The sequence below is a fragment of the Mustela lutreola genome, chromosome 8, assembly GCF_030435805.1.
Source record: "Mustela lutreola isolate mMusLut2 chromosome 8, mMusLut2.pri, whole genome shotgun sequence".
In the NCBI taxonomy this organism is placed as follows: domain Eukaryota; kingdom Metazoa; phylum Chordata; class Mammalia; order Carnivora; family Mustelidae; genus Mustela; species Mustela lutreola.
The window spans coordinates 60,877,144-61,158,600 of NC_081297.1; the positions used below are offsets into that span (position 1 = coordinate 60,877,144).

At 47.8% G+C, this 281,457-nt stretch overlaps 11 protein-coding genes and 1 long non-coding RNA gene across 27 annotated transcripts; 8 read left to right on the plus strand and 4 right to left on the minus strand.

Annotated features, from left to right (window-relative positions):
- The first annotated feature begins 13,206 nt into the window (after window positions 1–13,206).
- On the plus strand, window positions 13,207–15,292 carry LOC131839759 (glycosylation-dependent cell adhesion molecule 1-like). Its single transcript, XM_059187487.1, is given in 5 exon segments — window positions 13,207–13,270; window positions 14,115–14,170; window positions 14,683–14,724; window positions 14,727–14,838; window positions 15,162–15,292. Coding segments are annotated over 5 exon segments (405 nt in total).
- Window positions 15,293–35,546: 20,254 nt separating this feature from the next.
- On the plus strand, window positions 35,547–43,857 carry PPP1R1A (protein phosphatase 1 regulatory inhibitor subunit 1A). Of its 2 annotated transcripts, XM_059185080.1 has the most exons (7): window positions 35,547–35,823; window positions 39,522–39,582; window positions 40,608–40,645; window positions 40,998–41,061; window positions 41,655–41,810; window positions 42,708–42,814; window positions 43,357–43,488. In XM_059185080.1, the coding sequence occupies exons 1-7, from the start codon at window positions 35,740–35,742 to the stop codon at window positions 43,360–43,362; spliced, it is 516 nt and encodes a 171-aa protein (XP_059041063.1). In that variant the 5' UTR covers window positions 35,547–35,739; the 3' UTR covers window positions 43,363–43,488. The 2 variants fall into 2 exon arrangements, with proteins under 2 accessions (XP_059041063.1, XP_059041064.1); XM_059185081.1 differs by lacking the exons at window positions 39,522–39,582; window positions 40,608–40,645; window positions 40,998–41,061; window positions 41,655–41,810 and having other exon boundaries at window positions 35,597–35,823; window positions 43,357–43,857.
- A 600-nt stretch (window positions 43,858–44,457) lies between these two features.
- Window positions 44,458–73,000, minus strand: PDE1B (phosphodiesterase 1B). 2 transcript variants are annotated; one of them, XM_059185078.1, is made up of 16 exons: window positions 72,811–73,000; window positions 72,599–72,721; window positions 55,045–55,158; window positions 53,974–54,156; window positions 53,704–53,770; window positions 53,252–53,368; window positions 50,632–50,772; window positions 50,141–50,241; window positions 49,908–50,033; window positions 49,671–49,772; window positions 48,507–48,627; window positions 48,110–48,191; window positions 47,670–47,778; window positions 47,068–47,198; window positions 46,374–46,493; window positions 44,458–45,860 (listed from the first exon to the last, which is right to left on the minus strand). In XM_059185078.1, exons 2-15 carry the CDS (start codon window positions 72,706–72,708, stop codon window positions 46,390–46,392), a joined length of 1,608 nt encoding a protein of 535 aa, XP_059041061.1. In that variant the 5' UTR covers window positions 72,709–72,721; window positions 72,811–73,000; the 3' UTR covers window positions 44,458–45,860; window positions 46,374–46,389. The 2 variants fall into 2 exon arrangements, with proteins under 2 accessions (XP_059041061.1, XP_059041062.1); XM_059185079.1 differs by lacking the exons at window positions 72,599–72,721; window positions 72,811–73,000 and adding an exon at window positions 60,406–60,678.
- On the plus strand, window positions 47,147–48,452 carry LOC131838655 (uncharacterized). The gene is made up of 3 exons (XR_009356662.1): window positions 47,147–47,228; window positions 47,642–47,871; window positions 47,959–48,452. It is a non-coding gene; the product is annotated as an uncharacterized LOC131838655 (long non-coding RNA).
- A 5,705-nt stretch (window positions 73,001–78,705) lies between the features above and the next one.
- On the minus strand, window positions 78,706–117,684 carry NCKAP1L (NCK associated protein 1 like). The gene is made up of 31 exons (XM_059185077.1): window positions 117,525–117,684; window positions 116,380–116,490; window positions 115,358–115,450; window positions 111,649–111,705; window positions 111,043–111,185; window positions 109,954–110,044; window positions 109,726–109,863; window positions 108,880–108,928; window positions 108,624–108,780; window positions 105,495–105,551; window positions 105,130–105,226; window positions 104,446–104,555; window positions 104,153–104,285; window positions 103,684–103,765; window positions 103,444–103,502; window positions 102,834–102,979; window positions 101,593–101,725; window positions 101,187–101,306; window positions 98,708–98,853; window positions 98,246–98,377; window positions 96,480–96,698; window positions 94,495–94,625; window positions 91,034–91,131; window positions 90,819–90,912; window positions 90,580–90,662; window positions 90,227–90,307; window positions 87,579–87,672; window positions 86,589–86,705; window positions 86,096–86,205; window positions 83,804–83,893; window positions 78,706–80,119 (listed from the first exon to the last, which is right to left on the minus strand). The coding sequence occupies exons 1-31, from the start codon at window positions 117,624–117,626 to the stop codon at window positions 79,988–79,990; spliced, it is 3,405 nt and encodes a 1,134-aa protein (XP_059041060.1). The 5' UTR covers window positions 117,627–117,684; the 3' UTR covers window positions 78,706–79,987.
- Window positions 117,685–121,565: 3,881 nt separating this feature from the next.
- Window positions 121,566–127,293, plus strand: LOC131837911 (gametocyte-specific factor 1-like). Of its 2 annotated transcripts, none has more exons than XM_059183565.1 (7): window positions 121,566–121,729; window positions 123,151–123,262; window positions 123,951–124,071; window positions 124,236–124,337; window positions 125,295–125,361; window positions 126,109–126,179; window positions 127,144–127,293. In XM_059183565.1, exons 2-7 carry the CDS (start codon window positions 123,170–123,172, stop codon window positions 127,155–127,157), a joined length of 468 nt encoding a protein of 155 aa, XP_059039548.1. In that variant the 5' UTR covers window positions 121,566–121,729; window positions 123,151–123,169; the 3' UTR covers window positions 127,158–127,293. The 2 variants fall into 2 exon arrangements, with proteins under 2 accessions (XP_059039548.1, XP_059039546.1); XM_059183563.1 differs by having other exon boundaries at window positions 121,566–121,860; window positions 127,144–127,292.
- An 8,321-nt stretch (window positions 127,294–135,614) lies between these two features.
- Window positions 135,615–154,442, plus strand: GTSF1 (gametocyte specific factor 1). 4 transcript variants are annotated; one of them, XM_059185083.1, is made up of 11 exons: window positions 135,615–135,811; window positions 136,061–136,196; window positions 136,314–136,431; window positions 137,659–137,703; window positions 143,138–143,238; window positions 145,477–145,603; window positions 146,041–146,124; window positions 146,586–146,649; window positions 148,284–148,378; window positions 149,499–149,531; window positions 154,228–154,442. In XM_059185083.1, exons 3-10 carry the CDS (start codon window positions 136,428–136,430, stop codon window positions 149,513–149,515), a joined length of 537 nt encoding a protein of 178 aa, XP_059041066.1. In that variant the 5' UTR covers window positions 135,615–135,811; window positions 136,061–136,196; window positions 136,314–136,427; the 3' UTR covers window positions 149,516–149,531; window positions 154,228–154,442. The 4 variants fall into 4 exon arrangements, with proteins under 4 accessions (XP_059041066.1, XP_059041069.1, XP_059041068.1 ...); XM_059185085.1 differs by lacking the exon at window positions 136,314–136,431 and having other exon boundaries at window positions 135,617–135,811; XM_059185086.1 differs by lacking the exons at window positions 136,061–136,196; window positions 136,314–136,431.
- LOC131838656 (chorion-specific transcription factor GCMa-like) lies at window positions 149,638–151,874 on the minus strand. The gene is given in 2 exon segments (XM_059185082.1): window positions 149,638–150,883; window positions 150,885–151,874. Coding segments are annotated over 2 exon segments (1,326 nt in total). The 5' UTR covers window positions 151,763–151,874; the 3' UTR covers window positions 149,638–150,435.
- Window positions 154,443–187,331: 32,889 nt separating the features above from the next.
- Window positions 187,332–208,621, plus strand: ITGA5 (integrin subunit alpha 5). 2 transcript variants are annotated; one of them, XM_059185087.1, is made up of 30 exons: window positions 187,332–187,823; window positions 193,929–194,059; window positions 195,610–195,722; window positions 195,846–195,966; window positions 196,167–196,228; window positions 196,317–196,362; window positions 196,619–196,744; window positions 196,969–197,013; window positions 197,144–197,187; window positions 199,116–199,172; window positions 199,358–199,410; window positions 199,706–199,914; window positions 200,191–200,382; window positions 200,612–200,657; window positions 200,828–200,929; window positions 201,118–201,173; window positions 201,308–201,462; window positions 201,994–202,131; window positions 202,264–202,331; window positions 202,936–203,086; window positions 203,170–203,262; window positions 203,408–203,487; window positions 203,591–203,671; window positions 203,778–203,883; window positions 204,097–204,249; window positions 205,010–205,096; window positions 205,176–205,289; window positions 205,857–205,958; window positions 206,755–206,877; window positions 207,523–208,621. In XM_059185087.1, the coding sequence occupies exons 1-30, from the start codon at window positions 187,447–187,449 to the stop codon at window positions 207,604–207,606; spliced, it is 3,315 nt and encodes a 1,104-aa protein (XP_059041070.1). In that variant the 5' UTR covers window positions 187,332–187,446; the 3' UTR covers window positions 207,607–208,621. The 2 variants fall into 2 exon arrangements, with proteins under 2 accessions (XP_059041070.1, XP_059041072.1); XM_059185089.1 differs by lacking the exons at window positions 187,332–187,823; window positions 193,929–194,059 and adding an exon at window positions 194,142–194,493.
- A 3,819-nt stretch (window positions 208,622–212,440) lies between these two features.
- ZNF385A (zinc finger protein 385A) lies at window positions 212,441–233,110 on the plus strand. 9 transcript variants are annotated; one of them, XM_059185093.1, is made up of 8 exons: window positions 212,441–212,571; window positions 219,170–219,306; window positions 226,642–226,752; window positions 228,288–228,450; window positions 230,554–230,796; window positions 231,145–231,314; window positions 231,521–231,616; window positions 231,761–233,110. In XM_059185093.1, exons 1-8 carry the CDS (start codon window positions 212,562–212,564, stop codon window positions 231,992–231,994), a joined length of 1,164 nt encoding a protein of 387 aa, XP_059041076.1. In that variant the 5' UTR covers window positions 212,441–212,561; the 3' UTR covers window positions 231,995–233,110. The 9 variants fall into 9 exon arrangements, with proteins under 9 accessions (XP_059041076.1, XP_059041077.1, XP_059041073.1 ...); XM_059185094.1 differs by having other exon boundaries at window positions 231,764–233,110; XM_059185090.1 differs by having other exon boundaries at window positions 212,499–212,571; window positions 219,174–219,306.
- A 1,834-nt stretch (window positions 233,111–234,944) lies between these two features.
- On the plus strand, window positions 234,945–238,482 carry GPR84 (G protein-coupled receptor 84). The gene is made up of 2 exons (XM_059185100.1): window positions 234,945–236,555; window positions 237,076–238,482. The coding sequence occupies exon 2, from the start codon at window positions 237,084–237,086 to the stop codon at window positions 238,302–238,304; it is 1,221 nt and encodes a 406-aa protein (XP_059041083.1). The 5' UTR covers window positions 234,945–236,555; window positions 237,076–237,083; the 3' UTR covers window positions 238,305–238,482.
- Window positions 238,483–247,850: 9,368 nt separating this feature from the next.
- On the minus strand, window positions 247,851–268,801 carry COPZ1 (COPI coat complex subunit zeta 1). The gene is made up of 9 exons (XM_059185101.1): window positions 268,711–268,801; window positions 257,333–257,401; window positions 255,887–255,968; window positions 255,176–255,267; window positions 253,124–253,179; window positions 251,743–251,820; window positions 251,531–251,582; window positions 250,079–250,117; window positions 247,851–249,260 (listed from the first exon to the last, which is right to left on the minus strand). Exons 1-9 carry the CDS (start codon window positions 268,726–268,728, stop codon window positions 249,213–249,215), a joined length of 534 nt encoding a protein of 177 aa, XP_059041084.1. The 5' UTR covers window positions 268,729–268,801; the 3' UTR covers window positions 247,851–249,212.
- Window positions 268,802–281,457: the final 12,656 nt, after the last annotated feature.

Below are 281,457 nucleotides of genomic sequence, written 5' to 3' on the forward strand. Positions count from 1 at the left end.
TAGCACGCACTCAGTAAATACCAGCCGAAAATTGAATGAATGATTACTTTCATCTGCTTCTCCTTTCTCATCCTGTGAAATGAATCACTCCATACTCTTATTTTTTGTGCTGGTCTCAGTCTATCAATAACCACTGTGGTAGCCCTTGTGTTTCGTATTATGATTGCAATAACCATCATGAAACTTTGAAGAAAAAAGGGGGGGGGGGTATTACTTTAAAGATCTGGAAATGACAGGGCATGCCTGGGACCATACAGCAAGGTCATGATGAGGAAAGAGCACTCAGACCTGGGGTGCTGCTTTTATTGGGGTCAAAGTTGAGGACCGAGGGTTTCACAGGTTCACTCATCGTTGGTGAATTTATAGAGCCGGAAGAGAAAAAACAAGCAGCACAAATGGTCAGTTATGGAAACCAGGCAAGAGCTTGAAAACAAAGGAGCCTCCAGTGTGGGAATGCAGCCTGTCTCTGTGTCTAGCCCTGCCACCGGCAATGCATTTATTCCAGACAAACCTCTTGGAAGCAGATGCCTCTTGGAAGTGGACGCTGTGACAATCAAAGCTTACCTCAGGCACTTGCATCAGGAGAAAGAGAAAACCCCACATCAGGAGGTTGACACTATGCCTCTCTGTTTTCTGAACATGTTTTTGGCCTGTGCTACCTCTTCATCAGAAAGGCTGCTGGAAGCAGCCGGTCTGTGTGGGATCAATCTCAGTACCTCTAACAGTGAGTAACAGATGTTTAAGAAGTGGTATGTGTACTGAAAGGGGATTGCTGTAGGCACCGGGCACTGAGGCCCATACCTGCACACAACACTTCTCCCATCTTTCCGATAAGACCCACCCAGGTTCCGGGGAGGGGGCTGGGCATCTTCTGCCTTCCAGCGCCCGGACACAGCTCAGGTCCGCCAGCCTCACGGGAGAAAAACTTCAATCACTGCACATCCGAACAGAGGTGCCTTCTGAGGCACAGTGATCATGACAAAGCCTGATGAAGGGGAACAGCGTCCCCAGATACTGTTTCAGAGGAACGCGCCTGCCGGGATGAAATCTCAACGCCAGAGACACCGGCCACAGTGGGAGGATCTAGGCAGACGGCAGCGGAGGGAATAAAAGAGGCAGACAGCTCCCCTTGTGGTAGGGGCCTGTCCACTCCAGCACCGTTACTTTAGTGGGGAGGTGGGGGTGAGCAGAGCGAGGTTTCTGTGGGGCAAACCACTCAGGGTACATACAAACACATCTGTGTCCAGATGCAGGGTTAGCCACAGTTTTCTGCCTCCCTTCCTGATGCTGAGAACTGGCCTCATGAAATGACAAAAAAATAAGAGTAGTTTTTTAATTAAAATAGGCTTATTTCTGGCTTTGCGGTTGTGTTCCTATTTCCTGAGGTTATGGATATTTTATGTTCAGGTAGGGATTAGATAAATAAATTATATACAAACTAATGGGGGGAACCCCCTATAATTCTCAATGCAAAGAGGGAGAATCAAGACATACCTACCAATTTCTTATTTCTGAAAGCTATTGAACTGACTACAACAAAAACAATAGGCACAGATATGTCAATTCCATTTTGGATAAAAATAGAAAGCACTTACAACCCCAAATAAGACTTTCTATGAAGAACGTCTGCCAAGTTCCCTGAAACTGGAACCCAATCGAGGGAGGATGCTGACACAGTGTGTCCCATAGTGACAGCTCATGGGCAGGACTGACAAGGCACTTCTCTAAGGGACACGATATACGCAGAGGAGCCAAATCAAGAACACCTTGTTTGTAGCCAGATATGCCATATGTATACTTTCTTCTCCTGAAAAAGAAAATACCAACAAAGGAAAATGTAATTGAAGACAGCACTCCTTAAAAATAGAAGAAAACCGGAATCTGGTTTGGGAAGGGGGGCAACCAGGAGCTGTTTAGTGGGTATAGAGTTTCAGTTTTGCAACATGAACACGTTCTAGACGTTGGTTGCACAACTACATGGAAATAACACCAGTGAACTGTAGCGTGGAAGTGTTTTCTATGGTAAATTCTATGTTGGTGTATTTTACCACAGTCAAAAATTAGAATTAAAATTAAAAATAGAAAACTTTAGGGGCGCCTGGGTGGCTCAGTGGGTTAAAGCCTTTACCTTTGGCTCAGGTCATGGTCTCAGGGTCCTGGGATGGAGCCCTGCATCGGGCTCTCTGCTCAGCGGGGAGCCTGCTTCCTCCTCTCTCTCTCTCTCTGCCTGCCTCTCTGCCTACATGTAATTTCTGTCTGATAAATAAATGAATAAAATCTTTTTTAAAAAATAGAAAACTTTAATCTGTAGGTTGAAAGGAAAAAGTGATTCAGAAATATCAGTGCTGGGGTGCCTGGGTGGGTCAGTCAGGTAAGCAGCTGCCTTCAGCTCAGATAGTTATCTCAGGATCCTAGGATTGAGCCCTGCATCAGGCACCCTGCTCAGCGAGGACCCTGCTTCTCCTTCTCCCTCTGCACCCACCCTCTGCTGGTGCTCATTCTCTCTCTCCCTCTCTCTCTCTCTCACACACACACTCTCTCCTCTCAGATAAATAAATTAAACTAAATTAAATTAAAAGACCAATGCTGAGAACTGGCCTAATAAAATTCCTTATCTTCAAAGATAGTAGAAGGGTCATTGGGTATTCAGGCAAAACTATCAACGCCTTTAACTGAAGGGGAGAAGATACTCATGTTGCCTCCAGACTACACACCAAAAGACAGTGAAGAAATCCCTAAAGTCCTCTGGGAGAAGAAAAGTGAGACTCCAATACTTTGTACCAAATCGAACTATTTTACCACACCAAAGGCAACAGATAAATATTTCCAGCATGCCAAATTCAGGGAAGGCTTTTCAAAAACACTAGTAGACATAAACTCTAGCCAGTCAAGAGATAAATGGAGAAAATGAGGTATAAGGATTAGCTGTGAGTGCTAAATCCGTTTCAGTGCAAGAAAAAAAGCTAAAGTTGTTGCAGGCATGGTTACAGGGCAGAAGGTAAGTGTTATGAACTATGAAAATGTAACCAAAGATCAGCATGGGGATGATGGGGACAGAAAAGCAAGTGGGCATTAATATAAACAAGCTGACATGTGCAACTTTTGTAGTTGGAGTATCAAAAACTATTTTTAACCTGCTAAAGCAAGTAACAAAGTATAAAGGAAATTACCAGAAGAAGTAATAGTAATTCTATAATCAGTGAAAATCAGTCAAGTGGAAGGGGAGAAGTAGAAGTATGCCATTTTATGCTATTTTAATTATTTCTAGCAGAGGCAGTCAACTCTATGTGATACGGAATTGAGTGCATCATTTGAAATAATGGTTATAAAGATAATCAACAGGACTATAAACAAACCATGAATCTTTTATGTTATCAGAAGTACTACACATCAAAGAGAAAAAAGAAACACAGATCACATAACAAAATATAAATGATAAAAAATTGTAGGATGTAAGGGCAACGTGAAGAAGATAAAACTAGTACCAAACGTACCTATCATATGAATAAATAAAAATAGCATAAATTCATGCATTAAAAGGAAAAGATTCTCAGATTGGACCACAAAACAAAACTAAACCATAAATAATGAATTAAAAAGATAGATCAATAACAAAGTAATTGCTTCATTTTTGTCTTCCTCTCAGCCTGTCCCCATTGCTGACTTCCTCCCTGAATAATTCAGTAGGAAAGCCAGTAGGCAAAACCCAGCAGGGCAGGTGTTTGCAGGGGCAGGGCATGGGATGGGGGATTGATGGAAAGCTGGAGCTGAGTATTGGAAGTGTAGAGAGATGAGGAGGGTGACTACACAGGGGAAGTGGGGCAAGAGGGAATGTAGCACCTGGCATGGGGTATCGGAGCCCAAGCAGGGTAGGGAGGGGATCTACACATTGCAGGGTGAGTGGGCCTGAACTCTGTGGTGCCAGACCTTGAAATGGGATGTAACTCTTGTTTTTCAGGGGCACCTGGGTGGCTCAGTTGGCTGAACCTCGGACTCAGTTTTGGCACAGGTCACGATCTACTGGGTCATGAGATGGAGCTCCGCAGCAGGCGCCAAGCTCAATGGCAAGTCTGCTTGGGATTCCTTCCTTCTGCCCCTCCTCCCACTCATGTGCATGCTCTCTCTCTCTCTCTTTCTCAAATAAATTTTTAATAAAAAAGAACTCTCGAGGGATGCCTTGGTGGCTCAGTTAAGCTGCTGCCTTTGGCTCAGGTCATGATCCTAGGGTCCTGGGATTGAGTCCCACATCATCAGACTCCTTGCTCAGGTGGGAGCCTGCTTCTCTTTTCTGACTCTGCCTGCCGTTCTGCCTGCTTGTGCTCTCTCTTTCTCTCTGACAAATAAATAAATAAAATCTTTTTTTTTTTTTTTTTTTTTTTTAAAGAACTCTCAGGGGGCACCAGGGTGGCTCAGTCATTAAGCATCTGCCTTCGACTCGGGTCGTGATCCCAGGATGCTGGGATTGAGCCCCGCATCAGGCTCTCTGCTCTGCAGGGAGCCTGCTTTTCCCTCTCCCACTCCCCCTGCTTGTGTTCCATCTCTCACTGTATCCCTCTCTGTCAAATAAATAAAATCTTTTAAAAAAATAAATAAATAAAAATAAATAACTCTCGGTTTTCAGTATATATAAATAGATGTAGAACTACGTCTAGATGTAAATGCGCATGTGTTTTTATTTGTACAAATGCACATACATGTGTACATATATACATATATACACTGCCAGCTGTGACCATGGAAGGGTCTGGAAACAGTGGCATCTCAAGAACAATGAGCACATATCTTTATTTCTAAATACCAGTTAAGAGAGCAGAGGTCGTTGGAGAAATGGCTGATACCAGGCAGGGCCAGAGCAAAGTACATGATGAGTCTGGAATGCCTTGTTGTGCCAGAAAGGGGAAAAACACTCCAAGAATGATGGACACACGACGAAAGACTACAGGGGCTAACCAGAAGCCTAGCTTACTCCCACTACTGCCAGCTTATCTCAGACTAACCACATTCCATGGAGACAAAAAAAAAAAATTATAAATGATTATAATAATAATGGCAATGATAATAACAAAATTACAATGCAATAACTAAAGAGGAAGCCATGGACCTGTACCCCTGGAGCTAATAATACATTATATGTTTATGTTTATAAAAAAATTTTAAAATAAAAAAATAAAGAGGAAGCCATGAGTCCATATTGATAGAAATAAATGAATGAAGAAATGGGGAAGTAAGAAAGATTTTCCTAACAGCAGAATGTCAAAGATAGGGGGAATGACTGAACTAGAAAATAACTATTAGGCAGCCATGGTAGGAATCAATAATTCAGCCAGGAAGCTTGAATGAGGGCTAAAACTCATTGGTAAAAGTTTGATGAAGAGCAGGATATTTACATAGCCTCAAAGTACCTTCCAACAAAATATATATTAATTATAAAGAGGGGAAAGGGTGGATGGTTCTTTGGCTAGGCATCTGCCTTCTGCTCAGGTCATGATCCCGGGGTCCCGGGAACGAGCCCTGTGTCAGGCACCCAGCTTGGAGGGCATCTGCTTCTCCCTCTCCCTCTGCCTCTCCCCACTGCTTGAGCTCGCTCTCTCTCTCTCTCTCTCTCTCTCTCAAATAAATAAATGAAATCGTTTAAAAAAAAAAAAAGAGGGAAAAGAGTAATTCACAGTGAAGAAAACTGTCAGACATCCCATTAATCAGTGATGATCAAGCAAAGTTAACATCACAAAAATGGGACGAATCAAAATTATGAACCACCTGATAGCATATAATATGGAAAATATGGTATGGATTCCCGATATTCTTGCTTAAAATGCAGAAGCTCAATCTAATTGTGAAGAAAGAGCAAATGAACCCAAAGTAGGGGACATTCTACACAAGTGGCCTCTAACGTGGAGAAGTGGAAAAGCCATGAAAGTCAAGGAAAGCCTAAAGAACTGTGACAATGACATTCTATACATAATCTTGGATTGGATCCTGGGGTCATTACTGGGACATTACTGGGACAACTGGCAACATTGAAAGGGGGCCTGTGAATCAGACGGCAATAAGGCATCAAGAGTATAGTGGATATTGTGTGGGTAGTTGGAGGGAGGTGGGTTAGGGTCTTAAGAGGGGAAGAGGAAGCATGCCCAGATCCCCATGGGTGGGGGATGCCCAGGATACATCCCAGTAACTGCCACTTTCAGGGTAGCCAATCCCCCAGCTCTCCCAGACCCCCAGCCCAGCACACCATGCCTTCTCAGGGGAGGGGGGAGCATTGAGCTGCCTGTGCATGGAGGCAACATTCTCAAGGCCCAGTCTCCCAGATGGAGAGGTTTTCCACAGACTGCCCAGGCAGTCTCAGACCTTCCCGCAGAGAAACTGGATCCTGAAGAAGGAAACAATGGACTCACTCAGGAGGAAGCTGGAGTCTAACTGAGAAGCAGAGACACTGCTCTCCCTCCGCGTGTGCTCCAGGGGCCTCTGGAAGTGGGATCTTTCTGCACTTAGCTGTCTCTTGCTGATTCTCTCTCTCCTTTTTTTGGTAAGATTTTATTTATTTATTTGACAGAGAGAGATGCAGTGAGAGATGGAACACAAGCAAGGGGCAGTGGGAGACGGAGAAGCAGGCTCCCTGTAGAGCAGGGAACCCAAGGCAGGGCTCGATCCCAAGACTCTAGGATCATGTCCAGAGCCGAAGGCAGCCACTTAATAACTGAGCCACCCAGGCACCCCCTGGTTCCCTCCTGAACCCCCTCCTTCTCCACCTCCATTGTAGACCTCACCCTCCAGCTCTGTTACCCTCTGAGCAACCCTGGCAATGGCCTTATTTTCCTCTCTGTCCCTGCTGCCCTGGGGATGAGATGCAGCCTGGGAGGTGCTTATGGGCAAGAAATATTGATTTTCCAGGATAGTCATGGATGTATGAGAAGCAGCACAGAAAACATAAAATGGAGCCCCATCGGGAAAGCTAGGGTTGGTGGTTGCTGTCCTGTGATGCTTTGTGGAGGCGGTGAGCCATGGTGGGAAGAGCATGGACATCAGAGCCAGACGGATCCAGATACCAATCCCAGTCATGCCACGTGCCGTCTGTATCACCCTGCTAATCTACTTAACCTCTCTGAGCCTCAGGATCCCAGTCTGCCATCAATACAAACCTGCACAAACAGAATTAAATTCATCATCTGTCTGGCTCAAGGTCAGATCTCGCAAAATGTGAGTCTCCTCCTCCTTCTCACCAACCCACAACATTCCACCCAGCAGCCACAGTAGTAATCTCTCTCTCTCTCTCTCTCTCTCTCTCTCTCACACACACACACACACACACACACACACACACACGCACGCGCACACACACACTCAAAACAAGACTCCGCCTCCCACAATCCCTCTCAGGAAAAAAAAAAAAAATGTGCCTTTGTCTAGAAGCCATTCTCTTTTTTTTTAATTTATTTTTTATTTATTTTCAGGATAACAGTATTCATTATTTTTGCACCACACCCAGTGTTCCATGCAATCCGTGCCCTCTATAATACCCACCACCTGGTATCCCAACCTCCCACCCCCCGCCCCTTCAAAACCCTCAGATTGTTTTTCAGAGTCCATGGTCTCTCATGGTTCACCTCCCCTTCCAATTTACCCCAACCCCCTTCTCCTCTCTAACTCCCCATGTCCTCCATGCTTTCTGTTATGCTCCATAAATAAGTGAAACCATATGATAATTGACTCTCTCTGCTTGACTTATTTCACTCAGCATCATCTCTTCCAGTCCCGTCCATGTTGCTACAAAAGTTGGGTATTCGTCCTTTCTGATGGAGGCATAATACTCCATAGTGTATATGGACCACATCTTCCTTATCCATTTGTCCGTTGAAGGGCATCTTGGTTCTTTCCACAGTTTGGCAACCGTGGCCACTGCCGCTATAAACATTGGGGTACAGATGGCCCTTCTTTTCACTACATCTGTATCTTTGGGGTAAATACCCAGTAGTGCAATGGCAGGGTCATAGGCAAGTTCTATTTTTAATTTCTTGAGGAATCTCCACACTGTTCTCCAAAGAGGCTGCACCAACTTGCATTTCCACCAACAGTGGAAGAGGGTTCCCCTTTCTCCACATCCCCTCCAACACATGGTGTTTCCTGTCTTGCAAATTTTGACCATTCTAACTGGTGTAAGGTGATATCTCAATGGGGTTTTAATTTGAATCTCCCTGATGACTAGTGATGATGAACATGTTTTCATGTGTCTGATAGCCATTTGTATGTCTTCATTGGAGAAGTGTCTGTTCATATCTTCTGCCCCTTTTTTGATATGATTGTCTGTTTTGTATGTGTTGAGTTTGAGGAGTTCTTTATAGATCCTGGATATCAACCTTTTGTCTGTACTGTCATTTGCAAATATCTTCTCCCATTCTGTGGGTTGCCTCTTTGTTTTCTTGACTGTTTCCTTTGATGTGCATAAGCTTTTGATTTTGATGAAGTCCCAAAAGTTTATTTTCGCTTTTGTTTCCTTTGCCTTTGGAGACATATCTTGAAAGAAGTTGCTGTGGCTGATATCGAAGAGATTACTGCCTATGTTCTCCTCTAGGATTCTGATGGATTTCTGTCTCACGTTGAGGTCTTTTCTCCATTTTGAGTTTATCTTTGTATACGGTGTAAGAAAATGGTCGAGTTTCATTCTTCTACATATAGCTGCCCAGTTTTCCCAGCACCATTTATTAAATGGTGCTAGAAGCCATTCTCTTAGCCAAAGGGAGGATTCCCGGCTGTATCCCAGACCTGCTAAGTGGAGAGGGAGGAAGTTTCCCCAGCAGCTTCTGGGGTACCCTGAGGTTCAAGACTAACCACCCTGATGCTGACCTCCCTCTTTTAATGATAATCTCCACAGGATCTTCTACACCTGCCCTGAGGAGTGTTAGATCCTGTTAACAGGAATCCTAGCAGTCCTCAGACATCCCTGCGGGCATTTCCTCTCTTTGTCGAGGAGGAGAATGAGGCCCAGAGAGCAGCAGAGCAGCGCTCAAGGCCCACACAGTCAGGTGATGGCAGATTGGAACTTAGGTGCAGGTGTTCTCACTAAAAAATAATGGTTTTTTTAATAAAATGGGTTTTTTCAGGTTTTTTTTTTTTTAAAGATTTTATTTATTTGACAGAGAGAGATTACAAGTAGGCAGAGAGGCAGGCAGAGAGGCAGGCAGAGGAGAGAGGAGGAAGCAGGCTCCCTGCTGAGCAGAGAGCCCGATGCGGGACTCGATCCCAGGACCCTGAGATCATGACCTGAGCTGAAGGCAGCGGCTTAACCCACTGAGCCACCCAGGCACCCCGGGTTTTTTCAGGTTTTTAAGAGTCATTCAGATTACATCCAGTGACAGGAGTGGGGGAGAAACGAAGATCAGGAAAACATCTCAGCAGGCCTCATGGGGTGCTAGGCAGGGGCCAACCTGGGCCGCGAGCCCCTCCAGCTGCTCCACCAGCAGCCATCTTGCCATAACTTCAGGCCCCCAGCATGAGCAGTGACATCTCTCTGCCTCTGGAATCTCTGTCTTCCTCTCCTCCTCTATTGTTTTTACATCTTGGTGAGTTTTCCTTCTCTTGGCCTCGCATTCAGAATTTACTGAGAGGGATCTCATCGACTTGTTTGGAACCATCCAATGGGGAGGACCGGAAATGAATAGGTCTCTCACCCAGGCCTCCACAGAAACCACTGTGCTTCCCATGCCCAGCCTGTTGGTGAATTACCTCCAGAAAAACCCTTGACTTCCTCACCAAATAGGAGAGGCCAGAGTAACAGGAGTAATCTGACCAAAGTCTGGAACTTGAGTGCAGAGAACCACTGTGACCTCTCTTTCTCAGAAGGGAGCTACACGCATAGCCTTTGCACACCTTTGTCATCCATCTTTCCCCTAAGCCAGAATTCTTAACTGAGAACAGAGGATGAGGCTGGGCTCTTGGAGGGACAGATGGTAGAGGTTGGAGGCTGGTCTGGAGCCCTGGAGTAGGATTGCCTCATCTAGCAAATAAAATACAGAACACCAGTTAAATGTGAATTTCAGATAAACAAGAAGCAATTGGTATAAGTATGTACCATGCGATATTTGAGATATACTTACACTAAAAAAAATATTGACTGCTTATCTGAAAATCACATGTAACTGAGTGGCTTACATTTTTATCTGATAATGCCACCTGCGAGAGCAGGGACGATGTCTGTTTTGCCCAGTGTTGAGCTCCAGGACCTAATTCATGCCTGGCATTTGGTAGACATTCAATATATTCTTTTGAAATATTTCATTGCTGAAGAAGGCCTCTCAGCAGTCCCTCCCTCCCCACTCAAGGTAAATATATCCCCCCGGGGCCAGCTTTGAACACGTAAATTGACTCATTCAATTTACTAGACTGGAGCAATTAGCTAGCATTAAGATCTGTGCTAAATAAATGGAATACAGAGATAAATAACCTATCAGTCTTGTCCTCAAAATGGTAATTAACCAGTAGGAGCAACAGACCTGAACAGAGAATTACACAGAGTATGATACATGCTGGACAATGACAGTGGAAGGCCTGTGCCAGGTGACTTGGCTCACCATTTTATCTTCAAAACCTGCATCCTGGCAGGCAAATGTGAGTGGAATGGGAAAATGAAAAGGTGGATATGGGAACAGTGTACTCTGGGGCCACAGAGGAGAGGTGGCCACTGAGGGAGGCGCAAGGGTGAGCAGGTTGGGTTCACTCCAGGGAGGGGGTAAGAGCAGATGTGGATCTTGAGATTTCAGGAAGACAGCAGAGAGGGCTGTCAGCCTTTCTGAGCCTTCCTGGCCTTTCTGAGCCAGGAGCAGCATGAACACACAGAATACTTCGGGGAGCAGGGAGTCACTCACGGGGCTAGAGATGAGGTCGGAAAGGTGAAAGGCCTGGAACACATGGCCAAGGGGGTTGAAATTTATCCTGGGGGTAAAGGACGGTCCATAAAGACTTTTTGAAGAAAGCCGTGGCCTGCATGTCAGGAGATCCCCCAGCATTAACATGAAGGGTGGACAGCGGTGGAGACACACTGAAGGCTGAGTCCAGTGTGAAACTACTGAAGGAGTCTCGTATGCAAATGGACAGAGGCCGGAACTTGGGGGTTATTGGGGGTATTGGGAAATAAGCCTGCAGGGCTAGACCACATCCTCAGGGACTCGCTGTGAATGTCCCCATCTATCCCCTGTCCTGTTCCTAAGTGCCCTGGGCCATGGGAGGGGAGGCTGCCACTGAGAGGGAGAATTGGAGAGGAAGGGGAGGTGGAGGCAACCCAAAACAAACTTCCTTCCCTTCGCAGGCTTGCCTTAGGAGAGAGAAGGGAGCCTCTAGGCTCTTCCCTCCGGCTGCTGCCCGAGGGAAAAGGCTTCCTTTGGCTGACAGAGTGTGGAGCTGTCTGTGGACTACAGGTGGGCTCTCACCTTCAGTGGGACCCCCCACCCCACTACCATGCCCAGCAAGATGCGCTCCCTGCTGAGGACAGGAGGTTCAGTCTCGGGGTGCAGCAGCCCCCTCCTTCCTGGAGATGACCCCAAAGCATGTCCCAGGGAGATCATCAAAAATTCCAACCCAGTATTTACCCAAAGAACACAAAAATACTAATTCAAAGGGAGACGTGCACCCTGGTGTTTACAACAGCATTATCAACAACACCCCAGTTAGGGAAACAACTCAAGTGTCCCCCCGCTGATGAATGGATGAAGAAGATGTGGTGTATATCTACCATGGAATATTACCCAGCCACCGAAAGGAATGAAACTTGCCATATGCAACAACGTGGATGGAGCTAGAGTGTATTATGCTACGTGAAATAAGTCAGTCAGAGAAAGACAAATACTATATGATTTTACTCTTATGTGGAATTTAAGAAACAAAACAAACAAAGGGGGAAGAGAGAGAGAGGCAAACCAAGAAAGACTTTTTTTCCTTAATGTATTTTATTTATTTGAGAGAGAGAGCTTGCGTGCAAGCAAGGGGAGTGGTAGTGGGAGAGGGAGAAGGAGAAAAGCAGACCCCCAGCTGAGCACGGAGCCTGAGGCTGGGCTGAGATCATGACCTGAGCCCAAGTCAGGAGTCCAGTGCTTACCCAAATAAGCCACCCGGATGCTCCCCAAGAAACCACCTCTGAACTATAGAGAACAAACTGCCGGGTTATCAGAGTGATGGAGAGTGGGGGGTGGGTGAAATAGGGGATGGGAATTAAGGAGGGCACTTGTGATGAGCACCAGGAGACATATGGAAGTATTGAATCACTATACTGTACACTTGAAACACATATTACACAGTAAGATAACTAACGGGAACTTAAAGAAAAACTAAAAAAAAAATTCCAACCTGAGGGGGATACAGGAGATCAACTACTTCAGCCAGAGGTCTGGAACCAGCCCCAAGTCCTGGGTTCATCCCCCACCACCTCCCTTATGCCTCTGTGGGCAACTCGCTGCTCCATCTCCCCCACTTCCAGAGCCACCAGACCCTGCTTCTGCCAGGCATAGAGTTTGGAGTCAGACTAACCTAGGTTCAAATCCACCCAGATATGTGATCCTGTGCAAGTCACCTCACCTTTGTGAATACACTTTCTTGGCTTGGTAAATAACACATACCTCATGACCGTGATGAGTTAAATAAAATATCCCACATGAACAAACTCAGGACAGCACCTGGCATGTGGTCAGCATGCCTGAAACTGCTAGCCCTTTCTTTGTTCATTCACCCTGCTACTATATTCTGGGCACCTACTATGTGCGGGCTCCTTTCTAGGTGCTGGGAAAACAGTGGCAAGCAAAAACCTAATCCCATCACGGAAGTTCCATTCTCCTGGGGTAGGTAGATGTTCATTAAGTGATCACACAAATAAAAATAAAATTATACCAATAATGAGTACCATGAAGGAGAGAAACTCACACCCATTTAGTTACTCCAAGAACTTCCCAAGATGGAGCCTGGGGCTGGCACACCTTTGGCATGGCCCAAGCCAGGGGAAGGTTAGGGGCCTCACTTTCCTGTTAACTGGTCTCCCAGAAGCCCCAGTTCCCAAAAACAAATGTATTCAGAATAGGGAACTTGGGAGGGGAGACCTGGAATGCCCCCAGATCCAATCCTGAACCGGGCTCCCCAAAGCCCCTCCCCACCCCCAAGATAAATAAAGAACCACTAGGCTACTCCCCTCCACAACGTCTCCCCAGGGCAGACAGACCCTGCTCCACCATGAACTGCTTCACATTCCTGCTGCTGGCCAGCTTAGTCCCCACCTCTCTTGCCATCCTTAATGGTGAGTCTGGCTCCAGTCACACTCTTCTTTGTCCCTCAGAGGTCATCGGGCTGTCAGCTGGAGCACCCTCAGCTCTAGGGCGAGCTCTCCTTAATCCTTGTAACATGTTGTGTGGAGAGGTTCGGAGATGCATAACCAAAAGTGCACTCCTGGTGGCCCAGTGGGTAGGATGTCTGCCTTTGGCCTTGGGATCCTGGGATCGAGCCCTGCATTGGGCTCCCTGTTCAGCATAGAGTCTGCTTCTCCCTCCTGCATTCTCTCTGTCTTCTCTCTCTCTCTCAAATAAAGAAATAAGATCTTTAAAAAAAAAAAAAAAAAAAAGTTTATACCTGGGATGACTGAGATAGGAAGGCAGGGAACTAGGACACATGACCCCAGAAATCCTGTACACTAGAAAGCCTGGGGCTGGGGTCCAAGGAACCACCTGGACCCAAATCAAGGTGGACTATGTCTCAACAGAGATTCAGATTAGATCCAACCTCTGAGGATGCTGGACGCCTCAGGCAGAGCCACTGTTTCTCCCTGCCTCCCTCTGTAACAATGAGGGCAAGACATATGCACACATTCATTTAGCTGCTATTTATTGAACACATACTACATGCCAGACACACAACTCTAGGCACTTGGGCTACACAAACAAAACTCAAAGACCTCAGTCATCATTGAGATTTTCTCCCAGGAGAAAGAAACAAATAATTAGCATATTAGATTGCATAGTGCGTTAGAAAATGTTAAGACCTAGACCAGGATGAGGAAGGTGGACATGCTGAGGTAGGAGGGGGTTCATAGAAGCATCTCCCATGTTAAATGTCTTAAGACCCCTGGAGTCTAACCTCTTTTTCAGAGCCAGAAGATGAAATCCACTTGGAGGCTCAGCCCATGGATGCCTGTAAGTCTCATGTTGGCAAACTGTACAGTAAGTTGTGGTAGTAAAAGGCTGCCCAGCAAATAATGAATTCTCCCCATGAGGAAGAAGTGGAGCAAAGGCCATCCCTCCTAGTGTTGGACCCTAATCCTTTCCACTGCATTAATTAGCCAGCATCTAGGGGCCAGGAACAATATGAACAGCAATTCATGCTGTGTAGTCATTGAAGATGGGTGTAGGAACCACTCATACCCAAATGTTAGCAGGTGGAGAGTGTCAGCTCACCCTGAGATGAGGAAGCTGGTGAATTTGCTAGAAGTGGAATTCCTATTCAATGCCATTCAGAATCAGTGATGTGCCTTTCAGGTGCTCATAGATTTGGATGCAGGCGTGGGACATCAATTCTGGTCTATACTGACTGGGCAATGGCTCTACCGTGACCTGCTCTGTGTGTTAAGGGATATGGCACAGTGCCAGCTGGCTGTTCCTTACATGAGCTCTTTCTCTGCCCCTCACTCCCTCTATCTCCTCGGTCCCCGCTGCCCAGCTGATCCCTAAAAGGGACCATGTCTCCCTTGAAAACCCTTCTAAGGAAACTCCCATCTCCAGCGAAGAGCTGGGTTTCAAAGGGGAAGGTGTGATCAGATCTACGAGGAGACTAACAAATCAAAAGCTCGAGCTGCTTCACCCCATCCCCCAGGAGGCCAGTTTCAGAAATGCTGCCCCTCAGTCAGAAGAAACTACGGAATTCACTCCGAGGGCTGGTAGGAGCCTGGGCGGAGGGAAGAAGCTGGGAGGGAGGCCAATTAACCGGAAAAGGCTGGGGCCCAACAGTGCCTTGGCGGGGCGGGGGAGTTGGGGTTAGGAAGAATAAGGAAGCTTCAGGGGAACAAGAATTAAAGGTAAATGAGACTCAAAGGATCCACTGACTGCCTATGATGGCACCGTGGAAGGCCGTGACTTGTACATGGAGGAGACACAGGGTCACTGGCCTCAACTCAACATTTCTTTCCCAATATTTCCCAGCAACCACCCCAGAGGGAAAACTGGCCAAGCTCAGCCATAATATTGGGAAGAACCTGGTCAAAACCATGAAAGAGACCATAACCTACCCGAAAAGACTACTCCCTCATTCCTATGAAGTCACAAGGCCCTAGTGATAAGGAGGCCCAATCCCAGGCTGGGCGAAAGCCAGTGTCTGCAGCACCCACACTACCCTGACTGCCAGCTCTCAGCCCCTCACACTCCTCATTAAAGCTTTGCATCCCAAGCTTGGCTCTGTGGTGGCTCTGTTGGGCAGGAAGCAAGGCTGGAGGCTTGCACTCTCCTAGGATTCTTCCTGAGTTACCCCGTCACTCTAATTTTAAACCTCTCCTCAGCTTACAAACCCGTTCAGGTCTTCATATCCCAAAATATCCTCCGTGAGGTCTTGACTGGCCTCAAACTGCCCCTCCTCCTCCCCGTGCTCCCGCCTCCATGCTCCCTCCCCCTTCTGCCCTCCTTGTCCCCCTGCCATCTCCCTTTTCACACCTGCCAGCCCCAAATCACCGACAGCAACAAGCCTGGTGGCTACTTCCAGTCCCTACTCTCCTGGCTACCTCTGCAGAACTGGACACAGTTACACTTTCTAGAAATTTTCTCCTCGCTGACTTCCAATGTGCTGCACTTGATTGGTTCTCTGAGCCCCCTCACCTTCCTTTCTGGCACATTTCCTGACTGTGTGCTCTATGCTCCTATCCTGTGCCCCCTTGTCTTCTCTCCGCCGTCCTTCCTCTACATCCCCATCATCCCCATCTGTCAGTGCGTGGCTCCCACTGACCCACTCACCAAACATCCACCAAGTGTCTACCACATGCTATCCTCGTCTACCCAATACTTGCCAAACTCCCCCCAACCCTGGCCAGTGTTCACTGTAAAGGCATATAGGACGCAATGGGGAGAAAAGAGAATGGGAAAAGAAGAATATCTTCCCATCTTGCAAATGGAAGAAAGACTGCCCATTCAAGAGAAGATAGGGTGGCAGAAAGGAAACGGAGAGATAACAGAATATAGATATAATGGTCTCTGCTCCCCCCTTCTTGGCACAAAGCTTCAAAACCCTGAGTGTGAATAAAGAAAGACAGGGGCATGACTGAGTTTTTCCAATTCTGGAGGCACCTCTGAGGTCTATTGTCCTACCCCCAGAGCATAGAGAAAGACGTACTCCAAAGACCCAAAGAGTGACTGATATATTGCAATGCAGACCTAGGGCTGCCCCAGCCCAGGGGAATCTGGAGGTGGAGTAGATAAAATGATCTCCTTCCTTCCTTTGCTTTCTTCTGACACAGAAAGTTTCCACCTGCCTGTTTTCCCTAGTTTACCTACCCTCCCCTCCAGTACAAAGACACATTCACAGCTCCACCAAGAACATCTCCCAACCTAGATGGGAAGTTCTATGATGGGCCTCTCACAAGCTATAGCTTGAGATAAGACATAAATTCTTGCCAAAATAACAGCGGAGGGAGATGAGAGATTATGCTGTTTAGAAAGGATTTGGGAGGAGAAGTTTCCTGAGAAGATTAGATTAGGAAAATGGAAGTGTATTGGAGATTAAAAGCCCCAGACTCATCCTTCTGACCCTCCAGCCTCAGACCAATACAAAAAATGAAATGAAGGTCATGATGTAATGGGGATCAAAGAAAGTATCCCCCTTACTAATGGCTGGACAAATGTTCTATAAACCCATAACGCAGGGCTCTCTGTTAAAACTGGATAGGAAAGAGGCACCTGGGTGGCTCAGTGGGTTGGGCCTCTGCTTGGGTCGTGGTCTCAGGGTCCTGGGATCAAGCCCCACATGGGGCTCTCTGCTTGGCAGGGAGACTGCTTCCCCCTCTCCCTCTGCCTGCCTCTCTGCCTGCTTGTGATCTCTCTCTCTCTCTCTGTCAAATAAATAACCTTTAAAAAAAAAAAAAAAAAAAACTGGATAGGAGATCCCAGGCCAAAGGGGCCTTCTACTCTGACCCCAACCTCCCACTCTCACCCCATCCCACCTCACCCCACTACCAATTCACAGACCGAACAAGAGGCAGAGCTGGAGAAGCTATTCAGGGGTTCTCACCCATAAAATCATCTACTCTATCACCAAAGGAAAGTAAGCAACAAATGAGAAAATGGGCTGTGAAATATTCCCTCCAACTTGCTCCTCTTGTGGGGAGGGGACATCTAAGAGGGAAAGCCCTCAACACGGAGTAGCCATCTCTTCTCTCAACCTTTGAGGTTTAACAGGTGGGCCTACAATCTGCAACCAAACACAGGTGTGCCTGGAGGCGTGGGAGGCAGGGGGTGGGGGATGGGTCAGACCAGCTGTGCATCAGAGCAGTCTCCCAATCACAGATATTTGGCCATTTGTGACCTACAAAGTGGCTACATCACATGATCCACTGATTCTTATAGCCCCCACTGTGGCAGGGAATACATTTCCAAACAGGAAATGAAGAAAGAAGTTTCTAAGTGCTTCCCGAAAACCTACCCACTTAATCCTTGCAAAAGACAAAACAAAAAGAAAAAATGTTATCTACATTTTCAGATGAAGAAATCAAGTAACAGTTTCTCACCACTATTCTGTGTATATCCTCCTGGAATCGGTGAGGTGACCAGAATACTCTTGCCCTCCAAGGCCTCTCAATGGGATCCAGAAAGGTCAGAGATGGACTCCAGGACCGTTCTGTGCCCTAAAACTCCATTTCCTCCCTCTGGCTGCCTGCTGAGGACTAAACAAACATGAGCTGGCACCATAAAATATCAAATAATTCAATTCCAGCAGACAAAAACTGCACTAAATTTGAACCTACTCCCCATCCTAATATCAAAAGTAACAAAGAGCAAAATTTAAATATACTTTCTTTTACATGAAAATGCAAGAAAATGAAAAGTCCAAAATTTTCCCTTTCCAATGTCTATTCTGCTCATTCTTAGCCAGGAGGTCTTACCCCAAAGGAACTTAGCTTTGTTCATTTGCCTGGCCATCTTCATCCTTAAAGACTATCCACTGGCCACCAGGTCAGTTCTCCATTTCCCCCAGATGCCTCCTGTGCTCTGGCTGGGCCTCCCCACCTGAAAAAGTTCTGTGGCCTCTTGGGATGGGATGGAAAGGGTGTCCCTTGAAGCCAGCTGTTTGGTGGAATAAGGTCAGGGTGTGAAGGGAAGGGTCGGTACACACACTCTCCCTGTGATTTCAGCTTCCCAAAGTGTGGGTAGGGGTGAGAACCTGCACCTCCCCCCCTGTCTGGCCTTAGGGGGAGCCTTTCTCCAGACCTGGAAGGGATGGACAGTAGGAGGGACTGTGGGAAGATCTCAGGCCTGGTGAGGATGAGGAAGGTGGTGAGCCTGAGCTTGATGAGTGTTTCCCCAGAGTCAAGGGCAAGGCTGTGATGTGTGGAGGCAGGGGGCTAGCCTGGCTTCCCCTGACCTATAAGCAGTTCCTCCAGTAGCTCCAAACTCAGAGTGACGGGGACACAGACTAATACTATGGCACCAGCTCCACACCAACAAAACTTAAAACAAAAGCATATGGTCAGGCCACAGGGCAATTAGGTGCCCAGAACCCAGTGCACAAAAACCCTGTGGGTTTTGTGGGGGAGGGGGAGGGACCTTTAATGAGGATTCAAAGTTCAAGAGAAGACAATATGGAAGAGGGCTCCTCAGCCCCAGCAGCCTCCCACGTCCTACATGTCCCATCCCATGGAGAGGTTAATTCATACATTGTTTTCTAGACGTGGGGAGCATGACTACTGCTTCTTTTGTCAAAGCGGGGTGGTTAATACTTTCTGTCATCTTGTGATATTTAAAAATTTAAAATAGTGCTCCCAGTCATCCTAATTTGACTCAGATGTAGCGAGATGGATTACTTTCCTGCATGAACCCGCTTTAGTGTGTGTTTTCATCTTTTCAGTAACTACGTGTGGGGGAGGAGGGTCCTGATCACGGATTGCTGGCCATGTACCTTCAGGGCATGGGCAGTACCTCCTCCAGCCCTCACCCCTGAATAACTGTGCCGCTTTGAAACTAAACTAACAAAAGTCGCAGGGCTCGACACTAACACACACACTCCCTCCCACACACACACCCCAACCCGCGCCAGCCGCGCTTCGCGCTAGTTTCCAGATTGGCGCGCCCTCTAGCGGCCGCACTCCGCTTTGCATCCTTATTAAATCCAACTCACCCCCAGTCATCCTCCCTGATCCAGAAATGAATAAATATTCTGTCTGTTCTAGTTCGGTTTTTAAAAGCACTTAGATGGGGAGACGTTTCCTTTTTATTTTAATATACCTCAGGTATGGCCCCTACGAATTCAACCTCTTTTCCAAGAAAATCCTATCTTTTTCTCCAACTCAGTCAGCAGAACATCCTTCTCTTTTCTTTCCCTTTCATGCTGATTTTTCTCACTCTCAAACTAAAACTTGTATCTCACATGCACCCCATGTCTCCTTAATTCCCTAAGTCTGATGTCTAGAGACACAGTGTTCCAGGTACAAGATTTGCTCATTTTTCTCCTATCCTTCCGGTTTGTAATAATTTCATAGATTTTTTTTTTTTTTCATCCACATTGGTGTTTCCTCCACATAAGGGGTTCTGGTCCTTTTTACCTGCATGAAGTCCACCACATTCATGTGGTTAATCCCACAGTGGGCCCTGAGGTCAGAGGTCAGGGTCGACTTAACAAATGTACAATCCAGAGCCAACTTGAGACTGTGTGGTAGGAAATAATTTCAGGATCTTGTCGGCAGGCCATAAATAAAATCGCTCCATGCTTCCCTCTATGGTCCTAACCATAGTTTAAAACAAAGTAGACAATCAAGATGTGGGACAGCCAAGTGAGCATTGCTCACCAAAGATTAGCACAAATAATCTGAAGCCAAAATTTAACTGTCTCATGTTCTGTGCCCCCATGAAATCGGGGCAATTTCATTCCCACTTCAGCTGCACCTATAAAGCTGCAGGTCAAAGTTACCTTCAAACCTTTTGCCTGTTAAAATCCACTGCACTGGAATGCCCCTAGGCCAGGCCTTGATTTCAGTGCCAAGGCCCACTAGCATGTCAACCCTTTGCCCCTCTGAATCAGGCCAATGTAGAAGGTGCCCCCAAGAACAGGAGCAAAAGGGAGAGAAGATACCAATGTTATTACTGGCCAGACAACCCATAGCACTCTCACCTCTCTGGCAAACCAAACTAAAGAATGCAATCAAGACACAAGTCCAAAAGGGGCCCCTCTACTTCCTCTCTGCCTGAGCCACTAAACAGATAGGGAAAGAATAGACATGCCCCAGGGGAGGACAGGGCAGGGAAGCCTTGCACAAATTTGTGTGTTTGCATCATGGGAGGACGGCAGAGACTGGAGTGGTGCTATTCAGGAACGTTCCCGTTAACACATGAACAGCACTCCCTGGCGAAATGCATCCAATAAGTGTTCTGTCTCCCCAGCTGCCATACCACCCCACCATGCAAGAGGGACCGGCTGCCTGGAAGAGAAGACCTTCTCAACTTGTAGTAGTTTCCAGATTATGATTTCTAAATACAAATTACTCAAATTTTCTGGCTAAAAAAAACACAGATTTATCATCTTGTAGTTCTAGGGGTCAGAAATCCAAGATGAGTCTCATGAGGCTAAAATCAAGGTGTCCAGAGGGCCGTATTCTTTTGTGGAGGCTCGGGGGAGAACCAGTTCTGTGCTCCTTCCAGCTTCTAGAGGCCATCCACATTCTACGGCTCTCGGTCCCATTCCCCTGTTTTCGGAGCCAGCCACAACCAGCCAAGCTCTTCTCACTTTGCCATCCATCTGGTACTCTCTCCTGTATCCCTCTTCCATATTTAAGATTCCTTATGATTACACTAGACCCATCCAGAGAATCTAGGATAAGCTCCCTATTCTTTTTTTTTTTTTTTTAAAGATTTTATTTATTTATTTGACAGAGAGAGATCACAGTAGGCAGAGAGGCAGGCAGAGAGAGAGGAAGGGAAGCAGGCCCCCTGCTGAGCAGAGAGCTCGATGCGGGACTTGATCCCAGGACCCTGAGATCATGACCTGAGCCGAAGGCAGCGGCTTAACCCACTGAGCCACCCAGGCGCCCCTAAGCTCCCTATTCTAAAGCCAGCTGATTAGCAACCTTAATCCCATCCCAAACCTTATTTCCCCTTTACCATGAAAGCCAACATATTCACAGGTTCTGGGGACTAGGACATGGACATCTTTGGGGCTATTATTTTGCTAATGTACATACCCTACTCCCATGGGATCAGCTGCCACCCATACCCCCTTAGGCCTTGGTATCACAGGAATCGGTTGCCAGAGGCCACAAACCATCCAGTTAGGTACTAAGGTCTATACTCTGTCCCCACTGTTCTCAGAAGAAGATGGGCAACCAAATCCCTCCTGCCACAGCTGGTCTGTCTTCCTCAATCATCGCCAAGGCCAAGCCAAAGCCTCCAGGACCCAGTTATCCAGACTCCCATCTCCCTAACCCAAACCAATTCTCTACTCAGCCTCTCTCCCAGAACCTTTTAGTGTGCCTTCTAGAATTCCTGGCATATGATCAGCAAACTCCTTGGTAGTGACAATGTCTTGTTTTGAGTGTTCTCTCTATTGGCTAGTCTTAAATTTAGAGAGTTCCTGAGAATCCCACAACCTCTACAAGGCTCTCAAGTGGGAGCTGCTTTCCCTCTTACCACCAATTACCTCCGAGCCAGAACGTGGGAAGGGGAGGTTGCTTCTGTACCACTGCTCCTCCTTTTAACTTCTAAACCTCCCCTCCTTGGAAGCTCTGAACACAGGCTACCCCTCCTCTTAGCCCCATTCACTGGTAACCTCAGCCCCTGCTTCCCCCCACCCCAACATTCCTGAGGATGTTCCACATCCACACAGATGACCTCTCCAATACCCTGGCTTCTCAGTCCTTGACCTTTGTACCTCCACTTACACTTTGCCACAGTAACCGCCAAAATCTCCAATTCAAGAATCCCATCTTGTCTACAACCTCCTGACCTCCCATCTCCTTTACTCTAGAAGTCCAGTGGTAACAACGCTAATACAATAAGGGCAAGTTATGGGTGGTGTCCTCCCCTGCTCTTCTCCCTCCTCCCTACCAACTAGAATGAGATGAAGAGGTGGGAGCTGGAGCAGCCATCATAGGCCACTAAATGGAAGCCCCATCTTGAAAAGAAAGAGTTACAAGATAGAAAGAACCTGAGTCTCGAATATTGTGAAGCCACCGTACCACTGCTGTTTAATTCCCATTTAAGTCATGGTATCAAGACCTTATTACTGGCACCTGAACTAGTATCTTAATATACTCATCCATCTCATCTTCCTATTTCATTAAGTATGACCTCATATACTCAATTAAAAGCCAATCTTGATTTCTGCCTTTCCCTCAGTCCCCACATCAACAGAGTCTTAGACTCTCTCTCCAAAATATACCATGACTTCATCCCCCTCCCTCCATCTCTATACCACCACCCAAGTTTCACCAGAACAATCTATCACTTAGACCTCTGTAATAGCCTCCGGACTAACCTCTCTGCTTCCACCCTCACGCCTCCCAACCCATCCTCCATTCAGCATTTAGACAAGTGATCTTTTAAAGTATATCAAATTGCGTCGGTCCGTTTGCTGCTGAAAAAGTCTTAGGTATTTTTCAGTTGCACATTAAATAAAATCTTAACTCTTTTTTTTTTTAAGATTTTATTTATTTATATGACAGACAGAGATCACAGGTAGGCAGAGAGGCAGCCAGAGAGAGAGGAAGGGAAGCAGCCTCGATGTGGGGCTCGATGCGGGGCTTGATCCCAGGACCCTGGGATCATGACCTGAGCCAAAGGCAGAGGCTTTAACCCACTGAGCCACCCAGGCACCCCTAAAATCTTAACTCTTTACCAAGGCCTAAAGGTCCGGCTTGGTCTGCTTCCCACCTATTCCTCCAAGCTCGTCTCATTCCACTCTCCTGCTCAATACCTCATGGCCATGCAGGCATCCCCCATGATCCTGGAACAACACACCAGCATTTCCCAGCTCAGGATTTTAATCCTTGCTGTTCCCTCTCCTTAGAACCTGGCTCCTCTTGCTCTTTACTTAGGTGACTCCCTTTTATCCTTCAGGACTCTGCAGAAATGGCACCTTCTCAGAGAGCATTCCCCTGGCCACCCACTCAACACCCTACCCTCATCAGTCACTCCTGCCACCTCACCCTGTTTATTCCCTCACTGCACTTACCACGTCCTGAAAACATCTTATTTACACATTTGTTGACCTGTTTATATACTTTCTATGTCACAAAAATGTAAACTCTATGAAGCCTGGGAATGTGTCAATTATTAGTTAGTATTCATCATTTCTCTCTAGAATCCTGAACAGCAATTACTGGGCAAGTGGAGTTCAGTGAATAAATCCGAATTGAAATTATGAGTGAATAGATGGAAGGAAGGAAGAAAGGAAGGAAGGAAGGAAATAAATTAGCTGCTCCTTTCCTAGGAGGAACAAGTTAGGAACAGAGTCTTGAAGCACTCACTGCCACATTCACCCCCTTGTGAAGAAGGGAACAAAGTCCTCTCCTCCAACGGACAGGGGCATGGGGAAGTGGTGGCAGATGGGGCTCCAGTCCTCAGAGTGGTTGGGAAGAAAAAGTCCTGGGCAGCTCTTGCTCAAAGGCCCAGGGCTCCCTTCCCCAGAATCTGTGGGATTAATGCAGAGGCAAGGAGACCACCTTCACAGAAAACATGGTACATATCAGAGGTCCGGACACTGCCATGAGGAAGCATGAGATTATGTCACAGGAAGGGCTTCTCAATGCATGCCCAGGCAGGGGATCTCCAGAATGGGGACTTTTTTACTGGAAGTCGGGGAAGGGTCTTAAAAAAAATTTCTCCCCACTCCCAAACTTCCAATACAGAAAATGGAGTTCTATCACATGGAGGCAGTATGAGGGACTGGACAATCTTCACAGAGACTCCCACATGCCCTCCCCTCACCTGAGGAGAAAGGATAGCTAAGGCCTTGGGTAATCTGGCCCCAGCCCAGGAGAGTCACTGATTCTCTCCACTGCCAGCTCCATCTCCCCTGTCCCTGGGGCCCTTCAGAGTAAATCACAGAATCTTCCATTCATAGCCTCCAATGCACAGTTTCAGAACAACCTATAATCCCAAAGAATCGAATTGGAAAGAGCCCATACATGTCAGACTTTGGCCCCCAAGGGAGGATACCCTGGACAGTCTCTTGGGTACTTCCAGCCACACGTAACTCCTTACACACAGCCCCTTCCAGGCTTGAGTGGCTCTGATGCCGAGAACACCCTTCCTCCCAGCCAGCCCAAGTCTGTCTCCCTTTCGCTTGCTTGGCTGAACTAGCACAAATAAGTTGCTTGTTTCCATGTGACAACTGAAGGTAATTACCACCCCAGTAATAAATGCTACCATTTAGCCAATGCTTACCGGGCACTGTGCTAAGCATTTTATGTATATTATCTCAATCCATACTTGCAGTACCCCTAGTATGCAGGGGTTATTATTCCCATTCCACAGATTAGGATATAAGCTTGAGATGTAAAGCAATCAGCCCCGGGTCACTCGGGTATTGGGAGAACCAGGATTCGTTCCAGCACCCATCTGACTCCTTCCCAAGCCCATGCCCTCACCTCTCCCGTTATACCAAAATCACCACACCCCTGAGTCTTCTTTAATTGCAGCTAAACCACATGAATTCCTTCAAACATTTTTTTTTTTTCTCTGAGAAGCTCAAAGCACCCATCCTCCCCTTTTTCTCCAATCCTCCATGTTCACTAAAATCCTGCCACTATCCAGCCTCAGGCCAGCTTCCTGGAGACTGGGGAGCGGGAAAGGAAGGTCTGCTTCTGCCAGTATCAGAAATGGAATTTTCCCATGGGGCACCTGGATGGCTCAGTGGGTTAAAACCTCTGCCTTCTGCTCAGGTCACGATCCCAGGGTTCTGGGATCGAGCCCCGAGTCGGGCTCTCTGCTCTGCAGGGAGCCTGCTTCCTCCCTTTTCTCTCTCTGCCTGCTTCTCTGCCTGCCTCTCTGCCTATTTGTGATCTCTCTCTGTCAAATAAATGAAATCTTTAAAAAAAAAAAAAGAAAGAAAGAAATGGAATTTTCCCAAAGGTCCCTCCCTATACTCCAGACACCTTCTGCTATCCTCCACCTCCCTTGTCACCTCTCAACTCACTTGTCCCCCAAGATTTGTCTAGCTACCTGTCCCTATTCTTACCTCTTCTTCCCCAAAGTCTTATTCATCCTTGGGGGGAAAAAAACCCAACCCAACCCAAGGGGTGCCTGGGTGGCTCAGTGGGTTAAGCCTCTGCCTTAAGCTCGGGTCATGATCTCAGGGTCCTGGGATCGAGCCCTGCATCGGGCTCTCTGCTCATCAGGGAGCCTGCTTCCCCATCTCTCTCTGCCTGCCTCTCTGCCTACTTGTGATCTCTCTCTCTGTCAATTAAATAAATAAAATCTTTAAAAAAAAAAAAAAAACCCAACCCAGCCCCAATTCCCCTCCTCCAAGAAGCCTTCTCCAGCTCCTGGTCCTTCCTCAGTGCTCCCAAAGTCCTTATTTCTTTTCCTCCCGGCTTTATTGATATATAATCAACATTTAGCATTATGTATGCTCAAGGTGTTCAGTATGATGATTTGATATAGGCATGCACTGGGAACCAGTCTCCAAAGTTAATGTAGTTAGCACACCCATTACCTCACAGTTACAACTGTGTATGTGTGTGCCTGTGTGTGTGTGTGATAAGAACTTTTAAGATTCACCCTCTTGGGGGTGCCTGGATGGCTCAGTCATTAAGCATCTGCCTTTGGCTCAGGTCATGATCCCGGGGTCCTGGTATCCACATCAGGCTCCCTGCTCCACAGGAAGCCCTCTTCTCCCTCTTTCACTCCCCCTGCTTGTGTTCCCTCTCTCTGTCTCTCTCTCCACCAAATAAATAAACAAAATCTTAAAAAAAAAAAAAAAAAACAAAACTACCCTCTTAGCTACTTCCAAATATACAATATCCCCAGAACTTACTCATCCTTCATAATGGAAAGCTTGTACCTTTGACCACCTGTCCCCGTTCCCCCCAGCCCTGTTCCCTGGCAACGCCCACATCTGTGTTCAGTACAAAGCCCTAATTTCTGCCTCCCCAACAACATTTGCTGTTCTGCAGCTCATCGTGCCTGTTCTGGGTTCTCCCTTCCTGGCTGCGCTTCTCTGGGGCAGAGAGTATGGCCCAATATTCAGGCCCATTACAATGCAGGTGTTTAATGAATGGCTGTTCCTGCTCAGTGTCGACTGACATTTTTGATACTTCAGGCAGAAGAAGAGTGGTTAGACGGTAGAAAGTCAGAAGGCAGGGCCACCTCTGGGGAGCCAGTTGAGATACCAGGAAAGCTGAGCCCCTCCACGTGGCAGACCACTGGGCACTACCTGGCCTCCAGGAACTGAAGGAGAAAGTAATTCCAGCCAGTAGGAGGAAGAAGCCGAGTTTGAAGTAGGATCTGCTGCCCTCTGGTGGCCAATCGGCCTCCAGGCCATTTGTTTGGTATCCTCACCTTCCCCCCCTTGCCCGACATAGACAAGTAGCCCCTGTGGATTTTGGAACTGATGCCCCACTCTCCTGGGACAATCTTAACTGTCCCGGGTGCTTTTGCAGCAAGATGTTAAAATTGGAATTTCAAGTAAGCACCAAGATACAATAGATGAAATATTTATTTATTTGAGAGAGAGAGAGAGAGAAAGAGCGAGCAAGCGAGCATGGTGGGGAGGGGTTGAGGTGTCAGAGGAAGAGAATCCTCAAAGCTGACTCAAGCACAGAGCCTGACCTGACCTGGGAGTTGGGGTGGATGCGGGGATCTCCAGCCCCTCACCTATGAGATCATGACCTGAGCTGGAATCAAGAGCTGGATGCTTAACCTACTGAGCCACCCAGGCACCCCCAATAGATGACATCTTTTTATTTTTTTTTTAAGGTTTTCATTTATTTGACAGAGAGATAGAGAACACAAGTAGGCAGAGAGGCAGGCAGAGAGGAAGAAGCAGGCTCTCCTCTGAGCAGGGAGCCCGACACAGGGCTCAATCCCAGGACCCTGGGATCACAACTTGAGCTAAGGCAGCTGCTTAATCTACTGAGCCACCCACGCACCCCAATAGATGACATTTTAAAGTGAAGGCCAAATCATCATATGACAAATTTCAAAGGAAAACTTTAAGAATTACTTTCTGACTGCCTCGGCCAGATCAAAGATTTGAAAAAAAAAAAGAAAAGAAAAGAAAAAAAATCATAGTATAGAGAGAAGGGAGGATCTTTTGGGGAGGCAATGTATGGATAAAGCTATACTATGAAGCCCTTCTCCCCCCTCTCAAGGAAAAGGAAAGGAGCTACGTACCTTAGAGCAAACCCAGTGGATGCTAAGTGGGTTACCCCAAGAGCTGAGTATGTGGCCCCTAGAGCTGAGAGCAGAGTGTCCTGGAGCCTGGGTGCCACCCCAGAAGTTTAGAAGGAGAGTGAAGGACCAAGGAACTTCCATGTGGGCGGGCTAACAGGGCTGGTGCTCTGGGATGCCCTGGGTTCATTTGCCTGAGAAAGAACTGATCGGCTCTGGGTCCTGGGAGAGAAGCAAGCATATCCCCATGCATCCCTTTTGGGTGCTGTCCAGTAGTGCCCCCTCAAGGGGCAGAAGGCTGCCAACAGCTGAGGAAGGAGGCTTAAGTTCCTGAAGTAAGGGAACACAGGTGAATGGGTCTGACAGCAAAGCTCTGAGGGTCCAGGAAAAGGCCCACAAGAGAACAGTCACCACAGAAGACCAGAGAGAAAGGCGCCAGGACAGTACCAGCTGATGGAGGAGGAGGCTGAGAATCACCCCTTCAGGTCTGCCCCACACCACCTCCAAATCCTCCCCAGCACACTTCACCCTACTGAGAAATGGCATACAATGAGAGTGGGGTGGGGGGGGGGTGAGAGGTGGTGGGGGGTCTGGCCTGGAAGGGGCAAGAGAAAACATGACAGAGAGACAGGCAAAAGCTAGACACTCGCCCCTTTCCCAGGGTACAACTAAAGCAGGGCCCAACAGGCTGTCCAGGAGTGACAGTAAATAGTTGTGAGTCTTGAATCTTGCACCGGCCTGGTTGTTCTAGTTTCTGATCAATGCTCAATGCCTGTCTCTTATTTGAGCACAACCAAAAAAGTTAAGAGCCATTCCTGGGTTTTTACTCAAGAGCAAGGGAAAAAATTACCCCTGCTCAGCAGCCCAATAAAATAGAAAGGATTGTGTCATGAATCAAACTCACCAGGAAATCAAACTGCAACTTTATTTTTTTAATCACATGACATGTTGTGGTTGTCAAATACCATAGAATATAGTATACTATATAATATGTATAATAGCACATAATTTGTGCGATACACAATATAATGTGGGTTACACTCTCCCCTCCAATAGTAGTAAACTCTAGGAACCCAGGATTTTCCCTTCAAAGGCCCTGCAGTCTTCTTTTCTCCAATCTAGAACACCCCTGCTCCCATCCCTTCACCTCTTTCCACTAATATCCCCCCTTTCTAGGCCTCCCAGAGTTCCTGAGCATTCGCTCTATTTGGGGAGAGGGAGAGGTAGGCGGGGGCCCCAGCACAGGGTAGTTGGGGGGTGGGGGCGGTAAGCACAGGCTCCCTGCCTACCAGGCACTCTCACTATCTGCCATGGGGCCAAGAACGTCTCCAAAAACCTCACGTCCCTGCGGAACCTCAGATGTGACCTTATTTGGAAACAGCGTCCTTGCAGATGTAATTCATTAAGGAGCTTGTGATGAAATTATCCTGGATATAGGGTGGAGCCCCAATCCAAGGACTGAAGTCTTTGTAAGAAGAAGACACCACACAGAGAGGTGCCGCGGGAAGGTGGCCACGTGAAGACAGCCACAGACATCGAGGTGACACTGCCACAAGCCAAAGGATACTGGGGGCCATCAGAAGCTGAGAGAGGCAAGAAGGGATTCTTCCCTAGAGCCCTCAGAGGGAGCCTGGCCCTGCTGACACCTTGATCTCACCCTCCTAGCCTCCAGAACTGGGACAAAGTAAGTTCCTGCCACTTAGTGGCCCTTTGTTCTGGCAGTCCTGGGACACTGATACACCATCTCCTGCCTGTCCTTGCTCTAGCTGCAATCAACCAACCCCTAGCAAGAGGAATGCCAAGGCTTGGGCTGGGGCCCAGCGTGCTCTGCCAAGGCTGGGAAGAGGAATGGGGGAGGAGGGCTGACTATAACTTTCAAATGACCCCCTCCCTCCACACTCCCCTGCTGAGCAGCCCTGAGAAAAAACCCAGGCATCTGTTCCCCAGCCACACCCATCCCCAGCCACCAACCCTCAACAACATGTCCAGATCTCAGGGGGGCCCTTAACTCCTACTCTTGGTAACCTACCTTCATCCTGTCCTATGGCTGGGGAATTTTCCATCACATCCCCAAGTCAAAGTCATTAGATTTAATCATTAACAGGACTGGTGTTAATTAGCAGGGCAGGGTAATCACCCATGCAGATGAGGACACAGGAGGACATCTGATCAGACAAGGTAGGGAGGAGAAGGATCGGGCTGAAAAGGGGCAAGGGATAGCCCACAGATACCCAACCCCTAATTCTGAAAGCTTTGAAATCCCCATTTTTCTTCCCTGTTTTTCCAGAGCCAACAGAGAAAACATTTGCTGAGATGAACTCCTACCTACTCTTGTCCATTTCTCAAATGCCTGACGGGTGCCAGGCACCGAGCTAGGCTCTTTCTAACAATAAAGCCCTCTCTATAACAATAGGGATCGCTGTGATTTACAGGTGGGAAACCTGAGCCTCAGAGAGGTCATACAGCTTGCCCAAGGTCACAGAGCTATCAGGTGGCAGAACTTGAACCGGGCGGATTGCTGCAGGAACTGGGTGTTTAACCACCATGCTGGAAGGAGCTCATATGTGGGGGTGGGGGCTCTCAGCAGTCAGAGATTATGTTGACCTTCTTCCTTTCTTGTATTTCCCCCTTTGTAATAGTTATCGTTTGTGATTCCTAGGTCAGCCCACCACCACCCTGACCTCTGCTATGCCCATGGACAGAGACTACCTGTTTTGTTCTCTGCTATATCCCCAGCACTTAGCATAATGTTTGGCCCCCAATAGATACTGATTGGAAGAATGAATCCAACCCAACTGTTAGAGTTGTGGTAGAAGAGGCTAGCTACGGGTTGGTTCTTCTGGACCGATGATGATCATAGGGTTAAAATACATCTCAAGAGGTCATCTGGTCCACACTCCTATTTCAGGCTCAGCCATCACCCTGCCAAAACCACCAAATCTGGATTCTCAGGAAAAGTGCTGGCATGGGTTCTAGTCCTGAGAAGAGCTGCTTCCTCTCTCTGGGCCTCAGTTTCTCCTCTCTAGTTCAAGGGGGATGGATTGATCTTCAAGTTTCTTCCACCCCTGCCAGTGTGTGGTTTCAGAAGACACAAAGCACTTTGGAAATGAGCAGCCCCTGTGTTTGAATCACCAGTGTTGGCCCCGTTCCCAAGAGTGCCAGCTGCAGGGGGGTGTGTCCCTATGCCTGGCAGAGTGGCAACGATGGGCTTTTTCACAGGCAAACCAGGACATACACAGTGAAGGGTGGCGGAGGCTTTCAAGTCATCCCCTGAGAGGCCAACATCTACTCCAGTGGTGCTGCTCATGCCCACAAGAAGCTCTGGAAACTTCTCTTGCGGAGAGGTCTTCTAGATAGGTGTTGGAGCTGCAAGGGACACAGGCCTCACTACAGGGTACCCACACCTCAATTCCTGGTCAAGTTCTGCTCCCCAGCTGGCTTCCCTCCTTCATCACAAGGCATGACCCCCCAGTCGTTTCCACCAGAGTAAAGCCACTCCAAAGGACAAAGAGTCACTCCACAGTGAGGATTTTCAGAGCATATGCCACAGGCTCTGAGATGCTTCCAAAAGAGTTTCCAGAAATGTTTGAGAAACTACAGCAAATTGGTGTGAACATATGGTTTCCTGGGGGGACCACTTGGATGGGGTCGTTGCTCCTTTGGGTGGGTAAATCAGTCTCAAGCCTCACCTTGTCAGAGCCAAGTGTGTGAAAAAGTATGAGTGCGTCATATATCCAACAAGCAGAAGTTCACCCCCACCACAACAGCCAGGTGGGGAGAAATGCAAAGACAGACATATGATCCCTGCCTCTGATTCCAAGCCTGGGTCTGAGACTTCCCAGGATGTGGTTGGAGCACCCCTAACTCAGGATGACAACATTTTAGAATGGGAAGAAACCCACGCCACCGCCTAGTCGCCCTCATTTTACAGATGATTAAACAGAGACCAGGGTGCATTCGGTGTAGGGAGGAGGTCACTGCCCCACCACTGTGGCCCAGCGAGTTGGTAGCAGAGGCAGGAATTGACGCTCTAACCTTCTAACCTAGCGACCCATTCCAGCATCAGCTCGCTCTGTGACCTCACCCATAAGAAGTAAAATCAAGATCTAACACAAGCCTCCCTCCAGGTCGGTTGTGAGGTTTAGTGAATTAATGCATGAGAAGATTTGTGGAGGTAAAGAGGACAGCTAAATAAAAGCAGGACGTCCTGAGAACGAAAAGAACAGACCCATCAACCCAGAGTCCAGCTCTAAGACAGGGCTGGGGGGGGGGGAGGGGGCGGGGGAGAGCAGAGATGAAGTGACTGCGTCACCAAGTCACATCCCCGTGGCCTTAAATATTTCATGGAACCAGAAGTGCCCTGCGCGGAACAGCTGCTTCTCCTCCAGCCAGGGCTGTAACTGCAGCAGCAATGGCAACATTTGCACCTGCGTGCCCACCTCCCAGCAGGCACCTGCAAGCCGGGGAAGGGATTCGGGCAAGGCAGGCTCCACCTCCAACCAGGGGGCTCCAAGAGCAAGTAGTGGGCCCTCCACGCCTCGCCAGCCCTGTGTGTGAGCAACCCATGCCTTCTTCCACCCACAAGCTCAACATACACTCACAGCCACCGCCCAGCTCTGGGCATGAATGAATGTCAAAACAGGATACCCAGACAGCCCCATTCTAGCCCATGCAGAGACCCTAGCCCCATAGGCGAGAGCCAGCCACACTCCACCTCCCCGCTACCCACAAACACTTCGCCCACCTGCACCCAGCCTCCATCTCTTGAAGCCAAGCCCATACGCAGAGCTGTCTCCTCCCTCTCCCTGCTCTCTCCTCCTCTGCCTCCGCCCCAGCACCGGCTGCTCCTGGGACCCTTCTCCCCACACAGCCCTCATCAGCCATCTCTCCAAAGCCTGAGCAACCTGGGCCCCTCTCCTTTCCTGTAGCTTTTGGGGAAAGGGGTTTGGAGAACCTGGAGCTTAAGGAAGCAACATGAAGGGTGGGTGTAGGACTTTGAGAGGCATCTCCATGGCCAGACCACAGTCTGAGGGGGAAAAAAGGAATATGAAAGAGGCCCAGGCAAACTGGCTTTGTGGGGGTCCGTGAAGGTTCTCCTGATGAGAGTCTAGAGAGACGACTCCCCTCACGGCTGCCCTGCTGGGAGATGACAAGACAGTAACAATAGCAGGCACGGATTGATCAAGGGTCTTCTATGTGCCAGGTACCTTAACTCATATGAGACTCAACCCTATCAGGCAGGGTCTCTTCTCCCATTTTACAAATGAGGCTCAGTGAGGGAATTCTGAGGCCCCAGAGATGCAGGGTGTGAGCATCCTGACTTTAAGCTCCACGGTCCTGGTGGAATGGGGTAAGGGATGGACAAGTCGCCTATTTGGAAGATATTTGGGACCCTTTCCTGTGTATGTGTGGTTAGGAGGTAGGCAAGTGGGGCAGAGCCAGAGCAAGCGCCTGCATGCTAATGGACCCTGCGTTCCCCTCCCCATCTGCCTCCCCTTGGCTTCAGTGTCTTCATACCCCCTCCCTCCTCGGTCACTTCTGGTTGGGGGGGCAGTGCTGGGGAGCAGCTTCAGGGGAGGGGCTGGGAAATACAACCAGTTGTTTTCCTGCCTGGCCTTGCTACATCAAATAAAGAGTAAAGGCAAAAAGATATCTATCTGCACCCCCATGCTCCTGGCAGCATTCTTGACAATAGCCAAGGCATGGAAACAACCTAAGTGTCCGCTGAGGGATGAACAGATGAATGGAGACAGTTGTGATAGACACAGATAAAGATATAGCTATAGAGATGTATGTGTATATACAATGGAATATTATTTGGCCTTAAAAAATGAGGAAATCCTATAATGTGGATGGACCTTGAAAGGATTATGCTAAGCAAAATAAACCAGATAAAGACAAATCCTGTATGATCTCACTTGTATGTGGAATCTAAAGCAAAAGTCAAACTGCTAGAAAAGATCAGATTTGCAGTTATCAGAGGCAGAGGGGAGGTGGAGGGAAAAATGAAGGAAGGTAGTCAAAGGGTACAAACTCCAGATCTAAGATGAATGGGTGCTGGGGTGTACTGTACAGCATGATGACGGAAACTAACACCAATGTGTGTTACACAGGAAAGTTGCTACAGAGTTAACTCCTGAGTTCTCATCCCAAAGAATTTTTCCCCCTTTTTTTCTCTTCTTTCTTTTTTTTTCTTTGTTACTGTATCTTATGAGAAGATGAGTGTTGCTGAACTTATTGTGGTCTTCATGTCACAATATATGTCAGTCAAACTGGTGCTGTGTGCCTTCAATTTATACAGTGATGTATGTTGCTTGTTTTTCAATAAAACCGGAGAGGAAAAGTTTTTTTAAAAAATCAGAGGGACCCTACAAGTGCAGACTGAGTGTAGGGGGTCATTTCTAGAGTTCAGGTGACAGACCTAGAGTCAGGTGACTGACACCCAGCAAAATGGGGTCGGTTAACAAGCAAATGGAGGTCTGGCTGGCCCACTGAGTCCCTATAACCCCAGGCCTGCCCTGAGAAAACTGAGCTGGGCCTGATGTGTGTAAAGAGATATGGCTAGGGGGGAGGACAGGGGAGGCTATTTTGGGAGGTAAAAGGGGAAGGGGCCTTGATATCCAGGTCAGGGAAGGGCTGCTCAAGGGAGGAGGCAACTAGGAAGTAAGGCTGAGCCCTCAGAGGAGAGGGTGATCATAGGGACCCCAGAGAACCAAGCATAATCTGTGTGGAGCTTGCCAGTTGCTGGTCTGAAGGCTAAAGAAACAGATCTCTGGCCCTGGCCCTGGCCCAGCCCCTCCCCCAGAACTCCCTGTCCCTTCTCCCTACCTCCAGTCCTTCTCCTCCCCCAGTGATGCACCCAGCCCTGCACCCCCCTCAGGGCCACAGCACCTCTCCTCCCTCTATCCTATTGCCCCCAGACCCTGGCATGGTACCCACCAGATCCTAGGAATAACCTATCTGCCTCACTCACAGGTATTGACTGACTTCTGGTCATATACCAACGTAGTAAGTTCTTCAGGGAGTCTAACCTCCATCCCTTCAGTTACAGCAGATCATTTTCATCACCCTGCCAGTAGCGGAATCAGAAACCAACCCCAGCTGTAAACAAGCCACCCCACCAGGAGCTCCCCCCTCCATCCCCCAGCCTTCTCCCCTTGCAGGCCTTTCACCTGCTTTCCCAGCCCCACAGTTTAGCAAGCAGAAAGAGAAATCTATTTCACAAGCATTATCGGCTCCCCACCCCCAACGCTCCGTCTGCTGATTCCCAGATGGTCCTTTCTCCCCGAGCCCTCCACCCACTCCCATCGGCACTTCAAGAGAGGGAGGCTCTGGCCTCTGGAGACCCTTTAAGGTCTTCAGTTCTCCCTCCCGGTCGGCCGAGGGAACTGCCAGCGCCCGGACCGCACCCCTCCCCTCCAAGTTTTCACCTTCGTCCTAGTGTTTTCCTCTCCAAGGAAAGTCCCTCTCCGTATCTAGTCTTCATCCCTCCTGCTGCATGCCTAAATCCCCTTTCCTTCCTCGCTCCATGAGACAACCCGTTTTAAGATCATAAATGAGAAGGGGGTGGGATTATGGACATTGGGGAGGGTATGTGATTTGGTGAGTGCTGTGAAGTGTGTAAACCTGGTGATTCACAGACCTGTACCCCTGGGGATAAAAATATATGTTTATAAAAAATAAAAAATTAAAAAAAAAAAAAGATCATAAATGAAATCTTCCTCTCGCGTTTGCCGCCTCCTCTTGGCAGCGCCCCTCTCTACCTTCCCACTCATAAAACCTGTCCCAGCCTGAAGAAGTTCTCCGTCCCGCTCCCCACCCCCACTCCCTGCCCGGATCTCTGAGGACACCTGGATGCCGGCAGGGGCCGCCGACCACGACCCGGACCCGGCCACACCCGGCTCGCCCGCCGGCGGGGTGGGGACCCCCGCAGCCGGCGGAGCAGCCACGACGGGGTTAAAGTTCCGGGCTGGGGGAGGGGGAGGGGGCCGGGAGGGGCGGGTGCGGAGCCAATCGGCGGCCGCAGAGTCCCCGGGGCCGATAGCCGGGAGCGCTGTGCCGGGAGCCGGGAGCTGAGCGCGCCGGGCTGGGGCCGGGGCCGGAGCGGAGCGGAGCAGAGAGGGAGCGCACCCGCCCCAGCCCCGAGTCCCGCCGCCTGCCCTCCCGCCGCGTCGCGGGCTCAGCGGCCGCCGCCCCAGCCATGGAGCAAGACAACAGCCCGCGGAAGATCCAGTTCACCGTCCCGCTGCTGGAGCCGCACCTTGACCCCGAGGCGGCGGAGCAGGTGCGGAGCAGGGTGGGGTGGCCGGGGACTCGCCCAGCAAAGGACGAGGGACCCCTGGGCTGAGAAACCTTCTTCGTCTGCCCTTGGCAATGCGCCCCTGTGAGGGCGACCGCGCTCAGTTTGGGGGGCTTCTCTCCCCTCCCCCACCGCTGGAGCCACATCTCCCTGTCTATGCTAGGGCGAGCGCCTCCCCTCGAAGCCTGTCCCTGCAGAGGGTCGCTCTCTGCCTCCCCAGCCCTGGGGGAGGGGGCCTGCATGAGGACACGACCCCTCCCCCCCCCTTCGCCAGTCTTGCATCCCCCACCCAGTCAGCCCCCGCCAGAGTTTCTGAGCTCGGTGGGGGCGCCGAAGGGTACCGGCAGCCTTGCGGGAGGGGTTCGGGGAAAAGGTAGGTAATGGAGGGGAGCCTGGTGCTGTCAAAGGAGTTGAAAGAAGAGAAATAGCCCTCCGGGTTCCTCCCCTAACCAAAGGCCACCTTGCCTGACTCCAGAGAGTGAGAACAAGAAGGAGCTCAGGAAAACTGAAAGGGCTGGGGCTTTGGGGAAAGGGTGGTCGGGTCCACAGGCTGAGGGTCCCCTCTTCTGTAAGTCTGGACACGTGGGTCCCTATTCCCAACTCCTGCCCTTTGGAGCACAGGGAGTGGGGATGGCATGGAGAGATGGGCCCAGGGAAGCCAGAGGCAGGGGCTTTCTGGGGGCTGGGTGCAAGGAACCCCATGGGCAGGGGAGCAGTCCTGTGCTGGCCTTGGCTCAAGGGGTGGGAGTCCAAGGCCCTGCCAGGGCCTGGTCTATTTTTAGCTCAGAGCCGCCTGGCAGAGGCGGCAGTGGATGAGAGTGTGTGAGCAAGTGTGTGTCTCAGGGAGAGTGAGCATTTGTGTGGAGACGGTGACCCCCCATGATCACTACTACCGCCCGTTTACGAAATATTTGTTCTTTTGCTCATTGCTCCATCTTTTTTTGTGTTCTCTGTCCATTTCCCTGGACATCCCCGTTCCTAAGGAATATCCATTGGCCACAAGGTCAGTTCTCCATTTCCCCCAAATGGCTCCCAGGACCCTGGCTGGGCCTCCCCACCTGAAAAAACTCTGTAGCCTCTTGGGATGGGATGGAGAGAGTGTCCTCTGGCTTGCTCCAGCTGTTTGGTGGAATAAGGTCAAGGTGTGAAGGGAAGGGTCGGGACACACACTCTCCCTGTGACTTCAGCTTCCCAAAGTGTGGGTAGGGGTGAGAACCTGCACCTGCCCCCTCGCCCTGGCCTGGGGTAAGCTGCTTCTCCAGACCTGGAAGGGGTGACAGTAGGAGGGACTGTGGGGAGACCTCAGGCCTGGTGAGGATGAGGAGGGTGGAGAGCCTGAGCGTGGGGAGTGTTTCCCCAGAGTCAAGGGCAAGGCTGTTACACCTGGAGGCAGGGGGCTGGCTAAGATAACCTCAGACTCAAAAAAGGGCCCATGACTGTGGGCTGGTGGGGTTAAGGGTGAGGTGCCAAGAAGGACTGCCTTCCACCAGCATAGACAGGTCTCACAGCCTGACACCTGCGTCTGTTTGGTGTTGGAGAAGGCAGGTGTCAGTGTGTGTTGGGAGGAGGAGGGGGTAGGCCAGCTTGTTCAGGGGTCGGGAAACAGAGGAGGAGAAGACAGTGGTAAGGCGCCAGAGGGAAAAAAGAACTGGGACTTCCACCTGCTTTTCTCTAATATTCTGAAATTGGTGTCCACTAGACCTGAAATTCTACCTGCAGTCTAACTCGGCCCCTCTAGCTGGGTCACCCAAGTGTGTTACCCAATCCAGAAGCTCCAGGCGTGGCAGGAGCTCCTAATCCAGACTGGCATGGGATAGCAAAAGAGGTTAGAAGCTGTGAGTTATGGAGCACAGAATGGCAGCGGGTGGAGGGGTGCCCACAGCTACCAGGTCTTTGGCATGACTGGTTTGGCAGCAAATCAGAGGCAAAGGCACCAGGTGTCCTTGAACACTGGGATTGAAGATAGGTGCAAGAGAAAGAAGAGAGACCATCTATTTGCTACCTAGTAGTTCAGGTGCCTAGAAGGTGCTTTGGGAAGGCTGATTTGACTCCCTTCAACTATATGATATCGAAATTCTCAAAGACTCTTGAGTGCCTAGAAATCTTATCCAAGGCAAGGAAATGGGCTAAGGAAGGGGCCTGTCCAACATCGCAGAGCCCTGCTGCCCTCTCAAAGGCCCTTTCTGTCCTCCTTGTGGTCCCTTCTCAGCCTCCCACCTTCCACTAACATCCCCATCCTCTCCCTGTGTCTCTGACTCCTCCACAGCCAGCATCCCCCCTCCACCCACAGCAAGAAAGACATAAAGAGGAGTCCTCCCCAGGAAGGGATTCCCCTCACCCCACAGATGTGAAGCCCACATGCCAACCTGCTGGCGCCCAGCCCCTCTGCCTCAGCAACGGCCAGTCAGACTCACAGCAGATGTTTGTGTAGTGCCTATGTGTATGTGCATGTGCATGTGCATGCGCGCGTGTGTGTGCACACACACGTGCGCACGCACACACACACACACAGAAGACTGGTACTGCCAGGGACCTTGAAAGGTCACCCCAAACAGATGTCGCTGGAATCTCCAGAGAAACAGTGACCTACCCCCACAATGCCCCCATTGGATGCATCCCATTTCTTTGGGGAGAGTCCCCCTCTCAGACTAACCTCTTGTGAGGGCTGAAATCCATTTCTGGGCATAGAGAAGGGCAGGCGTCTTACCCCACCCCCAATGGTAGTGAAGCTACATAATGGACACAGAAGATAGGAAGTTGATCCTTCAGTATCCTCACCCTACTGCCCTCAGCCCTGGATAATTTTAGCCCCTTTCCCAACCCCTTTAGACTTCCCTCCTCTCTCCTGCCCTGGAGGGAGCTACGGGGACTCCAGCCCCATGAGACCCCTCGCTTCTAAGCCTCTATACCCTCCAGAGAAAGGGAAAAAACCCACACGTCCCAGGAGTCCTTGGACTGACTTCAACAACAATCAACTTTATTGGCAGCATGGCAAAGGAACAGCAGCCACCCTGCCCGCAGTCTGCTTTTATATGTTAATTTCTTAGAGCGGGACCCTGGAGCCCAGGATAAGATTTTTCAGGTAACTTTAGGCCCTGATTAGACTCCTGCCTATGGCTTCTGCTAGTATTTTATTTACCATGACAAGGATTTCCCCAGACCGCATTTCCTGACAAATTAGAAAGGCAGTGTACCCAAGGATAGGGAGGACTTTGGAGAATGAGCCAAGGCATGGGCGTTGGCCGGGAGAAGGCATCTTCATCCCTACCTTCCCTGTGCCATTCCCCCAGCCTGGGCGGGGACCACAGGGTGCTCTCCATTGATGCCAGCGCACTAAAGGTTAATGTCTGTCTGGGGCTGTGGGCTGGAACACTGAGGGAAGAGCCTTGGACCTCCAGGGTTATTTCTGACCATTGATCAGGATGAACGGAAGGACAGCCAGCCAGAGATCAATGCATGAGAGCAGATAAAGCTGCTAAGATGGATTATGAGGGAGATGCAAAAACAGAAAGGGGTTGGGGGTCTTTTGGGTCCCCAAGGGAGAGGGGTGGGCCCGAGAATGTGTAGGTTCAGTGTAATGTGGCATTTTTTGAGATGTATTAAGCCAGGAGCCTGGATTATGTTGCTGAGTGGTATTGGGTGGGGCTTCGATGCTTCCACGTGCACTTGACCTCTTCCCTCAGATTCGGAGGCGCCGCCCCACCCCTGCCACCCTCGTGCTGACCAGTGACCAGTCCTCCCCAGGTAACCCCAGGGATGGGTCGTTGAAGGGCATGGGTGCTGCTGCGGACAGCCAGGTCCAGTGAGAGCAGGCGGGCACTAGCGAGAACAAGTGCAGATCCAAGGATTCAGAGAGCTAGCTCCGCAGCCCCCCGGGGATCAGAGTCGGGAAAGTGGTGGCTGTATTAGCAGGAGCATTTCCTTTGCTTTGGCAAGATGGAGCAGTTCTGGGGAAGGGGAGGGAAAGCACCTGGCTCCTAAGCCCCCCAGGAATTGGGGTGGTCAACTGAGTGCTGGTTGCTGCGGCAACAGCTTTCCAGATTTCTCCAGCAATGGAGATGCTGCAGGCCCCCCACCCCCAGAGGCAGTGACAGCTGTGAGGGGGAGGGACCGCCTCCATCAGCCATCTTCCCGGCCCCCAGAGGGGAAGGGGAAGGTTAGACACAGCTCAGGGAGCAGCTGGCATTCCGGTCACCCATGTGCCCAGCAAGGTCTGGAGAGAGAACCAGGTGTTTGAGAATATCAGGGGAGCTTGCCAGGACAGTGGCAGAAAGGCGGTCGTGCTCATAAGTGAGCCTGGAGTTCAAAAGGCTGGAATCTCCAGCCTGCACCCAACTACCAAAAAGGGTTGTTGTACCTCCCTGCCCAGGGGAAACTTGCTCTCCTTTATCCCGTCTTCCCTCCCGCGCAGGATTCAGTTCCTGAATGCCGCGCAGGGTAGGGGGACAATGGTTGGGAGGAGATGGAGGGAAAGAGCCAAAGGACCATGGATTCTACTTCAGGAACCTCCAGGTCCAAGGCAAGGATGTAGACACAGACTGACCACAGAGTCAAGAACAGGACTCCGCGCAGGGAAGAAAGCAGGGCAGGAGCGAGCCAAAGGGAGCGGGCCTGGGGCAGCCATCAGGGCCAGCTTCCTAGGGCAGATGTGAGGGACAGATCAGAAAGCTGGTGACTCATGCTGAGGCTTCTCCCCTTGGGAAGTCAGCTCCATAGGGACCCCTCGGTTTTCAGTCCTCTTCACATTATCCTTTCCCTGTTCCCCTCAGAGATAGATGAAGACCGGATCCCCAACCCGCTTCTCAAGGTGAGCCGGTCCCTCTCGCTCAGCCCAGCCCAGAGAACCCAGAGTTTCTTCAGAGGATTATTCCTAAGACCACCCCCTCCCCAATCTGTAAGGCCTTTTGACTCCCTCTCCTCTGCCTCCAAGTGAATATGAGCGGACACACACATACACATACACACACCATATCCCCCATACCCAGTCTCCTTGCTCACCACTGTGTGGGGGAGGGGAGCACCCTGGGAAGCAGGATATTTCTCCCCTCACTTTCTGAAGACCATAGCTGACCCCCAATCTCCAATCCAAAAGCATGGCAAGGCACAGAAGGCAGGGGAGAAGGGCTGGCCCCCCCACCTATGCTCTGTGTCCTTCACAGTCCACGTTGGCCATGTCTCCACGACAACGGAAGAAGGTGACAAGGACCACACCCACAATGAAAGGTTAGGAAGACCCCCCCACCTTCCCATCCCTTTCTTCCCCTCTGTGCCTAAGACTGAGCAGTAGACCTAATGACCCCTTTTTGGAGGGAATCCTTGGGAAGTCCTTAAACCCGCCTTTATTATAATCGAATTGCTGCTAGACAGTCTGGGCTGGGTTCCAGCTCTGCCTCCGACTAGCTGGGAGGCCTGGGAGAACCTGCTTCACCCACTGAGCCCTGAGCACCACCTCACTATGGCAGCTAAAGAGACAATGAGTGCTCACCACACGGAAGGTTCTCAAGTATTTCTTGAATCTAAATGGAGTCTTTACTCTTTCCCCCCACGGGAGATCAAGTATCTCAGAGAGTTAGGAAGATCTATGGTTCCTGAAGGCCCTGCCCCTCCCCTCCCTTACTTTCGAAGGAAATGTGTTTTATTGTATACCTTTAGGCCCTCCCTGGTGCCCAGCAAATATCCCCTACCCCCACCCCATTCAGGTCTCAGGGTGGAAAAGTCACACAGGATCCACTGGCCCTTCCATGGGGCTGTGGAATAGGACAGTCCACAGAGGAGACTCTGAGCTATCACATCCCTCCCTTTCTCTGTGCCCCCAGAGCTCCAGATGATGGTTGAACATCACCTGGGGCAACAGCAGCAGGGAGAGGAACCCGAGGGAGCAGCTGAGAGCACAGGGGCCCAGGAGTCCTGCCCGCCTGGGATGAAAGACACAGAAGCGGAGTTAAGGCTGGGCTCGTCTGGGAGAGCACAAAGTACGTTCAGGCTGGGGAGGGACTGGCCCAGGAGGAGGCAGACCTTACCCATCATGGGGAGGGGTCTCATCATAGCCAGAAACTGCCCTGAGAATATGGATCCATTTCTATGGACCACACGTGTTTGCCTCTGTTCACGTTGCCTCACTGAATGATCCCAGCCCCTCCCTGCTTGGATGGAGTTGGGGGGTGGTGCTCCCTGCTGGGTGGTGCGAGCCCACCAACAAGGGACCCACACTCACAGGCTGGAAGCTGGGCTCTGTCATTCCACCAGCAGTTTTGTTTTGTTTGTTTGTTTGTTTTTCACTGCCCTCGGTCTGTAAAATGATAATGACAACGCCTCTGGCCTTGGGTTGTTTGTGGAAATGGAATGAGACCCGTTCTTAGCCCAGGAGCTGACACATACAAAGCTTGCAGTAAATGGAAGTGCTGTTAACACGTGTCTGCAGTCCCTTATCCCACGTGGATTCTAGAATCCAGAGTTCTTCCAGTTACACGAAGGTGACATCATACATGTACTGTGTATTACATACTACCTAGCAGAGCACCCTGTAATCAAACACGGTAATAGTTCTGCAGTGAACTGAATGGTCTCACTAAATGACATCAATGAAGACCATCAGTAGTCCCATACAAAGTCAGGTTTAGCCAAATTGTACCCAAACTTGTTTTAACTTTCCTTTGTTTTGTTTTATTTTTTAAATTTCTGATGGCAAATAAAAAAAGAAAAATGGTCCTATAGTCATAGCTGTGATCAGAGAACACACCATGGGTCTTATCTGATTGCCCCCCCTCTCAAGGGTCACTGGAGTATCAGATGGGGTAAGAGGAGCAGCAACCTCTACCAAAATTCATGAATACTGCCTTTCCCTCCCACCGCCCATTTTCCCTCCTTAGAGCCTGCAGAACCCATCCCTAAAGCTCAGGAGAGGGGCAGTGAGAAACCCAGCAAAGAGGAACCCACAACCCATATACCACCATTGGATTCCCAGGGAGCCAACTCGGTAAGAGCCCAGGACTGGGCGCCCCCGTCTGCAGGAAAGCAGGCTGCGTAGATAACGGCAAGGATGAAGATCTGGAATCAGGAAAAGGGGGAATAAAGGACCAGCTTCAGTCACTGAAAAGCTCTTGTCTCAGGCAAGAAGATTTGGGGGTATTATGTATCCATGGACAAAGAGAAATGGGATTAAGCTACAGGACAAAGGAGTGAGGTTAGGCTCAGTACTAGGGTGTTTGGCTCCTAGAATGGGTGATGGAAGTCTGCCATCAGCTTTCTGAGAAAAAGTATTTGGAACCCAGAGGAAGAACCTCATGTCCAGGCTGTGTGAGCTGTAGTCCTGCCTGGAGTGGAGGCATTGATGAGAGAGCCTTGTGGGCTTTGATTTTTCCAGTTCCTCCCTCCCCTGCATGAAGCTGGACAAGTTGGGGGGACTGGTGTCAGACATTGGAGGTTAGATGCTTGACGATGGGCAGAGCAGCAAGGGTGGGGACAGTAGGCCCTCTGGTCTCTCACTCGCCCTCTCTTTCTGCCCCTCCCCCACAACAGGTCTGAGAGTGGAGGAGGTATCCTGCAATGGAGACTGCGGTTGGGAATGCATGGACACTGGATCAGTTTCTTACTCTTCACTTTTGGGAAAAATCTCTTGTTTTTAAAAAGTGATAAATTTGGTGTTAGGTCCTTGGCATTTTCCTTCTTTCCCGGCATGGAGAATCCTCTTTCCCTCCCTTCTTGTCCTGCCCTCTCTGCAGCCCCCTCTCCTGCCCAGCTCCTCTGGAAAAGAGGAAATAGAGAAGCTGGACCGGAGCCTTGGGGGAGGGGAGAGAATTCTCCCCTCAGCCCTGCCCCTACTTGCTGTGGCAAGAGAGATGGGGGGGGGGGGCAGTCAGACAGGTGTAAGGACTAACTTACAGGGCACCAAGAAGGAAGGAAAGGCTTGGGTTCTGGGTTCTCTTCCCTTAATTGAGGAAAAGATACCAGCCCCCTGCAGGATTGTCCCAAAGCTGAGACTTGGTTCTACAGCCCATCCAGCTGTGCCTGTGCTGTGGCCGCCGTCTGCTGGGCAAAAGGGGGAACTGTATCCTGGCCCTTGGCCCAAGGGAAAGGGGTTGTTGAGTTGTGTGGATGCCTCCTTGACTGCTCGCTCTCCAAGCCTCAGTGATTCCCGGCTTCAGGATGTGGTCCCTCCTCCAGAGATGAGGAGACCACCACCCCTATTCCAACCCGATAGCAAAGCTGGGTTGAGAACACAGTGGCTATTAATGACGAGGCCCTGGCTGGGAGCCTCTCTCTCCCTGGTCTAAGACACGGAGGGGCCAGGGCAAAAGACAAAAACCCAGAACAGGGAAAGAAACTTCCCTGGTCAGCCAGGCCTCTCATGCCCACTGCTTTTGATTTTTGCAGGTGGTGGAGTGGGGAGGGGAGAAGGAAAGGCAAGAATCGCCCTTCCTTACAGAAGAAGCACTTTGGCAGCGAGAGTCTCAGGGGTCCCTACTATGTGCCCTCAGGAAAGACCTCACCTCTCCGGGGGGCCCAGCATCCCTACCCACATACATAATAGGGAGAACACCACACCAGGATTTTTTCGAGCTTCACAGAGACAGTATACATGAAGATGCTTCCATCCAGTGAACACGAAACACAACCAGGCCTGGTCTCCCTTCTTTATTGATCTCTGGCTATAGCAGGGTTCTGGGAGACCAAGGGCAGGGGTGAGTCACATGCGTCTCTGCCCCACTTGGGGTGGGGGAGGAGGGACAAGTGTCAAGGTGGTAGGTCTAAGAGACCATGGATATGGACTTCACAGGAACAGGGCCCACTGTACAAATGCATGGTTGGTATTTACAAGATAAGAGGAGGGCAGTCACCGGGACTTAGGCCTTTCCTGGGACAAGGCTGCTCAGAGAGTCTGAGAAGAAGGGACATAGGGCCTGGCAGGCTCTCTTTAGGAAGCACAACAGCAGCAGCCGCGAGTCCCTTCCATCTGCCTTCTACCCACCACTCCGAACTTGTCCCAGGGGAGGGGCCTTTTGGTGCCATCAGCAGTGGCTGGGCAGGTGCTGGAAGGGGGAGGGCAGGGAGTGACCCTCTGAGAACACTACAGGCTTCCTGGATAACATCTCACCCTCCCCGTGCACCCTTAGCCCCAACCCAGCTGGTCTCTCCTGCCTTTGCTCATAAAATGCATCCTGAAGGTGCTTTGCTGGGGAGACCTCAGAGCACTTTACAGACATTGGTCGGATGGGAGCCTCCCAGCCCGAGGGGAGAGGAAGGAGGCAAAGGGCTCAGGACAGCCAGGGTAGGTGACAGGCCCCAGAGGCCCAGACCAATCCCAAGTTCTTGTGGACCCCAGGAAGGCCTCCTCTCTTCCCCCAGTCCACATTTCAGAATGGGAGGGAAGGAAGATTGGGATGCGGAGAGGGTCTGGGGATGGTGCTGAAGCAGTGTAGGTCTGGGGTAAAGAGAACACCCCCTGCATTCCCAGGCCCTAGAAAGATCCCATGCCCTGAAGGAGCCCCTCCCCTCTCCACACACAGGGCTCTGAAAACCCCCAGCTTTCTATCCTATTCCAGCTCCTCCCAGGGGAGGAAAAGGGGGACCCAGACCTGCCAGCTAAGATCTGGGGGGGCTGAGGAAACCCCCTAAAATGTATTGCTTAGAAACTTGGAGGCAAAAAAGGATGGGGGAGGGCCCAGGGGCTGGCATCTCTGACCCTCCCCCCTGGGCCCTGGGAGGCCTCCAAGAAGCTCCCCTCTCCCAGCCAGCCAACTGGCTATAAGAGTGGGTGGGGGGGGGAGTCCAGAGGCAGGGGAATGGGCACCACAGTGACCATTGGGAGCCTGAAGTTTCCCAGACTTGCTGCTGGGAAATTAAAGTGCGCCCCAATGGGTGTCAGGTGGGGAGGGGCCCTTCCCCCAACCCCACAATCTCTGGCATTCGGCCTTTGGGTGGGTTGTCTGTTCCTCAACCTCCATGCTCCCTTGGAGCAGATGGGGGAGCCGGTCCCGATGAATGGTGCTGATGACATCGAACACTTTGGACGCATTGAGGACCTGGGAAAGAGGGAGAGGCCTCAATGCTCCGATCTTTGCCTTATCTCCAGCCTGATTTACCTTCTCCAAGGCCCGCCAGACCCACCCCCCACCCCAGTCCCACACACAGTTGTGCCAACAATGCCTGCACAGGGTGCTCAACCAAGCATTTGAACAGGGGGCTGCTCTCAAAGCCACACCCAACCGACCTCTCAGAGTCCTGCGCCCTGGCTGGGCCCTGTTCCCGAACCCTCACAAAGGTGCTGTAGCCTTGCTCAGGCCCTCCCTGTTCTGAGGAGCTACCTCCTTCCTGCAGGGACCGGATAGAAGGGGTGGAAAGATTTCCCTGCTTCCCACTCAGGCCCTGGCTCAAGTATGTGTTCACTTCCATTTTCCTCCCTCAGAAGAGCTAGGAAGAACCTCGCATCCACAGAACCCCAGACATGACCCTTCAGAGACTCCATGTTGGACACCCAGCTCTCTCTACTCCCTACAGACTCTCCAGACCCTCCCCCCTCCAGCACACAGGCTCACGTGGGCCAGCCCCAGGCTAGTCCAGATTCCCATTCTGGTTGTGTTCATCCTCAGCGGGGGAGGGCAGGGCCTCTTCCTCACAGGGGGACAGTTCATCAATGGACATCTGGTTGGTGACACCTGCAGGGGGGCATTTAGGAAGTTGGGACCCAGACAAGAAACATTTTTCCCCAAAATGCCAGGAGCATGTGGAGAAAAGTAAAGGATTCTCATGCATCCTCCTGCCTTCAAGATGAGCTGCATTCAACACATGACAACTTAGGGAGAGCCTCCCCAGCATTCTTTCCCAGCCTTGCTAAAATTCATAACCGTCAACTCACACCTAAAGAAAAGAGATTTCCCAGCCAAGGCCACCAAGTCACCCAGATCTACTGGGTGACTTTACAGACCACAGACCACAGACCACCATTTACAGACCACAACATGCATGGGGTCCTTTGGGCTGTGGAATATGGCTGTTCCTATCTTCTCTCCTGTCCCCCGTCTCCTGTCCCTGTCCCTAATCCAGGCCAATCAGCTTGACACTCTTTTCTATCATCTTACTTTAGTCTGATCAGCTCCATTCTCAACTCTGGAAGTCAAAGGGTTGCTCCAGGGGTTTAAAGAAAGTAGACCTGCTCTGGCTCCATCAGCCACCCTCCCCACAAGGCCTCACCCTCACCCCACCTCAACCCCTGGGTCCAACAGCACCCACCACTTGCTGCCCGTTCCTTCCATTTCTGCTTGTTCTCCTGAATGTATTTGGTCCAGGTAGAGCGGAAGCTGACCACATCAGGGTTGGGGTCTCCTACTTCCACATCCAGAGAGGGTTGGCGCCACTGGAAACTAAAGCAGCCCCCCACCCCGACTCCAGAGGTGAGACCAGCCCACTCCAGAACTGCCTTCCATCCCTCAGCGGCAGGGATGGAAGACCAGGAGGAAGCTTAGGGAGACTTATCCTCCCCCTTTCCCACTGCTGGGTACCCCCAATTCCCTGCCCCTTTTCCTATAGCTTCACCCCTTCCTCTCCACACCTTCCCTACTACTAGAAGGAAAATAAAAACAACATTAGCAAAAGGGCAATAAAGACAGAGCAAACAAAAATGGCTGGAGGGGACCACAGGTGCAGGTCACAGCCTTCTGGCCCCACCCCCTCACCCCTTTGTGTGACAGGCAGCAGAGGGTCTCAAGTTTTGGGTAGCCAAGTTTCTCCACTCGCCTGCCATGGCTGTACCTCCTCCCTGCGATCAGTGCTCTCTGAGAGTCCCTCTTCCCTCCCCCCGAACCAGGAGAGACAGCTGCCCCAGCCACCCTCACCTGGGCTGGCTCTTAGACTTGGAGTCCTCATCCGCCAGGGGCTGGACGCTCTTCTCGGCCACATCAGTCAACACAGAGAAGGTTGGCTCCACGATGAAGTCGATGAAACCTGCAGTAAAGGGAGAACACAATGGAGAGTTCCCACACACACACCCAGAGGGCTGGGCAGAGGCACCTGTGTGGCTGGAACGCCTGGCTGCGGGTAAGACAGGGTGACCCAGGCTGAGAAATTCACAGAGGGGGAAGCCTTTGCAACGATGTCTTTGTGACCCCACTTTTGCACCCCCAGGCCTTCTACCCAGGACCCCAGGCCCCAGCACAAGCTTACTCCACAGGAAGACTGGTTTTAAGGGATGGCAACTCGGAGAGGCCTGGCCTCAGCCCAGAAAGCATCCTGTCCCCTTGCCAGGACTCTCCTCCCCACAGGAGAGGCCACTCACCAATCTGCGACTGTGCCACCAGAGTGGAAGTGCGATCACACAGCGGAGAAAAGGGCAGCCCCAGCTCTGCCTCTTTGTCACCCTGGGGAGAAGACAAGGTGGGAAAGCTGGAGGCTTTCCTCTGAGGCTTGCCTCAGACCACCCCCACTCTGGGGTGCAGCTGGGGGAGGTCAGGGGTTGTTGTGGGAGAAGAGGCATCTCGGTGCCTTTGACCTGGAAATGGACGATACGCAAATGCAATGCTACCACAGTTAAGCTTTTAGGAAAATGACCTCTGTTCCCAGGGCTTCGGGATCAGGTCAGAAGCTACAGGGAGCTGAATGAAGATCTGGAAGTGGAGTGGGAGCCCGGAGAACAAGGGGAAGGGGGGCAGGCATGGGTGAAGATGCCCCGCTACCTGACGGAAGAACTCCTCCATGAGGGCCTTGGTCCAGCGGCTGTGGACCGACCACTGCTTGGTTGGGTGGCTGATGTCGGCAGCATGGAGCAGCAGAGACAGGGCCTTGGACTTGTCAATCCTGGTCAGTGCAGGCAGCAAGGGAAGGGAGACTCATCTTTTTAGGAGAAGAAAAACTGGACCATTCCTAACTTCCCATCACAAGCCCTGGGATCCTTGCAGGGAATTTCAGCCACCCTCTGGGGCAACATGCACGCACACATGTGCAAACACACACACACACACACACACCTATAGAGGTGGAACCAGGCCAAGCGCTGAGAATCAAGGGGCACAGGTTCAAATCCCCACTGTACGTATCACACACTAGCTGTGTGACACAGAGCAAGTTATTTAAAATGTTCATATTGAACTTTCCTCAATCCTAACAGGAAATAGGAACAGAACCTGCCACGTAGCGTTGTTCTGAAAATTCAATGACACGCAACACAGAAGTATTTAGTAGAGTGTCTGGCCCACAGTGCTGACAGAAGATGTTATCTATAATCTCCATCATCCTCATCATCATCATAAGTATTGTCATTATTCCCCAACGGTGCCACACTGCATACTGTCCCCCCCAGAGACACTGGACATGAACACACACCCTGGGGATCCCCCCACACATAGTCTCCTCTCTCTTACACAGTTATATTCTCCCACCTATCTCTAAGCCACATTCAATGTCATCGAGGCATTTGCTCTGTGCTTTTTTCCTCTAACCTCACATGACTCTCAGGCTAGCCCTACTGGTGTTGGAAGTGGCTTCGAGCTGTGGTGGGGAGGCCTCTCATTCTCACATGGCACAATAAGGAACCGAATCCAAAAACGTTGCAAGGTTTTCCCAACATTGCAGGGTCAGGCTGTCCCGTAGTGAAACCGCGCATTTCAGACCCCTGGCCCCATGTGCCCTCCCACAGTGCCCCAGATGCAAATCTGGGCCCGTGTGCCCACACGTCTCCCGCGCACACACACACACATTGTGGAGATGGGCTCTGGCACCTGGAACCAGGAGAGTTTCTCCACCCAGGTAAAAGCGTGGCATACCAGCTACCCGCGTACGTGCGCCCGATTCTCATAGCCCCCACTCTGGCCATGACCCAGCCACATCCCCCCAGATGCCACCTCTCCAGCTGCTGCAAGGCTGTCTTCATGCACTTCACTTGCTGGAAATGGCAGGACATGTCGGTGGCCAACACCATCTCGATGACCAGGGCCCGGAGCTCTCTGGATGGACAGAACCAGACAGCAATCAGCCCCCACCACAGCGCTGATGGGCCGGAGGTCCAGCGCATGAGAAGAGAGGGTCAGGGGGAGTGGAGGGAGGTCTCTTCGGGAGGCCCACTCCGGCCTTCAGCTCACACAAACTCATCCTTGGTGAGGTTGATGAAGATGTTCATCTCGTCATCCTGCATCATTCGGAAGACAGAGCTGATGTGGTGATTCTCCAGCACTGAGCGGTCATTGTACAGGATGGCACACTCTGACCTGCAGAGCCAAGGGTCATCGCATCCAGCCCCCTGCAAGTGGGGGCTCTGGCAGCCTCCCCACCCCCGCAGGACCCCTCCTGCCCCTGCCACACTGGCACCCCTCACTTGGTCTGGATGTGGAAGCTGTTGGTAGTGCCTGTGTGCTCGTAGTCATGGATGGCTGCAGCAAAGATGATGGCTAAGACCTCGATCTCCGATAGGCAATGCTGGCAGAGAGAGGGGGTGGGAAGAGAAGGGCTTCACCCTGCCCATCACTGCCCAAAGACCTCCACCCCAGGCTATAGGACTCAGCCCATCCCTTCTGCTCTTCAAGGCTAAGATGGCCAGGTTTTTCAGCTCCCAGAATGGTGAAATACGCCCCTTTACCCCAACCTGACACATTCCCACTATATCCCAGAACACGCCCCCAGCACTGCCCATGACATTACGGTCCACCCAGGAATTCTCTAGAGTAAGTAAAATTTGGCTCTGTAAAGACTCTGGAATACCAAAGGAGAGGAACCAAAGAGAGACAAAGGGAAATGGGAGGAGAGTCTAGACTTCCCAGACCTGCAGCCAGAAGACCCTAAATCACAGAATGATCTCTGGGCACCTACCACCATCCCAGTGCGGAGCAAGAAGCAATGGACTGTCTGGGTCACATCAGCTGCGTGGATCTGGTTGTGGTAAGGGTTCTTATACTTCCCATAGCCTGTCTCCAGGGCCTCCAGGAAACTCATCAAAAACACAGTGGGAATCTGAAGTGGGAGGGAGAAAATCGAGATACACGGGGTATGTGCAGGAAAGGCAGGCAGCCGAGGACTGATAATCAGCGATGCCACCTTTCTTTAGAAGGTAGAATGACGCGGGTAGAAAGCACCAGCTGCAGTCAGGTGGACCTGGGCTCACATCCTGGCTCCACCACCTGCTGGCTGTGTGACCTTGGGTTAAATCTTATGCCTCTGATACTTAATCTCAGGATGAAGATAACACCACCTCCTTGAATTTAATGAGGTAAGTACAAGGCACTTAGTAAGTGCTCTCTAAAGAGTAGCTATAATTATTTGCCTGGAGCTTTTTAAGAAAAGCAAACTTCCCTCCTTTCTTCCAATCACCCCCTCCCATCCCCGATCCAGTACCATAAAAAGGGGTTCAGAAGCAGGGGAAAGAGCAAGATGACTTAGAGAGGATCCTTCCAGGCAGACATGGGTCATCCCCTCCTCTAAGAAGGCTTTCCCTCTACCTACACCAACACACACAGAGAGACCACACCGAGGGACACCAAGAGCCAGAGCTCTGTCCAGCTCCTATCAGTTGTCTCTCTCTACCCCCTTGCAGTCTGCCTGCCTCTTTCAAAGGCTCAGGCTCCCAGAGGGCAGGGCTGGTGCCTGCACCAGTCCCTGGATCTCCTGAGGCTGTGAGGAGAGCAACATGCAAGACTTGGGGAAGCTTTTGTAGAGATGAGCAGTAGTGATGAGACACAGAAGATACACCACTGATCAGTCAGACCCTAACATCTCCCACCCCCACCTCGAAGGGCTATGCCCCAAATTCAGGGAATTTTAAAGGACTGTTTCCATGACAACTGCCCTTGCTTTGGCGTTGCCATGGTATCCCCGGAGGGAAGGGAAGGGAAGGGACACAGGGGAGGGGCTGGGTGCCCAAGACAGGAATGTGGAGCTTGAGAAGGGTGGCTCCAACAGGAATCCCTGCCATGAGTAAACACCAAAGCAAGAAGTGCTCCCCCCCCTCTAATTGCCTCAGAGCAGGGCGAACTGGGGCTGGGCCAAACCCAACCTGATGCTTTCACTCTCGGGGTCCTCCAAAACCAGTCCTTCCAGGTAAGGAAGCAGAGTTTAAGAGAAGCTGGTGTCTGGAGAATGTCTGAGAACCACTTTGAAGAAATATGAGCTGGAAAAGTCTTAGGAAAAGGTGTACGCTGCTGTTCTCTGTCCTGGAAAGGGCAGGACTGGAAAGATGATAATGAAGTGCAGGAGAGGCCTCAGGAAGGCACTGAGGGAAAAATCACAACTGAGCATCTCGGGAAAGTTCTGGAAACCTTCTCAGGAGTTGGTGTAAGACGAGGAGTCAAAGGTTGAGGAAAAGTTCACAGGCACCAACAGTCTATTATGATAAAGTAGAGGCTGAGGATGGCTTCATGATCTTCCAAAGCCCTCTGAGAAAGGGTCCTCCAACTGGACTCCCTTGACTTCCCCCATAGCCCCCTCAGAACAGATATGTTTTCCTCTACTCTAATATCTATGTCCACCCCCCATCTAAGTGCTGACCAAATATTCCCACTGAGACTCTTCAACCCCTTCACCCTCCACTTCCAAGTGTGGTTTTTCCACATGGAAGTGGTTTTTTCCAGTCCCTATTCCCAAAAGACACTCCCTCCTGGCATAGAATCTGGAGAGGACTTTAATCCCATATTCATGGCCAGCCAAGCTGAAGAGCAAATGGAGTTTGCCTCCCCTCATACGGTCCTATCCAGCCTTGCCAAGAGCCCATCCTCTCCATAAAACTCCTCAGACAGGGACGCCTGGGTGGCTCAGTTGGTTAAGCAGCTGCCTTCGGCTCAGGTCATGATCCCAGCGTCCTGGGATCGAGTCCCACATCGGGCTCCTTGCTCGGCAGGGAGCCTGCTTCTCCCTCTGCCTCTGCCTGCCATTCTGTCTGCCTGTGCTTGCTCTCTCTCCCTCTCTCTGACAAATAAATAAAATATTAAAAAAAAAAAAAAAAAAAAAAAAAAAACTCCTCAGACAGACACTAGGGAGGGGAAGGGGAAGAGTGACCAGTTTTATCCCTTCCTCCCCGCTCCCACCCCCCCATCCCAGAGAACAAGTGGAGAGATTCTAGTCCCAACGGCACAGGCTGACAGCATGTGAACTCTAGGCCTCGGGTGTCCACAGGCGGGAGGCAGGACAGCTGAAATCAGAAGGCGAACTTCGAGCCAGCCTGAAGAAGACAAGTTATGGGGAAGAAGCAAAGCAGGACAGAGCAGAATCCTAGGCTGGGGGATTACAGACCTAGAATCTTCTGGAAAGCAATAAATGAAGTCAGAAGCTGGGGGTGCACAAGTGACAGAAAGACTAGGCAGATGGGCACGGGGGAAACTTCCCTGACAGTGAGACTGAGTGAGGGAGCTTGTGGAACCTGCTTGCTGGCAATCTTGTAGAACAGGAGTGATGGGAGTGGAGAACCCTGCCCAGAAACAGGGGTAGGATGCTGCCCAACCTTAAAGCGGCTGATGAGGTTATGCCGAGTCAGTAACTCAAAAACAATGGTCCTCAGGGCGTGGTCATCTGCTGCCCGGTTCAAGGAAAAAACATCAAAGCACCAGAGGTCCAGGTTCTGTGGAGAAACAACAGACTAGGCAGTGAGACTCCCAAGGGGAGCTTCCCAGCAGCAGCAAGGGTTACAGTTAGACTTCAAGGGGGACTTCCCAGTGTTTACAGAGACCTGGGAAAAAGGAAAACAAAGAAATGCTGGCGTGGGCCTTTTTCGTCCCAGTGCAGGGGAGACAAAAAGACCGGAGTTTGCCTCTGGAGGGGGCAAAATGTTGTTTTGAGGAATAGGGGGATGACAGTTAAAAGGGAAGGCAAAAACCACCCCACAAAGAATCTGAAAGTCCCAGTGACCATTCCTTCCCCCAACCTTCTCCTCTTTCCCGAACACCCAGCACTCACCTTGAGACAGTTGAGAACCACAGTGGAATAGGTGGGGCTCACAGAGGTATATGTTCTCCGGAACATCCTAAGGGCAAACAACGAGAAGCAGCCCACAGTGAAGGTCTGGGAAGTGGGGTCTGATCAGGTGGAGCTATGGGGATGAGCTCTGGGGGACGGGGGTGGGGGGAACACCATTGGGGCTCTGGTGGCATCCCAGAAGCCCCGAGTGTCTGGGAAAGGGGGAATGCAACTAGAGGCAGATGGAAGCTGAGCAAGGGCAAGCCTCACCGTTCCACGAAGATTCCAGCCTGCACCGCGTGCACGATGCTCCGGAACTTGGGCTTCTCCTCGGCGCGGCGGCCTTTGGCCCGGGCCTGCTGGGTGAAGGTCGAGGCCAGCCAGTCCCGCACCTCCGAAGGCACGGCATCTGACCGCAGCTCCTGCAGCTCATCCTCCGTGTCCAAGATTTGCCTGAGGTCCCAGAAGGGGAGTCACAGAAGAAACACAGCAGGTGCTTCCACAACCTAGGGACGCTGGGCCCAGCCACACCCCACAGCTCAGGAACACTCAGGCCAGGTCTCTCCCTTCTCTGACCTTCCCCTTCCTTTCTCTCACTACATGTTGGTGTTGTTGTTGTTTTTAATTTCTGTCTCTCTGATGCCTCCCATAATGAAACAGGCCACTATGTGAGGTATTGAGTGACCCAACAACTCTAGAAGCGCTCAGGCAGCAAACGGAAGAGATGCCACCTGTCAGGGAGGCTGAGACGAGCAGCACTGTCCCACAGAAATAAAATGCAAGCCAAGTAGAAGTAATTCTAAATTGGTTAGGAGCCACATTAAAAAAGTAAAAACAGATGGGTGAAATTCATTTTAATGATAAGTTTTCTTTAACCAAATACACCCAAAATAGTATAATTTCAATGTGAAGTCAATACAAAATATAGAAAGAGATTTTACATTCCTTTCTCTCGGTTTTGAAATCCAGCGTGCGTGTCACCCACAAATCCACGTCTCAGTTCATCCTTGGGTTCAGCAGCCACATGAGACCAGTGGCTCCCATGCTGGGCCACAGAGGTCTCGAGGGATTCTCCACTGGCCAGAGGGTTAGGACTATCTGAGCCTTCTGGTCCCTTCCAGCTCTGAAACGGTCTTCTCTCCTTGACGCCTGTGTTTGTCTCTGTCTCTGCAACCCCCTATCTGTTCCTCTGCCCCTTTATCTCTGTGGTATTTCCATCTACAGCTCTTCCTCCCTGCTCTGGTCCTGTCGAGGGTCTCTATCTCCAGCCTTCTGTCTTATTCCCACCCACCCCCATCACTATGTCTGCCGGGTGTCTTACTGCAAGAGCAGGTCTCTCACCGTGTCTCATCTATATAGACGGCCTCCAGCAAAGAAGCTGTGTACTCCAAGTTTTTCTTCAGCTCTTCAATGTTTACCTCCCCATTCTCCAGCTGCTTCACCATGTAGCGCAACCTGTGGGAGTGGGCACAGACGGTCTGCTTAGGCATCCCTACCTGGTCACAAGAGCAGAACACCCTCGGATAAGGTGCCTCAGTCTTCCAGAGACAGGTATTCTCTCCAACAGGGGTGGGATCACAGCTAGGGTGTTTCACCGGGCTCTTGCCACTGCCTGTATTAAATTTACATACCCCCAAAGTTTAACCCCAGGCCTTTTTCTGACACCACCATCGAGACCTACCTCTGACCTCCCCACACCTCCCCTGGGCCAGTTCCCAGAAAACCTGTTTACACTGCCCGGGGCCCAGCAGACTGGGGCAGGTACCAGCCCCTGGGTTGGTTTTCTGGGGATGATCTGTTTCATAGCCTGAATAACCAAGAGCTGAGACTGCCAATTTCCCCCAGCAGAGTGAGCTGTGGGGTCAACAGCAATCAAAAAAGCACCCAAGATGCTTCCATTATATCCATTGGTCATTGCCGGGAAGGGGGCAGGGTTGGGGGGAGGGACATGTCCACAGCTTCTCTGTCCCTGGCAGGGATGTTGAAGATACAGAACAAAGACCAATCTGACTGAATGCTCTTCGCCTGGCCTCACTCCATTCAGGCAGAGCTAATGGATTATGATTCCAGAATCCATCAACCAGGACAAAGCAGGATTAACCCCTGCCTCTCTGATGTGGTGCCCAAGAGAACCTCTGGCAATGTGTGTCTGTACCCATCCCTTATCTCCGCCTCTCAGCGGCTTCCCCCAGAGCCCAAGTGGTGGGGTGAGGCCAGGGGGTCTCACTTCCAGGACGTTCTGCCTGAGGGGACAGTCCCTCATCTTTTGCACTCAGGAATGCTGGGGGTCAGGGATGAAGCCGGAGACTTCCTAGAAGTCTGAAGTCTGGCCCAGGCAGCCACTAAGCAAACAAAACTCTCTTGACTTTAGATGGTGATTTTAAAGAAAGCAATTAAACATTCCCTGCTCCCTCTTTCCCCCAGCCCTGCCCTGCCCCACCTAACACCCGGGTAGGGGTGAAGTGGCAGCCAGGACAATTCCCCACTGAGAGGGGCTTCAGAAATCCAAGGTCACTATGAGTCAGGGAGGAAAAAAGAATGAGTCAGGGACCAGAGGCTGAAATTAGCATCAATTCCCAGGGATGCTAGGGAGGGAGAACAATGGCACTCCTGAACAGAAGCAGCTCCAGAGTCCCGGGGTCTCAGCAGCTTTGGAGTGGGGGTGCCGGAAACAGCCAGCCTCAGGAAGCGTTGCAGGCCAGCTCTCACCTCAGGGCCAGCAGTCCCGCCCAGAACAGTCTGAATGCAAAGGGGGCAGAAGGGCAAAGGGGAAAATGGGAGGAAAGGAGCTGAGGGGGACCCTGCAGCATCCTCAGTGGGTGATCTTCAAACCCCACTTCTGGCCTTCCTGCTGCACCGGCAGCAAGTCCAAACAGCGGTTGTTCATCAAGAAAGAAGCCGATTTCAGTAAATCTCTGCCTAGCAAGGGCTTCATTAGGGAGGTGGAACAGAGGCCAGACAACATAAAAGGCTTCCCAGCCAATGAGCTGGGAAGGGGGACTGAGCCAGCATCTCCCAGGGTGCTGACCTAGAGGTCACAGAACAAAGAGGTTAGTTCCACCTTTGGGGCCCAGGTACAAACCAGGGCTTCTCTCTCCTGGTCAGTCCCTGTGGCCAGAGACCCTTGGATATAGGGAACACACAATCCAAAAATAAAGAAAAGCCTCTGGTCCCATCTGTCTCCCAGATTCCTACCCTGGCCCTCGTCTTCCACGTCGGTCAGCCCTTTATAAAACCCAAACCTAAACTCACCAAAGTTCTTCCACATTCTCTCTCGACCCACATCTTGAAACACACATCCCAGCGCGGGCTCCCAAAGTGAACAGCCAAACCCACGGGTGTTCATTTGCATGTATTCGCATAATCGTTAACAATGCTGCCAGCTCTGCATTTTAAAAAGGGATTTCTCCTACGTTATCTCAGATTATCCTCACAATGGGCCTAGAGGATGGGAGTTGGGAAGAAACTGCCACTCCTATTTTCAGTGCAGAAACCAAGGCTCCGGCCACAGTTCTGGGAGGCAGGGATACTGGTTCAAAAGTATCACTTCCTGGCCCTGAGCCCTTGGGCAAGTCACTAATTCTCAATCAGCACCTCTCAAAAGGTGGCCTGTAGATCACTGGCATCTGAATTACCTGGGATGCTTGCGAAAAACCGAGATTTGAGATTCTAGACCTCGTGGCACACCTACTACTAAAACAAAATTTCTGAGGGTAGGATTTAAGGATCTGCAAACGTGTAACAAATACCCAGGATGATTCTCCTGCACATGAAGCTTTCAGGACCTTTCTTTCAGGACCTGTTCCTTCCTCTGTAAAACAGTGAAGATGATGACAAACCACCTACAAAGGGCCTGTTAATAAGAATTATTATTTATTTTATAATTTATTTAATAAATAGAATAATGTATGCAACACGCCTGACACACAGAGTGGGACTATGTAAATGTGATAGGAATTCAAGTGAACTGACCAACAACACCCCGGCCCCACCCAGCTCACACCTCGTGGCCTCCAGACCAACAAGTGCCTGCCTTCTCCCTCCCAAGTCCAGGTGGAGAAGAGTTAGTCTAGCTTGCATGGAGACTGATGACTGGGAAGCCCCCTAACAGAGAAAAAGTAGCCACGATCTCTCCTTCATAATGACAAACCTCATTTGGGCCACATAACCACCTGAGGAGGGAGGTTAAGCAACTGGCCCAAGGTCACACAACTTGTCCATCTCAGTCAGGCCCGCAAGCCTATGACTCACACTGCTGGCGCCTAACTGTGCCCTGTACACCAAAGGTGTTGGGCAGAAGGGGCTCGATCGTGTAATTCACTTGGAGGGAGACTGGGGCCTGTTCCATCACAGCTCCTCAATCTGTGGTCTAAAGTTCTGGTGTCTGGCAGCTCATAGCAGACTGTGAGCGTCTTGATGGGACTGACAGTGACTTGTTTATCCTGCTGCTGTACTCGGAGCACTCAGTATGTGCTCAGAGAATGTTCCTTAAATAAAAGGGAGGGGGCGCCTGGATGGCTCAGTCTGTTAAGCGTCTGCCTTCTGCTCAAGTCTTGGTGCCCTGGGATCAAGCCCCACATCAGGCTCCCTGTTCAGTGGGAAGTCTGCTTCTCACTCCCCCTCCTCCCTCCCCCTGCTCACACTATCTCGCTTCCTCTCTCTTTGTCTCTCACATGCTCTCACTCTCTCAATAAATAAAATCTTTAAAAATAAGTAAATAAATAAATAAATAAATAAACAAATAAAAGGGAGAGGGGGCAGACTAATCAGGTGGGGGGCTATCTGCCAAAGCTCACAATGGAGATCTCTGAGGCAAGGTTTCAGAAACTCTAATGGAGAGCCTGCGGAGGAGGCAGCTGTAGCTGGCCCTCCACACAACCTTTCCTCCAAGTTCCTCCTGACTCCACCTCTAGACCCTGCTCTTTCAGAGTTCCTATTGAAATCTGACGTGGACATGATCCAGACACCAGAAGTGGAGATCAAGGGGAAGAAAGATTAAAGAATGAATTTGATAAATGGGGAGTCTAAGAAGGGAAACTGGACTCCGGCAGCCAGAAGGATCCAAGTGCTGAATGAACGTCACCCTCCTCTAACTCCCCCACAGCCGCTCCGACCCAGCACTGGCCTCTCGGATTCTAAAGTCATAAGGACTTTAGAATCTGTGGCTGGAGCCTTGGGATAGGAGTTAGGATCCCCCATCCTCTCCCCCTCCCCTACCCTGACCCACCCACAGCCCTCCCCTCAGCATTCTCCTGCAGGAAGTCCTACTTCCCATCCACTGACAGGTCCCCATCCAGGCCTAAGGAAAACTGGAATCTTCTACAACAATCCTTCTGATGAGGGAGCAGGAGGCTGGCTGAGGACAAAGCAAGAGCTAGCGCCTTGCACCCCCCCCCTTCCATCCGCTCCCCTCCATAGGTGTAGCATTCCTCAGGCACCCCTGACTGCCATAAAATGATAAATAGTTAACTTGCTAAGATCACAATCCTACAAGACAGGAGTCTCCCTTGGTTTGCAAATGTCCTTGAGATTTACAAACAAAGAAGTTACCTTATCAATAGCCCAATTTCCAAAGACACAGAACTCAGTTCCTCAAGCCTAATGTTACCCTCCCCTCCATAAAAACCAAGGAGGTGGAGGTAGAAGGAAAAGTAAATAAAGTTAAATTTCTTCTAAACCTAAATCTCATTAACAAGGATGCTTGATGGCAGGAATGTAACATTCCACCAGGAGACTCTCAATTGTCTTTACTTGATAGTAACTAAGCCTTCAATATCCTGATAGTATTCTTTGCCCCAATAGCCCTTCTGAATACCCCTTTGTCCTCACCTACCCAACTCCTGCGTATATAACCAACCACCCCTCACAACCCGGGGCAGCAGCAGCTCTTCCTGCCCACGGGTCCTGTCCCCGTGCTCTAATAAACCACCATTTTGCACCAAAGATGTCTCAAGAATTCTTTCTTGGTCATCAGCTCCGGACCTCAGCCCACCAAACCTCACCTAGGTTCTAGAACTTCATCACTTCCACCTCCCTCCCAGTCCTGTTTCACCACACCCACTGCTTTCTCCTCTACCCTTGGCCCCTGCACCCCAGGAAAAGCCTCAGACCCTGACCCCTGGAAAGCACCTCTCCCAGCTCTAGGCAGCCCACTGAACGAGAAGGCTCAGGGTAGTAATAATCCCAACAGCCCAGAAGAGTTCAACTTCCCCACCAGTTGGTTTCTTTGGGCCATCATGGCTGATGATCTGGCAATTTCCAAAGCCCCTGTCCTACTTCCAGCACCCTAAGAGATCACTGTTAAGTAGGGCGCTTAGTGCAGGGCAGCCAAAAGCCAAAGGGCTAGGAGTTGGGAGAAGGATGGGATTTCCCTTTCGGGTTCTTAAGATCAGATGGGGAGATTTCAAGGGATATGAAGTCCTGAGGATGCTGGTGTGAGGAAGGAGAGAAAGGAGGGGAATCACAGCTAAGTCACCTGCCACAGGCAAGAGGAAGCACTACAAAGGAAAGGGAGATGGGAACGGGAGGAGAATAAGAGAAAGGGCAAGATAGGCAAGGGAAAAGGTGGAGAAGTGGACACACATGCACACACAACATACGGGGACTGTCAAGCCTTGATCCCTCCCCTCCACCAAACTCCTAGTGGTGGCCCCACAGCAACTTGTCCTCCTCCTCCCCTCTCCGTGCCTCCCCCTTGCCTACCTGAGGATGGGGCCCTGCAGGTGACTTCTCTGCACAGGAACAGGCTTTGCCATGGGAATCACAGTGTCCTACTTCAGAGTATTGAAATGCCGCGCCCAGGCCCCCCAGGGCCCCCGCGGGGAATGACTCCCTCTTGGGCCCAACTTCCTCCTCCAGGTCTCTGAAGAACTGAGCTACTGACCAGAGAGAAAAGCTTTGGGGAAGGGAGCAGGAGGGGCCTGGCTGGAGGAAGAAGGGAGTGATGAGACAGAGCGGCAGCCCACAGCAACTGGGTGAGAGGCCACGGGAAAAGTTTCACATCTGAATCAGACGGAAAACAAGAATCTGTTCTCAGAAGAATCCCAGAAAGGACAGAAATAGCACAGTCCAGCCCCTTGCTCTGAGTAGGTGGGGCTCCTCTTAGGGGAGATGGGGTTAGCAGAAGGCTTAAGGGTGCAGGGACAGGAAACCACCCTGAATCTTCTGTGGGCGGACGGTCCACCGTTGAAGGGGAAGGGGCCCGCAAGAGCCCCCTGGACGGACTAAAGCAGATTCAGCTCCCTCCCACAGTCTTCTTCAGGAGCCATTTTTCAAAAGGAGCTTTAGCCCACCTGAAAGGGCCAAAGCCAAGAGGGGAAAAGAACCAGAAACCACATGGGAGGGGCTCAGTGAAGCTGGGGTTCCGGGGCTCCTCACCCAGACACCAGCTCACAGGGAGGGAAGGCCCCGCCCAAGCAGTGAATGAAAGTCGGGATGGCTCCGTTGAACAAACCAAGACGTTGGGCAAGTTACTTTCCCACTCCCAGCCCCCTTTTTTTCATCTGGAAAACGAGCACTGGGGGATACTGGGCATTAACTGGGAAGAGGCCAACCCAGCCCAGGCCAATTCTCATTGATGGGACAGCCTAGGGCGAGCCTGGGGACCAGGACCCCCCCTCTTCCGCCTCCAGGCTTTGCCCTCGCTCAGGTTGGGGGACAGAAGCCAGCCTCTGCAGCGATAAGTGGACGTGCGCATACAGCCCCTGCCCGCCTCCGGATTGGCTGTGATATGACGTCACCAATACAAGCGCATCGGGGCCACGATTGGTCAGCTGAGAGGCTGGGCGGGGCTAAGGAGGAGAGCCCGGGGTGAAGAACAACGCATCCAGTGGAGAGTTCAGCGCCACCGCCTTCTCCTTCATCTAGAGTCTAGGGCTGGGGATGATGTGGAAATGAGGAAAGTGGACCCGTGGGGATGAGTATGACAGGAGAAAGGTAAAAGAGAAGAAACAGAACAAGCACCAGAATTTTATGACGGGAAGCCTTCCTCCCCGCCTCTATCCTACAAAAGCAGAGAGAAATTTAAAAAGCTTGTCACTATGCCAAAGCCTTGAATGATTATAAACAAATGAAGTTTGGGATCCTGCTGTTTCTCAGCTTCAGTGAGTGCTGGGACAAGTGGAAGTGGGCTTCAACAGCAACCAGAGGGATGAAGTTAAATATCTACAAGTTGTTTTCCAGTGAACTCGTGGTAGCCATGAAGCAGGGCTGCTGCAGATTTTGGAAGAAAGGAAACCCTCCCTCTCTGGGTCCATCTCATTCTCTCTGCGCCCCCAGCACGCGCGCGCACACACACACACACACACACACACACACACGGGTTCGTGTTTTTTGGAAGAAAAGAACTAGAGTCTGAATCAGAAACCCAGAACTGACACCCAGGGGATGAAGGACAAGATTCCCCGGTTCCGTGGCCATGCCTGCTTGGATGTACCAGGGTAGGACAGAAGTGGAGGAACACTGGCTGCATACAGCCTGAAACCCCAACAAACACCAAGCCAGGGCAGCTCCCGCCCCTCACCTGACTCCAGGTCCTCACTCTAGGCCCTGCCACCTCAAGCTGGCACTCACCTCAACCCACCTCAAGGTGGAGATTTCTTAGTCTAGGAAAGCATTGCGGAGGATATCTTGTCCATCCCTCTGCTCTCTTGCCCAACGAAAAGCTGGTTGGACGAATGACTGCTCACCACCTCCCCACACACCCATACCTGCTGCACGGTTCCAGCATGCAGCCCACACCTGCTCATCCCAGTCTAGTATTATGATTAACTGTTCCTAACAGGAAAGGATATTGGCCAGCCACCAGCCCTTCCTGGGGATCTCACACATATCCACTCACCCATGCATATACACACACACCACACCCCTATCTGAGCTGGGGAGACTTCCCTGAATGGGGGACAGGGCAGACAGATGATGGCCCTAGCAGAGTCCATCATGGATCATCCTCTAGTCTTTAAATTTAGTTTAAAAATAGCAAGGAGCACAATCATAACGCCTCCCTCCCAAGTTGATTCCCAGTATTCCCCACCTTCCTGAAGAATAGGAGTTGGGATAGGGGATGAACAAAGGATAAGAAACCCTGACTCTGGTTGGAGCAGAGAGGGCGTGGGGATGGGGGAGTAGGTAGGAGTGGGGGTGGAGGTAGGGGGTGTTAGGGAAGGGATTAACCAGCTGATCTCAAGGCTCCAAAATCTCAGAAATTGAAAAAACCAAAGAAATCACCTAAATCCAGTGGAAAGAGGATATGAATAAAAATCGAGAGACTTTCTAAGGTTGCCTGGGTGGCTCAGTCGTTAAGTGTCTTCCTTTGGCCTCAGGTCATGAGCCCAGGGTCCAGGGATCAAGCCCCACATCCGGCTCCCTGCTTGGTAGGAAGCCTCCCTCTCCTTCCCTGACTCCCCCTCCTTGTGTTCCCTCTTCTTCCTAAGTCTCTCTCTGTCAAATAAATAAAATCTTTAACTAAAAAGAAATCAGGAGACTTTTGCCTAGAATTTATCACTAGGCATGACCTTGGGCAGGACACCCTGAGGTCATTTCCTTGTCTATAAAATGGGTAAGTAGTATGTGCTTCACAGAATTCACACAAGGATCAAATGAGATCACATGGGAGCACCTTAGGGACCATAAAGTGATGCATGAATGCAACAGAATAGTCCTTCTCCCAACCTTTCATTTAGTTTGCTCCACAAATGTTCATTAAGAATCCTCCATGAGGGAAGCCTGGGTGGATCAGTGGGTTAAAGCCTCTGCCTTCGGCTCAGGTCATGATCCCAGGGTCCTGGGATCAAACCCCGCATTGGGCTCTCCTCTCTCTGCCTACCTCTCTGCCTGCTTGCAATCTCTCTCTGTGTGTCAAATAAATAAATAAAATATTAAAAAAAAAAAAAAAAAAAAAGAATCCTCCATGAAAAAAGTCTCCTATGCCCACCCTTGTATCCAGGCCCTCTGGTGCAGAAAAGCCCTAGTCACCCTGCCGCTACCATTCCAGATGTCCAGGGCTTCTCCCTGGCTCCTTATTCCACAGGGGCCATGAGGCAGTGGAAGGAGAAAGGGGAATGTGCACAGCATAGAGCTCCAGAAACCAAGAACAACCGGCTCCCCACCTTACCCTAGCCCTGCGCTACCCTCACTCCACTGGCTTCCCATTGCTATAGAGCAGCCTGGGTTCTGGCAGCTGGCTGGGCACGGTGGCGGGGGTGGCTCTGGAGATAAAAATAGCCCCCTTGGTGGCAGAGCTGGGGTGCCATTCTGGGAGGCGGCAGGCCCCGGGTGGACACAGCAGCGGTCCTAAGAGATCTCTAGGCACTGGACTGAGGAGCTGAGCAGAGGGAGGGTAGCGGAGGATGGGGGTGGTGGGTAGTGTGGGAAGAACAGAAATCAAGAGAGTAGAGGGAGAGGAGGGGGCAGGAGGTATGAAGCGGGTAGGGAGGAAAAGAAGAGAGATTTGAAAGATGCTGCAGAGGGTCTGGGAAGCACAGCAGCAGAGGCGGTGGCGGGGCGGGGGGGTGGGACAGGTAGGGAATGGGGGGGTGTTGGACGGGGAGGGAAACTGTTAGAACAGGGGATTGGCTCCCACCCATGCTGTGTCTGAAAACAACTCCCCCTCTGCCTCCTGACCAGAAGCTGTTTCTAACAGGTGTTCCTAGCAACAGCCCAGCACAGCTCAGATCAGATGAGGAAGAGGGTACTCTCAACAGCTTGAGCCTTAGCCCAGACTAAAAAGACCCCAGATATCCCAGCTCCTAGCCCAGCATGCACCAGTGTCACCTCACTCTCAGACTTCAGCCCTGAAGAGAAGGAGGAACTTGGGGGCAGAGTGGGGGCAGGGGGCAAGAAAATCCAAGGAAGGCTAAGGAGAGAGGAGGCTCCCAGGACCCAGGCCAGAAGAACACTCTCTCTCTGGTTCTCTTGTACAACCCTCTTCTCCCCTAACCCCCCAGCACTGTTTAATTCTGCTCATTAACCACCTCCACATGGACCACCCCACCAGCCCTCCAAATCACATCCCAGCAGATGTTCCAGCAGATGCCCTGTGTCCAGAGGGCCTAGCAGATGTGGAAGGCGGCCTGGGATGGGAAACAGAGTTGGAGGCTTGGCAAGGGACTGACTGCAGGATGATGGCAGCAGCACAAGAGTGTGGACCAGTGCGACTGGGGTCTGGTCCCAACCCTTGTCCCCAAACCTTACCAACCACCTCTAGGCAACACTTTCCTCCTCTGTTCCATTTTATGGTTCTCAGATTCAGTGCTGGGCTTGGAGGCACTAGGGAAATAGGATGCCTGGGTCTCAATACCCTGATTCAAATTCATCCTTTCTGACTCACTCACTGTTTCCCCAACACATCCCTAACCTGATGCTAAAAGGAGGAGGAGGGCTTTCTTCTTTATTACAGGAAGGTCACATTCTAACCTCCATGAAGTTTCCAGGAAGTTCTCCCGCATATCTATCTTTATTCCATCTTGCTTATTCCATCTTGCAATCAAAACAACAACAAATTTTCTTGGCGTTCCAAAAAAGAACAGATAGGAGGAGGAGAAGCAGGACAAAGAAGTCTTTTGGGGGCGCCTGGGTGGCTCAGTGGGTTAAGCCGCTGCCTTCGGCTCAGGTCATGATCTCAGGGTCCTGGGATCAAGTCCCGCATCAGGCTCTCTGCTCAGCAGGGAGCCTGCTTCCTCCTCTCTCTCTCTGCCTGCCTCTCTGCCTACTTGTGATCTCTGTCTGTCAAATAAATAAATAAAATCTTTAAAAAAAAAAAATAAATAAAAAAAAAAAAAGTCTTTTGGGTGAATCTGGTGCAATCTGATTTATAGTATTTCTCTAAGTCTGGAATTTCTAAAGCTACTGCTTAGAAAAGATACAATTGGCAACACTGCTGGCATGTGTGCTCCCTTAGCCCAGGCCCCAGAAAGTTCCCAAACATGGTGGGCATCAAGAGCCAGGGAGATGTTGCCACATTAGATCTGCAAGAGCAGACAAACAGGGGAGGAGGGAAGCCAAGGAATAGCAAGGAGAGAAGCTTCTCCAGCCCCCAGGTCTTGCCTGCCAAAGAACCACAAAGCCCCCTGGAAGCCAAGCTCCCTTCCCAAAACTAAATGGTGCCAACACCAGCTGGCAGCCAAATCATGCTACTGCAGCCACAATAATTATTTGCAAATCTGACTTCTCTTTGCAGCTGTGGAACCCACTAACCCAGGAACCTGGCTGTATCCAACAGCACCCCCTGGAGCACCTTCTTTCTAGCTCTTCTCCCAGCCCCATGCCCCTGAGCCTATACCTGGATCTCCCCTGTCCTTTCCCTACCAAGCCTGCTTCTCCACCACAACCCCATCCCAGATCACTCAGTGGACTCCTGCCAGGTCTGGGATGCTGAAGTAGAATCCTAACCTGATGTTTACTTCCTGATCCACATGGATGCAGCCGGAGCTGAGGAGAGAGAGAAGCAGCTGCAGGAAGGTGGTGGGGTGGAGGGGGGCAGGATATTCAAGACAGAGAGGCGAGAGCACTGGCATTAGGGACTTCCCAGCACTGAATGGACAACAACTTGTTTTCCTCCTTTTCCCTTCTCAGAAGCTCTCCTTCCCCCTCAGTTCCCGTCTTTACCCCACTCCAAAGCCCCAGGATGCTCTACCAATTCTGGAAGACCATTAAGTCTTCCTCCCTTAGGGCACAATCTCATTATCTAACAATTTCCAGACCCTGGGGAGGGGGGCTCACCTGCACCCCACCTGCTGCCCTGGTTTTGTCCCTCTTTGCTGCTGTCCTGAAGAGAGCTGGAAAATAGCTATTCAACTTCCGTACCTGAGAAAATCAGCCCCCTGAGAGCGGAAGGCAATTACTGGCTTCCTCCCCAGGGGAGCTGGGAGGATGAGGTCCCTGAGAAGGCAAAAGAAAGGCCTTGCAGAATGCAGCAGTTGAGGCTGGACTCCTAAGGTGGTCCCAAAGGGTCCTCCCACAGCAGGCTCACCCTGCACAGCCACCACCCCCAACACCTGGGGGTGGAGGAGGGAGCCCCCAGGGATTTCCTGGCTCCCAGCCAAGGTGAGAAAGGGGTAGAGGCACTGAAGGCCAGAGAAGCCCAGTCAAAAGGAATAGGGATAGAGGAAGTGGGACAAGAGAGAAGAGCAAAATGCAGCCCAGCAAAGAGAGATGGGAACAAAGGAGGAAAGGGACAGAGAGACAGGATTCGAGAGGAATCAAAGAGAGGAAAGCAGAGGGAGCAGAGAGGTTGGAAACGAATCCTTGGTGATTCCTTTATTTTTTTTTTTTTAATTTTTATTTATTTATTTGACAGATAGAGATCACAAGTAGGCAGACAGGCAGAGGAGGAGGAAGCAGGCTCCCTGCTGTGCAGAGAGCCCGATGTGGGGCTCGATCCCAGGACCCTGAGATCATGACCTGAGCCGAAGGCAGAGGCTTTAACCCACTGAGCCACCCAGGCACCCCCTTGGTGATTCCTTTAAAAGAGAGGAAAAGGTTCCCTGCTCCTCCATCGCAGTCAGATGGAAGTGGCCAAAAAAAGAGGGGAAGATGGGAAACACCCGCTCATTTCAGTGCCTTCAGAAGCTCCCTAGACAGAAGGCAGGTGGAAAGGGGTCTAGAGAAGTCCAGGCCCCTCCCCTCCTGGGTCTCTCATCTGGCCTTCCAGAACCAGAGCATCCCCGGCCTACCTCACTCTCCTCCTGGCAAAAGGGACAAATGCAACTTTCCACTGTCAAATTTCCTCTCAGTCTTTCTAACTGGCCTCCTGGGGCTTCTGGGCAAACAAAGTGATATTTGGGTTCTCAGGGACTTTAGGGATTCCCTAAAATAAGATGTGGCATACCTGATCATATTACCCCCAAGGCCTAGAAATGCAGGATAAATGCTAGAGAGTTTCTCCAACGCTTACAGAACTCACCAACGGCAGTCCTGGAGCTCCCCACACCCTCCACATCTTAGAACTACAGTTGCTCTAACCACTGGGAAAAGAGATGATAGGAGTAAAGTCCTTCCCTTTTCTTTTGACTTCAGTGGCCCACATCCTTTGTAAGACTGCCCCACTCAAGCTTCTAGTCTCTCAGCTCAGACACCTGTCTCGCCCCCTCCAGACAACCATTCATCAACAAGCCTCTTCTGAATCATGCCCCAGACACCAGGACTTAAACCTATTAAGTAATTCATATTCCTGCCTCTTGAATCTTTATCATTCTCCCCATCCAAGCCAATGGTCCCCCATTCATTCCCATTCCCCCGCCTCTTCATACAGCAAGCTCTCCAATGCTGAAAGAACTCCAGACTATATCATTTCAAAACCACTTTCATATGCATAATATCAAACGAGGAACTGAGATTCAGAGAGACAATGTGACTTCAAGATCATGCAGTTAGTAATTCGCAGCATGGGAACATGAACTCAAACTCAAGTCTCCCACCATTCCCTCTGTTCTTCCCCTCCCACCACCCGGCGACCCTAATCCCCTCTTCTGACCAGAGCTTTGTGAAATTCTTCCTTTGGTCTAAATTGATGTCCCCTCTCTCTGCAGCTCCCTTCACCTTACCGCAAGCATTTTTTACCCTCTCCCATCCAGAGATGCCCCATTCAAGACACAGCTGATAAAAGAAATGTGAAGACAGAAGGCATTGATGGGAGAGGGGATCTAAAACCCAGGGAGGAGAGATCCCCTTGGCCATGGCTGGAAATGAAAGAGGAAGGGCTGCTCCACGGAGGGAGGCACAAAAACTCATCCCTGCCAATGCCTGGGAGAAATGGTGCTCCTTTTGCTCCAGAGACCCAGGGGGCCACAGTTTACCTTGCTATGTTCACAGCAGCTCCATGACCATATGCAGAAAAAGGGGAACCACTGTACAGCTTTCAAAACCAGTGAGAACCACAGAAGGTCACCCCGTGGGGCATACAGAAAATGAAGACAAAAGGTGGACTAAATCAACCGGTAAGGCACCCAGTCCAGTCCCTCAGCTTCCTCCTCCTGCCCATTTGATCTCCCCAGGATTATAAAAAAATGTTGGTGTGTCACAAACACATACACAAGATCACAGGTACATAATATCCCATTACCTACATACACACACACTCACACACATGCATCATCTCATTCATATATAAGGCAATCTCAGGTATTCGAGTAAGTGCAAAGCTTCTGAACCTATTCATTATCACATGTGCCATTTATAAACATGATAACAAAGAGACATCATTTTGGAGCTCTGACTCCATGAGCTGTCCCCCACCCGCCTGCCAACCTTCACCCAGACACATATGTATACACGTCAGGCATTCACGATTTCATCCTGAAACATCTCATTCACACGTCCAAATAACGTTTCCATAGCCTCTCTGTAACTCCTTCAGTTCCAGGCTCTGTCCTGAGGTCCTCAAACCCTGTACCTTTTAAACATCACCCTCTCAAAACACCACCACCTCCTTTCCTTCCCCCATCCCCTCCCCCGCCCACGCACAGGAGCACACGCACCACAGAATCAGACAGAACTGGGCTCCATGACATATACACGGATACTCATTAATTCATTTGTCCATTGCTTTATTTAACAATATTTCTTGAGTGCCTATTATGTTTCAGGTACCACACTAGACTCAGATGAAACAAAGAAGAGCAAAAAGAATCCCCAGCTGGCTCCTTGTTCCCGCTCAGCTGTAATGACCTTGAACCACAGCCTAGGACATGGAGCCTAGACCTTGGGAGTCCTGAGTCCCATGTGAAGAAAGGAGAAGAGAAAGGGATTGTGTTTATAGTATCCCAAAGGAAAAGGGAAGTTCTATCTGTAAAATTCCAGGAGAAACTGGGGCAGAGAGAAGAAAGTGATGTTTGTACAGTCCTGGGAGAAAGAGAAAGAATTTGTTTCTATGCTTTTCTTGTGAGCATACCCCCCACCCTCCTGGTCCAAAGGAAAGGATCAGGCAGAAACCAAAGTGGTAAAGTCTTAGCACTTGGATGGGGGTAGCAAAATGAGGAACTGGGTGCCTCACCCACTCGCAACTCCCCCTGAGATATGTGAACCAGATTATCAACTCCATAGGAGCAGGGACTGTGTCTACTTTGCCCATAACCATACCCTGGTCTCCAGCACATCACCTGACCCTCAGGAGGCACTCAACTAATAGTTGCTGAATGAATGAATGAATGAGCTAAGGATGCCAAACCAATCTCCCTTCACAGATTTTCTTGACTCACAGAAGACACAGGAAACCCTTTGCTCCTGAGCCTCCTCTAGGCTTCTCAAGGTCCTCTGGTCTCAGAGAAAGGCAAGCAGTCCAGTCAAATCCTTCATCTTAGGGCCAGAAATGCTCACCCCAGTCAGCTCATCATCTCCAGACTCCCTATTCCAGCCACTCGAATGCCTTCACTTCTGAGTCTGCTTAGTTAGGAAAATTTTCATGCTAGGTAGAGGTGAAATCCCATAGCTGGAGACTCTTCAGCTCAGATGCTCCAGATTCTGAATTAATCTTTGGCAGAGACCTGCTGTGGGAAACAGAATTCCTGGATGCCCTTCCCAAGAAGAAATTGCCCTGCAAAATTATATTAGTATGAGCTTTTTAACTGGAGGCAAAAACACCAAACCCAGCCTCCCTGAAGACAATCTAGATGTCCTAGATTAGAAATTAAAAGGATAGTTGGGGGAGTGGGGGTGGGGGGTTAGGACGTGTTGTGTGGAGGCCTTATATATCTTCATTTCTATTCAGTACACAGCCATGAGATAATCGTGTCTATCCCCCTATTCTCATTAGAGCCTCACCAGTATTCAAACAGGGCCAAATCCAGTAAGCCATCAAGTGGGGATCTACCTTGATATCAAAATCTTTCTCTGCTTTAAGAAAGTGAGAATCTATTCCTGGTGATTAACAATATGGAAATGGGCCTTTTCTGGTTAAGTTATTACATGCAGCTAACACTCTTAAGGACCAGACTGCTGAAGTAAGTGAAGACCGGAATAATTTAATCAATAAGATTAGTGCTCCTTGTCCACCATGATCTCCTTAAGGACATCTCAGCTAATGCACTGTGTAGGGGCAGCTGCCTCTACTCCCTTCTTTCCCTGGGTTGCAATGCCTCCTCTGGGGATCCTCTTCTCTCACCATTGAGCACTTCTCATACTGAAGGAAGAAATAGTGATTTGCTTCCAAGGAAGACTTTTGGTTAGAAAGGTATGGGAGACATTGAAACAGGGAAAACCTGCCCTCTTGCATGGCCCACTCATTACCGGGAATGGAGGCAAGGAAAATATATGATGGGGGGAAGCTGTCCTGGGACACCTTGAATTCTCTCATTTATAAACCCTGAGCCCCCTTCTTTGCCTTTCCACCACTTCCTTACCTACCACCACCACCACCACCCCAGCTTAGTTACCAGTAACAGAGCATCATTTTCTATCAAGAATCACTCGGTGCTCCTCCCAACAAAAATCAATTCAATCCGGTTTTCCATTTCTTCATCCCAGAACTCATTCCAAGGCTGCGCTTCACAGAGCCCAGCAAATTGCATTGGCTAAAGGCAGCAAAGGACAGGAACTGAGAAGCACATTTGGATGCCAAGCCTTGTTGCCCATTGGGCCTCAGTTCTCCCTAAGGCCTCGCTAAGCAGCTAAAGTATAAATCAGACCCACCCACCCAATATCAAGGTGTCATCTTATTACCACAGGTGAAGTATTTTAAAAAACAAAACAATCACTAGCATCTATCCATCTCCTACCACCATCTCTTCCTCCACTGGACCCCAGAAATGGAAAGCTTCAGGGCTCACTATTGAGGATAATGGGAAGGAACTGGGTTTCAGGACTATGGTTCCTGCATTGCATCATTGAACATCTACAGTGTCTTTCCTGGGACTACTGGGAGTCATATCCTGGACAGGGGAACCTTCCCTCATTCTCTGATCAAGAATCAACAGACTGCGGAGGTTACCCAATGAGGGCTGACTGGGAGGTAAAGGTGCTGCCTGGTTTGTCTTTGACCCACTCCTTTCCATCTCTGAAGAACAGAAAGAAAAGTTGCTTCTCTCTCCTGGGACTGGAGTAGGGACACCCAAGTCCCTGGTTTTCCTATTTATCCAGCCCCCACCCCCATGCCCTCCTCCTGCCACAACAAGAAAAGATGCCTAAATGTGCTTGGAGATCCTTGGGAGACGCTACAGCAACAAAAAGATTTGACAGTTGCCTTGCCCTTGTCAATCAATCTTTCTTCACCACCACCCCAGCTCCCAGGTAGGGGCTCCACCCCAACTCTCCCAGATCCCAGCTACAGCCCCCAACATTACTGTGCACAAGGGGTTTCCCGGCCCCCAGTGTCGAGCAGCTCAGGTATGGAGCGCCCCCCCCCATTCCCACCCCCTAAAAGATGCAGGAGGCAGAAACCACCAATCCCAACAGGGATACATATGACCCACAGGTTGGCACAAGTATCCCCGCGCACTAGATCTGCAGCTGTGTGCGATCACTCTACACACATCTGTGTGTCCCACGGACACTCGCGCACACACATGTCATGTGTGTCTCACATCTGCACACCCCTACACACGGATACGTGTGAGTCAGCCCGGCACCTCCTGAATGCTGCCCGTCTGCAGCCCTGCCACACCGCGCATAATGTGCCTCCTGTCCGCGCTGCGTGTGTCACCCGGGGGGTCCACGGGCACTGGCACAGCGTTAGCTTTGCAACTCCTGTAAACCCGCTCCAACCAGCCGGCTTGCTCCGCACACGCCTTGCACATGTGGCCTGACCCTGCGTGTCAGGGCAGCTTATTTCCTCGCACCTGCCAACATGTGTGCAGGAGACAATCCACTGGCCGGGCTCCGGCTACTTCCCCCCCACCTCGCCGCCACCACCACCACTTCCAGGCTCCCTGAGATCCCTTCCCCCCACTCCCGGCCTGGGACTCACAGAGACCGAAGCTTAATCCACATCTTCTTGCTGGGGGCTGACTTCAGCTCCAGGGGTGACGGGCAATCCGACTCCAGCATCTCGGAAGGGCTGCGGGGGGACAGCTCCATGCTCACCCTCTGTCTGCGGAACGAAGGGAGGGGACGGCCCCGCGGCTCAGCCTCAGCCCGGAGCCAGGAGCCCCTCGCCCGCCCACCCCAGCCCCTTCCCACCTGCGGCTGGCGCGGAGCAGCCAGGCCGGTGTGTCTAGGCTCGGCCCAAGCTGGCGGAGCTGCAGTTCCTGCGGCTCTTGCTCTCGCGCTGTCCAGCCGAGCTCTGGCTCCCAGTCCGAGCTCTCCGCGCCGCCGCCGCCGCCGCCGCCGCCGCCGCCGCGCGCTGCCGGGGCCGCCTCCTCTGCTCTCTCCTCCTCCCTCGGCCGGCCCCCCTCCCTGCGCTCCCGCCTTCCTCGGCCTGCCGGCTAGGCTCTCGCTCCTCGCGGCCCCTCCTCCCCCTCCCCGCGGAGCTACGGGGAGCCGGGGGCACACGTAGACGGCGGTGCCGAGGGCGAGCGCACGCAGCCGGGCGCCCGGGACGAGCGGCGGCGGGTGCCCCGCGCGGGGGCCGCGAGTGCGTGTTGACAGAGTGCAGGCAGAGCCGGCGGCCGCAGCCCTCTGCTTGGGCGGCCGGGGGCGTTCCCGGCTCTGTGCTTTGAGTTTCTGTGGATGTGCTTGTGGCTTTGTGTATCCATGAGCGCCCAGCCGCCTGTAGCCCCTTGGCGTGAGGGAGGGGTTGGGGATGAGTTCCCCCACTTCGCCCTGGGGAGCTGGGTGCTGTGGCTGAGGGCAGCCAACCACCCTCCGAACCCGGTCCGGGACCAGAGTCTCCCACCTTGCGCTCCGGCCTTTGAGGGGAGAAGTTCAAGGTCTGCTCTGAGTTGCCATGGGGCCCCATTCCTCCCCTCAGTTCCCTTAACTTGATGGTCCTGATCTGTCTCCAGCGCTGTGGCCTTCCCTCCTGGTGCCTCTTGGCCAGTGGGAGTTTCTTCTAAGCTTAAAGCTTTCCGGACAGAATCTGCCAGAGCCGGCAGGACTGCATCGTCTCTGTACGGAACTCCGTTAGAACCAGGAAACCATTCCTAGTGTCTCACCTCGGCCCCTCCTGTAGCGGGTACTTTTTATTCCCTCTTATTTTGTCTTCAGTAAAAGAAATCTAATGGCTAAGGGCCCAGCACAGTACGGTCTAGCTGCTTCAAACGTTTGTAGAATGAGGGGCGCCTGGGTAGTTCAGTGGGTTGGGCACCTGATTTGGTTCAGGTCATGATACCACAGTCCTGGGATGGACCCCGGGGACCTGGGATCTAGCCCAGGGCAATCAGGCCCCCCTCTGGGCAGGGAGTCAGCATCTCCCTCTCACTCTGCCCCTCCCCCGCTTGTGTTCCATCTCTCTCTTTTTCAAATAAATAAATAAAATGTTTTTAAAACTTTTTTGGAGAATTAGCGAACTGAAATTTGAATTCAAGACTTTTTAACAGGGCTAGCCTCCTCCCTCCGGCTGAATCCTACCTAGGATTCTGGCAGGAACCACCTTAGGATCCCTTAGAATTGTTCTCTTCCTTGATAACCACCTACCTTAGTGTTGTGGGGAAATCCTATGTAAACAGAAAGTGGAGCTGTATTCACTAACAGCCAGATCCCGAACAGGCCACTAATCCAGAATCCCAGAATGTGAGTTTTCATTTCAAGAACTCTGGAGGTTGGAAGGAGGGATGATCAGGAGAAGATATTTACTCCATTCTCAATATTGGGGTGAGGCTCCCCACCCCCTTCCCAGGCAATGGAGGAGAAAAGAGCAGAAGGGAAGTGGAAGGGTAGAGACTTCCAGCGCAAAAGAATGGCCTTTCAGGTAATGAGGTTAGGTCGGTCCTTGAGACCTGGCTGGACAGAGAGGTATCAACAGAACCAGCTCCCAGCAAGCACCCAGGAAGAAGGAGACGGCAGAGTCAGAGATGGACAGAAAGCGGAAAGAGTGTGGGACCCCCCTGTCTCTGTCCACCTAGCTTCTGCTTCCCTTTCCCCTCCAAGCCTAAGGAAGAACCCCAGCCAAGACAAAGCTGCAGCCAGACCCCAATCAGACTCCTACACAATCCCAGGTCTCAAACTCTTGAGAGCAACCACCTCCCTGAACAACTGAGAAAGAATGGGCTGGAAACTACAAAAGAATTGCAAATTAGAATCAGAGCTAAGGAGCTGCCCAAATTAGGTAGGCATTTAAACAAAAAGAGGTAGAAAAGAGGCGGGAGCTGTACTTCCAGAGGGATCTCGACAGGTCTTGTCAACACGGTGGCATATCCCACCCTAATCTCCCAGGCCCCCAACTCCTTACCCATTTTAAGGGAAGGAAAATTCACCGAAACAAAAGTTATTCATGAATGATACTTCGGAGTCCCTCTAGTCTGACCCTCTCCATTTAACGAGTGGGAAAACTAAGACCAGAAAAACGATGTGGTCCCCGCAGAGAATAAGCAGCAAAGCCAGAGCCAAGCCTCCTAACCTTTTTCTTGTGCTTTTCCATCCTGTGGCTCTCTTTCTCCTTCTTTAGTCACCAGTCCTGGTGTTTAACCTCAACCTCATCCTTCTTGCGGCAATTTAATCCCGTGTCTGCCTTACCCTACCTCTGCACAGATAAAAACCAGATATGTCTGCTCCATCCATAGGCTCAAAAGACCGCGATTTTTCTCTCCCTGTCCTCTGGTCCCAACCCCCACCCCTCTTCCAGGCAGCTTCTGCCAGCCTCGTTGGTCTCCTTTTCGCCTTCCAAACTGCCCCTACCTCTTGGAGACCCTTCCGTCTTCACTCCCCCAACCCCACAATTCCTCCCAACTAGCTTTTGAGTTTGATAGGGACCAAAAATGATGCTTTGGCAGCAGTGACGGATGGATGTGATGTGCCTCCCACGGGAATGCTATTTAAAGGGGCGGCCTCACAATCCTCTCCTTCCAAAGTGACAAGAGAAAAAGCCTGCTCCTCAATCTCTCCAGAGCTGCAAACTCAGCTCAAGTTAACTTCTGACTTCCTCAACCCGCAGCCTGGCCTGTGCTCCCGCTTCCTATTCAGGTGGGAGGGAGAGGACTTGACAACTCACTGAGGTGTGGGGGCTGAGGGGGGATTCATCTTCGTTTCTTTTGATGACAGGTACTTAGGAGGAGCAGGAGGCCCTGTGGGGGGAGAACTGGAAGAACACTCCTCCCCCAACCTCGTGAGTGCTTTTCAGCCATGTGCCTGCTGCTTCTCAGAGTCGAACTTTGTTGGAGAAAAACAGAGAGAGGCACAAGGACCTACGTGAGGGAAGTCTTAGCCCTAGCTGGGACCTCCTTCCCTCTTGGGCCCCAGGGCTCAATTCGTAGCTGTTCTAGTCCTCCCAGGCAAAGGGTCACCAGGTAAGATCCCCTGGGCCCAGCCCAGCCCAACCTGCCCACGGAACTGAACACCATCCTAAGAGGAGCAGACTTTGCATTGCCTGCAGGAAAGGGAGCTCCTGGGCAAGCATCTCACCCCAGGCCTGGTGGGAGGGATAATTCCAGCTCATTGCCGCAAACAAGTTAATGGAGATTTTAATGAAAACACTGCACTAATGAAAATGCTGAGGCTAGAACTTACTCTCTGCCTGCAAGACAAAACAATTGGAGTCAGAATTTCTCCCTGATAGTCATTCCTCATTTCCTTTTAAGGCCTGAATTAAACAAGCTGGGGATCTGAGAGCCTGTTTATGGGTGATTGTGTCCCCAGCTCTCAGGGGTCAGAGATCAGGGAAGCCTACTGCTGAAAATGCTGATGGGTCCCATCACCACATCTGTCCCTTCAGCTGGAGACATTCACCTTTTGTTTCAGGTGGTAATGAAGCGGGAGAACTGAGGTTCTTGTCTCACAGAGTTGAAAAATGAGTTGAAAAATGAATCTCGCCTGACCAAGGAGAGGGAGTAAAGTGATAGGTTTTATTGAGTGAGGATACAGAGAGCTCTCAGGAGTGAGAAGGGTCCAGACCGGGGGCCACTGAGGGCTTTTAGGGTTGATCTTTTATTGAAGGCTAACCAGGGAACTTCAATCCTTTTAACATCTCTACTGATAGCACCACCAAGTAAGGATTAGTGATAACACCTTCAATGGCTTACTTCCTTTTTAGGGTCTGGTAATTCTTTGTTGGTCACAAGTAGTTGTTATAAGAAGACCCCACCTCTGACACCTGGGACAAGATGGTCTGGTTTGTTCCCTTTAGTTTCCTTACAACTTCCACATCTGGGGGATTTTTTTGTAAACCTGATTCCGTAGACCACTACCTAGCTCTCCCTGCCTAGCCCTGCCTGTCCCTTACTCAGTAAAGCCACCATGCCCTCACCTTCTGTTTGCTCATTTTAGAGTCTCTGGATTCTAACGACCAAGTCTTCCCAGATGAAGAGGCAGTCTGGTCAGGTAGAAAATGTCTAGGATTGAGATCAGGCTTCAGTCCCGGTTCTCGATGTACTGCTAAACATGTGACCTTCATTAAATCATTAAATATCTCTGAATCTATTTACTGGCCTAAAATAGGGAAGCCTTCCCCAGCTATCTTGCAGAACTGTCATAAAGGATGCGAGAGCACTTTGAAAAAGTATACATAACAGAAATGTGTGTGTGATTATATATTTGTAAAAAGATATCAGGTCCAATGACAACATCTTAGAAAAGGAGAACAGATTTCTACTGCCAAGAGTTAGGGAAGGGGAAGAGGAAGTGATTGTAATAAAGCAACATGAGGGATCCTTGTGGATCTTGACCGTGTTGGTGACAGATGCACAAACCTACATGGGAAAAGCTGTACAGGGATGCCTGGGTGGCTAAGCCAGTTAAGCATCTGTTTTCGGCTTGGGTCATGATCTCCAGGTCCTGGGATCGAACCCCACAATCAAGTCCCATATCCCCCACACATTGGTGTCCCTGCTCTACCTCTCTCTCCCTCTCTGTCCCTCTCACTCTGTGCTCTCGCTCTCACTCATTCTCTCTCAAATAAATAAATAAAATCTTTTTAAAAAGAGAAGAAAAAAAGAAAAAGCTGTACAGAACTAAATACATACACACAGAGGAATGAGTATAAGTAAAGCTGGGAAAATCTGGATTAGTTCATGAATTGTATCAAAGTCAATATCCTGTTTATGATAGTATACTATAGTTATCCAAGAGGTTAACTACGGGAGAAAGTGGTAAATGTACATAAGATCTCTCTGTGTTCTTTTTCTTTTCTTTTCTTTTTACGTTGAAGTATGGTTGATAACACAGTGTTTCTGTGTTATTTATTACAAGTGCCTGTGGGTTAGCCACCTCAATTTAAAAAAATAAATGTTTTGAAGTAAGCTTTATGCCCAACGTGGGGCTTGAACTCACAACCTTGAGATCAAGAGTCACAGGCACTATCCACTGAGCCAGCCAGATACCCCCTCTCAATAAAAATTTTAATTAAAAAAAAAAGTATCTGGGGCACCTGGGTGGCTCAGTGGGTTAAAGCGCCTTGGGCTCAGGTCATGGTCTTGGGGTCCTGGGATGGAGCCCCGCATCGCATCGGGCTCTCTGCTCAGCGGGGAGCCTGCTTCCTCCTCTCTCTCTGCCTGCCTCTCTGCCTTCTTGTGATCTCTATCTGTCAAATAAATAAATAAAAATCTTAAAAAAAAAAAAAAAAAAGGATCATGTCTACCCTCTAGCCCCTGCAGAAACTTATGCTATCCCCTGGGAGGCTCCTCTCAAGTAGCTTTTCACGTGCATGGAACAGAGGTCTCCATTTCCTCAAGAACAAGATCCCAGAAGAGAGGGGAGGGTCTAAGAGGAGTCATTCAGATGCTTCTGAGCCTTTCCTTGCTCATCAACTTTGCCCTCAGTCTCAAAAGGCCTGACCCTGAATCACTCCTTTAGAACATAACAGCCCTTCCATAGCAAAGAAGGCCAACCAGCTGATGTCATGAAGCTGGATGCTCTGTTGCTTCTATCCTAAAGAGCAGACAATCGTTGCTAAGAAAAGCTTGTGTATCAGTTATGAGTCCCAAGTTAAAAAAGTATTGACTGAGCCTGGGTCTTGAGAAATAAAGATCAAACATGCATACAAAGTCCCAAAACAGCTATCAAATGGCTTTAATGAACCCCAGATGGTTTTGCTAAAAACCAACAATTGCTTCCTTTTTTATCATGCAAATATGGACATGACCCTAATTAATCAGCTAGTTAATTATATTTGCACACTTCAACAACTCTCAACCTGTGACACAAGATCTGTTGCTCCAGTCCTCCCTGGCCATGGGTGCACCAAAATGATGGATGGGGCCACTGTTTCCTGCCATGGAGTTAACTAAATCAGCTTTAGTGCTATCTTGAACGCCCCAGGCATTGTGACACTTGAAATTCTAATTAGTGCAGAAAAGGCCCAAGTTGAAACAGCTTGTACTCCCTCAAGTATACCCACTTTCAGGGCCCTATAATCTAATGAGGTCTATGAAGTTTAAGATCTAGAAGAGAAATCCCTGCCTGGAGCAACAGCTGTACCCAGGATGACAAGGGGATTTGGGTTAAATTAGTGGCTCCAGATAGGAGGGAGAGTACCCCCAAATGATCTGGGAGGGAGACCCACATGACTCTGATCCAATTAGCTGTCATGTGACCTCATATCAGCTAGACTGACCCTCTGCTCTGGGTTGTAGTGAGGGCAAAGAAAAAGCAGGCGGGGTTCCAGCAAAACAGATGGAAGAACTTACTGGTTCCCCACAAGGTGTGGGAGAGCAGGTGAGGGGGACTGGGGCCAGTGATAACCTCTCACTGCCCATGGAGGCAGTAGAGCTGGGGGCAGAGGACAAGACCTACGACTCCTGAGAGAGCCCCACAAAGGAAAAAGGGAGTTCCTTTGCTGCTGCTTTGCAGTAGGAGCAATCTGAATGTTTGCTGAACACATTTGGAAAAGGAAGAGAGGAGATAATCGTCCTAATGAATGTGCAGGAGACAATAGCAGCTCCAGTGGGAGGATTATAAGCTCATTATGGTTTAATATGATGATTGATCATCTCTGCCCGCCAGCATTAGCCTAGAATCATGATGAAGGTCGAGAGACCCATGCCAGTCAGAGCTCAAGTGCTAGTCACAAGAGAAAACATACTTGCGTGTCACTCGTGCTTTTCATGGTAAAAATTCACACACGTGGTCCCCAATTCCCTCACTTTTCCAATAAACTGTCCTTCACCCCCACCCCCAACTCCACCCCCAGCCAGCCTGACCCATTTCTCTATGATTTCTCAGCCCTGGACTATTCCTCCATATGTTTGTTCATCAGCTCTGACTCCTGAGCCCATCTCTTGAGAAAACAGCTGTAGTTTCATGGGTCTAGGTAGGTCCAAAGGGTCCTTCAGTGGGTACTGGCTGCCACTCGGTTCAGGTGGAAGGCCCGGGATACTTCCCGGTAGGCATTTCGAAGCAGGACATAAGGGAAACAGGACTCCAACATGTCCAGGGTCAGGAAGGAGGACTCCTCCACTACCTGGAAAAGAACAGGTCAAGAGATGAGAACCACAGCTAGCATATAACTCTGTGATACCCTGTTCCTTCACTCAGTTCCCTAGGCCCTTGGAGGCCCTTAGAGTTATGAGTGAACAACGTTCCAAATCACCCCCTTCTTCCCACACTTGGTTTAGCTTTAGGAAAGCAATGTGGCCTCTTCGGCTTCATTATAATGGTCCCTGGGCCCCTTATCAGGGTTATATGAAGGACTCAGGAGCAGAAGGAAGGAAAGAATCACTTCTCTGCTGGCAGAAAGACTCCCATTCTCTCCCATTCTGGATGCCAAACCAAATGTGGCGGGCAGCATGGAAGCAAGTAAGGTTGGATTAAAGTGCTAATAACAAAGCTTTGCAGAGAAGGAAACAATCACCATGGCAGGCCAAGAAAGAAGGGCCTGGAATCCACATGGGTCCTCTTGTGCTGGGTCTCAGTATCCTCCCTCCCTCAGTACAGTGCTTGGGGAGCAGTAAGGATGCTGCATAAAGGAGCAGGCATGATTAATTAGTTTAATTAGAAGCCTGTGTGCTGTGGTAATCCCAGCAGCCCCCACAGCCAAGCAGAAAGATAGCTCGAGATGCCTGGATAAGACTGAGGGTAGCAGTGGAGGGCAGGGGGCGTATTAGCAAAGAGCCCCACAACCTAGCATTGTGCTAGAGGGTCCCATCCTTGAGGAAGGAACAGGGCGTGGTGCTTCCCTCAGTGCCCTCCTCATCCGCGCAGTTGTGGGACTAAAAAACACACACTGGAGAGAAGTGTCCCATATCCTCTGGCAATTCACACAGATGGGCCCTCCCCAAAATGTCTGGTGTTTCAAATCCTGAAAATTCACTCAAGAAAGAGAATTAACCTTATGGACTCTAACATGGTTGTCTCTCTTTCAAGTTTTAAAATGTCGGAGATTCTGTTATTCTCAAATACAGGCACACACGATACACACATCAGCCTCAGAGGAACAGGCACTGCAGGCTGAAGGAAAATTCTGCCAGGATGGGTAGCTCGGATCTTAGGCTGGTTAACAGAGGAATTTCTGGCCAGGCAAGACTTTCAAACCTTAAGCCAGGAGAGAAATATGGTCTCTTTTCTGGGATATGACCCTCAGGTACAAGGAAATGAGTGATAGCTTCAAGAAGGATCCACAGGCCCAAGACTTCCTAGTGTTTGCTCCATTAAGCACGGAAAATCACAAGGCTCCTAACTGGAGGAAATTCAAGGCAGTGGAAACAGCCCTACAGCAAAGGCTGAGCAACTTAGGTTCTCGGCCCAAATCTGCCCACAGATTTTGGGGGAGACCTTGAATGTCGTCTTTCCTTCCCTCTCCTCAGTTCCTTCACCTATCAGTTGTAAGGACTGGACTAACAGCCAGGATCTGATCTCATCCTGACATCTAGGATTCCACAATTCTCAGAGAATCATCTCCTCTCCCGATGTAACCATGCCAAAAAGTAGCCGGCTGCCCGGGGGGCACGGCACTGCCCAGGCTTCACAGCCAAGACAGAAAGACCCCAGAGAGAGAAGGGCCTGGCCAGGAGCTGGTACTACATGAGTCGCCTCTTAACTCAGAATACAGTTCCTTCTCCTGTATTTCTGTAAGAAAATATTTGCATTTAAATTGCTTTACAGCAGCTAGTCCCCTGGTCTCTCCCTTTCACAGAAAGTGCCTGGTCCTACCTCTGTCCCAGCTACTCTGCAGCCTCACCATGATGCAACCAGGGGCAGAAACCTTCCCACATGGGAGGGTGGAGGAGAGCAACAAAGCAGGAGGAGGCAGGCCTGAGCTGCAACACAGAATCACCACCTCCAACCTTACAGAGGTGAAAACTGCCCAAGGATAGGAAGGAGCACAACTAGATCATCCAGAAACTAAAACAAGCAGCAGAGAGAGAGGACTAACATTCATTGAGCATCTATTACGTCCTAGGCACTTTCACATATATTTTCTTATGAATCCTAACCACTTCGTCAAAAGGATTATTGCCCACTTTGATGGATAAAAAACCAGAGTCTTAGGAAAGTTAATTAGCTTGCCCAAGGCCATGCTGCTCCAAAGACTGTGCCCTTTCTAGCATACTCCTGGCATTTGGCCTCATCTGTCTCTACTGAGCTCTCTCCCCTCACCGCACACCCCCACACAGCCCTCACATCCGTTCTCCTCTTGTTTCCATCATAATCCTTAGTCAGTCCAATCGAGGCCTTTCTCCAGCTGTGTCTAGCTAAGACACAGCTCCTACTTGATTCCTGTGCACTTATAGGAGACCCACAGGGAGGCCCAGGCTTGCCTGCGCCTAACATCTGTGGGCCTGGCAGAGAGTGCAAAAGGAAGCCTACGTAGCATGGGACTAAATAAATCAAACAAACTAGTTTGTTCTTTTTCTTCACAATCTCCCTTTATAATTTCATGAAAGGCCAGGTTTGAATTCAGAATTCTTAGGACTCCTCAGAGTTCTCCGAGAACAAGGTGGAGTGGACCAGCCCGGTTTGCGGGGCGTTTGTGGACACATTCGGAAATTCCCATCTGTGCCTCTGAACTCCAGCCATAGGTCCCTTGGCACTAGGGGTACAGGCACCAGTAGCACTGCCTGCCTTGGCAGGATGGACTCGGGGAAGAAACTCGGCACCAACTCTGCGTAAGCCCTGCAGATAGGCTGCAGCCACTTAGTGGAGAATTCCGAGGTCCTAGAAATCTTTAGCGTGGACTTCCGGGTGGAGCACTGGCTTCAGATGGGCATAGCCTGTCCCCGCAGGCCGGAAGGCCTCTGAAACACAAGGGCGGGAGTCCTCCTGACTGTATCTTAGTGCCTCACGAACCTAGAGACTCAGACTTTTAGAGCGAAAGAGTGAGTAAGCGTGTTGAAGAGGAAAACAGGGTCATGAGGAAAAGATTTTTTTAAGTTAACTGAGTCAGAGTTCCCAGAACTTTCTGCCAAAGTAGCGAGAAGCCCACAGCTTGGGAGGAAAGAGATAGGAGCTGCCTGATTCACGGCCCACCTGGCTCTCTGTCTTGCAGCTCTTCATTGAAAATTCCTTCCCTCTTCTGAGCCCCCATCTCCCCCCCCCCATTCAGCTCTGTGTTATTCAGCACCCTCTCTCCACAGTACTTTTTTTTTTTTTTTTAAGATTTTAATTTATTTATTTATTTGACAGAGAGAGATCACAAGTAGGCAGAGAGATAGAGAGGAGGAAGCAGGTTCCCTGCTGAGCAGAGAGCCCGATGCGGGACTCGATCCCAGGACCCTGGGATCATGACCTGAGCCGAAGGCAGAGGTTTTAACCCACTGAGCCACCCAGGCGCCCCTCCACAGTACTTTTTAAGGACAAGACATGCAGCAGTAGGGAGTGGTCAAGTAAAATCAAACACGAAGTGAACCAATGAGGGACACAGCTGCCCCAGCAGGACAGACTTGAGAAAAAAGGGCCCAGTCAGCCAGCGGCCAGGAAGGCCCTGTGCTACAGAGGAAGTCATCAAAGACTCTACCTTGGGAGTATAGGACAAGTCTGGAATGTTAACCAGAATGTGAGGCCTAGACCCAGAGAGTCAGGTAGATTTCAGTTCTGAGTTCGTGCTTTTGAGTGATGACAATGGCAGAGACCCAGAAACCCTCAAAAGGGGTCCCCCGTCTGGCCTTTGCTCTCTTTGTTCCCAGACCAACTTAAACCAGATACATACCAAGCGCATGAGCAGAGAAATGGATTCCCGATTTCGTGTTTTAAGCTTGTCAGTCTCCTGGCCAAGCTGCAAGAGGCTGACAGAGGCCACCTGTAGGGGAAGAATTTGTAAGAAAGCAGATTTTTATGGAGGTCAGAGTAGGATAGCCTCAGGCTACAGGAAGTTAAGAAAAGATCAAGGAGGGGAGTTAAGAAGTGCTGGGATGTTCCTGGAGACTCCCAGTGGAAAAGGAGCAAACCCCTTGACTTGAGAGCCACACATGGCCTGTAAACCAGGCAGGGCAGACAGCAGCAGGCTGCTGGGGGAGAGATGGAAAGGGCTGAGCACAGAACCTAGAACAAAGGCAGGAGCTTAATCTCTTTTCCTAGGCAGCCTTCAGACAGCAGTGTCACCAAGCTGTTTACAGCTGACTCCCCACAGGACTAGAGACAGGGCTGGGCCTCTGATTCAGATGCAGAGCTCTTCGAATTCTCCTCCTGTCAACTCCCAAGTGGCTGTTCCCCTCCCATTCACCTCCAGGCCCCCAACAGATCAAATAAGGAGGAGGAAGAGACATGATTAACTGTACCCCAGGCCCAGGTTACTCTCATTTTGCAAACAAACAGGGCAAATGGGAAAAAGGAGAAGCAGGTCCCTTCTCACACCATCTTAGAGATCTGCTGTGAATATTCTTCATATCTAAGAGGCTCAGAACCCATTCAGATTGGCTGGCTGACCCCATTTAAATGGAGACCCTCTAACTCAGCTTCCAGCATAATGGTATGATTCCGGAGAGAATATGATCTAGTGTGTTTGCTCCTAAAAGGAGACAAAGGAGCCCCTAGTTCTTAAGTCAGTCCCATGCCTTACAAAGGAGTAAGCTCCCCATTCTGAGAATGCTCAAGCTGGCAGTGGGTAATGGACCATGTATCAAAAGTATATGGATGGAATTCCTCCATGGAGAACTAGGATGGAAAACTCCAGGGCCTCTTTCAACAATGGAAAGAGATTACTTATTCTGTGTTTTTCCAGAGGCAAAACTAAGATCAATGGTGATAGCTACAGGGAGTCAAACTTTGGCTAAAAATGTTTTCTAAAACAATTTTTTTCTTGAATAAATTGGATGTGACCTGCTGTAGAATCAGCTGCCTGGTTAAAAGCTCCAGTCCTAGAAATGGAGACCAGGGATTCTCAAAGTGAGATCCCAGGATGAACAGTATCAGCATCCCCTGGGAACTTGGAAATGCAAATTTTCCAGCCCCACCTCAAGTCTACTGAATCAGAAATTCAGTAGTAATTCTTATTTATGCTCCAATTTGAGAATGTGGAAAAAATTTGAATTTTCTGTCAAGATTAGAGTTAGAAAGGGCCTTAAAGGCTCTAAAACTCAGCATCTCCAACTTGATCGTGCAGCTGATCTCTGGGAGACTTTATTAAAAACAGAGGCCTGGGGCACCTGGGTGGCTCAGTCGGTTAAGCCTCCGACTCTTCATCTTGGCTCAGGATCATGAGCTCGGGTCACGAATTTATTAATAAAAGTAAACAATTATCTATTTTTATTTAAAAATCAATTTATTAATTTTTTAAAAAACAGAGGCCTGGACTCCTTACCCTGGGATATTCTAATTCAGTACATCTGGCATAAGGATCAGGAATCTCTATTTCAACAAGCTCCCTGGGATAGTCTAAGGCACCCCAACGTAGTGAATCATAGATTCAGTTTAACCTCCCTATTTAATAAATGGGCAAAATGAGATCCCAAAAGTTTGGTTCCTCAGAGGTCACACGCATCTTAGTGGCAGATCCGGAACTAGAACTCAGATTCGCTGGCTCAGTCCAATGCTCTTTCCAAGTAGTCCGGCAGAGGCTGAAACACCAGCTCTCAGGGGATTTATTTATTTATTTTTTTTTTTTAAAGATTTTATTTATTTATTTGACAGAGAGAGATCACAAGTAGGCAGAGAGGCAGGCAGAGAGAGAGAGAGGAGGAAGCAGGCTCCCTGCCGAGCAGAGAGCCCGATGCTGGACTCGATCCCGGGACGAGAGATCATGACCTGAGCCGAAGGCAGCGGCTCAACCCACTGAGCCACCCAGGTGCCCCAGCTCTCAGGGGATTTAGAAGAAACTCCTGCCTTTCACCGAGTGGCCACTCACTCACTGAATGAATTAGGGGAGAGGTTATACTCCAAGACCCGCTCAACAAGGGCTATCTATGGACTGAAGTCACACCAGTTCCCACTGGACTTTGCAATCTTCCATTTCATCCCCAAAGACTTTAGAACCTCCCATGCCTTATAGCCTAGGGCCACTCACCACCAGAAACTCCTTGAGGTGAGTTTCAATGTTCTTGTTGTAGAGTGTGAAGAGGGCAGCAGACACCTGGATGATGGCTTTGGTCAAGCAGTGAATATTGTTGTTGTAACCTAGGTTATGATTGACAGGAGAGAGAAACAAAAGGGAATACAGTGAGTTGCCCCAGGTTGAGCCCAGCTGGTCGTCTCTCTGTTTTCCAGGCTAGGCCACCCCTGTTTGACACCAAAAGCACTAGGAGGAGTGTGGGGAATGATATACCTAAGAAATATGAGAACATGGTTAGGATATTCGGAGAAAGATATTCCTAAAAATTTCCACTGGAATTGAATTTTACGGATAGTTCATTCTCATGTATTTCTTGAAACAGAACTTTTTAAACCCGAGTCAGAAGCCTGGATTCTCCAGGTAAATGTCTCCATCTCATCTCCCTACCCCAGGAGACTGACCTAAGTAGTACTGATTGCTCAAACTACTCAGAGTAGTCCTTACTTACCATCCGTCTCAATACTGTAGAAGGAAGAGGGGTCAGTGGCCAGGAGTGGGAGGGAAACTGCAAGAAAGATCAAGAGCAGGCAGGCCACCTTATATTCTTCCTCAGGGGATGAAGTATCTGGTAAGATGGAAAAAAGAAAAGAGAGAAGTAAGGTCAGCAAACAGGAGTTATCTTCTACAGAGACCCTACTCACAGAACTGTGGGGGTCACATAAGGAAACATCTATGAAACACTTTCAAAAGCACTCCAGGCAAGTCATTGCTGAAGGGGACAGGATTAGCCCCCCACTTGTCATGAGGGGCCCAATCCTAGAGGCCTCCTCTGGTGACCGGAGCAGAGCTCTTAGCGAAGGGCTCTGCAGACAAGTGGTCAGAGTTCACTGTCAGCTGCCAGATGGAATGGAGGGAGAGGCAGAAAGGAGAGGAAAGAGGCTCATGAAACCAAGAGAGAAGGGCTAGTCTAGCAGTTTGGAAAGGGCTTAATGCCAGCCCCTTGGTTTCATCCCATTCTGAGTGCGCGTAAGAAATGTGAAATGTCAGAGACAATGGGAGTCCAGGGGAAGAAGTGAGTAGGGTCAGGGTGATTCTGTGGGAAGGGAGGGTACCAGATCACTCTGGGGAACCTAGATGTATACCACACAGCTCAGCCTGAAATCTTATGTGACTGCGGATGGCTTTCTCATGGTTTCATTTGAATTAACCTGATTTCCCCTACTAGATTATAAGTTCCTCTGAGGCCTTGTCAAGCATCAAAGAGACCCTCATTTAATATTTTTTAGTCAACTGACAGGTCCATTGGTTGGAACCTGGCTAGGGGTCTAAATTGCCTAAGTATTTTCTGGGGGTTAGGGACTACATTTTCAGTCTTTCTTTAGCTCCCAGCTTATGGGCTCAGAATTCACAATCCTAAATAAAGGCTTCTTTGACATTGACATTTGCCCACCTAGAAATACAGCCCAAGCCCTCCCTTGCCCAATTCCCCCAATTTTACCAGCTTTCAGATTGGCGATAGCAGCCACCAGGGCTGGGTCAATGTCACAGCCCACTCCTGCAGCAGAAGCCAGCTCAAAGACACTCAGGGTCACCTAGTAGAGAAGAAAACAACATTCTGGACAGGGAAGGAGAGAAATGTTTGACAGAAGCTAGAGGGAGCTGGGGATTCCTGGATCACAGATCCTAGACTTCTGGTGTGCTATCATTTTATCTAGGTATTCCTTTCATGGCTTTCCATAACCTACAGGGGAAAGGTACAAATGCTTTTGTTCAGCATTGAGATACCCCATAGTACCCATCAACTTGCTATTTTTCCCTCAGGTGCTTCCTACAATCCACCTGGCCCGGGTTACCGATGCACTGTCTTCAAACTACACCTCACTTCCTGACTTCCAGACTTTGGTTCATGTGCGTCCCTCTTCCACAGTGTCCCTTCCTGTCCTCTACTTATAGCCTGGTGACACCCGTCCTTTGAGGCTTAACTCAAATCTCATAGGGTCTGTGAAGCCCTCCTCGAACACCTCAGCCCAAACCCATCTCTCCCCCCTTTAGTAACACCACTGGCTTAGCGTGGCTCACACACGCTGGTGTGAGCAGTTAGTTTTTCAGACGGGAGCGAAGACCTATGGCTCATCTCACCACCTAGAAAACAGTCCTTTAAAACCTCATGGCCGGGGCGCCTGGATGGCTCAGTGGGTTAAAGCCTCTGCCTTCAGCTCAGGTCATGATTCTAGGGTCCTGGGATCGAGCCCCACATCGGGCTCTCTGCTCAGCAGGGAGCCTGCTTCCCTCTCTCTCTCTCTCTGCCTGCCTTTCTGCCTACTTGTGATCTGTATTTGTCAAATAAATAAATAAAATCTTAAAAAAAACAAAAACAAAAAACCTCATGGCCTCCGAGGGGAGAAAAAGGCCTTGGAGTGAGAAGCTCTGGGTTCAAATCCCAGGGGGACCACTTTATAAATGTGTGACCTTGACTAAAACTTACTTCACCTCTTTGAGCCTCAATTTTCTCATCTGTAAAACTGGGTTGATAATCCCTCACAGAGTTGTTGTAGAGATTAAACTAGACCACTTGTATAAAACATCTACCCTACATACTCAGAGTCACTAATAGATCAATAAACCTTATTCCTTTCCTCCATCTACACATAGAAGGCAAAGCTTTGCCACGTTCCACACTGCCCTTTATTTTAAATTCCCTTTAGCTAAATGACCGTGCTCATGGTAACCGTGGCTGGGGAGATCAGGGATCTGATCCACAACCTGTGTGATGTTCTGAGAAAGAAAGGGATGACTGAAGGGGCTACTGTTTTCTCTTTCCCTAATCTTCACATTCCTCTCAGGCATAACAGAATCTCTGATGGACAGGCCACCATCCCCCCCCCTTCTCTGCTCCAACCTGCTTATTTTCACAAGCAGGCAGAGCCTAAAACTCAGTGCTGCCCAGGAGATACGGGTAGACAAGCTCTTGACAGTCTAGATCATTCGTTCCCAGCATCGGCAGCTGCCAGAAAGCCAGGTTCATCATGAAAGAACGGTCAGAAGGGGCAGCCATTCAAACCCACACGGCTCCCATGACTGCTTCACCCTTAACATCGGGCAGAGAGAGGGGGAGATTTCACAAATTTTTTTATCTCAACGTAAGGAAGTTTTTCCCCAATACCTAATTTTTTTTAAAGATTTTATTTCTTTATTTGACAGAGAGACTGAGAGAGAGCACAAGCAGGCAGAGCAGATGGGAGAGGGAGAGGGAAAAGCAGGCCCTCCACTGAGCAGGGAGCCCAATGTGGGGCTCAATCCCAGGACCCTGGGGTCATGACCAGAGCCAAAGGCAGTCACTTAACCGACTGAGCCACCTAGGCACCCCTCTCAATATCTAATTTTAATTTTTTCTGCTAACCAGTTCTCTCTTAATCATAGGCCTCTCTCTCTCTGTTAAAGGAATCAGTTGTAAGAGAAGTGACCTGTTCTATGCCTTTGAATGCTCTTGTTCCCAGCCTTTGGCTATATATCCTACCTAAGAGACTTGTTTGTTTGAGGTGATTCAAAAGACAAAAAGATGCAGCTGACATGTGGGAGGTGCAGAAAAATGGTTGTTTACTCAGTGTGCCTGCAGAAGCCCTTCCTTCTTACATTTCTGTAGTAAATGGGGGCCTGAGCCAGGTGACCCTGATGTAGAGGAACCAAAAGTTTTAGAGCAAAGAAAAAGGAAGGGCCAGGAAAAAAGGCAACTCTGAGGGCAGGCAGGGTGGGTGGGGGTGGAAGCAATAAATCTTTTTACAAAGAAGTACCTAAGCTCCTGACTGAAGAGGGTATCTAATTTGCACACTTTAGGGGGAAACCTACAGATACTATCCTAGATCTTAGCTTTCCCCAGCAATGTTTCCCCACCTCCCACAGGTCAGCCAGGCTTCCACATTTCACCAACCCCTCATGTGTCCCCAGCTCTGGCCTCTCTCTCTAAGAATATTGTCTGACCAGTGCTCCTCACTCCACAAAATCTCTTCCAGTGCTTTCATATTCAAATGCTGCCTCGTCTCCCTACAGTATTCCTCAGAGCTGCCCCATGCCCTTACAAAAGACCTGGCTACATCCTTTTCAACAACAAAATCTCCTAAGTGGATCCTACCTCGCACTGTCCCGTACCTTGATGTCTGTGTCTGGAGTGACAAACTCCTTCAGGCACTCAATGGGACCCATAAGAAATGGGCAGTGGGATGAGAACACCTGGAAGAGAAAGAAGATAAATGAGTCCCCAGCACAGGGCCCATACCTTCAGAGATAGATGGAAACGAACAAAAAAAGGGCCGAGACTTAGGCGAGGACCCCACCAGCCTCCCACACTGTCCCTTTCAGTCTGCCCCTAGGTTTCTGCACTCGTTTATCCCCAGAGATCTTCTAGGACCTCTACCAAATTAAGTTCCTCCTTTCTCCTCAATGCTCACCATACGTTTCCACGACTTGTCATACCAACCCCTCCCTCAGAGGTCCCAGCTCACCTCCCGAAGTCCCTCTTGGGCCATGGCCCTAAAAGTGAGGATAACTCCAATGATGGTCATGCGCTTCAGCACGTTATCAGCCCCTGAGGAGAATGGAGAGCATTGGAAACGTAGAACTTAGAAGAACAATGATAGCTTTGCTTCTGTGGACCCAGCCCAGCCCCCAGATCTCCTCCCCAGACCCCTGTCATCTAGCAATGCCATTCCACAGTTCCTTCTCCCATCAGAAAGGTGCTCACCTGTCAGCTGGGGCAGCAAAGAAGCCATCAAATCAGTCTTGCTGAAGTTGGATCTGATCTGAACAAGTACATCCATGTTTTCCACCACCAGCTTCTGCAGCCAGGACACAGGGACATTAAGCAGGGAAAGATGAAACCGTGGTATCTCTTCCCACCCACCACCCACCTCCATCTCCTACTCCTATCCCTTGCCCCAGGCCTGGCTTCCAGAGTACCTTCAGTTCCACAATCTGAGAGGTCACATGCCACATCAGGTTTTCACTCAGGAACTTCATGCCATAGGGGCCCAGGAGTTCAGCCAAGGCCCGCATCTCTGCAAGAGAGTTATAGAGGTCCAGGAGGGGGGCTTTAGGGGGCACTGGGATGTGGACAACACAGGTAGAGAGTATTCTGAACATTGACAATGACTTTCATCCAGGAAAGGAAGTGGGAAGTTGGGGAGCAAAAGTGGCCTGAAGTCCTGCGAAATTATTCTGGTGACAGGTCTGGTCTGCCTGTGAGATGAATCAGCTTCTCCCCTCTGGTACTCACACAAAGATTTACCACAAGTGATATTTACTTTATATTCTTCCAGAAATCTACACTTTTCCAAGTCCCTTCCTGTGGTACCTGGGTTGCTCTTGCTGGGCTAGCTGTACTAACTTTATGAGTTGTACGACCTTAAACAAGTCACTGATCCTATCTGAGCCTCAGTTTACTTCTCTGTAAAATGAAGAAGTTAGTATTTGCCCTGAATATTTCACAGAGTTGATATGAGAGTAAATAAGATACCATTATAAAAACCTTAGAAACTTATAGATAGGGTGCCTGGGTGGCTCAGTGGGTTAAGCCGCTGCCATTGGCTCAGGTCATAATCTCAGGGTCCTGGGATCAAGTCCCACATTGGGCTCTCCACTCAGTGGGGAGCCTGCTTCCTCCTCTCTCTCTGCCTGCCTCTCTGCCTACTTGTGATCTCTCTCTCTGTCAAATAAATAAATAAATAAAATCTTTAAAAAAAAAAGAAACATAGATATTTATGATTAAAGGATTGTCATTATGATAATTATTGACAGCCCTCTGAAGTATATGACACATCCTTCTGGTTTAACAGACATGGGAGAGTTAATTAAGTGCTTGTCCAAGGTCACTTATCCAGGTTAAGGGCTGGTACCTGAAACCTACTGTGATGTCCTACTGCCCCTTACTGTAGATACCACAACTGGTTCCTTATCTAAGGTCTGGGGTCTTCGATGTTCCCCACCTCTGCTTCCCTCACTGTCCAGATTTTTCTATCCTTGAGCTACCTTTTCTTTTTTGTAATCAACACACATCCCCAGAATCCCAGTTGTTTTTTCCTCTGAATCCCTCCTCCTCTAGTCTGCCCAGATGCGTTATCTATCCCTACCCACCCTGTCTCTGGCTGTTTGTGAATTAAATGAAACCTGGCTGGGGAAATCCCCTGTTAGAAACACTAGAGGGGGGACGCCTGAGTGGCTCAGTTGGTTAAGCAGCTGCCTTCGGCTCAGGTCATGATCCCGGCGTCCTGGGATCGAGTCCCATATCGGGCTCCTTGCTCGGCAGGGAGCCTGCTTCTCCCTCTGCCTCTGCCTGCCATTCTGTCTGCCTGTGCTTGCTCTCTCCCCCCTCTCTCTCTGATAAATAAATAAAATCTTTAAAAAAAAAAAAAAAAAAGAAACACTAGAGGGGCACCTGGGTGGCTCAATGGGTTAAGCCTCTGCCTTCGGCTCAGGTCATGATCTCAGGGTCCTGGGATTGAGCCCCGCATTGGGCTTTCTGCTCAACAGAGAACCTACTTCCCCCTCTCTCCCTGTTTGTCTCTCTGCCTACCTGTGATTTCTCTGTCTCTGTCAAGTAAATAAATAAAATCTTAAAAAAAAGAAAGAAAGAAACACTAGAGACAAATCCAAATAGGAAGGAGCTCGTGGATGATCTTTGGCCGTGGGCCATCCCAGGAGAGAAAACCATAAGAGACCAAAAGTAACCTCAAGAGACCAGTAGCAGAAAATTGAGTTTAATATAGTTATTAAGAGGTCATAGGGGAAGACATCAAGGCTCATCCTCTAGTCCTTGAAGTCAGGCCCAGTTGATCTTGGGGTCTACCAAGGACAGAGGAAGTGGAACTGGTGAGAGCCCTATCTGGATGAAATACTACCCATAGGCCTCTCCTATTTACAGTAGGAAGAACTGAGTTGAGAACTAGAAAAAACACTTCCTACCTGGTCAACTTGCTAATGCTAAAATGGCTGGCAGAGAGGAAGAGGATCAGAACTGCCTGCTCTAGAGAGAAGACACACCCATCCCCCAGCTCAGATCCACCAGTGTTCCTTACTCTAGTCTTCTCAACTCCAGGCTTGCAACCCTGGGGCATCCTTCTCTTTCCATCTATCTATTTTTACAGTAGCATTGCCCCATCACCATGGTAACTCAGGGAAATTGGGGTGGGGGTGGTAGAAGGGGGAACCAGCCTTACCTCCTGCTGCTCATCAGTTGTCAGCAAGACCTAAAGCTGATTTTAGATGCTGCCTACAGTTTGTGGGTGGAGTTGATGAGAGGGGACATCTGAAACCTCCAACGGGCAAAGAGTAGGGTCTGCTTACTGATGGAGTCCGACTGAGGGTAAGAAGGGGATGGAGTTGGACAACAGAGCTGTGTGCTCTTCCATAACACCTCCCCTCAACCAAGGAAGGGAAGAATGGAGAAGGCAGGATCATGGAAAGATCCCCCACATGCCCCAGACAACATGCAGGATCCATGATTTATACGGAGGTAAGAGGAAGGTGGAAGCAGTACAATAGTTCATCAATCAGTCAGTAAAACAAATCCATTGAAAGGATCTATATGGCTGCCAACCCTCTTTAAAAAAGAGAACTCATTCAGTCCACAATCTTTTCCCACTGGCCTTGAGACACCAAAGCACATCTACACGTTGGGAGGCAGTACTAAATATAACTAAGCACCCAGGTTCTAGAACTTGACTGCCTCAAGTTGAAATCCCAGTTCTACCATTTATGAATGGGTGACTTTAAGCAAGCTCCTTCAGCTCTCTGGGTCTCTGTGTCCTCGTCTGTAAAATGATGGTATTGAGAGTACCTATCTCAAAGCCATTGTGAGGATTAAAGGAACTAATACATGTGAACCGTTCAGAACTTAGCCCACAATGAACATAGCCCACAGTGAACATCATCTGTTATTTTATCATCATTGTTACACATTAGCAATCCAAGCTCTAGCTAAGTAAGGCCCTAAAATTTATCCCTAAGATAGAAGATGCCATGACATCAGAACTCTATTTAATAATTCCAAATATCAGAATGTCCGCCTTACATTCAACCTTTACACCTCATTATATGCCCCACTCTTTATTCTGTGTAGAAATGGAAAATATTCACCACCCTTCTAAAAATAAACCCTTTCACTGACTTGAGTGGCCTTGTCTAGCTCCTACATCTCCTCCCATTTTCCCTCTCCACCTGCCACCCCCAGGCCACTCCTCAATTCTGGGTCTCACTTAGAATTCTCTTTATTGTCCCTAACATGTAATCTCACAGAGATGCCGAGGAGCATACAGAATGAGCCTCTGGGAAGGTAGGAGAATTTAGATGAGTTCTGTAGGCTGAGGTCCTGTACTGAGGGGAAAGGCTCAGCTCCTTGCAAGGAGACCAGGCCCTGGACTCACCAGAGATGTCAGAGAACTCCTCTGCGCTGAAGTTCTGCTCCCCCTCTCTGGGAAGGCTGATGAAGGCCTGCATGGCTGGGGAGAGGATGATGGTCCCACTGCTCGCCTGTCGAAGCAGACTTTCTAGGTACCTACAAGATTGGCCAAGAAAACACACAAGATTAGCATTCAATCCTTTCTCCATTGCTCCCTACCACTGCCACTGGGCTCAGAAAGAGAAACTCTGCCAAAGGCTGGGGTGGGGAGAAGAGACTCAAAGAAGACAGTAAAACACTCTAATTATCACCCCAAGCTATTGGCTCAAAAACAACTGGCAGTAATGTAATTCTGCTTCTCCTCCAATCTACAGGGTATTTCACTGGGCTGTCAAATGTAACAGTGGGCACTCCCTCCCTCACCCCTGCTCTTTTTCCAACTGTTCTCACCCCTCACCCTTGGCCTTTCTCTGTCACGTAAGACAAGCCCAAACTGACAAGAAAAAAATTCCTACTAATTGGGGTCCTTTGAAACATACTTAGCCTCAACCTCCCCAGTAAGAACATTGGACCGATAACCTAGGATTCTGGAAGCAGATCCTAAGTCAGACCTCCCGCACAGACAGAAGCCTTGTGAACACTGGACATCCGGTCTCCAGATATTTCCCCCGACCTCCAGGCAAGCTGAAAAACCCTCCAGGGGCTCGGGGTCATGATCCCAGGGTACTGGGCTCGAGCTCCATATTGGCCTCCCTGCTTCTGCTTCTCCCTCTCCCACTCCCCCTGCTTGTGTTCCCTCTCTCACTGTGTCTCTCTCTGTCAAATAAATAAATAAAATCTTTAAAAGAAAAAAAAAAAAAAAAAAAGGAAAGGCCTCTAGCCATTGTCAGCAAAGGAGGGCACGGAACGCCACTCACCCAGCCACTGGCTCTGGGCCCAGGTCCTACAGAAGTCACAAGCTAACCACGGGTGGGCCAAACCCAGCCATCAAAGGTGAGTTTATTTTTTCTTTTAATTTGAATTTGTTGTCAAAATTTTGAAACTGGGAGATTTTACATTACAAATAAGATTTTATTGGGGCAGTGATCAGGTGGAAGTAGGGGGTGGCCACCTGCCAGTCTTTCCCCAGCTCAGGGGGTTATTAGCCACCAGGCTCCTGCTGAACTGATATTGGAATCAGAGCGCCACCCAGTGGCTTGGGGAGGTAGGACTCCAGCTCCTTTCCATCCTTAAAGCCTCAAACGAAATATTGCTAATTCCTACCTCCTCTCATTTTGGAGAGGAGGGTCCCTTCCTATTCAAAGCAATCTGTTAGACTTGACATGGTCATGACAGAGGTGAGGTAACAGTATTCTGGAGATACGGTGTTAGATAGTTTTCTGGGAAAGAAGCTGAACAAAAAGAGAAATAAAAGAACTTCAGAAAGAGGAAGAGAGAGCATTTGAAATTAAAACAGTGAGAATCCAGAAAAGGAAGATTAAGAACTGGAGCTTAAGAGGAAAAGGGTCAGGGGCGCCTGGGTGGCTCCGTCGGTTAAGCGTCCAGCTGTTGATTTCAGCTCAGGTCTTGATCTCAGGGTCATGCTCTCAGGTCAAGGGATCCAACACTGGATTGGGCCACATGTTCAATGGGGAGTCTGCTTGGGACCCTCTCCCTCTCCCTGAGTCCCTCCCCCCACTTGCACCAAAGTACTAGTGCACGTGCTCTCTCTCTCTCTCTCTTTCTCTCTCTGTCTGAAATAAATAAATAAATCTTACAAAAGAGTGGGGGAGGGAAAAGTTCAAATTTCTGCAGAGTAGATGAATGGATGTTACACGGAAGGTCCCCTGTGGACAGAAGGGGATCTGGGTTTGCCCTCCCGCTTATTGCTCTAGTCCTCAAGCAGAAAGAAGCCTATATTTGGGGGTCTGTGACCCTGGGAGCTAAAATGCCTGGACCGAGTTCTGACCATGTAATGAAAAAAGTCCTAACAAAGAGGTAAGGAGGTGGAAGAGGATAAGCAACACTGACCAATTTGTGTAGAGAGTGGTGATCGTCTGTTCCCCACAAGAATCCAATGGCTGTGTCTGCTGGAGGAGGGCATTGCGGATGACTCGGGAAACATCAACACCCACAAACTGGGCCAGTGTCTGTATGAAACTGATATATGCTTTGACTCCTGCCAGCAGCTCAGAAGGCCTTGCGATCTCCTGGGTCGTGGCATTGTAGCCCGCCAGCCACACAATGGCTCTGGGTGACAAAAATCATAATCACAGTCACAATATCAAACACAGTAACGGCACATTTCTACTGCTTCCAGGCACGGTGCTGTGATTTAACTACAAATAGGATCTCCTTTAAATCTCATAGCAACCCAATAAGGTAGGCACTTTTATCATTCCTGCTCTGCTCAAACCCTGCCCAGGTCCCCCCTCCCACTCAGAATAAAAGTCAAAGTGCTTACGATGACACAGAAACACCTACACAGTGTGCCACTCTCCCAACCTCTTTAACCTCACATACGACCCATTTGCCCCTGGCTGCTTCTGCTCCAGGTGTACTGGCCTCCCCTGTGTCCCTGGAACATTCCAGGTAAGCTCCCACCTCAGAGCCTTTGCACTGGCTAGTTCCTCTATCTAGAATGCTCTTTTCCCAGATCGTCACACACTTGGCTTCCTCACTTCCTTCAGGAGTTTACTCAAATGTCACTTTCTCAAGTGGGCCTTCCCTGGCAACTTGAGGGAATATACTACATATTTCAAAACAAAACATAGAAGACTAAGGGATTATTCAAAATAATTCTTCCACTCATTTCCCTAATTGCTAACTGAAGTGCTCAAATCCAGTATCAGAAATGTTTCTCCTACGTCACGGGGTAGTGAAAAGAGAGGCACAGTGGAAGGAAGGGAATCTATTTTATCAAAATCTATGTATGTCAGGAAATTTATACTCATTATGTATTACCTTTAATTCTATACCAATGCTCAATTACAAGGTAATTCTCATTATAAGGTAAATATCATTATCCTTATTTAAAAGGTTGGAAACTGGGACGCCTGGGTGGCTCAGTTGGTTAAGCAGCTGCCTTCGGCTCAGGTCATGATCCCGGCGTCCTGGGATCGAGTCCCACATCGGGCTCCTTGCTCAGCAGGGAGCCTGCTTCTCCCTCTGCTTCTGTCTGCCATTCTGTCTGCCTGTGCTCGCTCTCTCCCTCTCTTTCGCTGATAAATAAATAAAATCTTTAAAAAAAAAAATAAAAATAAAAGGTTGGAAACTAAGGCTCAAAAAGTCAGAATCCGGGGCACCTGGGTGGCTCAGTGGGTTAAGCCACTGCCTTCAACTCAGGTCATGATCTCAGGGTCCTGGGATCGAGTCCCGCATCGGGCTCTCTGCTCGACGGAGAGCCTGCTTCCTCCTCTCTCTCTATCTGCCTGCCTCTCTGCCTACTTGTGATCTTTCTCTGTCAAATAAATAAATTCTTTAAAAAAAAAGAAAAAGAAAAAAAAAGTCAGAATCCTTGCTCCAGTGTATTTCCCGAGGGTCAGGATGTCAACACAGGTCTGCTGACTGCAAAAACCCCTCTCACTCTACTAAGCCAGTGGTGATCAGTTCTGGTTGTCCCCCAAAACTGCCTGTAGAAAGTCTCAGACGCTTTTCGTTAGTTGGATTTTAATAAAGATAGTTGAGGCCTATGCCAGATCAGCCACATCAGAATGACCACCAAGATGAATCGAACAGAATCCAGCTTTCAGAATGATCCTACTAGGCCAGCATAGAAGACAAGGAAAGAATGGTACCTGTTGAGTCTGGCCTCCAGATGGCTGCTGAGATACTCAGAAGGGAAGATGGTATGTTCAAACACAGAGAAGCTGTGTACATGATTCATTGTCAGTGCCAATTCTGTCAAGTTTAAGTGTAGCTTGTCCATGCTGGGAAATTGAGAAAGTAAAATGAGCCTTGATTACCAATCAAAGGCCCGTCAAAATGAGCCTTGATGAGCGCCAGGGTCTGGCACTACCTGCTCATATCTGGGAAGGATATGTGACCCTCAGACCCTTTCATCTTCTAGGACTCCTAGACCAGTACACACCGATGCTGCCTTCAAAGGCAAAGGAGAAAATTCACATGTAAGTACTCTCCCCACTCTCTGTCGTTCCTCACCACCATTTCCACGTTCCCTTGCTATACGTCCTTCCCTCTTCCTTGCTCTCCCTTCTTTGAGGAGTGCCACCTTGGCCCTCAAGGGCCCAGATCCTCACTTGGTGACAATGCAGCGATTCTTCCGGTGACTCTCAGCTCCAGGCTTGTCCCTCTCAGGCTCTCCTTTCCTGGGGGTCTGCTTCTGCTTCACTGTTTTCTTATTCTTGGCCTTGCTGATGGTAGTAGCACAATGCTTAGGCAGGAGCTGTAGGAACAGGCACAAGTGAGTAGAGAAATGAGATTCCTTCCTAGAACTGTCAAGAAGCTCATCTAACAGGCCCTCCACTAAGCTCTCTTTTTTCATTTTCTGCCTTTCTCTTTCTTTGCTTCTAGCATCTCTTCCTCCAAGGGGGGCCCACTTGAACTGCACACTCTTCTTTCAGTTTTTCCTAAATATCCCTCATGGTTAGGGCTCAACGGCTCAAAATGGCAGTGTCTTTTATGGATCAGATCATCAAGTCCCTGCCCACATCCTGAGAAAGAGTCCTTCCTTATGAAAAAATTCAAGTAAAAGAATAGGATCTAAGAGCTCCACTCAACTGCACTTTCTTGAATCTTCCAACCTGAGGAGAGAGTTGTTTTTTGCTTGTATGGAATGACCATCTACATTTCCATATATTCCATCCCATGGAGTCAGCCACCCATTCTACCGCCGTTCTCCAGAGACTCAGAGCTCACAACATGACCTGAACTCTTTTTCCTTTTTTTTTTTTTTTTTTTAACAAAATAGCATATTTCTTGCTAGGTAGTTTTTTTTTTTTTTTTAAGATTTTATTTATTTATTTGACAGAGAAAGAGAGACCACAAGTAGGCAGAGAGGCAGGCAGAGAGAGGGGGGAAACAGGCTCCCTGCTGAGCAGAGAGCCCGATGCGGGGCTCAATCCCAGGACCCTGAGACCATGACCTGAGCCAAAGGCAGAGGCTTAACCTACTGAACCATCCAGGTGCCCCTCTTGCTGGATAGTTTAAACACCAATTCTGTATCCCTTCTCTCAACCAACCCAGTCAGCTGCACAGAAAACGTAAGACAGCATTATATATTCCAGTATCTTCTTCAAGGTAATCATCTTAGAACCCTCTCCATTTAACCCAATGCTGCTGAGCATGTGCAGAACATGTCTGGAAACTCCCCACTCAGGATTACTCTCAGAACAACATAAGAGCCATGAGAAAACTGGTTTTGTTACTTCACAGTCACACTAAAAGATGCGACACTAAAGATATGTCAACCCTGAAATGGTGCCAAAATATCTGCAGTCATTTCTGAATGTAGTAAAAGACATAACCCCATTAGTAATGGCAACATCACCAATTACTTATTGGAAACGATAATTACGGAGGGAGCAACACTCACTTGGTTGCAAAAGTTCTGGTGTTTGAGAAAACAATTACTCAATCATGTTTTCGTCATCCTTGATGGAGCACTGAGCAAATCTCTTTAAGTGTGTCCCTTGCATGTAGTAGGTATTCAAATTGAGTGATGAATATACTCATAATCTTACTTACTTGCCTATCTTCTTTGCATTCCTTATTTAAATTTCTTTCTAATATGTATTTGCATTCCTTTTTCCCTTAAATCAGGACATTCCCCCAAGGGCAGGGATTGTGTCACCTCCTTCTGGGGCCCATCCTAAAACCCAGCACAGAGTTTAGAGCCCAGTAAGTACCAAATAATATTGCAGCTAACATCTACTGAGAGCCGTGTACTAAATATTTAACATGCTCAACTTCATTTCATCTCTAGGATATCTCTATGAAGGAACTATTTTTATGCACATTTTACATATGAGAAGATGGAAAGGTTATGTAAGTAATAATATTAACTGTCCATATGTATACACAACACGCACGCACATGCACACACACATACACACACACACACATCCTGGCTCATCCTTCTCCCAAAGTTGCTACAAAACCTGACTCAAACCCAGGAAGGGTGGGTAGTCTAGGAAACCTAGAAGACTCCAGGGCAACAGCAGAAGAAGCTCCTCATTTTCAAATTTTCTGAGATTTAGATTGAGTTCAGCATGACCAGGTGCTATGTATGAGTCAGTCAAGGAAAGGGAGAGAGGGGAAAACAAGCAGATAAGGACCAGAAAGTAGTCCTGAGAATAAACACAGAGGAGGGGCCTGGAAATGTTCACAGGGCCCCAGATTAGGGTGCAGATGGACAGAAAGGGGAGACAAGATGTGATGTCAGGGGCCACTGTCCTAACTATGTGTACACAGAGCAGAGAGAGGAGAGGAACGAAGTCAGAACGTTAACTCATCTCCCAGAAGTCTTCAAATGAGAGCACAGATTTTGCTGGTGTGCAGCTGTTCAAATAAGAGTATTTTTTAGACACCTCTATCTAGTCCTGAGGGAGTAAAGGAGTAAAGACTGAAGGGTTACACCAAGAAAAGAAACCTGCCATAAACTCAAGTACACAAAAGCCCTAGCCCTACTTGGGAGACAGGGCTAGAGAACTTGGGTGTTTGAGAGGAAGACAAGGGAAACAGAGGGAAACTGAAATAGAGACAGAACTCTGAGCCTACCTGCTCACTCAGGTTTCGTTGTTCAGCACAGATCTCTAGGACGCAGTTGCTGGTCTGCTTGGCCAGCTCTTCCAGGAAGGAGTTGCAGTGATGAAGGCTGTGGTTCTTCAGGTGGGGGTACTTTGGGAAAAAGGAAGCAAGGAAGAAACTGTCATCACCAAAACAGCCACTTCTTCCTCATAATCTGCTCTGATCCCCTGGCCTGAGCTGCCACTCCTTCTACAGAAGAAGAAACTCAGACCCAGAGATAGGACACATTCTACATCAAGCTGAGATATTTAGGGACACATGTCACATACCTATGTGCCCTTCTTATGACCAAAACCAGCGTTTGGAATTATGTTTTGGGGAATAAGGTTGAGATGTGATTAGAGGAATGGTAGAGCTTGGAGTCCAGGGAACCCACCTCCTCTGGGCACATCTCATGTGTGCAGTGGACAAAATGAGCGCAAATCAGGGGGAAAGCAATGGCATAACGCAACATGGTAGGCTCCTCCAGGGTCATGGCAAACATCTTCTCAAAGGTGCGGAGATGGAAGCTGCAGAGAAAGGGGAAGGAGACTTAGAACCAGGGTTAGGTGCTGATCCCTTCCAGGCAGAAAGAATATTCATTCTTTCAGCAAATATTTACTGATCTTTACCCCTCCCTCCTTCATTTCCATACTCTTTTTTGTTTTTTCTAAGTGAGGTCTATGCCCAACATGGGACTTGAACTCATGAACCGGAGAACAAGTCATATGCTCTACTGACTGAGCCAGCCAGGTGCCCTACAATTTCCCTACTCTTAACATAGACAGGAAACCAAGAAACCTAACAGTTTTAGACCTTTATTCTGGACCCCATGGCAGTTTAGAGCGGATCTTCGCTCCCCTATACAAAATTTGCTATTCTTCCCTCAGAACCTCTGTACAATTTGGGCCATTCTTTATAATTTAGAAATCCTTCAGTAATATTAATCCACATCCCTCCCAAAAATTGCCCAATCAGGCTTCAGGAAACTTTCTCAGGTTAATTCGGTGATACTAATCTTTCCTCAACCCTATATCCTCTCAACGTCATGCACTCTTTATATACTTTCTTATGTTTGCAATTAATATGTTGATGTCCTTTTCACATTTGAGTGTTTATCTCCCCACCTACACGGAATGCAGAAAGCAGAGTCAACATATTGTGCTGCTTGTTTGATCTGCCAAAGGACACAGTTATGTACAACAGTGGGCACTTGATAAATGCTGAATGATACCTAGGAAGGCAAACTAAGTTTCATCCTCCAAAGGCCCTGTTCTGCAGCTCTCTCAATTATTTTCAGCTCTCTTTACTAAAATTCCACATTTTCCATGTCTCTTTTAAATCACAATGTCCCAAGAATAAAAAGAAGCTGAAGAAGTTTCCAAAGATAATAATGTGGGAAAAGCCACACTAATGAATTATCCCAAGTAATTATCCTGAAGAAAGCCAAAACAAAAAGAAGCCATCCTCAAATTCCTATCACTTAGTAGAAGCTGGAATGAGAGAGTTGGAGCATCTGTCTGTAAGGAGGCCCCAAAGATAAAAGGTTTTCCCATCTATAGGAAGGAACTGCTATTCTCCACAGAGGCCAGGGAAGAGATCAGGTCAAACGATAAAGAGCTTGGAGGAAGGACATACCAGAAAGTAGACAAGTCAGAAGTTTCCACCAGTATGTTCTCTACTGAGTCCAGCATTCGGGAGTGAAAGACAATGAGGTTCATCACCTTGGCTAAGTCAGCGTTCTCGTGCAGGTGCAAGGGAGCCTTAGCCACACTGGTATATGCCTATGGTTGGTGTTGGGAAAAGAATGAAGAAGAACAAGATCAATGAAAAGAACTGTCCACCTTGGAACTACAGTTTGGCTATGGTTTGTCCTGCCAATCAGCAGTTTTCTTTCTTTCTTTCTTTCTTTCTTTTTTTTTTTTTTTAGATTTTATTTGTTTATTTGAAATGGAGAGAGAGAGAGAGAGTGAAGGAGAGCATAAACAGGGTTAGTGGCAGGCAGAGGAAGAGGGAAAAGCAGGCTCCCCACTGAGCCGAGAGCCTGATGTAGGGCTTGATCCTGGGACCCTAAGATCATGACCCGAGCCAAACGCAGATGCTTAACCAACTGAGCCAAGGTGCCCTTCAACCAGCAGTTTTCAATGTTGAAACACTCTATACAGTAGAGATTAGGAAATAAAATAGAAGGGATTGTTGGGGAGGGAGAACTCTCAGAATGGAGAACCATTAGCAGGAATAGACCTACCTGTAGACGGAACCAGTCCAGCCTCAAACCAGAGAATTCAAATTTTTCTCCACTCTCAACTGCAAGAAAAACAGAAGTTCAAAAGAAAATAAGAAAACAGCACCCTATATCCAACTCCACAGAATGGTAGGTCCTTTTCAAAGTCATATTGTCCCATTCCCTGGCTTGGGATCAATATTTCTAGAACAATAGATGTTTGCTCTTATATAGACCTCTCCTCCTCCATGACCCTCCAGTTACCTTGTTTGAGATTCAGGGAGGAGAGAGTACTGACGAATGAGGACATTATAATGGACTCCTCCTCAGGACACACAGACAGGTTCTAAAAGAGAAGTTGGAGTTGCCATCAAGCAGGTAGAGTTTCCACCAGGATAGAATCAAGAACCAGAATTCTCACTCCGTGCATGAAGATACAAGAGCTGCTAAGCACCACAGAGAAAGAGCTAAGCAAGAGGCTTCCCTGTCTTGCTAAACCCAATTTCTCTTTATTTTTCTCTGCTATTTCTATGTAGCTTCATGTAGGAGGGGGAAAAAAAAGACTGCAGAGATTATTCGTGGTTTTTTTTTTCCTCTTTTACCAAATGTAGAGAAGAAAATTGGGCTTTTTGACACACAATCTACAGAGCATGAGACTCAGCCAGGGTGGCCCCCAAGGGGAAATGACTGGGCATCGCCCTGACCTTTCCAAAGTAGAGGCAACTGAACTTACTTGAATGATGTCACTCAGCACAAGAGCATCAAATCTAGCCAGGTACTGAAGGTGGTATTGCTGTATCACTTTGATGTGTCTTCGGACCAGAGCCCTGATCTCCTCCAACAGGAAAAGCAGTTCTGCAATGCTCCTACGAAGTCAAGGGTGAGAACAGGGAGATTAAGAGACTAGAAATATCAACTGAGACAAAGGCAATGCAGACACTGAGACCTCCCAGGTCATTTGATGTCTCCCTGTCCCTTTCCCTGGGCCATCTAAGGTCAAGATTCTTAACCATGTTGAGTACTAACGAGTCAGCATAGTCCTCAGGGGTCTTTGTCTTGGTGACGTTTTCTGTGTGGCGAACCAGCCAGGTTACCTCATCACGGATGAAGGACAGGGCCATGAAAACATAAAGGGCCTAAGGAGAGGACAGGGTCTATGAGAATTTTCAACCTGGAAAACAGATTTCAAAGCACAAAGAACTATCATGACAAAACATGGATGGATGGATACCATTGTGTAGCCAACCCCAGCAATAGTGTCCAATAATGAACACAGAGACCCGCAAAAAAAAACCCATAGGAAACAGAATCAGATATGGTCATATGTTGACATTAGCGCACAGCCGATTCTTTTTCATCCTATTAAATCTTAGAAATATTTACTAGGCATTTATGAGATTTAAAAAAAAAAAAAAGCAGCAAGCTGTGTCTTCAATTAGTTCATGTTCAAATAGAGGATAAGACAAGTACACAAATAGCTATGATATACTACCCCCTGATGGTGCCCCAAAAAGAGATTCAAGAACTTTTGGGGGACTCCCAGAAGATTCAAATGAATCAGCATATACATATACAAACAGATCACGAAAGCCTCAGAAATACAAAAACTCCTGAATGCCAAGTCATTCCACACTGCCACCCAACCCCCCCACACACAGAGAGACTTTTATCATTAGCTGTTATCCCCCAGTCAACATTTCTCTTTCTTGCCTTGGGACCCAGCAGTCCTGGCTCATCGGTTAACACACTCTCCAGCTCCTTCACGGCCATCCGCAGAAACTGGCGTCGTTGACAGTGGAACTGGCCACTAAGAAAAGAAAGTGGAAGCTAGAGACTAATGCCTCTCCCATCCTTAAAAATCTTCCTAAGGCATTTAGGAAGGGGGGTCAGGTAGGAAGAACGTTCAGTGCCACAGTTAGACTTCGTAAGAAAACATAAGAATCTGTGGGGCAGCAGCAAGTTCTTGGGTTGAAGCAATAAAGCTGTACAGAACCTGGGGGTGGCTTAAGTGAGAACAGAAGTCCAGAGAGATTCCTATTCCATCCCCTCTTGGAGGGCCCATTCCCCACCTTTACCTGTTCGCAATTACATGTTCCTTGCTTTCCTTGATGTCTGCCACTCTCTTGCCATACCTGAGGATTGACACAAACACAGCAGCGTGGGCCACACCACTGATTAGAAGCCTTGTCTCACCTTCCCAGTCCTGAGAGATTCCAAATCACAGCCTATGTAGGGCAAGCAAGGGCAGCCCTCACTGACAGGATCTGTGCAAACCCAGCTGCGCCCCCCCCCCCCCCCCGGCCCCTTGATAAGAGACTCACAGAGCTTAGAGATTATCCTGTTCTCTTCACTGTTTTGCAGATGAAGAAAATCACCTCTAGGAAAGAGAAATGACTTGCCAGGAGTTACACAGGGCTTTAGTGGCAAAGCTGGGACTGGACTTCTCGTCCCGTGCTCCTGCCTTATTGTCAGGCCAAAGTCCTCTTCCAGGTTTGAGGGAAATAAAAGAGGCCGAGCATAAATATGACATGGGCCCTGTCCTTAAGTAAGAACAGTTACTCCAGCTCTCTGCTGGGTCCCACCCATCTCCTCTTAGAATTTTCCTTTATCAGTGATCTCTTTGTCACTTTAAACTCTCTGTCTTGGCTGGTTGATCCTCTTCTTCCAACACAGGAGTTCAAATCCTCCCTCATCCTGAAAGACCCTCACTTGACCCCAACCATCTCCTGAACTTTCCCATTCTCCCACACTACCAAACTCCTCCAAAGAGATCCTTAAATGCTTTTTACTTCGTCACCCTTCACTGACCCCTGAATCCCACAAGGCCTTTGACACTAAAAAACTGCTCTCTTTAAAGTCCATGTGAACAGCTGAATCACTAAATGGCCTTTTCATTGTTCACTGTCTGTTATGTTTGACTCTCCTGACCATGTCTCTTTTTTCTCCTAGTGATCCATGCTCAAAACTCCCACATTACCTTAGGCTCTGTGTTTTCCCTATGTTCCTTCTATCTGTCTCCTCTTGTGGGCATCACTGTTGCCACTGCATTAGTCAAACATCATAACCTGTCTTTTCCCTTCTCCAAACAGCTCTCTATTGACCTTGGCACAGAATCAAAGAAATGTAGGGTTGGAAAGTATCTTAATTAAATCAGGATTCAACTCCGTGGCATTCCTGGGGGATATTTATTTCAACCTCTACATGGTATGATGGAAAGCAACAGGATTAAGAGTAAAAAAAATCTGGAGTTATTTCGTAATTCCATATTAACTGAGTGACATTAGATTGAGCTCCATTATCTCATCTACTAAATAAAATTTAATACTTATACCTGAATATAAGTAACATGAATATCAAATTAGATCATTTATGCCAAACAACTCCCTATGCTATGAATCTTAACATTTTAGTTGTTGTTCTTCAAACATGTCTTCCATTTCTTAAAAGCAATAATCATTAGAAAGTTTTATAGGTATGGGGGCACCTGGGTGGCTCAGTGGGTTAAGCTTCTGCCTTCGGCTCAGGTCATGATCTCAGGGTCCTGGGATCGAGCCCCGCATCGGGCTCTCTGCTCAGTGGGGAGCCTGCTTCCCCCTCTCTGCCTGCCTCTCTGCCTACTTGTCATCTGTCTCTCTCTCTCTCTGTCAAATAAATAAATAAAATCTTTAAAAAAAAAGTTTTATAGGTATGTAGATATGGATGCAGATACAAACCCAAAACCACTCCTGTAACTTCTAATTATTAATCCTACATTTACTCTCTCTTAACGATGAGAATGGTTTATTTAATGATTATACCATCTGTTGAGTGTATGAGGAATAAGTATTCTCACAGACTATAGATAATACATCTGTTTGGAAGGCAATTTGGTAGGAGCTATTAGAATTTGAAATATAACTGGGTGGCTCAGTAGGTTAAGTGTCTGACTTCAGCTCAGGTCATGATGTTGAGGTTCTGGATTGAGCCCCACACCAGACTCCCTGCTCAGCAGGGAGTCTGCTTGTCCCTCTGCCCCTCCTCCTGCTTACATGCTCTCTCTCTCTTTCAAATAAATGGAATATCTTTTAAAAAATAAAATAAAATAAAATTTGAAATATGCATACCCTTTACCCTAGCAATTCCACTTCTGAGAATCTACCTAATAGAAATGTTCACAAAGATACATGTCTAAGAATGTTCATTACAGAATTTTTTGTAACGATATTTTTAAAAAAGGAAACAGTCTCAACTATGTCACAAAGAAAGAACAGTGGAAACAGTTCAAATGTGCATCATAGGGGATTAGGTAAATAAATTATGCTTCAACCTCATAACAGAATACTATGCAACTGTTAAAAAGAATAAGATAATTGTCTACAGCCTGATATACACAGATACCCAAAATAGAGTAAGTGAAAAAAATCAAACTGCAGAATGTAAAACAGAGTGTGGATCCTCTGCTCTTTAAATATTGCTTCTATAAGGTTGAAAACACATGCACAGCTTTACATGTTTATATATACACAGAAGCATCTGAAGGACATATGCCAAACTATTCTGGGAGATGAGACTATAGACAACTTCCACTTTGTATTTTGTACATGTTTGAATTTTAGTTTACAACTGTAAAAAAACAATAAAAGTATTTGACCCCTTCCTCAATCCAACACCTCTTTCTCTTTATAGTTCCCTATTCTTCCTTATACAAACTTCTTCAAAGAGTTATTTGCTGGGCACCTGGGTGGCTCAGTGGGTTAAGCCGCTGCCTTCGGCTCGGGTCAGGATCTCAGGATCCTGGGATCAAGTCCCGCATAGGGCTCCCTGCTCAGCGGGGAGCTTGCTTCCCTTCCTCCCTCTCTGCCTGCCTCTCTGTCTACTTGTGATCTCTCTCTGTCAAATAAATAAATAAAATAAAATAAAATAAATAAATAAATAAGAGTTATTTGCTAAATTTGTTATCTCCCATTTGCTTCTAAACCTATCACAACCCAGCTTTCAGTACTCAACTTGAAGTCCGCCGGAGGGACACTAAGACCAACTTTATAGCCAGATCCAATGAACATTTTTCAGCCCTCTTTTTCTTTTTTTCTGACCTGTCAATGTTATGTAAGGTAAAAAACTGATCCTTCCTCCTAAGAATGCTTTCTTCCCTTAATTTCTGTCTTCCTTCTTCCCAAGACCCCTAAAAAATCTTAAAATAAGATTAGTTGGCTCCCACATCTCACCCTTTCCAGCTGCTAAACAAGTCTTCGGTGACCTTGTGCACCTGGAGCACGTCCTCCCGGATGAGGGTGATGTACAGGGAGCCCTGTAGGCACAGCTTCCACAGCTTCTGGCACTGGCTGTTGGAGTTGAGGCAGCCATTACAAAGAAGAAACCCAACTGCAGGTGGGTAGAACAGTGCAGAGGAAGACTTTTAGAATTTTCTATCCATGTAATGTGCTGCTACAATTGATTCCCAACTCATCCCATAAAACTTACTGATAATCCAGCGCTCCATTACTTCCACAGACAGGTACTCACAGGCCATCTATGAGAAGAGAGGCAGAGATGGTCAAGCCATTATTGAACTCGGTCTTCCCCTAAAGACTGAGGCTGTCAAGATAAGGGCGTCAAACTAAATTTAAGTACCAAAACCAACTTTTATTTTACCAGCCTGGATCAGGGTACTTTGATAAGCCAAAAGCTGGGGAACCTCCCAATAATGGAAGTGAGGCAACCAGAAGCAAAAACAAATACAGTTGAGAAAAAGAAAAGAGGAGGTTGGGCTGGAAGTCAGGACAAATAAAAGGTTTAACATAACTTCTCTTCAACAGTTCATAAAAGCAATACTCAAAACGTTCACATGATTTCTCCCTCTTATGGATTCTTTTACCACTTCAAGTAGAAATCACTCATTTGACATTTCTCATTCATCTTGTACCATCCCTTGTCTTTTTATGACTGTATGGAATATGTTCCCCTACAAGACACTAAGTTCTTTAAGCACGGCTGTTGGGCCCATAGTAATTGAACAAAACTATGTGTTAATTGATGTTCAAGTTCCTGCTAGGCTGAATAGTGTCTAATGACTCACTTTCATCTACCCATTCACTCTATGATTAGGTATTAAATTCTTTCTATGGGCAAGCACACACTAATCCCTGTCCAAACAAAAGCTCCAACCCAACCATGAGTTTTAGCTACAAGAGGTGATCAACTTAGATACACATCCTAGAAGAGGTTTAAAGCACTCTTAGAGGTGATATTTCCTGAAAGAAGCACCCTCTACAGAGATGGCCTTGGCAAAAAGAATGCCATCCCTGACAAGAGGAGAAGGGAACCTACCGTGTCTGAATTAGCAGGGTTGATCATGGCCGGGGGAGTGCTGATAAGACTCAGAAGCTGGGCACTGCGCCATTGCTCAGCCCCCTGGCTCCTCCGGACAAAAAGGAAATGCAAAGAGAGGAGGGCTTCACTCACAGCCTGTGGGGAGAAACAAATGAATCCTTAGTGTCAATGATGAGGACGATATACTTCCACCGGAGGAATTCCCCACTCTCTTAGGGAACTTGCCTTTGTGTGAGGCCCAAACTCCTCTGTCAGCTTCTTCAGAGGTTGGTCATACTCTAAGACCATCTGCCCCAGACGGGCAAAACTGGGGTCACTGGAAGAAAGCATAGGAAAGAAGAGTTACAGGTCTCCTTTAACCATGATATAAACTCTCGTGTTTGCATGTAGGATAAAGATGCATACCTGGGCTAACATTCCCCTCTACCTCCAAAGATATATATACTGAACTGTGAATTACATACATAGATAACCCATTCCAGGCCCAGGTGCATTAAGCTATTCGAAAGAACTATATAATTTGGGACAGGTCCTTGAAAGTTTCTTATAAGCACCCAAAATGGTGTTGAACATAGGATAGATACTCTATAAATTCATGTTGATTAGTTGTAATTCAAGTGATATGCCTAGACCCAAATTTGTATGCAACCCCAAAAGATATATATTTATTCAAGCTAATGGGTAAGGCATGTGCCTAGGTATTCATGTAGACAAATAGGAATACACATCATACATAGAACAATGTGTCACAGCCTCCTCTGATCCCTCTAGTTTTCATTTTTTCAGCCCTCAAGTACTTTTATTTGCACTAATGGAGGGGCACAGAATTTCAGATAATCCAAAATCCATTTATACTTGGCTTCAAATGTATTATCATATATTACTTACCTCTAATGGCCTTACCTTGCTGATATTATTCCTACCAATACTAAAAACAAAAAACAAAACAACAAAAAAACAACGTTCATTTCCTTTTGCAATAACCTGAAAAGCATGGTGGAAGCCAGACCAGGATTAAAAACTGATCAGAGACAATGCAAATTGGATAATCCACTAACAGATATTCAAGAGTTAACTATATGTAAACAGGCAGTACACTTGTTGAAGTATGCCATTAAAAGTATTTTTTTTGTGGGGGGGGGTGGTTTTTGTTTGTTTTTTTGGTTTTTTTTTTTTTTTTTTTTTTTTTGGCCTGGGTCATTACGTAGATTACAGGTTCTCAAATGAGAAAACATGGCTTCTATTTCCTTTATATCCTTGTACCTCATACCACCATGTACGAGATTCTTCATCTCCTGTACCCCCTTCACTCACCTGTGCCCATGCAGCATCTCGTGGGCACAGTTGTACATGCCAATGAGGACTCGGCGGTCTTCAATCCGTGACAGAAGTAAAATAACTGAGGTGTAAGTCACAATCAAGTCCAGGTAACTCCGAGTGAAGTCAAAGTTGAGATTCTACAAGGAAAATACATAGGAACCCAAGAACAGCAATGCCAATTAATCCCTAATTCGCCAACCATTCCAGAGAGTGCCAAAGAGACTCTGAGAGGGTCTCTTTAGAAGGAAGACTGGCAGGATGAGAAGGAGAAAATCAGAACAATAGTCAAGGGTTAAAAGTGAGCTCAAGACACAAAAAGGCCAGGAGATATGGTAGCATTTGGAGGTTAGAAGAAGGGCAATAAGAATATTTTTGTCATTTTTATATTAAATCATATGGCTGATTTACTTAATATACACAAATATACTTTAGCTTTAACACTTGATATAAAAGAATTACAATCCTAGTATGAATAATACAGTATATTAAATTATAATCCTGAAGGAATAGCCATTCCTCCAGTCCCTTCCCAACCCACACTGTCCCAACCAAGACCTTTTCTATGGCTCTGAGGATAGGAGAGAATTAAAAGAATCTTACAATATCAAAATGGCACTGGCAGGCATCAATGGTGTTGAGAAGTTCATATACATGATCCTGGGGGTAGAATTGGAGAAGAGAATGAATAAAGAATAAAGAGAGGATGACTTGTAATACTAGAATTTTAAGGGAAAGTTTCTTCCCTTATATAGGTCCTAAACAGCCACCAAATAACATAAGGAAGCATTGCTGAATAGAAGGAGCTCCTTCTCAGAAAGCCAGCAGTAGACCCCTATCAAACTTACCCTACCAAATGCTCATGTTTCCACAGGCACAGTTCATCAATAGATTATGGACACTCTGACTTTATCATCCCAATGTCCCCTTCCTCCACAAAAGAGGATTACAAAATGAAGATCATCTGATAGGCTCTTTTATTTAAATTCAGTTAATTAACATACAGTGTATTCTTAGTCTCAGAGGTAGAGATCAGTGATTCATCAGTTGTATATAACACCCAGTGCTCATTACATCACAAGCCCTCCTTAAAGTTCATCACCTGGTTCCCCATCCTCCCACGCTTCTCCCCTCCAGCAACCCTCAGTTTGTTTCCTATGGTTAAGAGTCACATATGGTTTGTCTCCCACCCTGATTTCATCTTGCTTTATTTTTCCATCCCTTCCTCTATGCTCCTCTGTTTTGTTTCTTAAATTCCACACATGAGTGAAATCTTTGATAACTGTCTTTCTCTGATGGACTTATTTCACTTAACATAATACCCTCTAGTTCCATCCACATTGTTGCAAGTGGCAAGATTTCATTTTTTTGGTGGCTGCAAAATATTCCACCATTCATTTGTATACATATATATATATACTTTCTTTATCCATTCACCTGTCAATGGACATCTGGGTTCTTTCCATAGTTTGGCTACTGTGGACATTGCTGCTATAAACATTGGGGTGCAGGAGTCCCTTCAGATCACTACATTTATATCTTTGGGGCAAATGCCTAGTAGTGCAATTGCTGGGTCATAGGGTAGCTCTATTTTTTACTTTTTGAGGAACCTCCACACTACTTTCCAGAGTGGCTGCACCAGCTTCATTCCTACCAGCCGGGTAAGAGGGTTCCCGTTTCTCCCCATTCTCTGATAGGCTCTTTCTAAGATACCAGAAATCAGACCCAGTTTTTTCTTGGATTCCATCTCCTATTCTCATTAATCATTAACAAATGGAACTACTACCCAATTCTCTATATGTTTCTATTTATAGACCACCTACTATATGCTAAGTACTTAATAGGTAATTTATTCTTACGCATGATCACAAACTAGTGAGGGATAGTATCAGAATTAGAACATGGAGCCCATGATCTTCCCTCTATACTACATGACTTCTGAACCTGTCTAGCTCTATGTGGCCTCAATTACTAGGAGGGCCTTTCTGCAACTTCTTGCAGCTCAATTCCCACAAGTTAATGTTAATGGAATTAACATTTGTTGGCCTCTAACCTTATTATATGCTCGATACTGAGCTAGATGTTTTCCATGCATTATCTCATTTAATTCTCACAAATACCTCACATAGTAAATCTTAATCCAATTTACAAAGAAACTGAGATTCAAAGAGTTTCTTGTCTAAGATCATATACCTGGTAAGTGTTTTGTTTTGTTTTGTTTTGTTTTGTTTTTTCAAGATTTTACTTATTTATTTGACAGAGAAAAAGAGAGAACAAGCAGCAGGAACAGCACACAGAGGGAGAGGGAAAGGCAGGCTCCCTCAGCAGGGAGCCCAACACAGAGCTTGATCCCAGGACCCCGGGATCATGACTTGAGCTGAAGGCAAAGGCTTAACCTACTGAGCCACCCAGGCACCCCCTAGTAAGTATTAAAGCTAAAATTCAAAACCGGGTCTATCTGATAATTAGAGCCTATCTACTTTACAGTGCACAACATCTCAGTGTCTCTATTATCCCTCTTGCCCTAAATGAGCCATACCATACACCTTGGCCTCAGAACTTTACCAATGCAACAGTGTCCTGAAATCCCCTCTGGACTCCAGCTTTTCTTAGTGAGAGACTTCTTCATATGAATCCAGCCTTCTTTCAACCACCCCCACCAATGCCTACCTTCTTCCTAACCACTACTCTCAATTCCAAGATTAATAACCTCTGAACTGGGGTACATGGGTGGCTCAGTGAGTTAAGCCTTTGCCTTTGGTTCAGGTCATGGTCTCAGGGTCTGGAATCGACCCCCACATCAGGCTCTCTGCTCAGCGGGGAGTTTGCTTCCCCCTCTCTCTCTGCCTACTTGTGATCTCTCTCTCTCTACCTACTTGTGATCTCTCTCTCTCTCTGTCAAATAAATAAATAAATAAATAACTTCTGACCTGAACTTCCTTCAGGTTTTACAGTTTTCTGTGGCCCCACTTCTCTTTTCATTATGTGTTGAGTGGCTTGGATTAGCCCCCTCAGGTAGATATAGGGCATCCAAAGCAGGGTTCCATACTCTTGCATCATTGAAGAAATACTATGATACCATCACAAACTTGGATTGCTCAAATGGCTAAAATTTATGTCATTTCTTTTTTTTTTAAAAGATTTTATTCATTTATTTGACAGAGAGAAATCACAAGTAGATGGAGAGGCAGGCAGAGAGAGAGAGAGAGAAGCAGGCTCCCTGCTGAGCAGAGAGCCCGATGTAGGACTCGATCCCAGGACCCTGAGATCATGACCTGAGCCGAAGGCAGCGGCTTAACCCACTGAGCCACCCAGGCGCCCCTGTGTCATTTCTTAAATGCAGAAATAATACATGCTCACAGAAAAATTAGAAAATACAAACGGGCATAATTTTAATTAATGTTTAAAACCATTCAAAATTCCATCAATTAGAAGTTCAAATTTCTTTATATGCATGTTTATCCAGGTAAATATACATATTAGGGACATCTTATGTCTTACTGTATTATAATTTGCTTTTACATTAAAGAACATATGAAGAATAAAAAACGAATATACAAAGAACATTTTTCTATGCCAATTGACATAAATATATATTATCATCTTTCACAGCTGTATATTCATTTGTAGGCATATACTCTATATATTGGATACATCAATTATCAACTTGTCATTTTTTTTAAGATTTATTTATTAGTGAGAGAGAGATAATGTGTGTGTGCGTATGCATGCATGCACATGTACAAGTGCGGGGAGGGGCAGAGGGAGAGAATTCCCAAGCTGACTCCCTACTGAACCAAAGCCATACTCAATCCCAGGGCCCATGAGATCAAGACCTGAGCCAAAATCAAGAGTCAGAAGCCCAACCGACGATGCTACCCAGGTACCCCTCAACTTGTCCCTATTGTAACGTAGCAGAATACATTCTTTTTTTAAAGAGTATATTCTTTTACATATCTTTGCACTTCTGATTGTTTCTCTAAAAATAATTTCTAGAAAAAAAAGAATTTCTAGAAGTAAAATTAGTAAATCAAAAGTATGTTTTGGGGCACCTAGGTGGCTCAGTGGGTTAAGCCTCTGCCTTTGGTTCAGGTCATGATCTCCGGGTCCTGGGATCGAGCCCCACACTGGGCTCTCTGCTCAGCAGGGAGCCTGCTTGCCTCCCTCTCTCTGCCTGCCTCTCTGCCTACTTGTGATCACTCTCTGTCAAATAAATAAATAAAATCTTAATAAAAAAATGAACATTTACTAAAGAAGGAGTAACCTCTGAAGGATAATGCCTACGCTGGGGACCTGGAGTGGTAGAGCTCACCCGAAATTCCATGACATCCACAAATGACTGGTAGTAGTTGGTAAGGAATCTAATTATCTCAGCTTTTTCCCGATGTACTGGTCCTAAATGTTGCTGAGAGAAACACAAAACAAAAATTTTAAAACACAAAATAAGACAATTGATCAAAGTAACCCAAGAAGAATAGGAGTTATACCTAAAACACTTTTTAAAAAAGATTTTATTTATTTGTTCGACAGAAAGAGAGAGAGCACAAGCAGGGGAAATGGCAGAAGGAGAGGGAGAAGCAGACTCCCTGCTGAGCAGGGAGCCTGATTCAGGGCTCAATCCCAAGATCCAGAATCGAGACCTGAGCGAAAGGCAGATGCTCAATCGACTGAGCCACCAAGGCGTCCCTACAGAAAGCGTCTTGAAGAGGCTTGAAGTACACTGACAGACAAAGTTGGAAAATATCCGATGCTCTGAAGGTTTTGAACAGGGGAGGTTCTCTAGAAAGAATGATGCATGTGATCCTGACTAGATACAGAGTGCTAAAAGAGAGGAAATTTCAAGGTCCCTTTTAGTCAAAGAGGCTTACCATTTATATTAAAGTCAAAAGAGGCAGAGTGAGAAAATGCTACAGGTACAATGATAAGAAATCTAGAGCTTTTAGTAAGGGAGAAGTAAGGGATATTTCAAGAGAGGCATAACTTTAAGGTAATTAGCAAAGAAACACTGAGCTGGAAAGAGAAACAGCAGAAAATATATGCACCCTGCTGGGTTGATCAAACTGTCTTCTTCTATAAGAACAGAGTGTTCTCATGAAGCTTGCAATGGAGAAAGGGGAAATGCTTTGCTCTAGCTTACCCTGCAAGGATCCCAACTTATCTCAGAATTCTCAAGACTACAAGAACCTGAAGCTCTGTGACTGAGCCCAAGAAAACTGAAAGAAGGCTACTCCATCCCTTGCCAACTTCTAAGAAAGGCAGTCAAAAGAGGCAAGTTTAAGCCACCCAAGTGTAGAGTTATTTCAGAGAAAGGGACAGGGGGAACCAGGTTCTCACCGTGCTGTTTCGGACATCTATGTTGGGAAATTTCTTGTTGATATACTTGAGAGAAGATTCCATGGACTTTTCCAGTAAGAAAGGTGGCTTGGATTTGGGGTCTGAACAAGTCTGTACCAATAAAACACACCATATTTTTACTCTTTCTCCCTCCCCTCCAAACATACTTCTTCCTGATGCATTCATTTTCACACAGTCTTTCTTATAGAAAGAGAATCTGGGAATTCATTACAAAAGCATAACAGTAGAGGAGAAACAAGTGTCAGGGCATGAAGCCAACTATCAGTAGAGCTAAATAACCTGGGTATCTTGTCTTACCAAGAGGAGTTCAGTGTCTGCTCGGCCCCAGTGCTAAGAGGAAACTCTCTCCCCGCCCCCCAGCTAAAGCCGGAAGGAGTGAGAAAAGCAGCTGCTTGGGAGTTAGACTTCATGGGTGAATGTGTCACAATGTCCATATGTAAGTGTCTCATCCCAAATGGCATTTGTGGGGGACGTTGTGTCACAGAAACCAAGTTCCTGGTGATTTTTATTACAAAATGCATGAAAGTTCCCTCTCTCTATTTTCTCTTCCAGAAACTGCCTGTTCTTGCCCATCTTTATCTCTTTACTTCCCTAGGCCAGTCCCTTGCCCCCTAGCCTGATCCTGTCCCCAGCATCTCTCAATTCCAGAATTCCTATCCTAAGCACACACACACACTACAGCATGAACTCTCAGACACTGTGTACCTCAGAAGGCACCAACCCATATTTTATTGAAATATTGTATCTATTTTTTCCTTGTAGGAAAGTCCATGGAAAAGTTTTTGCCATAGAACAACTTTGGATATCTTCAGAGTATGGGGGATCAGCAATAAACAATGAGACCCAGACTTCTAGACCCCAAACATTTATTAAGTGACTCAGAACAAAATTATTTCCTATCCCCGTATACCCAGCAGAAAACAGACTCTCACTGGGGCAAGAATTATACCTAGAAAAAGCCTCCCTTCCGCCTCATAGGCTGGCCTACATAATCCAAGTGACTGAAAGCCAGTTAAACCAGTGGGGAAAGAAGACGGTGTCTAACCCCTGGAACTGCCGGCCCCAGAGTCCCCTGCCCTACTATTGCTGGAATAAATGGCACTAGTCCAGTTGCTCATGCTTACCTTCTTGATGTTATACATGCGGATGAGAACCCCCTGACCTCGATCATTCAGGATAGTGAGCTTCTCGGCTAATTTATGCTGGTAGGCAGAGGTCAAAGACATGATGGCCTCCGAGAGAGAGGAGTATCCAGACAGCAATGTCGAATCTCCCCAAACACTTTCAGCTTGGGTGGTGACACCCCCTGGGCGGAGGGACACAGCCTGGTTGGTGCGCTGGTCTTCCTGTTGCCTCTACAATTGGCTCATGGGTAAAAGCAGTCATTACAGCTCACAGACCTTCAGAATCTTCTTGTGCTTCCTCTTGCACACTCAGCAGCAGACATTTCCTCTTTTTAGCGGTGCAGCACTTTTGGTAAGACTATGAAGCGGGTGGAGGCAAGGGAAAGGAACAGGCTTTGAAGGCTCTTCCACAGCCTGGTACGAACCTTTTTGGCCTTAACCCTTCACTAGCATCCTATAAAAAGCTCAACCGGACAAAAAAACTATCGACCACCCCACGCCCATACACCTTTATACTACTTCCTCTTTTATATACCCCCATTGAAATTGCCTGTTATTCTCAGCTGAACCTTAGGCCTAACCATCTTTTAAGGCCCAGATTAAATCCTAACTCTTCCTCATTGCCCCATCTAGTGTCAATTATTATACAGAACACCATATTCTTCGCTATATTCTCAAGTATATATCTTATCTCCCCCTACTACATCATAAGCTCCTTAATGATAGGAATTGTATCTAATACTTCTTCATATCTTTCACAATACTCTAGTACAGTGATTCTTAAAGTGTAGTCATATCAGCATCACCTTGAAACTTGTTAGACATGCACATTCTCAGGACCCACCCCAGACCAACTGAATCCAAAACTCTAGGGTAGGGTCCAGCACTCTGTGTTTCAGAAAGCCTTCCAGGTAATTCCAATGCATTCTCAAGTTTGAGAACCATTGCTCTAATACAATAGTTTGTTGTGTGTGTGGTTTGTTTTTTTTTTTTTTAATTTGAGAGAGAGCATGAGCAGGGGTGGGGGGGCAGAGGGAGAGGGAGAAGCAGACTGCCTGCTGAGTAGGGAGCCTGATGCAGGGCTCAATCCCAGGACCCTGAGATCATTACTTGAGCCTAAGCCGAAGGCAGACACTTAACTAACTGAACCACCCAGGCACCCATCTGACAAATGGGTGCCTGACCTTCTTTTTTTTTTTTTTTTTTTTTAATATTTTATTTATTTATTTGTCAGAGAGAGAGAGTGAGCGAGAGCGAGCATAGGCAGACAGAGTGGAAGGCAGAGTCAGAGGGAGAAGCAGGCTCCCTGCGGAGCAAGGAGCCCGATGTGGGACTCGATCCCAGGACGCTGGGATCATGACCTGCACCAAAGGCAGCTGCTTAACCAACTGAGCCACCCAGGCGTCCCAGTGCCTGACCTTCTTAAAGGTGCTTAAGAAACTGAGATCAATCCCTATCCTCTGAGATTCAGAATTGGGAGGTTTGCAGTGGGGCCTAGAAATCTGCATTTGTAAGTACCCTGGAAAGTTTTGAGACAAATGTTCTATCAGAAACATGCTGAGAAACACTTACCTCCTGGAGCCAGTAACCACTCAGTAAATATGCTGATTTATTTGTTAAATTATTAAGACTAACTTGGGAAATAGGCCCCATGAAGAACCAAATTAACTGAGATTAACAGCAGATTTTAATAGCAGACTTTAAATGTTAGGAGACTGAATGAATTTTAACACTAAAATATTCTTGCCATTCCAACGGGGCCTTAACTCCCTAACTCAAGAAAATAGACTCACTTTCAAGTTTCTTTCAAGGCAAAAAGCAGAAGGTCTTCAGAAAAATTCTATATGGAGTTGCCATCATGTCTTCTTCCTTTCCAATACTTTTTCCGCTTTTCAATCACTCTCATTTGCCATATCCCGGGCTCTTACATTGTCCCAGTAAATCCTGGGGTGGAGGGATGGGGGAGAGCTGATTAGTATTATTATATACAGAAACCTAAATAAACTTAAATACATAAACTTAATATGTTTGTTCCCAAGAAAATATACTTATTTTTTTTTAAGATTTTATTTATTTATTTGACAGTCAGAGATAACAAGTAGGCAGAGAGGCAGGCAGAGAGAGAAAGATGGGGAAGCAGTCTCCCTGCTGAGCAAAGAGCCCGATGTGGGGCTCGATCCCAGGACCCTGGGATCATGACCTGAGCTGAAGGCAGAGGCTTAACCCACTGAGCCACCCAGCTGCCCCAAAAATATATTTTTTAAAGAAGCAAAAAGACAGCAGTGCTTAACACATGAAATTTCAAACATCTCTAATGGAAACTTTACACTTAGAAAATAGAATCTGCCTTTCACTTTATTGACTGGTTAGAGTCCCTAGAAGGCTAGAGACCCGGCATAAGGTACTACTGACCCCCAGAAGATTTGAATCACCTGCTGCTATCAAAGAAACCCAGGATCTACTAGAGTCATTTGCAGGATTTCTATTGGTCTTTCACCTTGATGGGGGAGATTAAGAGCAGGCTGTGGGGTACCAAAGCATAGGAAGCTCAGCCCTAGGACAGCAGCAGCCTTCTTACAGGTTAGTATAGTTCTACTGGATCTTTTTCACTCGTATGCCTTACCCTCTTGAAAATATGTTGAAGAGTCTCCTTACAAAGTTGATCTAGTTTTCTCCTGTTCCCTACTGTATACTTCCCAACCTAGCAGGGACCAACCCAGTAGTCTACTGTGCATGTGCCATGTTCATTTCTACCTTTCACACTTATGTATGTTTTCCCTCTTGCTGACCCAAATCCTAGTCAATCTTCTGAAGCTGGCTCAAAGAGTCCTAAGTTGAGCCCTTGCTAAACTTCAACTTGGTCTCTATAGTGTATTTCACATCTAAATTAGGTCCCACCTTTATATGCCTGTTTCCTATTACCCTGCCACTTCAGCTAACTCTAAGATTGCTAGAGCCTGGAAATCACTTGTACTTGGAGAAAAGCCTACATTTTGGCATCAGACAGAATTTGGGGCTTGAATATTGTTGAGTCCAGTGGCCTAAGCCTTATGACTTACAGGCAGAGACCCCAGGTCTGGAGCCAGAAAGCTTGAGTCCACATCTCAACTCTATCACTCAGCAGCTTCAGTCTCCCTGCCTGCCAAGTGGAGAGGATATTAAGAATCATTCATATGACATGTAGATATTTTGTGTATTAAAGAAGTTACTACATGTGAAGTGATAACCTCATTCTTTACTATGTACCAGGTACTTTAAGGGCTTTACATGTATTACCTCAAAAATATTAATTATATCAACCAAACATGCACTAGCTTTGTAACTTTAGGATATCTATCACCACTGAGTTGGTTTCCTGATCTATAAAACAGTGGTCATCCCTCATAGACCCGTAGAAGTGGTTAGTTATATGATATGGTGGTGTTTGTAAACATTTGGCTCAAGACCTTGTACACTGGATTAAGAAGGCCAGAAAGAAAGTAAAACTTAGGGATTTTTAAGATATAGTGAGCTTATGTACTTTCTGTGAAATTCTACTTGGCACCCCATAAAGAAAAAGGCCAGGTTTGTTTTTGTTTTTGTTTTTTTTTTAAGAATTTATTTATTTGACAGAGAGAGCTCACAAGTAGACAGAAAGGCAGGCAGGTGGGGGGTGGGGGGAAGCAGGCTCCCTGCTGAGCAGAGAGCCTGACGTAGGGCTCGATCCCAGGACCTGATTCCAGGACCCTGGGATCATGACCCAAGCCGAAAGCAGAGGCTTTAACCCACTGAGCCACCCAGGCGCCCCAAAAAAGGCCAGGTTTAAAGATGGGACCAATCATTCCAACTGGTAGTCCTGAGAGAAACTTCACTGGAAAAGCTATGCAGCAGCTCCCCCTGGAAACTGGAAGAACCCTCCTGTGGACAGCTTAGTTACCCCAGAGCACAGCCTGGTAACCCTGGCTACAAATCAGAATCCCCTGTGGAACTCTTTTAAAGCCACAGTTAGCCAGACTCCATTTGTGAAGATTCTGGTCCAAGAGTTCTGGCAGCTCTGTCACTTTAAAACTACTCTGATTCTCTTGCACAATCAAGATTGAAAACCACTTCTTCAAGACTTAACTATGACATCAAAAACTTCCAAACCTCTGAGAAACCATCGACCATATGGTGGGAGAAGAGTTGAGTAGCTTGAACAGAAAGTTGATTCACATCACTTGACAAAGGTATTCACTCTGCTTTCCTTCTCCCCAAACTTCACCTGTTTGCCTTGTTTTGACCTCCAGAAGGACTGTTTGCCTCTTCAGATTCAGACAGTTCCCTTCAGATTCTTGAGAGTCACTGCTTCGAGAATAAGGTAGGACTCAAGAGCGTTTAGACTCGGTTTAACTGTCAAGGTAGCATTGAGGCTGGAATCCTCTTGCAAATCCAACATGTATTAAACCAAATTGGCCTCCATTATAATCTTGGCCTCCCAACATGAGATATTCAGCTATCAATAGTTAGGTATCAGGATTAAAGCTCTTCTTCCACTATCTTTAAGAATCTAAAGATAACTACACAATATTGGATTATACTGCAACCTTTATTTCCCAGAAAGCCAATTTACTTTACAGTAAGTGTTCATGGCTCTAATATTATCATTAATATGCAGTGTAAGCTTTAAAGGGCCACCCTGGCTTGCGTTCCTGAAAGGTACTGAGTCTAAATCCCTAGACTTAATCATCTAAATGCCCTCAGGAAAATCTGACATTTAACAGTCTATCTCTGTGCCCTTTGTCTATGCCCTAGGCATGATACAAAGCAGAATTGAAATGGGCTCTTCCAGGCACTTTTCTATCCTTACTGCTTCTGCCAGTCTGCCTTGATCTCCCTCCCCCATCAGACTAGTCTGTCCCTGCTTTGCAGAAATCTCAGCTGTAGCTGTTGCCTGGAAACTTGGGAGTCCTTGAAGTGAATGTCTGCTGGATAGCTAAAGACAGCTAGCCATAAGGGAAAGTAGGCCTCCTATTGGCAGTGAAATGTGGCAGATTCGAGATGGTATATTCTTAGTTTTCTTCTAAGAGTCTTCATATGTTAATACCTACAACTTTAGAGATTTCAGACTGGCATTCTCAGATAATTATAAAGTATCCTGAACTTGAACATGGTACTATTCATTCTTCCAAGCCCCACTCCCCCAAAGTGGCTACGCTGATCTGACAAGTAGCATCCTTGCCTAACAAAGAGCTTAATTTAGATAGATTTGGCAAAGAGATGTGAGGGAGCAGTGCTGAACAGTAAAAGAACCAGCTGCCCCAGGCTTGCTTTCTCAACACTCAAGTTGATCGTGTTAAACTTCATCATACCCCAGTACTCTGAGCTTTCCAAGGAGCCCTGCCTGTATAATACTCTCTTTGAGGGCAAAGGATTCTATTCAAAACAACCTAGAAGACTAAAATATTTGTGCAAACATTAATTTTTGGTTTTCCAAGGCATGTAAGAAGTAAAGTTCTCCTATTATCTAACTGTTGAGGCTATTGCTTTAGTCATCCCAAACTTTCATAGCAAGATACCCACATCTCTCTCACTCTTCTGAGAACAGAAAGAAGGCCTATGTCAAAATTACCTGATCTTAAATGTCAATATTTTCTTTTCCAACCCTTAGTTCTTACTATTTAGGCCTCATGGAGCCAGAAGACTTAGAAATATGTCCTTATGACCCAAACCACAGGATGCCAGCCAGCAGGTTACAGTACCACCTGGCATCATGTAGAAAGGTAAGTTTTCCTGATTTAAAAAAAAAAAAAGTTAAGTCAGTGGAGGGAGAAAAATAAGCTCAGAATATAAAATTTAAAGTTTTTGTTTGTTTGTTCATTTGGTTTCAAGAACAAGCTTCTGACTATATGTAGCACTTAGCAGTTCTTTTTTTTTTTTAAGATTTTATTTATTGGGCGCCTGGGTGGCTCAGTGGGTTGGGCCGCTGCCTTCGGCTCAGGTCATGATCCCAGGGTCCTGGGATCGAGTCCCGCATCGGGCTCTCTGCTCAGCAGGGAACCTGTTTCCCTCTCTCTCTCTCTGCCTGCCTCTCTGTCTACTTGTAATCTCTGTCTGTCAAATAAACAAATAAAAAAAATCTTAAAAAAAAAAAAAAGATTTTATTTATTTATTCATTTGACAGACAGAGATCACAAGTAGGCAGAGAGGCAGGCAGAGAGAGAAAAGGAAGCAGGCTCCCTGCTGAGCAGAGAGCCCGATGCGGGGCTCCATCCCAGGACCCTGAGATCATGACCTGAGTCGGAAGGCTTTAACCCACAGAGGCTTTAACCCACTGAGCCACCCAGGCACCCCAGCACTAGCAGTTCTTAGTGTTGGAAATTGTTTGTCTTAAGTATTTCCAGAAGGGAATGGAGGGTGGAATACAGGCATTGTATAATAGGCATTTAACAAGAGCTTTTTTTCTTTTAGAAAAATCCAAAGATAGCTAAAAAAATGGCTAACTGCAAATATAATGCTTGCCATGTGGTCCCAATCAAAAGGCTCAAGGAACATGAGGCTAACTGTGTCAATAGAACTGCTGTAGATGATGGTAAGTTTTGTTTTTAATTTGAGGGGCAGATAAGTTACATCAAGTGCTATTGCCCCTTGCCCCCCATATTTCATATGTACAGAAGTCTTAGCCAAATGAGAGGAAGGAAAAACAAAAGGAAGTTTCTACTCTGTTTCTGTAACTTCTGGTCTGTTTTATTTCAGAGCCGTTTAATCTTCCAAAGGTTATTTCTCCAAGTTTGGAACCAAATGAAAAACTTTCTAATGCTGCCAATCAGATTCTTGACCCTGATGTCTGGAACATAGGTGAGCATGAGTGAATCAGTGAACCCAGTTTTAAAATGAAGGCTTGGATCCTAAGTTCTTCGTAGCTAAGTACTGTAGTCCTGGGTAAATTAAGTCTTAATACTCCTCCCACAAGATCCTTCAGAACAATCAAATAAATCTGAGAATTTCCTCTGTCTCTAAAGAGGCAACCCAGCAAAAAGGGAGTCTAATTAAACCTGAGATCACTTATAACAGTTTAAAGAATCTTATCTTACTACTATCTGGCCACTTGCCACAGAAAAAAAGTATTGGTATAAATTGAAACTTGTAGTCTGAAAGGTTTGGATTTATCCTATCTCAAGTGATATCTTTTCTCTAAAATGTAGCGTGTTATAACAAACAGAAAATTCAATAGTTCTTCTGTCAGATCGAGGTTCAACTATATGCTCAGTCCTTAAGGAAAGTTACTTCTTAAATACCTCTTCCTCACCTATAAAAGGAATAATACCTACCTCACAAGATAGATTAATATTAAATAAAGATGTATATGTGTACTAGGGTAATGCAAGTTCCTTTAACAAAGTTCAAATTGTGTTGATATCATGGTTTAACATAACAGATGTTTCCTTATATATAAGCCCAGAGCAAGAATCCCATGGAGATTGTGCCTTGAGAACACAGGCTTTTTTCATCCTGTGGCTGTCACCTTCCACACTTGGCTTCCCAAACTGCCACAAAAAGAGAACAGAGGTCCAGGTCCCCCTTAAGCATCTTGGCCCAGAAGAAAATACTTCCAGTCACATTCCATTGGCCAAAACCAGTCATATGACCATACTCAGACAAGTGGATAAGAATGCAGTCCTTGCAAAGCAGCTAATTCCCAGCAACAACTATGGATGGGAGATTCAAATCTCTACTGCCGATGGCTTTCTCTGCAACAATATAAAAATGCTATAGTACTGGTATCACATCTCCATCATCTCTCTTTCTTTCTAGATAACACACATCATTCTCCTTCATTTGTTCTTAAGACATTTGCTCCAAAAATGCTGGTCTGTGAAAGGTAAGATAAATCATCTTATAGAAGTTATCGGAATAGAGAGCGAAATACCTTTAAGTTTGACTCTTAAAGTGAAGTGGCCACTAGGCCATAGCCGTGGCAAATGCCTAAACTTCAGTCTTGAATTTCGAAAGATCTGCATTCATGGGATCTGAGTACTTCCATTCCCTCCATAAGACTCTCTTCGGACTTTAATCCATTAAGGACTTGATTACATAAGACTCTCAATTCTATGTAAGAGTTTCAATTCCTAAAACTTTGAAGGGAAAATAATTACTACACTCTACATGAAATAACCTAACAAGATTGAAGGGTACATCTAAGGGTTAGAGAAGCCATCAGTGGAGTTTCCCACCACATACATAGGGGGACAGGAAGTACAAAGGAACTATATAAAACAGAAGCTTGCACAAAATCAATAATTCTTACTCTGACCTTTAATAATATCAACTATTTTTTTTAAGATTTTATTTATTTATTTGACAGAGAGAGATCACAAGTAGGCAGAGAGAGAGAGAGAGGGAAACAGGCTCCCCGCTGAGCAGAGAGCCCGATGTGGGACTCGATCCCAGGACCCTGAGATCATGACCTGAGCTGAAGGCAGCGGCCTAACCCACTGAGCCACCCAGGTGCCCCAATGTCAGCTATTTTTGATAAAGTAATTTAAATCTCCTAGATAGAATGGTTATCTAGACTAAATCTCTAGTTCTGGTCTCCAACTAACTTTTCTTTTTTGGCCATCTCCTACAGTGACTCAAGAGACATTAAAAAACAGTCTATGGATGGCAAACATCCTAACAACTATAAGTCCTGGAGAAAAGGTAGAGTAACTTTTTAAAACGAATATCCTAGTTTTACAATGTTAACATAGCTTTAACTAATACCACTAATGTATTCTAAATCTTCAAAGATTCTTTTTTTTAAATAATTTATTTATTTGACAGAGAGTGAGAGAAGGAGAGAGAGCACAAGTGGGGGGACAGCAGAGGGAGGGGGGAAGCAGGCTCCCAGCGGAGCAGGGAGCCCGATGCGGGACTCGATCCCAGGATCCCGAGATCATGACCTGAGCCGAAGGCAGAGGCTTAACCCACTGAGCCACCCAGATGCCCCCTAAATCTTCAAAGATTCTTAGACAAACTTTTATTCTTTAAGAAAATAAAGCTATTTAGGGGCGCCTGGGTGGCTCAGTGGGTTAAGCCTCTACCTTTGGCTCACGTCATGGTCTCGGGGTCCTGGGATGGAGCCCCGCATCGGGCTCTCTGCTTGGTGGAGAGCCTGCTTCCTGCTCTCTCTCTGTCTGCCTCTCTGCCTACCTGTGACCTCTGTCTGTCAAATAAATAAAATCTTAACAAAAAAAAAAAAAAAGAAAGAAAGAAAGAAAAAAGAAAAAGAAAAGAAACCTATTTAATGGGTGCCAGGGTGGCTCAGTCGATTGAGCAACTGCCTGTGGCTCAGGTCAGGATCCCAGAGTCCCGGGATCGAGTCCCGCATTGGGCTCCCAGCTCCATGGGGAGTCTACTTCTCCCTCTCACTTTCTCCCCTCTCGTGCTCTTTCTCTCTCAAATAAATAAAATCTTTAAAAATAAATAATAAGTCTATTTTCTATTCTAAGTCCTTCTTCCCCATAATAGAAAGCAGGGAAAGTCCCAGAGGCTTTAAGTCAGACTGTGGAGAAAAAGCTATCTAGAGCTCTATTTCAAATGCAACTAATGTTCATCAAGCTTAGGCCTTCCAATAAAACACTTACAAAATGACATTACCTTAATGTTCTTTTTCTACCCATAGGTCAGAAAAACTGATGGAGAAGCTGTGGATTAAAGAGCCAGCAGGCAGAAAATTAATTCTCTTTTTTTAAACTTTGGGGAAATCTTAACTGTCATGTTTTAGGTAACAACTCCAGTCATTGTTGGCATCTTAAAATGTTTTTATTTATTTAAATAAAGAATATTTTTCCTATGACAAGCTTCACTGGATTTTTTTAAATTCTTCCTTGTTTTCATATCCCCATTTGTCAACCAAAAGCCTAGAGGGATTATTTGCCTATTTCCCTTATTAGTAGAGGAAATACAGGTATCAATGTAAGCTATGTTATTCCTTAATCAGGTTCTTCATCCTCCAATTATTTTTCTCCTACTCCAAGTCATGTACTATGTGACCATCAGATCAACCTTCTTCAAACAGTTTTGTACAAATCTCCCATGCTTAAAAGATACAGTTCTGGGGGATGCCTGGGTGGCTCAGTTGGTCAAGCTGCTGCCTTCGGTGCAGGTCATGATCCCAGCGTCCTTGCTCAGTGGGAGCCTGCTTCTCCGTCTGCCTCTGCCTGCCACTCTGTCTGCCTGTGCTCACTCTGACAAATAAATAAAATCTTAAAAAAGAAAAAAAGATACAGTTTTGGGGGGCACCTGGCTGGATCAGTCAATAGAACATGTGACTCTTGATTTCAGGGTCGTGAGTTCAAGCCCCACGTTGGATGGGGAGTCTACTTTAAAAAACAAACAAACAAAAAAACGGAACAAAAGCTATAGTTTTTATGACAAGCTGAGTTTGGAGCCTGTCTCCAAATCTCCCTTTTTAATTCTGCAGCAGTTTATTCCGATCGTAAATACACTTTTTTTTTTCATTCCGTTCATTTAAAAATGTCATCCCTTGCCCTTCAACCATTAAAATCCCTTTCTAGGGATTTCACAAACCTTCCCAAGAGAAGCTGGAATCACATGCTACTTCATATTTGCTATACCATAAACCACTAGCCCGGTGCTATGCATGTAGTAGATATTCACATACGTGATATTTAAACTGAACCAAGACCCAATTTACAACAGGCTAAAATTTGTTCCACTTTAGCTGTAATTTTTTTTCAGCTAGCTAATTTTAATGACCTTGGTTTTTTGCTAGTTTACTGACTGGTTCAGGTATATATAGACTTAAAATTAAAAGTAGAAGTTACAACCAAATGGATATTTTCTGCCCTTAGAAGTCTTATCCCTAAGTATTTTCTAGATCCTTTTAAAATCATCTTTTTTCCCCCCTTCAATTAAAGCAGAAAACAGAAGGGAGAAAAACTAGATAATTTTAGTGTCTAACACATTCTAGTATACTTTTACAAAGGAGGGTTACTGACTTGTTCCCTTATATTTACATAATATAAAAAAGATTTTTACCCCTGGGGATAAAAATATATGTTTATAAAAAATAAAAAATTTAAAAAAAAAAAGATTTTTATCTCCTGACTAAGGCCTTACATATATTTTGAATTTTTTAAATTAACTTTTGTATATTAATACCAAACGATATGAAAATCAAAAGGTGTCCAAGTAAAAATGGCCCAAAAAGATAAAGATGTCTTCCATACTCATATTTTCAGGATATGGAATCTTCCCCTCAAAAAGTCTTAATTGGGGTGACTACATAATTTTTCCTTCAAACCAGGATACTCTTGACCATGAAAGGATAATAATAATTATCCTGAGAAAAACAAAAAACTAGGTTGCCATCCTAGTCTTAAGGGATAAAACATCACTAATTAGGCAGTTGTCATTCAAAATACGTGTGCCAGATCTATTCATAACTCACTTTAAGAAGTTTTAAGGGATCCCTGGGAGACATAGTTGGTTAAACATCCAATTCTTTGTGATATACAGGACTCAAGTCCTGGTCTCAGGGAGGTGAGATCAAGAAAAAAAAGTTTTGAGCCTCTTAGAAGAAGGCACAATAATAACTAAAATATCACCTTTTTTTTGGCCTTTGACATAACGTTTGGTCAAAGCTTCAAAAACAAAAACAAACAAACAAACAAAAAAAACTTACAGAAAATAATTAAAAAAAACAAAAACAAAAACAAAGTTTCAAAGTTACTGCCTCAAAGCCTGCCTAGATTCCCCAAAGTCTTAACTATTCCTCCCATATTCCCATAACAGGTAGTTTATGTCTCCATTTAACATCCCTTCATTGTGATTTACTATTAATAAACTATAAGATGTTTTAGGAAAGGCATGATCTTGACTATGTTATAGTCCTGTGCCCACACACACACAAAAAAATCAAAGTTTCTAAATGTGAAGAATCTACATAGACATAGGGTAAAAAGAGCCTCTGTGGGCGCCTGGGTGGCTCAATTGGTTAAGCAACTGCTTTCGGCTTAGGTCATGATCCTGGAGTCCCGGGATCGAGTCCCACATCAGGCTTCCTGCTCAACAGGGAATCTGCTTCTCCCTCTGACCTCTCCCTTCTCATGCTCTCTCTCTCAAATAAATAAATAAAATCTTTTTTAAAAAGGATAATTAAGACAAAAAAGAAAGAAAGAAAGAAACTCAGTGACCTGGCTTAAATATTTATACTGAATTAATCAACCTTTCAAAAACATTGGTAACCAAATTCACTGATCTTCACCAAAAAGTCCTATCAAAGCAATTTAAACTATATTTGTGTAGTAGTAATAAGACTTTGTAGCTATGAAGGTTATTCCCTATGATCAAGTTTAAGATTTCCACTTTTACATTCACAATATGATGAACCATGGGGAAAAAATCACTAGGGCTCATTACTCATATCATAAATAACATACCAAAGCATAATTCATTGGTTCCCCAGATTTATCCTATTGTTGTTCCATACTACATGGCCTTTTTGTGCAGGTTTCCCAAGCAGCTGTAGTATAAAATGAGAAAAGGAAAAAACCTCCAATATTTTAGTCTCTTTAAAAATTGTAGCAGCTCTGGTCCATTATAAAGGAGGAGTGTTGACAACTATAGTATAAGGCAATGGTTTTCAAACTTCAGTGGGTATTAAAATCACTTGAAGGCTGGGATGCCTGGGTGGTTTAGTCAGTTAAGGTCTGCCTTTGACTCAGGTCATGATCCCAGGATCCTGGGATCAAGTCACATCAGGCTTCTTGCTCAGCGGGGAGTCTGTTTCTCCATCTGCCTGCCATTCTCTCTGCTTGGGCACTCGTGCTCTCTCTCTCTCTCTCTGACAAATAAATAAAATATTTTTAAAAAATTAAAATCACTTGGGGGTGCCTGGGTGGCTCAGTCATTAAGCGTCTGCCTTTGGCTCAGGCCGTGATGCCAGGGACCTGGGTTCGAGCCCTGCATGGGGCTACCAGCTCTGCAGGAGGCCTGCTTCTCCTTCTCCCATTCTGTCTGCTTGTGTTCCCTCTCTCACTGTGTTTCTCTCTGTCAAATAAAATCTTAAAAAAAAAAAAATTTTTTTTTTTAATTAAAATCACTTGAAGGCCTTGTTAAAATAGATGATAGGACATCTCACCGCTGAGTCTCTGATTCAACAGGACTGTGGTAAGGCCTAAGAATTGACATTTTCTCAAGTTCCCAAGTGATGCTGTGGTCTGTGACCACAATTTGAGAACCACTGACCTGAACACAGTTTAAGCGCTAGGAGGGAAGGAGGATGAAAAGAGATTACAAGAAAACATAAGAACCTAATATCAGACACAAGTTAGAAAACTTTTTTTTTTAAGATTTTATTTATTTATTTGACAGACAGAGAGCACAAGTAGGCAGAGAGGCAGGCAAAGAGAGAGGGGGAAGCAGGCTCCCCACCAAGCAGAGAGCCTGATGAGGGGCTCAATCCCCGGACCCTGGGATCATTACCTGAGCCAACGGCAGAGGCCCAACCCACTGAGCCACCTAGGTGCCCCTAGAGGTTAGAAAACTTTACAGAGGGACGCCTGGGTGGCTCAGTTGGTTAAGCAGCTGCCTTCGGCTCAGGTCATGATCCCAGCGTCCTGGGATCGAGTCCCACATCGGGCTCCTTGCTCCGCAGGGAGCCTGCTTCTCCCTCTGACTCTGCCTTCCACTCTGTCTGCCTGTGCTTGCTCTCACTCTCTCTCTCTCTCTTACAAATAAATAAATAAAATCTTTAAAAAAAAAAAAAAAAAAGAAAGAAAACTTTACAGAAAAAAATGACCCTTGGGTTTAAACATTTGACATTTTTTAAATTTTTGCTTTGTTGTTGTTGCTGCTGTGCTCTCTTTTTTAAGTAGGCTCCACACCCAGGGTGGAGCCCAAAGCAGGGCTTGAATTCAGGACCCTGAGATCAAGATCTGAGCTGAGACTGAGCTGGAGGCCTAAACCACTGAGCCACTCAAGCACCCATTAACATTTTTTTAAAATAACAGAAGAATGGCAGTTTTATAATTTTAGAACTGTTCTGTGCAAGACAAGTCTTTGGCATAACTTTTAGTAGGTAAAATTTCTTTAGTATTATTCTGCCATTCTACCATCTTTTCAACGATCTTCTTTCAATAAATTTCACTTCTTCATCTATTTGTTCATAAAAGCCTTGCCAACATGATACTAACAATGATTTGAAAATTCTGACTTAACAATTTACATTTTAGATATCAACACCAGAAAGAGAGTGAAGGGTTGTTTGTTGCTGACTTCTTGGAAAAAGAAACTAGCTAGAAGTCAAGGAAAAACATAGAGAACAGATTTCTCAAACCCACTCATAACTGTTACAGGCGATATGGATTACACAGGTATATAACATTTACATATTAAGACACAGAAATAATTTAAAGTATAAATTTTTAAAAATCACTATTAGTTTTTTCATTCATCTTGTATTAGCCTGTGTTTCTAGAGCTAAATGTTGGCTATTTATTCCAAACTCCCATTAAGGACTCTTTCTTCAAACATAAATTTATTTTCTTTGGTTTCCTGGTAGCAGCACCTATCCCTGCTACTTTGCCTGAAAAATTACAACCAGCACCAACCTTTCACCCTCCTCTAAAGCAGTACTTCCCAATCTATCCTCATCAGTAACACTATCCATTACGATCCCCTAGATCTTTCAATTTGAAATATTTTGCAACTGTGTTTATTGAATAATTTTCCTATTTTTAATTATGCATTTAACTACCAATCAGAATTTATAATTAGGTGAGAGAATCAGAACTTTGCTGATGACATTCAAACCAAAAATAAAGAAATTTAACATTTTAGTCTTCTGATGAGCAAAGTTTAAGTTTTATTGGCTATCTAAAACACTGAAAATCCCTAAGGAATCTCAAAGACTACGGAATTCCTTCAATCCTAGAAGCTGGGAAAACCCATTTTCTAACAAAGATCTTTGAGGGGGCATGGGGTTGGGGGATATGCCTGAGGCCTCAGTTGCTTAAGCACCAGACTCTTGGTTTTGACTCAGATCACGATTTCATGGGTCAGCAGGGAATCTGCTTGAAGATTCTCTTCCTCTGCCCCTCTCCACACATTGTCCCTCTCAAGTAAATAAACCATTTTTTTTTTAATTTTTTTTTTAAGGGTGCCTAGGTGGCTCAGTCATTAAGCGTCTGCCTTTGGCTCGGGTCATGATCTCAGGGTCCTGGGATATCAGGCTCCCGGCTCCACAGGAAGCCTGCTTCCTCCTCTCCCACTTCCCCTGCTTGTGTTCCCTCTCTCACTATGTCTCTCTCTGTCAAATAAATAAGTAAAATCTTTAAAAAAAAAAAAAAAAAAAGTGTTTGTTTTTAATCACTAGGGCACTGGTCTGTCTTTTTACTTGTTAGTCCAGAGTCTCTGTTTTTAACTTACAATTATTAATTCAAAAATACAATCTATAATTTAGGGATAAATGCTAGCATATCCTCAGATAGAGCCAGCAAGGATCAGATTCAGTCCAGGGTATTAATCCTGGCTAGCACCTAGATTGACTCTTTATGAATGCCTTGGTCTCATTGTTTTTTCCCTTTTCAAATATATTCAACTTGGCTGAAAGCCAGGCTGAAAGAAAGCTCAGCAGGGATCTTAGATAAAGCAGGAACTTTCTTGGTTGGAGATGAATGAACAAAGCATTTAAGAATAGAAAGAATAGATGTGTGGTGCGTTTTCTTTTTTCTTTTTTTTTTGCACATTTTAATTTTAAAGTCTCCACTGAAAGACAGTTTGGGGGTTTTGTTTTGTTTGTTTACTTATTTAAAAGCTGGTGGGCATGGGGTGCCTGGGTGGCTCAGTCAGTCAAGCATCTACCTTCCTTCCACTCAGGTCATTATCCCAGAAACCTGGGATGGTGCCCAACATCAGAATTCCCTGCTCAGTTGGGGGGATGTCTGCTTGTCCCTCTCTCTCTGTGTCTCCTTCTGCCCATCCCTCCACTCATGCTATCTCTCCCAAATAAATAAAATCTTAAAATAAAATAAAATAAAAGTTGGTGGGCTTGTTCCCTCATGCTAAATCGAACAGCTTTTTCAAATGAGGATCCTGTCACTCTGACAAGGCATTACTAAATGCAGTGAAGCCTGACTTTGGGTTCTAGTTTGGTACCCACCACCTCCATCCTTTCAAGCCCAGAAATTTCAGTCTGCAGGTATCTGAAAAGTATGCATGGGTCACAGTAACAGTGTCAACAATTTCACCAGCTTACTGCAATTTAAAGCCTGAAAAATCACATTTCACTTCAAATCACATTGGCTGCACCAATCTGCATGAATGATGTGATAAATTCAGAGGTTTAGGATTTCAGAAAGATTACTTTAAGATATTCCTAACAATCTGAAACTGATTTACCAAAACAGCAGCTTTCTCTAAAATGCTTTGTGCTAAGCTTGCAATGAAGTTTTCGTTCTTAGCTATTATCTTTCAAGAAGCACTTTAACAGCTTGATCCTCCTTCACAGGAATTATGCAGGCTACTCGGGTAAAAGAATAGATTTCCTAAATTCAAAACAGTGCCTAGGTCAGTGGTTCTCAGCCCTGACTGCATATTAGAATCATCTGGGAAGCTTTTTTTTTTTTTTTTTTTAAAGATTTTATTTATTTATTTGACAGAGAGAAATCACAAGTAGATGGAGAGGCAGGCAGAGAGAGAGAGAGAGGGAAGCAGGCTCTCAGCAGAGAGCCCGATGTGGGACTCGATCCCAGGACTCTGAGATCATGACCCGAGCCGAAGGCACTGGCTTAACCCACTGAGCCACCCAGGCGCCCCATCTGGGAAGCTTTTTAAAAATAACTATGCTCAGCCCTTTCTGATTAATTGGTCTGGAAAAGGAACTTGGCATAGTATGCCTTAAAAGCTCCCCAGATGATTCTAATGTACAGACAAAATTAAAAACCACTAGCCTACATGAATGGCTTGGGCAGGGCGTCTAACAACACATTTCTTTTTAGGGTCTTAATATGAGCCAAATACTATGAAGCACAATCTCCTCAGCCCAAGGGCTGATAATCTTTAAAAACAATCACGACCACCACCAACTGGGTAGGGACACCTGGGTGACTGTGGTATCTGCTTAACCACAGAGCCACCGAGGTACCCCTAAATAAATAAAATCTTAAAAAAAGAAAAAGAAAAGGTAACAATCTATGTTTACTAAATAGTCTCATAAGTTATATTCAGTTCTTGCTATCAGGACAAGTTCTCCGAAGTCACATTTAGGCTCTAGAAACCACTGAAATGTTCCAAAAGTCTCAATAATTGAGCACTCAGACTGATCTCCCATACTGCCTCCTGCACCTTGGATAGTACAAAAATTTATCATATTTTGTTTTCATATTTTAATTTTATTTTCTTGGTTTTGAAAAACAGTATCACCAGATCTATCCGTAGGTCAACATCTTCCTTTTTTTTTTCTGTCTAGCTTTCAAAGGACACGGTCTCTTTTTTCTATAAATCCTTCCCAGCTCATCGTGGGGCCCCACTGATTTCTTCCTAACGTAAGTTTCCAGTCGTGACCACATTTTTGGCATGTTATACTGCCATTTCGCCTTTCATCCTCTTTAGGCCTAGTTTCCTAAGCACCTCAGGGACAAAACTGTTTATACGTGTGTGTGTGTCACGGTTTCCACAAGACTCGCAATCTATATTTGGGTTTCCATTATCAAGTTATAACTTTTTGGCCCTCTTCACCTCTCCCAACTCTTCACTGAGCATTGAGCTCTCTCAACTCTGACTCCCTTTAATCTAACTAGGGCATCCTTCCTCCAAGCATTCTTACTACTACTGACGTTTGGATTTTAAGATTCTACAATGTTTGCTAAACGAAAACTAGCTTCCCCTTCCTTGGTTATTTTGGCTAGGCAACTTCCACAAACAAGGCTTCCTCCCAGCCAGCAGCCGACACCAGCCAGTCCCCTTCCCCTGCGCGGTGCCCGTATCTAAGCCCTCATTCTCTTTCCTAAGATGGCCGCCACAAAGCCCCGGGAAGGCTTTGGGTGAGTTTCACCCACGCAAGGCCACTATCATTCCGGAGACCCCACAAGCAGGGGCTGAAATAGGAAAATGGCCCGAGGAAGTGGAACGGGAAGAGTGAGAACTGGCCAAGGCGCCGTGGCCCGGGAAGGCCCGGGAGGGAGGGTCCCCTTGGCTCCCGCGGAGCCTAGACCAGCGTCATAGGAAGTGGGGGCCCCACCCCCTAACGTCAGGGGCGGAAGTGAGCGTTGCTGGGCGCCGATGCGGGGAGAAAGCGGCTGTGGAGAGAACGTGTCTCGACCGAGGTAAGAAAGACGTCCCCGCCTGGCTTGGGGCCTCCACAAACACTCACCTTTAGGGTTCTGGGATACCTTCACCACCTGGTGTCTTCCCTTTCCACCAGCCTGTAGCCTTGGGCCTTGTGGGTTCTCAGCACCGCCAGCCCCCTCGAGGGCCTCCCTGCCTCCTCTGTGTACATTGTTTTAAGTTAACCACCTTCCCCACCTCCTGTTGAGTCCCATTGCTTAAATCTCCTCTGATTGTTTTGTTTGAAGGAAGAAAAAGGATTGTTTTACCAAGACCCCAGCTCTGTTAAGAGTTTAACCAGTTGCTTCAGACTACATCCAGCCCCCAAACTTGACTGCATCGCGTAATTTATCCGTTTCACCGCGGTCTAGTACTAGGGAAAAGGTAAAGAATCGCCTGTTAACAGTTTGGTACGGAAGATACTTAAGTGGACACGGCTGAATGATAAAGCTGTGGATTTCAGTACCCTGAATCTACTGTAATTAGTCTTTTTGCCCCCAGAGTTCAGGCTGGCTTTCCGTAAGTTGCTGAATCTCGTGCTGATTGTTCCTCTATAAATACCTTAAAATCAGGGAACATACTACTTGGTTCTTCCTTCCAAACATCTTATAGTTAATGAGTAAGTATAAAGTATAACTAAAAGTTGTCAAAAGGAAAGTTAGAATTTCTTAATCCAGACATGAAAAAAAAAAATTTTTTTCCAGCAGTTTTGTTAGTAAATGTTATTAACAAATAGGCTGTGTGGCAGATTACCAAACTAGAGTTCCAGCTGATCACTTGTATTTCCTACCTCAGATTCCAGGGCTGCTTATGTCATAGAATGGGGGGAAGGGGTGTGGAACTGTAAGATGGGCCAAAGGAGAGCTTGCCCTAGAGACAACAACTGTAACCCAGGCTAATTTTCAGAAGTTTCCTATGAGAATGATCTTCTATAAATTCAGTTTTTTCCCATAATGATTAGTTTATTTAATCACAGTGCTAAATGGGGGGAGATCTTCGGTAGAAGAGGATTCAAACTACAGGATCATTTCTTGTCGTTTATCTTCCACATTTCTGTTACAGACTTGTTCTTTTATTACTGTATTATCCATAAAATGGATAGTCGTTAAGTCCTAACAATCAGAAGTTTTCCCTCAGTGCTTAGAGGGAGTGACTACTAACTGGAGAGATTTAACCTAAAGTCTGTCCATTTTTGTATATGGGATTGGTGGAGGAGAGGGGAGGTGAAGCATCACTGGAGTAAGTGTGACACTTCCTGATCATATTTAGAGAAGTCATAGAACTAGTAAGCTAGGGGTACCTTGGTGGTTCAGTAAGGTGACTACCTTCAGCTCAGGTTATGATCTAAGAGTCCTGGCATAGGGCCCCCACATCAAGCTCCCTGCTCAGCGGGGAGTCTGCTTCTCCCACTCCCTACTCCCCACTGCTCACGCTTTCACTCTCTTTCTCTCTCAAATGAATAAATAAAATCTTTTTCAAAAAATAGTAAGCTAGCAATGTCTCTGGGCTTATTGGATGGACTAAGTGCATACTGGTGGACCTAGACTTCCAGCATTCCCAGGTGCCAGGAGAGAGCAAGACTGGCAGCCTGTCCATCCTGTATTTTTAAGAACTTCAGAGGAGAGCTTTAAAAGAGTACTTTATTCCTATGTTTATCCTAAAGTTTAAATAGTAGTACCCTTGTGGTCTTGACTTGGCCCCTTTAATGTTAAATACCAACCCTAATGGATGGTAAACAGTGACAGGTTGTTGTAATGGCACTTAAAGTACACTATCTTATCACCTGAATACACTTTAAATTAGTAGTCCTATTTACTGAACCACTGCTTTTTTTTTCCCCCCTCAGTGCTTGGATTCAGCTTCTTCATTTCCAACATGGAAGAAACTTACAGTATGTATTTCTTACTGTTTTTAGAAAATAAGTTAAATTTCTTACATATAGTTTTATGTCTGACAAGACTCTTAGGGTGTGTTTGGAAAGATTCACATTTCTCCGTCAACTGCTGAGGTTGTCTGTATGGTGGTAGAGAAGTTCCCAAATTTGAAATAAGACACTTGAAATCTATCAGTCTTTGAAAAGGCTACAGCTGGGTCATCTGTGTTAAACTATATTTTTATTAAATGAAACATAATTTCTTAGAACTTCAGTTTCTCCTATTAAAGACAAGGGGATAGTAACTATAACGTCTGTTTTCTATTATGAGGGACAATATGATATTCTTAATAATGCTGATATACATTGAGTTCTTGGGGTTAAAGAAATCCTATGAAGAGTTCTTATTTCTCAAGTGATTCAAGAATCTTAGATGGCCCAAGAAGTCAGAAGGAAGCTAGCATCTAGAACAATACAAATGTAGAAACAAAAGAGACTGAAAAAATCATTTCATTTAATGTTTGGATTTTACATCTGAGAAAACAGAACCTGGATTAACTGATTTGTCCAAGGTGACATAGTTAGGGAGAGAGTCACACGTTATTCATAAGCAGTGCCACACTGGATACCATAAGGCACTGTGGTTTCTAGATCCTGACCAAATTTAAGGAACAACGGCATCAGTGAGTGGATGAAACTTGACAACAGGGCCTACTTTGTTTCTTACTTTGCTGTATTGTTCAGAGTCTCTTTGGAGTTAATAAGTTCCAACTAAATGATATTTTTTTAGTTCCATTCTACCTTCAAAGAATCTTAATCACCGATATTTTTATGGAAATAGTCTTCATTAAATATCTACATCAGAGATTCTCAAACATGAGCATGCAGCAAGATCACCTGGGGAGTTTGTTAAAACTAGCTTGCTGGACTTAACCTAGAATTTGTATGTTTGGTTGGTTGGTTGGTTTGGGGTTTTTTGTGTGTTTTGTTGTTGTTGTTGCTTACCCCCAGAATTTCTGATTTAGAAGGTCTGGGGCTCAGGAATTTGCAATTCTAACATGTTCTCAGTTGAGGCTACTGATCTGAGGACCACACTTTGAGAATCATTGATCTAGAAAACTGATTCTCCTTGGTCTGCCTTAGGGCTCCCTCCCCTACCTCCTTAGTTTTTCTTAAGATATATTAATGTAGGCCACCTGGATGGCTTAGTCGGTTAGGTGTCTGCCTTCAGCTTGGGTCATGATCCCAGAGTCCTGGGATTGAGCCTTTTATGGGGCTCTCTGCTTGGTGGGGAGCCTGCTTCTCCCTCTGCCCCTTTCCTTGCCTGTGTGCTCTCTCACTCTCTCTCTCAAATACATAGGGGAAAAAAAATTTTTTTTTAAGAATTTTTTTAAGGTTTTATTTATTCATTTAACAGAGAGGCCTAGTACAAGCAGGGAGAGCAGCAGGCAGAGTGGGAGGATGAGCCAGGAGCCGGATGTGGAACTCAATCCCAGGACTCTGGGATCACGACCTGAGCCGAAGGCAGCCGCTTAACAAACTGAGCCACCCAGGTGTCCCAATAGGCAAAATATTTTAAAAAGATACTTTAATGGGGGCACCTGGGTGGCTCAGTGGGTTAAAGCCTCTGCCTTTGGCTCAGATCATGATCCCAGGATCCTGGGATCAAGCCCTGTATCGGGCACTCTGCTCAGCAGGGAGCCTGCTTCCCCCTCTCTGCCTGCCTCTCTGCCTACTTGTGACCTCTCTCTCGCTCTCTCTCTGTCAAATAAATAAAAAATATCTTTAAAAAAATTTTTAAAGATACTTTAATGTAAACCTGGAATTCCATGTGACATAGGTAGATTTATATTTATTCCTAGAAGCTTACTACTCCATTAAATTAGAAAGCAACAACTCCTCTTTATGTCTCTCATTCTTTACTTTTTTCAGCCATAATTTTTTTTCTTAGAAAAATATCACCTGGAAGTTGTTAGAAATGCACAATCTCTGGGCCCGGTCCCAGACCTTTTGAATCAGAATCTTCATTTTAACATAGTCCCCAAATAATTTAACACTGCCCTAGGATATACTTGATCTTCTTCCCAAATTGACCTTAAACTATAATATTTTTTCTTTTTATTTATTTATTTGAGAGAGAGAGAACATGAGATGGGAGAAGGTCAGAGGGAGAAGCAGACTCCCTGCAGAGCTGGGAGCCTCGTGGGAGACTGAGCACTTCCGGGATCATGACCTGAGCCGAAGGCAGTTGCCTAACCAACTGAGCCACCCAGGCGTCCTTCAACTATAATCTTAATCTGATCTAAAGCTCTCCAGCTTCTGTTTGGGACTGTACCTCTTAACTGATGAAACTTTTGTCAGGTCTCCCTTCCTATTTCTTTTTTTTTTTTTTTTTTTTAAAGATTTTATTTATTTATTTGACAGATAGAGATCACAAGTAGGCAGAGAGGCAGGTAGAGAGAGGAGGGGAGGAAGCAGGCTCCCTGCTGAGCAGAGAGCCTGATGCGGGGCTTGATCCCAGGACCCTGAGGTCATGACCTGAGCCGAAGGCAGAGGCTTTAACCCACTGAGCCACCCAGGCGCCCCACCCTTCCTATTTCTATGAAGTTTCCTCCATTTCTCCCCCTGGGTTTCAGGCCCTATCAAGGTGTGAGAAACGTCTGAGTCTGTGGTTTTGGAGAGAGTTTGTCCACAGGGCCTACTCTATTTCTGCAATTAAGTTGTATTCCCCAAAAGCCAGATAGAATTTGTGATGAGCAGTTTGATAGTACTTATTACAAGTACAAAGTATTTGTTACTTTAAATGCACATAGGCCTCAATGCAGTGCTTTTGGGTATCTTCCCAAAAAAATACTCCTAGAACACAAGCATTTACCAGATTGTTAGTCACAGCATTTTATATAACAGTAAAAACTGGAAATGACCTCTAAATGTCCATCAGTAAGAGAAATTATTAAGAATCCATGGCACATGGGCACCTAGGTGGCTCAGTTGGTTAAGCAATTGCCTTCAGCTCTGGTCATGATTCTGGAGTCCCAGGATCAAATCCTGCATCGGGCTCCCTGCTTAGTGGGGAATCTGCTTTTCCCTCTGACCCTCTCCCCTCTGGTACTCTCTCTCTCTCTCTCATTCTCAAATAAAATCTAAAAAAAAAGAAAAAGAATCCATGGCACATCCATATGCAGCACTGAAGTATTCCTGTTTGGTTTGGTTTGGGGATTTTGGTTTGTTTTTTTAATATTCTTTTTATATCCTGACATAGAAGGAGCTCCAAGATATATGAAGTTTAAAAAAAAAAAAAAGGCAGGCACCTGGCTGGCTCAGTTGAAGGCAGATACAACTCTTGATCTCAGGGTCATGAGATCAAGCCCTACACTGGAGGTGGAGATTACTAAAAAATATAAATAAAAACTTAAAGAAAATAAACAAATAGCAAAATAGGTACAGGAAATCCTGTCACATGCTACAATATGGTTGAACCTTGAGAACATTATGCTAAATGAAATAAGTCAGTCAAAAAAATACCTACACTGTGATTTTACTTACATAAAGTATCTGAAATAGACTCATAGAAACAAGAAGTGGAATTAGTGGTTGCCAGGGATTGGGGAGAGGAGAGAATGGGGAATTATTGCTTAATGGATATTGAGTTTCAGTTTTGCAAGATGAAAAAGTCTGGAAACTGGTTGCATAACAATGTGACTATACTTAACACTGTCAAACTATGCACTTAAAATTAATTAAGACATTAAGTTATATGTTATGTATATTTTTGCCACCATTAAAAACTTTTAATTAAAAATAAAATAAAAATTTTTTAATCTAGAAAAACAGTTTAGAGCTAACCTAAGTTACCAGAGGCCAAGAAATAAAACATTATGGTAGGAAGTCATCATTACCAACTGTGATATATGTCACTGTATGGGCAGCATAATGTGTATGAATCATAAGGTATGTCTAGTCTGTCAGCTGGTGACATGGCCTAATATTTGCTCATGATGGAAAGGATTAAATGAAGGGAAAGTAATAAGAATTGTATCTGTAAACTGTCCCTGGGTGTCCTGAAGCTTCAGAAATGTGAAAAAATTGCTGGTCAGGATGAGCCTGGTTGGCATAATAAACTTGCTTGTCCTCTAAGACTTTTCCTTCCTATTCATTCTGTCCTTCAGATCACCTTTCTGGCTCATTTGCATCACGATCATGGTTAGCAATTTATTCCATGTTTACCACTCCTCCAGTGAAACTGTCTGTTTCAATTCCCCACTGGCTTCTGATTCTCATAGCAGTCTCCTGGTTTATAAGCTCCTTATCAAATGTGAATTGTTTATCTTATTTCATTTTTATCTTTGCCTTCAATGATGGTAACAGCATTTTATTAGGTCACCTTTTGTCCCCATAATATATTGAGAATGTGTTTAACCATTTAATTTCCCTTCCTTAATCAAGCTTGCTAAAATTTGTAAAGCCTACGTGTAGCTTTACACATTTAGAGAAACTTGTTTAGTAACTATAGAGATGATTTCTGAAAGTATAGTCTTCTAAGGGAAGTTTTAAGTAGAATGATCTAGGTTAGAGGCTTTCTTTCACAGAGCATCCCCATATGTCTGCAGTTATCTTAAACTTAGCACATTCTGTTTTTACAGATTATTTTTTCATCTGTCTAACTTGATAATCACTAGATTAAAGAATTCTCTGATTTTTTTCTCATCTGTGTGTCAAACTATGAAAAATAAAACCACCCTATCTGATAAAGGTATTGGTTTCTTTTGAGAGGTATCGAGCGTAATCAAGATCAAGAACTACTTACAGTAATAAGTCCAAGCAGACAGATGAAAAAGAAATCATCTATCAAGCTTCCGTAGAGCTTATAACTGATCTTTTTTCATGTCATAGCATACTAGTAAATAGGCAAGAATGCTGGCAAAGGGGATTAATTGCCCTTAACTTGCCCTAGAAATGACTGGTGGGGACAGGAGGCATGTGTGCACAGGTAGCCTGCATCAATATATGGGCACACCATCCATTCCAACTTTAGCATACTGGTTGAGAGGCTTTGGTTAGGCGAGCTAGAGATAAGAATGACCCTGAATTAGCACTTCTAGGAAGAAAAAGAGGATATCATTTCATGTAACTTTATTATTCTTTTCATTGTTGGTTACCTTTAGTGTAAAACAAATTTATATACAACTAAATACGAGCCAAGATCCTATCCCGTGATAGCTTGTTTTGCTGTACTTAGGAAGATTTGTTGGTAATACAGTTTTATCTTGGAGTTATGTTTTCATGTTTAAATGTTTAGTCACCCTTTTTTTTAAAATTCCAAGTTGTTGTGAAGACTGTCTTGTTCTATTCTTGTAGACTCTGTTGAAAAATCCAGTGTGCCTGGAATACTATGGTTTTACAAAGGCTTAAAGCTTAAGCTGTATGTTTATCCTTCCCTTCTCTCTTTCAGTCGATTCCCTGGACCCTGAAAAGCTATTACAATGCCCCTATGATAAAAACCACCAGATCAGGGCCTGCAGGTTTCCTTATCATCTTATCAAGTGCAGAAAGGTAAGACATTATTTTCATAATTTTCCTTGTAATGACCTCTTGAGTTCTTTTAAAAAGCCAAATTTTGAAAGTATCATATAATTTTAGCAAAAATGTTTTAATTTAATGCCAGACTTGGTTTGGGCATTAAGCACTTCTGTGTTAAGTGCCAAATTTATAGAAATGAGTCCATTTCTTTGGGTACATACGTGTTTTCTTGTTTCTGTTTTTTTCTACCTAACTAGTGACAGAGCGTCCTCTATATACTCTTCTCACACTTTATAAAACAGAAGAAACAGTAATGTTGGCTAGCAATGAGAAATCCCTTTTGCCTTGTGAATTCTATGTGTTCGTTGTCCTGATAAGGTTTGAGTGCCATAATACATTTATCTTTATTTTTGCTTGGAATTTTTAGAGAAGTTGAGCAGCTAGAGGTTAGATTATTCCTAAAAATAATGGTTTCTCCAAGTTTCAGTCTTTAGTTGAAGCATCTTTTGGTGGGGGTGGGAGACAACTAGGCAGAGGTTTTTTTTTTTTCTGGTCACTCTTTTGTAGTCTTAGATGACATAAACTACTTTAAAGCTAGCAGACTAATTGAGGCACTTTGTAAGGATTGTTAGAATACAGATGTCAGATACAAAGGCCAAAGGTCTGCAGGATTTATGCTTGGACAGCATTTTTGGTATTTAATCCAAACTCCATATAATTCATGTATGCATTAACATCCTTTAAAGTGTGTTCTTTTGCATTCCTAATGACATGATTATGATGCCATTGTTGATCATTTCTCCAGCTCTTTTAAATCTCTAGAGCAAAGATCCCTTAAATTTGCACCTGGATAATGTGGGCCCCCAGATCCCACCACAACTTCTTCCCCTAGGATTGCAAACATGTCCCCAAGGACAAAGGTTGGGAAAGAAAACCAAGCAATAAAAAGACATTTTCTTTAACTCACTTTTTTCCTTTGTTGAGGGAGCAAGAAAGCATGTGCACTTTGGGGGGAGGGGAGGGAGGAGCAGAGGGAGAAAGAGAGAGAAAGAGAATCTTGGGTAGTCACCATGCCCAGCTCAGAGCCCAACCCAGAGCTTCATCTCAGGACTATGAGATCATGACCTTAGCTGAAATCAGGAGTCAGATGCTTAACCAGTTGAGCCACCCAGGCACCCCTTTCACTCCCCTCTTCTAAACCTCTTAATCTTTGACCGCAAACCTCTCTGCACTGGAAAGCTCAGTATCCCTTATGAAAATCATGGAGGTAACTGCCCTCATAATTTTCTTCATCCTCTGTTTTTTCTTCGTGTCCTCCCACTTCACATTATTTTTACTCTTTTGAGTATAATTTGTGATAAATGTTTTGTTCCTTCTAATAAATCAACTTCTTAATACCTGATATGCTTCCTGTAGGATTTGGGTGATATTAGCACTTTGGGTTTTTTTTGTTTTGTCTTAAAGTAAAGAACTTGATCAGCAAGCAGCCTCTCCCATTTGGGCTTTTCCTTTATGAAATAGTTGAAATAAATGTCAAATTTTCCACAGCACCATTTCAGGCACCATTACTTTAAATAAGTATCCCTGTGTTAATCTGAAAACTCCTCAGCCAGCTTCTTCTAGGGCTCCCTCCCCACAGCTGTTTGCCAGCACTATTGCATAGCGGTAGCAGGGCTGGACTGCAGTACGGACTAAGAGTAGGTTTTCTTGTTACTGTTTCCTGAATATCACCCTTCAGAGACATCCAGAGAGTTCCACCATTACAGGCTGTTCTGCCAGTCTTGGGACCCTGAGAAATGTGGTTCAAATACCCAATCCTGGGGTGCCTGGCTGGCTCAAGTCATTAAGCGCCTGCTGCCTTCAGCTCAGGTCAAGATCCCTTCTCCCTCTCCTACTCCTCCTGCTTGTGTTCCCTCTCTCACTGTCCCTCTCTCTGTCAAATAAGTAAATAAAATCTTAAAATAAATAACCAATTTTAAATTCACTATTTACTTCCTTATAAAAGTCACTGTGAACTCAGTATCTGTGTTGTCGGTCTCTATGAACATAATAAAGAAGCTTACATTTTGATGAGTTTGAGGTCATCTGTACAGTTTGTGTAAGTGAGAAATAATTCATTCCCTCTTAATTTTCTACCATGAGTTTACCTACCACAGTTAAGCGGCAAGTTTATTGCGAGATTTTAGGGGAGTCATTTATAGAGTAAGGCTAGGCCACTCCCTTTGAATCTGAAGAGAAAGAATTGACAGACCCCTTAATTTTTTTCCACAGAATCATCCTGATGTCGCAAACAAATTGGCTACTTGTCCCTTCAATGCTCGTCACCAGGTTCCTCGGGCCGAAATCAGTCATCATATCTCAAGCTGTGATGATAAAAGTTGTATTGAGCAGGATGTTGGTAAGACTAGCTGAAAGGTTTCCATCTTACAGGTTAGCCCCTTCCGATTTGTATTACGCTGCGTTGTCAGCTTGATTTTTGGCTTTCATCATTTCAGAAGAATAGTACCTTTCTGCCCTTGAGTATTTTATCTCATCCGTAAAAGGTTGTCAGGCTGTGTTTATCAGACTGCTTTCTCTTCTGAACAACCTGATCCATCTTACCAATTTATCTAAAAATAAAAATCCTTTTTTGCCGTAAATATGGTAAACATTCTTGTTTCTGCTTTTTCTTCTGTCAGCAAGGGGATAAGACCTCTGTTTAGCTTTCATAGCATCCATTTTTCAGAAACAAAGACCTATTAGGCTACCCTGAAAGCTTTTAAGCCACTTAACCCCTTTAAAAATAATAACCTGACGATGTCCCCTTCTTACATCAGAATCCTTATTATCTTGCAGTCAACCAAACCAGGAACCTTGGACAAGAGACTCTGGCTGAGAGCACATGGCAGTGCCCTCCTTGCGATGAAGATTGGGATAAAGGTGGATTGTACCTACATCTTATTTTTCATAATGTCTAAATCTCAAGTCATTTAGTTTAGGCAGAAGGAAGATTTTCCTTTTTTATGAGCATCCCATGTTCAGAACGCCTTATTATTTGTATTGGGCCCCCAAATGAGCACATTTGTATCACTGTGCAGGCATGTGGAACAGCCTATCCCTCTCGATTGGAAAAAGCACTTCTTTACAACTGCCTTTTTCCATAAATTGTGTTGTACCATCTGTGTTTGGTTGTTACTGGGCATGTTTATTATTATTTATGTTGCTTGCATTTATATCCTTCAATTAAATTCCTGCTACTGTGTCACTTCGGCAGGTACTTGATCAATTTTTACTTGCTTCTCTAAGCTTAGGTGTATTATTTCCCAACTTACAGATTCAACTAGCATAAACTGGTGTTTTACCTAGGGATGCCACAAACTATGTCTTGCTTTCTTTGGCAGATCTGTGGGAACAGACCAGCACCCCATTTGTCTGGGGCACAGCCAACTACTGTGGCAACAACAGGTAAATGAAATAGGCTCATTCCCAGCACTGCCTCCCAAAATCTAAGTGCTCTGGTACCAAAAGAAGCTGCCAAAGCATGGTTTGGTTTCTTTCGTTAATGATGTTACTTGGTGGTAACTTAGATAGTTTTGATGGGTTATTTTTTTTTCTTTATTCCTCAATTCATAAAAAGGCCACATGGTTTGTGTTAATCCCTGTGGGAACACAGAAATACTAGTTTACAGTCTAGCAAGGGAGACAGTGGCACCAGACATTCTTATGTCTAAGTTGGGTTTTTTGCGGAGTTGGCACTATTTAAAAAAAAAAAAAAAAAATCTTTTTTTTTTAATTTTAAGATTTTATTTATTTATCAGAGAGAGAGAGGGGGAGAGAGAGAGAGCACAGGCAGACAGAATGGCAGGCAGAGGCAGAGGGAGAAGCAGGCTCCCTGCTGAGCAAGGAGCCTGACGTGGGACTCGATCCCAGGACGCTGGGATCATGACCTGAGCCGAAGGCAGCTGCTTAACCAACTGAGCCACCCAGGAGTCCCTGGCACTATTTTAATGCTTTGGAAAATATTCTCCAACGACACCTCTCTGGGTAATTAGTGTCTAAGGAAAAATAAACTTAAAAGTTCTTAATTTGAAATTGGGCAAGCCAGAGTACCTATTGGATAGGGAAGAAAATGCATCTCCTCTGATTTTGTATCTAAGTGTGGGGCTTGAACTCATAAGCCAGAGATCAAAACCTGATCTGAGATCAAGAGTCAGATACTTAACCACTTAACCAACTGAGCCACCCAGGCACCCCTCTATCTAACTTAAATCTATGAGATTTCTCATTACTACTTCATCTTCAAACCTTAAAAGATCAAGTTTCAGGGATGCCTGCGTGGCTCAGTCAGTTAAGAGGGTGCCTTCGGCTCAGGTCATGATCCCAGGGTCCTAGGATCCTTGCTTGGAGGGAGCCTGCTTCTCTCTCCACCTCTGCCTGCTTGTGCACGTGCTTGCGCGCGCTCTCTCTCTCTCTGACAAAGAAATAAAATCTTTAAAAAAAAAAAAAAAGATCAAGTTTCAGATATTCAGAGATGAGAATATTTATGGATCAGAAAACAAAGGAATGAGATGCGAGACTTCCATTTTTTCCCCAAATAGAATACTTACCAATTTTTATTTCTTAGCTCCAAAGATGAGTTGGTAATTGTACATGTACCTTATTTTGTGTGTGCACTAAGATGGAAAAACTTAAAGATGAATTTTAATAGTACAGTATTAATTTTACCTCAGTTCTGTGAGATTTGTTGCCTTTGGCTTGGTTGTCTTGGCATTTTATTTTGTCTCTTACATTTATTGAGTGAGCTGATGAGCCTGTCATACAGCTGAACAGTAGATGGCATTGCTGTTTATCTCAATTTCTGGAAAATGAAAATGGTGAGACCCATCTTAATGCTTGTACAAAACAGTGAGCTTTTCAGAGAAGTAGTAATCATTCTAATTGCAAGAATGTTTTGATGGAAATGTGTTTACATTTCAGAATGTAATTTGCTGTTTTCCCCCAAATTACAAAAAACACATTTTGATTGTCTTGTGTGTGCCTGCCTGAGGAATGTAGATATGCTGGCATAGGCAAATTTGTCTTTTTTTTTTTTTTTGCAGCCCTGCAAGCAACATAGTTGTGGAACATAAGAGTAACCTGGCTTCAGGCATGCGTGTTCCTAAGTCTCTGCCATATGTTCTGCCATGGAAAAACAGTAAGTGAAATAAAGGCAAGATGCTTTTACTCTTTTCATTGTGCTGAATACAGTTGGTTTTGATTCTTCAAAGACATATTCAGTGTGAACTCATTACCTCAGATGACCCCAAGAGTGAGTACCTCCTCAGATTTTGCATTCTGAGCACCTCACTCCACCCTAGTCCCTGCCCCAGTTAGTAGCAGGAAATTATGAATAAGAAAATACAAAAAAAATTCCAAAAGAATATTTTCAAACCGGACGGCCGCTGACATCAAATACCTTGGGTAAATTTGGAGACAGTGAAAAGTCTACTGATATCGGGTAGTAGGAATTCATCGCTGACACTCAAGGTATAATATCAGTAGAAACTGGGATTAGAAATTGTATTGCAGAGAGCTAAAAGGAAATGAGGAGAAAGAAAATGTAAGTAACAAGTTATAGAAACTAGCATAAGAAATTTCTAATGTCTTCCCTGGATATCAGAGGCTGTGCCTAGTAAATAGGTACTAAATTCATATCATATCACCCTGATAAATTCCCACATATGGAACACCCAAAATACTATCATTTTTATTTAATACAAACTTTCCTAATGTTGCCCTCAAATGCAGATTCCCTTGATTCAGTGTGTGCTACTGTTTGACCTAATTTTTTAGGTGGCTAGAGGACTTCCTTTAAAATATTTTCCTTGGGGCACTTGGGTGGCTCAGTGGGTTAAGCCTCTGCCTTCAGCTCAGGTCACGATCCCAGGGTCCTGGGATCGAGCCCCACATCAGGCTCTCTGCTCAGCGGGGAGCCTGCTTTCTCCCCCCCTAACCTGCCTCTCTGCCTACTTGTGATCTGTGTCTGCCAAATAAATAAATAAAATCTTTAAAAAAAAATAAAATATTTTCCTTTGGGTACTTGAATTTCCCTAAAAATGAGATCACCAAATCATATGCCTAAAGGCTTAATAGGTAATAAAGTATTCTTTTCCATGCTCTTGAACAGAATCCAATCACTAATTTTAAATTCTTTCACTTTTATATTGTAATTCAGTATACCCCAAGAATAAGTCATTTGTGTTTAGTAAGAATAGGGGAAGGAGTGAATTTCAATTGTCATGGTGTATTTATTTTGAAATATTTCTACTCCATAGATGGAAATGCACAGTAACTGAATATCTCATCAAGTAAGTGTTTCAGTTTTATTTCTCTATCTCTTCAGATAGTAGCAAGATTTAACTGGACATAAAGCAATTCGGGTCCAATTTTCTTTTTTTTTTTTTTTTTTTTTCTTCCAGTTTTATTGATATAATTAACATATAACATTGTGTAAGTTTAAGATGTAAAACATAATGACCCGATATATGTATTTACTGCCAAATTTTTTTACCACAGTAAGTTAATATCCATTGCTTCACATAATTACACATTTTTCCCCATTGTAGGAACATTTAAGATCTACTCTCTCAGCAACTTCCCAACATGCAATACAATATTGCTAACCAGAGTCATCATGTTGTACATTACAGCTTCCAAAATTACATAAATGTACATTTATCTTAAAACTGGAAGTTTCGTTATCTTTTGATTGCCTTCACCCAATTCCCCACCATGACTCCCGCCCTGCCCCAGTAACCTCTGGCAACCCCAATCTGATCTGTTTTTATGAGTCTGGGTTTTTTTTAGATTCCACATGTAAATGAGTTCACAGTATTTGTCTTTTTCTGTCTGACTTATTTCACTTAACATAATGTTCTCAAGGTCCATCCATGTTGTCGCAAATGGTAGGATTTCCTCACTTTTGTGAGGCTGAGTAATCTAGTCCACTGTATATGCGTGTGTGTGTGTGTGTGTGTGTATATATATATATATATAAATATATACCACACACCATATTTTCTTTATCCATTCCTCTGCTGATGGACACTTAGGCTGTTTCCATACTTTGGCTATTGTGAATGCTGCTGCAATGACCACGGGAGTGCAGGTAGTTCTACTTTTGAGTTTTCTAAGGAACCTTCCATACTGTTTTCCAGAGAGTCTGCACTAAATTGTAGTCCTGCTAATAGGGTACAAGGTTTTCAGTTTGGATCATCTTAAAGGACAGAGGTTGAGAAGCATCTCATTGCTGTAATGATCCAAACCCACGCCCCTCATGTCTTCATCAAAATCCCATTTGCTGCTCTTGCCTGTCAATGAGTATTGATGGTGGGGATGGGAGGCGTAGGTAAGGAGAAAGGGGTCTTCCTGAGGTGAGTGGCATGTGGAGGAAGGGCAGCAGCTGTTAAAATCCACATGCAGCCTCTCTTCATAAAGCTCACCCCCTGGATTAGGCCATAATGGGCGACAGCTACTTTCGGCCACAGGCGGTTCCACTGGAATCTGCTGGGGAAAGGGTTCTGCAGAGCTCTGGGAAGGGGAGAAGTCATAAGGCCAGCTGGTCAGAGGGAAAGGATAACTGGGACAACAGTTGTCATTAAGAGACTGTCTCCCCAAGGCAGTATTTATATTCCATGTTTGCCGATCACCGTAGTCAGAAGACTCCGGAAACAGGATGAAGCAGGTCCCCACCATTACAGATCCAACTACTGGACAGTTTGCATTTGTCATAGAGCTTAGTGGGGCCCAAGGTGGAAGTGGGGTCTGCCAGGTCAGTGGTTCCCCCCAAGCAACAGCTCTTGGAGAAGAACAAGCAATCATTCAGAGACTTCTGCTGGGGAGTGTTAGCTATTAAACGTCCATTGTAACTACCGGGCAACTGGACGCCCTCCTGGAAAGACCAAGTTAAAGGAAAACTTCCCCAACTTTGGGTTTCACCTGGAAGAGACTTTGTATCTGGGCTCTCCTTCAGCTTTGAGGGGACAGAGGCAGATGCCGCTGCATGTGCTTTTTTCATTGTTCTTCTTGCCTCGGCTTCCAATTTGGTTTCTGGTTTTGGATGATCGTGCTCTCCCTTTGACTGGAAGAATATGAAGCGTCCGTCGTGCCTCCAGAAGTTGGTGACCGGGAAGCCCCCATGGCCTCGGCAAGGAATGAGCTTCAGAGGCCCGTCGCAGTTTGGACAGCGTTTCCTCTGCTGCTTCTGCCGGGCTTTGTCGCAGATGGCGGGTCGCAGGTAGATCTTGCGGCCCTCCTCAGCAGAGCAGTCACGGCTGCACACCACCACGCCCAGGCAGGACTTTTTGAGGATGCGGGAGTTGTGGTTGTTGGTGTTGCGCATGGCCCAGCTGCTCAGGTGCCGCTGTGCGTTCCTGTCCTCTGAGCTGTAGATGTGCTTCTCGTAGGAGTCGGGCCATTCCTGGAACCAGTCAGTCTTTTTCACATTCTGTGGCAGTTTCATATCGTTAATATCCCAGCTTAACACCTCCTTGTCCTCGGAATCAAGGTCTTCAGGCGCCATGACAGTCAGGTCATCCATAGGGTTCCGTCTACCCAATTTCCACAGAAATGGTGAGGAATCTGCTTCTCAAAGGCGTTTCCTACAGTCGGATCAATCCACTCTTGACTCAGCAACTTAGACCTGGAGACTGTTTTCTGACATTTTTGTCAGGTTTCAACGTTTCCTCCATGAAGCTGTAGTTGAAGACTGGAGATGAATTTAATGAGGCCTGATTGGAGATTTTGGGGAAAGGAAAAGTGCTGAAAGAGGGGGGTCCAATTTTCTTTCAGATTATGGTATCAAATTAAAGCTTTGTGTGTGCCTGTGTTTTTTAAGTATATAGCTTCTGTTATGGCTCTAATGAATAAGCATTTACTGGTTAAATTAGAATTCTGTTAACATGCCAAGTTGTTTTCCCTAACGTTAGTACACACTGCCTTTTTCCTTTTTCTTTTTCTTTTTTTTTTTTTTAATCAAAGTTGCATTCTAGATCTATCATGCCTTTTTAATGGACTGAGATTAATCAGACAGCTGTGCTTCACTGCTCTGCAATTCTTCCCCTGTGCAGTACAGTTTAACACTCAGCAAAAAATTCATACTCTTTTTAATGAGCAGTTAAAAGTTTGGGGTCTCTAAGAAGCTTGCACTGTTGATCTTATCTGAATATTTGATTTCGCAAGATCTTACAAAATCTGTATGAAGAGCCTAAAATCTTTCACTTTCTAAAGATGAAACCTTTCCTTGAGGTAACCCTATGTGACTATGGAAGAGCCAAATTTGATTCTTTCAATGCTTTTTTGGCTGAGGTTGCTCAGCCGTATTGCTCCTGCCAAAAGGAATATTGTTAGGCTAGGAAAGAGACTATGTCCTCACTGTCTTGCAGATAGTAAGCCCCCTGTGAATATTTATTTAAGGAGTGAGTAATTGGCCTCTTGCCTTCCAGTTCATTCACTTCCTCTGGGCAGTGAAGCAGATGGATCTCCAGTGAGTTAGGGTTCATTTTATACCTAAACTGATGTTTCTCCTGGTGGGAAGCAGAAAAGAGATTCTAAAACCAAATACACCTTAACTATGGACGATGATATTTATGGGTTGCTTCTAGGTGCTAGCCATTTTTCTTGGTACATTTTGTAAAATTGTTAAATACATGAAGAACCAGAAAATGGGATTTGGCCCCAGAATGGAAAGAGACAGGACAGCACTGGGGTGTGTCAGGAAAGCACACAGCACCTGGATAAATGGTGAACTTTGAATCCTTCTCCAACACACTGCCCAAGACACTTGGTTCTCATATAGTACGGATTACTACCTAATACAAACGGTCTGGGAGCATCTCGCTGGCTCACTCCGGAAAGCATGCAACTCTTAATCTTGGGGTCATGAGTTTGAGCCCCACATTGGGTGTAGAGATTACAAGAAATAAATATTCTAGGGCACCTGGATGGCTCAGTCAGTTAAGCAGCCAGCTCTTGATTTGGGCTCAGGTCATGATCTCAGGTTTCTGGGATCAAGCCCCACATCGGGCTCTCTGTTCAGCGAGAAGGCAGCTTCCTTCTCCCTCTGCCCTGTCCCCACTCGTACATGTGCTCATGGTGTCTCTCTCTCTCTCACTCTCAAATCTTTAAAAAAAAAAATAAAGGTGAAAGCCTAGGAGAAACTTCTATCTCTAATACCTAAGACTTGACATCTTCTCTCCTTGGGAACTTTTCACTATTAAACCCCTTACATGCTAAAAATGTATTTTCCTGTATAATCTCTGAGGAATCAGGAGAGAAAAATGATCCTAGGTTAGGTAACAATCCTTAAACAGCCACAGAATTTTTTATCCTCTTAATAAAAATAAAGTATCATTTTTTGAATGCCAGTTGTTACAGAATTCTCTAGCTTCTTTGGAAAGACACAAAAGAAATAGAATATAGGATTTATCCCCTTAAGGAACTTAAGTGTTGGTGGAGATTTTTTTGAATGCACATACATGAAGAGGGTTTGTTCACCTTGCACTTGATATGCTTTATCTCATTATGTTTTTATCAACAAATCTACTTTTTACTAGATAAATGTCTTAAAGCAGGTGATGTCATATTAATTTTTATTCCCCTAATGTATGTTGTAACAGCTCAAAAAATGTAACTGAATTAATGAGTAGATAGAGCATATGAGAAGAGAAAAAGATCAATATACGTTAGCTGAAATTAATCCACAGTTGTCTGGAGAAGTCAATTGTATGGATAGTCCTGATTTACTTCTCGGTCGTGAAACTGGTGACACAGGATTGTACAGTGATCTCTTTGTAGAATGTTTTTGATTCAATTAACAAGTTTCTTAGTGGTACTGAAGAGCTAAGCGTCAGAAGGTACTTGCTGTTCTGCAATAAGCAATGTCAGATTCTTCAGCTGACTAATAGATGTTAATCAGGTTGTAGTTATATGGCCTATTATCAGATGTGGTTGGTGTTTTTATCACTGAAAGGAACTAAGAACTTTTTTTCTCTCATTTCCTTGCAGATGCCAGACCCTAGAAGACTCTTGCTTCTTCCTGCCACCAATGGGTTCTTCATGGTTTTTCCTCCTAATCTAATTATAGAAAGATAAACTGTCTGTGACTTTCAAACTGACAAGTACCTTTTTTTTTTCTTCCCCGCTTTGAGTCTTCACTCATTTGATGCAAGAAAAGAACCCTCAAACTCAGAACTGTTTCAAATAAAGCATCAATATAGATAGCTTGATAGTTTGGTTAAGTACCTGCAGCCCAAGATCAGAAATCACATCCCATTTCACATTAATGAAGCATAATTATTTAAAGTTATCTTAAGGAGGCGCCTGGGTGGCTCAGTGGATTAAGCTGCTGCCTTCGGCTCAGGTCATGATCTCAGGGTCCGGGATCGAGTCCCGCATCGGGCTCTCTGCTCAGCAGGTGGGGCCTGCTTCCCTTCCCCTCTCTCTGCCTGCCTCTCTGCCTACTTGTGATCTCTCTCTGTCAAATAAATAAATAAAATCTTTTAAAGTTATCTTAAGGATCCAGCTAAAGCAGGCAAGAAACTTGGGTTAGAAAAAGTAACTATGTATTTGTGTTACACATAGATTCTTTTAAAATTTATAGGAATGGTCCTTTTTTTATCAGTACATCTCCTTATCCAGAGTCTTCAAGACATTGATAGCATTTAGATAGGAAAACACCCCATTCTTGTTTAGAATCTTTAGAACACCTTGCTCCCTGCGTATTTCCAACCTAGAGCAGGTTTCTTTTATTTCTTTTGTCTCCCACATTCCAGCTAGAAATTGTGCTAGCTGTCAAACCAAGTGTAGATTATGTAGGAGTGAAGATTGGAATGGAGGAGAGGAACAGTGTATTTGTGGAGAAGAGATAGGCTTTCCACCTATGTGTAAAATTTGATTAAGCTTCAAATCTTTAATGTGTGATGGCCCTGCTGACTCTCCTGGAATGTGTGTATAAGAACTTAGGTTTCTGAAACACACAAGGCTCTGCTAGCCTCTGGTTTAGTTGACCCTTACAAGGAAACCTCATAATCTCTCCAGACCAAGTTTTTTGTTGTTGTTGTTTGTTTGGATTATCTGTGCATTTTTGTGTTTTTGTTTTCGTTGGTTGGTTGGTTGTTTTTTTCAGGTTTGGTTTGGTTCTAAATCTATCTTGCAGGGAGAGGGATTGGGTATCTGGTATAGATAAGGGCTTGGATGAAGGACACTGATAATTTCAAATGTAGCGTTTTTGAGAGTAACAGATAAGGGAGAGTAGGCTCCTGTGGAATGCCTTCTTTCATGATACACAATACAGGGTTCTCTCCTAAAAGAAGCAGAACTGTTTATGTAGTTGCAGGCCCTAAAAATGGTTTCAGGATAGCCCAGGGACAATGGTATTTCTGCTTCTAGCTGTGTGATCTTAAGTGAATACCTAGACCATTTCCTCTGAAGAGGGTGATAATGTATTGAGGGAGGGAAAAAAAACACCCAATATGCCACTAATTCTAGTTATTTGTGTATTAGTCAATACCTCAAACCAACTTAAGGTTAATAGTCTCACTACTGGAAAAAAAACAAAACCATTTAGATTTCATTTGTTTGGGTGATGACGGAACAAAACTATTATACTACACTTATAAACCAGAACTCCTACCTAGTTTAGGGAAAACAAGCAGGGTTGTGAGTCTCATTGCAAAGAATTAGCTGCTTGAATACAACTCAACAAAGGGATCAAATAGAAATCACAAAATCACAAAAGGTCTAACCTTTTTGAGTGGGAGCAGCACTCACTGTAGACCAAGGCCTACCTGTGTTAATTTTGTTAGCTCACAAAATAAACAGTCCTGTGGTTTCTTCCGCAAACTAATGATTAAAGCAGCCAATTTGGTCCAGGAGCTGTCAGAAACGGCATAGGATGTTTATTGGGCCTAGAATTCACTAGTCTAGATTTAATTTGCTGGCGATTTTTGGATTCCCAAAAACTAGAAAAAGTGGGGAGGAGAAACTAACTTACCTGTGAGACCCTCTTTTTCAGAGAATGCCCTCTCTTTGGAATGAGGACAGGTAAGCAGCTGAATATTGTTTTAATTTCAGTTAGTTAAAGTCAAGTGTTAATGGCTAAAAGGTTAAATGCAGTGGTGTTTTTCAAAAGCTCAGCCCAGAGAGCCTTTGAGGCCTGCAATTCGATTTTATCCAGGGCCTCCATACTCTACCCCAAGGAGAGGATTTGCTTTTTTGGAAGGTTGCCTTTCTCTGTAGGGGTTCTGGAAGTGCCATTGTGGTTTGCAAATGTTCTCACCAGGAATAAACATGTATAGGTAAAGATGATGCTGAGCTCTCTGGGTAGCTGTACCTAGCTAAACGTGAAGAGTATCTGGATTTAATTTCAAATAATGCACTGCAGTACTCTTTCATTGTGGAGGGATACTGGTAGCTCCTTGTGTTAGTCCTGACCTCAGACAAAATAGGACCCCAGGAATGCCAGTATTTTACATGTGTGTGTGTGTGTGTGTGTGTGTGTGCATATATACATGTATGTACATATGTATATGTAAAATACCGGCATTCCTGGGGTCCTGTAGTTTGTACTGTGCCCAGCTCGTATTAAGCTCCAAAGTTGGCAGAAACTGAGGAGATAACATTATGTTTATTGTTGCCATTTTTTAGAGAGGCAGGTTATAAAAATCAAGGTGATTTGTATCCTAAATTTTAAATGATTGAAGCAGGACTGGCCTTGGAAAGGAGACCTGTAAGAAAATATTTATTTTCTTGTGCCAATTCCATGGGTAGAAGAAAGAGAACTACCTAAATACCAGGAGAAAAATTCTGTAGTTACCACTCATTGTTTTGATCACTGTCTTTCTGGTACCATCAAGGTTCGGAACATATTCACATCCTACTTTACAGTCATGGCCTCTTAAGAGGCCCCTGAAGACACACGAACCTGTTACCCATACCCACAGTCTCAGGTGACTTTCTTTTCCATCTGTACCATGATCAATGCAGACATGTGTACGAATAGGGCATTTGCCCTTTCCATAGCAATTCCTCTGCCTGGTGCAATTCACTTAACTCATAAACTTGGTAACTGGGGAGACAAATATAAAAGTTCAGAATGCTAATAGCTAGGAAAAATAGCATCCTAGGCTAGACAGTAACCCTGGATAACAACCATATGGTCAGGAGATTTGCATTTGTGTTTACCTTATTTAAAGACTTTTATATAAAAACCAAAATAGCATAAGAAACTTTAAAAAACATGAAGAAGACACGTTTAGTTTTATTTTATACAGGCACACACACATTTTTATGGGGAAATAAATCCAGGTTGTATGAAAAATGGCAGACGAACCCAGCCATACCTCCTCATTTTTATTAAAATACTTGTCGTTGAAATAAATATGCTTTCTTAGTTCAACTGTTTCAGTTCCATTTCCTCAGTCTTGGATTTCAGGTTTCATAGGCCAGGGTCAGGGGCTTAGATTATTTAGCTCCTTGTGGTGGTATTCTCTAGAGTAGAACTTTATAGCAGAGGTGCAGATTGAAAGTGATGGAAAGTCTTGATCTTGAGATTAGAAACTCCATTGAGATACCCTTTTGTTGAATTGGAGATTTCAGCAGAAGAGTCCGTTTTAGCTCTAGAAAACCCTTGAAAAATAAGCATTTATTAATATGATTCCACTAGGTATGTAATCTTTTTTATTTTTATTTTTTTTATTTATTTGACAGAGATCACAAGTAGGCAGAGAGGCAGGCAGAGAGAGAGGAAGGAAAGCAGGCTCCCTGCCAAACAGAGAGCCTGATGCAGGGATCGATCCCAGGACCCTGGGATCATGACCTGAGCTGAAAACAGAGGCCTTAACCCACTGAGCTACCCAGGCGCCCCTAAATATGTAATTTTGATACCCACCCATCATATCTCATATACCCTTGGACCTGGAAGGGGGCTTAGAGAGTACCTAATCCAAAGCTTCCATCTTATATATGAAGAAAAGGGCCCTATACAAATGTGGGACATAACATATGAAAAAAAAAATAGGAAAATGATAAATGCAGAATTCAAGCCAGTGTTTATCTTCAGGGGAGAAGCCAGCGGGGATGGGATCAGGAACAAAACACAGTGCATTAATATTCTGTTCAATAAGTTGGGTGGTAGGTTTCCTGGTATTCATTTTTTTTCAAGATTTTATTTATTTATTTGACAGAGCACACAAGCAGGCAGAGAGGGAAACAGGGTTCGATCCCAGGACCCCGGTATCATGACCCAAGCCAAAGGCCGTCACTTAACCTTCTGTGCCACCCAGGTGCCCTTCCTGGTATTTATCTTATTACACTTCCTTCATATGTATATATTAACCAGTATATAATTTTAAAACTTCAGCAGCAATTAATTTATAGTTACAGAGTGCTTACTGTAGGCAAGCCACTGTTAGTTGGCATTTTCCGTACTTTAACCCAGGGTAGAGGGGGAAAAAAAAAGGCCTCAAAAATGTTATCTTAGCCAAGGATCCATGGTTTGTTAGTACTAGCTGTGACCATATCCTGGGACTTCTAATTTCTAATTTACTGTTTTTGGCTTCTCGACCCATACTGCTTCCCTATATGGTAATTTTCCCTCAAGCTCTCATTCTCCCAGGTTATGAGCTTCCTCTTGAGCTCATTTCCATGTCTGTCAGCTTGGACTTCATGGTCAGGCACTTCAGTGACCTAAATCAGCACACTGATTTTTCTTGACCCGGTTGTTCTTTTACCATCTCTCTTCACCAATTCCCAAGTCAGGTGAAACCCACCGTCTCTTGCATTCCATTTCTTCTCAGTTATTGAGCGTAGTGGTAGAAAATCACAGAAGTATGTCAGCTGCCTCCACTGCAGATATATGACTTCTTAACTCAGATACTCATTCCTGTTTGGCTTTTTCAGATTGACCTGATGACCACTGCACCCTTTTTTTTTTTTTTTAAAAGAATTTATTTATTAGAGAGAGAGAGAAGGAGAGAGAACACAAGCAGGGGGAGCAGCAGAGGGAGAGGGGGAAGCTGGCTCTCTGCTAAGCAGAGAGCCTGATGCAGGACTCGATCCCAGGACCCTGAGATCATGACCTGAGCCGAAAGCAGAGCCTCAACCCACTGAGCCACCCAGGTGCCCCACTGCACCCTTTTTATTACCCTCAACTTTACAGTTCCCACTTCCCATATTGAGCAGACAGCTTTGCCTCTTATTCTCTAGAGAAAATACTGGTCATCAAACTTAACTTCCTCTTTTTCCCATCCCTAAACTAAACTCTTAAAGCATCTACTTTCCCTTTATTTCAGGGGTATGCTTCCTCTCCAAGGCTACCCTCATCCTCATTACCTATACCGTTTCCTGGTGTATTTAAGTTATCTGTTGATGCATAACAAATTTCCCCAAAGCACAGTGAATGAAAACAATAATAAACTTCTGTTACCCTCACAGTTTCTGTGGCTAGGGAATTCGGGAGTAACTTAGATGCGTAATTCGGGCTTGGGTTTTTCGTGTGATTGCAGTCACGATGTCAACCTGTCAGGGGGCGCTGCATTTTTCTGCAGGCTTGCCTGAGGCTAGAGGATTTGCTCCTAAGGTGGCTCACTTACTTGCTTGGCATATCTGTGTTGGCTGTTGGCAGAAATTCCAGCATCTTCACAACATGTCAACTGCCTTCCTCCAGAGTAAGTTAAGAGCAAGACGGAAATGGTCAATTCTTCTATGACCTAACTTCAGAAGTCATATGACATCATTTCCACAATATGCTTTTGGTTACACAGCTGAGCCCTGGTCAGCGTGGAAGGGGATTTAACAGGAGCATGAATACCGGGAGGCAAGGATCACTAGGGGGATTTCTTGGAGGCTGGCTGACATATCACTTCTTTTTTTTTTTTTTTAAAGATATTATTTATTTTTTTGACAGAGGGATCACAAGTAGGCAGAGAGGCAGGCAGAAAGAGAGAGAGAGAGAGAGGAGGAAGCAGGCTCACTGCCGAGCAGAGAGCCCGATGCGGAACTCAATCCCAGGACCCTGAGATCATGACCTGAGCCAAAGGCAGAGGCTTAACTCACTGAGCCACCCAGGCGCCCCTGATACACCACTTCTACCCTCCACTGTCTTCCGTAAGTTATTCCCTCTTTACCTTAATTTTGTTTCTCTTTAACTCTTTTCTTTATATGTGTTATACTTTTCATTAATAAATAGTCTAATCTTGAACTGTGTAAGCTACAAAAATAAGGTTACATTTGTCTTTTAAAATACACACCCTTTCCCCATGCACCAAATAAATTAATAAATGTAAAAATAGGGATGCCTGGCTGGCTCAGTCAGTGAAGCATGAGATTCTTGATCTCAAGGTTGTGGGTTTGAGCCCGCACTGGGTGTAGAGATTACCTAAAATCTTTTAAAAATATATCAATAAGGGGCACCTGGGTGGTTCAGTGGGTTAAAGCCTCTGGCTTCGGCTCGGGTCATGGTCCCAGAGTCCTGGGATTGAGCCCCGCATAGGGCTCTCTGCTTGGTGCAGAGCCTGCTTCCCCCTCTCTCTCTGCCTGCCTCTCTGCCTACTTGTGATCTCTGTCAAATAAATCTTTAAAATAGATAGATAGATAGATAGATATCAATAAAAATAAATGTACACTCTGTCCCTCCATATTGATCCAGGTTTGTTTGTAGAATTATCCACTGAGCTAGTCTAAGCAGGAAGGGGCTTGTTCTGGATCACACAGTCATTGGGAAGGCTAACGAAACAAACTCTAGAATTCCAGAAGCAGCACCCAAAGTCTTTACTGCTTCTAGAGTAATTAGGAAGCCACTGTACAGCTGCTGTCAGTTCAAGAAGTAAAACTGATGTGGCTCCCACCCACCAGCATTGCAAGAAACCACCTGCTGTTCCTTGAATGCCCAAGGGAGTAGAACTAAAAGAATTACTGAAGCCACTTTCCTCATACAGGCCTTAGACTTGAGAGCCATGAGCTTCAGCTACCAACTAGACCTTCCTCATACATGACTAATCTAAGTCTGCTTAAATTCAGTTAAATCCCAGCATTTCTATACCAGAGATGACTTCTGACACTGGCCAGCTCCTTGTCTCGCCACTGCCACTGCTTCATTTCCTATCAACATCCCTGCCTGGACTTTTACAGCAGCCTCCCAAGTAGTCTTTAGCCACAGGGTTTTCCCCATTTCAATCTGTCTGCCACGTGCCTTAGCACAGCATTCAAGATGTTTAGTAATCCATTCCCAGTTTACCTATTGATCACAGCAGAGGCCTTTTGAGCACTTGATATGTGCCAAGTACTGGACAAAAAGTACACTATATGTATTGTCAAACTTAATTCCACATAACCCCATGAAGTAGATTTTATTAGGTCCCCATTTGGTAAAGAAACTGAGACTCATAGAATATAGGAGATCTGACCAAAATTTCTTAATTGCTATATGGAGGAACCAGACAGAATTGGAGTGAGGTCTGCTGGCCCTAAAGGCAGTATTCCTAATCTCACTGCATTTTGCACTTGTTCCAGCCCTGCTGTCTCCTGACTCTGCTCAGAGTTGAGCCAGAGTGAACTCACCATCTCTCTTAACGCTGTGCTCTCTAGTGACCATACCTTGGCACATCTTGTTTTCTAAAACGCACTTGTTTCCTCCCTGTCCCAACACTTTTCTGCTTAGCATATTCCGCCTTCAAATTCCAACTCAAATGTTACCTCCTCGAGTTACTATTCCAGGCTCTCTGATCTAAGCTCTTACTGTCCTCTGTTCATACTATCTTTAATCACATTTATTAACTTGTGTTATAATTCTCTTCTAAATGCCTGTTCAGTCAAGCTTTATTCTTTTTTTTTTTTTTTTGAAGATTTTATTTATTAGAGAGGGAGTGAGAGAGAGCATGAGAGGGGAGAAGGTCAGAGGGAGAAGCAGACTCCCCATGGAGCTGGGAGCCGAAAGCAGGACTGGATCCACGGACTCCAGGATCATGACCAGAGCCAAAGGCAGTCACTTCAGTAACTGAGCCACCCAGGCACCCCATCAGTCAAGGTTTAGAACAGGAAAAAAACCACTCTCAATATCAGTATTTTTTTAAGCAAAAAGGAAATATACCAACCATTATTTTTTTAAAAAACGGTTTTTTGTGGGGGTGGGGCGCCTGGGTGGCTCAGTGGGTTAAAGCCTCTGCCTTCAGCTCAGATCATGATCCCAGGGTCCTGGGATGGAGCCCCCTCATCCGGCTCTCTGCTCAGCAGGGAGCCTGCTTCTCTATCTCTCTCTGCCTGCCTCTCTGCCTACTTGTGATCTCTGTCAAATAAATAAAATCTTTTTTAAAAATAAATAAATAAATAAAACTTTTTTTTTTACTTTTTTTTTTTTTTTAACTTTTAACTTTCAAAGTTCCAGGGGAAAAAATGTCATATGCCGACCTGCCCCCTCCCTTAAAAAAAAGAAGTGTGTTGCTGCGGTATTGAGTACTGTGTGGCCAGGGGCAGGCAAAAACTACTTGAGAACAATGGCTATGAAGGCAGTTGGGAGAGGTAACGTTGGACTAAGAGTCAGTACAAACTTATCTTCCATCTAAGACCAGCCCTGCAACCTTGGAAACATCAGTTAAACTTTCTGTGCCTCATTCCTGTCTCCCATAAAGTAAGATTGAACTAGATGACCTCCAAGGTTCAGTCTAACCCTACACTCTTGTTTTTTTTTTTTGTTATCAATTGAAAAATATGTTTAAAGAGGAAGATTATACAAGCATTTCTAGGGCTGCTTTACTTTTGATTATTCTCTAAAATGTTCCTGTCAACCTTAAAATATTCCCTGAGGCTATCTAGCTGAGGTGAGAGAAGCAGTGGGAAGAAAGTAACCTAGAAAGTGAAGGCTTTTTGCCTTCACCATACTGAATCACATATAGTGTGTTAAAACCTCCCAGAGCAACTGGGGAGTTCCCTAATTTCCCAATTTGGAGTTTTGGTTAATCTGCCCCCAGATGTCAAGGGGAAAAGAAATTATCTTTTTTAACCTTAAACATCCTCTACTTTTTATTTATTGAAATTCAATTAGCCAACATAGAGTAACTCATCAGTTTTTGATGTAGTGTTCAATGATTCATCAGTTGTGTATAACACCCCGTGCTCATCACATCACGTGCCCTCCTTAATACCCATCACCCAGTCACCCCATCCCGCCACCTACCTCCCCTCCAGCGACCCTGTCTAAGTCAGTCAGAGAAAGACAATTATCATATGGTTTCACAAATTTGTGGACCATAAGAAATAGCACAGAGAATCACAGGAGAAGGGAGCGAAAGCTGAATGGGAAGAAATCAGAGAGGGAGACAAATTATGAGAGACTCATGACTCTGGGAAAGGAAATTCTTTAAAGAACCATTATTCACTCTAGGAGCTTAGAAAGAGTCCTTACAACCTCCAAATCCAGGCTTATCATAAAAAGGACTGAAAACGCAGCCTCTAGGCTGCGTCAAACCAGAGATGAAACAGCCCATGTCCCTGCAACATCTCTAAGGGCAATTTGTGGTGCTTACTGTCAGTTTTGGCCTAATTTCTTTTCCTTCAAGACTTGCCCTTCATTCTCTTGCTTCTCTGATGTAAACTTCTTTTCAAAACACAATTTCCAGGCAAACCTTCAGTGGTAGCCAAGGGTCGGTTTGCAGTACTGTTTCTAGTTATTTCCTTCGAAATAGGAGACACCCGGCAGCAACTGGTGCTTTCTTCAGAGAATGCTGCTGTTTCCCCGTGCAGCCCTTCATTTCTCCCCTGCTAAGGTGCTTTCTTAGTTTGCTTCAAAGCTTGTTTACCAACTAAAGCTTAGTCCCTAGGCTCTCCTCCCTTCACCCCAGCCCCTGCATTGTGCTTTTCAAAATGCAGAGAAAAATGACAGCTTCTTCTCAGGCCTCTCCAGTGAAGACTACAGAATCACCAGGGCCGGTATGTCAAAGTATACAGCCTTCACCAAACCTTTGCACAGAGAGATTGCAGATAAGCAAAAGAAAAAACACGGCCTCTTTTCCAAGAGTGTCTAACAGGGAGGCCACAGGGCTGCCTCTTCTAGGAGCAGGAAGTAAGATGAGCATGACCGAGCAGAGTGTAGTCTGTAGCCAAAGATGACACAAACTCTGATGTCCCGTCTATTGCTACATGCAGCAAATTAAATGGGATGCACAGAGGAAGATCTGTTATACTTACAGCCCTGTCCTCAGGCCATTTATAGTCAAAGGCACTGTTTCCCAAAGCATAATCCAAATACCTACCTCATAATTACTTGGGTGCTTATTTTAAAATGCAGATTCCTGGGCTTTGGTCTAGCCTTCTTGAATCAGAATATCTGGAAGCAGCCCCCAGGAACCCATTTTTCACAATACACCTCATATCATTCTTATGTACAGTCAACTTTCTCAAACCACATTACTTTGAGTATAGGGTTTTTAGGAATTTAGAAGGAAGATAACACTACTTGAGTGTTTCAGGACCGAGGTCCTTCATGGATCCTTAAAAACTCCACACACTAATCACAAACAGTATAGCAAAATAAAGATTAAGAACATGAAGATAGTAAAGGAACAGTACCTGAGTCAAAATCATTTAAACGTATAAATGGGAAAAAAGGTACAGTGTTAACAGTAAGCACTCAATACATTTTAGCTGCAGTGACTAAACTGTGGATCCCTAATACACAGATGGTGGGAAGTACAGACAGCACAGCATTATCTCCATGCACCGTGTTTACTTATTCCTTGATTGCTTTCTTTTGAATGTTTTTTAAAGATTTTATTTATGGGGGCACCTGGGTGGCTCGGGAGGTTAGGCATCTGCCTTCGACTGAGGTCATGATCCCAGGGTCCTGAAGATGGAGCCCTGAATTGGGCTCCCTGCTCAGCAGAAAGCCTGCTTCTCCCTCTCCCTCTGCCTGCCGCTCTGCCTACTTGTGATCTCTCTTTCTGTGTCAGATAAATAATTAAAATCCTAAAAAAAAAAAAAAAAAGATTTCATGTATTTGAGAGAGAGAGAGCACACGGGGCAGCAGGAGAGTGTGCAGAAGGGGAAAGAGAGGGAGATGGAGAGAAATTCAGGCAGATTCTGTGCCGAGTATAGAACCTGATGGGGGGGCTCATCGCATGACCCTGAGACCAGGACCTGAGCCAAAACCAAGAGTCCCACACTTAACTGACTATACCACCCAGGTGTACCGATTTCTAACTTTAAGTAAAAAAAATTTGAGGGGGGTGCCTGGGTGGCTCAGTGGGTTAAAGCCTCTGCCTTCGGCTCAGGTCATGATCCCAGCATCCTAGGATCGAGCCCCGCATCAGGCTCTCTGCTCTGCAGAGCGCCTGCTTCCTCCTCTCTCCACCTGCCTCCCTGCCTGCTTGTGATCTCTCTCTCTCTCTCTCATTCGCTCTGTGAAATAAATAAAATATTCTTTAAAAAAATTTTTTTGAGGGGTGGGGCACATGGGTGGTTCAGTTGATTAAGTGTCTGCCTTCAGCTCAGGTCATGTTTCCAGGGTCCTGGGATGGAGCCCCACATTAGGCTCCCTGTTGAGCGGGGAGCCTGCTTCTCCCTCTCCCTCTGCTGCTCTGCCTCTCTCTCTCCCTCTGTCAAATAAATAAATAAAACTTTAAAAAAAAAAATTGAGGGGTACCTGAGTGGCTCAGTTGGTTAAGCACTGGACTCTTTTTTTTTTTTTTTTAAGATTTTTTATTTATTTATTTGACAGACAGAGATCGCAAGTAGGTGGAGAGAGAGAGGAGGAAGCAGGCTCCCTGCTGAGCAGAGAGCCTGATGTGGGGCTCGATCCCAGGACTTGGGATCATGACCTGAGCCGAAGGCAGAGGATTTAACCCACTGAGCCACCCAGGCGCCCCAAGCACTGGACTCTTGGTTTCAGCTCAAGTCATGATCTCAGGGTCATGCGATGAGACCCGTATCAGGCTCCATGCTCAGTGAGGAGTCTATCTGAGATTCTCTCCCTCTGCCCTTCTCCCATCACCCCTCCACACGAGCCCATGCGCACCCACTCACACTCTTTCTCTAAAAAAAAATAATTTGAAAGACAAAGGGCACCCTTTCAGTCAAGGTCAGGCATCCAAAAAATAAAAAAAAAAGAAATGACTGCTTTTTACTTAATCGGCGTAGAGCATGTTATAGTCTGGGAAAGGAAAGTAGATTTCAGGATCTAATGTCGTTTGTTTTCCTAGCCCTATACCCTCAATGGATTGATATTATTATTGTATGTCCTAATTTATTTTAAGGGTATTTATTGACATTGTCCATTTCACCAATAAAAGATCCGTTTGAGAGTTTTCACCACTTATAAATGACCTTCACTTCTGAAGATGTAGCCCAGGGCCTTCAGGGATTAGCCAGCCCATGGTTTCAACCTGGACTGAAGGATTGATAATGGGTTTGAAACGAGTTTTCTTTGCTAGTATGCATGGAAAGAGGAGAACAGCCATGAATATGAAGAGAACAGTAGAGAGGACACACACACACACACACACACACACCTTGTATCTCAATCAGGTAGAGGACATGGAGACCAGGGCAATTCCTTATTTTTCTTTCTTCCTGCCCCTAAGGCCTAACAGGGGTCATGTGATCTTTGCCTAAGTATAACGCACCTATCTGCTGCTTCCTCTTTGTGGGCAGAGTTAACAGATGTGAAAAAGGGCATAGATTTCGACCACCCCACACCTAGGACAACTGATGCAAGGAGGGGAGGCTCTTTATCAGGCCTCTGAGAGAAATTTTTTGATAGGGAGAGGACAGCAAATGTGGGAAATTGTACCCATCTCTCCCTACAATCCAGTCTTCTGAAAAGGCAGTCTTCCTAGAGAGAAAAATGTGGCCTTAACCGATTCTGAGAAGGAAGAATTTAACCTTGGAATAAAGGTGGAATGTTGGTGAAGTTTTAGTCCATGTTGTAAAGAAAAAGCTGAGACAGGGTTGTTGATCCCCTTGGCATCCAGCAGGTGGAGATACAGTCTAAGGCTCTCGGGGACTGACATGGAAAATACTAGGCAATAGGTAGCTTCCAGAGTCTTCGGAATCCTGAAGGAGAGAATAAGCAAGGTACTCTTCTCAGCCCCCACGTGCCCTAACCTACTTATACCCTATTTCTCTTCCTTCCCTTTTTTGGAGACTTTGACCTCAGACTAAGACCTGGGGCGGGGAGAGAGGGTTCGTTCTTTCTTTCTTTCTTTCTTTCTTTCTTTCTTTCTTTCTTTCTTTCTTTTTCAAGTTTTTTCAGTTATTTACTTATTTATTTAAATGTTATTTATTTATTGGAGAGAGAGAGGGAGAAAGTGAGGATGCGAGTGGAAGGAGAAGCAGAGGGGAAGGGAGAGAAGGAGAAGGGAGAGAGAGAATCCCGAGCACGGAGCCCAGTTTAGGGCTCCATCCCAGGACCCTGAGATCATGACCTGAGCTGGTATGAAACCAAGAGTACTGACTGAACCAGCCAGGCACCCCTTATTTACTTATTTTAAGTAGTCTCGGGGCGCCTCGGTGGCTCAGTTGGTTAAGCAGCTGCCTTCGGTGCAGGTCATGATCCCAGCGTCCTGGGATCGAGTCCCACATCGGGCACCCTGCTTGGTAGGGAGCCTGCTTCTCCCTCTGCCTTTGCCTGCCATTCTGTCTGCCTGTGCTCACTCTCTCTCCCTCTCTCTCTCTAATAAATAAATAAATAAATAAAAATCTTAAAAAAAAAAAAAAAGTAGTCTCTATATCCAGCATGGGGCTCAAACTCCCAAGCCCAAGATCAAGAATAGCACATTCTGGGGCGCCTGGGTGGCTCAGTGGGTTAAAGCCTATGCCTTTAGCTCAGGTCATGATCCCAGGGTCCTGGGATCTAGCCCCGCATCGGGCTCTCTGCTCAGGAGGGAGCCTGCTGTCTCCTCTCTCTCTCTGCCTGCTTCTCTGCCTACTTGTAATCTCTGTCTACCAAATAAATAAATAAATAAATAAATCTTAAAAAAAAAAAAAAAAGGGCGCCTGGGTGGCTCAGTGGGTTAAGCCACTACCTTCAGCTCAGGTCATGATCTCGGGGTCCTGGGGTCGAGTCCCGCATCGGGCTCTCTGCTCAGCAGGGGGCCTGCTTCCCTTCCTCTCTCTCTGCCTGCCTCTCTGCCTGCTTGTGATCTCTCCCTGTCAAATAAATAAATAAAATCTTTTTAAAAAAAAAAAAAAAAAAAAAAAAAAGAATAGCACATTCATCTGACTGAGCCAGCCAGGCCCCCAAGAGTTGTCAGTTTGATATGAGGCTAGGAAAGCAGGTTACTAAAAACTCTACAGTGGGGGGAAGATAGGGAGAGGGGAATCAAAGAGACATTTGAAGCAGTTTCCTGAAGTCCAGGTCTGTGCTGTTTAGCACAGATTCTAGGTTGGCAGTGAGGTGTCCTTCCTGCTAATCTGGAGATGCCAGTATCTTAAATCCATGGAGAGACCATCCTTATAAAATTCCCATACATCTACAAACCTAAACGTGACACAAACCAGGACCAGCAGAGCGTCCAAGAGGTAGCATAGGTGTCCAGCCAACCATCTGGCATCTCTAGATGCCAGGCACTAAGTTAATGCATGGGTGGGCACTCTCCCTGCCAGTGGGCACTAAGCCATGACCATTAGTTGGTTACAGTCAGCCTGCCAAAGTAGAGGGCATCCCAGGGCATTGTGCCCATCAGCTTCCCCTGCCACAAACTGAATGAAGCCCAGAACTTCTGCAAGCCTTCATGCATATGGAGAAATAGACTCTGTTTCTCACTTGAGAGCAACAGGAGAAAGGGAGGCAGGGAAAGGGGATAACATTCTATCTAAAAGCAGTAGCAGAGGTTCTTCATCTCAACCCCTCCACTGGAAAAGAAAGGTCTGGAAATGGAACTTTCTGAATGTGACCTAGAACTTGAAGTTGGGAGTTAGTAGGATAAATGGGAATTCGAATGAAGGCAAATGTGATATGATGAAAAGACCTTAGTATAAAGATAACCTGCATTCTATCCCACATTAGTTCTATGACCTTGGGCAAGTCATTTTATTTCTCTGGGCCTCAGTTTCCTTATCTGTAAAATAAGGACATTGGCTAGATGGTATCTAGAATATCTTCCTCCTTCTGTATCTTGTATATAATTTTGAGAAGTGAGGTGTCCTTCCTGCTAATCTGGAGATGCCAGTATCTTAAATCCATGGAGAGACCATCCCTTGTTGAGGGTGACCAATAAAGCACCCACAGAACCCTAGGTGACCCCAGGCATAAGCTTTGTCTAAACTAAGAGAACCATGTACTGGAGGAGTGGGTGGAAGTGAAAGTTCTGAGTTCCCAGTGTCCCTGCCCCAGCTAACTCTATTCCCACACTGGGCATCCACCACCACAGAGATCTGAAGACCATAGGTCCAGACCTTCTAATCTGTGTACTCTGGAGGCTCTAGTCAACCTTGTAACTAAAAGAATGGAAACCTGCTGTGCAGAAATAAAGTGATGCTCATTCGGGCAACATCCATTGCACAGGAGCTCCTCCCCCAGCCCACTTCTCTGCAGTTTCACTTTCTACAGTTTGAGCTACTTGCAGTCAACCATGGTCCAGAAGCCCACGAATCTCTCACAATATGTCAGAAGATCAGTAGTAACCTATGTCACGTACCTCAGTTCATCTCATCACGAAAGCATTGTATTTTCTCACATCATCCTAAGAAGGGTGAGTGTGGTACAGTCAGATATTTTGAGAGAGAAGCCACATTTATAACTTGTATTACAGTATGTTGTTATAATTATCATATTTTATGACTTGTTAATCTGTTACTATACCTAATTTGTAAGTTAAATTTTATCACTGGTATGTATATATAGGAAAACATAGTACAAATAGGGCTCAGTGCCATCTCGGTTAAGGGTATGCAGTGGGGGGTCTTGGAATGTGTCCCCGCAGATGAAGAGAGACTACTGCATTAATCATATTGAGTTTGGGGCTGAAGCAGGTCTGTCTCCAATCAATTGCTATATCACCTACAGAGCTGCCCTTCCTCATTCAGGCCCATTCCTGCCCATTCAGAGTCACAGTGTGCTGAGTCTGTCCGTTCTGGCTGTCTCTGTAGTGTTCCCCTGGTCCCTGGGAAAGGACCTGTGCCTGAATTTATCCTGTGAAGAGAAGCAACCCTTTCCTTTACCTCCAGGCATTGTCTTACTTCCTTTATCCAGGTGAGTTTCCACAGGATACTGGAAACTCCCCATTTACCAAAGCTTCCCTATATACTCAGACATAAGAACATATTCCACTTAAGAATTGAGAACAGAGAATTCGGGGAGATTCCAGAATGACAAATACCAATATTCACCCTGAGACCTGAGTTCTACCCCTTTGTCCTCAACTCCACCCTAAGGAATCCTAAATTCCCTCAGAAAATTTACAATGGTCAAAATAGATTGACTGACAGCTTGTTTTTCCTCATTCAGATACATTATGCTGAATTTCAAGGGGAATTTCATCTTTAGCTCTCACATTTCACCAGATATTTTACTATATCCCAGTCTCCCAGGCAAAGTGGGGAGGTAGTTGATGCAGTAAATTGAAGTAGAATAGGTTTAACTCATGAATCCTACTTTCCAAGAGTTTATAATTCACAGTGGATATCTATTATAACAAATTACATCTAACAAATTATAATGCCCCCAAAATGTAGTGACTTAAAACAACAACAAACGTATACTGTCTCACACAGTTTCTGTGGGTCAGGAACTCACTCATGAGCTGCTCAGCTGGATGGCTCTGGCTGGATGTGTCTCATGAGGTTACAGTCAAGATGTCAATTGGGACCTCAGTTTTCTAAAAGCTAATAGGACTGGCCACCTACTGTGAGGTGACTCACATGAATGAACTCAAATTCTGGCAAGTCAATGCTGGGTTTTGGGGAGGACCCAAGTTCCTCTCCATAGGGCTGCTTGAGCATCCCCATGACCCGCAGCTGGCTTCCCGCGGAGCAAGTGATCCAAGCAATAAACCAAGTTGGAAACTGCAATGTCTTTTTATGATTTAGCCTTGCAAGTTGCACATGTCACTTCACAGTACTGTGTTGGTCACACAAGCCAGCCATGATTCAGTGTAGGAAGGAAACACAGAAAGGTCCTGAACACCATGAGATGAAGATCACTAAACTATCTCAGAGGCTGACTATACCATAATCCGTCTAGGACTTTAGAGTTACCATAAATAATATATTATGCTAAATAGAAGAGATAGGATGTTTACACACCTGCAAGAAATTTGAATATGCTCATGATAGAGCAAATTCCATAGTTTTTCACAAAATGCCATTAAGTAAACTAGATGTCAGCAAATCCTATTTTCTTTGAAACTGGCTCAATTTTATTTTTGAACTCCTTGAAAACATTCTTCAAAGTAGGCTGAGATTTCATGATATCATGGTGATCTTAATCTTTTTTTCTTTTTTTCCTAAATTCATTTTTTTAAGAGAGAGTGTACAAGCAGAGGGGGTAGGAGCATAGGGAAAGGGAAAAGCAGACTCCCCACTTGACATGGGGCTCAAACCCAGGACCCTAAGATCATGGCCTGAGCCAAAGGCAGGTGATTAACTGACTGAGCCACCCAGGCAGCCTTAATCTTTTTTCAAAGAATGTAGGCCATGCTGCTATAACAAAGAGACCCACAAGCAGAATAGTTCAAATAAAAGAATAGACCAGAAGGACATGAGTAGACAGTCCTTGACTGCTGGAGAAGGCTTGTATGGCTTGGTCAAAGGAGGCTATAGTGTGTCACCGTGTCTCAGCAAGCAGAAGGAAGAAGGAGGAAGTAGAGGGCAATCAGCTTTCCTTTTTAAGAACATGACCCAGAAGTTACACACATTGCTTCATTCACATTCCATTAACCAGAACTCAGTTCTGTGGCCACCCCTACTACAAGAGAGGCTGGACAGAGTAGTATCAGGCTGGCAGACTCCTAGTGCTAAAATTCAGTGTGTGGGTGACAGGGGGGAGGGGTCTTATTACTAAAAGAAGAGGAAACTTGATGCTGTGTGACAGCGGTCTCAGTCACACCTACAAAATATAGTTCTGTGGGGGAGTGCTCAGGTTAATTAAGTTAACAAGCATGTGGACCATGTCTCCAGATACAGCTCATCAAAAGCACACTACTAAGAAATGTTATCTTGCTAGAAGATTATCTTAGTAAAAAATTATTAATCATACAGTTCAAAAATTAATTTTGTAATATCACAGTTATGTTTACATTTGCTTCTTCTTCTTTTTTTTTTTTTTTTTTTAAGTAAACTCTATCCCCCTCCCCCTTGTGGGACTCAAACTCACACCTCTGAGATCAAAGTCACATGCTCTACCTAGCCAGGGGCCCCGACCATTGCTTTTTTTTAAAAAGGCTTAATTTAGGGGCGCCTGGGTGGCTCAGTCATTAACATCTGCCTTCCGCTCAGGTCATGATCTCAGGGTCCTGGGATCCAGCCCTGCATTGGGCTCCCTGCTCCAAGGGAAGCCTGCTTCTCCCTCTCCCACTTCCCCTGCTTGTGTTCCCTCTCTCGCTGTGTCTCTCTCTGTCATAAATAAATAAATCTTTTTTAAAAATAAATAAAAGGCTTAATTTATTCAAATTCTATTTACTGATCTAAACAATGTGCTAGGCAATGGAAAAACTGAAGTTAAGAAGACCCTGATCTCATAGAACTGAGTCTAGTGGGGGAGACAAACAAGAAAATAGGTGCAGTGACTAGAAACCTGAGGAACTGGATGGGGGATTAAGGAAAGCTTCTTGGAAGAAGTAACATCTGTGCTGAGAACTGACCAATAAAATACATTCCACTTCATTCAAAGAGCTTATCAGACTTGGAAAAGATTTCAGATTCATCAGCTGGATTGAATGAGGTTTTACTATTTGCAGTCAAGCACTGTGGCAGGTAATTGTGCAAACACTATATTCATTTAATTCTCCCAACAAATCAAGGAACGTATGAGCTCTGCTTTACAGATGAAAGTACTGGGACCCAGGGACGTCAAGAAACTTGCCGAGGTCACTTATCTGATAAGTGAAGGAGGCAGCATCCAAACCCAGGTCATCTTTCCAGTATAACACATGCCTTTCTTGTGCAGATTAGAAGCACATTAACAAAAAGCAAACATTAGCATTAAAAATTCTACGGAATATGCTTTCGTAAGATATTTACAGTTGCTTCTATCATATATACATCCAAATGTCTTCACTTGCTAAACTGCACAAGGGCTTTAGAAATACCCTGCATGATTAAGTGCTAGATTGTGTAGTCCGGACTGTGAGTGCAAGGACTCAGAAGAGTGGGGTGTTACTGAAGAGTTAGAATAAGCTGGGGAAGCATGAGCTGGCCTTGATGAATGATATAGAGTCCAGTGCATCCCAGACCCTAAAATCACAGGAGATAACTAAAAATAAATTGGGCTCACAGTGAAACAATACTGAAGCATTGAGCCTCCAGTGACTGAAAGAGGTTTTACTAGGAAGAGGCTTTTTCTGCTCCTCATAGGTAGGGGAGGAATGAGGCTTCAATGTCAATTTATCCCTCATTTAAGAGGCCCTGGGAGCTGTGGCCCCACCTCCTCCCCTTTCCTAGGAAAAAATACATTCCAGGGGCACCTGGGTGGCTCAGTCCATTGAGTGTCTGCTGTGGGCTCAGGTCAACAACCCAGGTCCTGGGTGCCTGGGTGGCTCAGTGGGTTAAGCCTCTGCCTTCCGCTCGGGTCATAATCCCAGAGTCCTGGGATTGAGTCCCGCAATGGGCTCTCTGCTCAGCAGGGAGCCTGCTTCCCCCCTCTCTCTCTCTGCCTGCCTTTCTGCCTGCTTGTGATTTCTCTCTCTGTCAAATAAATAAATAAAATCTTTAAAAAAAAAAAAAAAAAACTGGTCCTGGGATCAAGCCCCATGGCAGGCTTTCTGCTCAGCAAGGAGTCTGCTTCTCCCTCTCCCTCTGCCTGCTGCTCCCCCAGCTTGCACGCATGCGCTCGCTAGCTCTCTCTCTAGGACAAATACATGAATAAAAAGTCTTAAAAAAAAAAAAAATGTTGCATGCTCTGCTGACTGAGCCAGCTATGCACCCCATAATCATTCCCCCTAGCTGTATGTTATACCATAGAAGGGTAATGGCAAACTCCTCTACATGGAAGAGAACACCAGGCCTGGATGGAATGGTCCCAGGCTGGACAAGGTTATTTATGCTCCCAAATCCCTGATCTATCCACAACAGTCACCTGGAAAAGAGCTGACAGAAAGGAAAAGGCCCTTCCTCCCATGGAACTCTGCCTCTCCTATCCCCCACAAATGAGCACTGAGTGGGAAGCTGACCAAAGGAAGAGGTAGGAGGTGCTGTTAGGGTCAGACAGAACCCAGCAACCCAGCCCCCAGCCAGCGGAAAACGCCATTGTCTGAGTTGCTCTCTCAACTTCCTGCCCTCAAACATCTACCTCGCCCAAGAGGCCTACTCCATGTGGTGTCTCCTGCGCCACCTCCTGGTTAGCAGGCACTGCACACCAGGAGGACAGGAGACCCCTGGCTCCTCCGTGAGAGGAAGAGCAGCCAGACCTGTCCCCTGAGGAGAAGGGCCAAAGAGACAAGAATCACAGGTTTTTGGATAGCTAGAGGAAGATGTTTCCAGATCTTAAGGAAGATCCAGGATACTCTTATCTCTCGCACCCCCTACTTCTTTCTCCTAGTGGAGGTCACGGAAGATCTGGAGTGTTCTGACAAAAGTGAGCAACAGCGGATGGGAAAAGAAAGGGGGGTGTGTCTACGTAGGTGTCTATTCCCTGAGGCAGGTCACCGTGGAAGAGGAGAAAACTTCAGAAGACTGAGTGTGACTGTGGGTATGTCCCGAGTTGCAGAAGGAATCTACAACCCAGTTCTGTCAAAGTCCCCAGGCTCCCTGCCCTACCAGCTCTCTCCCTACGCCCATTTCAAGACTGATGAGACCAAATGCTCATTGCCAGCAGATTCCCATTCCCAACCACCGACTCCCAGCTCCTTGGTCCCTCCCCCATCCCCATACTCACTCCTCCGCTGGCAGGATCTCTGGGCTTTTGGCTGGGAACCCAGCTCAAAGCGGAAACGGGCAGCTGGGAGGTGTGATTTATGTCTCTGACTTCACCCCAGGCTGGAGCCCAACACATGGACCCTCCCCTCAAAGTGCCCTTTCGGCAAATTTCCTCCTCCTCCTCCTCTTCCTCAGAAATCTCAGGCTCTTCTAACTGGTCAGAGGTCATCTAGGAGAACCATTCCATCTCTGCTATCATCCCCACCACCACCACCACCACCCCTACCACTCATACCGCCACCTCCTGCTGACTGGAGATGGAAGAATCTATTAACTTTACAATCACCACAGGAGGCCAGATTCCCCTATCAAGGCAAACAATAGGGAAGTCCCTCCGTATATCTAATGTCCTTCTGTCCTGCTCTTGAGCCAGTAGCTAGTGAAACAAAGGGCAGCTACTTCACTCCGAATTCAGCCTCTGGGGTCTCAAGCTCCTTTGGCAGATTTAAAGAACTTCTCCAACTCTCTGATTGTTTCTCTAAAGACTTCTCAGAAACAAATCCAAGGTATCAGGGTGCCATTTTCTCATTTCTAACCAGTAACATGTCAGGCAACATCGTGCATAACTCTATCTCCTGTCTGTCAAGGGCTGGAAAGCGCACTCCGCCTTTCTTCAGTTTAAGCCAATCCTGAAATCCAGAGTGGAAAAGATCTTCACAGGAGGTGATAATTCCCATAACTCCTTGCAGGGTGTCCCACCTTTACCAATTAGTAAAGTCCTATTAGAAATCTCTTTTCGCCTTTTCCTGCCTTTTCGGGAGTCCTCCTCATCAGTCAAATGGTTTTGCTAACTTTAGAGGGTTATTGGGAAGATGAAATAGGGAAAGGGATTTGAAAGATATAAAGGGCTGCCTCTTCGTATTATTTTGAGGTCAAATGAGATAATACAGACTTAAGGCTTAGATCTGTACCTGGTACTTGGTAACTTAGCTGATTTTCCCCATGATAACCTCAAAAATTAGAGAGGGACCTGAAAGTTTGTCCTTCCTAGACATTTAGAGCTTGTAGTCTCATTACAGCCTCCTTGGATGGGAAACTCAGATTCCTAGGTTTTAATTTCTGAAAGTACATGATTGAATGAATGAGTGAGTACGTCCTCCATTCACTCTTCTGGGATCTGGCCTTGCCTGGCCTGGCTTCCTTCCCACCACCCCCTGCAGAGCCTCTCCCTCAGAGCCCTGAGCTCATCCTAGTTACCAAGTGTTTGTTTAGTTCTGTCCCCCTCCCCCCCCCCCACACACACAAGGACGCCAGCCCAAATGCTGGCTTTCCCCAGTGAGTTCTTTTCTTTCCCCCACTGATTCTTACATAGGAATCTGAATGTGTTGGAGATGGAAACTCGGGCCATCTCATTCAATTCCTTCGGTTCAGGAAAGACAAAACTGACAGCCAGAGAAGGGCAGAGTCTCAAGGCAGAACTACCAAGTCAAATACCTGCATCCATGCAAGGGGGCCCTGTCTGCTGTCAGAGATAGGAGAATTCTCAGCCTCCTCTTCTTTTCTCCACCTAAGTAGGTAGAATAAATCACTATTTTTAAATGCCTGGAACACAAGCAAAGGCTGGAAAAGGGCTCACGAAAGCCCCTCCACACAGACGCTGGGGCTTCTTCTTCATTCCTCCATCTTACCCCAGTTCTTATTTCCGGCCCCTTTTGGTATCCCCGCTCCATCCCCAACCCTCCAGTCACATTTGTTTGGCTTCTGTGCTAACCTGCCTATCATTTGTGTGTCCCTCAACAAATACATTTTCTGGGATGCCTGGGTGGCTCAGTTGGTTAAGCCGCTGCCCTGGGCTCAGGTCATGATTCTAGCGTCCTGGGATCGAGTCCCACATCGGGCTCCTTGCTCAGCGGGAGCCTGCTTCTCTTTCTGCCTCTGCCTGCCACTCTGTCTGCCTGTGCTCACTCTGACAAATAAATAAATAAAATCTTTAAAAAAAAAAAATACATTTTCTGGGACGCCTGGGTGGCTCATTGGTTGGGCAGCTGCCTTCGGCTCAGGTCATGATCCCAGCACCCTGGGATCGAGTCCCACATCGGGCTCCTTGCTCAGCGGGGAGCCTGCTTCTCCCTCTGCCTCTGCCTGCCTCTCTGTCTGCCTGTGCTCACTCGCTCTCTCTCCCTCTATCTCTGATAAGTAAATAAATAAAATCTTTAAAAAAAAAATACATTTTCTGTTTTTTGTTTTTTTAAAAAACGGACCAGTGGCTCTCTGGGGGTGTTTAGTCTGAATCCATGCAAATACCCAAGGCTCCACAACGGGTCATATTTGACTGGCAGCTCCTGAGGGTTGGAGTTCCCTGGCCATTCCTTCTGCCCCTGCCAGTGAGGCTCAAGTATACTCCAGACAAAGCCAGTGGGTTGGTTTCTCCTAAAGTGAAGCCAGATTGCTTGGGTTTGAATCCCAGCTCTTCCACGGACACTGGAACGAGTGACTTAAACTCTCTGTGCCTCAGTTCCCTCATCTTAACAGAGAGATCTGCAGTTAGCTCTCTCATACGGCAGCACCAAGCAAATGAGTTCATACACCTAAAGCTCTCGGAACACATAGTGTGTATTATAATATGTATAATCGTAGATACTATGTAGTATGTCTAATAATACCATAGGCCATTATTATAGGAAAAGACAGGGACTCAAGAAATCTGTGTCTCTACCCCCACCCCTATATATACTGGGTCATGAGGCCTGGGATGCCATTACCCTTCTCCAAACCTGCTCCGCTGGCCCCTAAGCAGTCATTACCCTTCCCTAGCCCCCTTCTCTCCCCTGGGGCCCAAACCTGGATGTGGGGAAGGGAAGGAGGACAGGAGGGAAAAACGTGGCCATTTTAGGGCAGAGGAGCTGTTAGAGAGGAGAGGGAGTGGGGGCAGCAAGGGAGTAGACCCAGAGTTGGGAGGCTCCTTATTGGGAAAGGCCCCTGTCTGATTCTGGGAGACAGAGGCCAGGCCTGGGCACTTGGCCAAGTCCAACGAGAAGGCCCCAGGCCCTGTCCTGGCCCCGAAGCCAACACTGGTGAAGAGAAGACTAGATGCTCATTTGCTTTGGGCCCTTCTCCACACGGTCACAGCACACAGTCTCCTACCCCAGTCCTACCCCTTTCTGCCTAAACCCCCATGGCCATTAAAGTGATCAGAGCCAAGAGGAGGACCTCCCCCCACAAGTGTGTTGGGGAGCAGGGCTCCTGCTTTGGCTGTCTCTAGGACCCTGCCAACCACCCACAATCCCCACTACCTTGGTTCCTTGTCCAACACTGTGAGCTCCTCCTACAGGAACTCAGCCAGTTCTGGGGAGACCACTGCCAGTGAGGGGGGGCCCAAGGGTGAGTAACAGTTCCCGCGGGGATCGGGGTGCCCATGACTAATCAATGAGAGAGTGAGAGAGGAAACTTACATTCCTTGACTTGTAGGGCAGTGGATGGAGGTGGGAGGTGGGGCAGGGCAGACTGAGGCAAGGACAGCCAAGTAGGGACACAGAGAAGGAAGCTAGGCTGCAGTGGGGGTGGGGTGTCTCTTCAGCCCTGCTCTCTCCACATCCCAGGCTGCAAGAGGGGCAGGCCCTAGGTAACCAAATATCTGGGTCCCTGCTCTGTTCAGAGGCTCCCCATCTTCTGGCCAATGAGGCCCTCCCACAGTTCATTCAAGTGGGACTTCTGATCTTGAACGTGTTGAGAGGGACAGACTGGCATCTCATTTGCATTCCTTAGCCCCTATTCCATTCATCTAGGGGTCCCCATTCCCCGAAGACTCAGCTTGGAACACCTCCCCTGTGCCAGGCTGAGGGCATACGAGAGGAAGCGAGCTGGGAGCCAAGGTGCCCTGGAAAGGAAGGAAGCCAGTCTGCCGCCACAAAGGAGTCAGGAAAAAGAGGGAACAAACAGCCAAGTGCTTCCTGCCCATTCTCTTTCCTACCTCCCCACCTAACACTCCCCACCAGCCTCCTCCAGACAGTCCCCACATCTGAGGGCATGGGGGAGAGGGAAGAAAGGGATGCAGAGACCCATGCTGGATATCACCTACAGCCTCCAGCTGAGAAGCCTTCCTGGCAGGGGGCCCAGGGCTACTCTCACAGAACTCCCTGCTTCCCCTGCCTAGTGATCACCTCCACCTCAGCCAGTCCCTGAAGACCCTCGTCCCAGTTTTTTCCACTTGGGGAAGAAAGTGACCTGTTCCTCTTTCTGTTTTATGGTTTGCTTTCTCTGGCATGAGCTAGAGAAGAGATGGGATGGTGGGGAAAGCAGGCAGCCCTCATCCCTCAGGCCACTAGCTCACCGCCCCCCTCAACCCCGCACTGGCAAGAGATCACGCCCCAGCTGTGGCCTGTTGACCTCTCAGGACACAGATGCCCCCACCTGTGCACGTATGCACACTGACACAAGCCTGTTCAGGTGTTCAGACCACACACACACACACACACACACACACACACGTCTTCACCTCACATCAACATTCACCGCACACAGGATCTCCTCCCCGCCCAACGGTGAACATCCGTGCAGGGATACAAAAACCTGGACCAACTTGGGCCCAAAATCTATCCCAGCTTTGACACTTCCCCAGGCCTCTTTCTCCTCTTCTTCGGCCCCAGGGCTTTCCCTACAGAGCACAGCAGGGGAGGGGTGAAGGCACCTTAGGGTGCTTCTTCCCCAAGCCTGCCAGTTGTGAAACTCAGTTAGCTCTGTCTGGGTTTCTGGAACCCAGCCCCCATCCCTGAGGTGATCATATGGAAAACGTCCAGCTGTGGTTGCTTGGAGAGATGAGCTCAGCCCGTCTGAGTGGGGCTGGGGGCCTGGACTCAGCGTCAGACTTTCCATCTTGGACCTTACCCCTCCTCCTACCCCTAAATACCACCCCAGGGATTCAGGAGCAGGAAAGGGGCCAAAGGGACTTCTGACACAAACATCTCAGGCCGAGACGGGTTTGGCAAAGGAGCGGAGACACTGAGTGGAGAGCAGACCAGAGCTGGAAGCACCTCCAGGCCTGCTTCACCCCTACCCACCCACTTCAGGGAAAGAAACCCAGAGAAGAGAGACACAGGAGACACAGCGTGATGAGTGTGGAGGAAGTTGACTTCAGAAATCAGTACCCAAGAGGTGGAGGTGAGGACGACAGGGAACCAGTGAAAGAATTGTCACTTCAAGGACCCCAAAATGGCGAGGGATAGAGAAAGCTGGGTCCTAAATGGGAAGCGGGCGGGGAGCAGACCAGAATGCCTACAGGCTCCCGCCTGCTCCAAAGCACCTCTTGGTGACCAGCAGAGTTCCCGACCCAGCCAGAAGAAAGGACAGGCCCCCCAGTTCTAGCATCTTCAACTCACCATGCCTCCACACACCTCTCTCCACATCCTCCCTCACTCTTCCCCCTACTTCTTTTCTTCCTGGTCCTTTCCCCTCCCTCCTGCTGCCTCCACTCCTTCCCTTTCATCCTCTGGGCTCTACCTCTGCCGTTTCTCTCTTTCTGTAGCCTCTCCCTGTCCACCCCTTTGCTCCTTTCAATCCCCATCATAGCCCAATTCCCCCTCCTTCTTCTCCCTCATCATCTCCCATCCACCCCACCCTACCCCCCACCAACCCAGCATGGCCCACTGAACTTCCGTACATAGTTAGCATTCAAAATGTGTACTGACTTGGGTCAACCACCCTTCCTATGTGTCTTGCATGGTTCTCGGCATTTTCAAGTAGACAGAGCTCTACTGCTTAAAAGGCTGGAGCTGTAGAAGGTTTTGAGCTGCGAAGTAGCATCATCAAGAGCCTTGGTTTAAGGAGATTAATTTGCCTGCAGTGAGTAGAGCAAATTGTAGGGGGGGGATGAGACCTTCTTTTCTCCTTTTCCCTCTCCCTCTCCAGCTGTTTCCTTCTGACTCTTCCTCATCTTCACAGGCTTCCCCACATAACCACAATGTCTCCCTCTCTCCCTTCCATGAATCTTCCTTCCTTTCTTCAGTTTCCCTTCCCTGCACCCCCAACCACACAAGCTCCTTCCACCACCACCCCCCTTCGTGGCACATCTGTAAGCAATCCGCTTATGGTGGGGGGTGGGGTTGTGATCTCTTCCCAGCCAGCTGTGGGGGTGTGGCCAGCCACAGCAGGCTGGGTGTGAGGGTGTGAGGATGTGAGGGTGTGGTCTGAAGGAAGGGCTGATCTCCCCAAGGTGAAAGCTTAGAGCTCCATCCCACCTTTCCCTCCCCCAGCCACTCAGTGATCTACCAAACTCCATTTCCCTTCTTCCCAGGTCAATCTCTATCACACATCCTTCTATTTTAGGGAACTGAGGGCCTTAGCCCTACCCCCACCCCACAGTTCTGTCCTCTGGGACCCCCTAGGCAAGCCTAGATCAGAGATGGGGACAGGGACCGTCCCCAGCCTCTGAGTGGCTGGATAAGCTATTGAAAGGGATCTGAGCCAACAGGTCAGGAACGGACCGCCTCCCCTTGGCTTCTCCCCTGGGGCTTTGAAGTCCAATCAAGGATTGAGGCCAGGGGCGCCTGGGTGGTTCAGTGGCTCAGGTCATGATCCCAGGGTCTTGGCATTGAGCCCCCCATCAGGCTCTCTGCTTGGCGGGGAGCCTGCTTCCTCCTCTCTTTCTGCCTGCCTCTCCACCTACTTGTGATCTCTGTCTGTCAAATAAATAAATAAAATCTTAAAAAAAAAAAAAAAAAAAAAGGATTGAGGCCAGAGGTGAGAAAGGGCAGAGGCTCAAAGGGCAAAACCCATTTCAACCTTTGCTGCAGGTAAGGCAGGAAGCCCCCATATATATTTGCACTCATAAATTGTATACAACACTGCGTTCTATTAGATTATTATCTCAACTCAGGAAGCCACAACCTTGGAGTCCAGAGGTTAAGAATCTTTCAAGGTTTGGTGCCTCATCGAGCTGTAGCTGCAGGAGAACAGGAGAGGGCTGTATTCCCCAGGAGTGCTCCGTATCACTGAACCCCTTAGTCTTGGCCCTACAGACTGTCCATTCTACCCATAGGGGCTGGCTGCTAGCCACACCTGGACCCCTTGCTGGGGTCACTGTACACCCCACTTACCCCCAAATTCAGCACCCCAACGGTTAGATCTCCTGAGGGGAAGGGCAAGGCGACAGACCTATCTTAGCCCTTGTACATGATCCCTGGAAAACAAATGTGCTCATTACAAGGTGATGATGGACAGGGAGGAATTTGCAGCCAAGAAAGGAGTGTGTGTTTGTTTGGGGGTGGAGAGGTGAGGAGTGCAAAAAGGTCCAGAGACTCATGGGTAGGACTTCTGTACTTTCCTGAGAAACAAGCAGGAAGGACATGCAGTCCCTCATCCCCAATCTCTCACCAGAGCAAATTTATTATTTTGTTAAGGACAAATGGCATACCTATGCTATACATACAGACACACACACACACACACACACACACACACACACACACATGCCTGCAGAGACACACACACACACACATGCCCACAGACACACGCACACACACCCTGATTCCTTCCAGATCAAAGAGGTTGTCATCTCTGTAAAGCCAGAAGGAGCTAAAGCTAATGAAACCATCTGTCTGGGTTTGGGTGCAATTCCTGCTCCCAGCCCCTTCTGATGCCCTAACTTCCTGTCTGGGATTGGTAATCCTTCCCAGGAGAGGGCTAGAAATGGCAGGCAAACTTATAGGGGTGGGAGGGAATGCCTGGCTCATCTTCAGCCCCTCACAGCCCCAGTCAGATGTGTATTGGGAATCCTGGTGTTCCAGGTCCCTCCCTGATGGGCTCCAGATGTGCTTACATCTGGGAAGGCTATCCCAGGAAACTGATGCTCCCGCCCACAGCTCCCACCCCGGATGGATCTCTTCTCCAGCCCCCAGGTTTTGGAGCACAGAAGCTTGAGGCACTCCTTTCCTCTCCAGAGGTAGGTACAGGGCAGCAAGGGGGAGAAAAAGGATGGAAAGTAATGGGGGTGGGGTGGGTGAGCGAATAAAATGAGGTCAACATTTAGAACACCCCAGAGAATCGTATTTCCCTTTTAACTTCCTATCTGGGGTTGTTACATTTTGCTGTAGGATTCTGTTCCAGAAAAAAAAGAACAGAAAAACTGAAGAGGGTTTGGAAGCAGACTCTAGCTGCAATGGAGGAAATTCCTTCTCATTGATTTGCTTGTTTTGCACCCCTGGGTCTTTTTTTTTTTTTTTTTTTAACCCCAGTGTCTCCTTAGCCCTGCCCCTCTCCCATCAGTGTCCTTCCCCTAATTCCTGTCCTTTTGTCGCTCCCCAACCTGGCCCAGCTTGGGAAATTTCCCAGTTTGGTTCCTACAGAGATATCTGGTCATAGTCTCAATCCCTAGGTCCAGAGGCCCGGAGGACCCAAAGAACTTGGGCATACTGCCTCCCAGAACTGGTCTCGTCACCCCAGCAAATGTCATCCACCCCTCCTGTGCTCTGAGCAAAGTGGGGGTGGAAGGGAGAGAGTAGTCTGGGTTTACTTTAGGTCTAGGATATGGGGGAAGGGGTTCTCCCTACCAGACAGGGAGTGGGGGTAGGGGGTGGTGACTCACAGATGATGGAGCCATCAGTTCCTCTAGGCTGAGACCTGAGTCAGGGCAGTGACAAAACCCAATGGTTCCCAAGGCTTGCTCCTGGACTTTCCGATTACCCTCTCTTAGACACACATGCTGAGAGCAATGTCTCAGTGTTAGCCGGCTCTGGACCCAGACTCCGGGGATAACTGGGCTCCTACTCTACTTCCAGAGATCCCCCTGCAGCTCCGTAAGTTTCCTAAGTATCCCTTCTTTCTTCCCTCTCTGAAAATGACTCCCACTTGCCACCCCACCATAGGGTAGAAGGAGTGGGACCCCCTCCCCCAGGCCAAAGCCAGGAGCCACAGACCACCTGACCCCTCGGGCCCCTTTGTCCAGCAAACTCTTCCCAGTCTTACTTGTATTAAGTGACACTGAGAACATGATATTTGCACAGTCCCCCACAAGAGTAAAGCGAGAGCCGCCAGCCCAGGGTTTCCGGCTGTCCCAGGTCTCTCTAGGCTGCAAGGGTTGAGGGAAACAGGATCTGTCTCAGCCCACCTACAACCCACTTCTGTGTGCTACCACATGCCAGTGAGGAAGTTTTGTTTCATGAAGACCTCACTCAGCCCAAACCACCCAACCAGGCTTCTTACAGACCTGACAAGCCTTGAGTCTATTCCTTGAAATCAGGACATCCAGCCTCAGTGTTCTTAGAATTTCCAAGCATTTGAGAATTGGAAAGAAACAACCGGGTCTCACTCCAGAGAAATCACATGCATACACACAAAAACTTCCACCGAGTTTCAGAGCACTAATGGACTGGGCACGCAGTGTTTCCCCCACTCCAGCCTGGGGACAGTGGACCTAAGTTAAAGATCCCTGCTCCAGAACCTTCTCCCTAAAGAAACCGAGCCCAGTTTAGAGGGCTAAACTGACAGTACAGTGGAAAAGTAATGACTTTGGAATCAGCTGGGATTGAATCTGGATTCTACCTTGACCCCTTTCTTTCTGTCAATCTTGGCATAGTCACTTCACTCCGAGGACCTCCGTTTCTCGACAGTAAAATGACGATCCTGATACATTCAATGCTGGACAGCTGGGAAGATTAAATGGGATAAAGGTAGGTTAAAGGTCAAGAGCAGGACCAGACACACAGCACATGCAAAATAAACGACCAATACTCTGCATCCCACCCTAATGTTTAGAATGTGCACCTCTATCCTGACCATCTCTGGAAATTTTTTCCTCTTTTTTTAAGGCTCCAGCCTTCAGGACAGGCAGGCTGGTGACAGCAGGAGCCTGGTGAGTGTCCTGCCCTTGCCCTTCACTCCTTCTGCCCCTCCATCAAGCAGACTGTGATTAATAATAGCCAATCATCACAGCAAATCATTCCTACTGAGCTATGAAGGGACAGAGGGCACCAGAGAGGTCAGATCTGAGAGACAAAACAGAGACACTTGGAGACATACACGCTGGACCAGAGAAAAGCTGAGAGATACACAGAAGAGAGAAAGCTGAGAGGAGACAGAGCATTTAGAGGTCAGCTGGCTAAGAAGAAAGGGCATTGGGTTTAGAGAGTCAAAACACTTGAGTTCTAGAGTCACCACTGACTGGCTAGCTGCGTGTGACCTTGGATAAGTCACTTCAGCTGTCTACACCCATTTCCTCTTCTGAAAGAGAGGGTTGGGCTGATAACCTTTAGGTTAACCTCCTCCTGGCTGACCTTTTTAGGCTGGCTTCCAGACCTGGAGGCTGTGCCAAAGCAGCTCCAAGTAGGAGGGAACCCCAAGCCAGGCCTGACCCGGAAGCAGAGGAACATAGAGCTAGGCAAAGGCAGCTGTGATGAGAGGAAAGGCAGGAGGTGTTGGGGCCACTGGGATAGGACTTATAAGGGCAGAGAGAGCCAAGAGAGGAGGGATATTGGGGATAGTAGAAAAGCCAGCCAGAGAATGACTAAGGGGCTCCCGGTATAAACAGGAGCTGGGAATGGACAGGGAGGGGGCCCGTTTAAGTTGGCCAAGGCTGGGGGTGTGGAGTGAGGAGGAGGACTGGGGCAGGACACTATGTCCCCTGTCCCCCACCAAGGATCCTGGGAGGAGCTGAGTCACACACCTCCCTCCCTCTGCCCCTCCCCACCCCCACCCCAAGCTCCCAAATCCTGGGAAAATCTAAAGTGTTTGTGCCTGGACTGAAAAAAAACGAGAGAGCTGGTTCGTACACTTGTGCTTTGCCGGGCTATACAGTGGTCAAGCCACAAGCCCTCTGCCCCCAAAAGGGGTTCTCAGCCCTTGGCTTGAGCAGTATCCCCTAGAGGTTACCTCTGCGGCAGGGGCGCACTTAAATTCTGACCCAGAGATTACTTGGGTTCCTCACCTAAGAAAGCTTCAGGACCTACAGATGTGAGAGTGGGATGGGAGCCCACGTCACCCCACAGTCTAACCAGCTGACCTCTCCCTTGGGCCACAGCTGGCTCTAAAGAGGGGCTTTTAAAAAAACAGCTGGATGATTTGGGACAGGAAGTAAGAGTAGCAGAATGAGGAGGAGACTATGTGAAAAGAAAAAGCACGGATTTGGGGCACTTTCATTCTGAGACTCCCAGGCCAGAGTGGGGCAGGGGCCTGGGGAAGAGAAGGGGCAGGGTTTGATTTGTGGGATTATTATTCTGGAAGGGGAGAAGTCCTGGAGGAGAAAGGCAGGAAGGGGGCAGGGAAAAAAAGGTTACGAGAGAATCTAGGCCCCTTGGTCCCCCTCCCCCAGACTAAGATAAAGACTAGAATCCTGAAAGGTGATCTCATCCCACAGAGCCAGGGCTGGGGGAAGGGGTGGGCTGGGGGTCACTGCCTTCCCCTGCTGAAGAGTCCTTTCCTCTACATCCACAGGGGATCAGGGGATAGTGGGGTCCTGGGCTCCAGCTCCCAGAACCTAAAGTTTGGACCCCTCTGCAAGACACCACCACCACTGCCACCACCCTAGCCGACTTTACAATTCTTCAGGTTTGTAGGAATCAAGCCAGTTTGATCAAGAAGACACTGAGGGTCCCAAGTACCTCCCCCTCCCAAGCACTCCTAGGCTCTTAGAGGTCAACTGCCAGATTCTAGGGAGGGTCTCAACAGAGGTTTCCATACTCTTCCACCAAGAAAAGGGTGACCTAGAGCAGAATTCACCTGTGATCACGCCGGGGCAGGTCCTCCATCAGATCAGGCTGCCTAGGAGTGCCCAGTACCTCAACTCCTGAGTCCCAAATCCAGCCAGATTTGGGACTTGGCCAGATCCCAAGCACCCAGTGGCCGCAGAAGGCAAGGGGGAATCCCAGTTGGCTAGATGCCAGGGGTGTCTCCTATCTCTTTAGACCCCAAAGTCTCCTTCCTGAAGGAATGAGGGAGACCCCCACACGCATATACGGGCTGCGTCCTCCCTCCAGAGGTGATTCCTTTCCTCATTAGGAAATTCTCCGCTCCCTTTTTCCGACTCCTTTTCCGAGCGTTTACGTTGTACATCTGGAAAGGAGGGGGAGGAAGGAGGGGAAAGCAGTGAGGAGGGGGAAGAGCCCAAACCCGCCCAGTCTGACCCAGTCCAGACAACCAGCCTCCAGCTGGGGCTAGGGAGAGGGGAGTGGAGAGGTGCGGCCCCCCCACGCCCCTTCGGGGTGGGGGGCGCGGGCTCAGCGTTCCGAGGACCCAGGAATGCCCCCCCACTCACCCCCCCGGCAGGCGGGGCGAGGGCTCAGCCGGGAGTTTGGCAAACTCCTCCCCGCGTTGAGTCATTCGCCTCTGGGAGGTTTAGGAAGCGGCTCCGGGTCGGTGGCCCCAGGACAGGGAAGAGCGGGCGCTATGGGGAGCCGGGCACCAGGGTTCCCTCTCCACACCGGGCAGCTGCGCTGGGGGCCCCGGCGCCGACCCCCGCTGCTGCTGCTGTTGCTGCCGCCGCTGCTGCTGCTGCTGCAGCCGCCACCCAGGGTTGGGGGCTTCAATTTAGACGCGGAGGCCCCAGCAGTGCTCTCTGGGCCCCCGGGCTCCTTCTTCGGCTTCTCGGTGGAGTTTTACCGGCCGGGAACAGACGGGTGAGTGAGGAGAGCTGGCGGCGGGATGGGGGTGGGGGGTGGAGGGCTGGAGACTGGGGGCGCGGCTGAAGTATGGAGGGGACCAAGGCTGGAGTTTGAGAGGCGGAGTTTGGAAGGACTAGGGCTGGAGTTGGGGGCCCACGCTAGAGTTGGGGGCCCGTGCGGGAGTAGGGAGGGGACAGTGGCCGGCGCAGAGCTGGGCGCCTAGGTTTTGAGATCAGTGGGGAGACCTGTGTGGGGTGGGGAGAGGACACGAAGCTGGAAGCTGTTGAGGTCTGGGCACGGGTCTTGGGGCCAAGGGAAAGGAGGACCAAGAGCAGCGGGTCTCTGGCTGAGATCTGTGAGCTGCCGGGACCCGGGCGGATGCTGGCGGAGAAGGGGCGCGGAGGCCGGGAAGGGCTTTTTGGAGCCCTGGGGGACCTCGGGACCCCTGAGGGCCATTGTGCGGAGGGAAGACGGGCTAAAGCAGAATGAGCTCTGTGTAGCAAGAGGGGAGTCGGGAAGTGAGGGGGTCCGGAGGTTAAATGGGGACTAGCCTCATCCTCCCCTCCCCCGCTCCGCTCAGACTGGGAAAGACCCGGGAGGGGGATGGCGGCTCCCTCCCCTTTCTCCTCGGGCTCCTACTCCGCCTTCCACCTCCAATCTCCGTTCGGACGAGGGGACCGGCAACTTGGGGAGAGTCCCGGGACTCTGGCCCTGGGGGCGCCGGCGCTGGGGCGGGCTTGGCCAAGGGCGGGTGCTCGGATGTGTCGGGAGGGGTGTGTGCGCGCGCGTGAAGGGGGGTGGGCGGTTTCCCTCTTCCTCTAGCTCTTGGGAGGAAGAGAAATGCCGATTTCCTGTAGCTTGTCGGCTGGAGCTGAACTAAGACCGGACTCCAGGGCTGGGGTCGGAAGCTGAGGAGACGTGGGCTCGCTGGGCCCAAGGGCGTCATAACATAGGACATCAAGGACTGGGGAAGTCTCAAAGGAGGGTCCTCATTCCCAGCTCAGCAGGGTGACGAGCAGACCGGACCCTGAGTGCCTGGTTAATGGGGAGCCCACAGACTTGGGAAAGCTGGAGTTAGAGCTGAGGCAACATTGGAACAAGGGTGTTTGTTTAAATATGGGGGGTTGGGAAGCAAGAGGAGAAGGTAGCTGCTCCTGAGCCAAGGCAGGGACTCCCAGGTGCCAGATTCCGGATCCTTCACAGTAACTGGGAAATCCTCCTCTTCTGTCTCTGGGCTCTGAGCTTTCCATGGGTCCTGACCACCACCACCACCCTAACCCCTAGTGTCTCCAGGTTTGATAGGACCTCTGTCGGCGGTGAGCTAGTTTTATACACGATACAGTTAACTTAGCTCTATTCATTTTCTTTAGTTTTTTGGAGAAAAGGAGTTAATCTAGCTAATTCAATGGGGGGGTGCAAATTTCTCCTTTGTCTGGAATGGGAAAAAAGAAAGATAGTTAGGCCCCAGCTGTTGGTTCTGCGCTATTCAAGGTCCCCACCCAACCCCCACCCCACCCCCCTGGCCTCCTGCCCAAACCCCATTGCATCACCCTGGCCTGGAGCCTCTGCCAGGCCTGGCCTCCCCTAGGCCCCCTCAAACTGCTTACCACAACCCTAATGGAGTAGAGAAGAGGGAGGCAGGGGGGTTATGGGATCTTTCCCCCACCAGGGTAAATCCAGTGGTCTGGCTCCTAACCTTCCTCATTAGGCCATCCCCACCCCACCCCCACCTAGCAAAGTGTCATCTCCGTTTTAAAAGTCTCCTTTAAAACATCTGGGCTCTCACACCCTAGGTGTCTGACCCCTGGGCTAATCCTACAGTCCCTAAAGCTGTCCTCTAAACCAGGACCCAGCAGCCTTCTCATCCCTCCTCCTCCCCCTCTGCTCATCTCTCCTCCCAAGAGAACCCAGGTATCCAGCTTGCACTCCTCCCCTCTCATTTTCTCTTACAATACAGTCTTAGAGTAGGACTCTGAACATTCCACCTCCCCAGTGACCTCCCTCCCACCGCAGCTGGGCCTTCAACCCCCTCCTGCCCACAGGGGACAGACACGGTTCCCAGACCTGGGGCCATCGCTGAAGAGGGCAGGCCTCAGTGTTCTTGTTGTCACTGCAGTGGCTTTCACAGGGACACTGAGACAGCCTCAGAGGGCAGGGTGAGCTCAAGAGAGGTTATGTGGTAAGAAAGGGCCAAACTTTGAGTGAGTGCTCGGGGTGCATCCTGGCCCCAACACTTGCTCTTTGTGTGACTGGGGCGAGTTAGTTTTGCTTTGTGTTTCATGTAAATCAGACACCTAATGATTGGGGCTGCTCTGAGGACTGGGACAAGAGATAGAAAAAGCACATGGTCCGTAGAGGGAGATCAGTACATGGGAGGCATAATTTTTCTAGGGTAGCTGTTTTCTATTTCTGGTTTTCTCCTCTCTGGATAGCACCTGGTTCTTTGTCTAACTTTTCCCCTATTTCTTACTTGCTTCTAGTATTTGTTTATAGTAGTGATAGTAATAATGGTCCTTCACATTCCTTAGCACTGTCCTATCAATTTTTCCATTGGATTGTTAAGAATAATCCTTGCATTAGATATAGGAAACACTATTGTGCTGTTTTATATACATATAAATGGAAACTTCAGGAATCATAGAAATTGGCTTAGGGACCATTCAAGGGCAACCCATCATTTTAGGTGGGGAGGGAATCCAGAGCTTGGAGAGAAGTGACTTGGCCCAGGTCACAAGCTGGAAAGGCGCCCAGACTTCTTAGGCCAGCTCCCTCTTCTCTTCTGGTACCAGCACCGCCACAAGGAGAGGCAACTCTTCCTCACCAGCCAGCCCGGCATATATCTTGGGAATTCACTGAGGGATCTAGATGTCCTCCTCTGGCCTGGCCCTTTTGGTTGTGGGACCTGCTGGAGCTGGGCCCTGGTCCACTTGCTACTCCCCACCCCCCACCTTGCCAGGCCAACAGAGTCAAACAGTAACCATGTATTGAACAGGAACCTGGTTAATCAGAAGCCTGGCTGGGGAGATAGTAGAGGGGAGAGAAGGGGATTGATTTGTTGGCAACAGGATAGACCAGAACGCTGGCCTAGGAAGTTGGATTCTTAGCTTCTGGTCCTCCTGTCAGGAAGGATTCTGATTGGCCTTGGACATCTTACTTAATCTCTCATCTGTAAAATGAGAACATGGGACTAGGTCAGCAATTTAATTAAAGCTTTTTCTTTATTTCCTTTATTTTTGTTTAAACGCAAACAGTATCTTACCAGGGACTCTATATAAAACAGAGAAAAGAGGATGCTCTCTAAAAGAAAATGGGAGGACTGTCAGGACCAAACTAGCCTCCCCAGACTCCATGTGGCTGGTGTGAGGCACCTATGGGACAGTCTTCAAACCAGTGGTTGCTCTCTGTGGCTCCTCGCAGCTGTGGTAGCCTATGTCTCCACAAGCCAACTGTTGGATTTTGGAGAGCTGAGGCTTCAGAGGAAATCATGGCAATTATTTCTTCCCGTGAACTCTACATTTTAGAAGAGTTTATCTGCCACAGTGCATTTAGTAAGGCATAATTAATTCCTTTTGCCCTGTTTTTTATCAACTAGAAGTTAGAACAAGCAGACAGCTCTAGCTGCCAATCAGAGCTTCTGACCAATACGTGATAACCAGCTTCCCCAAATGTGATAGAATTTTGGCCAAAAGCAAATACGCTTGCAGTTTTTATTAGCCCAGCCACCTTATCAGGTGAATGCATGATTTCTACTAGGCTTTCTGAAATACTGAAAATAGCCCAAGGACCCTTCTTTGTTACCTTCATGGACCCCTAAGAGGGCACAACTGCTGCAGGATTTAGGAAGCAAGAACTAGGAGTGGGGCATCCAGGATTAGCTATGTGATAGGGCTGCCCTGATACTGGGCACTTTGCTTGGCACATAGGGAAGGGAGCTATTTATTGGGATGCAAGGGCCGCTGGCCCCGCAGGTGTAAGTCACGGGTTGGGGTCTGCGTCTGTGTCCCTTGCCTGCATTCCAGATCTCCTGAACTCTCCAACAGCCACAACATAGACGCCCCCTGGCCCATGAGCCTGTGGGCTTCACAGGCTTTGGAAGGCCTCTCTCACCTTCCATCTCTGCCAGACTCCAGGCATCCTAGGAGCACTCGGGCTCAGTTCCTCCTCAAGAGCAGGAGGTCTTGGAAAACTGGGAGCAGGAGCAGGTCTCTTGGCTACCATCCTGTGCTCTCCTGGAAATGGAATGAATATCAGAGCTCCAGGAGGCTCAGGTAAACTGCTCAACCTCTTCACCGGGGGAGAGAGAGAGAGAGAGAGAGAAAGGGAAGTGCCCAAGTCCACACTGAGCTGGTGCTAGACCCGGAGCTCATGACTCCTAGTCCAGTCCTCTTTTCACTGCCTCCTGTACCACAGCTATTCTTTGGGGCTGCGCCTGCTAAGGGAAGCTTGTACCCCTCTCTCCTCACCCAGGCCCGGGGCAGTGCAACCTCTGCGCACCACCCCCAGCCCCACTGCCAGTCTCACATACTGGGTCCCTGTGCCTTCTAAGAGGCCAGCTCCCACCCCCCAGCTGGATGTAATGCCTGAGTGAGAGGGGTGGGGCCTGGCGGGTGGGAGACAAACGGAGAAGTGAGAGGTTGGAAACAGACAGGAAGCCACAGGCAGTAAACATTTCCTGTCCCCAGGGTAACCAGGGCTCGCACCCCACCCCCCTTCACTCCAGGAACTCTCCCTCCCTGGCCCCCCTTCTATTCTTCTGGACCCTGCCTTCTCCCTCCTCTGTTCTCATCCTCAGCCCCCCCCCTCGCTGCCTGCTCCACACTCCCCACTTCGGTATGCCCACCCCTATTCCCCTTGAACCCCACCCCTATCACCCTTGCCCCACCTGGTCCTCTTGGAAGACATCCCTAGCTTTTGGGGCATCTACCATACTTACCCACTTGGGCTCTCCCGGGTAAGGAGGACTAGGGAACATAGCCAAACAGCAGGGAAGAGATGGTGCTGGGAACTGAAAGGGGCCAGAAACCAGGAGAGATGGAGAAGATCTGAGAGAGATCCAAGAGTGAGAGATCTGAGAGAGAGACACAGAGGCAGTAGTCACAGGGGCGAAGGGACAGAGACGGAGAAGCAGTGCCAGAGCAGATATGGAAGGAGAAAAGAGGTTAAGCTGACAGGGACACTGGCCCAGGGCCTGGGTCCAGTTGCCCAAGGCTGTCAAATGCAGTCATTGTGGGAGACCCTGGAGGAGAAAACCAACCAGGCTGATGGCTACACAGAGGACTTGGAGCCAAGGGCCCTCAAAGACTGTGGTAGAGGCAGAGCCAAAAACAGGAAAGATTGCCCGGGACCTTAACCATAACCACACCATTACATAGGACCCCCCAGCAAGGGCAGCTTTCTCCTCATTGTCTTGAAGCACCATATTCAGAAGCAAGACTCAGTAGAGCAAGATCTGAATTCAGACTCTTAGTGATGGTGTGTGGGAAGGGTGTTCAGGGGCTGAGCAGAAACTTAGCCAAGATGGGGAGGTCTACCCCAGAGTCTAGGGGGAGGGCAGGCCCAGGCCCAAGGGAACTTGTCTTCACCATCCTCCAAGATCCTCTCCACTTCTACTGACCGATTTCCAAGACTCATATTTTCCTCCTACACACCCCAAGGCTGGGCAGCCTGGATGCCTGGGTCTTGATGCCTGGGTCTCGGCCCAGAGAAGGGCTTTGGCCTGGGCTTTGGCTTGGGACAAAAGGGTAGAGGCTAGGTGAGAGGACCCTCCAAAGTCCTCTCCAGGGGGCTCCAGACACTGTGTGTCCAATCCTGGCAGATCTACAGGGAAGCTGAGGTCCAGGCCCTCTGGCCCCTGTTCCCTTCCCAGAACTGACTCTTGGTTCCTCCTTTCTCTAATAACAAGGGAAGGTGGTGGAGGGGGGTGGTTGTGTTAGTGACAGCGGCACATGGGGACCACCTGACTCCAGCCTGTGCCTCTGGCATCTGTGGCATCTTCTGAGATATAAATACAACCGAGGGGGCATCTACCCCACCCCCCAGCCAGCCCCTGGCCCAGAGGCCTGGGGAGACTGGAGGAGAGCGAGGAGTCACTCTGAACCGCCTCTCCTTTCCCCTCCGCAGGGTCAGCGTGCTGGTGGGAGCGCCCAAGGCTAACACCAGCCAGCCTGGAGTGCTGCAGGGCGGTGCCGTCTACCTCTGTCCCTGGGGTGCGGGCTCCGTACACTGCTCGCCCATTGAATTTGACAGTAAAGGTAACCCCCTTGGGTAGGGGAAGCTCGGAAAGGACCGGGGGGTGCGGCTGGGGGGCGGGTCGAGCGGCGCCGGGAGCAAGGGGGCGGAGCCTGTCCGGGTCTGTGGCCACGTGCGGTCCCCGCGCGCTGGCGCTCCAGCTCCGGGGAGCGCCGGCTCCCCGTGGCACTCATACCACGTTCCCAGTCTAGCCCAGCCCTAGGAGGGCGGGTGTGATTCAGAAACATGTGGCTCTCATTTCCCCTGAATCACCCACAACTCTGGGAGACCGGGGCAGCAACACAAAGACAGGGAGAGCCACACAGACTTTTCAGTCCATCCGACTAAGCACTGACTAAGTGACAGTGCATGCTGGGCACTGTGCGGGGGCTGCAGGGACCGGAACGCGATGAGACTACCGCCCTCAAGGAGCTCCGGATCTGGAGTAGATGCAGAGGTGGGTGGGAGTGAGACGGAGGGAGACAGCAGAGAGAAGGGCAGGAATAACAGCTAACACTTTCAGAGCACTTGCTCGCTGCTGCCTGCAAGCAGCATACCTCAGCTTGCTTGATCCTTTCAACGGGGGGTGGGAGGGGGTGGGGGGTGAGGTATTATCCCCACTTCATAGATGAGGAAACGGAGGTTAAGTAACTTGTCCAAGGTCACGCAGCTAGTATAGGGTGGAACAGGGGCATGAACTTGAATAGTCTGGCTCCGCAGATAAAGACTGGTGTGAGGGACAAAAAGAGGAGAGATAAAAAGATGGAGACAATGGCGAGGGCAGGGAGAAAAATCATGAAACAGACTTTTTTTTTTTTTTTTTTTTTAACCTGAAAGATGAGAATCAGAAGAAAGAAAAAACTGTCCTCTAGAGGCCAGAGATAACACTTGGAGAGAGAGATGAAGGGAGAGAGAAAGAGCCGTAAGGGGGCAGAGACCCAGATAAGAAAGGGGATGGAACAAGGTGTCATTAGAGACTCAGATCCAGCCACAGAGAAGTGGAGGCAGAGGACTACTCTCAAGGGAAATAGCCTTTCTTCCCCACCACCCTCCTGCCTTCACCTTCCCACAGGCATCCCTGTCCCAGCCCGGTGAGGAGGCACGGGGACAAGGGGAAGTCAACTCTAGAAAGCCTAGGTTCTGGGTGCATACACATGTGTGTGCACTTGTGTCTAGGGAAGGGGTGAGTGAGGCTGCACAGAGCAGACTCTAACGACCCTTCCCAGGGCACCTGGGTGGCTCAGTCATTAAGCGGCTGCCTTTGGCTCTTGTGATGATCCCAGGGTCTTGGGATCCAGCCCTGATGGGTTCCCTGCTCTGTGGGAAGTCTGCTAATCCCTCTCCCACTCCCCCTGCTTGTGTTCTCTCTCTCGCTGTGTCTCTCTGTGTCAAATAAATAAATAAAATCTTAAAAAAAATTTTTTTTTGAATTAAGACCCTTCCCCACTCCTCCCAGGGAGTCACGGGGCTTGGGGTTTGCAAGCACCTGGGTGCTCCCAGACTGAGGGTGGAGGCCACTCGAGGTCTCAGCCATCCACAGTCCAGCCTAACTGCCTTTTCTCACTTCTCCAAGGCTCTCGGATCCTGGAGTCATTGGTGTCCAGCCCAGAGGTAGAGGAGCCTGTGGAGTACAAGTCCTTGCAGTGGTTCGGAGCGACAGTTCGAGCCCATGGCTCCTCCATCTTGGTGAGAGCCCACAGCCCCAACAGTGCGGTGATAGGAGATGGGTGGCTGTTGACTATAGTGGAGCACAGGCCTGAGGGAGAGAGGAGAGCCCCTTCGGACTAACCTGCTCCTGGGCCCTGTCAGGCCTGTGCCCCTCTGTATAGCTGGCGCACAGAAAAGGAGCCGCTGAGTGATCCCGTGGGCACCTGCTACCTCTCCACAGACAATTTCACCCGCATTCTGGAGTATGCACCTTGCCGCTCAGGTAGGGCAAGAGAGGGCATGAATCCTATGTTTGCCTTCTTCCCATGAATCCCCACACCACCCCAATTAGCCTTTCCGATCACGGTCAAGTTCAGGGAGGGCCTTTCTCTGGTGCCCCCACCTCCATCCCTCCCCAAGCTCTCTCTTTCCTGTGAGACCCATGTGTGCTGGACTCCTTCCCACTGCCTTCTCCCCTTGCAGATTTCAGCTGGGTTGCAGGACAGGGTTACTGCCAAGGTGGCTTCAGTGCTGAGTTCACCAAGGTGAGAGGGTGGCCTGGGAGGGAAGTGGCTGTGCGTGGGTTCACCCAGGAGTCAGGACTAGATGTGGACTCCTCTTCTTCCCCTACAGACTGGACGTGTGGTCCTGGGTGGACCAGGGAGCTATTTCTGGCAAGGTAAGTCCTTTCTCTGCCGTCCCTCCGTCCCCTGGCACACGGCCTCTCATCTCTCCTCCCGCCTGAGGTCACCATCCCTCTCTCTTCTCTGCCCCTGTCTTCTTTCTCTTCCTTCTTAAGATGTGTATATCCTTTTCTACCACCCTCCACAAGCTTTCCTTCCCTGAACCAGACTTCTGCAATGCCACCCCGCCGTCTCCCACTGCCCTCCCCCACCTCCTCCTCTGTGCATCCAACGCCTTGTCCCCTTCCCCAGGCCAGATCCTGTCTGCCACCCAGGAACAGATTGCAGAATCCTATTACCCTGAGTACCTGATCAACCTGGTGCAGGGGCAGCTGCAGACCCGCCAGGCCAGTTCCATCTATGATGATAGCTACCTGGGTGAGTGAGCAGCTGGGGAAGGAACTAGAGGGGGAGAACCTCAGGCACTTTTGCCCCAACTCCCCCACTTCCTCTTCTTCCAATCAGGCATCTGCAGTCCCGCTGTCATACTTGTGGGCAAGCTGTGTATGAAGGCCCAGTAGGGGTGGGGGAAGACCTGGAGGGTGGGCCACAGCAGAGGGGTCCCCACAGGAATACTAATACCCACTCTCCCTGTCCCCCAGGATACTCTGTGGCTGTGGGTGAATTCAGTGGTGACAACACAGAAGGTGAGTGTGTCCCCAGGTTGGGGGACAGATGGAGGAGACCCAGGACGAGGTGCCACAGGAATGAGACCCCATTCTGGTCTGATTCCCCTTTTCCCCACCCTTAGCGCACAACTTTCTCATCTCTTTGCAGACTTTGTTGCTGGCGTGCCCAAAGGGAACCTCACCTATGGTTATGTAAGACGCAGCCTGACCCTCCCTCCTTCCCTCCTGTCCCTTCCCTTCCCCTTCCCTGGCAAATCACAAAGAACCATGCACCGCAGTTTGTGAGGATTCAAAAAGTGGATCAGAACCAGGGCTCTGGAGGCAGCCCTGGGTTCAAAGACTGATGCTTACTCTGGATGAATCATTCTGTTATTTATTCATACCCTACTTTATTCCATAAAATCCTTAAACCTACTTAGCCTCTCTGAGCCTCATTCTTCTCTGTATAATGGGATAATAATAGTTCTGACCTCACAAGGCTCTTATAAGGACGAAATGAGATAATGCCAGTGAAAGGGCTTAGTGAACTCTTAGGCAGTGTACAAGTGGTAGCTGTTATTATTAGACCGTGACAAGTGCTTTAAAAAGGACATAGATAAGAATGCCACAAGAGTTCATCCAATTAACAACGTTTATTAAGGCAAGGTAAGAGATGAGAAGATGAATAAGACACTGTACCCCATCTCATAAGGTGCTTCTAGTTGAGGATGTGAGATAGGACCCGGGTCGAGGGACAGAAACTATTCCCAAGCACCTCGGTGCCACAGGCTCTGCCCATTCCTCACAACAAGCTAATGGGACTAGATGATACCAGGCACATTTTCCACATGAGAAAGCTGAGGCTCTGAGACCAGGCAAGTGATTTAAGATCACCCAGTCAGTAGGTGGTCGGAGAGAGGTTTAAAACCAGATCTGTCTTATTCCAAGTCAGCCTCCTTTTTTTCTTTCTTTTTTTAAAGGTTACTTTTTAAAATTTTTAAAAAAGATTTTATTTATTTGAGAGTGAGAGAGAGAGAGAGCACAAGCAGGGTTATTATAAGAGGGAGAGGGAGAAGCAGACTTTCCTCTGAGCAGAGCGCCCGATGTGGGGCTCGATGCCAGGACCCTGGGATCATGACCTGAGCCAAAGACAGACGCTTAACCAACTGAACCACCCAGGGGCCCCAAAGTCAGCCACCTTTCTGCACTGTGATAAATTTCAGAAAAGTGGCTAAGAGGATATAGCAGTTTAGGGGAAGGAGTAACCTTTTTAGGGCAGGAGCAGATCAGAGAAGGTTCTATGAAGGATCCATGGAGATGAGGCTAAAGGGCATCTGGGACAGGAGCATGAAAAGCATAGAAGAAAAGGAAAAGAAAGTCAGGCCATTGTAGCATTGGTGGGATAAGGAAAATAAAGAAAGGTTGAGGAAAAACAGATAGTTTGGGGCCAGATTCCCCAGAGCCTCAGAGGACCAGCCAAGAAGCTGAGAACTGGGGCAATGGCTGCAGGGAATCATGGATTTCCAAGCATACGTGTCCCTCCTGGATCCGCTCCAGGACTGTCAGTCTCTCTGCTGTGTTGGAGTCAGGGTACCCAGAGGCAGGGACAGAGCCAGGGACTGTCCAGCAATCCCCGGAGTAACAGCAGCAAGAGTGGGGAAGAGGGCGAGGAGTCAAGGGCCAGTCGCTAAGGGGAGACAGAGGGGAGCCAGGAGTGTTGTGGTTTGGGAGGCATGGGGGATGAAGAATGACTAGGTCCCAGCATGCATTCAGCATTCAACTGATGATTGCTGTCTGCTGCTCACCAAGCACTACTTCAGGCTCTGGGGAGAAAGCAAAGACCAAACCGGAACTCCCGCCCTTGCTTATCATACATTCTAGTGCATATAGATGGACACGGACAAATATGAAATCCATCAGTAGTTAACCAGCGATACGGAGAAAACTAGTGAAGTTGCCATGTAATGGAGCTACCTGGCATAGAGATGGGAACGTGAAAGCAAAGTCTGGAGGAAGTTAGGAGACGAGTGGTCTGTGTCTCCCACAAATGCCTCTCCCCAGGGAATCCCATGCCCATTTGTCCTCCACCCAGGGGATGGTCTGGGAGTCCAAGACTAATGGGTGTATCTCATCCTCTCCAGGTCACCATCCTTAATGGCTCAGACATCCGATCCTTCTACAACTTCTCAGGGGAACAGGTGAGGACGCTCACAACCCAGCTTGGCCTTCTTCCAGCGAAGTCCCAGCCCCAACCTAATAAGCTCAGCCCAACTTCTCAGGCTCCCTGGAGTCTCTGACATACCCCTCCACAGTCCCTGTTGATCCTGTCGAGTGACCCCCTAGTTCTGACCCAAAGCTGCCCTTTTGTCAATCTCCACCTCAGATGGCCTCCTATTTCGGCTATGCAGTGGCAGCCACAGACATCAACGGGGATGGGTAAGTGGTGGGAAAGAGGCACAGTGCCATGCCCTCCCCAGATCCATGATTGAAGAGTGGGAGTGAGACAGAAAAACACAAGGAGAGTTTTTCTCTGGATCTCACCCCCAACCCAGTGCCTGCCTTCCCCATGCCTGGGAGCCAGGAGAGAGCAAAGGGCTAAAGACCTCAAGTCTTCTTGCTTTGGGAAGAGGGAGCCTGGGATCCAGGATGCCTGGGATTTCCTGGCAGTGGGGCTGGAGGGGAGGTGGCAAGGCGGGGTCTCAGGATACCTAGGTTTCCTCCCTGCCCTCAGGCTGGATGACTTGTTGGTGGGGGCACCTCTGCTCATGGAGCGGACTACTGATGGGCGGCCTCAGGAGGTGGGCAGGGTCTACGTCTACCTGCAGCACCCAGCTGGCATGGAGCCCACACCCTCCCTCACCCTCACGGGCCATGATGAGTTTGGCCGGTTTGGCAGCTCCTTGACCCCCCTGGGGGACCTGGACCAGGATGGCTACAATGGTAAGTGCCATGGGCCCCAGGAGCTAAGGAGGAGTCTGGGGCCTGAGTCAGAAGGAATCTGGGTGGCTGTCAGCTAAGATACCCAGATCCCCCGGTGACTCCTCAGGGAGGTTGTGTAGACTTTAATCCTCATGTCTGGGTTTTGAAACTTGAAGAGGTTCAAGATCTTGGAAGAACGGATGGTGAATAATGATCCTGGGTTCTGGGTTCCGGTGGAAGAGATTCAGACTCCTGGATTCCCAGCCTCCTGACTTGTGTATGTTGTGTGTCTTGCAGATGTAGCCATTGGAGCTCCCTTTGGTGGAGAGACCCAGCAGGGAGTGGTGTTCATATTCCCTGGGGGGGCAGGAGGGTTGGGCTCTAAGCCATCCCAGGTTCTGCTCCCCCTGTGGCCAAGTGGCCACACACCAGACTTCTTTGGCTCTGCGCTTCGAGGAGGCCGAGACCTGGATGGCAACGGATACCCTGGTGAGCAGTGGCTGAGGCCTTGTTCACCTTAGAATTCTCCAGATCACAGACCCCCCTCCCCCCTTCTCTGCACGTTCCTGGGGTCCTGGGTACAGTTCTAGAATAATGCCACCAAGTGCCCCTGTCCCCTCCTTTTGACCTCCTTTGAGCAATGACCTAGAAGACGGTTAGGAAGGAAAGATGTTGATTTGGGGCCTGCTGTAAGGGGTCCTTTCTTGACTTCTTGCAGATCTGATTGTGGGGTCCTTCGGTGTGGACAAGGCTGTGGTGTACAGGTATGAATTCTAGGGGGGGCAGCGTGGGAAGAGTGGGAACTAGGGAATTTCTTGGTAGGGTTGGGAAAGTGCGCAAAGGACGCTGGCTTCCTGGGGCTTGTGCATCAGCCTCCTGCACCTGGATTCCAGAGAAGTCTTAGTTCTATCGACCTCATATCCACTCGTGGCAGGGGCCGCCCTATTGTCTCTACTAGTGCCTCCCTCACCATCTTCCCTGCCATGTTCAACCCAGAGGAGCGCAGCTGCAGCTTGGAGGGGAACCCTGTGGCTTGGTGAGCTGGGGCCCAGGAGATGACAGGGAATGGGTCTGAAATACCTCAGTCTGTGCCTGGGAGTGCGCAGAGAAACCAGGTCTGGGGAAGGGGGACAAATGCGGGTGTCCGTCCGGGTCTGGGAGGTAGGTGGAGAATAGGATGCCTGTTCCTTGGATACACCAGCTTTCCTCTTGGTCTTCTTCCAGCATCAACCTTAGCTTCTGCCTCAATGCTTCTGGGAAACACGTTCCTGACTCCATTGGTGAGGGAGACTGCCTGAATCTCTTAGGCCTTGGGATGGGGGATGGAGGGACCGGGGACTTTGGCACCTCCCTTCTCTCTGAATAGGTTAAGGGGGAGAGACAGATTCTCCTGAACATATGTTCCTGGCTGCAGGCTTCACAGTGGAGCTCCAGCTGGACTGGCAGAAGCAGAAGGGGGGAGTAAGGCGGGCACTCTTCCTGGCCTCCAGACAGGCAACCCTGAGACAGACCCTGCTCATCCAGAATGGGGCTCGGGAAGACTGCAGAGAGATGAAGATCTACCTCAGGGTACGGCCCCAAGGGCGGAGAACAGACTGGCCTGGGTTGGGGGTGGTGTCCCATAGAACTGGGGTCCCTCTTGAAATAAAAGAGATTGGGAAATCCCAATGAGAGGCTTGGGACTTTGGGGGCTGAGGAAGGGGCCCTTCTGTCTGAGGAACTGGGCACCAGGCTGTTGGGGCCTTGGAAGGAAAGAGAATGGTCATATTTGGACACCTGGATTCTTTTTTTTTTTTAAATATTTTATTTATTAATTTGACAGAGAGAAATCACAAGTAGACAGAGAGGCAGCCAGAGAGAGAGAGAGAGGGAAGCAGGCTCCCTGCTGAGCAGAGAGCCCGATGCGGGACTCGATCCCAGGACCCTGAGATCATGACCCGAGCCGAAGGCAGTGGCTTAACCCACTGAGCCACCCAGGCGCCCTGGACACCTGGATTCTTGAGGGCCCTGAGTGGACAAAGAGATGTGAGAGGCTGAGGAGCAGGACCATCAAGTCCCCAGTGTTCCCTGACACAGTGAATTCTTTCCCCCACCCCCCAGAATGAGTCAGAGTTCCGAGACAAGCTCTCCCCAATTCATATTGCTCTCAACTTCTCCCTGGACCCCCAAGCCCCTGTGGACAGCCATGGCCTCCGGCCAGTCTTACATTACCAGAGCAAGAGCCGCATAGAGGACAAGGTGAGGAGAGGGGGGAGAGAGGAGATCTGGGAAGAGATTGCCCTGGGCACCCGGGGCAGGGCCGTGGCGGGAGGAGCCTTCAGCTCAAGAGGAAGTCTAAACTCCCCCTCTCAAGGCTATCCTGGTCCTCAGGCTCAGATCTTGCTGGACTGTGGAGAAGACAACATCTGTGTGCCAGACCTACAGCTGGAAGTGTTTGGGTAAGTGAAGGCCAACATCAGGCTGGGGGATTCCAGATGCCAAGACCTCAGAGTAGGACTTGTTGGAGTTTGGAAGCACCTGGCACCTGAAAATAAGTAATAGGGATATACTGGCAAGCTGTGCGACCTTAAGAAGTTACTCAACTTCTCTGCGCTTCAGCTTCTTTGTCTGTGGAGTGGGAATGATAGCATCCATTTCTCTACCTTTTTGGAAGGACTATGTGAAATAATCTACGTAAAACACCTGGCTAGGGGATGCCTGGGTGGCTCAGTTGGTTAAGCATCTGCCTTCAGCTCAGGTCATGATCCCAGCGTCCTGGGATTGAGTCCTACCTCAGGCTCCCTGCTCGGCAGGGAGTCTGCTTCCCGCTCTGCCTGCTGCTCCCCCGCTTGTGTGCACACTTGCTCTCCTTCTCTGACAAGTAAACAAATAAAATATTTAAAAATAAAAAATTAAAAAAAAAATCAATCATCTGGACTAGTGCTGGCCATAGAGTTGGAACTCAGGAAATGGCAGCTATTATTATTACATTATTATTATGGTTCATTGTCCTGGTTTGGGGATTCATTTCCCAGTGTCCTTTACCCTGTGTTTCCCCTCCAGGGAGCAGAACCACGTGTACCTGGGTGACAAGAACTCCCTGAACCTGACTTTCCATGCCCAGAATGTGGGTGAGGGCGGTGCCTATGAGGCCGAGCTTCGGGTCATAGCCCCTCCAGAGGCTGAGTACTCCGGACTTGTCAGAAACCCAGGGGTGAGAGGGGCCTCTCAGGTTCAGCTTGGGAGGGGACCTGCCAGAGGGGCACCAGAACCTTACCCATACCCACCCACCTCCAGAACTTCTCCAGCCTGAGCTGTGACTACTCTGCTGTGAACCAGAGCCGCCTGCTGGTGTGTGACCTGGGCAACCCCATGAAGGCAGGAGCCAGCGTAAGTCTGGCGAGGAGGAAGGATCTGAGAGGGCAGTGACCAGCCTGTCCAGAGCACAGCTGTGGAATAGGGAAGGGGGCTGGAAGTGGGGTGAGACAAATGCCCACTCTAACAGGCTCCCTTGTCCTCCTTCCTTGCCCCACAGATCTGGGGGGGCCTTCGGTTCACAGTCCCTCACCTCCGGGACACCAAAAAAAACATCCAGTTTGACTTCCAGATTCTCAGGTAGGGATTAGGGGGTGAGGGGCTGGGTGGGGTGGAGCCTGGTACAGGGGGACATCCCCCTTGCTGGGCTCCAGCACCGCCTCAGTCTCTCTCCATTCCGCAGCAAGAATCTCAACAACTCACAGAGCGAAGTGGTTTCCTTCCAACTCTCAGTAGAGGCTCATGCCCAGGTCTCCCTTAATGGGTAAGCACCAAGTCAAAATGTGGCCTTTTTTGGAAGGGGAGATGCTTCTAGGAAAGGATGTATCTAGGATTCCTTCCGCGGTCCTCTAAACCACCCTCCTCCTTAGTGTCTCCAAACCTGAGGCAGTGCTGTTCCCGGTGAGTGACTGGCATCCCCGAGACCAACCTCAGGAGGAAGGAGATGTGGGCCCTGCTGTCCACCACGTCTATGAGGTGAGGAATGGTAGGGGACAGGGGCTGGGTTCAGGGCAGGCTGCTGGGAGTGGAGGGACGAGAGAGAATTTCATCTTTGCCTCCTGACTGCCTCCTTCACTTCTAAGATAGGAGACATGCAGCAGGGGACAGTGGGCCATGATGCCCCAGGGGTCTCAGGAGGACAGAAGCCCTCAGCTCCTTCTTAGGGTGGTTGTGTTCCCCTCTCCTCAGCTCATCAACCACGGCCCCAGCTCCATTAGCCAGGGCATGCTGGAGCTCAGCTGTCCCTGGACTCTGGAAGGTCAGCAGCTTCTCTACATGACCCGGGTGACAGGACTTGCCAACTGCACCACCAGTCACTCCCCCAACCCACAGAACCTGGAGGTGAGAGGCCTGGAGACTGGCATGGGAGGAGGGACTAGGATTCGGGAGGTTGGGGAAGGTCACCAGAGGCCTGGAAAAGAAAAAAGATTGTCCCTAAAGCTAGGACTGTGAGAGGGGCAAAATAGCAAAGATACCTCAAGGCTGTGGAAGGGGGAAAAGATTCTTTTTTATACACTGCCTGAAATATCCTTCCCTTAATTCTTGCCCTGGCATACTTCTAGGGTCCATCTCTGTCCCACCTTCTCTGGGAAGCTGTCCTCAGACCTGTCCCCCTGGGCCCTTATGCCTGGTTTAAAGTTTATTTACTCATTGGCAACATTTAAGTAAATGAGTATCTATGCTAACACTGTTATAGGCTCAGGAAATATCTCACTGAACAAAACTAACAAGGTCCCCTCTCTCATAGAGCTTACATTTTAGTAGAGAATAAGAGACAATTAAAATTGAAAGGTGGGGGGCACCTGGTTGGCTCTTGGTTCAGCGTTTGCTTTCAGCTTATGTCATGATCCCTGGCTCCTGGGATCGAGGCCCAGAGCCCCACATCAGGCTGCCTGCATAGCAGGGAGTCTGCTTCTCCCTGTCCCTCTGAGTCACTCCCCTTGCTTGTGCTCTCTCTCTCTCTGTGTCAAATAAATCAATAAAATCTCTAGAAAAAAGAGAGAGAGAGAACAGATTGAAGCTGCTCTGGAACCCAATGCTAGCTGACTTGGAAGCTGTGATGAGGTGGGAAAGGCAGCTAACGGTCTCTTCCTTTTTCCAGTTGGATCCAGAAGGTTCAGAGCACCACCGCTTACAAAGACGGGAAGCTTCAGGACGGAGCCCAGCCTCCCCAGGACCTCAGATCCTGGTAAGTCATACTGGGACTTGGGTTCTCAGAGCCACCAGAAGGGCAGAATTCAGGGTTCAAGCCTCTTCTTTCTTCCCAGAAATGCCCTGAGGTGGAGTGTTTCAGGCTGCGTTGTGAGCTTGGGCCACTGCACCGGCAAGAGAGCCGAAGTCTGCAACTGCATTTCCGAGTCTGGGCCAAGACCTTCCTGCAAGTGAGGGAGCCTTACCTCCACCCTGACCTTCAGGCCAGCCTGATCATATCCTCACTTTCCCTACTGCCCCAGCCACCTCCTTGGGTGAATGGGGCCCAGACAGTACAGCTCCCCTTCCTCACCCTTGTTTAAGCAAGGCAGTGTGTCCTTTGTGCCACCTAGTGGCCACTTTGGGAATGGCAGGCCTCTTCAGGCCGTTTGGGAGGAGGGAGAACTGTAGGGAGACCAGCAACAGAGAGATGGAAGATGAATTCACAGTGGAGAGGCGAGCTGATATAGGAATAGTAAAGAGCAGTCATTTATTGAGCAAACGCTGCTGGCCAGGCAGTGTCCTGGATGCTTGACCCACATTAATGACTCCAAAAAAAAAAAATTGTATTAAACATGTAGCTATCTAATTATACATTATTTAGTTACACATTTGTTATCTCATATAAGGAACACAGATATTCAGGAGAAAGTAAGTCCAAAACAGGGAAAGATCACAACCTGAACCAGATTGCGGGGAGCCCTCTGTCCTCTAGATCCCAAGAGGGGTGGCCCTGAGCACCTCTTCCCCATCCACAGCGGGAACACCAGCCTTTTAGCCTGCAGTGTGATGCTGTGTATGAAGCCCTGAAGATGCCCTACCGAATCCTGCCTCAGCAGCTTCCCCGAAAGGAACTTCAGGTGAACCTGGGCCAGAGGTCTGAGCTGAGGAAGGTTCAGAATACGGGACCCGGCACTAGGACTGGGACATGGGTGGGGGCTGGCCTTGTTGTTTGTAAAAAATACGTATTGAGCATTCCTGTGTGCCAGGGTCTGTGCTGGGTCCTGGGATATAACAATAAGCAAGATGAACAGTCTCTTCACTCTTGGAGTTCACAGGCTAGCAGGCAATGAGAACACAGTGTAACAAGCACCAGGATATTTATGCGAACACATCAGAGGGACACTTTTTTTTTAAATATTTTATTTATTTATTTGACAGAGACAGCGAGAGAGGGAGCACAATTAGGGGGAGTGGGAGAGGGAGAAGGAGGCTTCCCAGTGAGCAGGGAGCCTGACCTGGAGCTCGATCCTGGAATCATGACTTGAGCTAACAGCAGACAGACGCCTAATGCCTGAGACATCCAGGTGCCCCTTAAGGAACACTTAAACTCAGTCTTGCAGGGTCAGGAAAGGCTGCCTGGAAGAAGTGATGTTTCAGCTGAGACCTGAAAAATAACTAGGAACTACCAGGCTGATTGGTTAGGAAATGTATATTCTTTGGGAAAGGAAATTAGCAGGTGTGAAGACCCCAAAGTAAGAGACAATAATGCACACCTTGGGAATTTAAATTTTGAATTCAGAATTCTGTTAGCCCAACCTGGGTAGCCCAACCTGGGAGGTGAGAGGTGAGCTGGATCTGATCGCAAGTGGGAGCCAAGTGTAGGTTGGGGAGAACTAAAGGCTTTCTAGTGACTTCTTCTGACTTGCTCCCTAGGTGGCCACGGCCATGCAGTGGACCAAGGCAGAAGGCAGCCATGGCGTCCCACTGTGGATCATTATCCTAGCCATTCTCGTTGGCCTCCTGCTCCTGGGGCTGCTCATCTATATCCTCTATAAGGTCAGTCATGTCCTACCTGGGACTTGGCCACTCCCTCATCAGGTTCTGCCCTGAACCCAACAGAGTCCCAAGCATCTATCTCCAGACCAGTTCTCCAGCCAAATACCCCCCCACAACCCCATCCCCACCCTAGCCACACTCGCACTATCCTTATCCTGCCCGTAGGATCCTTCCACAGCCCCCAGCTTAGAAGGAGTCTCTTGACTTGAGCTATTAAGTTTGCCTAGACTTGCAGAATCAATGCCATGGCAAATATGTGGCATTTGTGCCATCCCATCCCCCAGAAGCTAATGGCAGCCATCACTAATTGGCCAGACCCTGTAAGTGGCCTCAGAATCCTTCTCAAGAGGTAGCCACTACTAAGCATTCAGACGTAGAACTTGAATCAAACCTGTTTGCTATCCCTAGCCTAACTGGGGGCAGTTTTACAGCGCTGATAAAAGAACCCCAAAAGCAATCCTGGCTTTAACCCTCCTGGCCCATTGGACCTATTGTAGAAGTAGCCTTAGCAGCCAGGATTTAGGCCAGTTTTGCAAAATGGGGAGACTGGAAGTGCTAGAATCCTCTTCATTTCCTCTTGGGATTAGCTCTGGGGAGAAATGGAAGCTTGAATATCTAAACTCTCTCTCCTTACTCCCTCACTAGCTCGGATTCTTCAAACGCTCCCTCCCGTATGGCACCGCCATGGAAAAAGCTCAACTCAAGCCACCGGCCACCTCTGATGCCTGACTCCTCCCAGTCCCAGACTCCCAATCCTCAAGGCCCAGTCCCCCCCACCCTCAGTTTACTGACTGGGAGGGGGCTGGGCACTTTCCTGAAGGTGCTGAGGGCCAGGGAGAAGCTCCTCTCCCCAGCCTAGAGACATACTTGAAGGGCCAGAGCCGGGAGGTGAGGAGCTGAGGATCCCCTCCCCCCATGCACTGTGAAGGACCCTCGTTTACACATGCCCTCCTCATGGATAGGGGAACTCAGATCCAGGGATAGAGGCCCCAGCCTCCCTGTAGCCTTTGCATTTTGGAGAACGTTTCCTGAAAACAACTTGGAAGTAGCCCTGGGGAATCCGATCCCAGTTCTCTGGGCCAGATGTGCCACCAGGACTTCCTGTCCAGCTCCAGACTGCAAAGATCTATCCTCAGTCTTGCCAGAGATCACAGGAAGCCCCCAGCTAAGAACCTGGAATCTGGGGAGTGAGACTTGGAAGCTCTGGACAGCCCCACCCTGGTGGGCCAGCAAGAACACTAACAGTGGATGGTGCCCCAGGCCCAGCTCAGGACAGATCCCAAACAAGGATCATGCTGGCTCAGAACCAGCTCCAAGAGGACTCAGAACTCTAATGGGGCCAGATCGAACCTGGGGCCTGGGGTTGATCTGGGACCCAGACTCAGACGTTGGTAACCTAACCAGGCAGATCCAGGATTACATTTGAGCCTGTTCCAGACCTGGGCCGGGAGGCCCAATCCACCTCTGACTTGGGAAAAGTCAGGAATCACCCAGAACCCTGAAGGGGCCATGATGGTAACAGATCTGGAACCTCAGCCTGGCCAGGCACAGGCTCTCACAGTCCCCCAGGAAAAGGGGAGCCCACTGTCCTGGGCCTGCAGGATTTGGGTTCTGCCCACTAGCTGCACTGACGCTGCCCCTTTCTCCCTGCCCACCCCGCCCCCGTTCAGCTCCGGACATCCGGGACTTATTTAAACTATGTTGCAAGTGCAATAAACCCGGCCCTGTGCCCCCACTGACCAGAGCTGGAATTTGTGTCCTTTCCTACTCTTTCCAAACCCAACCTGGAATCAGATGGCTTGATGCGTAGGAAATGTCTATTTTTCACAGTTTCTTTCCTTGGGAGGCAGAAGTATGACCCCCAGGAACTATGGAACTACTTTCTGGGTTCCCTTCTCTTAAGTGAAAAAGATGATGGAAGGGGTGAAAGGAGGGCTTGACTCCTGCCCATCACCAGCCCCACAAGATCTAGTTCCCGGCACCTCCCAGAGAGAAGAAAAAGAATCCTTTCTCCTTGGGTTTAAGCGCTAAGGGAAGAATACAGAACGGGAGGTCCAAGTTGAAGATGGGGGAAGATGGCCCAGAAGACTCACTGGGTTTCTCTAAATCAAAATAATGAGATGGCTTGAGAGAAAAAGCCACAAAATGCAATCAGAAGAAAGCCAGTTAGGTTTTTGTTTTGTTTTGATTGCTCAGTATATGCTGGTAGGTAGAGAGGGTGTTAAATTGTTAACATACTTTAGTTTCTCTAGCGGTAATCCTGTCAAGTAGATACCATTAGCCCCATTTACACCAGGGAAAATTGAGGTCCCTGGAGGTTATATAACTTGCCCAAGGTCACCAAGTGAGTGCCAGAGCAGAGTCGAATTCAGCCTTGTCTGACTGAGAAAGCCCTCATTCTTAACAACATCCCCTAAGGTATAGGTCTTAGAAGAGAAATTGAAATGAGGGAACCCCTCGCCGCCCTCTGTCTTTTCAAGGCCAGTCCTAATGTGCCGCAGGAGGAAGGAGAGGGATACTGAAATTCTAATGGATTGTTGGAGGCAGAGATGGCCATGTGATGCTGGAGCAGAATTCGACCACTAGAGGGCAGCATGCCCACAAATTTATGGGAATTTTGGGCAGGGAGTGCCTAAAGTCCAATTCCTCTTTCCCCCATCACCCTATTCTTGTTAACTTAGGCTTCTGCCTAGCAGTGCTTACGTCACATTAAACGTATCTGTCCTGGGAGGTCAAGGCTGTGCATGCTCCCATCTGTGACTTCTTGATAACTGTACCTCAGAACTTCTTTCCAGAACCTATAAATGAAGAGGGACTGATAAGGAGGAAGAGAGAAAGAAAGGCCAAAGCCACCCAATATTTCCCAGGATGGCAGCTGATGCATAACAAGGCACTGGGAATTCTCAAGGAAGGAAATCTTGTATTCCCCTGCTTGGGGGAGGCATGGAATTGGCTTCAGTCCAACTCCAGGGGCCAGATTTGAGATTTCTTACAGTATGGGCAGGAGGAAATGAGGAACGGAAGTGAGCTGTGTGGGGTATTGGGCTGGTGTCATGGGTGTGTCTGTGTAGGCCTGTACCTTTGATTATCAGAGAGTGACAGGGTCTCTCCCAAGGGTACACAATATGAGAAGGAATTTTGTGGGTTCAGAAAGTCCAGAGTTGCATCTAGCACCTGCCTTCCTGCCCCTGAACTATACTTCTCAGGCTCTGGTCTGTTTCCCCTTCCACATCTCCCCGCCTCTCCAGAGGATGTCTGCCTCTCATTCTGAGACTTGAGCCATCCGGGGACAGGAGGGGAGGCTAGGAGGCCTGAGCCCTCTCCCTCTCTTTGTGCAGAGATGGGAAAGAGGCCCTGGGTAGAGAACAGAGCAGCTGGGGGTGCAGAGAGGGGGAGGGGGCTTAGGAGAGGCAGCTGGCAGGCGGGAAGCTGATCTGGGGGTCTCAAGTTTCTTGACATCAATTAGAGCAACCGGCCTGGGCTCATTAGTAGCCCCGGGTGCAGGGCTCATCAATAATGAATTAACTCCGCACACTGCCCGCCACCCCCCCCCACTGCACCCCCCCACCCCCCCCTCCGCCCCCGCCTGCCTGCAAGGTCACCCCGCCCTCCAGCCAGCTGCCTTACCTTGGTAAGTTAAGCAACCCCTCTTCTTTTTAAGATTTTATTTATTTGACAGAGATCACAAGTAGGCAGAGAGGAAGGCAGAGAGAGAGGGGGAAGCAGGCTCCCTGCTGAGCAGAGAGCCTGATGCGAGGCTGATGTGAGGACCCTGGGATCATGACCTGAGCTGAAGGCAGCGGCTCAACTGACTGAGTCACCCTGGTGCCCCAGCAGCCCCTCTACTGAGACCTCCCTAACTCAAGAGTCCCTGGGGGCAGTGTGGGAGAGCTGACAAGGCAGAGGGCTAAGAAGTCTCTATGAACAATCAACCACACCTACTTTTTGACTCCTATTTGTTCTGATTCTACCAAGGAGGTGAGAAAATGGCAAGAGGCAAGAAATGGGGGCAGGGGAGCAGGAAGTAGGATGCATAACAGGGCCTGGGGAGAAGCAGTCTTTGTGATACTAGGGTCAAACAACATGGTGGTAGATTGGAGCTAGAGTAAGAGGACCTCCTCTGATTGGCTAGGAGACCCTACATTCTCCCCCAAGGTCAGATTTGGGCAGCAAGACCTGAGTCCCCTGAGATCTCTGGGCCTCTGGATCAGAAGACCAAGGCATTGAAACCCCCAGCATTCTCTTGCCCTTGAGCTGGAACAACTTTTCTTGAAACCAGATCAGTGGGGGTTAAGGTAAGAGACTGCTGAAGTCCAGAACCAGGAACTTGAACTTCTCATCTAGTCTCACTTCCATGCTGAACCCAGGAATGCCAGTCTCCAATCCCCCTTACCCTTCCTCCATTGTTCCAAGACTCCAGTCCTGCCACCCTTCCAGCAGCAACCTCTTCCTCCCTGCCTCCACCCTTCTTAAATCCCAAGCGTTCTAATTCCCAGTCACACCTCCTTTCCCTCTGGCTGAGACTGGCCTGAAGCTGGCCGCATGGCATTCTGGGAAGTCCTCCTACCTTCCTCCTCTGGGGGCAGGTATAGACAAGTCCAGGCCATAGCAGCTGCATCTTCCACAGACACTTCACAGACTCCCAGACCCAGACTCCTGCCTCATGCTGGGGTCCCAGTTGCTCATCTCTAATCAAGTCCCCCTGTTAGTCCTTAAAATACATCCCATGTCCTGCACAGCCTCCTGACATTCTCCCCAGCCCGTACATTCTGTCCTATTCCCCATCCTCCCCTCCACCTCACCAAACACCCCACTAGTCCTCTTCAATTGGAGCTCACCTTAATGGAGAAGGCCCCGGGTTTAGGTCCGGATGCCTGATGGATGCTCCTATCCCCACCCCAATTCAGGTCATCTGTACAGGGCAGAACCTCAGTTCTGGGCTTTGTATCATCTTCTGGGAACCCTAGTGATCACCGTTGCAAGCTTCTTTTTCCACCTCTTTTTGAGTCCATTGATTGCAATCTCTTCACTCAGACCTTCCCTAAGGACCTGGGCATTTGAACCCCAGCCAGAAATCAACCTGGGATCCGTCTTCAGCTCCACATTTCGCCTCTGAAACCCAGCCCAAACATCCTGCTCAGAGAAACAAAGTCAAAGAAACAAAGGACCTTAGCATTCCCTGCCCTCCTCCACAGCTGACCCTGCCCAGCCTATCACTCTGAAGAGGACCCAGGTGTCCCACCCAACCCAGGCCCCATCCCTCCCCGGAGTACTCAAGCATTCCCTCACCCCATATCAGCTCATGACCAGACTTCCTGCCCTCAGACTCAGCCCTTCCCGGGAACCCAGGCATCTTAGTTCCAGGCTTCCTCCATCACCTCACACCGCCTTGTAGATGTCGTGTTCCCCCAGTCCTGGCTGCAGTGACACAGTAAATCCAGGAGACCGGGGCCAGCAAGTGGGAGAGAAAGCGGGAGGGGCAAGGAGCGGCCGAGACACCCCCTCCTGGAGCCCAGGGTGCCCGGGTTCCCCCTCCTCCTGTCTTCACCTGCTGCGGGCTCCGCCCCCGCTCCGCCTGGGCCGGCCTCTGCTCCTCCCCCGACTCCTCCCCCCGTACCCCCAGCCCGGCCAGAACGGCCCCCGGGACAGAGCGACGCGGAACCCCGGGCGCCTGGGTCCCCAACATGATCCTCGGTGAGTGGGCTCTGCGGCTCTGGGGTCCGGGGCTCCTGGGTCCCTCTCAGTAGGTCACCCCCCCCAACCTCCCAGCACCGCGGTGACTGCGGCCGCCCGTCAGCAACCGGTTCCCCCTCCCCCTTATTCTGGCTCCACATCTGGGGGTCCCCTCTTCCCCTTTTCCCCAAGCTGCCGCTTCTCTGGGTGATTTAGGGAGTGGTGAAGGGGAAAGCCGAGCCGAGTAAGACCCCCGCCCCATAATGAGGACATTGCGTATTCATGAGGCTCATGAATATTATATGACGGTCTACGAGAGGCTGGGGGAGAGGGCTGGTCTTGGCCTGGTGGAGTAGAGGAAAAGGTTCTGACCCGTTCCCCCACCAACCCCGCCACACACACACGCCCTCCCCCACCCTTTGCTCTGACACTCCGACATCCTTCTGGGCCCAGGATAAGAGGGAAAGGAGGAAGTGGGGGGCGGGCGGGGAAAAGATGGTGGGTGTAGCTTCGAGGTGTGTGTGGTGGGAGGTGGGAACCTGAGGGTCGGAGATAAGGGGGCTGGGGAGAAGCAGGGGTGGGAAACTGTCCATCCCAGGGCCCCTGCGGCTCCAATCCTGCCTCCGCAGCCATCCTGCCCCAACACGCCGGGACCTGCCCCTCTCTCTCCTTGCTCTGGCTGCCTGGGCCCTTCCTTCCCGGCTTCCTTTTTCTTCCTTCTCCCCCCACCCCCACCCCTCCCTTGGGCCGGGGGCACCAGGGGACAAGGAGCAACGGAGAGAGTAAGGATGGGGGAGGGGAGCCCCTGCGGGGCTCTGACAACCCTTCAGCCACAGCCACCCCATCCTCATGACCTACATCGGAAGGGAGCCCCAGGGTGGGGGAGGAGAGGGACTAGCTGTGCGCCTGGACTTCTTAGCTCCCCCGGTCTCATAGTCACTGGCCTGTTATGTCCTCTGACCCCTGACCTCTGCCCTGGTTAGGCCAGTTCCTGGGCCCTGTTTATGGTGGGGGACACCCCTCCCTCTCAGCAGGCCCACACACTCTCTGCCTCCCACTGGGGACACCTGGCTCCATGCTGGCGCCCCAGGGCTTCCTGGCTCCTGCCTCAGCCCTCTGCTGGGTCCCTCTGCTGGGTCCCTCCGCTGTTTGCCTCCCTGGCTCTTTTGCTTCCCTTCTTTCTTTCCACCTCTGTTAACTTCCCACTTGTGGGCTTTCTCCCCTTCTGCCCTCCTTCCTCCATCTCTTTCTCTCCCCGTGCTGTGTCTCTTCCCTCTCTCACCATGTTACGCACTCCATCATACCTACTCTGCGAACGAGGGAACGGAGGCATGAATGACTGGCTGCCTGCCTTTTTCCCGAAAATATCTCCAGCAAAGAAGAGATTCCTCACCCAACTCTGGAGACTGTCCCCGCCCTAAAGTGACCCTCACGAACACATCTTGGACTCAGGTCCCCAAAACATAGACTCCACATTCCTCCAACCTCTGCAATCCCTGCAGAGCCTATGTGCCCCACCCTGGGCAGGGGCCCCAGAGGCAGCCTCGTGCTTACCCAGAACAGGCCAGTGACAGCAGCACTTCCCTTGGTCAGTGGGCTCAAAAGACGAATTCAGGAACCTGCTCAGACCTGACCAAGACTCCATACCTAGGTCCACCAGTTGGACCCCCATCACATCTCCTAGAGGACCCTGTAGTTAATTCCCTCCTTCTGCCTACCTACGGAAGGGTGGGAAGCCTGCCCACTGGGCTCAGGCCCCACCCCCAGAGCCCATAGTAAGATTTTCTGTTCCAAATGCTGAGGTCTACTGAGTCCATGTGCCTGGTGGCCCTGACCAAATGGTGGGGCCCCGCCAACCTGCTCAAGATCTAGACCATGGGCCTGAGTTTAAGCAGATGGTGGTTCTGGGCTCAATTCCCTGTTCTGGGCCTTTCTTACTGTCCTCTCCAACTAGGCCTTTAGGGGAAGGGGGCATTGAAGGAAGCCCTTTCCTGTCAGATTGTGACGATTTCCCAGGGATCATCTCTCTTTCCTCTTCCTGGCCACCTCCTCCCTTTAGCCCTGCCCTGCCTAAAACCACCCTAGGGTTATTAAGGATGATATTTTAAGTAGTTGTTCATAATCATCCCCTTGTTGCTTTAATCTTTGACTTCAAAGCTTTTCCAGCCCTCAACCTGCCTCCTGTCCAGATCGGGGAAGTTGAGGCAGAAGGGAACAGATACATGGGATTTGGTCAAGATGTCAAGATGCAGGGATTCGAGGCTCTCCCCCCAGTCCCCAATTTTAGGCATTGCTGGAGAGGCAGAAGAGGCCCAAAGGCCTGAAGAAAAAGAAGGGTTAGAGATGAGAGCCCAGTCCAGACCCCAATCCAGTTCCTCCCTTGGCCCCAGAGTTCAATTCCCATCTTAACCCAGTGCTGACCCCACGCTTCTCACCACCTTAGGTTGGGGCCCTAATACTACTTGCAACCCTAATCCCAATACCTCTCTCCGATCCCACTCTCACCTGGCACAATCTTCAAGACCAGCACTAACTCACACCCTACCCTTACACCTTTCCTGACTCCTATGCCTGTCACACAGGACCACTCCCTAAGCCAGCTCATGGCAGACATTCCCATTCTTTACCACAAGGGCTTGAGGCCCCAGGCCTGACCTAAGACAGCCAAGGGTCTGGGACTCTGACCTGGCCAAAATTTCTGGGGAAGGGAGGAAGGAAAAGACCAGACATCAGTGGGATGGAAGGAATTAGATGTAGCTTGGTTGTGGCTCAGTGCTAGAGGGGAAACCCTAGCAGGATCAAAGTGCCTAGGGCTAGGTAGGACAAAGAAAGGGACAGATGGACATCCAGCCAAGGGTCTGAGAGTTCACCCTCTCTAAAGTGCATTGGGAACTGTCTTTAATAAAGCATTGGGCAATTCCCCACAGAGCTGGGTGGGGCTCTATCTGTTGGAGGTAATTACTCTAATGAGCTTCCCTCTGGAGAGGCTTGCCCCAGCCAGGCCCCAGCCAGGTCCCAACTCCTCCCTGCCCTGCCTGACTTGCATTTCGATCTCCTACCCCCTCCAAACCCACCTGAAGCCCTCACCTAGCCTGATGTCAGAAGCCCTCCAAACCCACCTGAAGCCCTACCTCATTTCCTGCTTCCCCAGTCCTCACTATGTTTCTGCCCTTCCCCACCCCCATACCCCATCTCTAGTCTACCTACAAAAGTGTAGTGCTTGAAAACCCTGTTTCTGGAGCCAGATAGACAGGTTCAAGTCCCTCACTAGCTGTGTGACCTTGGTCAAGTAACTCCCCTTCTCAGAGCTGATTGTTGTCATCGATAAGGTGAGAACTCGTTTATCTAGCAAACATTTATTGAGCTCCCTTTGTGACAGGCCAGCAATTTCCATGGACTCGTTCAATCCTCTCAACAACTCCTTGCGGCAGTGCTGTTGTTCTCTTTTGCTGAATGAACTCATCACCTAGCTCCTGAGCCTTGGGGCCATCCTCAGGGAGACCGTGTATGTCCAGTGCCTGGCATATAGGAAGCCCTCAAAAAGGGGCAACTGTTATTCTCAGGGAATAGGAGAGCCCGCCTGAAACGGGACCCCTGCTTCTGCCCACTCTGCCCATGAGCTTCCATCAGCCCCTCTTCCCAACTCATAGCACAGTAGACCCAAAAATCAGGAGGGAGACAGGTGAATCTCTGCTTGCCCACCTTGCTTCCTTGCCTAACTCCATTCTCATTTCAGTCCCCGCCCCCACTTCCCTCCCCTTCCTCCTTCCCTCCAGGGCTCCTGTCCGTGGAAGAGATGAGGTGCTGGCCACAGGGAACTGAATCGCTGCTATTTATTTTCCTCCAACCCCAGGAAGTGCAGGGACCTTGCTCTCCCCTTTCTCTCCTTGAACAAGATGGAATCCTGTGCTTGGATCACATCTCCATGCCTTCCAAGTGAGATTAGAGTCCTTCGGGGGTTATGTAGCCGCGAAAACATTTGCCACAGAGCGTGACAATCTTGATTTAAATCCCAGTCCTGATACTTATAGGCTATGTAATATCAGCCAAGGTTTTTAAGTTCCCTGAGCCTCAGTTTCCTCATATGTCTGATGGGGAAAATAGTATCAGCTACCTCCATAGAATCATAACTGCCTCAGAGATTAAATGTGATAATACTCAGAACTCATTGCCTGGCACATAGCGGCTCCACAATACTTTTTATTTTCTACTGCCTTTTCTAGAACTCATCTCTGTCTTCTTTTTTCTTTTTCTTTCTTTCTTTCTTTTTTTTTTTTTTAAGATTTTATTTATCTGTTTGAGAGAGAAAGAGAACATAGGCTGGGCGAGAGGGAGAGGGAGAAGCAGACTCCTTGCTGAGCAGGGAGCCCCATGCAGGGCTCAGTCCCAGGACCCTAAGATTATGACCCAAGCTAAAGGCAGACATTCCACCTACTGAGCCATCCAGGCGCCCTCATCTCATCTTCTGAGATGGGTGTATGAGTGTTGGGGCTTCAGAGAGTCTGGAGTTGGGGAAAGGGGTCAAGGAGCTGAGCTGCTCTGGGGCGGGGCAAGTGCCAGCCCAAACCAGCTGCTAGGGGTGGGTGCTGTGTGCCTGGGACTCTGGGAGCGCTCAGGTTTCTCTCACCATTCCTGATGCTGCCCAGGGCTCGTTAAGGCTGCCCTGGTCTGGTGTGCCAGGCTTGGGGTGGGGTGTGGGGGGGTGCACGCAGAGGGGAGAAGCCCTGAGGGGACAGACCAGGAAGGAGAGGTGGTCAGACTGCCCCTCAGACTGTCGGTTCCTCGCTTCTCTCTCCCTTTCTTGCTTTCTTTCTGTCTTTCTTCCCTGGTCTCTAGCTCTGTGTCCAGCTTTTCAGCAGAGTCTCTTTTTTTCTCTCTCATTTCACTCTCTTCCATCTCTCTGTTGTTCACTATCCTTTTCTTTCTCAGTATCTATGTCTTTTTTCTCAATCACTTACTCCTGCTTCTGTCATTCTTTCCTGTTCTCTCTCATTCACTTTTGTCTGTCTGTCTGTCTCTCCTCTCCCCCTATCTCATCCCAACTCTGAGGTAGCAGAGGAGGGAACCCACACAGGGTTTACAGACCCCCAGCTGCCCAAGGGCTAAAGCCAAGCATCCTGCCTTTTACTTCGACCCTTAGCCATCTAAACCCCAAGCTCCCTGCAGCCTTGACCTCAGGTACCCTGGCCACCCACCCTGGCAGAAGGGACAGACCCCTCCAGACCTTTCTGGATCAGCTCCCTGCCCCCAGCTGTGCCTGAGCCCTCCCCACCCCCTCCCTCTCGCCTCTGATTCCCTAATCCCTGCTCCCCCGCCCTCCCCTCTGCCCCACTTTTCCAGGACTCTGATTGGTTGATTCTACTGACTAGACTGGGGGGAGGGGGCTGGCAAGAGAGGGGGCAGGGGGCAGAACCAAGGGAAGGGGACGCTCTCAGGCCCAGGCCCCTGGGGGGCCAGGGCCAGGCCACTGCCTGGGGGCAGCAGTCACCAGAAACTGAAGGTATGCAAAGGGGCAGTCTCTATGGAGGGAGCAAGAAAGAACCCCGGGGTACCCTCTGCCCCAGTAAGGTCAAGGGAGGACGGGGCCAAGCTTGCAGCCTCTTTGCTTTGCCTTTGTTCCTGGGAAGCCCCTGTTGTAGGCAGGGGGTTGCTAAAGCAGTAAAGGGCAGCCGAAATTCCCTGACTGGTGGACTACGAGGTCACAGAAGGGAGTTGGGCTAGTGGAAGCCCAGAGGGGTCCTGAGGGCCTTTGGCCCACCCCCTTTGGAGCCTAGCAAGTGTCCTCCCATGGCTCTGGGGGGAGGAGAAAAAGGTTTCCAGGGTGGGTGGGTAGCGGAGTGGCTAGCCTGGACTTTCATTTCCCCTTGGGGTCAGACCCAGGCATTCCCCTCCCAGAGGCCAGGCTGGCAGTTCCTCCTGCCAAAAGCTGGAGCTGAACACTCACAGTAAGACAAAGGGGCCTGCAGGAAGACTGGAAGGTTGGGGGAGTGGTGCTCTGAGAATGGGCCCAGGCAGTCCACCTTCCAGAGCAAATGCCACCCACCTATGACCGACCCCCAGAGATGTCCACAATTAACCAGGATTTCTGACCGGCACAAATCACAGCTCTTTGGGCAGCCTGACTTAGTAGCCCTCCTCCAAATCTATGCCTCAGTATTCCCCTCTGAGCAGTGGCATGAATCACCCACCTGACTCTGTCCTCCCTGGGGTGAGACTTAGCCTTTGGGATTCCTTGGGGGAAAACCAAACCAGAAGAAGGGAGTGACCTGAGCCATGGGGCTCCCGAGTCCTGCTGATCTAGCAGAGAAGGTCCACAGAGAAGGTCTGTGCTCTTCCTGGGTCTGTAAGATGCCTAAAGGTCTTGGGGGAGGGAGGGAGGCTGGAGAAGGGGGAAGTGAAAACCACCCAGAAGGGAAGGACTGGTCTGCACCCTCCCCTGGGCCCACAGGGCACTGTGCTCCATTGCTCCGGACACAGCAAGCAGGGGAAGTGTGTGTGCACCACGGGGGTCACACTTCTGAGTGTGGGGGCCCCAGCTGGGGAGTGGGATGGATGGGTTTGGGCGGGGCTCCCAAGCCTCAACGTTCCTGCCCCATGTAATGCTTTCTCTGTCCTTCAGGCAGCCTGAGCCGGGCAGGGCCCCTCCCTCTGCTTCGGCAGCCCCCCATCATGCAGCCCCCACTGGACCTCAAGCAGATCCTGCCCTTCCCACTGGAGCCGGCCCCCACCCTGGGCCTCTTCAGCAACTACAACACTGTGAGTAGCAGCCTGCCTGCTTGCCTGCCGTACCCTCCCCCTGGCTCCTTCTTTCCTTCCAACTCACCCCTGCCCTCTTCTCTTATATCTAATTCCTTATCTCCTCTTAGGACCCCATCTCCCTGACTTCTACAAACATTGTTGGCTATTTGGTACACTACTAACAACAATAGTTAATTTTTGCTGAGGCCTCACTCTGAGCCAGATCCTGTGCTACATGTTTTATATGAATCCTCTCACTGAGTCCAACATCTAGAGGAGAAATGAGACTTAGAGAGGTGACTGTGACTCCAGAGAGGTGGACAGGGGGACAGGTGCTAAGCCCAGAAGGAGGGAACAAGCCTGCCTATTTGAAAATTCTAACTCTTTCGCATCCACAGCTGGATGGGGAGGGTCAGTGGGTTAGGGCTTAGAGGGCTAACAAAGTTGTCTAGATTGAATACAGTATGAAATAGGGAGCCATCATCTATTCCTGAGCAGGAAAGTGACTTGATAAGAGCAGCATTTGGGCAAGGTGGGTGGGACAGCTGGTTGAAAAGGAGCAGAGGCTAGAGGAGCAAAGCCAGGCCTGCAGGGAAACCTGGAAGTCCAGACTGGGCCAGTGGTAGGGCCATGTGAGTGTATAGGAAGGGGAGCGGCAAGGTGTTTCCAAGGAAATATTCCTAGGTCATGGTGACCAACTGGTATTTGGGGGTTTGGGGAAAAGGGAGAGGATGAGTAAAGACTGACTCCAGGACTCAAATCTCTGTAACTGGAAGTCACCTTGACAGGGGCAGGGGTATGGAGGAGGAAGCTGGTCTGGGGTGGGCTATTGAGCTCACTTTAGGACATGGTGAGCTGGTGTACAAGTGGATTGTTGAGCCGAAAAGGTCCAGCAGACAGTTGGAATTTGGGTCCTGGCAAGTGGGCTCGAGCTAAAGGTTTGGGGGAAGTCAGTTTCATTCAGCTCAGATAACCCATCATCAAACCATATTCAGCTACAAACGCTGACTGAGTTTCAGCGACGCACCAGGCACTATAGTAGGTGTTTCTATACCTGATCGCACTTCATCTTCACCAAAACGCAACAACATAGACATTAGGATTCCTGTTTCACATAAAACAAGGCAGAAACTAAAGCTCAGAAGGGTTTAGTAATTTACTGCAGTTGACATGGTATGTGCCAAAGGTATGATTCAACTCCATAGGGAAGCTGTTGTTTTATCGCTGTTTCACAGATGAGGAAATTGAGTTCTAACTATAAGCAAGGCACTATTCTAGATACAATGGAGACATGAGGGGGGAAAATGACAAGGTCCAATCTTTTTTTTTTTTTAAAGATTTTATTTATTTATTTGACAGAGAGAGATCACAAGTAGGCAGAGAGAGAGAGAGGAGGAAGCAGGCTCCCTGCTGAGCAGAGAGCCCGATGCGGGACTCGATCCCAGGACCCTGAGATCATGACCTGAGCCAAAGGCAGCGGCTTAACCCATTGAGCCACCCAGGTGCCCCGACAAGGTCCAATCTTGAAAGACCTTATATTCAGGGAAGAAATATCGACATCTATGCAGTGATCTATAACACAAAACAGAGCAAGAGTTACAAATATTGTGACAGAGACACAATGGTTCAAGTGAACAAAAAAAGATTTTGAGCACCTACTAGGTGCTGGGTACAGGACTGTCTGTGCCCTTGGGGAGCTCATGCTCAGTAGGAATGATAACAAGTGAACAGCTACCCTATAGTGTGAAAAGAGCTGTGTCAGAGGCATTTAGCTTGTATGGGAGCCCAAGCAGGGTGTCAGGAAAGACTTGCTGAATGAGGCAGTGCCTAAGGGACCAACCAGAGCTGAACAGGAGAAAGAGAACAGAGGAAAAGAGATTGAACCCAGAGGTGACATGATTTGGGCTTTGAAGAATTATTAGCAGGATTTTAAAAGGGACCTTAGAGAACATTCCAGACTGAAGAAACAGCATGAACAAGGGCTAGAAAAGAGCACTTGAAGAAGGGCAATTGATTCAGTTTGGCTGGACCAAAAGGGGCTGAGAATATCTCCTTCCACCCCCTACCCTCCCACTGTCATCCCTGTCCCCCCACTCCCCACCCCCTGGTCTGCACACCTTATTTACATTTACCCTTAGGTCTCCAATGTCATTTCCCCCATTTTATTAGATGAGGAAACACAGACCAGAATGACCAAGTAAGTGACTTGCCCAAGGTCACAAAGCTAGTCAATTCGCATGGATAGTTCAGGCTTTCTGACTCCCACAGGGCTCAGGCCCCACTGCCTCTAGCAGGGACTAGCTATTTAAAGCCATGAGTGCTGATAAGCTCAGAGGGTGCCGCGGAGCGTTGAAGCAGCACCAACTTTGGCATCTGGCCGGCAGGATTTGAATTGACATTCCAAAAGTACTGGCTGTGTGACCTTAGGCAAATCGCTTCACCACTCTGAACCTGAATTTTACCAGCTGTAAAAACTAGATAGTAATAGTATCAACACACAAGGCTGTTGGGAGAATTGTATCACATAGTCGTAGTGCCTGGCCCAAAGTAAGTGTTCTGTGTTAGCCACTAGGATTAGTATGTTATTGCTATTATTTTCATTTAAGAGAGGATCAGAGAGAGAAAGGTAGTATGGCCAAGGCCTCAGCCTTTTAGAAGAAGTAGACTTAGGCAGCAGGAATAGGAGGAGGCTCCAGCAAAGGAAATGGAAGAGCCACTGGAGGGGGTGGGGAGGCAACCTGGTTCCTGTAGAGTTGGAGAAGCCAAGGGAGAGAGTGTGGCGGGCTGCATCAATAGTGTCAAATTCTGCAGGGGAATGAGGACTGCAGAAAAGCTGCAGACAGCCCATTGGCAATACTGTGCAGCAGTTAAGTACATGGCTTTGGAGTCAGGCAGCCCAGCTTTAAATTCAAATCCCAGTTCAGCCACTTACTAGCTTATGACCTTGGGCAAATTATTTAACCTCTCTAAACCTCAGTTCCCTCATCTATAAAATGAAGATAATGATAGTACTTATTCTGAATAGTGGTTGTAAAGATTAAATTAGATAATCCATGCAAAGAGCTCAGTACAGAGGCTGGTACATTGCAAGGGCTCAGTCAACATTAGCTGGTGATGGTGGTGGGGTGGCCGTGGTTTTATTTTCATCGCAGAGTCTCTCCCTCCCTGGACTAAGACCTCCAGATCTCTCTCCTACTGGGGCAGTTCCTACCTCTTAGACCTCTTGCCACATTATGTTTTCCTCTGCCCTTGGATGTCCCTCTTTGTCTCCCAAAGACAACCTCTCTCTACCTCCAGCCCCCCCACGCTTCACTCTTCTCTCTATCCTATGTAGAATGGGAGAGGGTGAGATCCAGAGATGAGAGAGGGGGAAACCTAGGACTTGTCCAGAGAGGATGAGCAGGTGTCTGGGGGAGTGGGTTGCTCTGCCCTCCTGTCCCTCAGCCACCAGTGCTGCCCCTACTTGACCACCAGAGGGCAGCAAGTGCACGAAGCATAAGCTCTTTGGGAACCTGGTTGTCCAGCAGGTGGCGGGCGACGCGGCGAGGTGGGAAGAGGTTAGGGACGATGTCCCCAGTCTGAGGTCGCTTCTGCTCTGGACGCCCCCGAGCTCCACCGTTCAGAGGAGTCGCTGAGAGCGCAGTGCCTGACACCTAGGTACCTGGGCTCAATTTTCCCTCCTTAGTAGAAGCGACGTGTAAAAAGGACAAAGGGGTAGTGCTTAGAGGGAAGAGAAGGGTCGTTTGGGGACCTGGAAGAGAGGTTGTTAGCAAAGAAGTGAGGGCCATGGCAGAGGGGATGGAAGAAAGGAGAAGCGTCCGAGTTAGAGAAACAGAGTCGTCCAAAGGATTGGTGGGTCCAGTGGAGACCCACTGGACCCAGGACTCTTCCTGGGAAGAGTGGAGGAAGCCGAGGTCACCTGGTCAATACACGGTCGCTGGGCCGAGCGGCCCCTCTCCAGGGCAAGGTCTACCCTGGAACGTGTATCTGGATACGGACACCCCTTCCTCTCCTCTTTTCACCCCAGCCCCGCTTCATCCCTCGCTGGCTCCCTAGCCCCACCCCCGTCTGTGGCCCGCCCTCGGCCCCGCCTCTGGGGCGGGCTCCGGTCTCGGCCGGCACCGCCTCCCCTTCTCCGGCCCGGCGGGCCGCACAGCCCCGAGCCACCCGGGCAACGAGCGCCGCGTCCCCGGCCTGCCAGGCCCGGCCAGGCTCGGGTGCCCCGCCCGGGTCCGCCGCCCCGGGCCATGGAATCGCGGCCCCCGGGGTCCCGCAGGGTAAGCCACCCGGCCCCTCTTCTCTCCCTGACTCCCGACGCTGCCGCAGCGCCCCCCCCACCCCATCCCCGCCCGCCCCTGGCGGGCGGGCTACCTCTCCTTTCGCTTGGTCCTCGGGTTATCTGGCCCATCCCCCATAGCTGGCGCGGTCCCAACCAATCTCTGGATCCCAGCTGGCACCCCCAGACTGTTGCCACCGTACTGGATACCCCCACCTCTGCTTCTCAGATCCTTGGAGTCCCCCAAATCTTCAGACTTCCCATCAGGTCTTACATGTACCCTCAAATTACCACGCCGTTTACAGCCCTCTTATCCCATCCCGGCGTCTCTCCCCTTCCCAGCATCCCTCCCCCACCAGCTTCGACCTGCTCTTTAGACACCCCTAGCTCTCTTTCTTTCCTATTTCAATTCTTCCAATCCCTCAATTCTTCCCATCCCTGAGATTCCACCCTCATTCCCTTTTCACCTTTATGGGGGGGAGGGGAGAGGATGGGGAAGTGGGGTGGTCAAACAAGGGGCAGCGGTTTCCATCAGATAAAGAGCAATGGAAGGAAATATAATCGTGCCCCCCCTTCGTGTTCCTGATCTGGTTTCCTCCCTTCCCTCCCCCTTGCCCTTCCTGATTCATTTTGCCCCAGCTTCAGGGAGCCATTCCCCTTCATGTGTGCTGTTGGAGGGCAGGTGGGAAAGGAATGTTTTTGTGGACCTTTCCAGGCAGTGTCTAGGCCAAAATCCCAAGGAAGGGGCTCTGGAGGGGAATGGGCTGTGGGAGATGTTGGCCTCCACCCCTCCCCAGAGAGCCGTCATCTAGGTCACCAGGGCCTCTTGACCTTGGCCTGGAGCGGCACTTCAGTGGCTCACATTCCACCTGCGCAGGGATTGGGCCCAGGAGCCCTCACCTTCAGCCTGGTGTCTCCTCAGTTCCTGGAGGAGAAGGTAGGAAGGACCCACCACCCTGGGTTGGTGCCCTCTAACCCACCCACCCCCATCCCTGGCTGTTGTTTATGGTCTTAAACCTGAGGAGGGGTGTGTGCAAAAGAAAAGGCTCTCAGCCTGACAGGAAGGACCCAAGTGGGGCAGAGACCCATTCTTCCAGGATGGTTGTTGGGACAGTCAGCCCACAGGTCAGCCTCAGGGCAGTCTGGGGAGCAGGCTGGGGCAGAGACAGAACTGGGACCTCTGCTGTCCCCTCTCCATCCCACCTCTCTCCCTACTGCTGTCATCGACTTAGGTTTCCTGGCCCAGATTGGGTTTCTGTTTGGGCTGAATTCCATTCCCCACCCAGCTTGTGAGGAAGCCCTGGGGCAGGGGGCTGGTGGGGGGCAGGGGGTGTCTCTGGGTAGGGAGGACTGACGCCTGGGACTGGGAGCTGAGAGCAGTTGTCTGCCTCCCCTTTCTGATTAAAGCCTGTCTCCAACTTGGTCTGTCTTTCTTTTTGCCAAACACATCATACATTCACACAGATAAACACACAGCTGAAGATTACACAACCTGACCATTCATGGCGTCGGCAAAGCCCCCGACACAGAAATGTTGATACATAAATGATGTACACACAGCACATGACACTCCTTCACACTCCACCCATGCACAGATTGATCACAGCCTGCCTAGACACACACAGTCACACCCATTCTTCCCTTGTTTGGCTTCTCTTTGAATAGGACCTGGGTTTCCAGGAGGTGAAAAGTGAGCTACTGCAAGGGGCTGCTTCCAGCCAAGGACAGACCCAGTGATGGGACACTTATCAGTCAGACCAGTCATCTGAAATTGGTCATGGCTCCTGCCTCTACTACTACTAAATCAGGCAGCCCATTTCACAGGGATCTAAAGCCCCCTTCCTGACATTACCCCCAACCAGCCAGTGAGGCTACTGGGGAGAGTCAGGATATAGGGACTTTTCAGATTCCAACCACCTTCGTCCCCCTGCCTCATGTTTCCGTCTCTCACCAGTATCTTATGGGAACCATGAAGACCTGGGAACAGGGAAGGGGCTCAGCTGAGGAGCTAAGGAACCCCAAGTCCCAGCCACTATTTTCCACTTGATTCTTCCACCTAGAAGACAAAAACTTCACTCTAATTTCATTCCGTCCTTAGGAGAGGTCCCAGCCATCACTCAATCCTCAGTCTCGGCTACATTCCAGTCTCGCCTCTCCCTGGCTGCCTAGGGGCCAGAAGGGAGGAGGACTGTGCAGGGAGGCAGTTTTCATGCCTCTGGTCCCCTGGCTTCATCCCCTGATAGCTGAAGGACTCAGAGAGAAACTCCCATCCTCTCCCCTCCTCTTGTGAACTCTTGGCAGGAGACTGCGAAGACATCTGCTGACCCAGGGTGGGGGCAGAGACGGTTCCCAATCACGCCCAGTCCCACAGCCCTGCCCCAAAGAAAGAGTTCAGAAGATCTTTCTGCTGCCAGACCAGACCAGCTTCTTAGTCCCCCCACCCCCACCACCACCACTAATTCCCCTTTATTCGCTACAGCCACGTGTTCTCACCAGAGTTCTTTTACTCCCTTTAGATCTGCTGCCTTCAAGAGGTCTAGGAAGTGTGTTAGGGCAACCGGGGCCAGATGGGAAGCTGGGGATATCTGTCTCCTGGGACTAGAAGCTTGCATTAGTAGACATCTCCCACCAGAGTGGGGCCAAAAGAGTTCAAAGGGCTCAGCTGAAGGCCCTAGGATCTGGGGTGCTTTGGGACTTCCCATCAGTTGAGCTTCTGGTGGATTCGCCTAGATAGAGGCCAGAAAAGAGAGTTGGATTGTCGTGGTGTGATGAACTGAGACAGCAGTCCATGTTCGAGTACCAGCTCAGCTGTTAACACGTGATAGGACCTTGGGCAAACCACTTCTACTTTCTATCAGATGGGAGCAAGGGGCCAGTTGATCCCTCACGTCCCTTCCTGTGCGGTGAAGATTGGGCTAGGAGGGAATCTGGGGACTGAGGCTCAGAGCCCTCAGGCCAACTGAGAGCTAGAGAGGAGTTTCTGGGGATTTTGGTTCAACCCAGCTGCTACAAATGTAGGGGATGATGGACATAAGCTTGTGCTGGGGTTCCTGGCTCACCCCAGCCTGCCTCCACAGATGGACCCTGTGCAGAAGGCTGTACTCTCCCACACTTTTGGGGGACCCTTACTCAAGACCAAGCGACCCATCATTTCCTGTAACGTCTGTCAGATCCGCTTCAATTCTCAGGTAAGAAGCGTAACTGCTCAAGGGGGTGGGGCAGCAATAGCCAGGGGATGTCAGGGGAGGAACAAAGAATGGGGATACTGCAGGAGGGGCAGGGGTGGATGGAAGGCACTTGAGAGGTACAAGAGGTGGCTGTATATTTCAACACGAAGTAGGCCAGTCCTCTATGGTTGACCTCTCCCTCGCTTGACGACTGAGGCTTCCCTGGTTCAGAACTTCTTACAACACAGGTAGCCATCATGTCTGCATGGGAGAGTGGCCTCTGGCGCGCTAGTCCTTGGGCACTGGTCTGAGTTAGGACACTGAGTCCCCTGCAGAACCTGTGCCTCCATGATCTCTGCTAAACTCCTCCCCTCACCCACCCACTTCACTCTAACCTCCCAGCTTCCTCCTCTCTCTACCCTTTCCCATGACAGACTTTCCCATGGAGAGAAACCACCCAAAATGCAGAACCTAGGTGTCAGGCCTTTCCAGCCGTCCTCCCTCTGAGGCTCCCCTGGGACTTTGTGGGGTACAAGTTCTCAGAGATTTTGGAGAAAAACAGCAGAGCCTCATTCTGCTGAGTAGGGGGAAATAAAGCACATTCTGTTTCTCTACCCAGTCCACACACACACACCATGATGCCAGGCTCCACACATCACTGCTCCACCCCTGGGCCGTCAATCTTCTTAATTCATCCACACGTTTTTATTTCTACTCTGTCCATGTCTGGGTGACCTTGGGGCTCCAGGACTGTATGTTCTTAGCAGGAGGTGTACATAGGAGTCAGGATAGAGCCAGGACCAACCCCACTTTAGGTCTTTCCTTTACCTTAATCCCAGGCATCCCCTCTCCCAACCCTGGCTCCACTCCCTGGTGGAGGGCAGAGAACTAGAGGGGCAGGGGGCCAATAGTAGACAGCCTTCCCCTCTTTTGCCCTCCCTTTCCCTCCCCCACCAAGTGGCTCTGTTTTGACAGCTGTCTCTGCTGCTGTCTCTATCTCTAGAGCTGGGCTTGGGGCCAGGGTCCTCCAGGGTATCCACAGAGGCTTCAGGAAAAATGAGAACCAGGGGGAAGTAGTCAGGAGAGAGCCCAGACCTCAGGGCTCTTTGGGACTCCCAGCCTGAGTATAGAAGCAGTGAAGGCTGCCTCCCAGGACCAGGAGACATAGGCAAAGAGGCCAGGGGGCCAAGAGATTGCTGGCTGGCTGGCTGGATTACTAGGACCATCCCATTTAAGATTCTATTATAGGTTGGGGTAACCCTCCCTCACCCAGAACTAGGTAAGGAGCCGGAGTGAGCAGCCAGGCCCTGGGTGTGGTGGTAGGGTGGAGCCTGGGCTAGGTAAGGATCCAGGTTTCCACCTACTCAAGCTTGAGAAGCTAGTCTGAACCCCAGGAATAACCAGCCCTCCTTGGCATGGGGCTTTACATCTCACTGGTACAGTGAGAGAGTCACTGCAGCCTGCTGAGACCACCCCAGGACCTGAAGGAGCTCTGTGGGGAGAATGGTCAGATGAAAGGTGATCTCAGATTCCATTTTCTTCCTTCATCCCTAAAGAGCCAGGCGGAGGCACACTACAAAGGTAATCGCCACGCCCGAAGAGTCAAAGGCATCGAGGCTGCCAAGACCCGAGGAAGGGAGCCTGGCGTCCGGGAACCTGGAGACCCAGCTCCCCCTGGCAGCACCCCCACAAACGGGGATGGTGTAGCTCCCCGTCCAGGTGTGTCTGAATCCCGCTCACCCTACCCTCTCCCCGCATTGTTCAACCCATCTTTTTTTTTTTTTTTTTAAAGATTTTATTTATTTATTTGACAGAGAGAAATCACAAGTAGATGGAGAGGCAGGCAGAGAGAGAGAGAGGGAAACAGGCTCCCTGCTGAGCAGAGAGCCCGATGTGGGACTCGATCCCAGGACCCTGAGATCATGACCTGAGCCGAAGGCAGCGGCTTAACCCACTGAGCCACCCAGGCGCCCTGTTCAACCGATCTTGTCTCTGTTCTTTCCCCACTTCCTCGAATTCTCTGCTTTCATCTCCCTCTTCCTCAGCCCGTACCCCACCCTGACCCAAGGTGAGTCCTAGAGCCAAGCACAGTGATACAGAATTTCCATCCTGTCACCCTCACTACCGCCCCAGCTCCTCTCAACAGAGTCCCCACTGTCTGTCCTCCCCACCGCCCAGTGACTCAGAGAGGGGCTAGGGTGAGGCCACCTGGCAAACTTCCTCAAGAAAAAAGGAACCATCAAATCCAGGCAGAGGCTCCTTCATCTTGGGGAGAGGGGCAGGGAGGGATTAGGACACCTCGGGGCCTGCCTGGAGGTACTGAGAGCTCAGGAATCTCAGGCCACTCCCTGGATGATCTTGGTTGATCTTTTGACCTCACTGGGCCAGAGTTTTCTTTCCTGGGAGTGAGACTTTAAGATGTTTGAGGTCTTTTCCAGGTTTACAAAAAGCAGCTCTGAGATTCTTTCTCCCTCATGGCTGGTGGCCATCTTCAATCATACTCCCAGCCAAGAAATTGGAAGGAAGGAATATCAAGACAGGAAGATATGAGCCACCCGCATCCTGGGATTACCACATCAGATATCAGTCATGACCAACTCCAGAGAGACTGGGAGAACCCCATTTCCTCTTATCCTTGCCTGTCCTTTCTGCCCCACCCTAAGCAGAATGAAAATCAGGCATCTGCTTCACCAGCTTGGGAACCAGGACCCCACTCTCAACACACACACGTGCACACACAGACACACACACACATCCTGTAGAGAGGCACAGACAGGGTGGGCAGGTGAGCTGAGTTCTAACTGTGCTCTGGCTGCTTAGTCTGATCATTTTTTAACATGGCAGCATCTGCAAAATGGGAATGATGATGATTGTGGTAGTGGTAGCTGACATTTCCTGAACATCATTGTTCTAGGTGCTTTATGTATACTACCTCATTGAATTAGATCTGATGGTACATCTCGAAGGAGATCATGATACCTCCCCTACTTGTGTAAACCATGAAACCCTGTCCAGATTGAGATGTGGGTGTGCTATCTGGATTGACGTAGGGTAACGGATGACAGAAATGAGCAAGAGAAATAAAGGGAAAGCTCGCAGGATGGACAAGCAAATGCACACCTGTGGGGGTCCGGAGGTCCCTTCCTACAGGTGCCGTACTCCCACTGCCAGCCTCCCCACGACCCGGAAACTGGATCGGCTGCTGGAGCAAGAATGGGAGTGCTAGAATTTCCCCTGTACAGAGGCCAGAACCCAGCGCTGAGGGCTGGGGCCTGTGCATCTTTAATCAAGCCATGAATTATAGAGCAGCCTGCATCCCTGTTCCTTCTCCGGTTCTGCTGTTTCTATTTCCCTTTTGCCATGTCTGTAACTGTTTCTCCTGACCTCTCCTCATGCTGCCTCTGCCCCTTCCTAGAGCTCTTTGGCATGCCTCCCTGGGGACTGGGCAGGACTCTGGGAAGGGGCTGGTCAGGCAGGAAACCTAGGCCGGCTGGTAGGCCATTGAGACCAGAATCCTTGTTCCATGCCTCTCCCCATGGCTAGGCCAGGTGCCAGCTTCACCCTGAAGAAGGGCCAGTGGGGCCAGACCCCTCAACCATTCTCAGCTTCTGGAAAATGAGCCAGGCCTTGGAGCCTCACACCCAGCCTGCAGCAGCTAGACCACATTTGGCTCTGGCCCAGGGCATGAGAGCATGCATGTTGTCACAGGGTGGGGACTCCTGGGCCTGTGCCCTCCAGGAAATGGGGGTGGGTTTCCTCCACATAAAGAATTTTCTCCAAAAACCATCTGGGGTGACCCCTATGTTTCTCCCCTAACAACAGTTTCCATGGAGAATGGACTGGGTCCAGCTCCAGGATCCCCAGAGAAACAGCCTGGCTCCCCATCCCCTCCCAGCATTCCGGAAACTGGTCAGGGTACAACCAAGGGTGAAGGGGGGACTCCAGCCCCAGCTTCCCTCCCTGGGGGCAGCAAGGAAGAAGAGGAAAAGGCCAAGCGGCTGCTCTACTGTGCTCTGTGCAAGGTGGCAGTGAACTCCCTGTCCCAGCTTGAGGCTCATAACAAAGGTATGGACTCTCCTTCCACCTCTATTCCCCTGTCCTCAGCCCCCTCCTGTTCCCTACCTCCTAATTCATTCCCCCAACATCCTGGACCCTCTAAGACTTACCAGTCTCTCTCTCTCCCAAATAATCTCCCCACCTCCTTAGTCACTGACTTTCTTGGTTCCCCCTCCACCTGCCTTCTTTACCTGTGACTCTCCTCTGATCCACCTTGTGTTTGGGGGGCATCCAAGGGACTGGGGAAAACCCCACAGTTGATGCTCCCCTATCTTTTAATTGGGAATGTGTTTGTCATCTAGTAGGCCTGGAAACTTTTTCCTCCACCCCTTACCTTCTGCCCTCTGTGGGCTCCAGGTACTAAGCACAAGACAATTCTGGAGGCCCGAAGTGGGCTGGGCCCCATCAAAGCTTACCCTCGTCTGGGGCCTCCCACTCCTGGGGAACCAGAGGCCCCTGCCCAGGACCGAACCTTCCACTGTGAGATCTGCAATGTCAAGGTCAACTCGGAGGTCCAACTGAAACAGGTGGGTCCAAGGCCTTTCCCAGGAACTCTAGGGAGTTCTATTCAGTAAGTGGGGAAGAGAACAGGGAGCTTGGGTAAGGGCGCTTCTCTCAGGGTCTGTCCTTGGTGCCACAGAAAGGGCGGAGCCAGGTGTTTGGGGGTGTGGCAACCAGCGTCGGCTGCTACTTTCCCGGTGGCTCACAGCCCCCTATCCTCTCAATCCCACAGCACATTTCCAGCCGGCGGCACCGAGATGGCGTGGCCGGGAAGCCCAACCCGCTACTGAGCCGTCACAAGAAGCCTAGGGGCACCGGGGAGCTGGCGGTGAGGCCTGGGCGCCAGAGAATTCGGCCTTGTGAGGGGGAGGGCCGGAACTGGGGGGAGAAGGCGATGCGGGCAGGCCTGGGGAGAGGTGGGGTTTGCGAGCCACTGCCTGACTTCTCTCTTTCCCCGCCCCTCTCCCCCCAGCAGAGCACGCTGACTTTCTCCAAGGAGCTGCCCAAGTCCCTGGCGGGTGGCCTGCTCCCCAGCCCCCTAGCGGTGGCTGCGGTGATGGCAGCGGCAGCAGGCTCCCCGCTGTCCCTGCGTCCGGCCCCAGCCGCACCTCTTCTCCAGGGACCGCCCATCACCCACCCCTTGCTCCACCCGGCCCCCGGGCCCATCCGAACAGCGCACGGACCCATCCTCTTCTCCCCCTACTGACCTGAACCCCAAATCCCCTCCCATTCAAACCCCCCCACCTCCAGCCGGGACCCAGGCTTCCAGGCTCCAAGCCTGCCCCTACTCTCGGCACTCCCTGAATGATCTCTCTCCTTCCCCCCCACCCCGAGGTACGGGGTTCCAGGAAAGGGGAGGGGTAGCGGGCGAGGGGGGCTTCAGAAGGGGGGGAACACCCCAGATCTCAGGGAACCCCGCCCCCTGCCCTTCCCTCTCCCCTAGAAAAGGGGGGGCCGTCTCACCCCCGAGCCCCCTTGGAGACACCCCCCCTCCCAAAAGCCATGTCCATTCAGCCCTTCCCCCCCAAACCTAGCACAAAACGGGGTTCACAAGCCATGGTCGGAGTCCGGGGGGGCAGAAATGGATTTTCCTGGCAATAAGCGGACTCTGGGACTCCGGCCCCCTGCCCCCAAACTGAAGCGCTTCCGTGAACACCCCCATCCTCCGCAGGGGGAGGGGAGCGGGCGGGATCCTGGGTCCCTCAAAAGCACTTTGGTTTTACCGCCTGCAACCTCACTGTGCCCGCCCCGCACCATGCCCCAGCCCCAGGTCTACCTGGGCCCATCGCAGGGGCAGCACTTGGGGGCATCTCTGGCACTTGGGTGGGACCAAGTAGATGCCCCTACAGACCCTTCCCTCACCTTCTTCCTCCCCAGTCTGGATTCCATTCTTTTCACCAGCACCCATCGCCCAAGGGGTACCGAGGGGGGCAAGGGGTGTCCAGTCCAAGCCCACCCCCGCCTCGCCTTCCGCAAAACTGTGAGCAAAAAGCAATAGAAGCCTCGCCCCCGCCCCTCCCCTTTCCGCAGGATTCGCTGAGTCTGTAGCCTCCCCCGTCCTCGCTCCTAGACCTCATGGCTGTCCCTACCACCAAACACCTCCAACTGCACAACTCGGGCGGGGGCGTGACCTCCCTCCCCTCTCTGTGGTTTCCGTGTCGTCAGCCCTTACTGCAGCCGACCGGGAGGGGGACGGGCCCCCACTGGCCTTCCCGTCCCCATCAACTCTTTATGCTTGACGATGTAGCAACCCCGGCCCCCCACCCACGTCTTCCCTTTTCCCTCTCCCCGACAATAAAGTCTGGATTCGTTGCCCTCCGTCCCCCAGACTCAGACTCTCAATCTTGGCTCCCTGGTATGGGAGCTATTCCAACGGGAGATGGATCTGTATGGTGAAAAGGGGACCAGAGAGACGGCGGTGGGAGAAGGCAAGATCCGAGGCTTGTGGAAAACGAGCAGAGGATCCCAGTCCCACTCACACCCGCTCCCGCCAGCCCAAATGTAAACTTGGCAGTGGGGAATCGTTCCGAGTCCTAGGCTCGGATGGTAGCCGCGGCTGTTGAGAATTCTCCATAACTCCACCAGGCGGCGCCAACGACGTGGAAAAAGAGTCCCCCTCTAAGACGCTCCCGTCTCTCGCGATTCTGGGAAACAGGTCTAGATCCAGTCTCAAGACAAAGGAAAGAATCCAGGCTTTTGCGCCTCTCTCTGCTGGGAAACCCACGCCAGCAACACGCAAGGAATGGGAAAAGGTCGGGGCAGGAACTAGGAATCTGAACTCTAGGCACTGCTGGGCCTCGTAAACAGTGACCTTGAGTTAGTCCTTCCCCTCTTTGGATCTCAGTTTCCCCACATGCAAAATGAGCAGATTTGGGTCTCTTAAAAGTTCATTGAGACTTCGTGTTCCAAGACTAAAGAACTGGGATTGTGCCATTTACAGATATGCAGATATGCTAGAATACCTCCTCTTTTGGTCCCCTAAATGGTCTGTGGGACGGAGAAGCACAGGCTGTTCAGCTGCCTCCCACATGATGTGGGGCAAGGGGCTCCTCATTATCTACAGAATTCAGTTCAACCATACACTCCCAAGAGCAGTATGGACTCTGTGACCCCTTCTCTCTAGCCCTGCTGGGTGGCAATTCAAACAAAAAAGGCCAGACCAGAACCCAGCATCTCCCCCAAGGGTCCCCCTGAATTACATCCCCTTTGCTCACTTCCCCCTCTCCACCCACTTCCCAGTTTTTCAGAGGAAAGAGGGGAGGGAAGGTGAGATGATGATTGTTAAAGAGGAAGGGGAGGGAAATAGAGGCCTCCTGGGTTTGTCAATTATGAAGTTGGGGGTAGGAGTTCACTGCGGGCTTAGAAATGGAACCCAACAAGGAATTTGGGAGTGTTTGGATTGTGTTTTTTGTTTTTTCAGATCTAGCTCAAAAAAAAAAAAAAAAAATGCAGAGACTAGAGATCCAGAATTCTGAGGGGCAAGAGTGGACTTCTGGGAGAGAAGGTAGTGAAAAGCGGGGACTGGGTCACATGTAGGGACAGAGACAGCAGCTGGAAGAAACTGAAGTGAAAGGGGCTGGGTTACACACCTCCAACCTTAAAAATGAATTCGTGATTTACCCCATTCCCTAAGCCTACTGCTCTGACCATTCCCTCCCTATCTTACTGATGGAGAACACCACCATCTACCAGGAAAACTGGGAGTCACCCTCGTCTTCCCTCTCCCTAACCCTTCATCTAATGCATCAGTAGATAAATCCTATTTGACCTCTTAATGACCCATGCATCCTGATCGTTTCTCTCTATTCCCACAACCACCGCCCTAACCAGGATTGGCTACATAGTTTGGGGGCCCAGTGCAAATGAAAAAGCAGGGTCACTTGTTCCAAATGGATCTTAAGACAATGTGGAGTGTTAAACCAGTTCCAGCCCCATGTAAGTGCAGGGCCGTGTGTGATTACACATATGGCATGAAGCCAGTCCTGGCCCCAGCTCAGGCCTGGCCTCACTCTCATCTGGACTGGTGCCTCTTTACTGGTCTCTCTCACTACTACTACTACTACTACTGCTACTATTACTTCTTCTGGTTCTTCTTTAAAGATTTTATTTATTTGTCAGGGAGAGAGAGAGAGAGAGAGAGAGCACGAGCAGGAGGAGTGGCAGGCAGAGGGAGAAGCAGATTTCCCGTTGAGCAAGAAGCCAGATTCGGGACTGACCTTGGGACCCTGGGATCATGACCCAAGAGGAAAGCATACGCTTAACCAACTGAGCCACCAGAGTGTCCCAGGTCTCTCTCACTTCAAGCCTGCATACTTTCACTTCTTACTTGAGTGCACTTGCTACTTGAGTACAAATCTTCCCGTGACCTTCAGGATAAAACCCCAGCTCCTTAGCATGATGCACAAGGACTTCCTCGATCACTGCCCTCCTAATTTCTCCAGAATCTTCTCTGTTGCTCCCTATCTCCCAGTCTTCATTCACCTCTATCTACCTCTGTGACTCCATGCATTCTGTTTCCTTTGCCTAGAAGGTCCTTCTTCTTACTTCCTCCCAAAAGAATCCTGTTCATCACTCAAAACCCAACTCAGATATCCCCCTGTAAACTCTTTCCTGACCTCTTCTTTAGCAGTCTCATTCCTTTTCTCCAAGCCCCTGTTACACTGCAAAGTAAGGGTCGGCAAACATTTTCTTAAATGACCAGATGGTAACTATTTGAGATTGTGTTGGCCAAGAGGCAAAACTAAGGGATGGCACTATGTAGGTACTATATAACCATTTAAAAATGGAAAAAAACCCTCTTGGCTCATGGCCCATACAAAAACAGATGGGCAAGGGGTGGGGGTGCCTGGCAACTCTTGATTTGAGGGGTTGTTAGCTGAAGCCCCGTGTTGGGTATAGAGCTTACTTTAAAAAACAAAACAAAACAAAACTGATGGCAGCCCCAGATTTGGTCCATAAGCCAAAGTTTGCTAACCCTTACTTTAGAGAATCAATTAAACATTTACATATTTACATATCTTTTATTTACATATTTGTGTCCCCTGCTAGACTATATGCATATCTTCTTGTATCCCCAGTGTCTAGCTCAGAGTCCAGTGCATAGTAGGAATGAAACATGTGTTAGTTGAATGAAGAGATGAATGAATGAATGAATGAACAGACAAACAGTGGGCTGAGCCCCTGTGTGGAGTGAAGCCAGAATCCTGGATGCTTCTTTTCCCACCTTTCTTCATCTGGCTCCGTTTATCAGATGTGCTAGGGTACCACATGGGACCCTGCCCACCACCCTCCTCCCCAGTATGAACCACCTCTGAGTCCCAGAGAGCAGAAAGGCAGTGCTCCCTCCTAACAAACTCAAGGCCGCTAGGGTGTCCAGAGCTATTCCTGAAACTTGGTTTTCCCCTAGAGAAGTAGCCCAGATATTCTGATGGTCTGTCTCCATGTCTGGATAATTCTTGGCAATGAACTTAGAGGTGTCCTGCTATGCAAAGAGGGGAAGGAAACAGAACTTATGTCTTTAGGAAGGAGTGAAACAGCTTTGGTGTAAGTAGCAGGGGATTTTCAACAGAGAGGCCCAGATTGCGCTAGCCAAAGCCAAGGGAGGTAAGGAAGGAAGTGGCTGAGGTTGGGTAACTGGGGAATTTCTTATTCATTCAGTCTAGTATAAGACCATGTCTTGAAGCCTGACTGCCCACCAGAAAAAACTGCCCTTCGAGTGAGTTGGACTTCTTTCCACTGGAGTGAGAATTGAAGGCAGGGAGACTCAGGTGAGTACTTTCTGTGGTGGGTGTCCTTTTACTTTCTCTGTCTCCTCATCTCCCAGGTGAGAAAAATAGAAAAACAAAACAAAACAGCTGAGGCCTGTGTGTGTGTAGCAGACAAGGGCAGGGGAAACTGTAGTAGCACCTTGAATATAGAGAGGGATTCCTGGGTGGTCTTAGGGGAAAGGAAAAAGATTAGAAAGTCAGAAGGTGTTAGGGTTACTGAGAATATTTGGATGGATATTGAAGAGACCTGGAGTTTGGTGTGGACAGATACAGAGAGATATTTAGATAAGAATTTGGGGAAATTAGAGAGAATCTTTGAGAATGGGAAAGGGCTAAGAGAGCCTAAGGAGAAGGTTGGGAATCTCAGGAGGGTTGAGGATATAGAGGCCTGACAATGGCTTAAGAGGCTGGTGAGTTTCCAAAACGGTTCAGGTGTCCAGCGGCCCATAGCTGTTCAAGACCTCTAAGTCCAAAGCGAGGTGCTGACTCCTTCTTCCCCTTACTCCTTCCGCCTCTTTAGCCTCCATCATGCAGAACAGCTCCGTCACCAAGTTCTCCTGCTACCATGCATCTGTACTGGGCTATCGTTATGTTGCAGTTAGTTGGGGGGTGGTGGTAGCTGTGACGGGCACCGTGGGCAACATACTCACCCTGCTGGCCTTGGCCATCCAGCCCAAGCTCCGGACCCGCTTCAACCTGCTCATCGCCAACCTCACGGTGGCTGATTTGTTGTACTGCACCCTTCTCCAGCCCTTCTCTGTGGACACCTACCTCCACCTGCAGTGGCGCACTGGCGACACCTTCTGCAGGGTTTTTGGGTTTCTCCTCTTTGCATCCAATGCCGTCTCCATCCTCACCCTCTGCCTTATTGCCCTAGCACGCTACCTCCTTATTGCCCACCCTATGCTCTTTCCCCAAGTTTTCAGTGCCAAGGGGATGCTGCTAGCGCTGGTGAGCACCTGGGTAGTGGGCGTGGCCAGCTTTGCCCCTCTCTGGTCCATCTATACCTTGGTGCCTGTAGTCTGCACCTGCAGTTTTGACCGCATAAAAGGGCGGCCCTACACCACCATCCTCATGGGCATCTACTTCGTGCTGGGGCTCAGCAGTGTTGGCATCTTCTACTGCCTCATCCACCGCCAGGTGAAGCGAGCAGCACAGGCACTGGACCGGTACAAGCAGTCGAGTGTCCACTCCAGCCATGTGGCTGGGACGGAGGCTATACCCGGTCGTTTCCAGGAGCTGGACAGCAGGCTGGCATCAGAAAAGCCCAGTGAGGGGATTTCATCTGAGCCAGTCAGTTCCACCACCACTCAGACCGTGGAATGGGACTCATCAGAAGTGAGGAACCAGCACAGCAGGGAGGTAGCTAAGCAGATGGCAGAGAAAAGCCATCTAGAAGCACCAGCCAAGACCAGGCCAACTAAAAGAACCCAAAGAACTCAGGACTCTCCATCAGAATTTGGGAAGGTTACTCGGATGTGTTTTGCTGTGTTCCTCTGCTTTGCCCTGAGCTACATCCCCTTCTTGCTGCTCAACATCCTGGATGCCAAAGCTCACGCTCCTCCAGTTGTCCACATGCTCACTGCCAATCTCACCTGGCTCAATGGTTGCATCAATCCTGTGCTCTATGCAGCCATGAACCGTCAGTTCCGCCAAGCCTATGGCTCCCTCCTAAAACGAGGGCCCCAGAGCTTCCGTAGGCTCTGCTCCATTAGAACCTTGTCCCCAGTCACCAGAATCCAAGACTGACTGCTCCAGAACTAAAGTGGCCAACTGGTAGGGAGTGGATGAAAGTAAGACCTGTGGGCTTTTTCACAGACAGTTTTCCTCTCACCTGCAAACCAGGCTTCTCCATCCCTTGATGAATGCTTCATCTCTAGGCTGCGCAAGGTGCATTATAATTAATAAATGAATTCTATTCTTTTAATGCTCAGTTGTGGTCTTTGAGGGGAATAGGCCAGGATTGGTTGCAGCTGGAACCTAATCGTTGAGAGTTAGGGGGGACTTAGGTCCCAGTAGGGTTAGGAAGCAGTAGGCCTAGGACACAGCCTTCAACAGAGGGATTTCCATGTATAAAACATGAGTTGGTTTAAGAGGACACATCCCTGTGTTTTTGTTTAACTTGCCAGAAATGGCCCCTGCCCCTAACTACTGCTGCTAGGACCCACCATCTCCATCCCTGCAAACAGGTTTATTCAGCTCAGAATAGTCTCGTAATCCAGCTTTGATAGCCACTCCAGTGAGTTGAGCTCCCTGGCCCTTGCCCTATCCAAAGAGAATGGTTGTGGAAGAGGACTCCTTGCTCTGTGGAAATGAACTGAGCTAATCTGAAGCAATGGGCAGATAGGAAGGTGTCCCAGCTACCCTAGTAGTCACCGTGGTCAGAGCTAAATCAGCTGATGACCTGACCCCTCACTTCCCCAGACTTGCTCTTGCCATCCTGGGTTATGAGAACAGAACAGAGACTCTAGTTAAGAGAGTTCGGGGGTCCACCTGAGGGGAGACCATACCATGCCCTTCCTGGAGCATGACCAACAACATCCTGTCACCCCTGCCAGGCACACGTGTGAACTTAAAAGAGAGTACCTGTGGCCACTAGGTGACGCTGGTTCTCTGTGTTTCCTTTTTGGCGTCCCTGTTGAGGACGGAAGGTGTCAGAGGGACTGTGAGCCCACAAACCACCTCCCACCCAGCCAGCAACAGTGATGACCTGCATCTTCTCTCTTTTCCCCAAAGCTAAGGGCAGAAAGTAACGAATTAGACATTTTTTTTTAATTTTATTTATTTATTTGATCACAAGCAGGCAGAGAGGCAGACAGAGAGAGAGAAGGAAGCAGGCTCCCCGCTGAGCAGAGAGCCCGATGCGGTGCTCGATCCCAGGACCCTGAGATCATGACCTGAGCCGAAGGCAGAGGCTTTAACCCACTGAGCCACCCAGGCGCCTCCCGAATTAGACATTTCTTATTCATGAGATATTTATTGTCTATTTAGTTGCTGTGAGGGGGAGCAAGGTGGGCACTGTACAGGCACTGGAATATGACAGTCATGTTTACAGTGATGCTGCTCTGGCCACATGCTGTCCCCTCCCTCCTCCTGAGTCCATGGTTTGAGGGAAACAAAGTGAAGACCAGAGAGATTCAGACAAGGACTGAAACAACGAGAGTCAGGGTGGACAGATCAATGTCTTCACCTTCAACACACTTCCAAGCCCCAGGAATCCTGAATCCTAATCCAAAACATGTATTTCTGAGAGTTCTTCTTCCACAAAAATCACAACAGCCTAAACAGAGTCAAGCTCAGACTGCTGAGGCAGGGGTGCAGGCAGGAGGGGTGAACAGCAGGACCAATAAAGAACAATAGCTACAGTGTGTAGAGACAAGGGTTCCAGTCCAGGCTTTCCAGTGATTAGCTCTGTGAATCTGAGCAGCATCCTGGACCATCTGGGCCTCAGGTTTTATCTTGTGTATAAAGTTCGGGGTGGGAAATCATCTTACCCTGTGCCCAGTACTGTCCGAAACCCTGCAAATATATCATTTCATGTAATTATAAAATTTACCATGAAGTATTTATTATAATCTCATTCTTACCAATGAAAATAATGGAAGCACAAAGAGGTTAAGCAATTTGTCCAAAGCAGAACTATAAAGTGGTATGACCATGATTTGAGGGTGGTAGAGTCGCACTTCAGCCCACATGTCTAACCACTATAGGACAGCTGTCTTTCTAAAACAAGAATCAAGTTAACAGATAATCCCTTCAAAGTCCTTCCTGCTCAGCCCTTCTTACATTCTGAAAGTTGACAATTCTCTGAAGGGCTGTAAAAGGGTTCACTTTTTATGTTCCTTGAAGGCAATTCAAGTTTTGGCAAGTAGAAAGAAGCAGCAAAAGAGATTGAAGTCAGACCTAAGAAGGGACTTCCCAAGTATCGGTCGCTGGGAAAAATGACTCACGGGACACAGGAGGAAACTCTGGAGCCTGAGACCAGAGGGGCCAGTTCTTAGCAAGAAAAGAACCCTCTCCGCACTCACCCTCCACGGCCCACGCAAACACACCTGCCTCTAATTTTGATTAAAAAAAAAAAAAAAAAAAAAAAAGACCAAAAAAAAAAAAAAAAAAAAAAAAAAAAAAAAAAAAACTAGGATAAAGGGGCGGAAGAAAAGCAAGGTTCTCTCTCAGTCTTTCTCTCTCCAGTGGGTGTGCATGGCATGGCGCGTCTCGGGGAAGTGTCTGTATTTGGGGGCCCTCGTGAGTGTGAGTCTGTCTCTTTGTCTCTTTATCTCTGTCAGTCTCCAGCGCAAGCCCCGAGCTCTATCGCTGACTTTCTGACGCTATCTCTCACAGCTTCTCTTTGTCTCTCTCCATCTGTCCGTCTCTCCAGTAGGCTGTCTTCATCTCTTGTACCTCTGTTATCGCCTTTTTTCTCCTAAACTCCACTCTCCCTCCTCCCTTCCCACCCCGCTCTCCCCGCGCCGCCTCCCCAGTCCCCCGCCCCTGGCCGTTCTTGCTCGCTCGCACGCTCTCTCTCTTTCGCTGTCTCTCACAGGCAGATTTATGGTCAGCCCAGGGCTTCTCATTGGCCAAACGCTGACAGGCCTTGATTTAACGCCTCCTCTCATTGGCTGAGCTTGACAGGCCGATTTACGAGTCACTCTACCATTGGCCAAACAGCCTTGGCCCTGATTTATGGCTCGGTGGCTGCGGGAAAGGGGGGGCGCAGCTGGGAAAGGAGGATGCCCCTCCCCTCACCACCCCTTCCTTCTCAGTCTCCCCTGCTTTCTCCTCTTTCTCGCCCTCCCCTCAAGGAACCGCACTCACTGTACCTGTTCCTCCAGTCCCCTCCTCCCTTCTCTTTCAACCCTGGGAGGAGAATTGGGGTAGGGATGGGGGGAAATCCGAAGTCGAGGATGGGAACTGGAGGTGTAAACATGGGCAGGGGAGATCTGAGGGGGTAGGGGTAGGGTGCCAGTGGAGTAGGGAGAGAAGATTGAAGATGGAGAGAGAATGAACTGAAGAGCAAAGGGGAAACTGAGGGGATCAAAGAGGTGATAGTAAAAAAGGAAGGCTGAAGAGAAAAGGGAGACTGAGGGACAGGAAGAAGGGAATCTGAGAAGAAAGGAGAGACTGAAAAGACAGGACACATTTGAAGGGGCAAATGGGCTGAAGGTTGGGAGGCGGCGGGAATCCGGGAACTGGGAGACTTCTTTTCAAACCTCACTATACAGACAGAGTAAGGGACTGAAATTTCCCTTCAGATAATGGCTCTGAAGAGGAGGAGGTTTAGAGGAACAAAAGAGCAATAGAGAAGTGAGAGAGAGAGGGGCAGGGAAGGAGAACTGGAAAGTAATGGCGAAGGAAAGGGAGAAGGATGGAGAACTAGAGGAGAAGACAGAACTAAAGCGGGTTCGGGGGTGGGGGGCTATAGTGAGAAAAGACTAATCTCTAGAGGAACTACTGAGTGAAATAATGCCCTCCTCCTCTCTAAGAAGACCCATAGGCGCCTGCATGGGGACAAGTCTGGCGCTCTACCCCCCCCACCCCCACCCCCACCCCTGGGATGCTGGGATGTTCTACTTCAAGGCTGCGGTGGGCTCCCTTATCCCTACACCTCACTCCTCCCCCTTGCCCACCTCCCCCGTTAAATTTATGAGTTCAGGGCAGGCCTTCAGGAATTAGGAATATTTATGCTTCTTTGAGAGTGAGATTTGGAAGGTGATAAATAAGGGACCATAGTGGGGGGGTGCAGCTGGGGGCTCCTATTTTTAGTGTGGCCACTTTCCCAAGACCCCCCCCCCCCACCAGTTCCCTCTCATCCTGAGCCAGAGTAGGGAGCACTGAGGGAGGTGGGGAATGGGTTTCAGATATCAGGAAGGGGGTTTGACTACCCTGGAGAGCCCCTCAGAGGACTGCAGATCTTTGCAACAGAAAGTATTGAAGGCAGATGGGGGAGGAACTTTCGAGTATCCTGGCATTCTTATAGCCCCTGGAGTGCAGTTACAGCATTTCTGCAGAAGATGGAGAGAAATGGGGAGAAGCCAGTTTTCCCTCTGCCCCCCTAAGGTCAGTTGCTGAGAAATAGGGGAAAGGAGCCAGGAAATTCAAAGGCAGGTTTCTCTGGCATGTCACCTCCCTCAAAGAGAGAGGAAGATTTGAAATCCCCCACCCCCCACAGACCACAACCTGGGTCCCTGGGAAAGGAGGCGAGGAATGTGGGGCTCAGGGCATCTCCTAGGAGTCTCAGCCTCCACCCCCACTGCTGGCTGAGAATTAAAAACAGCCAGTAGTTCTTGATACTCCCTGCCCTGGGCCTCCAGGAAATGAGGGAGGGAGAGGATCTATCCTGTGATCCACATGCCTTCTCCAGCCCTAAGCTCCCAGAACCATGTGTATGTGACCCCCACCCCAGTCAGAGGGTTTGTTCTGGGCTTGGCTAGGTAGTGAACAAAGATAGGAGTCAGTGGGATGGCGGGGGTGGGGGGGTGTCTAAAGAGAACAGAGAGAGCTGGAGAAGAGCTGCCCCCCTCCCCACACACTGTGCACTCCATTCACTATGGCTTTAGCAAGGATGGCCACAGTGTATGCATGCAAGTACACACGCAAGTACACACGCTGGACTCTGCTGCCTGGAGTGGGAGAAGGGAGGGAGAGAAGGGTCTAGACTGGCCCTTTAAGAGCCACTTAGGGTCAGAAAGCCTGGGCTACAGAGAGGGGAAGGAGCTGATGTCAGAAGACGGATGGGCAGCAAGATGGGGATTGATGCTAATGGGGGAGTTAAAGCTAAGTACCCAGACACTCAGAGGGCAGAACTGCAGATCTGTCTTCCTTATGCTCACCCCCCCACACACCGAACCAAGGCTGTAAATCTGTCTTCTCAATTGGGGGAAGGGGGAGCGAGGAAAAACGAGATGCTCTCTTTTCCCTTTTCCTGTTTTTTTCCTTAACCTGCGCCATCCCCACCCCAATTCCTTTGTCCTCTCCCAACCCATCACCCTTTTCCCCTAAGATTTCCAATTTTTGACTTTTCCATCAGGAATTGAGGTAATAGTTTCAGCTTGTAGAAGGAAACCACAAGAAGGTCTCCTTTACCAAATACTGGATGGGAATGGGTTGGTGGGATTGTGGTCTGAAGCCAATAGGCTGGAAGCTCCCATTTGCCTCAGTTTCTCTTCCTTCCACCCTCTTTTCACTTAGAGGTAACTCCAGCAGCCTCCTCCCAGGACAGTAAAGGTAGGAAGTAGGATGCTGGGTGCCAGGAGCTGGAATGAGTGTGAGAGCTTCAAAGTTGGGTTTGTGGAGCCCTCTGACACACCGAGATGCTAGAGGGCCTAGTGGGCCTTCAAGGGCAGCTAGGGAAGCTGCAGGAGCTATCCGCAGAAAGATATACGGTTTGGTTTCTCGGAAACTCCTGGATCATACTGTTCCTTCTCCTTGACCACATACCCCGCCTGCTGAGTAGAGACAATTTCGGGCCAATAGTCTATTTATTGTAAAGGCAGGGTCCAGCTGCTCCTCATACCTCTCAGGAGGCAGTTGGGGATCTCAGGGACGAAGGCCTTCTCAGTAGCATTGGAACTAGCAACCCTTGGGGAATTCTGTGTCTTCCTTAGGTTCAAGTAAGTCTTTCAGGACCCATAATGACATTTCTCTCTCTCTACTGGCAGTCAGGGCCTATTCTGGACAAGTCCTTCTATATTAAAGGAATCCTCTCTTTGTCTCATCTGTTGCCATGCAAAACCTGAACTCCTTGCTAGTCCTGGAAACAACTGCTGCCTGATTGCTCCCGGGTTTCCCAGTCCTCCTCAGTATCCGTAAGAGAAAGACCCTCTCTTCCCTCTTCCCAGGTTTTCGTTCAGAGGCCTAAAATCACCTCAAGGCCATTCTCTCTGTTTCTTAAGTCTTCAGGGACCAAAGAGAGAACAAGGCCAGAGTGAGAAGAGTTGGGGTTTGTGAGCCAGAGCCATTAGAACCCAGGCTCCCAGCCTCCCAGCATCTGGCCAAGCACTCCCTCCCATCCCAAGGAGGTCAACCATTGCCCTCAGCCCTGGTCTCTAGCTGCTTCTCTGTCCTGATGATAAATCCTGTCTTTGTCTCCCCCTCCAACCCTGGGCCCCAGGCGCTGGGGGTCAGAGACTGGGGGAGGGGTCAGCGTGGAGGGAGGAGAGACACAAGGAAAGTGGGAGGAGAAGATGGACAGGAGCAGCTGGTGAGCAGGCACTGAGGGTGGGCAGCGAGGGGATGGGGCCTCTTCTCTTGATTCTACAGATCCTGACTGCACATTCCAGCAGGCCAGCATTACGAGTAAGCAAGTCAGGATTCTTACGATGTAGAAGTACCTTGGGAATGACCCCCCGGGAAATCAGAAATAATGGGAGGTGGGGGTTGGTGTGGGGTGCTTCAAGGAAGGAATGAGAATATTGTGAGGATCAAACTTATCCCCACCAGATCCATACACAATGTGCTGTGCATGCACACACGGAGACAGACAGACAGACACACATGCATGCATACATCTAAGATTTATGGCCCATCAGCATGAGGGAGCCCAGGAGAGCCAGCCTGCCCCCTGGGCTGGCCATCCCCAGCTGCCTCCTCTTGCTGTGACTTTCCCATCTCCATCTTTCCATTATTTTCTGTTCCCAGGTTTGCTGTTCTTTCTTGTGTCAGCTTCTCTACTCTCCCAGTTCATTAGGCTGGCTTTTCTGCTAACTCCCAATCTCTGCTTCTTTGTCTCTCAGTCACTTTTTCTCTCTCACTCCGCTTCTATCTTACTCCCCCCTCTCCTATTTCCTTGAACTCTCCACCTATCCTGCCTCTGCTGCTCTTCAGACCAACAATTCCCCGGTACCTCAACTGCCACCCCAGAGCCTCAGAGAGATGAGAAGGAGAAAAGAGGCTCTGAACGAGGTCCTACTTCGGTGGCCAGTCTTGCACCATACTGTATTACGTTATGGGATGGAAGGGGGTACAGGGAAGCCAGATGACCAGCAGAGAAGCTCAACTAAGGGAGAAAAGATAAAAGAATGGAAGACAGAAAAGATACAGAAGAGCAAACACTAAGGAGAGGAGGGTAAGAACTAAGGGTTCCCTTTAAGTGTATTTTGGATCAGTCTGAATGGGAGGAGCTGAGGGGCATCTCCTGAGTCATAGCGAGACACAGAACCAGCAACAGGATCTGCAGACCCAGCCAGAGAAACTAAGATGTGATGTCCACCAGGCAGCCACGGTTCGGGGCTCTCTTGCCTACGTGAGGTCTCACAGACCTCTTTCTTCTCTGCAGACAGTCTTAGAGCGCTGGTTCCTTCCCCACATGCCTCCTCCTCCCCTAACACCTCCCCTAGCCACCAATGCAAATGACATCAGCTCTGGCTGCCACTGTCCTCAGCCTTGCTGATGTACTCTCCCATGGGTGAAAGAGAGGCCAGTCACCTCTGTTCCACCCATTCATTCTCCAGCCCAGGAGCTGGGGCTGATACATGCTGGCACCCCCAGGTGGAGTAGGAGGGGGCTGTACCAGGAAGCCATCTGCAGGACACAGTGGAAAAAAAAGGGGGGGGGCCTGGGCACCAGGGGGAGGGAGAGGAGCTGGAGGGGGGCACTTGAGGAAGAGGGGCTGCAGCACTAAATCACTCTGTGGGGGGCTCTCTCTGCCTGAGCTCAGTGGGGTGGGTAAAGGATAGACATTTGGGGAGGGGGAAAGAAGAATGGGGAATCGCCACATCTGGCAGGCAGGTGTCTGGCACTGTTCAGGCTCCAGTCACTTTCCCAGCCAAAGGGGAAGAAGAGGGAGAGGGGAGGAGGGGGCTTCCCAGGGTCCTCTGGGGAGAAGGGAAAAGCTTACAGAGACCCAGAGGCCCAGAATCAGACGGAGACCAATGGAGGGAGATAATCAGACCCTGCTCCCCAGTCTCTGCTTTAGTCAGTGCTGGAGAAGGATTTGCTCATAGTTGTGAAAGAAAATTGCTGGCCAAAGGTCTGGATAGGATAGGCCACCAGAGTTGCATTCCTCGTGGGAAACAGAGAAGACAGGAAAAGTTCAAACCAGGCAGGCTGGGGAAACAAATTCAGAGAATTTCAAGTTTGAGAACTGGGTAGAACTCTATTCTCCACCTGGTCACCACTGATCAGCCACCACTGCCCTCCTCTATCCCAGCTCTCACACTGACATGCCCTCCCCAGCCAGGGTCTGTACGGGGTATTAAGTAGACGGTAAGGCTGGACACTGCCTCTTCCCCATCTCGGACAGGCAAAAACAAAGATCCCTAGCCCTCATCCAGCCCCCTGTACCCCAACTTTCAAGGCAGTACTACAGGGCTGATAACCCAAGCATTTTCTTTGTTTTCTACCTGCTGAGGGGGGATTCTGGGCCAAGGTGCCCCACAGCTGATGAGCTGTAATTGCCAGGTTCTCATACAGCAGGCAAGACTGGACAACTCGGTTTCATATCTCGATGCTGGAGAGTCTCTTCCCACTCCTTTTACCTTCCTTCCCTCATCCTTTCCTGAGGTCCTAATGCGGTCTCCTGCTTACACCTGGAATTGCAGGCCCATCTTAGGAGCTGTGGAGGTGACTGAGGAGACCCTTCAAAACTGCAGTGCAGAGGAGGGCTCCCCATGCTCCCCCCTCCTGAAAATCCTGCAGAGGAAGGGGGAAAGAAAACCAAAGCATTCTCCTGTCGCCGCGGCAACCATAAAACCCCCAGCTAAATCCATCTTGTGAGCTCACCGCCCCATTAAGATGCAGGGCCAGGCTCCGCGCCAGCCCGGCCACATTCATTTGTGCGAATAAAGGTGGAGGAGGGGGAGGGGAGCAGGCTCTGGAGGGACGGGGAAATGGCGAGAAGAGGTTATTTACACCACCGTCCTGACCTTCTGGAGCAGCGCTGGCTCCGATAAATAACCCGCTCAGCGCCATTTCAGAGCAGGAGTGGGAGGTGCGGGAAGGGAGCAGGGGCTGAGGAGAGCCCCCACGCAGGTGCGCGTCTCCGGGTTACTAATGGCTGAGGCGGGAGCAGGCAGCTGGCTTTGGGGTGGTGGGGGAGAGCACTCAGTTCCCTGGGACTCCCACTGAGAAAATACCACCCCCACCACACCCCTGGCGCCAATTTCCAGGCGAGGGGACGGAGGGATGCCAAGGAGGCAAACAGCCCCGTAAATTAGAGATGGGGGGGTGGAATGCTGGGGAGTCTCTGAGGTAGGAGGGAAGAAATATTATAAGATGGGGAGCAATGGGGGTTGCTGGAGGAATAGAAGCAGCTGCCAAAAAGAGAGGAAGAAGAACAGAAACATCACACAAAGGCAGTTTGGAAAAAGAAATCTGTTTTATTCCTCTTTGCACAGAGCAGTATATGAAGGTGGCGATCTCCTGACTCCATACATCTCCGACACAAAAATGCTCCCTCAAATATGCCCGGTTATTCACCCCACTTCAGTCTTGGAGAACTGGCAGTTAGTGGGTGGGACAGAAGGCTTAAGTCTCAGGAAGGTTTTTCTGAGACATTTTTGTGGGAAGTTTCCGGTCAAGGGGAAAGATTAGACCCATGAGTGGGTGTTCCAACCTCCATCTTTCTGGGGAAATCCAAATCCCAAAGGTCTTCTGAGGGAAGGGACCTCTCTCAGCGACCTAGGGAGGGAAGGAGCGCAGACCTACTGCCTGGATGTAAGGCTGAGGCAGAGAGAAGATAGGGTTAAGCCGCAGAGATTGCAAACCCAGGGCAGAGGAGTGAAATGCATGTGGGGGAGTGAAGGGGACACAGCCCAGAGGCCCAAGTCATAAATCCCACCCCTCCCCAGTTCTGAGCAAAAACTCTTCTTCCCAAGACTAAAATGGAGTTTTAGTTCAGGGACTGGCTCTGCTCCAGGGCACAGCAAGGACAAGCCAGGCCAAGATCCCATGAGTAGGGAAGGTGGAGAGTCAAGGTAGTGGACCAGGAGACAGACGCTCCTAAAATGAACACTCACAAACCACAGTGGTTTTGAAGCTATAAGCCAGGATCAGGCTAAAGAATGCAGCTGACTGAAAAACAGAATTTTATAAGCCCTATCCAATAAAACTTAAATCCCTGCTTCTTCCATTCTGTCCCCAGCCCATGAGCTGTTCCCAATCCTTTTTCCAAGGCTGGAGGACAGGGCAGTAAGAAGGGATGGGAGGAAATGCTGAGGCCAATTAAGTGGGGCTGTAGCTTCAGACTGGATATGCCACCCCCACTCATCCTATGGAAAAGAATTCTCTCTCTCCCTCCCCTTGCTAACATATGGGCTGTTGGGATGAAGGCCCAGTAAAAGCAAAGGGAGGAAAACGCTCAGCACATTCTTTCTCCTGCTTTGATCTCAAGTGTAACTGCAGCAAAGGGCACAAAAGTTGAGAAGAAAATATGTGGGGTAGGAGAGTATGAGAGCATAATCCAGTGTAAAAAGGAAAAAGGTGCTTCCCCTACCCTGCGTTTAGAATCTGCTGGGAGTTTTACTCCCAGACTACAAAAAAGTGAGAAAGGATAGGAAGCATACATTGGAGTTTGGGGAAGCAACCAAACAGAATGGAGATTTAAGGGTCCCTTGTAATCCCCGAGATGACCCTGAGAGCATCAGTTGGGGGACTGGATGAGAAGTCACAGCAGACGTGTGGATTTTTTGAGAGGGTGAGGAGCCAGGAACAGTGAGGTCTTCACCGAAGGAGTGACCACTTGATCTGTTCTTTGGCTGACTGCAGCACCTGCAGGGACAAGGGCGGCAGTTGAGGGGCTTGCTGGGGGGCAGGGCAAGGACAGAGATTGGGGCTCTCCTTCCCCTCACTTGCCTTCCCTGTCCTTAGAAGAATGGCAAATACAAAAATCCCCAAGGGTAGAGGGATGGGAAGAAGCTCTCTAGGGCCCTAGAGGATTGTCAGTTTGGGAAATTCCAAAAAAATTCAAATCCACTGGGGGGATGAAGAGAGAAGAGATATACCTGGGAGGAGAGAAAAAACTGGGGGTTACTGGCCATATGTTAGAAAGGAAGAGTTACCGCATCCAGATGGACTTCTTGGTGAGAATTCCAAGTAGATAGAAAACAGAATCCCTCCCTTGCCTCCCACATCAGGTAGACAAGCTATCCACAAAGTAGCAGGATAGATCTGTAAAACCTGCTTTACTCTAGAATATGCATTTCCAGCCTAGCCCTCATTTGAATAATGAGAGAGAGGGAGAGAGAGAGAGAGAGAGTGTGTGTGTGTGTGTGTGTGTGTGTGTGTGCGTGCACACACACAGACCATCTGCTTAAGGCAAGCCTCTGCTGGGGAGTAAATCATTGAATGAGGCATCAAACAGGGAGGGTTTGAAGGGTACAGAGCAAGGCTGACAGCCACTGCTCACAGGAACATGGGATAGGAGTTGGGTGGGTAGGGAGTATTTGGCTGTATGAGTTCCCAGTTCTCTGGGGATTAGAGCCAAGAAAAATGTGCCTTCAGTCTCTAAACTCATTCAAACTTGGGCTGGGGTGGAATTCTAGTCTAGCCTCTTTACTGGTCCAGTCCATGTGGAGAGAAAGACATACCTGAGACACGGTCTGCTCCGTAAGGGGGACATCTTCGCCCTATGACACAGAGAGACAAACATTTAGCGTGAGAGGAAGGTGGGGTAAGACCGGACTGAAGTCAGTAGTGCGATGGAAAAAGTGGTCCTTTAAACTGAAGCAAAAGGCAGATGCCTGACTTCTCAGTCCCTTCTAGGTAGTACAGTCACAATTTTCTTGGCCAGAGAGTCTGTAAGCAGAAAAGGGTCATTTCATCCATCCTCTGTTTTAAGGCAGTTGGACTTCTTAAAAGATTTATTCCATTCCAAGTAATCAGCAGGTTATCTGATCCTCAACTTGGGGGTAGGGGACCTGATTCCCTAGTCAGAGAAGACCTTCCCTGAATATCAATATCACTAGGGAAAGGATGAGGGGGAGCCAGGGGTAATTTAATGGATCCCGCAAGGCCTGATGGGTAACGACAGCATGTTAATTTGAAGAAATAAACTGCTGCAACAGCAGCCTGAGAAGGGGAAGGCGGGAGTGGGTGGTGGGGGGGAACCCTCTCTCTTGCCACATAGAGACATATGTTAGAGGAGAAGATTAAACTATGCAAATGGAGCCCAAGGCAGTTAAGGGAGAAGATTTTCCATTACCCGACATTGTCAGCCTTCACTCTGTGGAGGTCAGAGCTGGGACATTCTATGAATGGGGAGATTTGCTTCGCTTAAACATCTCTGCACCCCACAATTTGCCGATGGGTTCTCTCTATACCCACCATTATCTCCCTAGCAGACTTGGAGGCATCTATGGTTAACTCAGAGGCCCCTTTCTGATATTACTACCATCAAGAGAGGACTGAGGTTCTCGCAAATTAATGCTTCCTGAGAAAGAGGTGGTGTCGTCAGACTTTAAGACAAGGAAGACACTCCCCTGACTCACCAGATTGGGATCCATCCCCAAAGGAAGTATTAATCAACCTCAAGTTCCTTTATAGTTTCAGAACCATTAAAGTTTCTTTTATTCATCTTTTTTTTTTTTTTAAGATTTTATTTATTTATTTGACAGATCACAAGTAGGCAGAGAGGCAGGCAGAGAGAGAGAGCCGGGGAAACAAGCTCCCTGCTGAGCAGAGAGCCTGATGTGGGGCTCGATCCCAGGACCCTGGCATCATGACCTGAGCTGAAGGCAGAGGCTTTAACACACTGAGCCACCCAGGCACCTCAAGCCACCCAGGCACCCCTTTTATTCATCTTGGATTCAATTAAGTATGTATTAAATGTCTCCTCTGTGCAAAGACTATATGGGATGCTAGGTACCAGGTAAGGGGCAAAAGTATGCTCCTTCTGCTGCCCCTCTTTGAGACAACGAGAATTTGAAAGGAAAGGGGAAGGATCTGTGTATTCTATAAGCCCTGACCTTTAGATGCATTTAGCAGGTATGGCCCTGGAGGGTGAGTAGATGGGGGATGTAGGGGAGCATACTTCTGCTTACCCTTAATGCCACCCGGTGTACCACTTGCTGGGGATCACTCTCTAGGATCACCCTAAGACAAAGAAGAAACCATCATTCACTCTGTCCTCAAAGACAAACTCCTTCATTGTGGGGATACTCTGGTCACTCAGGCCACTCGCCTTAGGACAGAAGCAATTATTCCACTCCCTTACCCGAAATCCAAGGAGGTCCAGGCAGGTCAGAAAACTCACCCTCCATCTACGATTTCATCCACAGCCAAGAAGAGCCCTTCCATGTTCTCCAGCAGAGCTCGCTTTTCTACATTTTTCCTGAGTCCCCAAGAGAAGAGAAAAAACCAGCCAGTGTATAAAAGGAATCCTAGGACATTGTCTGAGTTGGAGATCCAAAACTAGACCAATAAAATATCTGCACCAGCCACACACACTGAAAAGTAAATATGTACTTTTTGGCTTATCCACTCTAAACCTCTTCTTACTTTTGGTTAATGAATAAGTATCAGGAATGTCAGGAAAGAGATTAAAAAAATACAGGCAATTTCTGACTATTCAAGGGTTGATTATCCAGAGCTAGTTTCTTCCCTACCTACCGTAATGTGGCTATTGACACTGCTCATGAACACGGACATCAGTGAGTGGAAAAAAGAAAACAAACAGCTAAACTCAATCTGGAGGTGGCAGGACATGGAGAAGAGTTGAATGCAAATTCTCTGCACTTAAGCTCTGACAAACCTTCTAAGCCTCTCTCCACTCCCCCCTTCTCCCCCTCCCTCATCAGCTCTTCTCAGGCCTTGAAAAGAAGCCCAAGTAGGGGGCTGGGAACAGTCAGGGCCCTCATCCACCAGCCTTAGATCCGGTGGTTGTGCACGTGGCCAGTCACATCCGTCAGTTTGACTCTTTCACTAGATCACCGAAATGAAGTCTATTCATTCACCTGGCTAAGAAATAAATCATCCCCTTCCTGAGGAAATCTGAGCCATTCGCCCTGCTGATTTTGTGGGGCTGAGAGCGCCTGCTGTTCTGCTCCGGATGGCGGATGGCTGTCTGTACTGGGTTCACTTGGGAGCTGCTGGGGGAATGAAGTTCAGACTCCTGGATGTTTTCAGGAAAAGTATCTTATATCTCTTCTGTTGCCCATCTATGTGGGAAACAGAGGGCTGCTACGGAGGTGGGAAGGGAGGAGAGGGAAAATGTCATATTCTTTCTGTTCTAAAGAAGGGAAAACCTATGGGTTAAAGTTAAAAACTGTTACCTCCATTCCCAAGGCACTAATGTTACATCTGGGACATTTTCCTATGCTTGCCCTTTCCTACCTTCTAATGAAGTCTAGAAAAGCACCTTACCAGTGCTCAGAACTCTGAAAGAGCCACTGGATAATAACAGAGTAGAGAGACACTGCTCCTGTCCAGTCCCCTTTCTTAGGAGAATTATCCCACAGGAGGGAAGTACTTTCCATCCAGTCTCCCCTATCAGTGCGAATTACTCTGAAATAATAAGCCTAACTTCTCAAGGTAAATCAATTCCCTGGAGCCTCTGCTAATTCTCCCCACAAACCCCTGGGCCTGATGAATAGTGACTTTATCTCCCAAACAGATGTCAAGAATGGCCTGCTCACCTCAGCATCTGGCTCAATGAGTCAAAGAGGCAATTCAGAACAGCCATGAGCATCAGCTGTTGGGAAACAGAAGAAGCAGAAGGATAAGGTTCAAGGCCCTGAAAACTGTTACCTGAACACAAAACCCACTAATTCATTAAGCATCAAAATACAAAGGCTTTCACAAAAGACCAAAAGCATAAGGTGAAAGTGAGAGCAAAACAGGAAGAGGACCTGTGGTTTCTCACAGAAATAAATTCGGCTACACAATCCCACAATTCGAGGTCTCTCTTTGACCAGACTGTTCAAACTTTCCCATCACAGTCCTCCTCTACATGTCTTTGCCAACTGTATATGTGTTACTTGGTATCTTAGGTAAAGAAATCATTAGCCAAACAATAGCTAAGGCCAGAGGGTTAGTGGAAAGAGCATGGCCTTTGGCATCAGACAGATCTGGGCTAAATCCCAGCTGGGCCATTTCTAGATGTGTGACCCTGGAAAAGTTATTAGGCTGAACCATAAGAAACTGCCACTTCTGTAGTTCAACAGTGGTTATATGCAAATAATTTCATATTGTTCCTCACGGTTTGGTTTCCTCAAATACAAAACAAGGGCACTAATGCCCACAGAAGTACAGAAGTGCTGTAAGATTTAGGTAACAATGCACCTTACAAAAGATTTAAAGTAATAAGAGCTTCAAAAGAACTGGTTCTCTCAAACGTTTCTTTGGCTTCGAGTTATGTGGGGGCTTATTTTTACTTATCTTTTCTCCTAGACGTTGCTACTTGAGGTAAGTAGCTTTTCCTGTGCGTAGGAAACAGGTTAGGACTATACCCACAGGCTTCTCAGGCTGATCCATTCAGAATGTGTGGCTTCAACATGACGCCAAATGTTGCCTAACTGACCCAAATTCAGTCAGGTATGGACCCTTCATAGCAGGAGGAAGCATCCCCCCAACCCTGACCAAACCTCAGGAATCCATCTTTAAGGGATGCCTAGGTGGCTCAGTATTCGACTCAGTTTTGGCTCAGGTCATGATCTCAGGGTCGTGAGATCAAGCCCTGTGTCAGGCTCCACACTCAGCTCAGGGTCTACTGGAGATTCTCTCCCCCTTTCCCTCTGCCCCCACCCTACCCCACCACCCCTCATCGTGTGTGCACGCATGCATATTCTCTCTCAATAAAATCTTTTTTTTTTTTTAAGATTTTATTTACTTATTTGACAGACAGAGATCACAAGTGGGCAGAAAGGCAAGCAGAGAGAGAGGAGGAAGCAGGTTCCCTGCTGAGCAGAGAGCCGGATGTGGGGCTCGATCCCAGTACCCTGGGATGATGTCCTGAGCCAAAGGCAGAGGCTTTAACCCACTGAGCCACCCAGGCGCCCCTCTCTTAATAAAATCTTAAAAAAAAAAAGAAAGAAAGACAGAACAAAGAAATCCATCTTTAAAAACACTATACAGCGAAGGCCACTGATACATGTTAGTATGTATTAAAATACATATGGTGTCTCCTACATGGAGATAAAAGAGCAAGAGCAATTTCAGGGGGCACCTGACTAGCTCCGTCCGAGGACCATGCAACTCCTGATCTCAGGGTTGTGAGTTCAAGCCCCATGTTGCGTATAGAGATCACTCAAATAAATAAAACTTAAAAAAAAGACAAAGGAGGGGCACCTGCGTGGCTCAGTGGGTTAAAGCCTCTGCCTTCAGCTCGGGTCATGATCCCAGGGTCTGGGATTGAGCCCTATATCGGGCTCTCTGCTAGCAGGGAGCCTGCTTCCTCCTCTCTCTCTCTCTCTGCCTGCCTCTCTGCCTACTTGTGATCTCTGTCAAATAAATAAATAACATCTTTAAAAAAAAAAAGAAGACAAAAGAAAAAAGCAATTGGTGAAAATTTCCACTCTAGGTTGATTTATTTGCTAGGCCATGTTTGTGAGGTCAGCAGAGATCTCTGACAACTTCATTAGCCCAGTCAGAAGCCAGAGCAACACTTCTAGGGTCCTGACGCCATACTATGCCCTGCTTATGGTTTAGAAAGTGGGATCAGAGATAGCAAATAGGGGTGGAATTCTCACCTCATTTTCATAGGAGCTGCCAATCACATAGAAATAGAGATCAATACTGCTTTTGTATACCACTGTCAGGCCTTCCAGGAGGGCGATTTCACCTGGGGGTGGGAGAAGGAAAGGTGGAAACAGTGGATAGCCTAAGATAAGAAAGTAGGATAGAAGAAGTTACCATGAACTCTGGCATCCAGCTGTTTGGGCTGAAGTAAGGTAGGTCATAATAACGCCCAAAGACCAAAGTTGACCTGCTTTTTTCTTCCCCATGGTAGCAGAAGAAGGGAAGTACAAACTTGGGGAAATTGAAGTGTATCTTCTCCTCTAACCACCTCCCTACCAACTACCCTTATTTCCCTCCTTGTATGAGACAGGATACTAGTCGATCCTTCGGAGGTGAAAATGCAGAGCGGTCACCTTTACAGACTTCCATTTACCTGCCCTAATGGATGCGGTACAATAAGCAGAGCTGCAGTTAAATTTGTCAAGTGAGGCTCATAAATCCACGGACTAGACAGGTAGCTAACAGCCAACCTTCCAGTACGGTATTCCCGCGTGAGGTACACTCACCTCCCCATTACATTCCGAAGAGTTTATTATATGAGGGGAGGAGGAAGACAAAGAAAAAGGAGGCAGTCATTTTATCCTTTCTCTGCAGCCCTGCTGCCCCCCCCTGCGTGCCATGGTTCCCCCAACACGGGGAGCAGTGAAAGGAAAATGACCTACTGTCAGTCCGATGGGTCTTGTTGAAAATGTTCTTCTCAAAGGCCTTTTGCTCCTTGACACTGGGGTACGTGTCGTCATAGTACTGGTCAGAGAGAAAGGAGATGGGTTGGGTCATTAGAGCTGGGAGCCCAGAATGATTAGTGTCTGTTTTTTGCCCTGGATCTTGGATTTCTCTCCTTCAAGGCATGGGGTGAGGGAAAAATACTGACATGAAGAAGGAAGAACTATGGAGGTGGGGAATGGCTGGTGAGTACGCAAATATTAAAAAAAAAAGAAGAAGAAGAAGAAGAAGAAGAAACAAAAAAACCAAAACCCTTTTAAAGACCTTGCTGTAAGCATGCCCACCTCACATTTCTAAGACTATAGGGCACAGGCTTGCAAGCTCTGTGATGAAGTCCTGCCCCTGTCTGCATTCCAGGATAGTAATCTCTAGATGAAGCTCATCAAGTGCGCCCTAAGAGCTACCCATGTTAGGGAGAAGTGCTAGGGAACACAAAAAGCACTAGAAGCACAGAATGTTTCTTTCAGACCCTCACTCACAGTATGAAGCTGAGGAATGGGGAAAGGCTGCAGAAACCAAGGCAAAGCCTACCCAATCCCTCTATCTTAGCTCTCTTTTCTGCAAACTGCAAGAAGCAGGAGACAATCTAGCACATTTCTGAGCCCACTCCCAAGCCCGCCCTGGCACGGGGTGGAGATACAGGCTGCTAAATAGCTCTGCTCTTTAGGGGCTAATCCGTCGCAGTCAGCTGAAGACCTATGACAGGTCTGGCATTTAGTAACTGGATAACTGTTTCAAAAGGTGTCCTGCATAGTTACATCCAATTACAGGGAGGAACAGCTGGTGAATTCTAAACTAATCTCTACCTGCTGATTGATTTATGCTGTGCTCGCCCGGAGTTAATACACCAGGGACAGAAAAAATTTCCACAGGATGGGGGGGGGATATGGAGGGAGAGGAGAGGGGTGTCCTTTCTCCTCTCTTTCAATAGATCCAAAGTTAGAAACACCACACAGGGATGTCAGGAGGTAATAAGCTTGGCGGTGACTGCAGACCTAGGGCTGGAACCCTGGAACTACAAGAGAATTCCCTGGAAAAGCCCAAGCAGGGCAAAAAGGCAGAAGGAAAAGGGACAGGAGTGATGGGCACAGGCAGTCTGCTTCTCACACCCAGGCACTGTACTGTTCAGAAACCAAGGTCCCCAAGCTTTTCTCTGATCTGATGCTGACAACAAAGGAGGTCAAAATCTGTGGGACGCAAGTATGGAAGCAGGGCAACTAAGACACAGAAGCAGTTTGGGTTTTATCTGGAGTAGGCACAGGAAAATGGAAGGATTCTCAAAATTAAAGTATCAAGGAATATGAAATAATAGGAGCAGTCCCTAGATCCAAATTTCAGAGTAAGTCTTTGTCTTGATCCTAAATGAATTTCAAAGGGAATCTCACCTTGGCAAAAAGTCGATCTCCATCATTGTCCAGAATCAGGATGGCTTTGACAGTATACAGGGAAGGTTCCTGAAGAGATATGAACATAACCTTCAGTCCTAAAGGCTCCTGCCACCACTGACAAACCAGATACCTTCCCCTCATCCCACTGGGGCTGCAAGGGGATACAGAGGTGCCTCTGTATGTCCCCTATCCCAACCTGGTTAGATTTAGGCAATTCTCACTGAGAATGATCAAGTGGTGCATGAACTGAATTGAGGGAGGGGGCATTTCAACAAAGGACTCCAAAGCAGCATCAGAGAAACAGTTTCTCTGAGCCAGACACACAGAGAGTTTAATCAAGGTAGGTCATGCTGTTATTTCCAAATATTATGCTACAGTTATTTTCCAAATTACTCTCCCTCCCTGGTCTCCCATGCACAGGTAGGTATGGAATGTGACCAGATTAATTAATAGGCACTGCACGAGCCCATCTGAAAATAGGGTTGAATGCCCTAGTGTACGTAGAAGTTTCTGCAGTCCCAATGCAGTAGCAATGCAGAGGCATAAAGCAAGCCTTCCCTAAACCACCCACACACTGGGCAGAAGGAAATGAGCACGTATACATGTGCACACACTCATGCACACAGACACACCAGTTCTGAATGCAACCCGGTGAGACATCCATCTTCCAAGACTTCCCCTATGATCCCAATCCTTCTACTACACCCCCAACCACTACCACTTAACTTACAAGACATAAACCAATCTGATTTTGGGGAGAGTTAAGAAGTAGTAAGAAGAGGATCTAAGAAGCCTCGAGCCTAGATATAATGAGCAGGAAGGGAGTGTTCTTTTACTACCCAAAATCAAATTTTGAGGATAATGGCTCTCATAAAGGAACCACAGCCTCGGCCTTAATGGTTACACTCAAACAACCGCAAAATATATCACTTTGCAGAAGCTCCTCTACTCCTGCAACTTCTAGGGAACCAGCTAACCAGGAGATGAAGAGGAAGGAAAGGGAGGCAGTGTTATGTATATGGAAGGTGTCTGCAGGCTCAGGTTTCTTTCTTTCTTTCTCTCTCTCTCTTTCTTTCATATTTTTTTAGCAGTCTCCACGCCCAAGGTACTTATAACCCCAAGATTAAGAGTTCCATGTTCTACCAACTGAGCCAGTTGGTGTCCCTCACATTCCCTGAATTTCTTTTTTTTTTTTTTAAGATTTTATTTATTTATTTGTAAGAGACAGAGGGAAAGAGAGCAAGCGAGCACAGGCAGACAAAGAGGCAGGCAGAGGCAGAGGGAGAAGCAGGCTCCCTGCCAAGCAAGGAGCCCGATGTGGGACTCGATCCCAGGACCCTGGGATCATGACCTGAGCCGAAGGCAGCTGCTTAACCAACTGAGCCACCCAGGCGTCCCACATTCCCTGAATTTCTAATCAACATTACCTACCACTGATATCCTTCCCTTGTGCTATGAGAAAGGGCTGTTGCTTTGCTGCCTCCGCTTCCTGGCCTTACTTAGGAAACCCACAGTCCTCACAGGAGCTAAATATAATCTCCAAGCATAAGTTTAATAAAGACCCAAGAGTGAGGATAAAAGAATTATTGCCAAGGATCCAGAAATTGCAAAGTCTACAAAGGTAAACTGTCCCATGAGGTTTCAGGAGGTTTACGGTTCCATGCAAAGAACCAACCCTACCCTCACGGAGTTAAAAATGAGAGTAGAGGGAACCCAGTCTTTTGACAACAGGGTGATGAAGAATGTAAGCTTTCCCCCACTTGAATTCTTGAGAACAGCAAATTTTGTGTTTTGTTCACTGATTTATTCCAAGTGTTCTAAAGATTGTGTGATACACACTAAACTTTCGGTATTTGTTAAATGATTATGAGAATTAATGAAGTTTGAGGATAAAGTAAAATTTATTGAAGCAGTAAGCATCTAAGGGACCCTCTTATAATGAGACTTCCAAATACAGGGAGACATTCTGGTGTGGCCATTCTGAGTGATCTTACTACCAACTTATCTCTCCTCTGATAAACACTCCTTAGAGATGCTCACCCTATACACATTACTCCCTGAAATAAATACTCTGTCTCAAACTAAGGAACTGTGTCTAGCAGAGGGAAGTCCCCTAGAATATTATCTAAAAGGTTACAAACAGAGTAGCTTTCCTAACTTCTATACCCCACAGAAAGATCTTCCCATAAAGCAGGCATAATTCTATAGCCACTGGATCCTCAACTCACCAAAAGGGATGCACCCATAGGAATGAGTTTCCTTAATGAGGAAAAGAAGCCCACAGGGAAGGAAATTTAGAAGAGATCATTTTTCCTACAACCTTTTCCCTGGAAATTTTTGGCTCTGTTCTTCTCTCCACATTCATAGGAACCTTGGAGAGATTCCTAATGGTTTAAACTGGGCATTGATCTGGCCATAGGTAACTGGTTCTTGCAGTCACTGAGTCTAACATCCCTAGAAAGAATGGGCTGGATCCCAAAGAAAAGAAAAACCCTATAGCCACAGCCAACTAGGAGAGAAACAATGTCTTTTGTGGCCAACAGGGTAGAAGTGCCTAAAAACTGCTGGCAAAGAAACAGATCCCTGGGTTCCACTCCTAGCTTTTCTCACTGGCTTCCTAGGAGACGCTATCAAGGAAAGCCCCCAAATAGGAAGTGGAGCTTACTGGGAAGGATGAAAGACAGGCAAAGGCAGGCAGGCAGAAGAACGATCTGATTTACTACAGTTCTGAAAGAGGTAAGAAGAAAAAGGCTGGTCATTTCAAACTTCCAAAGGGATAACCACCCTAAACAAATCCAAGAATTAAAGCAGCATGAGTCTAAAGGCTGCTTTAATTCTCCACTCTGCTACAGCTGGAGCCGGCAGCTTCTCCTTTACTTCTCCTGCCACCTCCTGACTATTGCCGGTTCCACTTCAGCGGGGGACCTTTACCTCACCGGAGTGGGGAGGCCAAGAATTCCTCTCTTACCATAAAACCAGCCAGTTTAAAGGCCCCAGAAGCCATTACTGATAATGTAATTTCATCTTAAGTTTTTGCAAAGGGTAAGTTTATAAATAACTCCCAGCTATTGAGAAATGGGCCTCCTGGACAATGGACTAGGCTTGGCCTTGTAACACATTAAATGCTGATTACTGAAAAAGACCCTACAAGCTTAGGGCCATGTTCAAAGGATTTAAAAGGTCTATTCTTCCCTCCTGCTCCCGAATGTGTAGCTGCTAGAAAGCTTTCGAGACAAAGTTCTGTGATGCACTGACTTTCAGAGAGCCACAGCCTGAGTGTATAACAGAACTTCACCTCAAATGCTAATAGTGCCTGGAAATGATATGTAGGCAGACTGGTTTGTGGGAGGTTGGGTGGCTCAGACAGATTTTCTTGTATGTTTTCATTATCAAGAAAAGGAGACTGGGCTCCTCAGGAGAGTTGAAACAACGCAGAACAAGCAACTAGCCTGCTGCAAAGGAGTCTTTGATCTCAATCAGAGGCTTTCTGAAGCCTGGTGAAAAACATTATCTCCCAGTACCCCACCCCCAGCACGGAGGGGACTAGAGGGGGAAGTCATTTCTAGTGCTGCCCCCTGTGGGCCTTCGAATGACCTGCAAGGCTTCCTCAGGATTATAGCCGGCAAAAATATTAAAAAGGCAGCTCTGGATAAAAGCTATTTTTGTGTCTTCTAAGTCAAACTAGGGGAGATGGGCTCTGAAAAAAGTACTGAATGAAGTCAGTTCACAATGCATACAGTAAGAGGGCACTCTGGGATAAGATAATGGAATGCCACCAGAAGAGGATGGGGGTGGGGATGGTAAGACTTTGCAGCAGGCAGACAGGGTATTTGAGGGCTAAGACTGGTTACTTTATTTAATTCACGGGGGGTGGGGGCAGGGAACACAGCCAAGAAGGCTTTGTGGAGTTGGAGGATGCCACTCACAGAGCTGAAAGGGCACAACTAAGAATACGGTTGAGATTCCTAGAAAGTTCTTCATTTTCCACTTATAAAGAAATCTTTATGGCCATGCCAAAAGTAGTACCCTGCTTGGCAATAGGTTTTGAACAAGAAGAAACAAGATGCCCTTCCCTCAACCCTATTTATAAAGTAAAACCAAAACAGTATAAACTAGAAGGAAAAATTCCTAGATACGACTCCCAGGTCCACGTAGCTAAGCAGGTATTTTGCTCCCTGATTCTGTGCCAACTTCTTTAAAATGAAAAGCTCCTCTGGGGTTGAGGGCTCCAATTTGCCACCTCAAATGAAAAGAATTAACTCAGGGGCGCCTGGGTGGCTCAGTGGGTTAAAGCCTCTGCCTTCGGCTCGGGTCATGATCCAGGGTCCTGGGATCGAGCCCCGCATGGGGCTCTCTGCTCTGCAGGGAGCCTGCTAACTCCTCTCTCTCTCTCTGCCTGCCTCTCTGCCTACTTGTGATCTCTGTCTGTCAAATACATAAATAAAATCTTTAAAAAAAAAAAAAAAAAGAATTAACTCAACGATTTGACAAGGAAGCACAGTTTTTATACACTACCCAGGGTTTGCTTAGATTCAAGCACAATTCAGGAAAGACTAAGCCATAGGTACCGCAGAGCATATCCCAGATGCAATGAGACCGAATACTGGCTATAAAGAGGAAACTGAACACAAGTCTTAGGAAGAAAGAAGTGATGTCAGGAGTGACCGGCAGGAAGAATCTTCCTATCTGGCATAGATAAAAATGTGAAAGCGCAGTCACTACAAAGAACTCATACGCTACAGGAGAAAATATCTCTAAACTCCAAAACCCCTTGGGGCGCCTGGGTGGCTCAGTGGGTTAAAGCCTCTGCCTTCGGCTCAGGTCATGATCCCAGGGTCCTGGGATTGAGCCCCCGCATAGGGCTCTCTGCTTGGTGGGGGAGCCTGCTTCCTCTCTCTCTCTGCCTCCTTCTTTGCCTACTTGTGATCTCCACCTGTCAAATAAATAAATAAATAAATAAATAAATAAACTCCAAAACCCCTTTATTATAATCTGGATCAGCCATTAATACAAATCCTACCTTCCTGTGGGACTCTGCTTCTTCATCAAAGAAATGAGAGGCCTGACCTGGATCAGTTAAAGTTAATACCTTAAGTTACAGAAGACCTCTTTGATAAGCTGATGAAATATAGGGACCCCATTCCCAGAAAAATACACATTCACAAATTTTTTATGGTTTCAAGGAGCTCAGAATTAAATATACTTTGTGAGGATAATAAGATGGTGTGGAGAGGGGAGGGAAAAAAGGGGGAAATGAATGATACTTTTGTAAATCACCCCCTCTCCTCTGCCTGATACCAAATAGTGATTTCAATAAATATGTTTGGTCTTCATAAATTAATGAATATGATTGAGAAAACTAATGCAGCCAGCAGGGGGAGCAAAGGTCAGCACCTTTCAATGACTAAATTTGGTGGCTGTGAGATAGGAAGGGCAAAGGTAACCAAGCCCAAGCCCTTCAGGAATGCAAAATCTCAGGTCCTCTCAACATTCAGAAAGCCAGATGCCTGGCTGGCTCAGTGGACTGAGCATGCAACTCTTGGTTTCAGGGTTAGGAGTCTGAGCCCCACAATGGGCCTAGAACTTATTTAAAAAAAAATATATATATATATTTTTTTTTTTTTTCAGAAAGGCTATCTGTAGAATTTTTCCCCAGGGGCCACACAGTCAATTCTCCAACTGTTATGAAAGTGAAAGAATTACAGAAATGCAGGACAAAGCAAGCAGCACTGGAAAGCGGAGTTAAACAAGCAGAAATCAGAGTATTCCACACCCTAGGCCTGAGAGCAACATTAGAACTTCCTGCCTTCCCAGTTTGGTAATCCAAGAGCTCTCATTTAAATACCACTCGGTAAAGGGAAATATCAAATGGAACTAGATCCCTTTCTGCTGAGTTCTTGGTTATGATGTTTCTTTTTTTTTTTTTTTTTAATATTTTATTTATTTACTTGACAGAGAGAGAGAGAGATCACAAGTAGGCAGAGAGGGGGAAGCAGGCTCCCCGCTGAGCAGAGAGCCAAATGTGGGGCTCGATCCCAGGACTCTGGGATCATGACCTGAGCTGAAGGCAGAGGCTTAACCCACAGAGCCACCCAGGTGCCCTTGGTTATGATGTTTCATGTTATCTGTGCCCACCCCCAAACCCTGCCCAACATCTGCTAGTCTAAGAGAATGAGTTGACAGCCTCTGTGTTCATCTTTCAGTCTATCAACCCAAAATTCAGAATCACACCCCAAGGAATAACTGCGATCCTCTGCCCCAGTTTGTCTCCCTCTACTAAGTCCACAAATAATAGAAAAGGAGTTGAAGAAAATTGGTAGAGATATCCAAATGCATGGCTGTAGGTGGAGATATCTGCCTTGACAGTGGAGAATTAAAGAGCCACATGGGAGACATGTGCTTCACCTGCCGCCTGAGACTTAGAGGACACAGCAGGAAAAACTTCTGAAGAGATGGATGTGGTCAACAGCAGAAAACGAAAGCTAGGAAATTTAAGGATAACAGAACTCCTCTAATAATCCGATCTGAGAGAAAGGCAAGACAGAATGGGAGAGGGCCTCTGCCAGTACCAGCATCTTATAAAGTGCATGGACTTGACCTCCCAATCCATCTTCGTCAGCTGCTTGAGGGCACTCTGCCCTCCGTTTTCTAATTACTCTACCATAAGTGGATAGGTAGGCACTGATTCTTTACTCCTGTTCTATCCTTTATTTGCTTCTCAAGTTTTCTGTTCCATAACTAGTCCTCTTGTCAGTATCCTAACTCTAACCAAGTCATGTCAATGGAGTAAAAAACAGTAGCAAATATCTAGATGAAAAAGACCCTAAATCTGCCACTAGGCTCCTTCAAATATCTGGATAATTGCATTTATCCTCTGCCCCACAGGGAAGACCTGGCTTCTCAAGGATCTGGCCTTCTTCATATGGAGACCCCCTCCTCCTCTTTTGACCATGTGACAGCTCCCCTAGACCTTTGATATAATTTATACCTTGCCAGGGACCAACTCTTTCCCACCACTGTGAAGGAGAGGGAAAAAATATATATAAATACGTCGGAAATCTATAACGAGGTCTTCTTGGAGGGCAAGACATGGAGAGAGTTAGAAGCAGCGTCAATTGCTCTTTGGGGGTTTTAGTTCAAGCCGAGGTCTGCTTCCAGCAATCAACCATTAAAACAAGCCGGCCAGAGTAACAGCACAGTTTATTCTGATCATTTAATTTGAAGTGTCAATAAATTAAACTTCAATCAATTAAACTAGGTGTGCAATAACCCAGATGGACACCCCGACACCAACATAATCACAATAAAAATTTTTATGGCTGCCAGGGACCTCACCGGGGGCAGTGCTGGCACTGCTCGCGCCCTAGCTGAGAAATATATCTCCACAGTGCAGGAACGAGGAGATTGCTTCTCCTAACGAAATGGAGGGGCCAGGCACCAGCAAGGACGCAGCTGGGAGAGGGGCACAGGGGACTGCCAGGATCGAGATGGGAGTGCTTTGGGGGCTTAATGTAATTGATACCTTTGCCCAGAGCAGAGGGAGGGGGCATTTAGGCCAAGTACCTCTACAGTTAGTGCCAAAGGAATTTAACAAAAGCCCCATTAAGATGATTCAGGAAGCGAAGGCCACAGAGCAATATCAACCTTTAAGTCATTGATGTATTCTGCATAGTTTCCTCCTCCAAGTGCACACTCTTATGCACTCTGGATGCCCTGATTTTTCAACGAGGCTTAGAATTCGGGATTGGGCCATTGTTTAAGAATAAAAAACACTACTAAGGGGAGAGAAAGGATAGAATTTAGTTGGAAGAACACTGGAAAAACAGAAAGTGAATCTATGGAGGATCAGGAAAAATGAAACCTATGAGGAAAGATTTAAGGATCTAGACTGCTAAAGTAATTCAGCTTTGAGGAAAAAAAGGTATAGGGGGAAGGGAGGAAAAGGATAAGTCATTATCTCTAAGATTTCATTGGTTATTAATGGAGAATGGTGACCTGCAGAGATCCTTCTCCATTCACAGCTAAGAAAGGGAGAACCAGCAGAAAACAGCAGGAGAGAGGAAGCCGAGTCCAAAGATACAGGCTGGAAGCACTATAAAGCACTGGGAAGAGAAGGTGATGAAAGGGTCTCTTTCCTTAGAGACTACAAGAGGACCTGAGAAAAGTAAGAAAAATCTGCTCAAAACCTAGAGCCAGATTACTTAATTCAAGAAAGAAATGACACCCACTGTAAAGCACCTAAATGAAGGGAAACTACTGGTATTTAGAAATTCCCATAATCAAGATCAAATTTCAGTAGATTTTCTTCATGACCCCCTCTAGATTACCCTTCCCTTCTCAGTATCCTATGGCTGTGGGCCTTGTAGAGGTGAGGATGGAAAGATAATGTACTTTGATCAGATTTCTCCAGAGGTCCAGACAAACCAGGAAAAAGAAACGTGAAAGGAGAAAGCCAACAAGAACTTCACAAAGTGTCTACCCTCTTTAAGGAGGAGTCTATTTAGTATTATCACCGTACAGTAAACCTAGTTCAGTAGAAAGCTAAGGAAAAATCCAGGTACTCCTCATACTTTTCACAAAAAAGATGGCAATTTAAGTAATCAGATGCTGCTGAGTAAACAAGAGGAGGGGATGAGGTTAAAAAGGACCAAAGCTGAAAGGTGATTCTGAATCTGCTGGGGCTAAATTTTGTGGGCCAGTTTGTGAGGGTAGAGAGAAATAAAAATTTAGCAAATATCACCTAGATTCTCAACTACGGCTCCTCATCTGAAGCACTGAATACTGAAAACTACTTAAATGACAGCTTTTTTTTTTTTTTTTTTTTTAAACTTCTCCCAAGGATGGTACAAACTAGTACCATTGTGGATACAGAGAAGTTGACTCATTATATTAATGAATGCCTTAGGGCTTAATTCTCTCCTAGAACTCTGGTTGAGAAAAGGATGGAATGGGGAGAAATATCAAATTCTTGGGGTGCCAATCTTAAAAAAAAAGAGAAATATAAAATTCTTAACTGAGACCCAAATATAATGAAACTGTAAAAAGAAAAAAAAATGTTGGAAAGAGCTGACATAGAGGAAGGAAAATACTAGTTTAATATCATAAGAACTCTGGAGACCAGCAAACATACTGATACCTATTAGTACTTTGTCCCCAACAAAAGCTTTATATAACTGATTTTTTTTAAAAGATTTTATTTATTTTATTTATTTATTTGACAGAGATCACAAGTGGACAGAGAGGCAGACAGAGAGAGAGAGAGGGAAGCAGGCTCCCCGCTGAGCAGAGAGCCCGATGCGGGACTTGATCCCAGGACCCTGAGACCATGACCCGAGCCGAAGGCAGCGGCTCAACCCACTGAGCCACCCAGGTGTCCCTATATAACTGATGTTTAACAGTACAATTCTGCATACTGAAGAGGTACAAAGTCCATGATAAGAAAATCTATAATAATACGAAAGAGACTTAGTCTGGGAGGACGAGGAATCAAAATTTATTCCTTGTTTTGACATGTGCTTCCCTGAGCAATCCCTTTTCCCTGTAATTTGGCTCCCCCAACCCCATTACATAGATTTCTCATGACAAAGAATCAATATGGTTTTAAAAGCAAAGTTCAGGGGTATGTGACCAGTTTAGCAAGAATCTGTGAAAGTGGCATCTTAGGTACAGATCAAAATGGATATAAGACGCAGACTGAAACAGACTTCACTGAGGAAGCAGAGACTGAAAAATGAGGTAAGAGAAAATGTGAGACTTTCACATATACCTCCTTCAACTCACCACTATACACAGATTCCTTAAGAGGGCTCCCCAAGTCTCATGTCCCTCAGCCCTATACCTCTAAGCAAGCTACCTTGTAAACAGATGTAGGGAGCATTTAAAAATTTTTTCCTAAAAACTTCCCAAGAAACCAACTCCCTGGAATTTATCTGTGTCTTTTAACTGGTTAAGAATACTGGCTAACTGCTTGATACAGAAAATATCTTATTAAAAACTACTCAGGGCTTGGGACGCCTGGGTGGCTCAGTCAGTTAGCCTTTGGCTCAGGTCATGATCCCAGGGTCCTGGAATCGAGTCCCACACTGGGCTCCTTGCTCAGCCAAGAGCCTGCTTTTCCCTCTACCTGCCACTCTCCCTGTTTGTGCTTTCTCTCTCTCTGACAAATAAATAAATAAAATCTTTAAAAAAACCAAACCTATTTAGGGGGTGCCTGGCTGGCTCAGCTGTGGAGCCTGTGACTTTTAATCTCTGAGTCACAAGTCTGAGCCCCACACTCGGTGTAAAGATTACTTACAAAAATAAAAATTTAAAAATTAAAAAAAATCTCAGATTTTAAGCTTGCTGCCTCAACTTGACCAATCCATACAAATGAGAAGGACTTATCCCTATCTTTGCCATTTTGAAAGAAATCAAACCTGTTATTCTCTTTTACCTGATGAAAATCTGAATGTGCACATATATTAGAGCTGAAGGAAAAGACACAAGAAAACTTGTCTTTGGAAAGAGCCTGGAATTCAACTCAATCAAGGAGACTGGGAGCTAATACTAACATCCCAAACTGCAAAGCAGAGAACTTTAGAGAGAAATCCTCTAGTTCAGTTCTAAAGGAGTAACAGTATTTTATTTGTTTCAACAAGCAAAAGGGATCCTATGGGCAAGGAATCTATAACACCCTTTGGCCATCAAAATTCTCATATAACCAAGGAAGAGTTAGCATCCCAGATCCTGCACTAAGAATTCCTAAAGTCTTAGTGGGGAGGAAAAAAAGAACAAAATAAGGCGTCTGGAAAAATATTCTATAATCCACGCTAACTCTATGAGGTATTCCAGAACTCTGACAGAATACATTTACCATGACAAAACTACACAAGGGGGATTAACAGAAGACTAAAGTAAAAGGAAACCCGTTTTTGTTAGAAATGTAACGTTATTATCAAAGGAGAGTCAAGCTGTGACAACCAGGAGGAGAACCCTGTGATGATAAACACCTGCAGTCTATTCTTAGAATTTGGGGCTAGTTTGAAGGTTTGGAGAAAGTCAAACCAGGTTATCATCCGTAACGCTCAGAATGAGGGGGAACCTAAAGAACCTCGCTCCAGTACGCCTATGATCCTACACATCCTAAGGACTCCATGTGCTCCCTCCAACTTTCCATGGATTCTCCCTCTCCCCGGAAGAGCTTCCTACTCTAAACCGAGGCTTTAGTTCCTACAGTTTCTATACTAGGCCACACACTTATTCCAGGGACTGGCAAAAGCTTCGGTCCGCGAGGATTACCCGGAATTCCCCCTTGCTACCCCCGCCCAGTCAGGTTGAACCCCAACTCCCGGCCCCTCTGGACACCGCCGCATCTCAGCTGCCCCTCCCGCTCCTACCAAAATCAGCGCCTCCATCTTGCCCCGCAGCTGCTGCCGACGTGGAGCCACAAAAGCAACACCGCCGCTGATTGGCCCCGCGTCCGCATTAGACCCCGCCCAGAAGTAGGATTATTGGGCTATATCATAAGAGCTCTCTCTCTATTGGCCAATCAGTGTGCTAACTTGCCTGGCGGAAGCAAGGATTTCCAGCCAAAAAGCGCAGGCACTTGATTGTCAGTTTAAGCACTCAATAAAACGCCAAAACCTCACGGTTGAATGGGGCGGGAGGGCCAGCGGGGCGGGGTTGTTTCCATGGGGAACAGAGGAAGCGATTATTAATTTTCAATTGGCAGAAAGAAGAACACGTGATATCGCTGGCCTGATTTAGCAACTTTAATCCGCACTCCCTTTAGGGGGCGCTGTTTCTCCTTAGCCCTGAGCACTGGCGGTTCTTGTTGGAATCCTACCCTAATCCTCATTCCAAGAGCTCACTTTAGGCACTGGGTATCCAAGGTCGCTTTGGCAAACGCTGCTAGCTCTTCCCTCGCCGAGATTCCTTCAGTATCCTCACAAAGTCTGCACAACCATAGCGTAAAGCCAAGAGATACACAGCGTATTAACTAGATAAAACAAGGCCTCCGGGGCGCCTGGGTAGCTCAGTGGGTTAAAGCTTCTGTCTTCAGCTCAGGTCATGATCCCAGCATCCTGGGATCAAGCCCCTCATAGGGCTTTCTGCTCGGCGGGGAGCTTGCTTCTTTCTCTCTGACTGCCTCTCTGTCTACTTGTGATCTCTGACTGTAAAAAAAAAATAAATAAAATCTTAAAAAAACACACAAACAAAAAAACCCCAAGTCGTCCAGAGTTAATTGCTACAGTAACACCATCTCCCCAAGATGGACTCCCAGGCTTTGCTGGGCCCAGGGGAAGACAAGAAGCCAGTGAATTTCTAAAGCAGATTTTCTTTGACCAGACATGAAATGGGATGTTAGAGCTTTGGAGACTAGAGAGGAGAGAGTAGGAGGGACAAAGGGGTCCAGGGTCCAGGATGAGGAAGGGTATATGGTCCAGGGTCTGCGGTTTTCCAGTAGGGACAAGCTGTTGCAAAACGAGAAAAGAGAAGTTTACAGAATGCAGGGATTTCACAATATGGAAGGTTTCTGATGAAGTTTAGCTTTCCCCTACCCTAGATTCGTTGATCCTGACTCCTCTTAAGTCGGGGACACCTATTACCTTATATTATCTTTAAAGAGAGGGTGTTTTGGTTTGTTTTGTTTTCCCATTTCTGACAATTGCATCTTCAGGAGCTCTCCAACAAGAGCATCCAAACCTACCAAAGAGTTTTTCTAATAATTTCTAGAATAGAGCCAGAGGGCCTAAAAGAAAAGTATAGAACAATACAAACCTAGAGTTAATATATGGTATGAAGGAAGGTATATGTTTTTCTGGTAAAGTCCCAGGTGACAAGCCTCATATCTGGAGGAAGTAAGGGCTTAGCCTTTATCTGTTCTGAATGGGGAGTTATTCAAACATTTAGCATTGTGCCTGGCATCACAAGGTTGTCCTTGGCTTGACAGCTTAATAATAAAACTAACATTTAATGACCATCTACTATATGTCAGGCACATGCTAAATCTTTAAATAGATTATTTAACATTTTTATTTTTAAAATAGTAAAAAAAAAAAAAAAAACAGTTTATTCTAATTTATTTTATTTAACGATCTGGGAAGTTTGCAGTCATCAGGTGTAACTGGGAATTCAGGTATCCCTGTGGAGCTGTTAGTGTACCAAACGTGGTAGGTAAAAATGCATGCGTGCTTTTGATAGCACATATTAATGGATTTCTCTAATTGACTCCATTTTCTTTTTCTTTCTTCCTTCCTCCCTCTCTCTCCCCCTTCCCTCCCTCCCTTCCTTCCTTCTTTCCTTTTTTTTTTTTTTTAAGGTTATATTTATTTATTTGAAAGACAGAAATCACAAATAGGCAGAGAGAGAGAGAGAGAGGAGGAAGCTCCCCGCCAAGCAGAAAGCCCGATGCGGGGATCGATCCCAGGACCCCGGGATCATGACCTGAGCCAAAGGCAGAGGCTTTAACCCACTGAACCACCCAGGAGCCCCACCTTTTCCTTTTTAAAATGGGCTCTAGGCCCAGAGTGGAGACCAATGCAGGGCTTGAACTCACAACCCTGAGATCAAGACTTGAGCTGAGATCAAGAGTCGGAGGCTTAACCGACTGAGCCAACCAGGTATCCCTCATTAGTTTTGTTCTCTGCAAACTGACCTGGGTCACTCAACATAGCTTTTATTGTTCCTGATATTAGTGCATGTTCCCTTTATACAATAAATTCATGAACAGCAAAAGATAATCAATTTGGTATACATGGTATCAGGGCCTTCACAGCCACCACAGGTTTTCTCTTCTCCATCCATTATGTTCTTATTAAATTCTACTTTACTTCCATAGGAATTGTAATAGTTTCTCACCAACCCTGCAGCCACTGGCTGGGTCCCCACGCACCACCACAGCCCCTACTTCAAAACCACCCCTTCACCCCCAGCTGCCTGCCGCCCTGAGGCCCATTATTTAATATTTTAAGAAAATCTTTATGAGGTAGGTGATTATTACACCCATTTTATAGATAAGAAAACTAGAGTTTAGAGCCACTACATGATTTACTTAAAACCTTACAAAGATTAATTGTCAGCCATACATTCAGACATAGCAGGTCTGGTTCTAAACCATGTTTTATCCACAATCCACTCTTCTAACTTGTGGTACAGCCTCTTATGTATTCCAGTCCTACCTGAAGTTCCCTATGTTCTGTAGGGACTATGAGGAGTAAAAGTGTGTGAAGGCAGGGGGTCCTCTTTCTTTGATAGAGTGACAAATTTTAACAGTCAGACATTGTTCCAGAAGATGGCTCATTGTTAGCTCTCCAGCCTATGAGGTCACTGTGCTGTAGGGGGAAGACAAGTGGCTGGATGGGAGACATTCTTTTTGTGACTTGGACTTAATAAGCAGGAACCTTCTGGAGCACCTGGTTGGCTCAGTCATAGAGTCTTCAGCTCTTGACCTTGGGGTTGTGAGTTTGAGCCCCATGTTCAGGATAGAGATTATTTAAAAATTAAAAAACAAAACAAAACAAAAACAAACAAAAACCCCAGACTAGAGCTATCTAAAGCCCTATCTAGAGTTAAAATTTTATCTTCCATCGCCCCTTCACTTGGAAAACTTTTAAGAATCAATCAAATAGGGAAGCCTAGGTGGTTCAGTCAGTTGAGGGTCTGACTCTTAATTTCAGCTCAGGTCATGATCTCAGAATGAGAGTCCTGAGACTGAGCCCTGTTTGGGCTTCTTGCTCAGTAGAGAGTCTGCTTGAGATTCTTTCCCTCTGCCCCTCGTCTTGAGCACAAGCATGCATACACATGCGCTCTCTCTCTCTCTCTAATAAATAAATAAAATCTTAAAAGAAAAGAAAAATACTCAGGGGCACCTGGGTGACTCAGCTCATTAAGCATCTGCCTTCAGCTTGGGTCATGATCTCAGGGTCTTGGAATCAAGCCCCATATCAGGCTCCCTGTTCAGCGGGGCATCTGCTTCTCCCTCTTCCCCCTGCTCCTGCTCTCTCTCTCACTCTTTCTCTCAAATAAAATAACATCTTAAAAAAAAATAAAATAAAATAGAAGAATCAATCAAATGGGAAATGCATATATGCCTGATCCCCTCATATATATGCATACAATATAAAACCATGTGTATACGGTTACAAACCATAAAAAATGCATGGGAGGGGCGCCTGGCTGGCTCAGTTGGTAGAGCCTATGACTCTTGATCTTGGGATTGTAAATTCGTGTGTAGAGAGTGTAGAGATTCCTTTTTTTTTTTTTAAATTTGATTTATTTAAGGGCTCCTGGGTGGCTCAGTAATTAAGCGTCTGCCTTGGGCTCAAGTCGTGATCCCGGGGTCCTGGGATCTAGCCCTGCGTTGGGCTCCCTGATTGGCAGGGGGCCTGGTTTTCCCTCTCCCACTCCCCCCTTGTGTTCCCTCTCTCACTGTGTCTCTCTCCGTCAAATAAATACATCAAATTAAAAAAAAAAAAAGATCTGATGTATTTATTTGAGAGGGAGAGGGAACAAGCAAGGGAGAGGAAGAAGCAGACTCCATGTTGAGCAGAGAGCCCAATGTGGGACTCAGCCCCAGGACCCTGAGATCATGATCTAAACCAAAGTTAGATGCTCAACTGACTGAGTTACGCAGGTCCCCCATACTTCAAAATAAAATCTTAAAAATATATATGGAAGGAAAATGGAGAAAAAGCCTGGAAGAAATATACCAAAATGTAACCAGTGTTTTGTTTTGCTTTGTTTTTTAAGTGCTATAACTTTTTCAATGTTTCCATATTTTCTGGGTGTTCTAAAATGTGTGAGTGCTATTTAAAAGGAGAAAAATGGGGCACCTGGGTGGCTCAGTGGGTTAAGCCTCTGCCTACGGCTCAGGTCATGATCTCACGGTCCTGGGATCAAGCCCTGCATCAAGCCCTGCGTCGGGCTCTCTGCTCAGCAGGGAGCCTGCTTCCCCCTCTGTCTCTGCCCGAATCTCTGTCTACTTGTAACCTCTCTCTGTCAAATAAATAAATAAAATCTTTTAAAAAATAATAAAAATAATAAAAGGAGAAAAAGAAGCATTTTTTATAGGACAAAATCAACTTCTTTCCATGAAGCCTTCTCTGATGTCCCCAGGTGAAGTCAAACGTTTCCCCTTCATTGCCATCGTCGACTCTACTTTTAGCGTGTTGTAACACATAGATCTAACTCACTAGACTTGCCATCTATGTCCTATTCATTTTATTTCCTCAGCACCTCACCCTCAAATGGTAACACTCAGTGTTTACTGAATGGAATAAACATTTTTGAAAATGCAAGATACAAAGTGCAATGAACGGTGGGTGTCAAAGAGAAGTTTAGGATTAAAAGACTAGTAAGGAGCACAGATATTGAAAGGGAGTGATCCCTCAGGATGGGGGCAGGGGTTGTCAAGGTCTAGGAGACGCTGAGGTGTTGAGTTAGGCTTTGATTCATTCATGCATTGCTGAAATGCCAGGTAGAGTTTACAGTTTGGTATGAATAAAGATATGGAGGTTGGAATGGGTAAGAAAGCTTTTTTTTTTTTTTTTTAACTTTTTAATTGTAAAATAGTTTAATTTATTTTATACATAACACACATCTTACCATTTTAACCATTTTTAGGTGTACAGTTTATGACATTAAGTACATTTGCACTGAAGTGCAATGATCACCACTATGCATCTCCAGAACTTTTTCATCATCTAAAACTGAAACTCTACCCATTAAATAATAACTCCACATTCTCCCCTGCCCCCCAGCAGTCTTTGGTAACCACTGTTCTACTTTCTGTCTGTATGAATTTGACTACTCCAGTACCTTCTATAAGTAGAATCATATAATATTTGTCCTTTTGTGTTTGACTTATTTCATTCAACATAATGACTTCATGGTTGTGTCAGAAATGTTTGAGAGATTGACCTGATGGCACAAAAGATTCAAATAAAGAAATACAGAAGAAGATGAAGATAAAACTGGAAAGATACTTTATGGCCGATTGGGAAATGCCTTGAATACAAACCTAGGTGGCTGCTGTAGTGGGACCAGTTGATTGTGGGAGCTGGAACTGTTACAGTCTCTTGGAAAGTATCATGGTGATATTCTCTAAAGTTAAACATAAGTACATCTTCACCTACAGAAATAAAAATATACCCCAGTACATAATGATAATACAAGAATGCTAATTGCAATGTTGTTTACAAAGACAACAAATAGTATTATTGTGTATAAATAAGGGAATATTTATACATTATTATTGTACATCCAGACCGTGGAAAAATATGCAACTAGAAAAAAATATGTTCTGGCTGTATGCATTAAATTGGAGAAGTAGTAGAGTGGCATGTTAAATGAAAAATGTTGCAGGGGCATGTGGGTGACTCGGTCAATTATGTGTCTGCCTTCAGATCAGGTCATGATCCCTGGGTCCTGGGATCAAACCCCACATTGGGCTCCTAGGTCAGCGGGGAGCCTGTTTCTCCCTTTCCCTGGCCTGCCACTCCCCCTGTTTGTGCTCATGTATGTGTGCTCTCTCTCTCTGTCAAAATAAAAAAACGAAATCTTTTTCAAAAATGTAAGTTGCAGAGAAATTTATATAATATGATTGCATTTTATTTATTTGTGAATGGTAGAGGGAAAGGGAGAAAGAATCCCAAGCAGGCTCCACACCCAGCATGGAGCTGGATCCGGGGCTTGATCTCACAACCCTGAGATCATGACCTGAGCTGAAACCAGGAGGTGGGCACTTAACCCACTGAGCCACCCAGGTGCCCCAAAAGAGTGGATTATTAAATAGTTTTCCTTTATATATGTTGGTATTTTTTGACTTTGTTAGAAGCATGTGTTTATAATTAAAAGCTAATAAAGAGGGGCCCCTGAGCGGCTCTGCCTTCAGCTCAGGTCATGATCCCAAGGTCCTGGGATTGAGCCCTGCATCAGGCTCTCTGCTCGGCGGGGAGCCTGCTTCTGCCTCTCTCTCTGCCTGCCTCTCTGCCTACTTGTGATCTCTCTCTCCATCAAATAAATAAAATATTTTTAAAAACCCCAAAACTAATAAAGGGACGCCTGGGTGGCTCAATGGGCTAAAGCCTCTGCCTTCAGCTTAGGTTATGATCCCAGCGTCCTGGGATCAAGCCCCGCATCGGGCTCTCTGCTTGGCAGGGAGCCTGCTTCCTTCTCTCTCTCTCTGCCTGCCTCTCTGCCTACTTGTGATCTCTGTCTGTCAAATAAATAAATAAAATCTTAAAAAAGAACTAATAAAGAAAAAAGTGAATATCAAAATGGGGACAAAGTTGTAAGGATTAAATGAGATAATAAAAATATAAATAAGCTGTTAAGTGTTCTACCATTGTTATTCATTACTTATAAATAGTTGGAACCCACTGGATATTTCTGAGCAAAGGCATGAGATTATGGAAGCAATTTTTTAGATCTTTTTAAAAAAGATTTTATTTATTTATTTGTCAGAGAGATAGAGAGCATAAGCAGGGGGAGCAGCAGGCAGAGAGAGAAGCAGGCTTCCTGCTGAGCAAAGTGCGGGACTCCATCCCAGAATCCTGGAATTATAACCTGAGCCAAAGGCAGGTGCTTAACTGACTGAGGCACCCAGTCTTCCCTGGAAGCAATTTTTTTAACTGGAGCAAAAATCATATCACAAAAGATTTGCCATTTTATTATGTTTTTTTTAAGATTTTATTCATGAGAGCCCGGCTAGCTCAGTCGGTAGAGCATGAGACTCTTAAGATTTTATTCATGAGAGAGAGAGAGTGCACAAGCAGGGGGAGAGGCAGAGGGAGAGGAAGAAACAGACCCCCTGCTGAGCAGGGAACCCTAGGACCTGGGGCTGCATCCCAGAACTGGGAAACCATGACTTGAGCTAAAGGCAGGCATTTCAACAACTGAGTCACTCAGGCACCCCCCAAATTAGCTATTTTAAAGCATATAAGTTAGTGGTTTAAGTACATTCACAATGTTGTACAACCACCACCTCTATCTAGGTCCAAAACATTTTCATTATCCCCCCAAAAATACCCAACACCCATAAAGCAGTTATTCCCAATTTTCCCTTCCCTCTGGCCCCTGGCAACCACCAACTCGCTTTCTATCTCTATGGATATTTCAGATAAATGGAGTCATACCGTATGTGACATTTTGTATCTGGTTTCCTTCACTTAACACAATGTTTTCAAGATGCATACATTTCTCACCAAGGATAAGTATTTCATTTCTTTTCATGGCCATGTGATGTTCCATTGCTTAATGTACCTTGTTTTGTTTATCTATTCAGTGGATGGACATTTGGGTTGTTTCCACCTTCTGGTTATTATAGATAGAATAGTACTGCTATGCACATTCATGTTACAAACATTTGAGTACCTGTTTTCAGTTCTTTTGTTTAAATTCCTAGGAGTGGAATTGCTAAGCCATATGTTAATTCTATGTGTGACTTTTTGAGAAACCACCAAGCTCTTTTCCACACCAGCTGTACCATTTTTACTTTCCAGAGTACAAGGGTTCTAATTTCTCCACGTTATAACTAAGATTTGTTGTTTTACTTTCTTTTTTTTTTTTTTTTAAGATATTATTTATTTACTTGAGAGAGCATAAGAGGGGAAAGGGTCAGAGGGAAAAGCAGACTCCCCACTGAGCAGGGAGCCCAATGTGGGACTAGATCCCAGGACTCCAATATTATGACCTGAGCCAAAGGCTGAGCTACCCAGGCACCCTCCTTTTTTTTTTTTTTTTTTTTTTTAATGACTATCCTAGTTGATGTGAAGTGGTGTTTTGATTTGCATTTCCTTAATGACTAATGACCTGACCATCTTTAAGTACTTGTTGGACATTTGTAAATCTTTTTTTTTTTTTTTTAATGTCTATTTAAGTCATTTACCCATTTTTAAAAAATTGGGTTGCTTGTCTTTTTGTTGTTGAGCTCTAAGAGTTCCTTATATACTCTGGATACTAGACCGTTATCAGACATATGAGTTACAAGTATTTTCTCCTATTTTGTAGGTTGTATGAAAGAAATTTTAAGATAATTAGTTGGACAACAATGTGTGTAGGAAGGATTCCAGGAGCGATGAAGGGCAGAAAGACCAACTAGGAAACCATTGCAGTTGTAGTGAACACAGATTAGTAACAATGGGAAAATACCTCCAAAAGATTGTTTACCACAAGTGAAATTAGGAAAAGTCAGAGTATAATGGTTAAGATTAGCCATCTGTAAAAAAAGCAAATGACCTGCTGTAGCTTCAAGAAAGCATAATTCTATCAATATATCTAAAGCTCTAGCAGCCTAATTACTTAAAGTAGAATGGCTAGAGCCCTAACACAATCAAACTCTAACCTAATCAATTATAACAAAATGGCTGAAGTGAACATAAACAGAATCAATTATATTAACTTGGCTGGAGCTGAGACTCAATCAATTGAATTGTACCTTGTCTTCACAAAAGGGGGAGATAATCTGCATAGAATTCCCCCTTCCCCACCACCACCACTACCACCACCACCACCAACAAAGTCAGTATTTCCCCAGTGACATTTAGGAAAGAAGATTCCTAGTTTGGCCTACACATGTATCTTATATATTTATAAAGAAGATGCATGTAGTTCTATTAGTTATTGAAATTATCCAACTTGGGGCACCTGGGTGGCCCAGTGGGTTAAAGCCTCTGCCTTCGGCTCAGGTCATGATCCCAGGGTCCTGGGATTGAGCCCCACATCGGGCTCTCTGCTTGGCAGGAGCCTGCTTCCTCCTCTCTCTCTGCCTGCCTCTCTGCCTACTTGTGATCTCTGTCAAATGAATAAAATCTTAAAAAAAATAAATAAATTTAAAAAAATCCAACTAATTCGCTTGTTCACTAAACAGCCTTCTAATTATAATATTTGACTTCCAAAATTGTCAAGTATTTTGATTGGTCAGTAGGTTTGTCTAGGCCACTATAAGGTATATGTGGAACATTAAATCAACCAATGGCTTTTATTTCATGCTCTTTTGAGTTTGGTCAGCATAAATGATTTCTCCTAAAGTGAATTAAATGGACAAAATCAACTTCTCAGCATTCAAACTGAGGCTCAGATCCTCTTAAAGAAGAAAACTCAACAATGTTTCTATCTCTTGTTGCTCAGCTCAGGCTTGGAAGGAGTCTTCTTTCATGGACTCAGGAGAGGTAGTGAGAGTTTATTGTTTTGTTTTTCCATTCTAGAGTGGAAGGAAGACTTAGAAAGTGCTTACATCACCTAGGGCTGCTCATAGTTCAACTAAGTTAGGTGCTAAATGCTCCAACTCCCAGCCCAGGGCATGCTCTGCCTCTTGCTAAAGCAATCACTGATGGTTTCTACAGAATGGGAAATAGCACAAACAGGGGGAATTACAGACAGAAGGGTGTCTGCAGCCACAGCTGATGACCTGGAGATACGGGCACATCCCCTCCACAAGATGACTAGTAAGGGCACCAAGATTCTTAGATGCCCAGTAGGGGCACATTCTGACAGTGAAGCAGGTGGTGGGGAGACAAGAGAAGAAGGTAGAATCTTTCTGACCTAATAATAGCAGTCTGACATTGTCTCTGAAGTATAGGAAATGTCTCCCCAGCATACGACTATGACGACACTTAAGACCACAAAGAGGAAGCTTCCTGGGGCTATCTAGCTGCTGCTTTCATCTAAGAGAATGGGGTGGGAATTCCACTGGATGAAGTCTTAGGACAGCCATCTTGTAATTCAGCCCTACCTCTGAATTATTTCATTCCTCTTTCTCAGACTTGGAACCAAAGAGTCAGTTGTACAGAGAGCAACCTTGCTGTATGTGGTGCAGAACTGGATGTTAGCTATGCACGCAGAGGAATCAAATTTTCTCATTTTTTCACAGAACTGAGAAGGGATGGCCTTAGTAGCAGGGATACTTCTTTCATCTCAATATGGGAGAAGGCCGAGCATATGGAAATATACACAAATAAGACAGTGGATTCAGTATTGGAAAAATAAGACAATCCATTTAGCTGTGTCTATTTTATTAATGAAATGTGAGTCGAGGTCATCTGCTGACAGAGAAGTGGGGGGGAGTGGGTGTTGGAGATTTTCAAAGCGAGAAGGTATGAAACAAGTCTTGAGCAGAGTAGAAATGAGAATTTACCAGGGAAGTATAGTATTAGGTAATGTTGAGTTTTGCTGCCCAGGTATAGATACAGAGAAGCTAAATTGTTGGATCTAACCAGAACTTTTTTTTTTTTTTTTAATTTCCTTAAATAATCTCTACACCCAACATGGGGCTTGAACTCACAACCCTAGGATCAAGAGTCACATGATCTACAGACTGAGCCAGCCAGGAGCCCCAGAATTGATTGTTTTCCCCTCAGGAAAGTTCAGTGGAGGGAGAAATGGGGCAAGGAAGTGAACAGGTTTATAGTTCTAGATATAAGGGGAGGGGGTGGGTTATTTAAAGGCTAAAATAAAGGGGAGCCTGGGTGGCTCAGGCAGTTAAGTGTCTGCCTTTGGCTCAAGTCATGATCCCAGGGTCCTGGGATGGAGCCCTGCATCTGGCTTCCTGCTTCACAGGAAGCCTGCTTCTCGCTCTCCCACTCCCCCTGCTTATGCTCCCTCTCTCTCAGTGTCTTTCTCTATCAAATAAATAAATAAATAATCTTAAAAAAGAAGAAGAAGAAAATAAAAAGATAGTATTAATGGTTTAAAGATTATTGAGAGAAAAGAGGTAATTGGGTGGGAGGACAGGTGTTAGGGTGTGAGAAGAAAAGGCAGAAAATAATGAACAGAAGTTAAGGTACTTGGATGTTATGGAGAATTTTATTTGGACTAAATTGTTCTAATATTTTTTTCTTTTCCAACCATTGGTCTTTCCTTATTTCTTCTTTGCACCTCTTCTCCCACCAGGAAGTAAGAAACAATGAAGTCTGCTTTTCGTTTCTTGTCTGGGTAACTGAGCTGCTGGCTCTCCCCCAATCCTCAATATGGATCTTGCTCTTTTTCTGTTTCTTCATTCTGGAGAAGGAAAGCTGATAGTTGAGGGAAGATGAGGTCAGGAGCACTACACCTTCCTCCTTGTGGGTGTCTCATTCTCTGCCAAGTGATCTCTTTGGGGAAAATATGGCCAGAGGGACAGCAAGCAGGTTATGAGTGTGGTTTTAGCTGCAACCGGAGAGAACACAGACAAGAACTGCCGACAGGGCAAGTATGAGGCCCTGGTGTGGAGATAGGCTTTTTGAAAGAAACTTTAAAAGCAGAAGACTTTGGGAAGGGGCCCAGACACGTGGAAAATTCCACCCTTTATTTGGGGTCTCCATGTGCTATACAGAGGTCAGCCCAGGCTCACCACAGTGAGGAGAGCCCCCTTGTCAGTTTTGGCCAAGTTGGTCACTACTAGAGACTAAAAGAACCTCCGTAAAGCCCTGTAAGTTTTCCCAGGGTAGGACATCTCAACTTGCCCCAGAGTACTTGGAGGGAGCCGTCTACCTGAGAACTTTGATAGGCAACTAGATAGACTCCCTGGGGAGTGGGCCCTGAACCTCCTCACTAAGGCCTACTCCAGGAAACTTCCTCTCCACCCAAACCTCTTTTAACAACATTGGGGTTCTCATACACTATAACTGGTCAAATCTTATAGGGCTTCCCTCCACAACTGTGCATTTATATATATCGTATCTTCTGCTCAGAATGTTGTCTCCCATTTTTCTCCTAGGAAATTCATATTTTTTTCATCTTTCAAGACTAGTTGAAAGGTTACCTCCTCTCTGAGGCCTTCCAAGGGACAGTTGCTTCTTTTTTTTTTGTTTCCCCCAAAACTAATTTTTTTTAAAGATTTTATTTATTTATTTGACAGAGAGAGATCACAAGTAGATGGAGAGGCAGGCAGAGAGACAGAGGGAGGGAAGCAGGCTCCCTGCTGAGCAGAGAGCCCGATTCGGGACTCAATCCCAGGGACCTGAGATCATGACCTGAGCTGAAGGCAGCGGCTTAACCCACTGAGCCACCCAGGTGCCCCCCAAAACTAATTTTTTAATCTTTTTAAAAAATTTATTATTTATTTACTTGTCAGAGAGGGAGGGAGAGAGAGAGAGAGAGAGAGAGAGAGCACAAGCAGGGGGAGCAGCAGGCTTCCTGCTGAGCAAGGAGCCCGAGATGGGACT

Coding starts and splice junctions, on each gene's coding strand:
- COPZ1 (XM_059185101.1), bottom strand. Junction 255,268..255,886: donor CAAGACCCATCGGACTGACA/GTAGGTCATTTT, acceptor TCCCACCCCCAG/GTGAAATCGCCCTCCTGGAA. Junction 251,821..253,123: donor TCATTGAGCCAGATGCTGAG/GTGAGCAGGCCA, acceptor TTGGGGACTCAG/GAAAAATGTAGAAAAGCGAG.
- PPP1R1A (XM_059185081.1), top strand. CDS start 35,740: ATGGAGCAAGACAACAGCCCGCGGAAGATCCAGTTCACCGTCCCGCTG. Junction 35,824..42,707: donor ACCCCGAGGCGGCGGAGCAG/GTGCGGAGCAGG, acceptor TTCCCTCCTTAG/AGCCTGCAGAACCCATCCCT. Junction 42,815..43,356: donor ATTCCCAGGGAGCCAACTCG/GTAAGAGCCCAG, acceptor CCCCCACAACAG/GTCTGAGAGTGGAGGAGGTA.
- ITGA5 (XM_059185087.1), top strand. CDS start 187,447: ATGCCCCCCCACTCACCCCCCCGGCAGGCGGGGCGAGGGCTCAGCCGG. Junction 194,060..195,609: donor CATTGAATTTGACAGTAAAG/GTAACCCCCTTG, acceptor CACTTCTCCAAG/GCTCTCGGATCCTGGAGTCA. Junction 206,878..207,522: donor TCATCTATATCCTCTATAAG/GTCAGTCATGTC, acceptor CTCCCTCACTAG/CTCGGATTCTTCAAACGCTC.
- GPR84 (XM_059185100.1), top strand. CDS start 237,084: ATGCAGAACAGCTCCGTCACCAAGTTCTCCTGCTACCATGCATCTGTA.
- GTSF1 (XM_059185083.1), top strand. Junction 145,604..146,040: donor TTGTATTGAGCAGGATGTTG/GTAAGACTAGCT, acceptor ATTATCTTGCAG/TCAACCAAACCAGGAACCTT. Junction 146,650..148,283: donor AACTACTGTGGCAACAACAG/GTAAATGAAATA, acceptor TTTTTTTTGCAG/CCCTGCAAGCAACATAGTTG.
- LOC131837911 (XM_059183565.1), top strand. CDS start 123,170: ATGGAGCCAGAAGACTTAGAAATATGTCCTTATGACCCAAACCACAGG. Junction 123,263..123,950: donor ACCTGGCATCATGTAGAAAG/GTAAGTTTTCCT, acceptor TTTTTCTTTTAG/AAAAATCCAAAGATAGCTAA. Junction 124,338..125,294: donor CCCTGATGTCTGGAACATAG/GTGAGCATGAGT, acceptor CTTTCTTTCTAG/ATAACACACATCATTCTCCT.
- ZNF385A (XM_059185093.1), top strand. Junction 228,451..230,553: donor TGGTGTAGCTCCCCGTCCAG/GTGTGTCTGAAT, acceptor CCCTAACAACAG/TTTCCATGGAGAATGGACTG. Junction 230,797..231,144: donor GCTTGAGGCTCATAACAAAG/GTATGGACTCTC, acceptor TGTGGGCTCCAG/GTACTAAGCACAAGACAATT.
- PDE1B (XM_059185078.1), bottom strand. CDS start 72,708: ATGGAGCTGTCCCCCCGCAGCCCTTCCGAGATGCTGGAGTCGGATTGC. Junction 47,779..48,109: donor GGTGGCACAGTCGCAGATTG/GTGAGTGGCCTC, acceptor CCTTTACTGCAG/GTTTCATCGACTTCATCGTG. Junction 47,199..47,669: donor AAGTCTAAGAGCCAGCCCAG/GTGAGGGTGGCT, acceptor GGGCTGCTTTAG/TTTCCAGTGGCGCCAACCCT.
- NCKAP1L (XM_059185077.1), bottom strand. CDS start 117,626: ATGTCTTTGACCTCTGCCTACCAGCATAAATTAGCCGAGAAGCTCACT. Junction 103,503..103,683: donor CTCCCTGAATCTCAAACAAG/GTAACTGGAGGG, acceptor TTTTTCTTGCAG/TTGAGAGTGGAGAAAAATTT. Junction 90,913..91,033: donor CTCAGATTGTGGAACTGAAG/GTACTCTGGAAG, acceptor TCCTGGCTGCAG/AAGCTGGTGGTGGAAAACAT.